The sequence below is a fragment of the Urocitellus parryii genome, chromosome 8 (assembly GCF_045843805.1).
Source record: "Urocitellus parryii isolate mUroPar1 chromosome 8, mUroPar1.hap1, whole genome shotgun sequence".
NCBI lineage: Eukaryota > Metazoa > Chordata > Mammalia > Rodentia > Sciuridae > Urocitellus > Urocitellus parryii.
The window spans coordinates 114007423-114266111 of NC_135538.1; the positions used below are offsets into that span (position 1 = coordinate 114007423).

Here is a 258689-nt window from a genome sequence, read left to right on the forward strand (position 1 = left end):
TGTATTAATTTTGTAACTTCTTGTGCGCCTACAATTATTTCAAAACAAAAAGTAAAAATCCAAAACAAAACAAGGGGAACTTCCCCAGTCCAGCCCAACGCAGCCCAGCCCAGCCCACCCCGAGACCGCCCCAAACCGCACACCAGAAGCTCGCAAGCGGGAGAAACCCGGCGAGGGCTGAGGGGTGAAGGTGGGTGGGGCGGAACCGCACACGCGCAGTTCGGCAACCCCGCCTCGCGGCCAGCGACTCGCGCACGCGCAGTTTTGGTCCCGGGCCGCCGCGGCAGCCCCTTTCAGCGGCCGGGGACCGGTTGCCTTGGCCCCTCTGTGCCGCCGTCTTTTCCGGCAGTTGGGGCGCTTCCTGTTGTCCTTCTCCCGCAACCGCTGCACCGCGCCTACCTCAGAGCCGCTCGAGAGTCCCATCCCTTCTTCTGGCCGGCCGGCTGCTGCCACTGAGGCTTCTCCGGTTCGCGCGTCTAGACCGCTGGCCGGGCGGGTGCCTGCGGCTGTCGGCTGCCAGTCCTGCCTCCCCGGGGCTTTGGTGAGTGTCTGGCTGTCGCCGTCTCTGTGCCATCCCGGGCTCTCCCTTCATCTCGCCCTCTTCTCTATTCCTTCTGGGCTCTCCCCTCCCTCTGGCGCCCTCTTTCTAGCCCTGTCCTTTGAGCCCTCGGCCCCCTCCTCAGCCTCCTGTCAGTCTCCCGAGACTCCTGGTGGTCCTCTCCACAGTTCCCAGTCTCAGGCTCCCCACCCTGGCCTTTCTCTTTCTCTGTGTGCAGTCGGGGCGGGGAGCCAGGCTCTCCTTTCCATGTTGCCAGCTTTGTCTGCTCGCTGCCAACTATCAAATTCCCCCTGGGATCTCGGTCATCACCATTTTTCACCTCCTTTTCCTTTATCTGGGGTTTAAGAACCCGGGAACCGTTGTTCCAGGTAGAGAAGTCGAAACCTACTTTGGAGTGGTTTGGTTAGTTTTAGGATACTGGGTTTCTGATAGTTTTAAAATCACCGAAAATGTAGGGAAGGCATTTAAGGAAGAGGCGGAAAAGGAACGGAGCCGAAAGAAAGGAAAAAAGTCAATAAGAAGTTAGAGGAAATTCTGTGTTGGAAAATGTGCATAATGGCTAATAGACCAGATTTCCCTCTGCACTCTGAGACACCTAAAAGACATGACAAGGAACTTATCTTTCTGTAAAACATACAAAGGAAGGTCGGAGTGAAGTAGACCTAATGCTGCCTCTTCCTTTCAGCTCACTTGGCTGTGAATTAGCTGACTGGTACATATGATTCCCCAAACACAAAACCACCACCACCACAAGAACAGATTGCCCTCTGCACCCCAAACATAGGTAGCAGCTCCCTCCTATGAGGACAATTCCATCCTCCAACTCTGCATACAAAGTCAGCTCTATCCCAATCCTCCCCCATCATACATACATACTCTCATCTCCTAGGAATGGACATCAAAAATGAATGTTTTTCCTAGTTAATGGTTTTTAAAGGTGCTTATTAAGTGCACAGCACTATGTATGAGATGGGGCAAGAATATTAAAACAAGTATAGGCCGGCTGGGGCTGTAACTGAGTGGCAAAGCACTTGCCTAGCGTGTGTGAGGCACTGGGTTTGGTCCTTAACACCATATAAAAATAAATAAATAAATAAATAAAGGCATGCTGTCCATCTACAACAACAACAAAAAAATGTAAGAAAAAAAAAAAAACGAGTATAGGACACAGTGTTTGCTTTCCAATGGCTTAAGGTTCAGGATAGATCAGACATAAATGTGACTCTTAAGGAAGTCTTAGCCCCAAGGTTGAATTATCCAAATGAGAGATAATGAATTGTTAGTCACAAAGAAGTAAAGTATTGGTGAAAGAAAGGTTATTTAAGAAGTATCAGTAGCATTATAAAATCAACCAGCCAAACTACTGTCTAGTTTGAATAAAACTGTGGTTTTTATTTGGCCACCTTTTGAGTGCTTCTGACTTTTATGAGGATCACATGCTTTCACAGATTTTTAAAAACTCTGAAGGATTTCTCACCTTCCTATTACTCCCTAATTCTTCAGGGTTGAAGGAAAATGGAATACCTAGGACAAGGAGTCCAGTGGCTTGTGGGTTAGGGCAGGAAAATGCGACTTATGGAAAGCACGAGGTAAAGCCCCTTCATATAAAAAGTGCTTGGTTGGCCTAGTCAACTTATAAATCGCTATTGGGCAATATTAATTGAATTTTTGATTACAAGTTATTGGAATTAGGCTAAATCTTATATGTGTGGAAGAAGAGAAGGAAGAGGAAGATTTGTAGGCAAATCAAAAGAAACAACTTTCACCTTTACATTAGAGACTGTATGTGAAGATTGAAATGTGACTGTATGTGAGGATGTATGCTAAAGAATTTGTTGGCCTGATGTATGAGTATCTTTGAGTACACTTAATATCCTGTTGACCCATTTTTTTTTTTTTTAACGTGTGTGGTCCTAGGAAGTGAACCCAGAGATGCTTTACTACTGAGTTATATCCCCAGCTGTTTTTGTTTTTTGAGACAGGGCCTTGCTAAATTGCTGAGGTTGGCCTCAAATTTGCAATCATCCTGCTTCAGCCTCCAGAGTTGCTGGGATTGCAAGCTTGTGTCACCAAGCCTGACTCCTATTGATCTTTTTAAGTTTAGGATACTAACAGTGACTTAAATGAGTCAAAACTTTTTGGGGCTGGAGTAGTGGCTCAGGGGTAGAGAACTTGCCTGGCATGTGTGAGGTCCTGGGTTCGATCCTAAGCACCACATATAAATAAAATAAATAAATAAAGTAAAAAAATCTATTAAAACAAAACAAAACAAAAACTTTTTTTTGCCATTTTTTTTATGTACTTATTAGTGTAAATATACTTTGTTCTTTTAGCTTTGTTGACAATGAAAAATCATTTACATGCTCATTTCACGTTTATTAATTGCATTGTTTGTCTTAGACTTAAATACTCTCAGGTTGTCATATTTTCCTGTTGAAATAATTTCAGTTGTTAAAATGTAACTACATTTATGTAAAGTGTCTCCAGAAATTTTTGAACAAGGAATAGTCCTCAGCTCTCTCTTGCTTTTGACTTCGTTTTTAGATCTGGTTTTAACTTTCTTTCCAAACGCACTGTAGAGTGCATGTGGTTTTCATTGTGGGTGGAGGGTTCACAGACTGACAAATAAGGAACCACACCCAAGCTTCATAAACCAGAGGTTTTATAAAATTCCTCTACTGATACTCAAAAAACATTTGAATTTGCTCTGGTATTGGTAGAAACTTTCCCATTTTAAAAATACAGTAAAGTAGCTCTGAACATAATATCTTTTAAAAATATTAGTGCATTTTAATTATTCAGAATAATGAGTTTCATTGTGGCATATTCTTACATGCAAATAACTTCCTTTGATCATATCCAATCTCTATTCTCTTCTATTTATTTATTTATTTTTCGACGGACACAACATCTTTGTTGGTATGTGGTGCTGAGGATCGAACCCGGGCGCACGCATGCCAGGCGAGCACGCTACCACTTGAGCCACATCCCCAGCCCCTCTATTCTCTTCTTTATTCTCCCTCTCCCTGCAATGCCTTGAATTTGTTATTACTGTTTTTTTTTTTTTTTTAAGTATTGGGAATTGAACCCAGGGCACTCTACACTGTACTCCTAGTCCTTTTTATTTTTTATTTTGAGACAAGGTTTTGCTAAGTTGCTGAGGGTTTCAAAAAGTTGCTGAGACTATCTTCCTGATGCAGCTTCCCAAGTTGCTGGAATTACAGGGCCATGTCACCATGCCTGGCTTACTGATCATTTTTGCACCTCATGAATCAAAATGTTTGACACTGCCAGGTGTGGTGGTGCACACCCATAATCCCAGTGACTCTTGAGGTTGCGGCAGGAGGATCACAAGTGCAAGGCCAGCCTCAGCAATTTAGCAAGACCCTATCTCAAGATAAAAATAAAACAGCTGGAGATATAGTTCAGTGGTAAAGCACCCCTGGGTTCAATCCCAGTAAAAAGGAGCTACATTCCCAGCCCACCCCCACTTTTATTTATTTATTTATTTTAAAAATATTTATTCTTAAGTTTTAGGTGGAAACAGTATCTTTACATTTATATGGTGCTGAGGATCAAACCCAGGGCCTTGTGCATGCTAGGTGAGCACTCTACCATGAGCCACAACCCCCAGCCCCTTTTATTTATTTTTTACTTTTTTGAGAGAGGGTCTTGTTAAGTTACTCAGGCTGACCTTGAACTTGTGATCATCTTGTATCAGTCTTCCAAGCTGCTTGGCAGGCATGTGTCACTGTGACTGGTGGGATTTTTTAAAACATGATTTTCACCTTAGTATCTTGTTTAAATACTGCTAATGTTAAGCCTTTTTTTTTTTTTTTTTAGTAATAGCAAGTGTTTGCATAATCCTTATATGCTTTAATTTAATCCATGAAACAATTTAAAAATCCGCTAAGTATTAAGAGGCAAAACCTTGAGTTCTCAGTGGCTCATGCTTCTAATCCCAGCTACAGGAGAGACTGAGGCAGGAGGATGGACATTCAAGGCCAACCTTCGAAACTTAGAGAAACCCTGTCTCAAATAAGATTTAAGGGGGAAAAAAAAAGGCTGGGGATTTAACTTAGAATTTAATCCCTTGTACCACAAAATAGAATATATATATATATATATTTTTTTTTTAACTCTTTTTTTTAATATTTATTTTTTAGGTATAGATGGACACAACACAATGCCTTTATTTTTATTTTTTGCTGAGAATCGAACCTGGGTCCTGCTCATGCTAGGCAAGCACTCTACCGCTGAGCCACAATCTCAGCCCAAGAATATATTTTAATTGTCTTATTATTTCATTTTAGGCTTTTTCATACTTCCAGTTCTGTTATATATTCACATTATTTCTGGTTTTTCTTTGTCATTGTAATGCTGCATTGAACCCCATTACTTGTGAATCTTTATGGATCTATTTTAATTTCTTCAAGATTTCCAATTTCTACAGTAAAACAAAATCTGTGATTAAAATGATTATTTGTACATATATTTGTGCTCTGACATAGCCTTAAGGTATTTGATAAATATTTGTTGATTATTTGAATTTATAAGTTAAAGATCTATAAATGAAGCAATATTACAAAGAGTATTACAAATATATTTTACATCTTTTTTCTTTTGTGGTCCTTGGGATTAAACTCAGGCCTGTTACCACTTAGCAACACCCCCTAGCCCTTTTTATTTTATTTTGGGACAGAGTCTCACTAGGTTTCCCAGGTTAGCCTTGACCTTTCCACCCTCCTGCCTCAGCCTCCTGAGAGAATCACTGGCATTACAGGAGTGCACCACCATACCTGGTTTACTGTATGTACTTAATTTATGTATGTTGTATTGGTATCTTCTTTTTCTTTCTGAAAATGTAATACTGTGTTGTAAAGATATGTTCATGTGGCTTGTAAGTACAAGTAGAGTTGCTTCTGTGTTGCATGGTATTTCTTAGTATGCATTCACTGCATTTCATTTAATTATTTCCTTACTGAATTGCTTCCAACCTCTCTTAACACAAATGATGGCATAATGAACATCCTTTCTGTAAAGCACATCCTGTGTATGTCCCCTCAAAAGCCTGTGTGGTCGTTTCTGTAGTCCTTATACCCTAAAGATGGAGTTTTTCAGTCACAGAACCTTAATATATATTTATTTTCATCAAATATTCTGTTTGGGGGCTGGGGATGTGGCTCAAGCGGTAGCGCGCTCGCCTGGCATGCGTGCGGCCCGGGTTCGATCCTCAGCACCACATACCAACAAAGATGTTGTGTCTGCCGAGAACTGAAAAATAAATATTAAAAATTCTCTCTCTCTCTCTCACTCTCTCTTTAAAAAAAAAAAAAAATTCTGTTTGGGGCTGGGATTGTAGCTCAGTGGTAGAGCGCGCTTACCTGGCATTGTGTGAGGCCCTGGGTTCGAGTCTCAGCATCACATTAAAAAAATAAATAAATAAAAACAAAGATATTGTGTCCATCTACAACTAAAAAAAATATTTTAAAAAATTCTGTTTGACTTGTTACATGTTATCTTCTTGTCCTCTGGAAAACTTATGCCAATTTACATTTTTACCAGTGAGGTAGGAGAGAGGATTCTAACTCTAAAAGTAAAACCTCTTTTTTGTTTCTAGAAGCCATGGCAATGACAGGCTCAACACCTTGCTCTTCCATGAGTAATCATACAAAGGAAAGGGTGACAATGACCAAAGTGACATTGGAGAATTTTTATAGCAACCTTATCGCTCAACATGAAGAACGAGAAATGAGGTAAAGAATTCTGTTTGAAAAAATTGTATCATGGTTGTTGCATTCATGTCTAATATCATAAAACACACTTGATATTGTTGAAAGGAGACCAGATTAGCACAGCCGTTTTATAGCCTCTCTCACTATAATGGAATGACAGTGTAAAGGATTTCCAAATTTGCCATTAACCCACTTATTTCTACATTTCAATTACATAATATTCTATTGCATTATAAAGAAAAAATAATTAGGCCAGATCATTGGAGTTCATTGTTATGGTAGTGTGATGTGATGGATAGAACAGCCTCTTGGAATCAAACCCCAGTTAAGAGTCCTGAATCTATATCATTTAATAGCTATCTGCTGTTGAAACTAGTTCCTTAGTCTTTCTATATGTCAGTTTCCCCATCAAGAAATGGGAATAATTCTGCCTGTCTTATAGAATTGCTGTGGGGTTGTTTTGAATACCCATCATAGTAATCACCTAGTTAGTAGTAATAGTTTCAGTTATTGTTGACTAATCTGGTATACACTATCCATGTGGTAATTCATAATTAAAAATATTTTCTGGGGGCTGGGGTTGTGGCTCAGCAGTAGAGCACTCGCCTAGCATGTGCAAGGCCCTGGGTTCAATCCTCAGCAACATAATAAAGGTATTGTATCCAACTACAACTAAAAAATAAATATAAATTTTTTTTTCTGCAATGTTTTATTATAAAGTATTCAGAAGTACAGAAAGGTTGAAAGAATTGTATGATGAATACATGTATTTGTATCAATCATCTAGAGTCCATGATTATCATTTATTATATTTGCTTTATCACATATCTGTCTTTCCATCCCTCTCTCTATTCATTATCCATATTTCAAAGTATGTTGCAAACATCAATATTTTTTAGTTCTGAATATTTGTGCTTGTATAACATAACTAGAGTTTAATATTTATATGTATATATTTGGGGGTGAATGCAGTGAAAGGCATAAGTCGAAGGATACCATGTGATAAGGTTTTACAAATGCATACACCTGTGAAACTTAAAATCCTTACCAAGATACAGAACATTACCATCCTCCTAGAAAGTTATTTCATGCCTTTTGCTCCTTGGGCAGCCACTGTTGTGATTATACAAATGGAATATGTAAATGAACTCATATACAAAGTACTTATCTAAGTGAGACATCTTTCATTCAGCATAATTTTTTTTTGTGTGTGTATGTGTAACTGGGGATGGAACCCAAGGGCGCTGTACTACTGAGCTGCATCCCACCTCTTTTTTTTTTTTTTTAAATAATTTTTTTAAGTTGTTGATGGACCTTTATTTTATTTATTTATTTATATGCAGTGCTGAGAATTGAATCCAGTGCCTCACACATACCAGGCAAGTGCTGTACCACTGAGCCACAACCCCAGCCTTATCTCCATCTCTTTTTATTTTTCACTTTGAGACCAGATCTCACTAAGTTGCTGAGACTGGCCTTGAATTTGTGATCCTTCTGCCTCAACCTCCATCGTTGCTGGGATTTACAGGCATGAGGCACCACTCTGGCTTTCACTGTGATTTTAATTTGCATTTCTCTGATAATTAATGATGTTAAAACATTTTATGTTTTTTTTTGATCATTTGGATATCTTCCTATGTGAAGTGAAGTGTTTGTTGATTTTTATTTTTATTTTTTTTACCACTTAAAAAATTGCCAGGTGTGGTGGCACATGCTTGTAATCCCATCAAAACTCAGGTGGCTGAGGCAGAAGATTGAAGTTCAATGCCAGCCTTAGCAATTTAGTGAGGCTAACCTTCCGCCTCAGCCTTCTGAGTTGCTGGGATTATAGGCATGTACCATCATGCCTGACTGTCATTTAAAACATTTTTTAAAATTAATTAATTTATTTTTTAATTGTAGTTGGACACAATATTTTTAATTAATTTATTTATTTTTATGTGGTGCTGAGGATCCAACCCAGGGCCTCACACGTGTTAGGCGAATGCTCTTCCGCTGAGCCATAACCCCAGCCCTGTCATTTAAAATTTTGATGAAATAAAATATGGCATTTTTTTCTTTTATGGTAATTGTTTCCTGTGATCCCTTAAGAAACCTTTGCCTATGCCCAAGTAATAAAAATGTTCTGTTTTTTTCTGAACATTTTTAGATTTAGCTTTTTCATTTAGTTCTATGATCCATCTTAAATAATTGTGTGTATAGTTGAGATTTAACTTTTTTTCCTAATGGGTATCCCGTTATTTTAGCATGTTTGTTGAAAAAATTTTTTCCTCTTAAACTGCTTTGGCACTTTTCTTGAAAATCAAATGACCGTATATAAGGGTGAGTCTCTTTCTTGGGCTCTCTATACCAGTATCACACCATTTTGATTACTGTAGCTTTGTAGTAAGTTTTGAAGTAAGGTAGTCCTCCTACTTTTTATGTTTTTCTTTTTTTCTGAGATTTCTTTGGACATTGTAGGCTCTTCACATTTCCATGTTAATTTTAGAATCAGTTTGTCAGTTTCTACAGAAAAGCCTAATGGAATTGTGATTGGAGTAATATAGAATCTATAGATTAATTTGGGGAGGACTGACATGTTAACAATATTGAACATGGACATGGTATATATTTCCATTTTTTAGGTCTCCCTTAATTTTTCTCAGCAGTGTTTTATAATTTTCATGTGTAAATCATATTCACCTATTGCTAGCATTTTTTAAAAAAATTTTATTTTATTTATTTATTTTTTGGGGTGCTGAGGATTGAACCTCACACATGCTAGGCAAGTGCTCTACCGCTGATCCACAATCCCAGCCCCTAGCATTTCTTTTTAAAAAAAAATATTTTTAGTCATGGATGGACACAATATCTTTATTTATTTAGTTAGTTATTTACTTATGTTAATATTTATTTTTTAGTTTTTGGTGGACACAACATCTTTGTGTTTGTATGTGGTGCTGAGGATCGAACCCAGGCCGCACGCATGCCAGGCAAGCGCGATACCGCTTGAGCCACATCCCCAGCCCCATCTTTATTTATTTTTATGTGGTGTTGAGAATAGAACCCAGTGCCTCATGTGTGCCAAGCAAGCACTCTACCACTGAGCTACAACCCCAGCCCTTCTAGTACTTTTTATTCTATTGTACATAAATATTTGAAATTTTCTTTGTCCAGAAAATTTGCTAGTACATAGAAATATAATGTTTTTTATATTGACCTTGTATCCTGCAAGTTTCTAACTTACTTATTCTAGTTTTATTTTTGTTTTTTAAAGATTCCTTAGGATTTTCTGTGTAAACAATCATGTCATATTCAAATGTAGAAGTTTTATTGTTTTTCCCCCCACTGTATTTACTTTTTCTTGCTTTATGGTACTGACTGGCACTTCTAGTGCAACCATTTTTTAATAAAAATGGTGGGAGTGAACACCTTTGTTCTACTACTAGTTTAAGAGGTAACACATTATTTTACTGTTAGTTATGTTAATTGTAGGTTTTTCAGAGATGTTCTTTATAAGTTGAGGAAGTTTCCTTGTTTTTATTTGGCTGTGAGTTTTTATCATGAGTGAGTGTTATATTTTGTCAAATGTAGTTTCTGTATCTTTGAAATGATCATACTGTTTTACTCCTTTTTTAATTTTAATTTTATTTTGTATTATTATTAGTATTATTATGGTACTGGGGATTGAACTCAGGAGTTCAGGGGTACTTTATCACTGATCTGCATCTCTAGCTCTTTAAAAAAAAAATTCCCCCCCATTTTTTTTGGTACCAGAGATTGAACCCAGGGGCTTTTTACCACTGGTCACATCCCAGTGGTAAAAATAATATAGAATCTGTAGATCAATTTGGGGAGGATTGACATGTTAACAATATTGAACATGGACATGGTATATATTTCCATTTTTTTAGGTCTATAACAATGTTATATTGTAACTTATCCTAAGAATATACCCCTTTTTTACTTTTGAGATAGGGTCTTGCTAAATTGCTTGAGGCCTCAGTAAGTTGCTGAGGCTGCCTTTGAACTTGTGATCCTCCTGCCTCAGCCTCCCAAGTTGCTGGTGCACAGGTGTGCACCACCATGCCTGGCCTTTCTTTCTTTTTTTTTTTTTTCCTTAAACATTTTAAATAAGATATTTAATATTTTTTTTAACCTTTATTTCATTTATTTGTTTTTATGTGGTGCTGAGGGTCGAGCTCAGTGCCTCACACATGTCAGGCAAGCACTTACCACTGTGCCCCAACCCCAGCCTTTATTTGTTCTTTTTAGTTATATATTATTAGGATTCTTTTGAACATAACTATAAAAGATTTAATTTTTTTTCTTTTGCCACAGGGTCTCACTAAATTGTAAGGCTGGCCTCAAATGGCCTCTTGAGTTGTTGGGATTACAGGCATGCACCACTGTACCCAGAACCTTTATTCTATTAATATGGAGAATTACATAGACATTTATTGAAAGATAAATTTTTTCATTTAGTATATCTTCAGGTGTGTGAAAATTGTTGGAGATAGTTACTGTCAAATATAACACTCTTGAAACCAGAGTTTCAGGGATCATAATTATAACGCAAATGCTTATGAAATCTGATTTAGTTACTGTTTTATTTTATTTTAATCAGCTGGTTTTTAATCCTATTGGCTCTACTTTAACTATGGTTTATCTTGATATACATCTCATTCCCCAGGAACAAGGTGATATTTTGTTTTTTTACATTATTAATAAATGTTATATTGTAATTTATCCTAAGAATATACCCCCAAATGGGCAGTCGTCAGTGATTTTTTTTCTTTTTGGGAGTCCTAAGAAGAAAAGACTGGTCAAAAGCTTTGGTGGTTTTGCCTTTTTTTTTTTTTTTTTTTTTTAAAGACAAAATTAATCAAGAGGATGGTGCTGAACTTGGTGTACTCCCAGCTGTTTGGGAGGCTGCAGCATAAGGATTCCAAATTTGAGGTCAGCTTGGGCAAATTAGCAAGACCTTGTCTCAAAATTCAAAATAACAAAAGTTGGGGATGTAGCTCAGTGGTAGAGCACCCCTGAGTTTAATTTCTAGTACTAGGAAATTTAATTCCTAGTTAAAAAAAAAAAAAGGAGAGAGAGAGAGAGAAAGAGGGAGATGATAAGAAAAGAATGTTAGACATTTAAAAGAATTAGAAAATGTGATAATTTGTAATTATTAAATCACATTTTTTCATTTAGAAAAAGCATTTTTTTATTTAAAAAAAAACAGTAGATGCTTGCTTGCTTCCTTCCTTCCTGCCTTCCTTTCTTTCTTGACGATGCTGGGGATTGAACTCAGGGACTGGTACGTGCTAGGTAAGGTTTTCCACTGAGATATATCCCCAGTCACCAATATTTTGAGTCTTTAAAAAATTAATGCTCCTTGTAGATCTTTTCATTTTGTACCCTCCTTTTTGAATATGAGTTGGATTTGTGTTAATTTATACAGTTTAATAAATTTTGGGTTTATTGATAGAATATTAAAAAATAGCAACAATAGCTATTAGCAAAAGTTATCTCAGTAGTAAGTAAACCAAAGTTATACTGTCAGAAATGAGTTTTCAAGCTTTTTGATGTTATAGGGAAATACAGAACCTTGTTAGACATAATATATAATGAGGCTAATATATAATGAGGGTTTGAAATTAGGTTTAGGCACTTCTAAAAAATATTTAAATAAATTTTGGCAGAATTTTATTTCCAATAAATGGGACTCAAATTATATGTTCATTTTTTAAAAATTGAATGCAAAATTAATTGGGTTACAGTATTCAATGATAAATTATAATAGAATAAGATTTATATTATAAGAAGTTGACATACTACAAACAGAAGACACACTGTGTGATTTCATTCCTAGTGAAAAGGAAGTTTTGAATATGGTAAGCATTCACTATTTGTTCAGCTGGACATAAAATTTACATGATTCTATGAATATTTAAATAAAGTGGAACTCATAATCTGTATTAAAAAAGGTTTGCAAATACGTTTATATGTACTCAAAGTGCCATCTTTATAATCTGAGAACACTAAGGCAAACCCACTTACCCATCTCCTTTTTTAAGAATACATTGAATATTTTAATGTTTTCCATCAAAGAGTATGCATGTCTAAGTCAGACTAGTTCATCTTTTTTTTTTTTTTTTTTTTTGGTGGTGCTGGGTATTGAACCCAGGGCCTTGTGCATATGAGGCAAGCACTCATATTAACTGTAGTTCACCTTTTTAATATACATGGCTGTAAGCAAAGTCAAAACTTACTGAAGAAAGTCCCTTTAGCAACAATGGGTATTATCCATCATCCAAACTCTTGTTTCATTTTTGGCTGTGCTGGGGAACACAGGGCCTCAGAAGCACCTTAGCACTGAGCTTCACCACCAGCCATTATCCACAGTTTTATAAAGAATTCTGCTTAGATTTTTAAATATGTGCACAAAATGTTACATGGGCAGATTAATAATTATATTTTTGATAATTTAAGTTCTCAGATTTAACTTAAAAATAATAATGTCCATAACTTTTTTTAAGAGACCTCTGATACTATTTTAAAACAATTAGAATTGATGTCCTAAAAAGGCACTGTTTAAACATTTCATCATGTAGTAATCTGGACACATTTTTGAGAGTTAGAATTTCCTCTGTCAGAATAATAGTAACAACAACAACTACTCTTACTTGGATTCTTTGTTGTTTTAGTTGTAGATAAATAAATAAAAATAAAGGTATTGTATCTATTTTTATGTGATGCTGTGGATCAAACCCAGTGCCTCACATGTACTAGGCAAGTGTTCTACCACTAAGCCACAACCAGATTCTGCCTTTCTTAAAAGCCAATTTATCTTGTCTTTACAAAAGGGACCAATAAAACAGTGAAAAACTGAAAAAAAAAAAAAAAAAAAAAGAATTTCCTCTGTCAAATAAATTATCCCCCCAAAGAAAGCGTATTTTATTGAAATATTTCAATTAACCTGACCTTTACACATTTAACAATCCTGTTTTCAGAAATTCATACTTTTGAACATAACTTACACAATTGGGGTGGTATATTTTAAGATGAGGCTGTAATACAAATTTTCTTGTGCCTTATCTGGGTACTTTTTAGAACTCTAATATTTGACATATATGTAACTTTTGCACTGTTCCATATTAGGAGAGCACTAGGTTATATTTTAAATAAAGAACTTTTGCATGGGGGAGATATGCAAAGTCTAAAGATAGAAGAAAGAATAAAATTCATTTGGGAATCATTTCCTGTATACAAGTAAAATATGAGAACTTAGAGCAGTTTTATAGAAACACTATGGCAAATTTAACTCCCTGAATGTAGTGTCCTTCATGCAGTGCTGAGGAAGGCTGCTCGATGGCCTGGTAGTGCCACTGGTACACTGTAAGCATTCAGTAGTGCAAGATCAGCTCTGCTTCCTCAGCTTGTGTTCTGCCTTTTACAGCAGCCTCTGTTGTCATTTTCTTGGGGAACAGCAACTCTTCTATTCTTGTTGGTATGTGATCCTGTGTGCCAGATAGATATTGATAATTGCCAAGTTTTTCATGAAAAATAATGACAGATATAATACATAGCAGTCTGTGATTGAAACTGAGGAAATAGGCATTTCTTCTGACAAAATATCCTGGATTGTTTCTTTTCTTCATGAAGACTATTTTGGTGGATTAATTTAAAAATCACAGAAATATAAACCTAACTTAACAGAGAATAATGGTATGCCTCCCCTACCCCTCAATCAAATAAAGACTTTTATGCAGTTTACTCTCTGAGAACCTGCATAGTCTATAACTTCTCTTAGATATTCTTGCTCAGGGGTTGGGGATATAGCTCAGTGATAGAGTGCCTGCCTAGCATACACCAGGCTCTGTGTTTAGTCCTTAGCTCTGATAAAGTAAAGAAAAAAGATATTCTCATTCAAATTTTCTTAACTTTGCCTGTGTTTGGGATGATCTGATACTGAATAGAAATGTGATTAATATTAGTGGCCCAGTGTCAGTTTTATTTAAGCCCCAAAGATGGGTAAATCCAGATGATGATGATGATGATGATGATGATGATAATGATGATGATTTGTGATGCTGGGGATTGTAACAGGGCCTCATATGTGTTAGGCAAGTACCCTTTCACTGAGCTGCATCCCCGATCTCAAATCCAGACCTTCAGGTGGTTTTCATTAATCAAATATCATTCAGATGAGATATCAGTAGTACCAGAGTATAGAGTTGAAGTTCTGTAACTTGTTGAGATTTTAAAAATCTATATAGATTGGGGACTGGGGTTGTGGCTTAGGTAGAGTGCTTGGGAGAGGCACTGAGTTCAATCCTCAGCACCACATTAAAAAAAGATATTGTGTCCACCTATAACTAAAAAATAAATATTAAAAAAAAATGTATGATTAGTCTGGGCTTGTGGCTCAGTGTCAGAGCGCATGCCTAGCATGTGTGAGGCACTGGGTTTGATCCTTAACACCACATAAAGTTAAACATATAAAATAAAGGCAAGCTGTCCATCTACAACTAAAAAATTAAAAATCTGTATGATTAGTTTTGAGTGTTTATAAATAGAAATTAGAATAAATTAGTTTTAGAAAAGGAAGCTCATTATAAGTAGTAGTCAGGAATGTGTCCACACATTTTGACACATTCCGATCTTTATTTAAAGACAAAACCTTGGTTGCAGTGGTGCATTTCTGTAATTCCAGCAACTTGAGAAGATGAGGCAGGAAGGATGGCAAATTTGAGGCCAGCCTGGGCAATTTAGTGAGACCCCATCTTAAAATAAAAAGAGCTGGAACTGTCAGTGGTAGAGTCCTTCTGTGTTCAACTCCCAGTAAATCAGTGACAAAATAAAAATTAGAAATATATGGTTAAAAAAGTAGATTGAACAAAGCACTATTCATGTGGAAATCAGGGATTCAAATGTGGTCCTGCCCTTCAAATAACCTAACTATCTCATATGGGAAATGAGCACACATGCAAATAAATGGGGCACATAAAAGGCATTGCTAGGGTGAGGTTGGATGTGACTCTTCCCTGTGAAAGTGACCTGGGGTCTCTTCCAAGATTCTGATTTGGAATGTTTTAGATGAGTAGCAGAGTGTCTCCACCAAAGGCCGGAGTGGTAGCTAGCCAGTGCTGCCACCGTGAGCAATCCCGTAGGAGGGCCTACTTTAGAGGGTCCTACTTTTATTTTTCTTTATGAACAATTTAAAACAAACACAGAATAATACAGTTAGCGTCTTGGCAATATAGTCATCCCTCAGGTTCAATAATTATTAATATGTTGCTATATTTATGTCCATTATCTCAGTTTTTCTTGCTAATTGTGCTTTTTCGCTTGTTTATCTTTTGTTTTGGTACCAGGGATTGAACCCAGGGGTACTTAACCACAGAGCCTCATCCCCAGCCCCCCACCCCACCCCTCTTTTTAATATTTATTTTTTTATTGTAGTTGGACACAATATCTTTATTTATTTATTTATTTTTATGTGGTACTGTGGATCTAACCCAGGATCTCACCTGTGCTAGGCAGGCACTCTACCACTGAGCCACAACCCCAACCCCTCATCCCCAGCCCTTTTTATTTTTTATTTTGAGATGGGGTCTTTCTAAGTTGCTTAAGGCTTTGTAAATCGCTGAGGCTAGCTTTGAATTTACGATTTTCCTGCCTCAGTCTCCCAAGTCACTGGGAGGCATGTGCCACTGCGCCTGGCTCTTTCTAATTGTTTTGTTTGTTGGTTTTGTTTTTTTTTTGGGGGGGGGTACTGGGGATTGAACTCAGCGGTACCTAATCACTGAGCCCCATCCCCAGCTCTATTTTATATATTATTTAGAGACAGGATCTCACTGAATTGCTTATCACCTTGCTTTTGCTGAGGCTGGCTTTGAACTCGAGATCCTCCTGCTTCAGCCTCCAGAGCCACTGAGATTACAGGTGTGTGCCACCATGCCCAGCTTTCTAATTGTGTTTTAAAGTAAATTCTAAATATCATTCAAATATCATTTCTTTCCAATGTATATCTTCAGAAAATATGGTCATTGTTTTGCGTAATCATGAATCTAACCAAGTTAATAATAGTTCCTTAGTATCATCCCACAGAAAATGCTTTTTTTTGTGTGTGTGTGTGTGGTGCTGGGGATTACACTGGGGGCCTTATACATGCGAGGCAAGTACTCTACCAACTGAGCTGTATCCCAGCCAGAAGATGCCATTTTTAAGCCTTCTTTTAGATTATGCTTGCTATTTTTTATGTTGTCAGGGTCTTTGTGGCGCAGGAACCAATAAATCATTGCCATGATACTTTTTTTTTTTTCCTGGATACTTTCTCTAATGGAATAATCTCATTGTGTTCAAGGAGGGAATTCTGATATTTTATTCCCAGGCAGGCGTTCTACTGAAATCAACTTAATTACACTTGAGGGAGGTAAGATTGTGGAAAACCTCCAAGTTTGTATTTAGATTTTAAATATAGTCAGAAGGAATCTGTTCTGTGACATAGTGGATAATGCACTAGACTTATGGATCAGCCTGGTATGGTTGGTCTTTCAACAAAAATATAGTCATGAGGTATGATGGTGTTTGGTACTCCAGGCACAAAAAGAACTGACCATATTGAGTTACTATTTAAGCTTTGTGTCTTTTTTTTTTTAAACTTATTGTTTTTTATGTGGTGCTGAGGATCGAACTCAGTGCCTCACATGTGCTAGGTGAGCACTCTACTACTGAGCCCCAAGACCAGCCTCAAAGCTTTGTGTCTTACTTTTCCTTATTTTAACTATCTAACCACAGAAATGGAATTAACTTATACTCCTGAAATTATTAGAAGTATAGCCTTTTCCCTCAAATACACATGCACACAGAGATTCATATCCCAAAATATTCTGGGAACTGTGTGAAGAGAGTGGTGAGACTGAGGGGGGAGCCATGTACTTGGATCTTTTTTCTCCATCAGAATCAGAGTAGATCTCTCTTGAGAGTTTGGTGAAAAATTCTTACTCATTGTTTGATCTTGTAGATTTGTAAAATGAATTTTAACAAAATATTCATTTTAACTAAATAGAATTATTATAATAAGTTGTCTTTGGCCAAAATTAGAATCATTTTCTTTCTATATTCTTCTTTTTTTTTTTAAAGAGAGAGTGATAGAGGGAGAGAGAGAGAGAGAATTTTTTAATATTTATTTTTTAGTTATTGGCAGACACAGCATCGTTGTTTGTATGTGGTGCTGAGGATCGAACCTGGGCCGCACGCATGCCAGGCGAGCGCGCTACCGCCTGAGCCACATCCTCAGCCCCCTCTATATTCTTCTGTTTCCTATTTTGGTCAGGGGCATCATTATCTCCCAGACAAGAAATTTTTAAGACTTTTTCTGTGATTCCTACTGCAGTTGATCTTTATAATAAATTCCTTCACTTCATTCTAGTTTTCCAGCCCTAGTACCAGAACTTCAATGTGTATTTGAATTAGTTAGCCTTAGGTCTTTCTCAGTCACTTGCAGTTCCTGCCTGCCAGTCCATCAGATCTTCATTACTGCCAGTTAGTATTCTAAGATAGAAATCTTATCACATTTTACATACAACCTGTTAGCTCTTAGTTGTCTTCAGAGTAAGAGCCAACATTGATGTGGCATTGGAAGTGCTGTGTGTGTCAGCCACACTTGGCTACATGCTTTGCTTCACCTACTCTAGACTTTTATTCGTCCCCACCTCATATTGCCTTTTTATCTGGATTGCTGATAAGTGGTGAGGAGAGATTCCAGCCCTTGAACTTTTATAAAAAAATTATGTTGAATAAATGAAGATTGGATCTATAGAATTGGTTGTAAGGAAGTTTTGCATGTGTTTCTTACATTTTATCAAATCACTGTGAAACTATAGATCAAAAATATTCTTGAGGGCTCAGAATGTAGCTTAGTGGTAAACTGCTTATGTAGTGTGCACAAAGCCCTGGGTTCAATCCTTAGTACCACAAAGAAAAACAAAATTCTCCCATGAGGCTAGGGGTGTGAAGGAGGCCCTGAGTTCAATCTCTTGCACTACCTCCCCACCCCCATTATTTAGTACTCCAAAAATTTGGAATCTAAAGTTTTGATAGTGGTGTCAATCACCTTTTTGGATTAGCTCTCCCTCCTCATCTTTAAATTCTGCCTTTAACTTTGTTATTTATTTATTTATTTTTTTGTGGTGCTGAGGATTGAACCCAGGGCCTTATCAACTGAGCTATATCCCCAGCCCTATTATTATTTTTTTAAATATTTTTTCTAGTTGTTGATGGACCTTTATTTTATTTATTTATATGTGGGGCCAAGAATCAAACCCAGTGCCTCACACATGCTAGGCAAGTGCTCTACCACTGAGCTACAACTCCAGCCCTACCTTTGTTATTTATTACTCTTCACTCATGGCAGGAAGGGGGAAGAAGGTGTGAAATAAAGGAAGTAGATTTCAGTTACAGAGAGAGAAAGAAGCACTCTGATACAAGCAGTTATCAAATACCAGCTGTTTTGTGGTTTGGTAAGGAGGAAATAACTGAGAAAGAAAAAAAGAACATTTGGTTTCAAAACAAGATTCTCTATTGCATTAACACATTATACAGGTTTGTTTTTTTTTTAAATCAACCCAGGGGCATTTTACTATTGAACTATATTTCCTTTATTTATTTGTTTATTGGTACTAGGGATTGAACCCAGGAGTGCTTTACTCACAAGCTGTATATTTATTCTTTTTTTATTATTATTTCTTTGCATTACAATTTTTAATACATCTTTATACCACAATTTATCATGTCTCTGATTGTATATAAGGTAGTTGACACCAAATTCACATGTTCATATATGTATTTTGTATAACGATGAGGGTCTCCTTTCACCATCCATGCTATTCCCCTTCTCCCTTTTCCTCCCACCCCTATTCCCTATCTAGAGGTAATCTTCCTCCCTTGCACTCCCTCCCAACCCCATTTTGATTCACCCCCCTTATATCAGAGAAGACATTTGGCATTTGTTTTTTTGGGATTGGCTAACTTCACTTAGCATAATATTCTTTAATACCATCCATTTCCCTGCAAATACCATGATCTTATTTTTTATTCCATTGTGTATAAATGCCACATTTTTTATCCATTCATCCATTGAAGGACATCTAGGTTGGCTCCACAGTTTAGCTATTGTGAATTGTGCTGCTATAAACATCGATGTGCATACTTATCCCTTTTTATTTTTATTTTTGAGATGGGGTGTTGTTAAGTTGTTGAGGCTGTCCTTGAATTTTGAATCTTTATGCCTTAGTCTCCCAAGTCACTGGAATTAAAGGCATGCTCTTCTGCGTGTGACCCTTTTTATTTCTTATTTTGTATAGAATTTCCAGAAAATCATTCAAATATTGTTTCATATATCTTTTGTTGTTATTATTGTTTGTTTTAGACAAAAGAAGTTAGAAAAAGTGATGGAAGAGGAAGGCCTAAAAGATGAAGAGGTAATTAATACTGGAAAAATCTTCCTTGAAATCCAGCATGGAAAGTTGTCTCATGTCGCTCAAGTTAGCCTTGGTGCCTGGGGAGGAAGGGTTTGGGCTGAGTTACAAAGGAACTTGAGGATTGGCATGCTTCTGGATTTGGGTATTCTTGAAGAGGGAGAAGTTAATTATTAGATACCCTGGAAAGGAAGACTTCTTTAGGCACCCTTGTGCCTAGATTAGAATTCCAAGAAAAAGGATGAAGTCAATGAGATCAAATTAAAATTTAGCAAGATATAGCATTCTTATGAGTTTAGTGAAAAGACTCCATGGAAATGAGGCAAATTACCTATCTCAAATTAGCCCTCTGCCCACTGCCTACAAATTCCGTAGGAGAAAATACAGTTATTAAAGGACTATGCAGGCGCTGGGGATGTGGCTCAGCGGTAGCGCGCTCGCCTGGCATGCGTGCGGCCCGGGTTCGATCCTCAGCACCATATACCAATAAAGATGTTGTGTCTGCCGAGAACTAAGGTAAAAATGTTCTTTTTAAAAAAAAAAAAAAAAAAAAAAAAAAAAAGGACTATGCAGAGTAACTCAATGGCAGTGGGAATGCCTTCAAAAATAGAAACAAATCACAGAACCCAAGATGGTTGTGAAAAATATGCAATATTTGTAAGAATAATAGAAAATTCAAGCACACAATAAACCATATGTAGCATTTATGCAAACCTAGAGGAGCTGGGCACAGTGGCTCATGCTTATAATCTGAGCAACTCAGGAGGCTGAGGCGGGATTGAAAGTTGAAGGCCAGCCTCAGTGTGACTTAGTTGTGAGACCCTGTCTTAAAACTAAAAAGGGCAGGAAGTTGTGAGACCCTGTCTTAAAACTAAAAAGGGCACTTGGATAAAGTGCTCCCCAGGTTCCATCCTCAGAACTGCAAAACAAAATAAACAATAGCAACAAAAATCCAGAGAAAAATAGAAAAACATAACTTTTATTATATATAAAAAGGGTTAAAAGAAAGCATTGTTTATTCTCCTCCATTAGAAATGTTAGAATAGTCATTGCTGGAGTAGTTTAGTCAGAACTTTCAGAGGAGGCAGCCATCTAGTCAATGTGGCTTGCTTCTTGTGTCTGAAGGCCAGGGAAAGGACAGATGATCTCTTAAGGATCCTTTTATTGTACTGTCATGTGAGATTGTCCAGTCTGGTGTGGCTCTGTTCTCAAGCGGAGCAAGACACATATATGACTTAATTGTAAAGTTTCATAATTTCAACTCCTTATTTTTCCTCTTCTTTCTTAAACACTAGAAAAGACTCAGGAGATCAGCACATGCTCGGAAGGAGACAGAGTTTCTTCGTTTGAAGAGAACAAGACTTGGATTGGAAGATTTTGAGTCCTTAAAAGTCATAGGCAGAGGAGCATTTGGTGAGGTAAAAACTATAGCTGCTTGAAAAGTACCAAAAACCCCAAAGTAATTCCAAAGTTTCTAACATATCATTATTGAAATGAAATATGTGGGGGTTGGTAGGTCAGGCATGCACGCCCATGTCCTACCTGCTCTGTCTAGCCTCTTTCTCTCATTCATCTCTTCTTCACTGACCCCGATCTCTATTCATTTTTTTGCTAGAGATAATGTTGCTATTTTAAATATTGATCAAGAGGGAGATTTGAAAGGTAGAAGGAAATCAATTTGTTATTTACTCAGTTTTTCCTCCTATAATCATGACAAAAACCCATTTTATAGATTAAAGTTAATACCCTGAGGAGGTATGTAAAGACTCAATGTCACAGCAGTTGAACACCAGGACCAGAAATTGGGCCTAAGTCTGATCTTACAGCTTTTGTTTTTCCCAGTACCACTCTACTTCTCCAGGAGCAGACTAATAATATATCTCCGCCCTTTATTCATATATCTCTTAAAAGATAGCCTTAAGATAGAGAATTTACAGAAAGGAGTTATATAGGTAGTGGTAGAGAACTAGAAGCATTTGCAACTTTGGACCACCTCCTTTTTTTTAAAATAATTTTACATAATAGTCCTGGGGATTGAACCCAGGGCTTCATGCTAGGTAGGTACTCAAGCATTGAGTTCTGTCCCCAGACCCTGGCCCAGATACTCCTTTTTTCTTTCTTTCTTTTTTTTTTTTTTTTTTTTTTTTGTGGTGGTGCTGGAGATTAGACTCAGGGCCTCACACATGTTAGGCAAGTGCTTTACCATTGAGCTACATTCCTAGCCCCTTTGCCCAGCTATGCTTGTAAATGAATTCTGCTTGATCACCAGATCAAGCTGTTGCAGGAGTTTGACTGGGCCCATGAAAGAACATTCTTATTAATGGGAAACACCCTAAGTGGGTGACTTGCTCATATAATAGTTAAATTAGCTTTGTATAGAAGGAGTAGCATATTATTAAAAACCAGTACTCAGGGGACATGTAATATTTCAAAGGCACGAGTGAAACATAAAATTGATCCCTTAGTATTCAGAATCACTTTTGAGACCCCTTGAGAGAAGGAAAAAAAAATCTTAGAATGGTTTTCTGCTCAGGGAGAAAGGGACATGGGACTCAGGAAAAACTTGAAGCAAGGGACAGAGAACTTTGTTTTGGGAGAGAAGGGGAGGATATGCAGTAACGTGCCAAGAAGTTTTTCTTTTGGTTTGTAGACTATTAATTTTCTTTTCATCATAAAATTATCTGTTCTCTTTTAAAACCTTGGAAAATATAAAAGAGAAAAAAAAACTGCATGAAACTTTAACATTTTACTTCCAGACATTTTTCCTGTGTGAGTTTTTACTTTTATTTGTAAATGTTGTTATAATCATTTGCTTAGGTTTTCAGTTATGATGAGATAACATGCCAGGGATTTAACTCATCCTTAAGTTTGGAATTGAGAAGGTTTTAAATTAGATTGGTTTGCTCAACTGGGGAGCCAAAGCTGTTCAAATATACAGATGTTTGAGAATGTTACCAACAGTGACATTACTACTAAGTTGAGATGCTGAAAGCATTTTCTTCTGCTTCTTTAACTACTACTTGCTTATTTCAAATTATGATACTGTTTCAGTTTAACTTTTTGGGCCCTACTTAAACCCAAAACAAACAAACAAAAACAAAACATCCTTGTCTTTGTCATAACACATGAAAGCATGAACTTGGTAGCATGGACTTTTGACTTGGCATTTCTTTTGACTTTTTAAGGTGCGGCTTGTTCAGAAGAAAGATACAGGGCATGTATATGCAATGAAAATCCTCCGTAAAGCAGATATGCTTGAAAAAGAGCAGGTAAAGCATAGTTGGAACAGTGCTTTTGGTTATCCTCTGAATTTTTTGTCTCTAAAACTATTTTCTTAGTTGCAATGTATATTTTATTATAGTTTTCTTTAGCTCTGTTACGTACAACTATACATAGGATAACTACTTTTTTACCCTTTCAAAGAAGTGGTTACATATTTAAAATTGCAAATCATGCCTATGGGTAGTCATTTTAATGTTGAAAACCTGTTATAGAAGCAGCTGTTGTATGAGTCTCCCACTTGATTAGGAGATAGTCTTGTCATGAGAACCTCATTTTGAGGTCATACTTGGTGCGGTATGCTTATCAAATGCTGAGAAATAGGAAGTGTTTTTACACCTTGGAACTGAGGACTAGGAGAGTTTAGAATTGACATTGTAAAGTGTATCTCAATGTGCTTCATTCTGTAAGTTCATTCATTCCCACTTAAACCAAAGTTAGGTCTTTTAGGTAGCTCATCATTACCTGAGAGAGACTGATCTTCCAATATCTGAATAAATTTTTAAAAATATAATGCAAATGGAAGAGCAGTGCAATTTTTCCTTTAATGATTAAGAACACTTCCTAAGGACTGGGGATGTAGCTCAGTGGTAGAGTGTTTACTTAACATGACTGAGGCCCTAGCACGTCAGCCCCCAAAAAACCTCAGTGCTTTCTAAAACCTGAATCCACTTTGCAAATAGGTCTATGAGATACATAAATTCTGTATGCAACATAAGTGAGGTACAAATATTGAAAGGTATATTTTTAAAAAGTGAAACAGACTTTTTATAAATCTAGTTTAGTTAGCTGCTTTCTTAAGAATGGATTGTTGTGAGTGATTCCTCAACTGTCCTGTAAAAGGTCCAGTGTTATAGGATCCAATGGCAGGGAGAGCTTCTCTATAGAGCCCAAGGCTCAGGATGGAGGTGGGCCCTACATCCAGTCCTGTCTACCACTTGAGAGGTAGTATAATGATGGAGTCTTCTCTGCCTTCATTCAAGTGCCACCTCCAAAATTTGGAAGTTTTATTTTCTCTTTAATTTTCATGTGTTACCCAGAAGCTTTAGACTCCAAGGAATTTTGGAGTTTCAGGTTCTCAGGCAATAAATCTTCAGATGCTATATTTTAAGCTAACATGAATCTTATGCAAAAGGCAGTGTAAGCCAGGCACAGTAGCACATGCCTGTAATCTCAGGTTGAGATGGGAGGATCACAAATTTCAGACTGACCTTGCCAACTTAGCCAGACTCTATATCAAAAAAAATAAAAAGGGTCAGAGTAGAGCTTAATAGTAGAATAGAGAATGCTCCTGGGATCAACCCCTAATACTGAAAATAAATAAATAAATACATAATGCAGTATAACCCTGTTTATGTATTATCTAGAAATTAGTGTATGTTATGAGTGCATAGGTATTGAAAGTATGCCAGTTAATCTTGAGAAGGAAAATATAACATTTCTATTATTGACTAGTCATTATTATTTGCATTTCATGAGTAAGGTTTATTTTTATAAGACATGCTTTCTATAGTTTTAATGAAGGCTTAAAACTTATCAAATAATTAACAGAAGAAAATTGTAAAGTATAGTAATAATTTTATGACTTTCAGAGTTATTAATTCCACATAGCATGTGCCTTGTGCTCAACATGGTATCTAATGATCCAAACCTTTTGTCAAATGTCCTACCTTTTTAGAAATGAATTCCTTAGATTTTTCTCAATGAAAATAAAAGACATATCTAAATAGAATTAGGATTTTAAACATTGCATTAATTTATGCATTAAATGGAACATTAACTTAATTGTTTAGCTCACCTTAAGTGATGGACCAGTTACCTTGATTTGATCTTGGTATAGTCCAGTTAAAGTCTATGACCACAGACTCTATGTAGGTCTATCATCTCGAAGGAGCACAGGTGAAAGTTAGTTGCCCAGTGCAAATCCATTATCATTTTTGAGTAGAACTGACAAAGTTTAGATTCAAAGCCTAACTTTTTATATTTGCAGGTGCCTGTCCAGAGGAAAATTTATTTATTTATTTTTGGTGACTTTATTGAACTGAGATGAATTAAGAGAGTTCAGCTTGTTATTTTGCTCTATAAGATGGAAATTTATTCTACTTGGAAAAATTTTAAAGGATAAGACATTAGTATTTAGTTGGTGTCAGATGTTTCTAGAGCAAAGAAAAACCTTTACTTGTGATTCCAATGTACTGTTAATGACAGGACAAAGCCTAGTTTCATCTCTGCTTTCTTAGTGCCCCAGGTAGCAGTTTGCACCCCACCCTATTAAATATTTACAGAATGGAGGAAAGAGAACTTTTTGGTGCTTCCCTTCTTCTCCGCTATTCAACTGATTCTACTTCTAGATCTCGAGACTCCTGGCTATCATTTCAGCCTCAGGAGAGAATGGCAAGGTGTGCTTGCAATGACTAGCTCTCCCCTTAACAAACAGGAAATGCCGAAGTCACCATTTTGACTTCCGAGGTGAGTGTAGTAATGGTAGTGCCCCCCTTTTCTCTGCTCCCTGCAGTAGATAGGGGCCTTAAAGGAAACAGGCACATGAAGGCCACTTTGTATAGTTTTTAATGTCTGAATGGGGCCATAGCTGTGGTTGCAGAGCTACAGGTCAGCAAGCAGCATTAATTTCCCAAAAGCTTTATTTTTATCGTAAGGTTGAATAAATGCAGATGCTTTATTTGATTATTCCTTATCACCCTTATTGTACATTTTTTCACCCCATACCATAAATACAGAAGTAAAAATGTAAAAATTAAAGCTGTTGTTCCCCAAAGACCAATTTTAGTAGAGTCTGAAAACTCAAATATGTAAATAAAATGCCTCCAGGGCCCTGAGAATTAGCTTGGAAAAATAAAGCAGGTTAAATGTAAATGTAATATAGGACAGAGACTGGGCTGTGTTCAAATGGAAGAGTACCTGGTCTTGTTGAAGACACCTCAGTAAAACAAGTGTGTAAAGCACTATATTAATCAAAACAAAATCATTGGGCTGATTTGCCAACGAAAGTGTCAGTTTATGAATCTTGGTGCATCTTTTACTTTGGAACATAAAAACTCAAGACTAGTAACAAGCTAGGCGCAGCAGCTCAGGAAGCCTAGGTAGGAGGATGGCAAGTTCAGAACCAGCCTCAGCAACTTAGCAAGACCCTGTCTCAAAAAATAGAAAATAGAAAGGGCTGAGGATGTGACTCAGTGGTTAAGCATCCCTGAGTTCAATTCCTATTACCAAAAAAGAGAGAGAGACAGACTTATAGCATAGATTAAGACACAAATCTCTATTAAAGATCTGGATTGTGTACAAATAAAACTTTTAGACTCGATAAAACCCAACTTTGGATCTTGTGACATTTTTAAGGAGAGGAGGCTAAGGCAGAAAAATTTCACGCTTGAGGCCCGCAGCCTCCACAACATAGCAAGATCTTGCACAACAACAACAACAAAAAAAAAAAAAAAAAAAGGGAAGGATGGGATTTCATAATAGGTAGCAATGTTCTGCTATTATATATTTAAAGTCAGTATGACAAGTTTCATATTATAAAACATTATTTTAGCAAAATAATTCTACCAATTCTCTCTAACTTTTTGCAACCTGCTCTCAGCTAGATATTTTAGTAAAAGAAAACTAGAAATGTCATTAATTTTAATTCATAACTTTTCTTAGTTGGTCCCTCTCTCTCTTTTTTTTTCTTTCAGTACTGGGAATTAAATGCAGGGGCACCCTACCACTGAGCTTTTATTTTTTACCCAGCCCTTTTAATTTTTTTATTTTGAGACAGGGTCTCACTAAGTGTCCCAGGCTAACCTCAAACTTGCCTTCTTCCTGTCTTAGCCTCCAGAGAAGCTGGGATTACAGATGTGTGCCACCATGCCCAGCAGATGTTCTCATGTTTTAATGTAGTAAGAATTAACTGAGCACATATACTTTGCACCATGGTAAACTAAATGCTGTGGTATCATAGTATTCTTGAATTGTCACTGTCATTTTAGATATCATTGCAGACCTGAGGGAGGACTTGTTTGGAGAGTCTCACTTTAGGGACTTATTTTTATCATAAGGGATTATTAGAATAAAAATATGGGGACTGGGGCTGTAGCTCAGTGGTAAAATACTTGCCTTACATGTGGGAGGCGCTGGGTTGGATCCTCAGCACCACATAAAATTAAATAAAGACATTGTGTGTCCATCTACAACTAAAAAAAAAAATTAAAAAAGAAAACAAAAATATGTGCGAAAGAGTGGTAATTTTAACTAATCAGAGGTTTAATTTATAGCATGTTAAAGTCGCCATTTGTATTGTAGCCATTCATTTTGCCTTTTTTTAAAAGACTTTCATCACTCAAGTTTTCATCACCAAATATTTTCAAATCAATTGTCAATTTTGAGTTAGTAGGTTTGCGTAAATAGATCTTTTACATCATCACAATTAAATACTCAAAACAGTATTTAAATTGTTTTAAGCAAATATGCAGTCTAATAAAGCAGAGCAAGGCTTGTCATTAATCAAATGCGTATACCTCCAGGTTGGCCACATTCGTGCGGAGCGTGACATTCTAGTGGAGGCAGACAGTTTGTGGGTTGTGAAAATGTTCTATAGTTTTCAGGATAAGCTAAACCTCTACCTAATCATGGAGTTCCTGCCTGGAGGTAATTACTTAACGATGAAAGGTCATTTTTCCTTTTTGTTCTGTGGTTTCTCTTTCTCACATCAACAATTAACCCTCCTTTCTACTTTTAATTGTGCTCACAAAGTTCTTTCTGTATCTTCTTTTAGGTCTATAAAGGAGGTCAATAGCCTGTCTTGTGCTGGGGTGCCTTTCTATAATCTTAGTAACCTTTCATTCATTCTCATGATTTCAGATGGACAGTTCTTTCTTTTCCCTTTTCTTTTGAATATGTGTAGGAATAAATTAGGCAGCTCTGCTTTCTTTCCTCCTGTCAATGGGAATCATGTGTAAGGTATTCAAGTGACAAAATTGAAGCTATAATATTCTTTGCTTCAACTTTTTTAATTTCATTTTCTATTACTTATTAATAAGGAGTAACTTTCTCATTGTCTATATTAGTAGCTAGAATTAATTTCTCATTTTGGAGATTTCCAGTTTTGCATATCTCTGCATGTGCCCCTCCTAAGGCTGCACAAAGTAAACTCAGAACAGAACATATCATCTGTTTTGGGGAACACAGTCTGTTTCTCAGTGAGCAGATGAATTCTAAGCAAACTCTGGTGGAGGAAAAACAAAAGATAACTGTTTCCTTTTTGGTTCTTGGCAAAGCAAACACAATTGTGGCATGATAATGATCTTGTGACAACCCTTAGTTTAGATATAGGGTTACCGATACTTTTTATTAACAATTGATCAAGATTAGAAAAGAGTCTGTCTGGCAGAATGAGGAGAAACTTTTTAATATTTACATGCTAGTATTTAAATAGAACTACAATCCAGCTTGGTCACCAGCTCCTTGATGTGTGTCTCCTCAGACCTTATCTGCACCATCTTCTGTAGCTTCTCATGCCTCCTGGTCCCTGCCCTTTGCACTTGGTGGAGCTGGCCTACAAAGCCTTAGATCATCTAGATTGAGCTCTCTGGTCACCTGGGCAGGCCCACACAGGTGCTGTGTGAAGCTGTTGGCTGCTGTCCTGTGCCACAAGTGGAGGCCACTTAATGTTGGTCTGCATGCACTTCCCTGGTCTTTGGTGTGCCTCCTGATTGAATGTTGCCAGGAGTAATTAGGAATGCATTTTTCAAGTCTTGGACCAAAAAGAAGATGTAATTTTTGCCTGAGTGAAAAATGTCTACTTTTCTCCCAAGAATACAAAGAATAAAATTATGAATGAAATGAAATTTAAAAAGCAGCATGATGCTGTATTGAAACAAAGGCTTCTTTCTCTTTTCCTTGTTTTCTAACATTACATGGCTTTATATGAGGTTTAAACTGAATCTTTCTTATTCTTTTATCTTTAAACTACTTATGCATATTTTCTTTGCTTTTGTCTAACTGTTGAGTTTTAGGATCTGAATCTTTTTTTCTGCTATTTTATGTTGCTTGTATTAAGCAGAAATAACTAAATATTGACTTTGCAGAAAACTAAAGAGGTTGCTAAAATTGATATTGTTTTAAAAGTGATGGAAAGGATATAGGTATACATTTGTTGTACCTGTATAACAAGACACTAGGAAGAAAAAAACAAAACACTGATCTCAAGAGGTGTTCAGTGTGCACTTCTGTGAGGCAGTTATTATGCATTCCAGTCTACAACATTTTCAGCTTTTGTTGACTGATGCTTGGCTGCAGAAGTCCTGCCTTTTTATTGGTTTATCTTCCAGTGTTTTGTGAATAGAAGATGGAAAGCTTGTTTTTAGCCTTCCCAGATATTTACATTTTTGTTTGACATTTCAGTTTCTCTAACAATAACAGCACAACCTATGTGAAGTGCCATTTGCTTCTAGAGGCAGAGAGGTTTTCAGGTATTTGTGCAAAATAAAAGCAAAGTAGTTTTCCCTTTAGTCCAAATAATTATCTTAAGCAAATATGCTTTTTTTTTTAAAAAAAATGTTAAGTTTAGGAGAAATTTTCTTTCCTCTCAAAAGCAAAATGCAAATCACAGCAAAGTGGTCAGTATCCCATAGCTTAATTATGAAAATGTTTTGCTTTCTGTGGCTGTGATTTATTTATTTATTTATTTCCCTTTAAGTATTATCAGTTATTACTTGTCTTCCCTGCACAGCCATATTGGCAGTGTGGGTCATTCTCTGGTGCACAGCAGGGTTCTGTTTATGTGCCTTATGTTGGCAGATAGAGAATACATATTTGAAAACCAATACTTACTTATGTGTTGCTTGTGTGTGTGTGTCTGTGTGTGTGTGTCTGTGTGTGGATGTGTGGTGGTGGCTTTGTATTTTTCCACCTCCAGGGGACATGATGACTTTGTTGATGAAAAAAGACACTCTGACCGAAGAGGAAACTCAGTTTTATATAGCAGAAACAGTATTAGCCATAGACTCTATTCACCAACTTGGATTCATCCATAGAGACATCAAACCAGACAACCTTCTCTTGGACAGCAAGGTATGTGTTGGGGTATCAGCAGGCGGTGTGTGCTGCTCTGAGCAGCCTTTGCCATAACACCTGAACCACCTGTGACATAGGGGCCATGTGATTGACCTTGTATGTTTTTCTTCTTTTTTTTTTTGATAGCTGTTTGCTGTTACTTCTACTCTCTGAAAGGCTCATGATTCTGCAGTTTGATTGAACATTCCTCTTAAAAGACATCCTTGAAAATGCTCAAGAATAAAATTAATTTAGAGGGTTAGTTTGCAATAAAGTCAAAGATAGTAATTTTCTCTTAGCATATAATTAACTATACTGATAATACACTACCTATCCAAACCTCTGTGTTGGGCAACTTCATCAGTTAATGAGGAACCAGGCCAAGAACCAGGAAGTAAGGCAACAACAAAAAACCTGGCACAAGTACAGGTTTTTAATTATATCCCCTGCTCAGTTTCTGTTGTACTGGCCTGTTTATATTTATTTTGAGATAAATATAAATATGCAAATAAGCATAGTTGCTTAGTTTCTAAACTCACAGTAAATTAGAAGAGACTCTCTATACTGCTAATTGAATTTTGGATAAGTTTTGCAAATCTCTCTCTTTTTTAAAATGTATTCTCTCTCTCTCTCTCTCTGTTTTTCTGTGTGTGTGTGTATATATATATATATATATATATACATATATATATATATATATAAAATTTTTTTTTAGTTGTAGGTGGACACAATACCTTTATTCTATTTTTATGTGGTGCTGAGGATCGAACCCAGTGCTTCACACATAGTAGGCAAGTTCTCTACCACTGAGCTACAACCCCAGCCCAACCTTAGCAAATCTCTTATTATCTGGACCTCACTGTTTTCATCTAGATAGTGAAAATACTGATCTACAGAAGCTCTAAAGTCTCTTTAGCTCTAAAATTTTAGAATGTTGTTTATGTTATGCAGAATTTTTATCTTAACTGAATTTTTCTTCTAAGTATAAAAGTAAATTTTATGCCTAGTGTATTTTTCTTCCTTGCTGTCTTTTTATATTTTTTTTGCCTTTGAAAGTCCTGAAGATTTCTATCTTTCTTTGAAACCCTTTGTTTTTCTGTTTTAAGAGATCAAGAGACTTGTCAAATAATTTCTTCTGGTTAGTAGTTTTTTTCTTCATTATGAAAATAATCATATAAATGAAAATTTGAATAATATAAAGAAGAAAAATAATGTATAATCTCGCCACTGAAAGGTTACCACTGTTTTAATAGCTTTGATATCTTTCTCTTTGTGTTAGTAACTTATATAAAGTTAGCATCCATGAAAATAGCTTAGAATTCTGCTTTTAAAATATTAATGCTATGGAGATATTTTCCTATGCCATTAAGTTGAGATATCCATACACAAATAAATATATATAATTTAAAATATTTTTTTAGTTGTCAATGGACCTTTATTTTATTTATTTATATGTGGTGCTGAGAATTGAACCCACATGCTAGGCAAGTGTACTACCACTGAGCTATAACCCCAACCCCAGATACATACATGCATATATGTATATGTGAATAAATGAATAAAATAAAGGTCCGTTAACATCTACATATATGTTGATGGACCTTTATTTTATTCATTTATTTATATGTGGTACTGAGAATTGAACCCAGTGCCTCACAGATGGTAGGCAAGCGCTCTACACTGAGCCATAGCCCCAGCCCCCCAAGATATATATATATATATATTTTTTTTTTCTTCCTAAGATATATTTTTAATAAAGTACTAGCATACCTCTTGTGGTTTTGAGTTCACATGTCCTGGTCCTATACTGCAGGCACATTAGTGCTTAGTCCATAGTCATGTCCAGCAAACATGTTGAAGGCCAAGAACTTGGGGACTTCATTTAGCTGAAGAGAAGTGGGGGATTCTGGAAGGTATTGATTTGCCCCCTATTATGCTAGCTCAGACTTGTCATAAAATGTTCTCATAAGCAAGTTCATTTATGTGTTCAGCTATATTGATTATAGGAGTGAAAATGCAGAAGTCCTGAGTTTCTGCTGTGTGCCCACAATAGCTATAGCATTTTCTAAAAGTCTGGGCTTGAATAGCATTTGCTCCATGTACTGATCTTTTTGTTAGACATCTTCTTTCTTAGAGGTGTCCAGGCAAAACATGTAATTTAGAGAACTGCAAATTAAACTGTGTTCTTGGCTTGTAGAACAAGTTATTCGCAGATCTGTAAAAAGAAATACCAAGTTAGCAAGCTCAAAGCTGTCCTTTTTTGGCAGTTCATTTTGTTATACACACACACACACACACACACGCGCGCACACACACACACATACACATAACACACGGAATTCCCTTTAAAATAAAACAATAAAACCTGATCTATCTGAGCAGGGCTCCTGTGGCTTTGTCCTCTGAGAAATTTTTATGTTAAAGCCTGAGAATGTCCTTAAAGAAGGTGGTATCATGGAAAAACCACAGACATTAAAGTCATTGGGGCTCAAACCTTGGCCATACCATTTCTGATTTTGTGACCTTGAGAAGGGACCTGAGCATTTTTTTTTTCCCTGTGTTTGGTTTCACCTCCCCATTTATTTATTTAAAATTTTAAAAGGTTGCCTGATGGTGCATGTGTGTAATCCCAGCTACAAAGGAGGCTAAGGCAAGAAGATTGCAAGTTCAAGGCCAGCCTGGGCAATTTAGTGAGACCCTGTTTGAAAATAAAAAATAAAAAGGACTGGGGATATACATCAGTGGTAGAGTGCTTGAGTAGAACGTATAAGGCTCTGAGTTCACTCCCCAGTAAAGGGGGAAGAGAAATTCACCACCTCAGGAATACCTGCTTTTTCCTTAGGGCTGATGGTGTGCCAGGTGTTGTGTTTTGAGCCTTATGTACATCACTTCTCATTTCTGCCAGAAAGATATCATTATCCCATTTTTCAGATGAGATAAGGGATGTTGGGAGAGGTAAAGTAATCCTGGTCTGGCAGGAAAGAGCACCAGCTAATTTTTGGTTTTGGTTTTGCTGTTGTACAAGCAAGCTATGTAATAATGACTGAGTCAGTGAGAGTTATAAATGAGACAACACAATTAAAGCACTGATCATGGTGTTTGACTCATAGGAGTGTGAGTTTCCTTGATAAGCATTATCAGAAGTCAGAGGCTTCTGATTAGAATATGGTGGCTCAGTGGTAGAGTGCTTGCCCAGCATGTGTGAGGCACTGGGTTCGAACCTCAGCACCATATAAAAATAAATAAATAAAATAAAGGTATTGTGTCCATCTACAATTAAAAAAAAATTATTTTAAAAAAATATGGGCTGGGGATATGGCTCAAGCAGTAGCATGCTCACCTGGCATGCGCGGGGTGCTGGGTTCTATCCTCAGCACCACATAAAAATAAAGATGTTGTGTCCACCGAAAACTAAAAAAAAAATAAATAAATGAATACTAAAAAATTCTCTCTCTTTAAAAAAAATATGGTATGGCAACATTTATTAAGAACTGTGCAATAATATTTATTCCCTTTATCTTTTAAGTAATTTACTTCTTAAAATTTGTCTCAGTGAAATAATTCAAGAGGAGAAAAAGCTATATGAACAAATATTTGTTTATTTACTCATTTAACAACTGTTTTGTTAAGGTTGTGCTCTGTGTTATGTATGGTTAGGGCTGGGGATAGAGAACTCTCCATCATAGGGTACTTAAAATCCATATTACCTGAGAGCTAAGAATTGGGATGGTTAAGTATTAGGATGGTTAGGTAATAATTAGGCACTGTGCCAATTGAAGTTAGACATTAGTAATAGCCACTGTGTTCATTAAAGAAGTAGTAAAAATGTTTCCAGATGCTGTGGAGGGTTCAACTGTTTAAAAACCTATATTTATTTGGACAAAACCAAAGATAATATGAAAAAATAAAGACTTTTTTATTTATATAGTAGAATTCAAGGTGCTCTTTTTAAGTGTTATTACAGAATTTTCTTTGTAATAGAAAAGGGGAAAAAAAGCAGTATACTTTAGCCATAGAGATGTAATAAATACTGGAAGGTGCAGAAGATAATGTTCTGTTCTATAATTAAGAATTGTTCATCCCCATCACTTTTTTTCTTCTCTCCATAGGGCCATGTGAAACTTTCGGACTTTGGCCTTTGCACGGGACTGAAAAAAGCACATAGGACAGAATTTTATAGGAATCTGAACCATAGCCTCCCCAGCGATTTCAGTAAGCGTTAACAATGATATTGGTGTTTTTGTTCCTTATGGAATTGCTGTTTTCCCTGGCAACCAGATTCATCAGGAAAGATAGGAGAGCATTTTCTGGTGAGGCAAGATGATGCTAACAGGTACATTAGGACAGATGTTGAAAAGAGTTTTCTTTGAGCTCTACTGGGCAAGTTCTGGGGATGAATTTGGAGCAGGCAAGCAAAGGTAGTAAAGGAAAAGGTCCTGGGAGTAGTTCCAGACTGGATTTATTCTAGGGTCTTCTTTCTGTCATGGCAGGGGAAAAAAAAGTTACCTTAATGAGAATTACTTCTACTTGAACATTTGATTGCTATCAAGTCATTGAAGATTACATATAAATTATAATTCATCCTAGAAAAGCTTATGTCAAATAATGTATCCTAAACATAGAAATTCTTGCATATATAACAATTGCTCCTCTTGGGAATTTGATGATAATTTTGAGAAACAGTGAATGTTTTAAGTCTACTTCAGGACCTTTGTTTCTGAGACTAAGTTCCCTGTAATTCGGAGTAAGACCTAGTGTGTTCTTTCTGACTAGATGATCCACCTATAAGTGCTGTTTAGAGCTTTTGTTATGTGATTCTTTGAGTTAGTAATGCTTGAGAACCTCTGATTTGGGCTTACAGACCTACTGGGAAATGTGTCATCTGAAGTTGTTATATAAAGGTAGAAAAAAACAAAACTTAGGGTCTCATATGACTTGAACCAGAGTATATACTCAATAGTAACCATTTTTATATAAACTTTGATTAGAACTGGTTTTCTATTTGTAGCTTTCCAGAACATGAATTCCAAAAGGAAAGCAGAAACCTGGAAAAGAAACAGACGTCAGCTAGTAAGTAATAGCTATGGCTTTTGAAATGCTACAGACCAAGTGTGAATAAGTTTAAAAAATATACACATGGATTTTCACATGATAAATATTTGTAGAATATCCCTTGCTTTTATGATTACCTTATAGAGTGCTATGATTATGTTGGTAGCACCAAAAGGAATCTTGAAGGAGAGCAGATAATATTGGGTTGTTTTGATTGTGATATTTTCTTTTTTTTTTTTTTTAAAGAGAGAGTGAGAGAAGGAGAGAGAGAGAATTTTAATATTTATTTTTTAGTTATTGGCGGACACAACATCTTTGTTTTGTATGTGGTGTTGAGGATTGAACTCGGGCCGCATGCATGCTAGGCGAGCGTGCTACCGCTTGAGCCACATCCCCAGCCCGATTGTGACATTTTCAATGGGTCACCTCATTCTGACTTTTTAGGTGGTTGACAATACTTTTCCTTCCTATCCCACTTTTCCCTGGGAAGGGGGTTATATTTAAGCTGGAGATTTCGCAATGAAAGTTAAGTGCATATATCTACCTTGAATTTTTAGGCATTGGTTCTCAATTTGTTAAAATTTTAATTCACTTAGGCAAGTTAAGACTCCTCAATTTATAGGCCTCATGTTTTCTTACTTTGTGTTGGAAAAAAAGTACTTGGTAATCAAAATTGGGGAGAACTAGAAGAGAAATTTTTATTATTTTATGTTTGAGTGTATACACATGTAAAATTATGCCCCACAAGCTTAAAAATAGGTAACCTTATTGCATTTACCTTGATAGTATAACCTTATTCCATTTACATTAATAGTTGGAAATTATTTACATAGTTTAATTTCACTAGTGAAATGTTATCTAGGCAAAATTTATTATTATTATTTTATTTCATTTATTTTTAGTTGTAGATGGACACAGTACCTTTATTTGGTTTATTTAGTTTTGTTTTTATGTGGTCCTGGGATTGAACCCAGTGCCTTACGCATGCTAGGCAAGTGCTCTACCACTGAGCCACAACCCCAGCCCAAAATTTATTATTAACAATAGCTAATTAATTGGTTCATGTTTGAAGTACAACATATGTGTTGTACTTTGGGATAATGATCATATGTGTATTTTAGATTTCTCTGTAATACCTTTATTAACTCACTTAGTAGGTCACCTAGTAAGTAGATGTCAGTCACTTGTGAAAATGGAAGCCTGGGGGATTAAGAAAGAATCAGAGGAAGGGCTTGCATTTATTTTGATTTTTTGAAGCTTATCAGTGGGCTTTAGACTATGATGAATTTGTTACTCTTTTGAAGATGGAGTAACTTAAAATTAATTCTTTCTTCTTCTTCTTTTTTTTTTGCTGGGAATCAAATCTTGAGGCACTTTACCACTAAGGTACATCCCTAGCCCTTTTTTATGATTTTGTTTGAGATAGAGTCTTGCTGAGGCTGGCCTGGAATTTGCAATCCTTCTGCCTTAGTCTCGTTGAGTAGCTGAAATTATAGGCATTTGCCACCATCCCCTGCTAGCCCTTTAAATTTTAAATTTTGAGACAGGGTCTCTCTTTAAGTTACAGAGGATCTTGAACAAAGATCCTCCTGCCTCAGCTTCCTGAGGAGCTGGAATTACAGGCATGTTTTACCACCCAACTTGAAATGAATCTTTGATGTCTTTTATCTAACATTAACCTGGGGATACTTTAGTACAATTAGTTGCAACACTGTCTCCTTTCCTTAGAAACTGTGATACTCTAAACTTCTAAATTCTATCTGTGGTAGAAACCTGTTTCCATAGTTTGTTCAGGTTTAGGGAGTATCAGGAATAGATTGGTCAAATGCTTCCATTATGTCTGTATAAAACAGTGACCATCTCCCACCCACACCACTGGTACTGGGAATTGAACCAAGGGCTCTTTACTACTGAGCTATATCCCCAGCATTTTTTTGGGAGGGGAACAGGGGGGTGCTGTGCTGGAGATTGAACCCAGGGCCTGTGTATGCGAGGCAAGCACTCTACCTACTGAACTATATCCCCAGCTCCCCCAGCTCTTTTTATTTTTTGAGACAGGGTCTCTGAGTTGCTGAGGGTCTTGCTAAGATACTGAGACTGGCTGGCCTTGGATTTTTGATCCTTCTGTCTCAACTTCCTAAATTGCTAGGATTATATATAGTGTGCGCCACTCAGACCTTCAAAACAGTGATTCTTTTTTTTTTTTTTTTTAAAGAGAGAGTGAGAGAGGAGAGAGAGAGAGAGAGAGAGAGAGAGAGAGAATTTTTATTATTTATTTTTTAGTTTTTTTTGGCGGACACAACATCTTTGTTGGTATGTGGTGCTGAGGATCGAACCCGGGCCGCACGCATGCCAGGCGAGCGCGCTACCGCTTGAGCCACATCCCCAGCCCCAAAACAGTGATTCTTAACATTGGCTATACATACGAGTCACTTGGGAAGCTTCAAAACCTATTGATGTCTTTGTTGTCCTACCCACAGAAATGCTGACTCATTTGGTCTGTGATATATAACCCTGGGTGATTCTGCTGTGTAGTTAATGTTGCGATCTTCCACTGAAAAGATGATCTGAAATGATAGCTTTGCCTTTCTGGGGGACTGATATTTATATTTTAGAAACTCACAAAAAGTAAGGAATCCTTTGTGATTTTTTTTTTTCTTTCTAGTTACTGCTGAATATCTAACATGGGGCTTCAAGCCTGTTAGGCAACTGCTTTACTACTGAGCTTTACCCCCAGTCCTTTCAGGTTAGGATTTAACCTTTGTTTACTCTGCTTACATTTATATTGGGAGTGATTAAGTTGAAGTGCCTTAAACTGTACTTATATTCCAGACAAGCTTTATGCTCCTTGACAGATACCAAATGGTCATATCAGATTCACTAGTGACCACTTAAAATTCTATAAGAAAGAGATTTCATAGTTTCCATATTTGGAGTTAAATTTCACTTTAAAAAGAGTTTTGAGGGGCTGGGACCGCAGCTCAGTGGGAGAGTGCTTGCCTAGCCTGTGTGAGGCACTGGGTTAGATTCTCAGCACCACATAAAAGTAAACAAATAAAATAAAGGCATTCTGTTCATCTACAACTACAAAAAAAATTAAAAAAAAAAAAGAATTTTGAAAGTCTGAATAAACTTTAAATTTATACTCTATTCACAATAGAAATGAGAAGGTATAAGTTAAGGTAATCCTCATATTACCCCTTTGCATAATTTAAAATAAAGCCCTCTCCCAGTCTCCCAGTCTTCCAGATGTTAATTAATGATATTTCTAAACGATCCTATTCAGCTATTACCAAGCTGAAAGTTGATATTAACTAATGCTTAATATAAATTTGCCTGGTGTGGTGGTGCACGCCTGTAATCCCTGCAGCTTAGGAGGGTAAAACAGGAGGATCACAAGTTCAAAGCCAGCCTCAGCTACTTAGCAAGATTTTATCTCAAAAAATAACTGATTAGTAAACATTAGGTAACATTAAAAAGGCTGAGGATATAGCTCAATTGTTAAGGGCCCCAGGGTTCAATCCCTGCTCCCTAAATAAACAAACTGCCTCCAGGTTGAGCCTAATGTGTGTAATTGTTTCCCCAAGACTATTGCTTTTTAGTCCATTGGGAATCACAAAGTAGAGGCTTGTGCTGGGCATAGTGGGCACATGCTTGTAATCCCAGCAACTCAGGAGCCTGAGGCAGGAGGATCACAAATTGGAGGCCAGCCTTAGCAATTTAGAGAGGCCCTGAGTAAATTGGTGAGCTCCTGTCTCAAAATAAAAAGTTAAAAGGACTTGGGGATGTAGCTTAGTGTTAAACCATTCCGGGATTCAACCCCCAATACCAAATAGATAGATAGATAGATAGATAGATAGATAGATAGATAGATAGATAGATAGTAGAGGTTTCACCTTCCTTCCTTGGCTGCTTACTGTAATGTTTTAAATTGTGACATGGTCCTGAGTAACCTTAGGCCTCAGTAACTGATTAGGTAACAGGTATGAATCAGTTTGAAGTTATTAAACCACCAAGGTAAGAGATGATGCATATGTAGATATTTAATCCTAGTCAGTTTATTTTTAGTGTGAAATTTATAGAAGTGATTAAGTGGGAAATGAAGTTGCCTTGTTACTTCTAAAACTCTGAAATGAAAGTCATAAGGTTTAGGACACATGGTGTGATTGAAATGACTGTTAAGCAGCAATAGTGCTGTTCTAGATGACCACTCTCATTGACATTATAAATACTCAGACAACAAATGAAAAAGGGTACAGATTGAAGAGGTTGGAGTTGGAGGGTACCCCCACATGGAAAACAGACAAAGATTTGGGATGGGTGTAGTCCTCAGATTGGAAAGGCTCCATCTGATGCATACAGTGCAGGAAGTAAGTGTAGGAAAATGAGAGAGTCCCCATGGCAGGGCTCTGCTCCCAGAGGGACAGAATCACTCTTCCTGTCACAGGTTTGAGCTATCAGTCGGCTATATTTTATAATTCTAAGAGTTGTTTTTAACACCTTCGTATCTTAAAGGAATTCTTTTCTTGTGGCAATAGACCTCTGGTTTTATGATCTTTGATCAAATAAGATTTACTTACATTCATCTTTGCTAGAATAAATCTAGTATTTAAAGAGTATCTATAGTTTCTTACTTTTATAATTAGAATGAAAATACTTTGATTTTGGGGGAGGACACAATCCATGTTTCAGACTTTAAAGCTAAAACCAGGTGGGAGCGAAACCAACGCCTGGCTCGGAGCAGCCGCCGCGGAGGTCTCTGGCCAGTGTCGCTTCCAACCACCCACAAGGATGGGGAATATCTTTGCAAACCTCTTCAAGGGCCTTTTTGGCAAAAAAGAAATGCGCATCCTCATGGTGGGCCTGGATGCTGCAGGGAAGACGACGATTCTCTACAAACTGAAGCTGGGTGAAATTGTGACCACTATTCCCACCATAGGTTTTAATGTGGAAACCGTTGAGTACAAGAATATCAGCTTCACTGTGTGGGACGTGGGTGGCCAAGACAAGATCTGCCCACTATGGCGCCACTACTTCCAGAACAGCCAAGGCTTGATCTTTGTGGTGGACAGCAATGACAGAGAGCGTGTGAATGAGGCCCGCGAGGAGCTCATGAGGATGCTGGCTGAGGATGAGCTGCGGGACGCTGTCCTCCTGGTGTTTGCCAACAAGCAGGACCTCCCAAATGCCATGAATGCAGCCGAAATCACAGACAAGCTGGGGCTGCACTCGCTAAGTCACAGGAACTGGTATATTCAGGCCACCTGTGCCACCAGCGGGGACGGGCTCTATGAAGGACTGGACTGGCTGTCCAATCAGCTCCGGAACCAGAAGTGAACCTGAACCCCCCCACCCCCTCACTTTCTCCTCTCCGCCCTTGCTTTCCTCTCATGTGGCAAACGTTCGACTCTGTGGTCCTGAGTGCCAGAAGCTGTCTCCATGGGTTGGTCAGTGTGCATCGCACCGTGCTGTACATGTGCAGACGCAGCCTGCAGCCAGGTTTTTATTTAATGTAAATAGTTTCTGTTTCCACTGAGGCAGTTTCTGGTACTCCTATGCAATATTACTCAGCTTTTTTATTGTAAAAAGAGAATCAACTCACTGTCAGTACTGAGGAGGGATTCGTTTTATTATTTTTAAAGGAAAACAAATCTCTGTATATCAAAAGACACAAATGAAAAGATAAGCCAGATGTACAGAAGTCCTGCACTTCTACCACTGTCACATGCCCTGGAGATAATGCATGTGTACACCAGGAGACATACAGAAGAATGTTTATTGCTTTTTCTCTAACAGCAAAACACTGAAAATAATCCAGGGAAATGGTTACATCTGGAACAGAATATTTTATAGCAGTGAAAATAACTGAACTACTGTTACCTGTGATAGCATGGATCAATTTTAAAAACAACATTGAGTCAGGCAGGTGGTGCATACCTGTAATCTCAGCTGCTTAGGAGACTGAGGTAGGAGGATGGCAAGTTCGAGACCAGCTTGGGCAATTTTTCAAGACCCTGTCTCAAAATAAAATGTAAAGATGGCTGAGGTTGTAGCTCAGTGGTCGTGTGCCCCTGAGTTCAATCCCTAGCATCAAAACAGAGAAAGAAAGAAACAAACAACATCAGGAGGAGAAATCAAATAGCAGAAGCCTTCATATACAATGATACCATTTTTATAAAGCTCAAAACCAAAACTAAAGAAGATCTCATTTATAGACGTAACAAAATTCAGTTTCTTTTGAAAAGCAGAGGAAGGATAAACATTAATAGAGGTAGGTAGGAGGTGATACAGGATGGTATGGGGTGGCGTGTAGGTTTGGCTTTAATGATACTGGCATTGGTTTATTAGTTGAACTCATGGGTGTTCATTACATTGTTATGCCTCATAATTCAATAATTACACATGTATGTACCATATGTATGGATGTGACATAATGTTTATTTTTCGTATGTATCAAATATTACTTCATTTATAAAACCATTATAAAAGCAGTAAGATTCATAGTAGGAGATTATATTAAGGATTAGTGTCCTGAATTCATAAAAATTCTTGTGAATCAATAAGAAAAAGAACTACTAATGGGCTGGGGATGTGGCTCAAGTGGTAGTGCACTCGCCTGGCATGCGTGCCCGGGTTCGATCCTCAGCACCACATACAAACAAAGATGTTGTGTCCGCCAAAAACTAAAAAATAAATATTAAAAACATTTCTCTCTCTCTCTCTCTCTCTCAAATAAAATAAAAAGAACTACTAAAAAAACTAATGGGCAAAATATATGAAAGGAAATTCACAAAATGACCATAAGATACTTAATTATCATATAAATCTGTGCTCAGCCTTACTAGAAATAAGGGAAATACAAATTAAAACGTCTTATTTCATATTCATTAAATTGGTAACATTTTAACAATTTGACCAAGCCAAGTGTTGGTAAGGTGCATAGCACCAACTTATCCCCTTGCCTAAGTTTCAATAGGAATAACCACTTTGGAGGACAGTTGGCAGTTAGCTCTTTAAGTTGAAATGTTTGTAACCCAAGACCCAGCAAAACTACTATAATATACAATCTGTAGTATATGATAGAAATTCTTGCACAGTGCTCAAGGAGATATTGAGAGAACGTTTACTCAGGTGTTGTCAAAGTGAAACATTAGAAACAATGTAAGTGTCCATGTATAGAAGAATGGATAAAAACAATTTTGATTCATTTCTGTAGCAGAAAATAATACCCAGAGAAAAGAATGAACTAGAGCTACATGAATAGGTCTCAAAACCATAATGTTGAGTAAAAAAGGCAAGTTGTAATACTGAAGAATAACTCAGTATAGTATGAAACCACTTATTGAATGTTTATACAAGAAATCATGTGTAATTTATGAGCACATTCACACAAGAACAGCACAGCAACTTCTGGGTAGTTTCTGCCTCATTGAGGAGAGAGAGTTGGGTTTTTAAGGCAGAGCTTTAATTGTTTCTGTAGTTCCATTTATTTAAAAAAGACAAATGACTGCAACAAATAGAGTAGATTATTAACCTCTACTATGGGATGTGTATTGCATTGTCTGCTTTTTTTCTGTATGTTTGTAATATTTCATAATAAAATTTTAAAAAATATTTAGTTTTTGTAGTTGTAGTTGGACACAATAACTTTATTTTATTTATTTATAAGTGGTGCTGAGAATCGAACCCAGGGCCTCGCACGTGCTAGGTGAGCGCTCTACCACTGAGCATAACCCCAGCCCCATCATAATAAATATTTTAAAAAGACAACACAGCTGTTATTTTTTTATTTTAAAGCTTATATAGTATTTAAAGCACCTGGACTAGAGCCTTACTCACAGTAGACTCTCACATGCTAAGCACTTCAGAAGACTTTGACTGTACTTCCTCCTAGTATTTTGCATTCCTGGTATATTAGACCAGAATACTGGACTCTAGAAAATATTCCTCTAGCCAGGTGTGGTGGTGCATGCCTATAATCCCAGAGACTCAGGAGGCTGAGGCAGGAGAATCACAAATTTGAGGCCAGCCACAAATTATGTGAGCCACAAATTATGTCTCACAATTTAGTGAGACCATCAACAACTTGGTGAGACCCTGTCTTAACATAAAAAGGGGATATAATTTGGTGGTAAAGTGCTCCTAGGTTTAATCCCAAGTACTCCCCCACCAAAAAAAAAAAAAAAAAAAAGTAAAGGAAATATTTCTCTAATAATTATTTCTAGAAATGCTTAAGTTTGGTAAGGAGACATTTATAAACTTTTGATCTGTAGTGTATAATGTTAGCTTTTAATAATAAAGCTTTCCTTTATGGTTTTCTCAAATCAAACAATATGTATGATAGAAAGAGGGATAATTGGAATTGGAGCAAGATATGTAATTTCTGAACAGCACTCTACCATATAACTAATTTTAAGTTTGAGGCCTTAGGCGAATCTATCTTGAATTTCAATGTTCATATCTGCAACACTGCACTAATAAGGTCCTTCTTTGTAGAGGTTTTGTCAGGATTTAAATAGCTGAATACACATATTAAGTACAGAGCTTTGTATTTAATCATAGTAAATTATGGTACTAATTGTTATGAAAGAGATACGTGTGACCTAGTGAATTACAGGCTTTGGATATATTTAGGAAGGGTCTTTTGCCTCATTAACAAAGCTTTATTATTCATCATGGGAAGCACCCTAGCAACTCAAGCTTGCTTTAAGCTCCTAGACTCTCCTGCTTATTTAGTTTCAGGGCAGCTCCTATTGGTGCTTTTGTAGCCTTTGGTCTCTAGAGCAGAACTCTGCATACCCCCTTCCCTGGCTTGGCCTCCCTGATGTGTGGTATGTATTTCAGGCCTTCTCCACAGTAGGCACTCCTGACTACATTGCTCCTGAGGTGTTCATGCAGACTGGGTACAACAAGCTGTGTGATTGGTGGTCGCTTGGGGTGATCATGTATGAGATGCTCATTGGTAAGTTGCATGCTTCCAGAGAATATTTTCTGTGCATCCAGAAAACACTTCTAGTTTGATATTAGATTCTGTTTTATTTGGGGGTGATCTAGGTGCCCCCCCCCCACCCGTTTTTCTTTCAAAGTGAAGTTTCTTAGATTGAGAACTCTCAGTCAAATGTGTTTCACTATGTTCTTAGACTTCCTGTCATCCTGTGGTTGCTTTGCTGATCATTTATTTTTTTCTTCTGTGCTTTCATCCTCTCCGTCTAGCATCTCTAGCACTGTATTTATTAAACACTTAATGTGTGCAGAGTTCTAACTGAGCACTGCCTCACTCTTCACTTGGAATTTGCTATGTCCCCTTCCTCTCTCAAAGCCTTCGAAGCAGGAAGGCCTGTGACCTCTCTACTTCTTTGGATATATATCTGTATAGAGGGGACACATCTGTGGGGATGGCCATGTGCCATTGAACATAGGAGAGAGAGTGTGTGGATAGCTGGGTGTGGAGTCATCGGGCTGCATTGTCTGTGGGACATGGAGGGATGGCTGTGCAGGGGAAGGCACCCTGTACATCAAGGAGGGCCAGTGGGTCACAGGGTATGTGAGTGCTTATCTTCTTGCCCGCACTTCTCAAAAAAAGAGGCGTGGTGGTCACTTTTAAAGCCCATGCTTTTTTCTTATTCAGCTGTTTTGGCACTGTACCCACACAAGTGTATTCCTAGAATGGGTAATTTTTTAATGGTGATGTTTCATCCTGTCAGCAGGGTGATTCCCACTTTTTTCTTTTCCCAGCAACTATTTACTGGCTTCCTAGTGGTACCAAAAGTATAACTTCACTTCAGACTTCGTGAAGCTTTTGTGGGGGGCGGGGAGGATGAAAAATTGGTCTAGATGTTCTCTGGGGTAAGTGGAAACCCTGACTATTATAGAGGAATGGACATACAGAGGTGTCAGGTAGTCCTCAACGATATGTGGAACTGTGTCAAGGAGGATAATTTCAGTCAGATTCAGAGTTCTGGGATGTAAAAGCTCCAAAGTTCCTTTTTTATTACAGGCTACCCACCTTTCTGTTCTGAGACCCCTCAGGAGACATACAAGAAGGTGATGAACTGGAAAGAAACTCTCACTTTTCCTCCAGAAGTTCCCATCTCTGAGAAAGCCAAGGATCTAATTTTGAGGTATCAGAGAACATTCCCCCACCTCCTCCTGCTCAGGCTTTTTTTCATTATCTTTGGGTCTGATCCCTGCTTTCCCCCATTCTTCTCTTGAAAACAAACAAATTAAAAAAGAAGAGGAGAGTTTATTTTTTTCTTTGCCTGAAGAAATTCCTTGAGGTGTGCTGAAAGTCCTCTTTCTTTTCCAGGTTCTGCTGTGAATGGGAACACAGAATTGGAGCCCCCGGAGTTGAGGAAATCAAAAGTAATTCTTTTTTTGAAGGTGTTGACTGGGAACATATCAGGTATACTCATTTTCAGGATTATTTTTGAAAGTTCATAATTAGTATTGATTAGGAAGAATCATCTTTGGCAACCTATGTAAAGGAAGAGAGCTGCTTAGAAACGTAGTCTTTTCTGGATTTTTATTCATGGTGAAGATGGGGAGTTGGGCCTCATCAGCCATGTGCTATGGAATATATTGAATCCAGAATTATTTATAAAGCCCAGTGAACTTTGGGTCCCTTGGTGAAGGGAGCCATTTTGAAATATGTTGTCTTTGCTCTTATGTAACCTCTCTGGTGTTAAGGGTCACCAGCAAGACTGTCCCTGCCCACAGGCTAGTGGCTAATCCTGGGAGATGGAGAAAGGAAATAGAGGCAAAAGCAGAGCGGGGTTGTGTGTCAGTGGGAAGGAGAGGGAGGCTGTGGAGGGCAGGGTGCTGCCAGTGGCCTTGAGAGGGCCTGCAATAGCCACAGACCTTCTCACTCAGCATTTGCAGCTTGCTAAACAGAAGGTGAAGAACTTGTCATTTTATTTAATACATGTGTTCTGGTTGCATTCTTGTGATTTTCATTTTGCCTTTCTTTTGCTATATCTTTTAACAACTCACTGGTTGGCACCATTATTAAAGTTACCTTGTTGCTGGCTATAGTGGCACATGCCTGTCATCCCAGCCGCTCGGGAGATGAGGCTGGGATGACAGGCATGGGGATCACAAGTACAAAGCCAGACTCTGCAATTTAGTGAGGCCCTAAGCAACTTAGAGAGAACCTGTCTCTAAATAAGATATTTAAAAAGTGCTGCAGATGTGGCTCAGTGGTTAAGCACCCCTGGGTTCAATCCCCAGAACCCAAAAAATAAAAATAATGATTTTGTTTGAATGCAGTCATTTGGTCAGCATTCATGAGCTTTTCAGAGAAAATAAATGCTTTCTGACAGTGAATAGTCTTCCCTGTCAGACCATGAGTCTTTGAGGGGAAAGGTTTGATCAATATCCATGTGAACGCTAACCATAGTAACTTTTGGCTTGTCTGTTCCTGGCAGGGAGAGACCGGCTGCCATATCTATTGAAATCAAAAGCATTGATGATACCTCAAACTTTGATGAGTTTCCAGAATCTGATATTCTTAAGCCAACAGGTAATTCCACCAGCATTACCTCTGCTGCCTTAAAATCACATTATCCTCCCCATCCCCAATTTTGGGACAATGTTTATAAATCAGGGTAGAAAACGTGGACAGGAACTTCAGTGCTTCAGATCCTTTGTAAGGATTTTTCCAATACTAATGCTGGGTAGTGGTGAGACCTTGTTAAAAGGAAATGAATACAAAATTCCCATGTCTAGACTGTTCAAGTCGGCGGGCAAGTCATAAACCATTCTTTTGTTATTAAAGATTAGGTAGATTAATATGACAGAAATGGGAAAATAAATCTTCAAAAATATTTTTGCAGAAATATGGGGTTCAAAGAACAAATAAGCAAATATAGAATATTTGCAGAGTGAAAAACAACATTTTCCAAGTAGAAATTGCAGTGTGTTCAGGATGACACACCTTCAGTACTGAATAGTCCGTTGGGGTAAGACTGATTCAACTCTCACCTCTGTTTCTTTCCCAGTGGCCACGAGTAATCACCCTGAGACTGACTACAAGAACAAAGACTGGGTCTTCATCAATTACACCTACAAGCGCTTCGAAGGCCTGACTGCAAGGGGGGCGATACCTTCCTATATGAAAGCAGCAAAATAGGACCCTAGTCCTAGAATCCTGAGTGGAGCAGGGTTCTTTGTACAACATCAGAGTTTTCTTCTTACACTTTTCTGAAAGAGCTTCCAAAGAGTTTATGGAAGCCTACAATATATCATAGTCAAGTTTCCTGAAATGTGATAGTAAGTGGATTTTCTTCCATAATGCATCTGAAATCTGAAAGAACAGTGACAGCCATTTCTACTACATTGGCCATAAACAGTTGTCTTGCTTCTTGAGAAGCATCGTGAGCCAATTTGATAGGTGTTTTAAAAAGAATTTTGTATTTTCCTGAATTCATCAGAATGAAGGGGAAAAACAGCCATCATCCAACATTATTGAGATTCTTATGGACACTCCCTAAATATCAGCCAATTGCTGTGATATGGTGATACACCATCTGCCAAGCCCACCAAGTATTTCTTTTTCTTTACAGTAAAAAGTTCTGTAGTACTAAGAAAATAAAGCAATAATGACAGTCTCAGCGGCCAACATTTTGGCTGAGGGAAATGACCCACCATCCCACTGGACAGCGATGGTAGTTTCTCCCCATACTTCAGCCTCGGACAAGTGGCTTTTCATAGCCTCCATTCATGGTGCACTTTATGGTACTAGGATAAAGACCCTCAGACCACTGATTTATCTCCCTTTTCCCACCCATCTAAAAGATTCATGCTGCTCTTCTGAGTGTTGATGGGAGAACAACAGCTTGATCCGTTGTTGCTCATAGAAGGCCCCAAAAGCCATTGGGCATTGCCAAGGAGTTCTGGATCAAGTGGAAACCCTCACATTGTCTTCAGGCTGTATCAGAAAATCCCTAAGACAGATGTTGCTATGAACCAGCAATATCTGTAAATGCTGCCAGCAGGGACTCAGTGTATTCTGGGATCACAGCAAGGAGGGCGCTTAGCTCTTGGCTAAGATTCTGCTCCTGTGAAGTCTGCAGAACCTCCTGGAAGTGCTGAAGATACCAGCTCAATACAAGTGCACAGCTGGCTGACAAGTCCTTGTAAGGTTCACTCCTCGATCCCTGGTGCAATCGTTTTGTCTTCTCTCTTGGTCTTTTCCTCTCCTAACTTTAAGTAGCCATTTTGCCTTGGAATCATGATTACAAATTTTTCCTTTGCAGATGCCTTTCTGGGGGATACTCCCCCCACACCCTAAAGGGTCACTTGCAGCTCAGGCTGACTGGGCCTCTGCTGTGGCATTCTCTCACAAGAGACCCTCTGAATTTTAGCACCAAGTGCCTTCTCTGTCACAGCACTGCCACCTTCAGAGGACTTTTGCTGTGTCAGAAAAATGTGGAGGTTCCATATTAATGCATTACTCATTTCTGGTTTTAAGTTTTGATAACTATTAAAGCATCATTTGCACCTGTGTGGTAACTTTGCCTGTTGTGGAGCATCATGGCTAAGCTGCAGCTGGAAACTGCTTTCTTCAGTCTCAAGGTTGAGAAGGTCAGCTTTGAAAGGGAAGTGCCCAGCTTAGACATTCAGAAGAGAAGAGTAGAGGATCAGAGTTAGAGTTGTAAGTGAAACCGCCTGGGTTTTAACATCTTAGATGAAGAAAAAAAGAATGCTAGAAGTCTTTACTCCGGATGGAGGTAGTGTGTTCACCCTTAATCTTTCATTCATAGCCTGTTTGTGAAAGGAAGAAAATGAGATTCTTTTGTGTAACATTGTAGTTCTTTGTATTACCAAATAGTTGGGGTCCTGACCCACAGTGTGTTTTGCAAGAGTGTTTGGGAAGCAGGGTAAGGAGAAGTAGCAGGAGTGCCAGTAGCATATGTGTGCTGGGGAGTGGCAGGGGGTGATTTGTTTTAGGGGGAAATACCCACGTTTTAATATTTAAACTTCTGAATAAACTGTGTGAAAACAATAGTGGAAATCTGTGATGTGTTTTAAAGCAAAAGTGGCTTATAATTCAGAACAGTACTGGTGGCTTCTTTTAAGCCCTTAGTTGTTGAACATCACAACAGTACGCTGTGGTCCTCTATGCAAAGTGCGGTCCTGTCTCAGGGAAGCTAGGGTCAGATTTGGTTTCCAGGGAGCCAGCCTTCTGAATTGGTGTCCCTCTAAAGACTTCTGTCAGCCCCTACACATATTCTTTCCACCTCATTCAAGGTTACCGGGAGTGGGCCCTCCCCTTGCAACAAGGTCACAGACACCTGCTGGCAAAAGTGCTGCACCTGTGCAAAAGTGGGGCCTTGGGGCTGGGGATACAGCTCAGCTGTCGAGTGCTCTCCTCCCATGCACAAGGGCCTGGGTTCAACCCCCAGCGCCACAAAAACAAAACAAGTGAGCCCTTTGCACAGCTGTTTACAACCCAGCCCTTTGTTTTCCCCTCACAAGATTACAGGATGGGACTTAGCCTTCCATTTCCTTTAGAGCAGGGTCGGCCTCTGAGAGGCCGTGTGCTGTAGCAGTGCTGTTCTGTTTCACTCCTTAGACCCTTTCTGGGGAAAGGAACCTCAGAAATAGGTAAGGGGCAAAGACTTAGTAGCCAGAATTAGTAGTTTTTCCAAGGCTTTTGGGTCCCAAGAAACACCTTAGGAAATGCTGGTTCAGTTGATCTTGTTCACAGTTAATTCTCTTTCTTACTTTCATTGGGGAAGTTGGAAAATAAAATTGTTACACTAGTAAAGCTTTAGTGCATACTAAAATGAAACAATATTGATGGTCCTGAGTCTGTCTTTGATTCAGGAATGCATCAGAAGTTTTAATACCTGTTTCTTTTTAGAATTACTTTCAAAAATAAAATTCAGATGAATTCACTCAGGATTGCACATTGCTGATTTCAAAACTCATAACAGGAGACCCCTGCCATTGATTGTTGATGCTTTTTCTTAACTCATTTGCTTGGAAGGCACATTTCCTGGGTCACTTCATTCTTTTTCTCTCTGGGACCTAGGTGTGTAACCCAAATGGTATTTTATCTATGTATTTATTTATTTGTTGGTTGATTGTAGTTGGACACACCTTTATTTTTGTGTGGTGCTGAGGCTTAAACCCAGTGCCTCACATATGTTAGGTGAGCGCTCTACTGCTGAGCCACAACCCCAGCCCCTCAAATGGTACTTTTAATTGAACTCAAAGGATTCAGAGTGGTACTTTTCATATCCTACTTAGCATACATTTCCCTAGAGTGATCTATCAAAACCACTGACTTGAAAAACAGGCTTCTTAGTGGGCAAGGTGGGGCACACCTGTAATCCCAGTGACTTGAGAAGCTGAAGCAGGTGGATCGTGTTTGACAACAACCTAACAAGACCCCTGACAACTTAGCAAGACTCTGTCTCAAAAAATAAAACAAACCCAGACTCCTTGATACTTTTTTAAATTTCTATTTTTCTATTTCCGGAGAGAAACATCTTGCTCAAACAATGTTTAAGGTCCATGATGTACCAGGTGCTCTGGGGACACAATAGGGAGCTCATCATGTTTTTGAACTGCAGATCTGTGGGAGGCGAGGATTCCCACATTAAGGGGCTTCACCAGCTGTAGCATCAACAGTGAAGTTATTAAATTGGTGTCGAGGTGACAGTGCCAATAAGCCAATTCAGTTGAGTGGCATAGGGAAGCTTCCCAGAGATGTTTTGTTCTAAGTAGTCATGATTTGACGGGAAAGAAGTGCACAGTCCAGGATTCTGGGGCCTGGCAGCGTGGCCCCGTGTGGTTGAGGCACTTTTGTTCACTTCCTCATTTCCCTCTCCCACTCAGCTCACTTCAGTCGGATTTCTTTTCTCCTGAGACAGGGTCTTGCTAAGTTGCCTAGGATGGTCTCAAACTTGCTATCTACCTGCCTCAGTTTCCCAGGTTGCTGGGATTATAGGCATGTCTTACCATGCCAGCTCACAGTCTGGTTTCTGTCCCATGTGTGAAACGTTAGTCATCCCTAGCATTAAGGTTTAGAAACCCCCTGGTCCTTGGTGTTCACTTACAATGCCCCCCCCCCCCCCGTCCTGCTGCACTTGCACTGTTGAATTTTTTTTTTAAGTTTTCCTCCCCACCCTTCCTTCTCTAGTCCCTTTCCCCACCACTTAAATGCTGTGTGCTCTCTCCTTGCTGTGGCTTTAGCTACCACTTTTTAATTGAGGTCTTATCTTCTAACCCAACCTACCTAGGTCCCTTCTCAGAACTCTGCCAGAAACAGCCCCTGCAAGGCGTCATGTAGGCTCAGACACAAGAGCTCCTCTTGCTCCCATATACACTTCTAGTTTCGTCTACTCAGATGTCCAAGCAAGAAAGTTTGGAGCCTCCAAATAAGGCCGTCTTCAGTAAGCGCCTGAGTTCAGGGCATGGCCATCCATTCTGCCAGTGCCTCTCCTTGTTCCTTACGTGGTTCATCACAGGCCTCCATGTGTCTGGTCCTCCCCTCTCTAATGTGTTCTCCCTGCTGCCAAAGAAATTCTAGATTCCAAGTCTGGTTCATCATTCTGCCTAAAAACCCTTTAGGACTCCTATTAATGGAGTCCAACTTTGAGCTAGTCTCTCTCCTTACTCTGCCCACATCTCTGTACCATTCCATCCTTTTCCCTGATGACAAGCTATTATTTTACCTCCGAGCATGTATCTGAGCTAGCCTAGAATACTTCCTCCCCTCATGCAGTTCTCCACAATATGGTTCACAAGTGACTTCCGGAAGTCTTTTTTGTATTCCTCTAAGTAAAAACTGACACCTCCATTCTTTTGGACTTCCTAAGTGACCTGAACTATTTGCAGGTCTGCTCCACATGACAATAAAAGCCCCTTGAAGGGAGAAACTGTGTCCAGTCGGTGTATGGCTGCGGTCAGGCACAAAACACACTCAATTGGCTGTCTTCAAGGTGCATTCTTTTTTTTTTTTAAAGAGAGAGAGAATTTTTAATATTTATTTTTTAGTTCTCGGCGGACAAAACATCTTTGTTTGTATGTGGTGCTGAGGATCGAACCCGGGCCGCACGCATGCCAGGCGAGCATGCTACCGCTTGAGCCACATCCCCAGCCCAAGGTGCATTCTTTTGTTATGTGACTATGGGGGTTGAACCCAGGGACACTCTACCACTGAGCTACACCCCCAACGCTTTTTAAAAATTTTTTATTTGGGGATATGATCTCTAAATTGCTCAGGCTGACCTTGTCCTTGCAACCCTCCTGCCTCAGCCTCCTGAGGAGCTGGCATTACAAGTGTGAACCACTGAGCCCAGGAGGGCATGTTCTTAAACTCCTGGGCCATCTGGTAAAATAGTAGCCTGCTGCGGGATGCACAGCTTGCTTTTCAACCTTTAGGTTATTAGCACCAATAAGCTCCAGGCCAAGTAGGGCTGAGTGAGCACTTTTGACTAGAGTGGGGCCAAATCACAGAAAGAAAAAGAGGGTCAGGATTTGAGTGCCCAGAGGTCTTGAGTGCAAATTAACCAGCAAAGAGAGGCAGATCGAGAGGGCTCACGGAGGTCCAGGGGAGGCCCGGGTCGGAGGAAAGCAGGCTCTGCTCACTCATCCCAGTGCCATCCTTTCCTATTCTGCTGGTGTCTTGCTTTGTGATTTTATTTTTTCCAAAAAAAAAAAAAAACAAAACAGGCACACAAATGATAATATTTTATTATAGAAAAAGCATCCCAAATATAGGATTTCGTAAACACTGGTAGGTGAACAAGTGCAACTTGAGAAGTAAATACAAAGTAAAGAGGCAAAACCTACAAGCATTTTGCCATTAGGAGAAAGTGTGATTCTCCCCAGAGGTGATCCCTTCCAGAAGACAAACGTGGCTCCATCTCCCATGAAAGCATCAGATTTGCTTCAAGCTCACTCTGCCCATTTTAAGTTTCAAAGTGATGGCAAGAAGTGGCATTGAATGCGTTACTTACAAATACTTGATTTTCAAGGACTCCACATCACACTTTATGACAGTTTGAGTTAAAGCCGGTGCTCTGAATATTTGTTTTGATGACAGACACTTTGTTACACTATTTGAAAATAGATCTCTCCCACTGGGCCTACTCCACAGTATTTTCATAGACCTGAATTCATTAGATATCATGCTGTCCTCTTGAGATTTAATTTTAAATAATTCTAGCCACTGGATACTGCGCAATAAATCCAGCTACTTGTCTTTCTTACCCTTTTTGCTGTCACTCCTTCAACACTTTTCTTCTACTTTGGAGAAACCACGAACTCCTCTAACACATTTTAACATCAGCTCTTGGCTCCCTCTCCAGCTCCTCAGTGGCTCTGCTTTCTCACCAGCTACACAAGGTATGATGCAGACACGAACCCAGGAGTCTACACTCAGACCCAGGTTCACCTTGGCTTGCTGAGATGCTCTGAAACTGTGGGTCAAACCATTTTGCTTATGAAAATCTTTCTGTATAAACAGCCTGGCTTACTTATTTAGGCACTTAGAAAAGACACCAAACCCAACTTCCACCTTTTCTATTAGGGAGAAACACCTCTTGCCTGATGGCCAGTAACTGATTCAAGGAATGTCCCAACCCTGGGACAGGCACAACTAACGGGAGCCACCAAATGACAATGATGCTGCCGTCTAAGTTGGGGTTGGGAGAAATGCAGGAAAAAAACTCCCCCTTCACCAGCAGGGATCTGTGGTTCCAGTTTTTCCCTTAGTGACCACTACCTGGTGACAGTGACAGATTAATCCTCACAGATTTCCACTTCCTCAAATCCCACTGGTTGGGGCCAAATGCACGTTAACCTGCAATTCTGGGAGTGGAGCGATCTGCCTCTCAAAAGCTTGAGGGAATGAACAACACAGAACAAAGTACCAAGTACATGTTGTACTCTGATCACCTTTTTCACCTAAGCATGAACTAATTAGGTGTTAGCTGGGGTGTGTTTACACTCAGATAACAATACACGAGCTGTAACAGGAGAAGTTACATCACAAATACACAAATGTCAGAAAATTCATATCTGCTTTGAAATGGCATGTAAGTCTGCTGGGAAGCACCCTTCAACACTTTCCTGAGCTGCTCAGCTGCTAGTGGATGTGAATGTGGTGCCAGTAAGGTGACTTCAAATATGAGCCAATTAGTTTCACAGAAACACTAATTTCTGGCTACAAAGAACCCTAACCCTTCCCTTATCCCTGACCATTCGTCTTACAAAAATAGACACCAATGGTTATCAGAGCTCCAGGTGACGGACAGCTCAGTATAACCCCTCACTACTGCTTTTTCCAAGTGAGAAACAGCACTCATTCCCCCATGAAGCTGGTTGCCTCAGAACATTCTTGTTCTTCAATCCTGGAGACAGGGGAGCTCAACACCTGACTTGGTGTGTGGAGGACTGTGACTTGGGTAGTCAAATGGAATCGAGGAGCCTGCTCTATAGAGCTGCATGGGAATGGAATTTAAGAAAATGAGTCATGTTCTTACCTTAAACAACTTGAAGGTACCTGCCTGTGCAAAATAAGTGATGGGAAAAAGCCCAGGGCGGAAAATGGAAAGTCAACTTCTAACAGAAAATGGAAGATAATCCCCAAACACTTCCAGCTGGTGCTGGACTTTTACTAGCCACAGAGGTGCCAGAGGCAGGTCGGGGCTAGGGAGAGCAATCTGCATTGTCAACCACCATGCACTGTTAATAGAGCTGAGAAATAAAACAAAGCAGCCAGGCCTGACTTGCCTTCCACTGGGAACATTAGTATCATTTTCTTACCCAGTGTGTGAGCAACTAATGGGCTATTTCAGAAACTGAACTTTACTGATACACCAAAATTCCATGGTACAAGAACAAATTTGGAAAATCCTGCACATGAGTTTTCCCATCCCGCTTTATCACAAATGCCTTCTCTTATAAATCTTTCTATTATGGTACGGAGCACTGCCGGGAGAAGAGGCACAAGCCTATAATCCCAGTGACCTGGGAGGCTGAGGCAGGAGGACTCCAAATTCATGGCCAGCTTCGGCAATTCAGCGAGACCTTGTCTCAAAGTAAAACTTAGAAAGGACTAGAGACACAGCTTAGTGGAGGAGGGCCTCTGGGTTCAGTCCCCAGTATCTCTTTCATACACACACACACACACACACACACGATACCGAGCACTTAAAAGAGAAATTTCTGGCCTCATCTTGAAGGCCTTTAAACCATAGCTCAGGTTCCCCTGGCACACCCACAGCCAAGGGCTGCCCTAGGGCACCAAGACCTGTGACTTCACATAGAATCCACTCCAGGATAATCTGACTGGCCTGATTTGGAGAGGAGCTTCTACTTGTTTTTGAGTTTCATTCCAAATGAATTATCCATTTATCTAGGTTCATAAATGCTGAAGCTAAAAAGGTTTCTTATACCTTTGTCATTATTATTCTTTATGCCAAAGAACCTGTCTTGTGTGGCTTTGGATTGTTCATTGCATTAGTAAGACACAAAAATTAACTTTAGCTCTTAAGAATTTCTTTTAGACATTCTGAGTGAGCCTAGCTTTCCTAGTTGCAATCTGGGTATAGAGGGCCCGAGGAATGGCATTTCATTAACCTCTAGTGAGCATCTCACGAGTGCCCATGTTTACAAGATAAGAGATTGTCTCATTTTAGGTTTGGTCCCTTTGCTGCTAAGCAATTTACCTAATATAAAACAAAACAAAAACCACAGAGCACAAAGGACGAGGACTTCTTTGCTTAATATGAGGCAACAGGTCTTGTCTTCCTTTCCTGCTTTTGCAGTTGTGCAAAAACTCAGTGAACAGCACCAGACCAAAATTTTTCAAGTTACCAGGGCTGCTGCAAAACTGGTAGCCTAATTACCAAAGCGTGCTTCTTCATTCCTTGCCAGAAGCACAGACTTACTGCAGAGGACACGTTAATTATGGGGGAAAGGAAATAATGGGGGAGAAGCATGTCTTCTACTCAGAATGAGACAGATGACGGGGAGGACAGGGAGGCCTAGCTGAGGACATTCCAGGCAGAGAAGAGCTCTGGTGAGGGGTGGGCTCACAGCAGACCCTAATCTTGAAAGTCATTAGAAGCCATCTGAGAAAGTGGGGCATTTAGCCGGTCAAGTTCATCCACTTGGGGTGGGTGGTGCATTAATATCTCCTGGTCCTCCAAGACATCCTCCCCAGCAGCTACCAGATTAGTGAGAGATTTGCTTCGAACACACTGGAAATCCACATGACGACTCTTTCCTTCTTCCTTTTCCCAGGACATCTGTATAAAGGGGCGCTGCACATAATTATAGATAACTTCAGACCGACCACCAGGTCTTCTCTTAATTTTTTCTTTACAGGTAGGGTACCCTGAAACAGAGAAAAAAGTCCTTATCATTGATTCTGGCAAATTATGTGTAGCTTGTGTCCATATTTCCTCCTTCCTCCCAAATCCAGACAGCAAGAAAAACTACATGGGAAGTGACCAGTCCCTGTGCCTCATGCCCTTCTTGCTCTTTGGTTAGTAGGACTTGTCCCTAGAAAGGGACTAATTTAAGAGAAGTAACTAGAATTCTACCTCTTCTAATGAAAGGGAAAGAGAACCTCTTATTAATTCTAGGAGACTTTAATTGCTGGCAACAATACCACAGAAGAAAAACCCTGCTAGGGCCTGGGTACTTATGTCCTCTTATTCTGTTGCTTAGAGTGCAGAATACATGAGGACCGGCAAAGGAGACGCAGACTGTTTAGCCTAATGGACAAACAGGAATGCTGCTTAAAATACCCAAAAGGCTTTCACATGGAAATGGAAAAAGTCCAAAGCAATTTTCACAACTAGCAGGCAGGCAGGAAAGGGAGGCAGTCATCTCTTAAGATGCCTGGAAGAATGTTCTCATGCTTTGATGGGCTGCTCTGGGAAACAGGGTGTTCCTATCCTTTTCCTAGGGTCTCCCAAGAGACATGGAAAAGGCAATGGAAAAGAGTTTAATAGATAAATCTCAAAATTTCTTCCAATTTTAAATTCCAAAATCAGATACAACGAAGGCTTGATGGGTTCTGAGGGCAAAATTGAGGCAGGAAAAGCAGCCAAGCATGTAAGTCAAAGATCCATGACAAGGAGACCAGGATGGCTTCAGCATACTACAAGAAGCAGTGTCTGAGACCTTTCCAAGAGGGACAAGGATGGAGCCACTGCTCCAGATCATTTAAAGTAGTTCTGTCAATATATCCAGACATTCCTCAGAGGTATGGAATAGTCATAAATTCTGAATGCCCAAACTGTATTTTTCAGAAGGACCCTTCCAGTTCCCACAAACATCTTCACCAAGACTACTAATGAGCAGGGCGCGGTGGCACACACCTGTAATCCCAGCAGCTCAAGAGGCTGAGGCAGGAGGATTGAGAGTTCAAAGCCAGCCTCAGCAAAAGCCAGGCACTAAGCAACTCAGTGAGACCCTGTCTCTAAATAAAATGCAAAATAGGGCTGGGATGTGGCTCAGTAGTCAAGTGCCCCTTGAGTTCAATCTCTGGTACCCGACCCCCGCAAAAAAATACTGCTGAACAATCCTCTCCGTGGGGAGCCCACAGTCCTGCTGTAGTCCCCACCAGTGTCCTTTGCCCCTACTGATCTTCAGACCTATTCCTGTAGCTGTTTTAAAGCATCTTCAATGGAGAAAAAGTGGAAAGGAAACATAAGGACAAACAAAATCCCAAACAGGAGACCTTCATACTGAAGTACAAATGCCGCTTTCATGTGTGCCTCCCCCAGATCCAATCTACTCCCTAAGTAACAACCCGAATGCTAACTGAGATTTTTCTTTTTTTTTTTTTTTAAAGAGAGAGTGAGAGAGGAGAGAGAGAGAGAGAGAGAGAATATTTTTTTAATATTATTTTTTAGTTCTCGGTGGACACAACATCTTTGTTGGTATGTGGTGCTGAGGATCGAACCCGGGCCGCATGCACGCCAGGCGAGCGCGCTACCGCTTGAGCCACATCCCCAGCCCAAACTGAGATTTTTCTTACCTTCAATCCCAATGCGAATGTTTTTCAGGCCCCGTTCCTTCAACACTGTCTTAGCAACATCTCGATTCTCAATATATTTGAAGAATCTGTAGAGCTTGGAGCTATAAAGAACTGAAACAAAACAACAAAACCCCTGGGGTTAGTCATGGAAATGAAGCCCTCTATAAGAGGAAGTAGATGAGGTAAGAAACTATGAACTGTGTACTTGACCACTGATACCAAAAGAAACCAGATAGGTCAAAGGTTAAACAACACATGAATCATAAGAGAAACTTTTTTATATTCTCAGGGTAGGGAAGGTCTTTCTGAGTGACTCCTAGAAGCCATAAAAGGAAACAATACAGCATGTCGGCATAAGCAAAATCACCATTAACAAAGCTCAAATGATAACCAAATGGGGAAAATATTTGTAATTCATATCACAACCAACTTCCTTAATACACAGATGCCATATATAGAGTATTCACAAACCACTAAGTGAAAGGATAAATCCAATCATGTAACAAGTGAAGGACTGGAAGTTGTTAAACAGAAAAGGAAATTAGAATTGACTTAAAAATTAAAAAGCCTCACTCATGAAATAAGAAATGCAAATTAAAACTCATGCTGATTACGAGATGCCTTTTTTAAAAAAAAAACCTATTAAGAAAGTGGCAAAGATAAAAGTTTTAAAAGTAGTATTTTGGTGAGGGTTTGGGAAACCAATCTATCATGTTTTGTAAGTGTAAATTGGCATCCCCTATTTTATGAGGGATAATTTGGCAATATCAGGATTATAAAAGCACAAGCTTTTGAATTTCCATTTCTGGAAATATTCTATGGTGAAATGAATACATGAAAAGACTACTTAGAAGGATAATCACTGCACATAATTCATCATTTATAGCCTAGTCAATCACGGTACATTCATGTAATGGCATATTATGCAACCATAAAGAATGTGAAGCTTTTTATGTTAGACATGGTAGAAAACAGTGTGTAAGAAAGGGGGGTAAGAAATAAAGGAGGAAAACAAGTATATAATTGTTTATGTGTACTAAATATCTTGGACAGATATAAAAGAAATAAGAAGAAAACTAGGTAGATGAGGCAGAATGGAATAAGACTTTTAAAGGTAGATCTTTTTATACCTAAGTTTTAAATTATTACCAATTCAAAAGGACTTAAAAATGTCATGATCAGCAGTGGTGAGGAGCCAAGCAACTCAGTGAGACCCTGTCTCTAAATAAAATAGTGCTGGGGATGTGGCTCAGTGGTCAAGTGCCCCTGAGTTCAATCCCTGGTACCCCTCACCCAAAAAGATAAAAAATAAGTGAAAGAACAATGACACTACTATGCAATCTGTGGCCTCAGATCTGACACAGTACCAGACAGCAAGAACAGGAGTGAGAGGAATGACATTCACTGTATTCCCAACACCGAGCTCAGACCTGCAGCACTAGAGGTTCACTGTGCAGGTGAGCATGCGCACCACTGGCTCGACCATGACAGCTACCCTGGCTCTGGGATCGAGCTGCTCTGAACAGTATTTTTCTTGCTGAAATCATTTACACCCTGCAGGGGCTCCTACTTTGGGAATATTCTTCCCCCATTGGTGGGGGGTGGTCCTCATCCCAGTCCACAGAATCTTCATCAGTCAGAACAACAATGTGGCACTCCCGCTCCCCTTTCTTGGCACAGCCCACCATGATGGGCAGAATCAATTCTTCGAGGTAGTGATCAAACTGCTTGTGAGCACCATCATTAGACAGTTCATGCAGCAAAGCACCTGGTGAGAGAAAACACAGCTGAACATGCTTTCTGTCTAAATGCACTTATACCTGGAATGAAAAACACTACTCGGTTGCAGCTGTTATCACTGATCAGGTTCAGAGATGTCTTATATTTCAAAGCAAAGAGACTGTTTCCTACACCAAGATAATAATTAAGCTGACTTTGTTAGATGTGCTTCATAGTCTGCCATGCTTTGATTTGCTCATGTTTAATAATCCTTGAGCATCCTGAACAACTGAGATTTTGCTGGACTCACAGTGTCACCAGGAACATTAATTTTACAAGAAATGGAACCCATCCTGTTGGGATGATTCTTTGTAGTACCCCTTTTGAAGATGCTCTGGACCCTGATTTCATGGAGTTGGAGTACCAGAGTAGAGTGATAATCTGATATTTGGTGACACTGAAAGACTTACTCTATGTGTGTATTAGACTTAGTAGAGAAACCACAAGTCTAAAGCCCTTCATGTAAATGGCAGGGAAATGTATTATGAAGTTCAAAGAATAATTCTTTAAATAATTCAGGAAGCCTAGGTAATAAGAGCAATATGAATTCTAATCATAGATTTAATGATTAGAACTTTGAACAAGCAGATTTTTCAGTTTCATCATTTGTTAAAATTTAGTTGGCACCCATCTTTTAGAGTTGTTTTAAGATTTTTTAAAAAAGTTTTTTGTAGTTAAATGTCTTCATTTTATATACTTATGTGATGCTAAGGATCGAACCCAGTGCCTCACACATGCTAGGCAAGTGCTGTACCACTGAGCTACAGCCCCAGCCCTGTTTTAAGATTTTGCAAGTCTATATCTACAAAGCATTAAGCAAACGGTAGGTTAAGAATGACTAAAATAATGTTAAGAAGAATGCAGCCAATTTTTGCTGTTTGACCTTATTAGTGAGCCTTTCCTCATAGACAGTCATTTTCTTTGTTATTGGAGACGATCATGCTATGTAAAATAAGCTAGTCCTCCAAAACCCAAAGGCCAAATATTCTCTCTGATATGTGAATGCTAACTCACATGGGGGGGGGGTGCGCACAGAAGTTCATTGGATTAGCAAAGGGGAATGAAGGGAGGCAGGGGATGGGGATAGGAAAGATAGTAGAATGACTTGGATGTAACTTTCCTGTGTGCCTGTATGATTACATGACCAATGAAATTGTACATTTTGGGGCTGGGATTGTGGCTCAGCGGTAGAGCGCTCACCTAGCACATGTGAGGTCCTGGATTCGATCCTCAGCACCACATAAAAATAAATAAAGATATTAAAAAATATATTAAAAAAGAAATTGTACAGTATGTACAACTGGAAGAATAAGAAGTTTCATGTATAACTAATCAGAATAGATAAATAAGCAAACAAAGAAAAGAGTTGACACCAAAGTCCTTCCCAAGAGGGAAGCAATTAGCTTTGTGACTCCGCAGTCAAGCTAGACTTAAACCCACTGTGTGAGTAGTTTGATTTTCTTTGTTTACTCTACTTCCTCAAAATACTTCAAAGCAGAAGGGAACAAGTTAGTAGGACACTGTGCCTCTACAGATGATCTCAACCTACAATGGAAACTCCTTTGCCCTAGAATTCAGCTGCTCAATACAACTGGCAGGTGTTCCTGTACTTACTCAGATCTTGACATCGAATAGTGTTGAAGTCAAAGTTAATACAGAGATAATCGCATGTATCTCTAAGGTCTGGAATAGAGATGCCATCAGGACAATTGATGATACCAGTTTTATAATAATCCTGTAAATACATTAGAAAGAAGAAATATGGCAAAGAACAACATGAAGATGACTTCTGCAATCCTATTCATTCATTCACTCATGCATTACTTTTGCTAAAGTAAAGGGTTCTTGGAATTATCATCAAGCTGGTTGATTCATTAAATGATAGAGTGGCTCCTGGCTATCCTGATTATGTTTAACTGAGCTCAGATAATTAAGATGGACAAGAATAGAAAATAAGGAAAGGCAACAACTGGGAAACAAACCGTAAAGTCAAGAACATGGTTGATGGAACTCTCTTTTCTTTTCCTGTAGCAGTGAGGATTTAACCCAGGGCCTTTTAGATGCTGGGCTAGCACTCTTATCACTGAGCTACATCCTTGGCCCTTTTTACAATTTTTTTTTTTAATTTGAGACAGGGTCTCCCTAGGTTGCTCAGGCTGGCCTCACACTCCTGCCCTCTTGTTTCAGCCTCCTGAATAATTAATGGAATTCTTAGGGGCACATGTATTTCCCGGGGGAGAGGATATTTATAAAAAAAAACCAAAGTTACCACATACCAGCACTGTGCGAAATACAGTTGCACTGATTCCTTCAGCAATCTCATACTCTCCCTTCTCATTGGGCCGAGTGAAGTTGTACTCTCTTCCTGGTCCAAACATCCTGCAAGACACCCAGGCAATGTTACCTTCTCCAGCAGGACTCTTTCTCTTCAGATGAGACTTCTCCCTTATTTACCTCATTTTGTAAGACTACTGCTTCTCCCACAGTGTAAGTTAAAAACACAGCCCTGGGTCCCAAGACTCATGTCTTAGGAAACTCCCTTCAGACAGGAAGAGAGCAATTGCTTCACAAATAGGTATGTAAGATAGAATGAAGCACCAAATCCTCAAGGTTCATCTATAGTGAGCTTCTTTAGCAACAAGTGCAATAAAATATCAACCACAAACATGGCCCTTAGAAAATCTCTGAAGCGTGTGATGGTTGCCTTTCATATCCTCCCCAGTGCCTAAGAACTGTCTATATGTTTTGAAAGCTCAGAAAGACAGCTTCTCCACTCCCCACCTTCCCTCTTCCTTTGCCCTCCTCTATCAGCATTAACCTATCCAGCATGCACTCCTCAATATTTCTAGGTTTTGCTTTCAACATGGAGTCTGCTGTTAGCAGGCATGTTAGCAGGTACAGCTATGTTAAATTAGTGCTTTCCCTTTCCTGGTACATCGTAAGAGTGGAGCTCTGGAAAAAGCGCCCTTACAACCCAAGGAGCTGCTCTCTGATGGAACTCCGAGGTGAAGTATAAAAGGAGGCCAGGTATGAGGCTCAGCAGCAGTTTGGCATATTTCAGAAGCAGGCCTGCTCCCGGCATCTCAGAAATTATGGGGGTATAGGGAGAAGGCTCGCTTTTTTTACCCATCTTCCCCAGCCTGCCTGCCTTCTCTCAGGTCCCTCCAGCCATGGACCCCTGGCTTCTCCTGCTGCATGCCTGTTTCTAAGGGGGAATGGAAGGCAGCACAAAGGGCTGGACAGGCAGGCTCCAGCTTCAGCCAGCCTGATTTGATTTCCCAGTGGGGATTCGCTGCCATTTCCTTCCTTAGCCTGTGGCAAGAGCTGCAGTGAACTAACTGTTCACAACTGTTTTAATCTGAATTGGCTGCTTTTCAAAGATCTGAAAATGATACCATGTTACACCCTTTCCAAATCACAGCACCATGAATAAGAAATCTATCTTGATAAATGTCATTTCCAAAGAACGCTGATATTTGCCTGGCACATTCTGGCTGAAGTCTAGCTGAGAGAACTTTGAATCAAAATAGTGAACAACATGCTGCGACTATGATCCCTGCCTCTGTCCTCGGCAGGACTGAAGTGCAGTGTTGTTCACCTCATGCTGCGGGCGTGGATCTGCTTTAGTTCATTCTCATTCTCGCAGTTCATTCCCTATGACAAAGGGCTTGCATCTATAGGCTGGCTGGAGAGGTACAAGTATGTGCGCAGCCAAGGACAGAGAGCCCTAAGACAGAACAAAACTGGGTAACTCACAGAATTCCTGACCCTAGCTACTCAGCTGAATGGATCACCTAAGTACAGAGCCAAACTCTCCTGTCCATGGAGAAACCAAGCCATCCCCAGATTCAAAGAACCAAGAATCTGTTACCCAGAAAATGCTTGCCTTCTTTCTCTTGATAACTACTTTCAGAGGCAATATATCTAAAACAGTCAGCCTGCACTGAGGAATACTTTTGTGAGGGAGAGGACAATAGTGGTGATACTAAACTGAGAACAGGAAGTCAAATCTGATTAACATGTGGCCAAGTTGGAGAAGTTTTAATTTCATCTTAATTCAAAATACAGAGATAGATTTGGTTTTGTTTAAAATAGTAGTTCACTGTGAATTTTTATGTTCAAATATACACATTTGAATAACTGGATTCCATTTGGCATAAGAATTCAGCATATGAGTAAAATCCATTCTGATTCCTAGTTGAGCTCAAATTAGTTCCAAGTATTGAGTGAGGCTATATCTTTAAACAAAATAAAATCTACTTCTGAGTAGATAAAAATCACCCAAAGTCAAATCTACATATACTACCACAGTCTTTCATTCTTATGCAAATTTGTTCTTCCTTAATATGACTATGGCTAGCCAAAAAGATGATCTCCCACCTCCATGGCCAGGTTCCAAGAGTACTTCCTTCATTCCCTACAGCTCTGAAGAGCCAAGGCAGGAGATAGTGCAAGGAGGACTTGACAAAGTCTGAATGCAGCAACACAGGGAGCGGAACATGGAGACTAAAGACAGCGATCACGGAAGAACAAAACGACTAGGTATAAAGACTCCATTTCAAAAAACTGTGAATAGTAATGAAGGCCTAGAACATGACAGCACAGCATATGTAACAACAACGAAACTGTCCATAAATGGGAAGTCAAATTTTTTCAATAAAATAGCTTTGTTCTTTTGTGAATGTATTTTTTCTTAGGGGGAAAAAGACAGCTTAGGTTTCAATTTAACAAACATCTTTGACCTATGTAACTCAGAGAACTTAACTTTATGTTGAGTTTACAGGAAATGAGGTAAATCAGGTTATTTTCTGTGGTTCCTATTAGATTTTACTCCCTTTTGTGAAGCTTCCCTGCTGCTGGATGTGTGTGTGTGTGTGTGTGTGTGTGTGTGTGTGTGTGTGTGTTTTGGCAGTATTGGGAACGGAACCCAGGGGGCCTTGTTCATGCTCAGACTGAGCATGAGCTCCATCCTCAGTCTTCCTGAACTGGTTTTGTAAATGAACTACATCACCACTTTCATATCACCAACACACAAACTTTGTACCAGCTTGCCCTCCTTTTTCACAAAAGTAGGAATGTACAAAATTAAGAATGCAATGCTTTTTAGTTTCACATTGGATGCAAGATAAATAGCATGTATTTCTATTTGTAGAGAAGAGTGAATCTGGAAGGAAATGATCATCAGTTACCTTCCCAACATGGTATCCGGATGAGCAGTGAAAATTTGTGGATTCACAACAAAACGTGTGCCATCTACAAGAAGGGTCACTTTCTCTGGTGCCTGGGAATGAGGGTTACTGCCAAAGCCCATACTGCTGTTTCCAAATCTTTCTGGAGCAATAAAGGGTTCATGGTTCCGTTTATTCCCACTTTGGAAGCAAGAGCCTTTAATGTCTTCGGGAAGCGGCATTATGTGAGGAAAAGGAAGATTTGCTGGCTGAGAGGCATAATCAAGTGAAAGGTCTAAAAGATCATACAAACAAACCAAATAATTTGAGAACAAAAGCCTTGGGAGAAAAATAAAGCCTGTCTTCTTTAAAATAACAACAGTTAAATAAACAAAACCCCAAATTCTTAGGTGATCACAGGCAAAAGCTCGACTAGAGTGTTAAAAACAAAACTAGAGACCATATTGAATATCTCCTTGAACTTATTTTTCCATATACTGATGGGGTGGGGATTGGCAGGGAATGAAAGCAGAAATACTCACATTGAAAAGTAGAATGATTTAAAAAACGTGAACCATGTCTATGTTAAAAAAGCAAACAGTAGAGAAGAATTTATGAGGAGACCCAGCAGTCCCCTGCCAGCCCCTTCTCAGGGCAATCACTCTTCTGTTTTCACTTCTATCGCAAAATAATACTCTTACATTTCCCATGTTTTATTTAGGAAACCCTTACTGCTGTGTGTTAAAACAATTAATTTTCACACTCTTCATTTTTTTTATTTTTAATTTTATTTTCCAGTTGGGAATGGTGGTGCATACCTGTAATCCCAACTACTCAGGAGGCTGAAGCAGGAGGATCACAAGCTCAAGGCCAGGGATGGCAACTTGGCAAGACCATGTCTCAAAATAAAATTTAAAAAGGGCAGGGGGTATTGCTCAGTGGCAGAGTGCTTTTTAGCACGCACGAAGCCCTGGGTTCAATCCCTAGTATGCCCCGCCCCGCCCCCCCCCAAAAAAAATCATTTTCCAGAAAGGATGATTTTCTAATATATCACTTTTCCTAGAAATTCATAGAAAAATATATTTCACTATATACAGGAGATTCCTAACATCATCTATACCATTTATTAAATAAGTAGGTCTTGCTCTCAATGGAACAGTTCCAGGGCAAATAGCACTAGAATTCATTCATGGAACTTTGTTTTCATCCTAATATCATAAAAAAGCCATTTTAAAAGTTATTTAATTTTTCTAAACCTGGTCTATCTGTAAAATGAGGATAATAATATTCATTCTATTTGATTATGAACTGGAAGTATGAGAATACTTAAAAACGTACAATACCACATGATACACAACAGGCTTAAAAATAAATATATGAAATATGGATTATATAGAAGAGAATCAGAAGTATATACAGACACATTATCAAGACAATTTTTTTTAAATAGGCATTCTCCTTGTGTATTTTTTTCTAACGTAAAAGAAATATTTTTAAAAGAAAAATTTCAAATACACAGAAGCACAGACTTAAAAAAACACATATATCCAATCACCTACATTTGACAAGCTTAGTTTTTAATATTTTCCTACCTTTTTACAAACTTTTTTTTGAAAACAAGAAATAAAATGTTTCAGATACAAGTGAATTGTCTCACTTCCACCCTCTCATATATTGTAAACATATATACAATTATTCATGAACCTGATTACTGCCCATGACCTCTCTGATTTCTTGTACTTATAACCAAATATATTTTTAACTACTTGTTTGAAGACAAAGAGAAATCAATATACAGACCAAAAACCTATTTAAAGTTCCATCCTACAGCTTCAACAATCTTCAATATGGCCCCATGTTTGCACACCAAGAGCTAAGGAGCCACATGATGAATAGGCTACCTCATAGGAAGAACACTTGGATCACCAAGACAGATTTTCACACTTGAAGTGCTGTTCTTAAAAATGAAATACGGAGTGGGGCTGGGATTGTGGCTCAGCAGTAGAGCACTTGCCTAGCACAGGCAGGACCCGGGTTCGATCCTCAGCACCACATTAAAAAAAAAATAAAGGCATTGTGTTGTGTTCATCTACACCTAAAAAATAAATATTAAAAAAAAATGAAATACGGAGGGGATGGGGTTGTGGCTCAGTGGTAGGATTTGTGTATGTGTGTGTGTGTGTGTGCGTGTGTGTGTGCGTGTGTGTTGGCAGTACTGGGAACGTGTGTGAAGCACTGGGTTCAATTCTCAGCACCGCATATACCTAAATAAAATAAAGGTCTACTAACAACTAAAAAATATTAAAAATTGAAAAAAAAGAGAAATGGATACCTGAATTGCTAATTCAGTTCTTTAGAATGCTTGATTTCACAACAATGAAGCAATTAAATTGTGTTGATTCCTGAACCCAAGGAAGAAGCCTCAACTTCTGCCCTACTTAAATGGGAGGGTAGGAAAAGACTCCTTACACAAATTCCCCTAATGGCCTTCTGCAGGGTGCAGTCACACACTGTTCTGTCAGCTGACACACGTAGCAGAATCTGGTCAGAAAGAGAATCAAATCCCAGTTCCCTGCCTCCTAGCAGTGTGAACCTGGGAAAGTTAGCTAAGCTTTCTAAGGCTGTTTTCTCATTTGCAAAACAAGGATAATAATTGTAAAGATTAATCTAGAAAAAGTGTGGGCCAACTTTCTATAAAGTACAGAAGTATTCTGGGCTGTGCAGAGCAAAGTCTCTGCCACTGAAGCAGGATGTGATGTGAGGCTGTGTATCAAAATTTTATTTACAAAAACAAGCAGCAGCCAGATTTAACCAGTTTGCGACCCCTGATCTAAAGAATGTACTGTATGTACAATTCCTAGTACAGTGTGTGCTCCATAAATGGCAGTTGCTATTATTGTTAATTTTATTGCAATTTTAAAAAGTATGCTTAAGTGGCTGGGGTTTTGGTTCAGTGGTAGAGCACTCGCCTATCATGTGTAAGGCACTGGGTTTGATCCTCAGCACCACATAAAGATAAATAATGTGTCCATCTACAACTAAAAATGTATTTTTGAAAAAGTTTGCTTAAAAAGTACAGCTAGTAAATGTGTGAATATCTTTTTGTATAAGTGATAAAAAAAGATGCATCTTGGGCATGGAATTGTTAAACCACCTTTGAATAATATATATCAGAACTTGATCATTAGGATGGCAACAGAGGGAAGGAAGAAAGCTTAAAGGAAGAGACACCTGCAGATGTGTTCCCACTACTTTCTGACGATAGTCACTGACACACGAGCGTCCTTTTGCTGTACTACAGGAACACATTAAGTAGTTCAGTGAAAACAAACCTTCTTGCTAATATTTTAACAGTAGAGAATTGATAATAAATTATCTTAGAAATATTATACCTAAGGTGCTCTGTTGCCTTGTCTCATTTTATACTGAGCATTAAGGGAATGCAGCATTTTAATCATAATTCTGCTAATGCTTTTACACAGAAACCTGTTGCCATTTTTGTCTTTTATAAAACTTTTGTTTTATAAAATACGGAGTAGGGCTGGGATTGTGGCTCAGCAGAAAGTCAAGATTAGATTTTTTTTTTTCTAAATCAAATTTGTGTAGTATATCCTTGGTTATCAAAATGCTCATATACTTTTGAAATTTTGAATTGGTAAATATTTACAATGTGTGAAAAAGCACAATATACACCATGATCTCAATCATATAAAATGAGATGTTTCATACACACACACACACACACACACACACACACAAGCAGGACCTAGGAGGACACCTCTAACTGGACTCTTGTGATTGTGAATGATTTTGCTTGGATTCTTGTGCTATTCTACTTCCTATAATGCACATATTACTTTTTTAAAAATTAAGATTATTTTTAAAATGTGTTAAAAAAATAAAAGTAAAGAACCTAACAGGTTATCAAGAGCTTTCACATCATTAACATTAATCCACCAGACTTATGAGGAAGGAGGCATATTAATATCCCTGTGTTCTAGATTAAGAAAGCAGGAATCAGAGATTAATTCTCTCATCCATGGTCATAGCTAATGCACTGCTGAGCTAGAATTTCAATCTGTCTTCTGACTCCAAATTTGCGGCTGTTTGACTTACACCATTATCTTCAAGTTAGATGTGCTAGACTAAATAAGTGGACATTTTCTGTGACAGCATGATAGAATTATAATAGGCAAGCTAAGTCGATTAAGTAGATAACATTTATACAAGGATATTCAGGCCTTCTTGGCAGAATAAGATGCTCAAGGGTCAGAAAACTCCCCCATCCCACAAATTAAGCCAAGAACTAATCACTGTACCTTCATTCCTGGGACCTAGGGGATAAGTAAGATTGTGAAGACCAGGTGAAGCCAGGCTATTTGTTTCTTTTTCCTGAGCTGGGTCTGAGGTTTCATCCACTAGGCAGCTGGCCTCTGGCCGCAACAACCTGTCGCCGTCACTACCACGATGAACATTCATTCTCAGACCCTGTATCCTCAACTGTCTGCTTAATCAGAGAGGAATCCTAGAAGACAAGAATAAGCATGATTTAGAACTCACAAAACAGGCTTCCAAGGTGTGAAAGCCAAACTAAAGGATAGACAGCTCCAATTCTTATTCTTAGGAGACAGGGGCATCTAAACAATGTTTGTGATTTTATGTTACAAGGAATCAAACTGATTTAAATGATTTGCTGTTTTTTTACCAAATCACTAAAAGCAGTAATAAACTTGTTACCAGGGGATAATGTTAAGCTTTATCCATAAATGCACATCGAATCAATTGACTTTGGTATACACATGATCAATTCTGCATATTAAATGGTACAATAGTAATTTGGTATTGCTTATACCACAAACACAAAGGATGGAGGGAAGGGTCCAATTGTTTAAAGAAAACCTGTTTTAAAAAAATGACACACATACTCTTGTAACAAGGAAAATTACAATTACAAACCATAACAAGGAAATTAACAATCACAACCATAATGAGGTAGAAAAGCTGGAATGAAAACTCACCGGAGCTAAACAAGCAAGCAAACAAACAAAAAGTGAATTTTGATTTGCAGTACTCAAATTCTCCTTTTCATTATGCTCAACCCCAAATGCCATCTCAAAATCACTGGCTATAAAGCTAACCATGCCACCTCTCCCCCTGCAGCCCACAATTCCAATGAACAACACATACTGAGTGACGGTCATGTGCAAGACCCTCACTAATCAGGCGGAGAAAGGAGCGCAGGAGCCACACCTGGGCGTCAGGCCTCTGCTGGTTAACTGCGCCCTGCAACATTATTTACTTATTTTCTCAGTTTTGGAGTCTGAGAAATTCAAGATCAAGGCATCACTGGGTATCTGTGAGGCCTGTCCCTCAAAGATGGTGCCATCTATGTGTTCTCATATGATGGAAAAAACAGAAAAGCTACCTAGTTCCCTTTGATTTTATTTTATAAGGTCCAAGAGTACAGCCCTTATTGCTTAATCGCCTCCCAAAGGCCCACCTCCTAACACCACCACCCTAAGATTGAAATTCCAACGCATGAATTTTGGAGAGACACATAATCAAATCACAGCATTGGATTATTCCTTTCTCCTTATCCTTCATGGTTCTATTTGCTGTAATAAGCAAATATGTGTATATGTTTTTGTTTTATTTGATAGTACTGGGGACTGAACATGGGTGCTCTACCACTGAGCTACATCCCCAGTACTTTATTATTTTTCTTAAAATGTTCCTATTAGTGCATATAGCCACGAACAGCAGTGAGGTTCATTTTGACATAATCACACATACATGGAATATAATTTGTTCCATTCCAGTTTCCAGAACCTCCTCCTTCCTTCCCCTTCCCCATCTCCCCTACTCCACCTCACTGGCCTCCCCCCCCATCTGTTCTTTTTCTAAACTGGTACCATATTATAGGTACACATACAGGTGGCCCCCAGTTCTTTTTATTTTTTATGTTTGAGATAGAGTCTCACTAAGTTACTGAGTGTCTTGTTAAGTTACCAGGCTGGCCTAAAACTTGTAATCCTCCTGCCTCAGCCTCTTGAGATGTTGAGATTATACATGTGTATCAACGTACCACCACATCCAGAAACAATACAATAACTCTTGAAAAAATCAAACTACATTAATAATTTTAATGTTCTCTTTTCTTGTTTTAGTATTTCAATTGTCTACCTTTTTTTTTTTTTGCGGGGCGGGGGTTGCTGGGGATTGAACCTAAGGCCTTGTGTACGCTAGGCAAGAGTTCTACTACTAAGATACGCTACCAGCTGAGAAATTTATTTAGATCACAATTCTGAAGGTTCAAGAATGATGCTGGTATCCGCTCAGCTGTGGTGAAGACTTATGGCAGACGGAAGGAGCAAGTACAAGAGGGAGAGATCATACTGGAAGTCAATGTGGCTAAGGCCCACAGTCCCTTCTGAGGGCATGCCCCCAACAACCTAAGGACCTCCCACAGTCCCCACCTCTTAAAGATGCCACTTTCATCTCCACACCAAGAACCGAGTTTCCAACATGCAAACCTCTGGGAGCCACATTGCAACCATATTTGAACCACAGCACGTCTATATAATGCAACTGCCATAAAAGTACAAAAAAAAAAAAAAAAAACAGTATAGATAAGCTCTAGGGAGCCAAACTCCTGGAGGTTTTTAGAGGGTAGCACACCCAGGGAAGCAAGGCTTCTCCTCAACTCTGCCCCATACCTCACTCTATGCATCTCATCATCTGTATCCTTTGAAATATCCTTGCCTGAGTTCTGTGAACCACTCTAGGAAATTAATCAAACCCAAGGAGGGGGTTGCTGGAACCCTGACAGGTAGCTAGTTGGTCAGAAGCACAGGTAGAACCACAGGTGGGCTGTAATTAGCCTCTTCCAAGGGAAAGTGCTAGAGACTGAGCCCTCCACCTAAAGGCCAGATACTATGTCCAGACAGACTACATTAGAACTGAACTGAATGAGAGGGTACCTAGTGGGGTCCTCCACTGAAGAAGTGCTTGCTGGTGTGTGGGGACAACACACACACATTTTGGTCACAGAAGTGTAGACTGTGTCTTGGTGTGTAGAGAACAGGAAGAACACTTAGGGATTTTTCTGTCTGTAGTTCTACATGGGGAAATGGAAAAAAACTAAATTATGTAAAGCTCAATTGTTGAATTTCTATGCAACTATTAAAAATGTTTTAGAACATTCTTATAAAACACTGGGACTTGTGTTTCTTGTTATGACTTACAGGTTTCTATCAGACTATCTGCTAAGAACAATCACAAAATCTAGGCAAATGGGCTGGGGTTGTGGCTCAGCAGTAGTGTTCGCCTAGTGTTAGACCAACGACACAAAGAAAAGACCACCGACTCCAATTGAAATCAAATTAAAGCAAGCTTATAATTCCCACTGGCCGGGCTGCCTCTCCCTGCGGGAACAGTGCAGCTTTATAGCCCAGAAGTTACACAAAGCAGGGTTTGAGAACTTACAGATAACAAAACTCTGACAAGCACAACACAAAGGCAGGTTCATATTTGTGCTGGTCCCGACATCAAAATTTATGAAGGTCATTAGAGTCTCAGAGAGGGTCGTTATCTGGCCAGGGAAGGCCAAGATTTATGAGGCGCCACTAAAGTTTCAGAGAAGGATGCTATCTGGTCAGGGAAAGCCGGGCATGGGTGAGTTCAAGGCACGGGCAGGCATTCCAACCAAGTTTAGAAATTGCAGTAATTTATAGTAAAGCTGAAATTAGCTTGTCATGCCTTTGTTGCGATATGGCCCCCAATCTTAAGAGGGAATTAGGCTGGGTTTATCACTAGTACATGCGAGGCGCTGGGTTCAATCCTCAGCACCACATAAAAATAAATAAAACAAAATATTGTGTCCAACTTAAAAAAAAATTTAGGCAAAATGGAAAAAACATGTTTGAAGGCATCAGAAATTAGTAAGTGGTCAGTTCCTAGAGAGGAAGTGTATTGGGCAGTTTTACATGTCACCTTGGCTAGGCTACAGTTCCCAGTTACTCAAACTAGGTACTAGATTAGTATCTAGGTGTTACGGTACTTGGTAGATGTGATTGAGTCTGTAATCACTTTAAGTAAGGATTATTCTAGATAATCTAAGTGGGCCTGAAGCAATCAATGGAAAGGTTTGAAGGACAGAGATGAAACTTCTCTGCTGAATGAGAAATTCCACCTGTGGACCGTGGCTTCTGCTCCTGCCCAAGAGTTCTAGCCTGCCTCTTGTGATGGTAACCTGCCCGATAGATTTCAGACTAGCCAGTAGATTTCAGACTAGCCAGTTTCTGAGACTGAGTAAGCCAACTGCCTGCAATGAACATCTCAATGTGCATGGATGGATGTGACACACACACACATCCACAGTTCTGCGTCTCCAGACAGAAACCTGACTGGTAGAGAAGGGAAGTAAACTAAGGTAAGCCTGAAACTTTCCCCCTTCCACAGATTTGTCAATTTGGAAGCAGCTGCCAAGAGGCTGTAAAGCAAAGCAGCTTAAACAGCAGTTAAAAGTTGAGGTAAGCAGGGCTTCTGTTGAGGAGGCAAAAACCAGAAAAAGCAGGAGGAGCCAACAAAATATCTTTGGTTGGGAGCCTGGCAGTAAAAATTTAGAACAAGACTGGTGAACTTTTCTGGCAAAAAGTTGACAGTAAATATTTCAGGTATTGTGGGTAACACTATTATAGTGTAAAAGCAGTCAGTGTTAGTAACTGAGTAAGTGTGGTTGGGTTCTAATAAAACTTTATAAAAACAGGCAGTCAGTAGTATTTGGAAACTCCTGATATAGAGTTGAATAACACCATTCATAAATTTGACCTAATTGGCACCCAACAATTGTAGCATAGCATTCTTTTCTAAGTATACCTGGAAAATGAGACAGAAATGACCATATTCTGGCAATGAAGTTTCAATACCTTTAAAAAGACTGAAATTATACAGTTCTGTTCTCTGAATACAATGGAATAAACTTAGGAATCAATAACAAATTAAGAATATTCCTGAGAGGTGGAAAATTGAGGAACACACTTTTGAAAAGAAGAAATCACACCGGGTGTGGTGGAGCACACCTGTAATCCCAGCAACTCCGGGGCTGAGTCAGAAATATTTCAAGTTCGGGGGAGCTGGGGTTGTGGCTCAGTGGTAGCATGCTCACCTAACATGCATGAGGCATTGGGTTCAATCCTCAGCACCATATAAATGTAAAATAAAGATATTGTGTCCACCTATAACTAAAAAATAAATAGTTTTTAAAAAATAAATATTCCAAATTCAAGGCCATCCTTTGAAACTTGTGAGACCTTGTCTCAAAACAAAACATAGAAAGGGCTGAGGATGTGGCTATATGGTAAAGCACCGCTGGAAGTTTAAATTCCCAGTACTGGAGGGACATGGGGGAAAGACAATGGGATATGGAAAGTTTTTTTTTTTTTTGTACCGGGGATTGAACTCAGGGCACTCGACCACTGAGCCACATCCCCAGTCCCATTTTGAATTTTATTTACAGACAGGGTCTCACTGAGTTATTTAGTGCCTCACTTTTGCTGAGGCTGGCTTTGAGCTTGTGATCTTCCAGCCTCAGCCTCTCCAGCCACTGAGATTACAGGAGTGTGTCAGTGTGTCTGGCTTATAGAAAGTAATTTTAACTGAATAACAATTAAAATACAATATATCAGAACTTGCTGAGTCAAGCAAAGGAAAATCTATAGCTTTAAAGACTATATTAGAAAAGAATGAAAAACAATGACCTTCTCAGCAATATACTTCGGCATTATGGACCAAGCCTTCAACACATGAGCATTTGGGGACATTCCTGATCCAATCCATAGCAAGGACATTCCAAGGCAGGCCACTCTCATAAACATAAACACAAAAATCCTAAAGGGCAGGCTGGGGATATAGCCCAGCGATAGAGCTCACTCTATCATTGAATTTGATTCCCAGTACCACCTTAAAAAATAAATAAATGATTAGAAAATCAAATCTGATACATAAAAAAGGATAATACATAATGATAAAGGTTGGTTTAACATTCAAAAATCAATATAAGTCACCAATTAAAAAAATAAAAAGGGGCTGGGGTTGTGGCTCAGTGGTAGAGCGCTTGCTTTGCACACATGAGGCACTGGGTTCGATTCTCAGCACCACAAAAAAATAAATAAATAAAGATACTGTGTCCATCTACAACTAAAAAATATTAAAAAATAAAAAAAATACAACTTATGTTTTAGAATAATAACCAAAACATGCAAATGGTATTGATACGTTAGGGTTTTCAAGCAGGATGAAATTATAAATATCTTTACAGAAAAAAGAATGAAAATATTAATTATTCTCCCTTAATTTAGGGCCATATAATTTTTTTATATTTAATTTTTAGTTGTCGCTAGACACAATACCTTTATTTTATTTATTTATTTTTATGTGGTGCTGAAGATCAAACCCAAGGCCTCCCATGTGCTAAGTGAGCCACAAACCCAGCCCCATATAATTAAAAAAAATTTTTTTTGAATTGTCAATGGAACTTTATTTAAAATGAGTGTTATTGGGCTGGGGATGTGGCTCAAGCGGTAGCGCGCTCGCCTGTGCTCTCCTGGCATGCATGCGGCCCGGGTTCAATCCTCAGCACCACATACAAACAAAAATGTTGTGTCCGTCGAAAGCTAAAAAAATAAATAAATATTTTTTAAAAATGAATGTTATTATTTTTAAATAAGGAAACTGTATCTCTAAAATGGGAACTCCCCAAGAAAATGGTGGAATCACCATAATGAATTTAAGAGACAATTTTATGAGCTGAAATAGAAAACAATACATTATCACATAAGGAAGTCTGACATTTTCATTTTTTCAATCTAAAGAAGAAATATGCTTAAGAGATGAATTAGGAATATAGGTTATATATATGAAATTGATTCTAAAGCAGATTATTCAGTAGGATAAAAGGATAATTTTGATATCTTTAAATATAACACAGTGATTTATGTAGAGGTATGATGTGCTTCTTAGGATATTCAATAGCAAGGAGGTTCTAAATAACAGGTACAGATAGGATAGTTGGCAGGCACATGAAAAAGGATGCTGGCTGCCCGGGGCCCAGTGCAGAGGGTGCTCCCTCATAAGGGAATGGAGCATTCAGATTACCCAGCATGTAGACAGTTAAGGAGGGCTGTGAGACTGAGCCCTCAACCTGTGGGGCCAGATACTTTGTCCAGGTAGTTAGTATCAGAATTGAAGGTTATGTCCCCTGCAGAATTTATTTGTTGAAGTCCTCACCCCCAATACCTCAGAAAGTGACTATATTTGGAGAGGTAATTAAAGTAAAATGAAGTATTAAGGCAAGCCCTAATTCACTATGATTAGTGTCCTTTTAAGAAGAGATAAGGAGGCCGGTTCATGGTGCACGCCTGTAATCCCAGGGGTTTGGGAGGTGGAGGCAGAGGGATGAGAGTTCAAAGCCAGCCTCAGCAATTTAGGGAGGCACTAAGCAACTCAGTGAGACCCTGTCTCTAATAAAATACAAAATAGGGCTAGAGATGTGGCTCAGTGGTCGAGTGCCCTGAGTTCAATCCCTAGTTACCACCCTGTACCCCCCCCCAAAAAAAGAAGAGATAAGGATAAAGACACAGAGAAGCAACCATGTGAAAACACAGGGAGGAGATGATCTTCTACACTCTAAGAATAGGCCTCAGAAGAAAAAGACCCTGCTGACACCTTGATCTTGGACTTGTATTCCCCAGGACTTCAAGGAAATAAATTTCCAATGTTTGAGTCACAATCTGTGGTCCTTTATTTTGGCAGCCCAAGCAAACTAATACAAAGATATAACTGCAAAAATTAAATTTTTCTTCCACCAAAAAAAAAAAAAACCTATTTGAGATAAACATATTTGTGTGATCTTCATATATAGGTATAAATCACTAGCAGTTTTTATTCTAAGAAAGTTGAACTTTCACCTAACAATTATTCATTGTAACATCCCTCCATGATTTTTTTTTTCCCATACTGGGGATTGAACTCAGGGGTGCTTTACCACTGAGCCACATCTCCAGTCTACATCCCCCATCCTCTCACTAAGTTGCTTAGGGCTTCACTAAGTTACTGAGGCTGGCTTTGAACTTGCAATCTTCCTTCCTCAGTCTCCCAAATCAGTGGGATTACAGGCGTGCGCCACACCATGCCCTGCCCTCACAATTGTAATAACTGAATTTTACATTTGTATAGTACATCAAATTCAAATTTCATTCATATTTGCTAGTTCATCTGATACCCTCATCTTTTCCATGAAAGGCAGAGACAACAAGAAGCAAATCCCATGGCCTGGGTCATGGAGCTTTCCATTAAATCCCAATGCTTTCCAAAATTTTAGTAAGGTGCCCCATTTCAGTAAAAACAGAATTAAAATTTACTTTGTATCTCTACTTACAAAAAACCTAGTATTTCAAATAATGGAAAAGACATGCTTAATCTAAATAAAATAGTACGTTGAAATAAATTAATTTTTAAAAAATAAACAGCCATTATTTTCTGAGAACTTACAATTTGTCAGGCACAGTTTTAAGGCAAGTTACATAAATTAATTCAATCCCTCAAAACTTGAGGTAGGTACTAACTGTATTTCTAAGACACAGAAACTGATGAGTTCTTTATCCAAGCTAGTAAATGGAGAAGTCAGGATTTGAACCCAGGAAAGACTGACTCTAGAGCCCATGATCTTAACCACACAACAAAGTGAACCAGGACACTAGCGAGCATAAGTTATCATAGTTTTGAAGTCAGATGGGCTTAAATTTAACACAGGCTCAGCTTCCTAAGTGTTATCTAGACAAGCCTAATCTCTCTCAGATTTCTCATTTAAAAATAGAAATAATTAAATGGAACAATGATGTAAAACCATTAATTAGTACAGTGTCTGGTACTTAAGGTATACTAATTGTTAAGCCCTCACTGTTACTATTGCTATTACTTTGAAAGATGTACAAAAACAATACATTGTTTAATTTGGGAATTCCAAGCAAAAAATGTCAAAATGTCCTCTTCTTTCATTGAATTTCTTTACTTCTTATTATTCTAGAAGTGCACATATGATTCCAATAATCTCATTTCCCATAAGGAGTTAGGAAACAATAAATCAGATTCAAAGTTCTATAAGTCTTAATTAATTAACAGAAATGCCTAATAACTTTGGAATGGACATAGCATAATTAAGACTTCAAGAGATTCTGGACAAGGGCTGGGGTTGTGGCTCAGCAGTAGAGTGCTCACTTAGCACATGTGAGGCCCTGAGTTCGATCCTCAGCACCACATAAAAATAAAGATATTGTGTCCAACTACAACCAAAAAATAAATATTTAGGGGAAAAAAAGATTCTGGACATAGCTTAAGCATCTAACATCTAAAAAAATCACCAAAATATTTAACTTTTATTGAATCTTTAAAAAAAAAAAACTAAGTTCATAACTTCTCTGGGATTTTACAAGATGGTCATCTTCTTATTTATCATTTTACCCCTTATTTCAATCTTTAAAGATTTTTTTTATTATTCTCACTCTTCCTGATTTCTGATTTGATCATATTTTCCTTCAATCTCCATTTTCCAGATAATACTTCTTTTGTAATCATAAGGAAGTCAGTTCTCTTTCATCTACTTCTAATTTCTCTGGATCTTTCTAATTTTTTGGTATTGGAGATTGAATATGGGGCACTCAACCAATGAGCCACATCCCTAGCCCTAGTTTGTATTTTGTTTAGATACAGGGTCTCACTGAGTTGCTTAGAACCTCACTTTTGCTGAGGCTGGCTTGAACCTGCCTGAGCCTCCTGAATTGCCGGGATTAAGGCATACACCACCACGCCAGGCTCTTTTTCACTTTTGAAGCTTTGTTTTTTTGGAGATGAGCCAAGAGTCCTCACTAACATCTCATCTCTTAGATCCTTCATCTGAAAGATGAGAAGACTGCACTAGATAAGTTTGTAATAGGGTCCCTTTTATCCATAAGCTTCATATTTCCCTGGTCTTCCAAATAACTAGAAATCATTCAGTAATCTTACCATGCATGGTGGTACATGCATACAATACCAGCAACTCAGGAGTTTTAGGCAGGAACATCCCAAGTTCAAGACCCTGTCTCAAAAATTTTTAAAAATGTATAAAGGGCTGGGACATTTATTAGCTCAGTGGTAAAGTGTCTCTGGATCCAATTCCAGTACTAAGGAAAGAAAAGAATAGAATAGAATGAATCATTCAATAACCCAATAATTCCCCTAAACTTTTACTGTCAGTTAGCCAAAGGAGTCATAATGTTTAAGGCTAACAAAGGAAAAGCATGACATTTTGTGAATCACCAGAAAAAAGATGGATTAATAAGAGAAATCAAACACCCAAAAAGATGCCAAAGACAGGGAAAAAGTCAGAAGCACATAGCCTAACTTTAACCTCTTCTCCTTGCAAAGATTCAAAAGGGCAGTAAGAAACAGAAAAAGCTTTTAGCAGAGTATAGGTCATCCAGGCCTCAATTCTGACTTAACAGAGGGATGCAACTCTGTGCCACATATGCAACATTGTTGATGAAATGACCTACTACAGTGTGGTGCACAAAACTGGCATTACTTGGATATTCTGTGACTGGATTAATGTCCAGCTGTAATGAAAGACTTTATGAATGCTACTGGTACTCCTATATACCAGAGAAAGTGAGCACTCAAGACTATGGAAAGTACATGGGATTGGCTGCCCTGGTTCTGAGGGGAGGAAGACTGAGCAAGCTGGGAGAAGGGAGATTTGGCCTTCAAGTATAGCTTAAACTCTGAGGATATGCAGTCCCCAGAAGGAAAAGGACATATTAACTAGGCACAGAGAATCTTTACACCACCAAAACAATGAGAATGTAAAAGTCATTTCCTGCCCTAACAACAGGATTCAAAAAAAAGCCCTATCTTTTCTCATACTGCCTTCCAGAGAGTCAGGAGAGGAGTAAGTCAATAAAAGGATAAAGTTTGCTAGACCTGGTGGCACATGCCTGGAATCCATGCGGCTTGGGAGGCTGAGGCAGGAGGATCACTTTCGTGTTCAAAGCCAGCCTCAGCAAAAGCAAGACACTGAGCAACTTAGTGAGACCCTGTCTCTAAAATAAAATACAAAATAGGGCTGGGGATGTGGCTCAGTGGTCAAGTGCCCCCAAGTTCAATCCTAAGTACAATAGTATAATAATAATAATAATGTTTTTAATATGCCCAGCCCAATTCAATGGTGGTTTTTCGAGGTGTGGTCCCTAGATCACCAACAACAGACCAAGAGAAAGTGTCTGCTTAAAATGCAGACCTACAACAGAACTCTAAAATCAAACTTCTGAGAGTGGTGCTAGGGTACTGTAACCTTAACAGAGAGTAACCTTGTTTTCAGAATGACTGCCTGGATTTTAAGAGTGGGGTAATGGGGGGTGGGTACTGAAGGTGAAGTTCTGCTTCAGAATTCATCATTTCTGATTGATATTCCAACACTGCTTGAGGGACCGTTAAAAACTCCACTTCCCAGGTACCAGATGCAGCTAATGGTTTAACACGAACAAGGACAAAATTAAAGGACTTGGAAATGCATTTCCCTAAGCTTTACATTTCCTTCAAAGGATGATCTTGTTAGTTTGTTTACTGGATCCTTCTTTTAAAATCGATCTAATCCAAGAATTTTCACAAAGAATCACAAATTCCAAAACAGAAGAGGTTTTCTGATAACGCCTAACTGGGCTCATAAACCCGAAAACAGTGTGTGCTATGAAAAGTGGGGTTTCGTTTAAAAGAAAATTACAGGTTAAAGCGCTCTCCAGTTCTTCAACCCGAAGAGCCTCGGAAGACGGCGAGTCATTTGTGTGGCAGGAAAAGAGACTTCGGAGCAGGGGTGAAAGGACCGAGCAAAATGCACTCCACTCCAGGCAGAGTTCAGGGGGAAGTCCGACCAACTGCATTATTTTTAATGCCTCAATTAATTGCCAAGGCAAATTAACCGCGCCTGCAAACGCGCTGTCCGTGGACACTCCGGGGTCCCCGTCTTTCCTCGGGCGGGATAACCCACCGAGGCCGGCGGCAGGCAAGTTGTACTTCGGCCGTCCCCGGACGGTGTGGACCTCCTGGCCCCAATGCGAACCCCGACGACGCCCGACCCTCAGACTTTACCCTGCGGACCGCGACAGCGCCCGTCACCCATCTGCCGCCGCTTCTCGGCGCCGGCCGAGTCCGCGGCCTTGCCGTCCAGGGTCAGGGCCGCCGCTGGAGTCGGCCCGCGCGGCGTCCAGAGGAGAGGGTCCCCGACACAAAGGCAACCCTGGGCCACGCCCGACCCGTCCTGCCCGCCAGCCACTCACTCGTCGCTCCCCGCCGCGCTCCCGCGCTCGGGGCCGGAATCCGCCCGGGAGGCGCGCGCAGGCCGCGCCTCCACCAGCCGCCGCCGGGACCGGCAGTGCCGCAGCGGCGCGCCCCCCGCCCTGGCCGGCGCGGCCACGCGGCTGAGTCACCGGGCGCTTCAAGTTAAGAGTCCCCTCTGCGCGGGGCACTCTGGGAAGGCCGCGCCGGGGCCTCCCGGTCCCCGCCGCCCCGCGGTTCCCTAGTGTTCGACTCCAGTCTACCCCGAGCCGGAGGAGGACGCGCCCACCCTACTCCGCAGGGTTGGATTCGGTGTCTGCGCTGCGGAGACCCTCCTTCAATTATGGCAGGTCTAAGATGGGAAAGTTAGTAGTTTTCTGAACTGTAACACCGGCTCCCTCAGCCCTCGGACTGCTGACGCTGACCGGAAGATGCGGAGCTGCCACCTCCCTGTGCATTCGCGGGGCGGGGGTGGAGAGGTAGTAAAATTGAGCTCCTTAAAAACATTTTGCTTGGAAGCACCTTCTGGATATGCATTCTGGTCAAAAGAAAAACAATATATATTATTTTCTCAAAATAAGAGTTTCATGAAACTACCAGCGATAGCCAAGTTGATATTCAAATCAACTGGAAGCGCTTACCTTGAAATGTTGTTGAGGGCAGGACATCCCTTCCTCTCCCACCCATATGCCAAGACAATCTCAAAACTGTCTTTTTAAAGTACACAGAATGCTCAGTTTGAGATTCCAGAATCAAATTAAATTCTGAAAATAGAAGACCGTAAGACGCTGGAATGGGGTAACCAGGAAATGTAGGAGTGTGTTCCCCTGGGCTCCTGCTGAGGCTGAGCGTAAGCTGATAACATGTTTATCTCACTATCCCCTTACTGGTTTGCAAACAGACTCTGATGGTCCTATCCCACACGCCAGCCCTGATGGCTCACGTTGCCACTTGTTTGTGAACACACAGGTCTCATTCTTGAACCCAATTCTGAGAATGCTGGGAAGGTTTTTGTAACTTTATATGAGTTTTAAATAAACGTCATTTGAAAGGAAAATAAATACACAAGCTCCAAAGCACATTTGTCATATTAGGACTTGAACCAGTGAACTTTAGGCTTACAAAGACTTGGAATGCCCACAGGCCACCACAAAAAAAACTAGCTAACCAACCTTCCTAGCTTCCTTCTTTTTCTTCTTCCCTCCCTCCCTCCCCCTCTCTCTTTTCCCTCTTTCCTTACTGTTTTCTTTTTTTGAGTGCTGGGAATGGAACCTAGGGCCCCATCCTAGGCAAGTTCTCTACACTGAGCTTCATATCCCCAGACCCATTAAGTTCTTTTACTTTGATCCATAACTGAAAACATGCAAAGTCTGTTTACAAAGCCTGTGTCCTGGTTTCCAACCTTCATTAATAAACTTCAGAATGAAAAACAAAAGATAACTAGGCAGGTTCAAAAAGCTTCCTTTGCTTCTTAACCAGGAGCCTAAATAAAACTTTCTCCTAGTTTATGCAGAATTGTGATGCCCACCTGGAAATAAATTAGTGTTTCTGAATGTACAGATGAAACAAACAAAAAAGCATGAAGTGATATTCATATTCATAAAGAATTTTTTTGTACTGGGAATTGAACCCGGGCACTAGACCCCTGAGCCAAATCCCCAGCCCTATTTTGTATTTTATTTAGAGATAAGGTCTCATTGAGTTGCTTAGCACTTTTGCTGAGACTGGCTTTGAATTTGCAATCTTTCTGTTTCAGCCTACCTAGCCACTGGGATCACAGGAGTGCGCTACCACGCCCCCCTCGTAAGGAATTATTGATAAAGTAAATAAAATATTGGCAAAAAGAGCCAGATGACCTCGAACTGAGGCCATTCCATCTCTGACTAAACAGATCACATGGAAGCTTAGGTTTCCTAATCTGTAAGATGGTAACTAACCTACATTTGCCATCAGGTTGTTAAGAAGAAGAAAAAGTGATCAAAATGTATGCAGACATATTTTATACCCTGAAAACATTAGAGAAACTTAAGATACTATTAGTATCAATACTATACACACATCCCATTCAAACTAACATTATCTCTGAAAGGAACACCCAAGAACTCTTTTGTTGGGTAAAATCATCTTCCTTTATGCCAACCTTAAATTTTTTTTATGTCAAATTATACTGGTTTCCGGGTTGGGGATATAGCTCACTTGGTAGAGTGCTTGCCTCACATGCACAAGGTCTTGGGTTCAATCCCCAGCACCACCAAAAAAAATACACACACACACACACACACACACACACACACACACACTGGTTTCATGAAACCTGGCTCAATGGTGCACACCTATATTCCCAGTGACTCAGGAGGCCGAAGCAGGAGGATCATGAATTCAAAGCCAGCCTTAGCAATTTAGCAAGGCCCTAAACAACAATCCTGTCTCTCAAAATAGAAAATAAAGAGGGCTGGGGATGTGGCTCAGTGGTTGAGCACCCCTGGGTTCAGTTCCTGGTACCAAAATAATATTAATATTTAAAAACATATATGTATTTATACTGCCTTCCTTAACAAATGTCATGATGCAGATTGGTAGAGTGCTTCCCTCACATGCACAAGGCCTTGGGTTCAATCCCAAGATTGAATGAAAATAAAAATATGTTATAATTGTAAACGAAAGCTCGGTCCTTGTCCCCAATACCAATCCTATAATGAGGACTTGGTTTTAAGAAAAAAGGAAAAAGGGGCTGGGGATGTGGCTCAAGCGGTAACTGGCTCGCCTGGCATGCGTGTGGCCCATGTTGGATCCTCAGCACCACATACAAACAAAGATGTTGTGTCTGCTGAGAACTTAAATAAATAAATAAATAAATTCTCTCTCTCTCTCTCTCTCTCTCTCTCTCTCTCTCTCTCTCTCTCTCTCTATCTATCTCTCCCCCTCCCCCTCCTCTCTCTTTAAAAAAAAAAGAAAAAGAAAAAAGGAAAAAGAAGGTCTATTGCTTTGTTAGCAAAGGAGAAACAGGGGATTCCTGTCCCAAAGGATGTGATTTTCCTCATCAGGAGGGACAGGGGGTTTTTAGAGGAACTCTTGAAGGGTTACATTCCAGGTGTGCTCTGAAAAGGGGTCCCAGTTCATGTTAATTTGGGAGATAATTCACTTCCCAGATACTCGGCAGGCATCTCCTTCCTGTAGTAGGTATGTTCAAAGGCAATTAACTAGGGGAAGAAAAAGTAAACACTATCTCCTTAATCTTGTTAGGGAGGAGGAGAGTGGAGAAGAGAGAACAAAAAAAAAAACAAAAAACAAAAAACATGTTCTTTTAAAAAATAAGCCTTAGGGCTGGGGATGTGGCTCAAGCGGTAGCGCGCTCGCCTGGCATGCGTGCGGCCCGGGTTCGATCCTCAGCACCACATACCAACAAAGATGTTGTGTCCGCCAAGAACTAAAAAATAAATATTAAAAATTCTCTCTCTCTCTCTCTCTCTCTCTCTCTCTCTCTCTCTCTCTCTCTCTCTCTCTCCTCTCTCACTCTCTCTTTAAAAAAAATAAATAAATAAATAAATAAAATAAAAAATAAGCCTTAGAGCAATGAGGGCTACCATCAGAAGATGAAGAGACCACTGTTACATTTCCTCACTGTTAATTTCTATCCTCTAGTTCTATGGAAAAGTGGGTGAGGACATCTTCAAGGTACTTCCTGCTGAGAATGAGCAACCAGAGGGGTCTTTATAATGGAGGGTTTTTACTTATTGTTGTCACTCTTTCTTCTGTCTTTGGTTGCATAGTTGCAAAGGGAGGAGCCACAACAAAAAAATAAACAGAAAGCTAGTACACAGAGGCACTGAGGTGGAGGAGGCCTAGTAAAATAGACTTAATCCCTCTTGGTATCCAGGAAAAGAGGCCAAAGAACCAATCAGATATGCCTAATTTCATCCCAACCAAAAGGGATGTGTGGTGGTCAAGGGTTTTTTTGCAGCCAGGTTGCTTGTTGCCTGATCTTTTCAATACTAGTCTCTTGTGAAGTGGTGTTAATATAAACAAAGCAGGATCTGTTAGCCTTAGCACAAACTCCCCTTTGCTCTGCTAACAGATGGTCTAAAGCCATTCTGTTATCCAAAACTACTTTGGCCAAGGAATTCAGAGAGGCTTGTGAATTTGAAAGGGACAAGGCTGTTCATTGGCCTGAATGATCAAAGTTTTGGACAGATTTCAGAGGACCCAATCATGGGCCCCATCTCCCCACCAGGGTAATAAAGTGTAGCCAAATGAAAATACTCATTGCCATCAGGGATTCCCCCCATGGGAGGTCCCTAGCCCGTCAAATAAGTAGCTTTATCAAGCTTGTTCAATGAGCAGATTCACTTAAAGAGTGAATTGAGAATGGTGTCACTAAATTTCCTAGAAAACATTGGGTGGGAGTTGTGAAGTTTCTGAGGCATTCAGTAGCCCACAGATAATTATTCATCTTTCAGCTAAACACATGTCCTGCAGGGGCACAGAAGACCATTGTTTCTTTAAAGGAATCCAGTTGGGCTCCAATGAGGAAGGAATCCCTGACTTAAATCCTACGCATTTGATCCAGGAATAATGTGGGAAGGAAAAATCAGATACTGCTATAATTTTCTTTGTATAAAATTGGGTAACCTTGTGTACACACAGAGGTAGTTGCTCTTGCTCAGGAGGGGGTCTCATTTCAAGATACTCTGGATTTTGTATTCCCCTATGGACCAGGTAAGTCATATTAGAGGCAACAAGAGGAAGAGGGAGATGGGAATTTTAGAAACAGCTTCAGCTGGTAATGCATTACTTGAACCCAATACATAGTGGTGTGGGCTCTGAGGTCCCATGTTGGTGTCCAGTCTCCATCTGGGATCTGAATGAAGTTTGTAACTGGATGTGCAAAGGCGTCACCATGGTCCACAGAGGATCTGGCCCTGGGAAGACAGAGCCAGCAATCAGCTGCATGAGTGGAGGTAGTCAAGGTCTCTGCTATTCTGATCAAACTGTTGTCCTCCCAGCCTAGATAGGGGAAAACAACTGAGTTAATGAAAACATAAAATCTCTCATTGTGTTTTTTCCTGAACAGGTATTTTAAGTCCCCTAAGGGTCATGATGTCCATGTGGGAGAAGGAGCTTCTGCCAAGTCTCTTGGGCTATTCTTCTCTCTAGTGTGGTGTGGACCCAGGGTTTCATTCCAGAGAGCTTCAGAGATGTGTGAGTTGTCTGAAGCATGTCATAGGCCCTGGCCATTTTGCTCCCAGTTGGTGCTATGGCCCCTGCTCTTTCCAAATCTTGAGTAGCACCTGGTCCCCAGACTGCAAGGGATGCAGAGACGATTCTGAATTTGGAGGGGACCTTGTTGAAGTATACTCATGCACAGTGGTTCATATTTGACTGATCTGTTGCACATGCTGCTTTAGTCTAGTTTCTCCTGTTATCACCATATCCTCCCCTTTCCTTTGGGCCAGGAAGGGTCTCCCATACAGTACTTCATCTAGGCTTAATTTGAGCCCACTTCTGGGGACCATTTGTTTGCAGAGGAGAGCAATTGGCAACATCTTACTCCCATGCAGTTTCCATTGGATATCCAATGCTTTGCTCACCTGTTGGATCACCTTTACAATAAAAGATGGTCCATTGTCACTTTGAATAGAGGAGGGGAGCCCATATCTTGAGATAAGCTCCTTCAAGAGAATTCTAGTTATTTATGAGGCTTTTTCTGTTTTGGTAGGGTAGGCCTCTACCCATTCAGACAGGGTGTCCACCAATACAAGCAAATATCTTAAGTTTCCCATGGCATGTGGCGTTTGAGTAATATCTATTTGCCAGTCATCAAAAGGCTATATTCTGGGCTAGGGATATAGCTCAGTTGGTAGAGTGCTTGCCTCACAGGCATAAGGCCCTGGGTTCAATTCCCAGAACCACCCTCCCAAAACACACACACACACACACACACACACACACACACACACACACACACTGTATTCTCCTACTGTTGTGTTCTTCTTTGCACTGGAGATCAAGCCCAGAGGTGTTTTGCCACTGAGCCACATCCTCAGCCCTTTTTATTTTTATTTTGAGACAGGGTCTTACTAAGTTGCTGAAGCTGGCTTTAAACTCAGAATCCTCCTGCCTCAGCCTCCCAAGTCACTGGGATTACAGGTGTGTGCCACTGCGCCCAGTGCACCTCTTCTTTTTGAGAGAATGTCTTTCCTTTTCTGAATCCTGTTAAGGTAAACAAGTCTGGATGGCGCCTGGAATTTTGCCAGAGGGAGTGGTTTGTGAAGTAAAGCCAGCGAACCATTAAGTGTGGAGATTCCTTATTGGTTGACTGATGTATCTAGTTTATGCTAATTAAGATAAGCTGTGTGGAATGTATAAATACCACTCCTGTCCTACAATAAACGGCTCCCACTCCTGCTGTATCAATCTACACCACAAGTTGTTCGTCACACCTCCACCCCCATTATTTTGCTGCAGCCAGACTGTGGCAGAATCCCCCAGTTCTACCTCAGTAGTACTTGCATCATGTGAGGTAGCTTCACTGTGAAGAATAAATGACAGTGGGGCATTGGTGGCCATGTCTATAATCCCAGTGGCTCTGAAGGATGAGACAGGAGGATCACGAGTTCAAAACCAGCCTCAGCAAAAGCAAGGCACTGAGCAACTCAGTGAGACCCTGTCTCTAAATAAAATGCTACAGATATGGCTCAGTGGTCAAATGCCTGGAATTCAATCTCAAGTACCAAAAAAAGAAAAGAATAAATGACAGTACTTATATTGCCAAAAGGAGAAAAAAAAAAATCTACCCAATTTACAGAATCCTTTTAGCATGTTGGAAGAAAAAAAATTAAAGTGTGTAGTCCATAATACATGCTCTTTGTTCACTTATTAGATGTTTATTTCACCAGGTTTTGTACTGTTTAGATTGTGTTCTGTAAATTTGTGGTGCCAACTGATAGACCCAACCTGATCTTTTCTTAAAATTGGGAGCCATTTCGCCACAAAGCCATGAAAAGATAATTTCGGCTTTATTATAAACTACTGAAAATTCTGAACCTGCTTGGAATGCCTGCCCGTGCCTTGAACTCACCCATGCCTGGCTCTCTGACCAGATAGCAGCCCTCTCTGAAACTTTAGTGACGCCTCACAAATCTTGGCCTTCCCTGGCCAGATAACGACCTTCTCTGAGGCTCTAATGACCCTCATAAATTCTGATGTTGGGGCCAGCAAAAAATGTAAACTACCATCAGTGTTATGCTCGTCAGAGTTCTGTTATCTGTAACCCCCCCTTTGTGTAACTTTCTGGGCTATAGCTGGGCTGCAGGAAAGCTGGGGTTGCTGTCTTGTTCCCGCCGTTTTGGGAGGGAGAGGCAGTCCGGTCGGTCGAAATAATAAGCTTGCTTTAATTTGATTTTAATTGGAGTCAGTGGTCTTTTCTTGCATCCTGGTCTAACACCAACTAACAGGGAAGCTACACAGAGAAACCTGGCTGGGGTGGGGGAAATCTTTGCTGTGATTTACCTAAGAATTGAAAGTGCTAATTCTATTTCTGTGCACACTCAGGAGAATTTGGGCTTTCTGGCCTTTTTATAGCTATAAACCTAACACTAAGAAAAAGGTGACTTATTTTTAAATTTAATTTAATTTTTTATGATTTATTATTGTAATACAGCATGGCATGGCCTAGATACCTGCAAGTGCAGACTGATTTTGTGCAATTGTTTTATAGTTTTTGGTTTTTTGTTTGGGTGAGGGGACTAAGCCCAGGATCACTTTACCACTAAGCTACATCCCAGTCCTTTTTATTTTTTGGTTGGAGTCAGGGACTCACTCAGTTGCCAAGGCTGTCCTTGAATTTTCGATCCTCCTGCCTCAACAGCTGGAGTCTCTGGGGTTACAAGGTGCACCACCTCAAGTGTTCCTCTGTCAGTTAGTCCTGCTGTTAGTTTGTGCTTATGATGATTGACTTGATAAATGCTAAAGAGATCAGATGGCCGGCAGCAACAGTCTTATTGGAAAATTATTTTGTTTGGTTGACAGTTATTGGTTCATCCTGAACTGTTTAATTTAGATATCCTTTGTTTCCAAAACCCTTGTCAGAACATTTCCTTGCTAGAATTTAGTCTTTTTTTCTCCTGCCTCCCCTTCCTTATATAAGTGAGAAACTGATGTGATTCCATTTTTGAGAAACCAGCTTCTACCTCAAGGCCTGTCCAGAGGGAGGGGGCGTGACCCTTGTCCTTAGAAAAACCCAGAGTGTTCCTAGGCACATAGCCACCCTGCTGAGTTGTTTGTCTGTAAATAACTGGAGGGATCTGCAGCGGCAGGTGTCCCTGACTCAGGTGAGGACCCATAGCAACCCTCTAACAACTACCAATCAGCATGAGACAGGGAAAATACCAGGGATGCCAGATGACCCCCCCAGTAGTCTCGGTGATTGATAACGTGTTAGGAAATCATGTAGTTTAGCACGTACACCCCTCACGGATTAAACCAATCAGTTCAAAGGAATCTCCCTCTTGTACTAACCAATCACCCCTACCCAACTTGTTTCCGCCAGTAAATGTGCTAATCAATGTTAAGAGTTGCTGAAAAAAATACAATAAAATAAAGAGTTGCTGTTTCATTTTCCCACGGTATGAAATGATTTGCTGTGTGATACTGTGACCCATAGAGTTGAGAAAGGAATGTGACCCCATTTTTGAGAAACCAGCCTCTACCTCGGAGCAAAGCCTGTCCAAGGAAGGGGGCATGATCCTTGTCCTTGGAAAAACCCACAGAGCACGCCTAAGCACATACCCACCCTACTGAGTTGTTTGTCTACAAATAACAGGAGAGATCTGTGGCGCCAGGTGTCCCTGACTCAGTGAGGCTAGGTAAGGACCCATAGCAACCTCCCTAGCAACCACCAATCAGCATAAGATAGGGAAAATACCTGGGATGCCAGATGACCCCCCAGTAGTTTATGGTGGTTGATAACATGTTGGGAAACCATGTAGTTCAGCCCGTACACCCCTCATGGCCTAAACCAATCAGTTCAAAGGAATCTCCCTCTTGTACTAACCAATCACCCCTACCCAACTTGTTCCTGCCATTGAATGTGCTAATCAATGTTAAGAGTTATTGTTTGATTTTTTCCACGGTATGGAATGATTTGCTGTGTGATGTTGTGACGCACAGAGTACCCCCAAAACCTATAAAATCTCACTGAACAAAGGACTAGGACTCACTCCCTGGGACCGCTGCATCGGAACGGTGTGAGTCCAGGTTCTAGCTTGCAATAAAGACTCTTGTGTGATTGCATCAGATTGGGCTCCTAAAGGTCTATTGAGGTCCTACAAATCTGGCATTACAAAAGCTGTCCTTTCGCTTTTTTGTCTCTTTCTCCTGATCATTGCTACCTTGCTTGCTCCCCGCCCCACACACTTTTTTTTAAAAATTGTTGATAGACCTTTATTTTATTTATTTATTTATATATGGTGCTGAGAATCGAACCCAGTGCCTCACACATGCCAGGCAAGTGTGCTACCACTGAGCCCCAGCACCAGCCCCCTTGCTCCGTTTTAATATAGAAATTTTATGAGTTTACTTTATAAACATATCAAAGATAGGAGGCACTGTTCCCTTCAACCCAACTGGGTGCAGGTGGCACAGGGAATAGCTCAGGAAATGCAGCAGACTCACAGGGAAGCCCCTAAATAATATGGTCAAAAGGAACCTTACTGTCTCATTGGGAAGACATAAGGGGTAACTGCCCTCTGTACTGAGCCCCAACAGTTTTGTCTTGCAAATGAGCAGATAAATATGAGATGCAGGGAGACAGCTGGCCTTGGGGCAAAAGCCTTGGATGCAAGACCCATAAACAGTAACTAACCTGGTCTAAACCACAAGTGCCATCAGTTAGCTCAGAGGCCCCAGGCAGTTTCAGGAGAAGGGGTTCTTCCACCTAAATGAGAAATTCAAGGAAGGAGGAAGCACTGGGAGAAAAGCCCCATCTGGCACTCCAGCTGGTTTGATGTGTGATAATTACGGTTCCTCAATTTGCCTGTACTTAAAAAGTGGGGAATATCCCCTCCCCTACCTCTCCTTCCCTGTTACCATGAGCTGAGCAGCCTTCTTCCACCAAGCCCTTTTGCCATGATGTTTCTGCCTTGGAGCAACCAACCCTGGGCTGAGGCCTCTAAAACCATGAGCCACAATTAACTTTTCCTCCTTTAGGTTGTTTATGTCAAGAGTTTTGATTACCAGAATGAAAAGCTCACTAATACACAGGAGAAAATGATGTATTTTCTGAATGGGAAAAGCAAGCTACACAATAAAACAATATAGAAAAGACAGCTTTTTACTTAAAAAAAAAAAAAGAGAGATATACATGTACATATTAACAGAAAAAAACTTCGTTTTTAGAAAATGAGATTATAGGTCACTTAGATTGGGGAGCAATACTCTAATAAAATAAATTTACTCTTTTGTGTATACTGGGGATTGAATTCTGTGGTGCTCTACCACTGAACCACATCCCAAGACCTTTTTATTTTGAGACAGTTTCACTAAGTTGCTGAGGCTGACCTTGAACTTGTGATCCTCCTTCCTCAGCCTCCTGAATGGCTAGGATTGTAGGCTTGGCCACTGCACTCGGTTGTAATGTATTTATATTTTATATTGATTAAATTCATAACAGATTGCAATGTATCCATTATAATTAATATGAATAAATAAAATTCATAAGAAATTTTAAAAAAATAACAAGAAAATATTGCCTGATCCTACCAACTGGCTCTTGACTGTTGCTATGTTCTTTAAGGTTCTGTCAGTTCCGCACCCTCACACGATAGCTACCAGAACCCTGTTTCCCAGACAATCGTAGTCCCTGGCCGGAATGAGTCCGGAGGAGTGGTAGTCGCGGGCCCTGAAAGTGTCCGGGTTGTCGGGAATCGTAGTTCCGGAACTGGAAGGGAACGGACAGCCGGAAACTGGATCCGCCAAGCCCGGGCTTCCGGGTGCCGTGTTCTCCGCGACACAGAGAGCTGGGTCGGCGACGTGGCGGGGCTGGGCCTCCTGTCTGACCAGGGTTACCGGGTGGACGGTCGTCGCGCCGCGGAGCTGCGCATGATCCAGGCGCGCAGGGGCGTGTTCGCGCAGACCGACGGCTCTGCCTACGTAGAGCAACCTTCACACCCAGGCGCTGGCAGTGGTCTACGGGCCACACGAGGCGAGCGGGCCGCGCCGGATTGGCGGGGTCGCTGGAGCGCCTCCCGTTTACGCAGCGAGTGCTCGATGCCAACTGTCGGATGAGTAAATGCCCAAGTTATTAAGGTGCATCCCTGGGTATGCCCTGTCTCTCTCCTGCGCCCTGCACTCCGCAGTCGGGCTCCTCATCGTGTCAGGCTGTCGCCCACTTCCCCGCAATTCTATTCACGTCACGTTTGGGAACGTCATTTCTACTTAATCTTACTCGTTTGTCTTTCACGGAAACATAAACTCTCTGAGAACCTCGACTTTAAATAAAATTGTCTGATTTTATTGCTATGTTCTACGCTGCAAAAGTGCCTCCCCAATGCAGAAATAATTTTTAATTGCTTAGCACATAATGTGGGAGCCCAACTTCCTAGGTGAAAGAAGCCAGGATGAAGGCAATGGATAGAAACAAACGTGACATTTCTGCAAAGCCGAAAGAATGCTGGTGGATGGAGAGGAGATAATTCCAAATAACCGTTTCCAGGGAGATCGGGGTTCCAGGTCTGCCTGACCGGGCTCTGGTGAACTCTCAGTATAGTTCAGCAACCTTCAGCACAGATGAGCGCAAGCGGAGGCCACATGGAGGCTGTAAGACCTGTGAAATGGGCCTACAGCTGTGCCAGACCTTTTCTTACTGAGCTGCACCCATGATCCCAGATTGACATCTGTGTGCAGGTGCTGCAGGCTGATGGTGGAACCTACGCAGCTTGTGTGATGGCAGTGTTGGATGCTGGGATACCCATGCCGGACTTTGTGCATGTTCAGCTGGTTTTGTGGAAGACACAGCCCTGGGAGACCTCAGCCATATGGAGGAAGCAGCTGGTGGTCCCCAACTAGCCCTGGCCCTGCTGCCAGCCTCAGGCAGGATTGCGCTGTTTGAAATGGATGCCCGGCTGCATGAGGACCACTTGTAGTGGGTGCTAGTGGCCGATGCCCAAGCTGCTAGAGATGTGCACACCTTGTTGGACCATGTGGTATGGCAACATGTGCATGAGGCATCTATCTTGCTGGGGGACTGAGCACCCAGCCACCTATGTCCAGAATAAAGTCCCGCTCTTCTGCTTAACAACAACAAAAAATGTTGCTTTAAGCAACTAGTTTCAAGCAGCCATACCTCTAGTCCCAGTCACTCAGGAGACTAAGGCAGGAGGACCCCTTGAGCCCAGGAGTTGGAGGCCAGCGTGGGCAACATAGTGAGACAAAAGAAGAAAGGAGAGGAAGACAAAACAAGTTTGTGTTTTTAATTTTTAAATATTTTTTTGGTACTAGGGATTGAACTTGGGGGCACTCAACCATCGAACCACATTTTGTATTATTTATTTATTTTAAAGAGAGAGAATTTTAATATTTATTTTTTAGTTTTTGGCAGACACAACATCTTTGTTTGTGTGTGATGCTGAGGATCGAACCCCGGCTGTACACATGCCAGGAGAGCATGCTACCACTTGAGCCACATCCCCAGCCCCTTGTATTTTATTTACAGACAGGTTCTCACTGCATTGCTTAGTGTTTCACTTTTGCTGAGGCTGGCTTCGAACTCATGATCCTCCTGTTTCAGCCTTCAGAGCCTCTGGGATTACAGGTGTGTGCCACTACTCCCTGCCCAGGTTTGTGTTTGTAAATGAGGAGATATAAACTGGGCACAGTCGCTAACGCCTGTTATCCCAGCAGCTTGGGAGGTTGAGGCAGAAGGATCAAAAGTGCAAGGCCAGCCTCAGCAACTTAGCGAGACTCTGTCTCAAAATAAACAATAAAAAGGGTTGGAGATGTGCTCAGTGGTACAGTGCCCCTGTTTCAACCCCCAGCACCAAAAGAAAAGAAAAGAGCATATGCAGCCTGGCACACAGGCCTGGGGAAGGTGTGGCAGGCCTGGTTCTTCATAATTAGGGCTTCATTTCAGCATCACCTTCATATCTTCCTCAGCTGGAATCCTGTTCTCCAGCACCTGGGAAGTCAGCACCCTTGGCTCTGGGCTGGGGCTCACACACAGTGTTTTCCAGACTCCCTGCAGTGAGAAACTGTGGCTTCTAACTTGGTTACTGCCTGCAGCCCTAGTGGCCACACCCAGCATTCTTGAAGGGAAAGGCCAAGGTACAGTCCTTGGGCTAGTGATTGACAGATGGGGCAGGGGCCCTAGACATACCTGCCTGAGCAGGTCAGTCAGCCACAACCCAGGTCCTACTGGACAGTCACGGAGACTAAAGTACAATCTGTAATGATCTGAGCATAGAACCTGCTTTTTACAAATAAGCGCAATGAATTTGCGCACAGTTTTAACACTAAAATTTCTAAATATTTTTTTTTCTTAGGGATCATTTTCAGGGTGCTTCTATGCACAGGTTCACCTGTGACCTCTGTATTGTTGTGGCAGGAGTCAAGGTTGGTTCACTGTTTTCCCTGCGTTTCTCCTTTACTTTAGAGTTCGGGCATTTCCAAATTCACCCTGTAGACATGTTATGTGAGCTTACAATTTCCCTCAGATAGTAGACAGGATACTAAATGTGACCTGTTTGAGGACACTTTGTGTTTGAAGGGGCTGAGACCTCTGGCACTGAGACCTTAAGGCACATAAAGCAGGGGCCACCCCTGCAGTCCCTGCACCTGAAATAGTGGAAGGTGCCCAAATATTTGTTGACTGAATGACTTCACTAGGACAATCTTTTGGAGAAGTTAATACCAGCACTTTGCTGGTATTAATATGTCCTTTGCATATAGTAAGTGACCAATATATATTTCTTGAATGAATGCATGAAAATGGTTGAGCTTTTAGCAGGAGAGGAAGGCTGTAGGAATTATGTTTAAGATGATTTTGTCACTTACCCAGCCCTTTGAGAATTGGGGGAACATTTGAGGGGCCCATGCAGTGAATTTAATTTAAGAAATAGTCTCTGAAGGGAAATAAAGGTAAGAAAGAAAGGCTTCTGTACTTTCATTTTGTTTGTTCATTGAACCAATGTCTATCTATTACCCGCTGTGTGTCAGGTCCTGGGAGGTGAACTATCCATGGTAGCAATAGGCTTTGAGAAAGAGATGATTAAAAAAATACAGCAATGTACAAAATAGAAATGTTTTTAAAATTAGCTTTAATCTTCCTTCCCAGATGATCTCAGTGACATTTAAAAAATAATGTATGTATAGTCATTTCCCCTTACACTTGGGGGACACATTCCAAGATCCCCATTGGATATCTGAAAACTTAGATGATACTGAACTATAAATACTCTTTTGCCTCATACCCGTGATGATGTTTAATTTATAAATTAGAAAGTACAAACAATCTTGATTGATTTCATTCTATGTTCCTTTCCATAGCTATCCCTCACCAGGAGTGTGTGTGTGTGTTTGTGTCTGGGGATTGAACCCAGGGCCTCGTGCATGTGAGGCAAACACTCTACCAACTGAGATATATTCCCAGCCCCGACTGGGTTTTCTTTAAAAGGAGTGACAGGAACCCCAAGACAAAACACTTCTCACTCTGGAGATGGTCCACATTCCCTTGAATGTGAATCTACTTTCCTAAATCAACCTCTGTCTAGGTCTCTGGATAACGCATACTTATACTAGTTTTCCACATGTGGACCTAGCACCCTGCTAGTCCTGAATCAGGTTCCCACTTCTCTCTGGGAGCTCCTCAGTCATTTCCCTGAAAATACCTCTCCTCCCATGACAACACTCTGAAATACTATCTGAAAAATCCTGCCATTTGGGCAGCCCTGCCGCTGAAAACCCAATCTGCCTCTGTTTACTTTGACTGAGTAAACATTTTGTTATTGTTTACATGAGATGCAATTATACACCAGGTCACAAGTCTATTTATGATCATTTGCATGGTTTCCTAAATTTACAAGATGTTTAATGTTGTTTTTTAATTTTGGTCGGTCAGTGATGTTAAACTGTACAGACCTGTTAAAGACAGAGTCACATAATGATAGTTACCCTACACACCAGGGATTCTACATTTTACTTCAAAAGTAAAAGCTAGGTCAATGTGCAAAGGACTTTTATGTAACTGCGATGCTAATTATTATCAGCTTCTTTGAAACTTCAATGTATTTATGTTCACCAAGTGTACAAACCTTCTAAGTTGCAAAGTTTAGGAGAACACTGTGTGTGTCTGTGTGTGTGTGTTACTGGGGATTGAACCCAGGGCACTCTACCACTGAGCCACATCCCCAGCCCTTTTTATTTTGTATTTGGAGGTAGGGTCTTGCTAAGTTGCTTAGGACCTCACTAAATGCTGAGGGCAACCTGTAACTTACGATCCTCCTACCTCAGTCCCCTCAGTTTCTACTCAGTTGCTGGGATTTCAGGCATGTGCCACCAGCATGGCTTTAGAAGAACACTTTACCAAGTTGGGGTTTTCCAAGTTAAAATTGTTAGCAGTGGGGCTGGGGCTGGGGCTGGGGCTCAGTGGTACAGCACAGCCCCCACCTAGCACATGCGAGGCACTGGGTTTGATCCTCAGCACCACATAAAAATAAATAAATAAAATAAAGGTATTGTGTCCAACTACAACTAAAAAAATATTTTAAAAAAATTGTTAGCAGTGATAACCTTTTTCGGGCTTATGTTTGTGTGTTCCTAATTGTTGGGTTGAACACTAGGCAGCTTATGGGAAAGCTTGCAATGAGATTAGGTCTCTAAGAAAAAGAGGTAATGAGGGAAATGAGGATGGGGGCTGGCCACTGCCCTTATCTCTAGGCCTCAGGAGAAGATCTAAACAGAGGTCCTGGTTGTCAGTAAAAGAATGGACTCATGAAATACCTGAAGGCCTTCCTGTGCCGTGAGCACGCATCTATTCTATGTATTCCCACAGCTTAAGCCCAGTGCTGCTGGGATAAATGAGGTAAGCAACAAAGAAGTAAATTAGGAATAAAATGGCCAAAACCTTACAGGCATGGTGGCGCGCTCCTATAATTCCAGCAGAGAATTCAAAGCCAGCCTCGGCAAAAGCAAGGCACTAAGCAACTCGGTGAGACCCTGCCTCTATATAAAATACAAAATAGGGCTGGGGATGGGGCTCAGTGGTTGAATGCCCCTGAGTTCAATCCCTGGTACACCCTCCCCCCCCAAAAAAAAGGCCAAAACCTCTTGAAAAACAGCACTCTGGGGCCTTTGCAGCCCTGGGGTTGAATAATAGGTGTAGTCAGCTGGATCCTAGAGAGATACTTGTAGGCTTTGGGTGGAGTGTGGGGGTGGGGGGAGGGACTGGGCTTGCCAGGAGCCTCCATGTGGTTAGAGGTAGCTCCCCCATTGAAGGGGTTTGGAGGGGTGGGGACCACCACATGAATACAGGGATGCCCCCCCCCACCAAAACACAAAGAGGGGGTGCTGCAGGGCTGGCAAGGCCCCTGCTGTGTGCATTAAACTTAACCACAGACCTGAGCTAGCCACTTGTCCTCCCCAACCCCCAGGAACAGTTGAAACTAGAGAGAGATGCCCCATTTAGCACAGGTTGACAGCAAAGATATGTTGTCACGGCCCTTAGAACCTACAGATAAGTGAATGCAGGTCACAGAATGACAACAGGCTAACCTGATAAAACGTGGCCTGCCCAGAGCCTGTTGGCAACAAGTGGAAACTGGGGCCCTTGGACATGGGCCCTGCTCAGGGTGTCCACTAGTTCCAGCAACTCAGAAGTTGAGGTGGCAGATGAAGACACAGAGGAAGATGGACCAGCAGTGGTCCAAAGAAGAGAGAGAGAGAGCCCCAGCAGGAACAGCCTGGGGGACTTCCTGATATGTTCCCTGCCAGGAGGGATGTCCACAGCCCCCCAGGAGGCCACATGCTCCAGAACTGGTGGGACTGGGGGCCAAGTTCAGGCACGGAGTGAAAGACCCTTGGAACCCTCTATCTTGGATTCTGGCCCCTGGGGAGTGGGAGAGCATGTTTCCCTTGTGTTAATCCCCCAAATTGGTATTGCTTCAGCACACCCAGGAAACTGATATGATGGTTCATAGCAATGTGGAGCTGGAAAGTTCAAGTTCATAGCCAGGTTGTTCCACTGGCACGGACTGGATTTCTTGTAAGTTCTTTGGCCTCTGTGACTCAGCTTCCTCATTTCTTTCTTTTTTTCCCTTGGGTACTGGGGATGGAACTCAGGGGTACTTGACCACTAAGCCACATCCCCAGCCCTATTTTGTATTTTATTTAGAGACAGGGTCTCATTGAGTTGCTCAGTGCCTTGCTGTTGCTGAGGCTGGCTTTGAACTCACGATCCTCCTGCCTTAGACTCCTGAGCCGCTGGGATTACAGGCCTGCACGGTGGTGCCAGGCCCAGCTTCCTCGTTTCTAAGTAGGGTTGATCATTTTTCCCCCAGAGGCAAATTTTACCCAGATGTAAAGACACTGGTGCCCTAGCTGCCAAGTGGAGCAGCAAGCCTACGGGTCCCTGCCTAGAAGCGGCAGAGGAGCAGTGGAGCAGTGGCCTGGGTGGGTTGGAGCTCAGGTGGCAAGCATGGCCCCTGACAGTGTGGAGCCTGCCAGGCAGTCTGGCGGGTCTGACATTCTGAGAGCCAAGATGGGAGGACCTGTCACCCTTTGTCCACCAGGCCTGGGTATGGTACAGATAGATGCTTGCGGCAGAAACCGGCTGCATGCAGCGCTGCAGCAACCTGCTAGCATCAACCATGACCATTGGAAGACCTCAACTCTCAACAACTCCCAACCCCACTTCCTGACCTGTGGTGAGAAAATGGAAACGGGGCAGACCTGAATGGAAGTCCAGATTCTAGAACTGATCTATAGTGTTAGTAGGTTTACAAACCCTAATTTGCATAAATTTGGATCATTGTCATTAGCAGTTTTCAACCCTAGTTGGCAAAAGTTCTGACCAATAGCAGTGACCCAAGTGCTAGACAAATCCCCAGTCTAGCACACTCCTGCAAGGAAACATGCTATGGAGTCCCCTCTTGGATGGCAAGGTTTCTTTTCCTGTTCTTCAATAAATTCTACTGTTATACTCACACATCCTGCCTGGTCTGTGGGTTTCATTCTTTGAATTCCTGAGACAAGAACCCAGAAAGAAAAAGATTGATGGTGAGCTGCAAGGAGGGCAGGGCCGGCCATTAAGAACTGCAACGGGGCTGGGGATGTGGCTCAAGCGGTAGTGCGCTCGCCTGGCATGCATGCGGCCCGGGTTCGATCCTCAACACCACATACCAACGAAGATGTTGTGTCCGCCGAGAACTAAAAAATAAATAAATATTTAAAAAAAAAGTTCTCTCTCTCTCCTCTCTCACTCTCTCTTAAAAAAAAAAAAAAAAAGAACTGCAACACTTGGGGCTGCAGAGGCTGCCGCTTGTGCAAATCCCACGCACCAGCAGAAGTGGAGAAACCCCGAGTAACTGTAACTTCATCAGTACCCAGTTCATGTTATCTGCTCTCACTAATTTTGTCAATATGAACTATATTTCTTTGTTCCACTTGATGGCTGTGGTTTTCAATTCTGTATTATCACACATCAGTAATCTTGGCATTTTACTTTTGTGGTGTTTATTGGTACTGTCTGAAGTTTATCCATTTTTATATTTTAGGCATTCCTCTTTTAAACAACATATACCAGGATATTATTACTGATGCTTTCTTAGCAGAGGACCTAATTTTATTGAAATTTACTGTTAATAATTGATGGGACTGGCTTGAATCAGGCCACCTCAATTTAATTGTTCCACTATTTTTTAAAAAATAATTAAACTGTTTGGTTACATATTTCTACTAATGTGGTCTAGCTTTTAGTTCTTTGTTCCCCCAAATTTGGGTGGTTTGAAAACTGTCAGTTTCTATGTCACCATTTAAAAAATTGAAAGGTTAATATCTCTTTAGTTCTCTACCTAAATGAACAATATTCATCCCTCACTCTGGTCCCCTCCCCATTCCACATTTATGAAGCTTTACTATTCATTTACTTTTCAGGTCCCAGTCTCAATGTTTTTATTTAATGGGAAACATTTCACATTAATTTTTAAGTTTTTTTTGTGCTTTTTGGCAGTGCTGGGGACGGAACCCAGGGCCTCATTGTGCATGGTAAGCAAGCACTCCATCACTGAGCCACACTCCAACCCTTGTATTTCAAGTTTTTGTTAATTTCACCTTTATATTATGCCACTTCTATGTCCAATATTTTACTCGGATAGTTAGTGGAAGATACTGATGGTTGGGGTCAATTTGGAATCGTCAGGGTGTAAGAACAGGGAGTGTCAGCCTTTCCCAGGCAGGTGGCAGAGCAAGGGAGCCACTTTGCAAGGCAGCCTCACAACACCTAGGATTCTCTCCCTACCCTATGATAAGCGACTGGGGTTGTATTAAAAAAAAAAAAAAAGCCCACCCTTTTGTTGGACATTACTTATTCATTCCTGTATCTGTTTTCCTTCTGTTATCGAACCTGCTTTCCAAGGCCCTGCAACCCACCTACTCCGGGCACTCATGTTCTACCCTGCCTCACGGTGGGATGCAAACACAAGTCAGGTTCACAAGGGCCAGGGGCAGCCCAGCTGTCTCAACACCTCAGGCTGAGTCACCAGGGTCAGCCCCACTAGTGGCTTTGAGGTTGACTGTGTACCTGGGTCTACACAGCCACCTCTCAGAAGACATGGATATAGCTCCTGGCCTTGACCCAGAACTGCTATATCTCTAGACATTTCCAGTTATTTGCCACATTTCCTTTATTCTTTCTATTTATGTTGACTGATTTATTTTGTTGATTTTATGTATCTTTTCTGACATTGGGGGTTTTACCCAAGTTTTTTTTTTTTTAGTCTTTTTTTTTCTCTGTGAGATTAAAGTCTGGAATTATAACTCACAAACTAAGCAGCAAGGTGACAGGGTTCAGGAATTCTGAGTGAGGACTGAGTATCAGAATGTCATGAGGTTTAGCTTGCTCCTGTGTTGCATAAGGATCTTTGAAACATGTAAGCAGGTATAGTTAGGTCTTCTTTTCACAGCACAGAAGCATGATACAAAATAAGAGAAAGAATTGTCAGATAGTCTAGGATACTGATCCTCCATTTTAGCATCAGAACTTCCAGGGTCATGGGTGAGAATGCAGATTCCTGAGCCCCAACCCAGAAATGTGGATTCTGTAGATCTGTGAAGAGCCCAGCCAAGGTTTCATTATAAGAATGTTAAGAGGTGGGGGGACATTTAAGGGTGTTTAGTGGTGGGTCTTAGGGAGAAGTCTCTAGATTATTGAGGTGTGCCTTTGGAAGGGGTTGATGTAGTTCTCATGGGACCCCAGCTGTGCTTCAGTTTTCTGAATTAAGATGTGATCTCTCCTGTCACATGTCCTCCCATCATTGTGACACACCATGAGTCCTTCACCAGAGCCAAGCAGATGCTGGTGCCATGACCTTAAACCTCTAGAATTGTGAGCTACATAAGTCTCTTTTCTTTCTACCTTATCAGCCTAAGGAATCTTGCTATAGTAACAGAAAACTGATGAAGACAAGGGGGATTTGGAGTGACTTCAAGGGGAGGTGAGTGTAAAAGGTTCTCTACTGGCCTTTGCTGATGTTTGGCTGGAGTAAAGCCATCATTGTCCAAAAACTGTTAGACTTTCCTCCTTCCAGTCCTTTGGCTAGAGAGAAATTTGGGGGTGGCTTTGTTGGTTTTCTTCGATTACTATTTCTAGATTGTTGATTTCTTCAGTTTCCAGTCTTGGACACATGATGTGAAAAGAAAGTCCAGGGAAGTCATCAACATATCGTTCTTTGGGCTGGAGACGTGGCTCAAGCGGTAGCGCGCTCACCTGGCATGCGTGCGGCCCGGGTTCGATCCTCAGCACCACATACCAACAAAGATGTTGTGTCCGCCAAATGCTAAAAAATAAATATTAAAAAAAAAAATTCTCTCTCTCTCTCTCTCCTCTCTCACTCTCTCTTTAAAAAAAAAAAAAACATATCGTTCTTTGATTCTGAGGATTCCAGTCTGCCTTTTTCTCTCCACCATTCACAGTCTTATGTATTTATTTAGTGAGAAGAAGAGGAAAAATAGTCTACTCCATTGCAGCATATCCCTACATGGTTTATAACAAATAAAATGATTACAAGGAAAAAACTCAATATTTTAGTATCTTTAAATTTTTTATTAATACATAAAATTATGCATATTTATAGATTACTGTGTGATGTTTAAATACATGAACAATTGTGTAATATTCAAACTAGGTAACCTGGTTTGAATCACATCTGTTTTTCCTGAGTTTTTGATCTGAGGCCCCTATTTTGCACTGGGCCCTTTAGCTTCATCATGTCCTGCTGTCGGTAGGTTGACTGACATCTAGGAAGGCCACGCCCATTTCACGAGCTGTGTGGGGATCATGGCAGAGCAAGGGAAAAGACCAGATCGAGGCCCACCCAAACAGAGGGGCAACGTCAGTTCAGTCCACTTTGTGTGCTCAATACACATAGTTCACACACACAGCCCATGGCTGGCTTGCCACATCTCCACATTCTCATCACTCAAGGCCAAGGGGTGCTCAATTCCTATGTGGCAGCTCCCAACATCCATGGAACTGCAGATCAGGACTCTACACTCACTCTGGGCTTAGCCCACCTCATCCAATCACCATTGACTTGCATCCAACAGTCTCCAGTTCTTTGCCTAGCACCTTAGAGTTGCACCTTTGTCTTGCACCATTGAGACTACTTGGGCCACTCTGATGTTTGAGGAAGGTCTGCCTCTTGAATCAGGGTTCCTAACTGTCTGATGGGTAAGTTCCCTGAGCTGGTTCCTGTGGCCCCACCAGGTTCCCTTGTGCTCTCAGGGGTCCTTGTGCTGTCATGTTAGGAGGGCTAGTTCCCCATAGATCACTGGCACCAGGTGAGGTCACCTCCCACGGCATGCTGAGGCCTGCACCCTAGTGACAAAGGATCTGCTAGACTCAACTCCCTGAAACCTGACCCTCATTTGAATGGCTTCTCCCCAATAAAAGGGTTCAGCATGTGCTTGCTCTCTCTTTCCACAGACCCCTAAGGTCAAAAGAGCTGCCATGAACCCAAAGTAAAAGGTATTTCTCTGTGATTATTTCGTGCAGCCCAGTTCACCTGGAGTGACTCTTGAGTGTTTAGTCATGGAACATCACACACGATGGTCTTCATACAGCTTGTGCCAACACCAGGCTCTCCATAATGTCGGCGAGCCTGGTCCAGGTCAGGGGTTTATACCAACCCGCCAATGTTAAGAGGCACCTGAGGAGACAGGATGGCCAGAGACTGATGGAGTGATCATTCACTCCTTTCCCTCTTTCCCTTCTTGTGTGTATGACTGTCATCTTTTAGAAGGAGGAACTGGGTGGCAAACAGAGTAAGTGTATACCCCTAGGGTATATGATAAATAATTTCAAAAAGGGATATTCTGGAGACTATGGGGTTAAGGTAACCACTGGAAAGCTCCAGACTTTCTGTGAAATACATGGGCCCTCATTCTGAGTAGGCTGGCTCACCTAGGGGTCTCTAGACACAGAGCTAGTTAGCAAGGTGTTTAGAGTTGTTAAAGGTGACCCTGGGCACTCTGACCAGTTTCCTTATATTGATTGCTGGCAAGACATCATCCTCTCTCAGCCATGTTGGCTAAAGGCTTGCCTGGAAGAGGACTGTAAAATTATGATGGCCTGGAACTGTAAAATTATGATGCCTCAAAATGCTATGGAACCTGAGAAGCCCATTCTATCTGAGGAGACAGAGGATATTCCACTTTATTCCTCCTGAGTGCCAGGAGGACCTGCTGGCAGCCCCCCTTAAATAGATGCCATGGTGCCCTGAAAATGCCACTAAGACAAACCCAGGGGCCCATTTACTATGATCAAGATAGGTGCAAGGAGGACAATGGACTTTCATATTATCAGCCTTTTGCCACCACTGATGTCCTGCATTGGAGAAACCGCAACCCCTCCTTCACTGACAAGCCTCAGGCTATGATTGATTTAATGCAATCCATCATTCAGACCCACAAGCCCACTTGCACTGAGCGCCACCAGCTACTTCTGACTCAATTTAACACTGAAGAACACTGCTGAGTTCCCCAGGCCATGTTAAAGTGGTTGGAAGAACCCTTAAAGTGGTGGCAGAACTGTGAATGCCCAAGCTGATGCCCTGAGCCAATTCCTGAAGAAAGATTCACCAATGGGACCCTAACGATGACCAGGGATTTCAGATGCTTGAGCATTATTAAGAAGCACTATTAGGCAGCATGAAAGAGGGAGGAAAGAAGGCCATGAAGATGAGCAAGACCTCAAAGGTGTTCTAGGGCCAGAAGTGAGCCCAAGTCAATTTTATGAGAGGCAACATGAAGCGGTCTGTCTTTGTACACCTTTCCACCCAGAAGCAGCCGAAAATCAGCAGCTGGTTAATGCAACTTTTGTTGGTCATACCCAGGGAGACTTCTGACGTAAACTGCTGAAGTTAGATGGCTTCGCTGGAATGAATGCAAACTAACTATTGGAGGTAATGATGAAAGCATTCGTCAATTGAAACCAATAGGCCCATGTGAGGCAGACCAGAGAATGAAGAAGGTAAATCTACTTGTCATTGCCCTCGTGGGACCTTCGGGACATGCCCCAAGAGGTATTCTGGAGGGCTAAAGGCCAGAGAAGCAGCCATCAAGAAGAACCACCTTGCCCAGAGATTGATTAAGACAGAGCCAATGTGCTTGTTGCCATCAAGGTCACTGAAGAACAAGTGTCGCTGAGAGAGGATTACCATCCAGTCCCTGGACCAAGGGGGAGGGGCTGAGTGATTCAAGGATGGTACCAACCACCATGGCAACCATATGAAGTCCTTGAGGATAATTTTGTTGGATTGGTCACTATGGGAAACTATAATGAAGACCAGGAGACTGGGCTCCATTTTGTTAGGCTCCCAGGAGCCTATGGTCCAAGTGACTGTGGGGGCTGGCCCATGAACTTCATGGTCGATGCTGGTGTAGAACATTCTATGGTGACCCAACCTGTGGGCCCTCTCTCACAGAAACAAGCCACTACTGTGGGAGCCACAGGTAGCCTAGCTCATTGATCCTTCGTGCTCCCTCAGTGATGCAGTTTAGATGGCCATGAAGTCATTCATGAATTCCTTGACCTCCCTGACTGGCCTGTGGCTTTAATGAGTCAGAACTTATTAGGAAAACTGCAGGCCCAGATAAATTTCAACTCTTGTGGCCAGGCTTTCTTGACCCTAGGAAAGCCAAAAGCAAAAATCCTCACTCTCCCGGTTCCCCAAGGAGAAGAGTGGTGCTTCTGTAGTCTTGTACAAAGGCCACAACAGGGATCTGAGCTTCTTTTCAAGGTTCCTGGGATATGGGCTGAGGACAAGTCTACTGAACTGGCCCCAAATATACCCCCAATAGTAGTAGAACTAAAACCAGAAACTGGGCCCACCCTCTAAAAACAATATTTCATTCCTTGAAAGGCACAGATTGGAATCCTCTGATTTTGCCAGTCATCCTGGAACACTCCTCTCCTGGCAGTCCAGAAGCCAGGAACAGATGCCAGCTGGCTGGTTCAGGACTCCAGAACAGTAAACCAGGCCACCAATACCCTGCACCCAGTTGTCCTTCACCCCTATACTCTCCTGGGCCTTATCCCCACTGAAGCTGCCTTCTTCCCATGTCAGGATCTCAAGGATGCCTTCTTCTGTATCCACCTGCCCCTCCCACCCCGCTGGTAAACCAATCTTTGCCTTCCGATGGGAAAATCCTGAGAATAGGGACAAAGTCCAGCTAACGTGGACTAGACTGCCTCAAGGATGTAAAAATTCTCTGAATTTTTTCTGCACAACATTAGCCTCTGATTTAAAAGACTTCCCAGTGGATAAACATAGCCATATGCTGCTCCCTTATGTGGACAACCTACCGCTTGCCAGACAGACCCAGGAGGATGGCTTGGAAGGGACACAACAACACCTCACCCTCCTATGGGAAGCTGGCTACAAGGTTTCAAGGAAAAGGGCCCAAATCCATTAAAAAAAAAAAAAAAAGGTCAAATACCTCATCTACCCGAGGGACAATGTCAACTTGGCCTGGAGAGAAAGCAGGCCATCTGCTCAGTCTCGGTTCCCTCCAACTGACTCGAGGTTCAGGAACTCCTCAGGGCAGCAGCTTTCTGTGGAATCTGGATACCTAACTTCTCTATCTTAACAAAGCCCCTTTATGAGGCCACAAAGTGGGGAGAGGAAGAGCCTTTGTTATGGGAATGAGCCCCCAAAAAGGCAAACTATGTCAGGAAACCCACCTCCACTGGGACCAGGTATTGCCCATCACTCACCTTGTTGAGCATTAGGTCTAGGCCCTCTAGACAGACAGGGTTCTCCCTTTATGAGACTCTTTACAAATGCCCTTCTCCCATTATAAGGGGTATATGAGGAGATCTAAAGAAACTGGGCAGCGTTACTGAGGCAGCAGATGCAGGCTCTAGGCTCAGCCCTGGTCACTAGGTACCATTGGGTGAGGGAACAGCTACTTGTAAACCTGACCACTGATGCCCACCCCTTGAAGCCAGAGATGCAGGGTAAGAGAATGGAATGTCCAACCCCTAAAACCTCTATGGGGGGAGGGGTCTGTTCACTGTCATTTTATGCACCCCTACTGCAGTGAAGGTGGCTGAGGTGGTCCCTGGACTCACCACAGCAGAGTGAAACCGGCTTCTCATGACGGGGGGTGCATTCCAGATCCAACTTCACTGTGCAAGTTGACCATCCAAAATAAGCAAGCTGAACCTCAAGAAGACCCTGAGGACAATGGCCCTGCTTTCTCACTCTGGAAGCTGACTAATCTACACATGGCAGAAGACTGAGGAATAGACCAGCTGCCATGATTAATGGACTATTCTTACCTCCTACATTAGTCATACTGTCAACCCCTTACCCCTGTCTGTTGTCATGGTCCTAGCCTTAATTTTTGCTGTAGGATTAGCGGAGACTATTCCAATTTACTGGCACTGGGTTGAAAAGTATCTATAAACAGTTTTGTGTTTTTTTTTTGGTGATGCTGAGAATTGAACTCAGGGCCTTGTGAATGCGAGGCAAGCACTCTACCAACTGGGCTATGTCCCCATCCTTTTACCTCCTTTTGATAGGACATTTTGTTGCTATTAGAAGTATCTGATCTGGCTCCCATTTGTAGATTTAAGTCCCTCATCCCGTAACCCAGGCCTTCCCGTGACTCGATTAGCTCAAGGTATCACTGCAATCTACTTTATTATATCCATTTCTCCTGCCAGGGAACAGTCTTGGGGACCGCAGGTATAATAAGACCACCTATTCTATCTGCCAACAGGGGGATCAATATGCTTCTTTCAACCCACAGTATTTCTCCACTGAAGAATGGCTGGAATGGGGCTGGGGTTGCGGCTCAGTGGTAGAGTGCTCGCCTAGCAAGCACAAGGCACCGGGTTCGATCCTCAGCACCACATAAATGTAAAATAAAGATATTGTATCCACCTAAAGTTTGAGAATAAATATTAAAAAAAAAAGAATGGCTGGAAGTCCAAAGCTGACCAGAAGGAGATGCGAAACAGGGCCTATTAATTTACAAAATTCACTTTACTAATCTAAAGCAACCAATGTCAGTACCCTTTGATGCATGTGGGGGCATGAGTAAGACTTGGGCATTTGTTATGCCCTACCGTATGTCCGTCACATCACATGGAGACATATCTGGGGAAATGGGGGACAGGCTCAAGGACAAGCATATGTGCATACAGCCTGAAGATGGTATGTGGTCCACAGGTACTGATCATGCCATTTTTTGGTCCCTCTTGGAGTGGTGTTACTTGGGCCATTTGACAGAGTAGGAGAAAAACTGCTCTACTTCAAAAGGATGTTGCTACACCTGACTATGACCTGGGAGCCCCTAACACTGTTAATTTCACTTTTGTTGACCCCAAAGACTCAGGATGGGGAACGAGCCACTGAACTGGCCTATGTATAGTTGGATGAGGCGCTGACCCAGGAACCAGATGGTATTTCAAAGGGGTCACAACTTCACTTACATCTTCCTCCCTCCAGGTCTCATTCCTTTTATGAGAAAATGGAGAAAAGCCCATCTCCTATCTCCACTACAAACAGAAATCTATTCCTAACCTTGGCAGAGGCTATAGTTCAATCTCTGAATGTCTTTTCTTGCTCTGTGTGTAGAGGAACTAATATGGGGGATCAGTGGCCATGGGAGGCTAAAGAGCTAGACCCCATGAGCCCTATAGTGGAACCATGTCTCCCTGTTCAACCACTGGAGTCTGGGTCCTCAAAACCTTTATTATTGGAAAATATTGTCTTCCCTGAGAGGGAAAATCATTTAACATCTCAGTTGGGACTCTAATATGTTTGGACCCAAAATTCTATAATGTAAATTACCCAGAAAACCAGTGGGATCCTTAAATCACACAGAAGCAAATCCCTATCCCTTGTCAAATTTCTCTAGCCTCAAACAGGCCTGGGAAAATGCTGCCACAGAAATTGAATGGCAAGCACGGGGTGGACTATACAGGCCCAGATCTTGTGTACTGGGGACAACTCACCCCTCCTTTTTCCTTCTTCCATTATCAAGAGGGAGTCCCAGTATATGAAGACCGAGGAGCTCAAAGAGAGCAGTGACCCCTGGCCATTGGTGACTGGAAAGATGATGAATGGCCCCTGAGAGGATAATTCACTATCATGGTCCAGCCACCTGGGCAGAGGATGGGGCCTAGGGATACTGGACACATGTTAAATTGAATCATTGGGCTCCAGGCAGTTGTTGAAATTATAGCTAATGAGACTAAGCAAGCCCTCAATTTATGGGCCAAACAAAGTACTCAAATGCATGATGCTATCTATCAAAACCACTTGTCTTTAGACTACTTGCTTGCTTATGCAGGTGGGATAAGTGGAAAATTAACCTGAGTACCGGTTGCTTACATATTGCTAAGGAAAGCAAGGTCATAGAAGAAATTACAGATCATATGAGAAAGATTACTCATATCGCAGTCCGGGAGACCTATTTAGAGGTTTACAACTTTTGGGGGATTCATAACTCTTGTAAGTGTTGTGGATTTCATGCTGGGGACCTGCCTGCTCTCACCTTGCTTATTACCTCTGGTCATCAAATCTGTCTCCAGCCAATGGAGGCTATGGTTGAAAGAGAGACAGCTGTACACGTCATGCTGTGGAAATGTAAGCCGTTAAGTCAAGATGATGCTCTTTGACCTTGGAGGGATTGCAGCATTGTCGAAAGCCATCCGTGGACTGTATGTGGACTATCAGCAATGCAGTCAGTGAGGGGATAGGTCTGGCATTGGCAACTTCCCATGGCACCCCACAGGGATAGACCGCCTGATGCAGGTGAACTTCCCCCTCAGTTCTGCCACAGGTCCCACACAGCCCTGGAGATGGGGTGACCTCCGGTAGCTGCACAGCCCCTCTTACATGGGTGTGACCTACCAACCTGCTGACTGCAAGACATCACAAAGTCAGACTCCACCCCTTAACCTTATCCCTGCCTTTGATGTACCCCCTTAAATAAACCACGGGAGCCATTTTCAAATTGTCTAGCTCCAGCTCCTGTGTGGAGTGGACCTATCAGGGGCTCTACCTTTTTGAAACTGCCTTTTTTGACTTTGTCTTTTGTTCTTTACTAATTATTCTAGACTTTAAATTCTTAGGTGGCTTACACATTCCTTGGCAGTTACCTCTAATGAGAACCCCTAATGAGGAGCTGCCCACCTCCCCATAGAGCATCAAAGCAAGGAATGTGGCAGGAGCTCTCTTCAAAAAAGATGAGGTGGCATGGCTAGCACCTGTGTGCGCATGTGTGACTGATTCAACAGGGTGTGGCCACGGTGGAGAACACCACTGTGCTTGCATTCCCTAGACACAGAGAAGGTGGCATGGCATTCTCTGGCACATGCATAACACTGCCAATACCCAGGGGGCATGAACAACCCTGCTGCCCCCCACCCAGTGCATTGTGCAGCTCTGCCACAACTTCCTTATGAATTCATAAAAAAAAACAAACCATGAAGATGTATTTTTCCATGTAGGGGAAACAAAGGGTCTAGTATGTAGTGGGGAGGGGGAGAGGGGGACCAGCAGGGGCTACATCCTCACTGCATTCAGGAACTTGGCCTTTGGCGTGAAATCAACACTGCTTCCTGCTGAACGCCTGGTGCCCTGTTTCTCAGTATACAAATCTTACAACATCTGTATCCTCACATGGCAGAAAGAGATGAGAGATCTCTGGAATTTCTTTTTTATGAACACTGATTCTTCTCATGAGGGCTTCACCCTCAGGACCTAACCACCTCCTTTTCTCTAGGCCCAAGGTGAGGCAGGACATCACGGCAGAAGAGGATGGGGGAGGAAAGCAGGTCAGCACATGGCCACCAGGAAGAGGGAGGGGGGAGAGAGAGGGAGGGAGGGGGAGAGAGAGAGAGAGAGAGAGAGAGAGAGAGAGAGAGAGAGAGAGAGAGAGAAGAGTTTCCCAGGGACAAAATATAAACCCAAAGACATGACCCCAGAGACCCACCTCCAGCATCCCCTACAGGCCTAAAGTTCCCACCAGTTAATTCATTCAGTGGATTAATGCACTCATCAGGTTTAGGCTCTCATAATCCAATATATACCTCTCCACTTTCTTGCGTTGTCTCACACATGAGCTTTTGTGTCTGAACTGATAAATACAATCAATAAGAGTGTAAGTTATAGGTTATAGATTAGTAACAAATATAGAATATAGATGGAAGATTTTGATAAGTGAGATAAGACAATTATAAAGCAAGAACTGTCATAGACCTAAAACTCCATTTTCTTGACTTCTATAAAACACTGTTTCAAGATCTGTTTCTGAGAAACTGAAATGAAAGCTGTTTTCTTAAAATATATTGTTTTCTGTACTTTGTACCCCACAAAATGTACTCAACCCAGGATATGGTGGTCTTGGTGACCCAAGACTTTGAAGTAGATTCTCACCCCCGCTAATCACCTGCTCAAACTTAGGATACGGTGGTTGTCTAACACCTGCTCAAACCCAGATGCGATTATCTGAGTTGCTGTGCTAATTGCTGTCTTAGCTTCTATGATGGGCTTGCCTGCGCCCCGTTAATCCATATCTTGCATGACGCTAAGGAAAGTCCCTGAGTTATGGTTTTCTTCCTTAAATTCCCAAGCCACAGGCCAAGAAATTGCCTGTTCTCACATCTTGATCTGAATTCAGACTGTTTTCTGAAGTGGCTCCCCATAACACCTGTAGCTCCACCCTAACATCCTCATAGGTCATCAACAAGGAATCTGCTCCTAGACTGGCCACGGAAGTTGAACACCATGAGACCAACTGTTGGTCTGCTCAGAACTCCCTGTGACTGCAGTGCCGTGGGCAGGCTTCCTTCATCAGGGAAGGCACCGTGGGAAGCCTGCTGTGCTCCAGGAAGGAAGGAGCACGGAGAGAGCAGCAGGGAGGGTTTCAGTGCCTGTTCCTCCTGAGAGAGGACCTACTGTGTTCTCCGTCCCTCTACCTCTTCTCCCAGGTTCTCTTCCACCTGCTCTGCTTCTGTGTCTCTCTGAACCCCAATCTCAGAAAATCCTTCTTGTCTGAGAATCCAGAGCGGGTGTTTCCTGGCAGGGGGTCTGGGACATGGGGATGGGAATTTACATTCCAGCCCTAGGATCCACAAGCTCTGTCATTTCTCCTCATGTTGGAATTCAATATGTGTGGGAGGCCAAACTAGCACATGACCGAGTTTGTCTCCTCTTCTGATTGGTGTGGCATTGTTGGTCATTCTGTGATCTGGTTGCCTAGGTAACTCATCTTTAGGGTCAAGTGACTGTGTTTTTTCGCATAGGCGTGCCTTCCTACATCCCCATGTTCCTTTATGATATTACCCCTTGCCCTGTTTAGGATAGAATGTTCCATGGAAACGCCCTGCCCTTTGTGTGTCCCCTTCTCTTACTCTGTCCTTGGGTGTGGCCTACCTAGGTGTCAGTCAACCTGCTGACAGTGGACATCATGAAGCTAGAGTCAGCCCCCTGAAACCTGACCCCTTGCCTCATTTGAATGTTTTCTCCTCAATAAAAGGGGTCAACACGTGTGCGCGCGCTCTCTCTCTTTCTTCGGACCTTTAAGGTCAGAGGAGCCGTCACAGCTACCCCAAAGAAAAAGGTATTTCTGTCTTTTGTGTGGTTATATGCCAATTTTGTTATTATTGCTCTGTAGTAGATTTAAGGTCTAGTATTGTGATGCTTCCTGCTTCACTCTTCTTGCTAAGGATGGCTTTGAATATTCTAACTATTCTTATTATTCAAAATAAAATTTATGATTGCTTTTTCTATTTCTACGAGGAATGTAGAAATGCAATTAATTGCAACTTAATGCAATTCCAATTAAAATGGGATTTTAATTGGAATTGCATTAAGTCTGTATAAGGCTTTTTGTAGTATGGCCATTTTGACTATACTAATTCTGTCTATCCAAGAGCATGGTAGATCTTTCCATCTTCTGAGGTCTTCAATTTCTTTCTTTAGTGTTTTATAGTTTTCATTCTAGAGGTCTTTCACCTATTTTGTTAGATTGATTCCCAAGCATTTTAATTTTTTTAAGGCTGTTGTGAACAGGGTTGTTTTCCTAATTTCTCTTGCTTATGTATAGAAATGCATTTGATTTATGGGTATTGATTTTGTATCCTGCTACTTTGCTGAATTTATCTATTAGTTCTAGAAGTTTTCTGCTGGAATTTTTTTTTTTTGGATCTTCTAAATATAGAATCATGTCATTGGCAAATAATGATAGTTTGAGTTTTTCTTTTCCTATTTATTTTCCTTTTAATTTCTTTCTTCTGTCTAGCTCTGGCTAGAGTTTCAAGAACTGTTGAATAAAATGATGAAAGAGGGCATCTCTGTCTTGTTCTTGAAATTGAGAAGGGTTTGTTTGATATATGTAGATGCTCCATTGTTTGGGGATAAATATTTACAATTATTATGTTTTGCTGATGTATGATTCCCTTAAGCAGTATGAACTGTCCCTCTTCATCCCTTCTGACTAATTTTGGTTTGAAGCCCACTTTGTCTGATATGAGTATGGAAATCCCTGATTATTTATACAGTCCATGCAAGTGATATGTTTTCTTCCTACCTTTCATATTCAGTCTGCGGGTGTCTTTTCCTAGGCAGTGAGTCTCTTGAAGACAGCATATTGTTGTTGTTGTTGTTTTTAAATCCAACCTGCCAGTCTATGTCTTTTGATTGATGAGTTTAGGCCAGTAACATTCATGATTATTATTGAGATATGATTTATATTTTTGGTCATTTTTGGTTTATTTATTTATTTTTAGTTGTTGATGGACACAATACCATTATTTTATTTATTCATTTTTATGTGTTGCTGAGAATTGAACCTAGTGCATCACACATGCTAGGCAAGTGCTCTACCATTGAGCCAAAACCGCAGCCCTATTTTTGTTTTTTAACTTGACTTAGTTTCTCCTTTGATTGACCTTTCCCTTAGTGTAGCTCCTCCCTTTTCTGATTTTCATTGTGTTTTTTTTTTTTCATTTTCTCCCATGGAATATTTTGCTGAGAATGTTCTGTGGTGCAGGCTTTCTAGTTGTGAATTCTTTTAACTTTTGTTTGTCATGGAAGGTTTTTATTTCATCTTCAAATCTGAAGCTTAATTTTGCTGGATATAAAATTCTTTTGCCATCCATTTTCTTTTAGAGCTTGATGTATTTTTTCCAGGGCCTCCTGGCATTGAGAGTCTGGATTGAGAAATCAGCTGAAATCTGAATTGGTTTCCCCCTATGTGTAATTTGATTTTTTTTCCTCTCAAAGCCTTTAAAATTCTATCCTTATTCTGTATGTCAGTTATTCTCATTATAATTTGCCTTGGTGTGGGGCTGGGTTGTGGTTCAGCAGTAGAGCGCTCACCTAGCCTAGCATGTGCGAGGCCCTGGGTTCGATCCTCAGCACCACATAAAAAAAAATAAATAAAATAAAGATGATATTATGTCCAAATAAAAAATAAAAATATTAAAAAATAATAATACTTTGCCTTGGTGTGGATTTGCTGTAATTTTGTACATTTGGGGTCCTGTAAACCTCTTGTAGTTGATTTTCCATTTCATTCTTTAGATTTGGGAAATTTTCTGATATTATGTCTTTTTTTAAAAAAATTTTTTTAGTTGTAGTTGGACACAATACCTTTATTTTATTTATTTTTATGTGATGCTGAGGATCACACCCAGCGCCTCACACTTGCTACATGAGCGCTCTACCACTGAGTCACAACCCCAGCCCCTATTAGGTCTTTGAAAAGATTGTGCATTCCTTTGGTTTGTGTCTCCATGCCTTTGTCTATTCTAATAAATCTTAAATTTGATCTTTTCATGTTATCCTATATTTCTTGGAAGTTCTGTTCATGTTTCTTCCATCTTTTCTGTGCGGTTGACTTTATTTTCAAAAGTATGTATTTTGTCTTCATTGCTTGAGGTTCTGTCTTCTAAGTGGTCTAGTCTGTTGGTGATACTTTCCATTGAAATTTTAATTTGGTTTATTGTTTCCTTCATTTCAAAGATTTCTGCTTGATTCCTTTTTATAATTTCTGCCTCTTTACTGAAGTGATCTTTCACTTTTGTATTTTCTCTTTGGTACCATCCTTTGTTTTGAAGACCAGCCTAACTATGTAACTTCTAAATTCCTTGTCTGATGTTTCTTCTACGGGGTTGTCTATGGATTCTATTGTTGGAACACCTTGGTTTGTTTGAGGTGCTTGGTTCCCTTGTTTTTTCATGTTGTTTGTGTGTCTTCTCTCCATGGGTATGGATCTGAGGCAGTATACTTTCTACCCTATAGTCCTATAGTGTCCCTGAAGGCTTCCAGTACCTCACCTTTAAGGGGGAGACCAATATTAACAGCACCAATGCAAACAATATACACCTTTAAACCAAATAGTTCTTATTAAGGTGTCTACAATTTTGTCACAATAAACAGAAATGGTGTGTTTAATTATTATCTACAATGTAAACATTAAGTTTGCTAAAAGGGTTTACCATTTCTATTGAGGGAACAGAAGTAGTGTAAGATGTGATGTTTATGAAGGAGAAGGAGAGAGATAGAGGTAAAAAATCATAGAAAGAGCAAAGGAGTAATTAATAGAGTTTGGCTGTTAGTATGAGTGAAGCAAGAAAGAGAAAAGGAGACAGGTGAGAGAAAAAATATATACAGATTTTAAAAAAGTAAAACTATAAGGGTATGTAACATTATTGTAATATATTATTCAGACATCCCATTCCTCAATAAATTGATGCATGAAAAATATTTGGATTCAAAGATGGTAGAGATGTGAGAGAGAGGGGAAAAGAAAAATGAAGGAAAATGTTAACAGAAAATTGAATGATAGCTTCCATTGGCTTTCAAAGAATTTCTCAGCTTCCCTTCTCTGCCGATAGGTCCGATTGTCTGAAGTTTGATGGTAGCTCTAGCCTGGTGGGTGCTGGACCCATTGGATAGGTGAGCCGGTGGCAAGATGCCCTCACACCCACTTCCACTCTTCCCACCTGATGTTGCTGGCCTCTTCCGTCCCCCTGCACTTCAGGACTCCCTGAGCTGGAGAGAGCCCATTTTCTCTGGTTTCTCCAACCTGTGTTTCCCTCCCCCCCCACTCCAAACTGCCCCTAGTCTCTGGTGTTCCACAGGCTTGCTAGACCCAGACTGGCCCACACAAACCCAGCTGCAACCTGACAGACCTGGATTCAGATTCCCCAGGTTCTGCCTTGCTGATCTCACTGCCATTTCAACTTGCAAGGAGACCACCAGGGACGTATTCACACAGGGAGTCACCCTGCAAGGAGGCAGCCAGATGGTGGCCACTAGCACACCCAGCACTAAGACCACAGGAGCAACCAGACCTGCAGATTCCCCGACAATATAACTCCCGATCCTGGCTTGTGTCCCCAGACTGAGGCGGCTGTGCCCCAAGATGGCAGTGGCAAACCTGCAGGCCCTGGTGGTCCCAAGATGGCAGCAGCCACATGTAACCAAACCTGTGGGTACCGTGACAATGGACTTCCAGGCAGTGGGGGGCAGTGGGCATTGGGCAATCTGCTGGCGGTCTGTAGGCTAATGGTGGGCAATCTGTGGGTGGATGTTGGGTGGTAGGTGATGGGCAGGCAAGAGGCAGGCAGATGGGCAAATGGCAGATAATCGGCAGCAGTCAGTGAGCCGTCTATGCTCACAAGACTGGCAGCATGCTGGTAGATGACGGGCAATCACAGCAGACAAATGGGGGGTAAAGAGCAGGGGATCAGTGGGCAGCGACGGCTGCCTTGCAGAGAAACAGCTTGAATGTCCGAGTCGCAGAGTGACAAGGAATGCAGCCTCCCTCTCATTCATTCACCATCTTGGATCCTCTCCACTGGATGGGTTATTTTTTTTAACTACTCCATTGTACATGACTACACAGTTAAGAAGGGTTTTCCAGCAGGCTGCTGCACCTTGCAGAAGGGCAGCAGGACAGATATTCTCTGTCCATAAGCCTTTGCTTGAACTCAGAGATGTGTCTCTCATGGATATTTGCACCAGCTACCCTAACATTTTGGTGCTGAAACTCAGGACAGGGTCCATGGTTATTGCTTGCTGGCTGTCCCTTCATGGGGATCTGAGCCACCTTGACTGTACCTCATTGTCCCTGGCCAATATCCACAACAGGGTGTTTCTGCCTCTTGCTGTTGCTGACCTCCTCACCCACCACAGAACTCTCGACAGCCTTCCCTCTACTGAGTGAGTTCTCGGAACCCTTCAGTGGCTGCTCTGCGCTCTCACTGGCTCTCTCTTGTTAAATCCCAGAGCTGGGTGGGGGCCTCCCTTGGCTTCAGCCGTGGACCTGTCAGGGGTGGTGATGACCCTCACTGACAGTCTGCTTCTTCATGGGAAATCAGAGAGGTTGTGAGGACACCCCTTCCCCTCCTGTTGCTCTTCTCTGGGTTCCTGAGAATTCGTTGCCATGGGCTCTGCCCAAACCAAGATTCCCTGCCACTCCCCCCTGGGCTGTCTCCTTAGAAACCCTTGCCCTCTCCATTTGTCTCCAGATCTCAAATCTCCCAAACTCGTCTTCTAGAGTAACACAGCCTGGTCCCGATATAAATTAGATAATGACTCTTCTGGCACCTCTTGGCCAGAGAATGGGACTTTCAATCCAACGTTATACAGGATTTATACAATTTCTGTCTCTGCAGCGGCAGGTTGACGGAAATCCACTGTCTTCAAGCCTTCTCTTTTCTTCACTTTCGTTCCTCTTTGTGTCACTCCTGCTCCCCTGTGCAGGACCTCCTTGCTCGCTCTCCCTTATCCCCCTCACCTCCCACTCCTAGCCACAAGATCACTCTTCACTTTCTCAACCTCCACCCTATGCTCCTCTGTCACCTCGCCCAGCCATACCTTCATCAACTCACTTGGAGGCCCCTTCACTAAACAGGGACCCATCTTCCCTGTCTGGCCCTGTCCTTCATCCCCCTGCCCCTTGTCTTGACCTCCACACCACATCTCCTACTCCCACCTCTCCTTCTCCTTCTTTCTCCCCTGGACCTCCACTCTAACCTCTCTCTTCACCACTTTCTCAAGTAATTCCTTGAGACCACTTTATTCCAATGTCTCCTACTTTGCTGCACCCTCTCCCACCCTATGTCTCTATTCCACCATGCCACCTAACAGTTCCCTATGCAACACAACTTACAATGTCACTCAGTCACCCCAAAGCTACCTGGCATCTTCTTCCTCTGCAGAAGCTCCATTCTTCACAGATGGATACTCCCTATTCCCAACTTCTTCCCTGCCCTCCTCACACCTGATATAACCAGACACTCACCCTGAGGGGGAGGCTTAATTGGCCCTTTTCTCCCCCTCCTGGACTCCACTTTAATGTCCCAGACACAGAGGAGCGGGGCTGGGGATGTGGCTCAAGCGGTAGCGCGCTCGCCTGGCATGCGTGCGGCCCAGGTTCGATCCTAAGCACCACATACAAACAGAGATGTTGTGTCCACCGAGAACTAATAAATAAATAAATAAATAAATAAATAAATAAATAAATAAATAAATAAATAAATAAATATATATATATTTTTTTTTTTAAAAAGAGCAATTCTCGACCTGGTCCTCATTGGATCAGACATATTGGCAGCAGCTGGCAGGGTAGCAGAAAGAGGTAGCCACCCATCTTTACTACAGTCTTACCTGTATCTGCATCTTGACTGTCAATTAGCCCATCTAGGAATTTTAATACTTATGTTAAGTATTAAATATATTAAATCTTTTTCCCAGTAGAAGTTTTATTGAGAAGTCTGATTAAGGACAGAAGTTTCCTGACAAAGTACAGATGAAATGAAGTATACCCAAGGCACCAAAAATACCCAGAAACCCACAATTTGTTATTCTTAGCTCTTTTTCTCTCAGTTTGGCCTGAATTATAAACCTGATCAATATATTGAAGAAACATTTTACCCTGGAAAATGCTGAGTGGTAATTCTACTTGACCTTCCTCCCCCCTGGTTCTGTGCAGCTGAGAAAGCCGTCTATTGTCTTTCTCTCAAAGTGGATTTCCTCTCAATCCTTGCTCATTCTTCTGAAGCTGTGCTGTTGAGCACCTGAACTGCTTGCTGCTCATCTGAGATGTGCTGAAGGGTGTGTTACACTCTAGGGGTGCTGGGTTCATCGTCTCTGTTCAACAAAGAATTGAAGAACAGGACACAGAGCTAGCAAGCAGGAAGCAGGTTTATTGCAAAAGTGACAGAGAAACAGATTCTCCAAACAGAAGGGGCCCTGGAGCTGGGAATCTGGTGGGGGAGTTTGGGTCTGTTCTTTATATGGTCTCTGGAATTTCCTGGTTTCTTAGCTCCTCCCCTGTCCAAGTGCTCCTCACTATTATTGACTGGTGCCCCCTCTGTCCGTCTGTTTTAGTCTTTCTATTGGATCCTCCACTTAGAGGATGAGTGTCTGACTGGGTCCCCCCTTGTGTCCAGGAATACTTTCATCAAGCAGGAGGTTGATCTCATCAAAGACCCTCTCCAAGCTCCTTTGTTCTGGCCCTGCCCCCCCCTCCTCACTGCCCTCTTGCCTGGCTGCCTAAGCCCTCCTACATCTCCCTCAAGTGCCAAATATATACCAGATTTCAAAGACTTAGCTTATTGAGAATGTAAGATATTTCATTTAAAAACACTGATTACAGGGGCTGGGGTTATGGCTCTGTGGTAGAGTGCTCGCCTCGAACGTGCAAGGCCCTGGGTTTGATCCTCAGCACCACATAAAAATAAATAAATAAAATAAAAAGCTATTAAAAATGCATGTTTTAAAAAGTTTAAAAAATATTGATTACATGTTGAAATGCTAGCATTTAGACTTATTTTGGGATGTACTAAGTGAAATAATAGAGGTCATTAACATTAATTTCACTTGTTTCTTTGTACTTTTTTTATCTATTATAAATCTTAAAATTACATATTTGGTACACTTATTTTTATTAGACAGCACTGCTTTAAGGCTCCTGAAGGCCTCCTCTATTACCTTAAAAAAAATTTTTTTTTTCAATACTGGGGATTGAAGCCAGGGGTGCTCTACTACTGAGTGACATCCCCAGCCATTTTTATTTCTTATCCTGAGATGAGTCTTGCTAAGCTGCCCAGGATGGCTTCAAACTTGTGATTCTCCTGCCTCAACCTCCTGAGTAGCTGGGGTCATGGGCATGTGCCACTGTGCCCGGCTATGACCTTCTTTTGGTACTCATTATAGTGACTAATTCCTTCCTTTTTCAGTAACTGTTTAGATTTGGAAGGTAAAATAGAAAGTTGTACTTTCACTTTACAATCTTTAAATCAAGAAAAGAAAGAAAGAAAGATAATGAAAGTCAATTCAATTTTTTTAACTCATTGGATTGGTGCTATAAAATTAGGTAAAGTGAGTAGCATAGGAGGGAGCCTTTATGGTACCTGTAAAGAGGATAAAGGAGAGAAGAATATAAGAATTGTTCTGGAGAGGAACTCATACACATGAAGAATCAGGACAAATAACTGGATTGTCACCAGACGAAGGTCCAAGGAAGTCACCCAGAAGGGAGAAGGGGACCTCAAGTCATCCCTGGCAGGTTCCTGACTTATGCCACAGAAGGGAATTTCAGGATGTATCAAAAGAAGCTCAAATAAAGCTTTATTTAGTTGAGCAACAAGGTTTATTTGGGAAAGCAAACAATAGAGCGGGGTACATACTCAAAGGGAGAAGGAATGCTGATTGGGTGGGGTGCTTGAGGGTGAGATGTGGTTTTGGGGTCTTGGGCTTTTCCTTTTTTAAAATTTTTTAAGCTGTTGATAGACCTTTATTTTATTTATTTATTTATATGGGGTGATGAGAATCGAACCCAGTGCCTCACACATGCCAGGCAAGTGGGCTACCGCTGAGCCCCAGCCCCAGCCCCGGGGGGCTTTTTCTTTTTAAGCAAATATTGTAAATATCGAAGATGAGAAGCTCGTGGGGGTTGACCTCAGCTTGGTGAGTTCAATTCTTTTACTCCTGGAGCCCAGGGTGGGTCGGGGTGGTGGTTCTCTTTAGAATCTCTAGGTTGATGTCATCCACTCAATAAATAATGTTTGAAATATACCTACATCTTCAGTCTCTAACAATATTTCCCCTTTGCTTTATTGAGTCTAAAGAAAATATGTTGTATAAGCCAGCAATGTATGTAGTAGACATTAATCATGTAGACTCACAATACTCTAAGATTCAAGAGATTTTTAAGAATTTGTGTCTGGAGGAAAACGGGTTTGAAGAATAAAAGTGAGATGTTCATGGGACTCCCCACATTTAAAATTAGTTTCTTTTCCATTCCCTGTTCGTCTCCTTTGTACCTATCCTTATTCCTTCTATCCCACCTCAGGATGAGGTGGTGCATGCCTGTAATCTCAGTGACTCCAGAGACTGAGGTAGGAACATTGCAAATTGTAGGTCAGCCTGGGCAGTTTAGCAAGCCTTGGTCTCAAATAAAAATAAAAAAGGTTTGGGGATGTCTCAGTGATAGAGGGCCTCTGGGTTCAATCACCAGTACCAACAACAAAAGAAATAGAACAATGTATTACCATCTCCCCTCCTCCCTATCTCTCTAGGTTTTGATTTTTTTTTTTTTGGCTACCCTAACCTAATTTTCTTTTTCTATACCAATTTAAAACTCCTCCCCTAATAGAATGTGGCTATTGAAAAGAAAAACTAATGGGAGATGAGAATGGGGGTGTGTGTGATGGGAAGGTAAAGAAGATCTAAAGAAACTTAAGAAAGATGTTTAATTAAATTGAAAAAGACCTAGAGATCACCCGATTTCACTTCTCACTCAAACCTCCAAATACTTATTTGTGGAATTAAAGCAGTTTGTGCTGTTAAAGCATCCCTGTTCATATAACATACCAAATATTTAAAGGGAAATTGGAAACATGCTCTGAAAATGTTTTTCTTTTCTTTAAATATATTTTTGTAGTTGTAGATGGACATAATATCTTTATTTTATTTATTTATTTTATGTGGTGCTAAGGATCAAACCCAGTGCCTCGCACGTGCCAGGCATTGAACTACAGCCCCAACCCCAAATATATTTTTCAACAGAGAAAAAACATGAAGAAGAAAAGTCACGAGGGCTTTGTTTATGAACCTAAAGAAATTCTGAAAACCCCCCCCCCTCTCAAAGTAACAAATTGTTACAAATCACTGTGGGGAAAAATATAGTTATCCTAGGGCATACATGACTCAACTTGTCAGCTCTCCGGACGGTTCAGCCATGTCAAGGAACCCAGGTAAGATATTAGTATTAAATTATTATACTATTCCCTCTTAATATATTTTTTCTTGGTATTGAGGACATAAAATTGGGCATTAAGTATATTATTTGAAAATTAACTGTAAGAAGACAGTGGCAAATCTGTTCATCCAAGGTCTTAGGTGGCAAAAATCTAAAACTGACTTATTTCATGGTACCAAGTTTCTTTCTTTTAGCCCTGAATTAATTAAGATGATCCCAAATAATCAAAGTAGAGGGCTGAGGATGTGGCTCAAGCGGTAGCACGCTCGCCTGGCATGCGTGGGGCCTGGGTTCGACCCTCAGCACCACATACAAACAAACTAAAAAAAAATATTAAAATTCTCTCTCTCTTAAAAAAAAAAAGTAGATCAAAGTTATCTTTTAACAAAAACTTGTCTTTAAATTTGACCTGACAATATTTGTATTGTCAAGGTAGGGATCATTCAGATTAGGTTCCATCTGGATTTTACCAATATAAGGAAAGATAAATTGGCAATTTTGTTTTGCGGAAACATGTGATTCCTAAATGTCTGGGAATGCTGGCAAACTAAAGCCTTCTGTGTTTGTTTTGGTACTGGGGATGGTACCTGGGGGCACTTTAGCACTGTGCTATATCCCCAGGCCTTTGTATTTTTTATTTTGAGACTGTGGCTTGCTAAATTGCCAAGACTGGCTCAAACTCTTGCTTCAGCCTCCTGAGTAACTGGCATCACCGGCACGCACCACCGGGACCAGCTAAAGCCTTGTTTTGAGCATTAAGGGAGAGTGTTGGAATTAGATGTATTGGGTCTTATGCTTTTAGGTGAAAAAAATATGCTAGATACCTGTAAGGATTTACTAACATTAATTTCAGTTGAAAACATATTACATGCCGCTGAGAGACTGAAATTGGAAAAATTTTTTTTTCTGTTCCATGTTTATTATAAGTAATGTGTAGTCCTGGGATTAAACCCTGGGCCTTGCACATGCTAGTTTGTACTGTACCACTGAAACCATTCTCCCAGCCCAGAAAAAGTGGAATTTCAAAGCATTTTAATAGTTGTTTGCCGCCACACCAAATGTGGTACCTATTTTCTAGAACCAACTGGGCCAGGCATGGTAGCGCCACCTGTAATCTCAGCGGCATGGGAGGCTGAGACAGGAGCATTGGGAGTTCAAAGCCAGCCTCAGTGAGGTGCTAAGCAACTCAGTGAGACCCTGTCTCTAAATAAAATACAAATTAGGGCTGGGGATGTGGCCCAGTGGTCAAGTGCCCCTGAGTTCAATCCTAGTACCCAAACAAAAACCTCGTTCACTAAAATTTTACATTTTATCTCTGTTACAGTCATTTCTCAGAATGTGATATTTTTGTCACCTAATGAATACCTTCTAGAATTCATACTTTTTAAAAATTTTTTTAGATGTTGATGAACCTTTATTTTATTAATTTATTTATATGCAATGTTGAGAATCGAACCCAGCCTCACACATTGCTAGGCAAGCGCTCTACCACCGAGCCCCAGCCCCAGCCCCTATACTTCTTCTTCTTTTTTATTTATTTATTAAAAAACTTCTTTAGTTGTAAATGGACACATATCTTTATTTATGATGCTGGGGATTAAGCCCAGTGCCTCACGCATGGGAGGCAAGCGCTCTTAACACTGAGCTACAGCCCCAGCTCTTGCTTTTTTAAAAAAAATCAGGATGTAATTCATAAACCACAAAGTTCACCGTTTTGAGACACGCTCAGAAGTTAAGCAATCGTCCCCACTCTTCTAACCCTTTCCAATACGTTTTCCCACTCGCTGCAACATTTACCTAAAATGCTTTCTTACGTTCGTGTTTATTTGCATGCCGAGAACTCCGCATACTTTCTGCATTCACTCTATAGGTGAAACCCCCCTGGTGCCTGGTATTTGGGCGCGGCGGCCTACTAGTGAGCACCCCACGCCCGCCAAACAATGAAAAGCAAGGGGTCCTGCAAGGAAGAGTCGCCCCACTTCCTTCCCACACTTTTCCTGGCCCAGGAAACACAGTTTGTCTTCATAACCGTTAGTTTATGATGCCGCTTAAGAAACGGGCCTACGATGACCGAGATCAGTGGTGAGTGCAGAGGTGCCTTTAGAAGACTCCAAAGGCCGAGGAGCGCAAGGCTTGCATAACTGGGCCGGCGGGGCGGGCGGCGCATGCGCCCCGGGCGGCTAAGGAGATCGTCTTCGGAGGCTGCGCCCGTGTGCACTTCCTATTGGCTACAGCCAGCCCACAGGACGTCTCCCGCCCAACTCTCCCGCCCAGAGCGCGCTTTTCCCGCCACCGAACTGCTTGGATTGGAAGTTTGGGTGGCGCAGGGCGGACCTCGTCTGGTGGTGGAGGTGGATCAGAGGTCCCAGCAGTGAACCTTTAAAAAAAAAAAAAAAAAATCCTTAAATACTGCTCAGAGAAAAACTCTTACTGGGAAAGCCGATGACTTGAGGAGGTCCCCTTGTCTTCTTGGTGGCTTTTGTCGGAACTGTGACACAGACTGAAATGGAAATCCATTCATTGACTGGCAAGAGGCTTGGTGAAGCCAAGATTTATCTGTTACTTTGTGGGGAATCTACTCATATAAACGTAACTAGAAAAAAAGGCATGGTGTTTGTATGGGGGAATTTAAAGCCGCTTTTTCTTGAAAGAGTTGCGGGACGGGTAGGTTGTGGGAAATCCAGAGTGACCGTCCCGATACAGCATGCAAGCTAATTCAGAAACTCTTGGAGGGAACAAAGATGAGTAAAAGCAAAAGGAGGGCCCGCCCACCATCGCTGGGGGAAGAGGGGAGACAGTGATTGTTGACAAAGGACAAAAATACCATAATTAAAACTTCGCGTGGTGGCATGCACCTGGGATCCCAGTGACTTGGGAGGCAGAGGCAGGAAGATCACAAATTTGAGGCCGATCTCTGCAGTTTAGCGAGGTTCTGTGTCAAAATTAGAAACAGAGGCTGGAAATTTAGCTCAGTGGTACAGCGCTCTTGGGTTCAACTCCCAAAACCACGCCAAAAAAAAAAAAAAAAAAGGAATTACTGAGAGGAAAGAGCAAAATACATAAATGTCTTATGTATAGTTTAAATGAGATATATAGATATAGAGTTCAGTTGTTCAACTTCTTTTGAGGGTGCCTGGATATTTACTTTTACCTTTTTTTTTGTTTGCTTCTAGGTGTACCTCCAAGGTACACTTTTTTGTTGTTCATTTAGAAAACACTGCCAGGTACAGTGACCCATGCCTTAATCCCCAGCATTTTGGGAGGCTGAGGCAGGAGGATCTCAGTTTAAGGCCAGGGGCAGCAACTTAGACCCCAAGCAGCTTAGCCAAAACCTATCTCAAAATTTAAATATAAAAAGGGCTGGGGAGTAGTTAAGTGGTAGAATGTCCCTGGGTTCAATCTTCAGTTCCGAAAAGAAAATACTAGGACCTACTATATTTCAGTCACTAGCTAGCTACTGGGGCACTAATGGTTGAGAAAAACAGCAATAACTCCTTTCTTCATGGAGCATGATCTGGTTAAGGGGTCAGATGGTAGCCAATTACACATATAAATGTTAAATATGACATCATAAGTGCGAAGAGGTCCAGCTTCCTTCCACGGAAGTTGAACCAGTGAATGCTCACACCAGCAAATGTGAGTGTATCTCGGGCTTCTGATAAGATTATATACCAAAAGCTTAAAATATACGCATGTGCATTATTCTTGCTGTTTCATAACCTTAAATGAAAGAGCTGACTTCAAAACTAACTAAAAGGTAGGGCTATCTTTAGGTAAACTTAGTAACCAGTAGTTGAGGGATGGGTAGGTGAAGGGAGGTCCACAGTTATCATTCAACCCTAATTTAATCAATAATTATTTGTTGAGTACCTTCTGTGTATAGGGCTGTATAGAGCTGGGTCATCAAGCTGTGAAATAGATCCATGTCCTACAGAGTTTTGCCATTTAGTCACTTAGATATGCACAAAATATGAGTAATCATGTTGGTTCCAGAATGCAAATATACCTTACTTTTAGCACTCACTCCTCCGTTGTGCTGTGTCCTTCCTCTCTGCCCCTTTGTCTGCCTAACTCTCCTGGTCACTGAGCTACCTAAAGCTTGTGGGTTTCCTCATTTCTCTAGTGTCCTTTTGAAACTTATCCAACTTGTATTTTATTTTCCTAATGTAGACGTTAGATTTTGTATTTTCCAGGTGACAGTTCATCTATTAAACAAATAATTGTAAATTAATATGCTTTTGATTGGCTCAGGCAGGCCAATTGTTTTGAAATAGGAGCAATTTGTTTGGAGGAGTCTCTCCATTTGGTTCCCCTTTCTTCCCTTTGGGCATCTTCTCATTTCTCAGCCCTCAAAGATGTCCTCACTTTTTCTAAGGGGATTGTCAAGTAGTCTTTGCAAGTGTCAACTGATCATTAGGGTGTTATTTCAAAATGGCCTGAGGTGAGAATCTCATTAATATGCAAGTGCTTCAAGGTACTTTTGAAAATAACAATAGAAAACAGAAATAATTGGGAGTAGGGTTGCAATTTTGATCAAAAGTTCATATATTTCACCTGCTATATAAGCTACCTGTTAGGGGTTTTGGCTGAGGCGAATTGATGCATTAAGACCCTGTCCTCCCTGCCTGCAACCCCTGCCTAGCTGGGACCCAACCGCATCTATCTTTTCTTCTCCAGGCTATTGAATCATTTATGACTATTAGACATCCGTTATCCTTCAAGATTCAACAGATGATCATCTTCTTGGGACATTTCTCTGACTCTGTGGCAATCTTGTTGTTATTATAACATCTTAAGTAGTAGTGTTTGTTTCTCTCCCACTGGACTCTTAGAGTCAAACCTGCAAAATCACAATCATGTTTTATTGAAATAAACAGGTCCAACATAAAATTGGCTTTATCTACAAAGTCATACGTATATCTACTTCAGTCCAAATTCATTCCCTTTTTTTTCTTGGGAATCGTATCATCCCTAACCTGTGGGTAGTGAGCAACTAGAGGACAGAAACTTTGTCCTTGCCTAGCACGTGTGAGGCACTGGGTTCGATGCTCAGCACCATATAAAAATAAATAAAGGGGCTAGGTTGTGGCTCAGTGGCAGAGCGCTTGCCTTGCACACGTGAGGCACGGAGTTCGATCCTCAGCACCACATAAAAATAAATAAACAAAGTAAAGATATTGTGCCCATGTATAACTAAAAAAATTTTTTTTAAATAAATAAAGTTATAAAAATTTAATTTCACCTAATTTTACTACTGTAAGATTTAAAATTATGTATGTAGGGCTGGAAGTGTAGCTCAGTAATACTAATAGACTGCTTGGTGAACCCAGGTCTTGGGTTCAATTGCAAGCACTGCAAAAAAAAAAAAAAAAAAAAAAAAAAAAGCTTGAATTATATTTCCGTTGGATAGGGCCAATCTATCCCAATGCAAGGCTTTGCTTTTGATAATTATAATGGTTGGATTTCATCATTCTCGTTGTCTGAGACAGTTTTTAGTAACTAGTAGTAAATGATTTTACAGAGAAAGTGGAATTATCTCTTTTGAACTCTTTCTGTCAATGCAGGTCATCCTCCACTTTCTCAGTCCAAGGAGAATAACCTTGTCCGGAATCATCACCAGGAGGAAATGATCCAGAACTTGGTCATTCAGCTGAGATACATTGCAGATAGCATGAATTATAGGGAGGCTCAAGAGGTAAGACTTCGGTTTCCCCAGTAAGATCCTGCCAGGTAGGAAAAGCAATAGCACTGGCTGCCCCGGGCTGAGATCCCAGGAATAATCGGTACTTAGATTCATAATATCTGGATCACCAAATATTAGACCTGTACACGGTGAGCCTGAGTCAAAGTCAGCATTTGATCTCACAGTTGCTACTCCAGTGATGGCTGGTGGCCGCTGGACGGGCAGCATCAGCATCCCTTGGCAACTGGTTAGATGTGCAAAATGTCAGGCTCCTGCCCACATCACCGCAGATCAGAATCTACCTTTTACACATTCCTGCGGCAGAGGGGGATTTGTTTGCACATTAAAATTTGAGAAACTGCTCCACACCCTTCAAGTAGCATGCATATTAGAATACCTGTGGAATTTTGGGAATTACAAATGCTTGGGCTCAACCCTTAGAAATTCTGACTTAATTGAGGGTGAGGCCTGGGCATCCAGTATTTTAAAAGCTAGCCAGGTGAGTTTAATGCATGGGGGTGGGGGGAAGGGGGAGAATCTGTGCTTTAGCGTAAGGTTATCCTGCTTGAACCAGCCCTAGGTTTGGTGTGAGCCCACCGACACCGATATCTTAGTTTCTTCTGATTATGATAAGATCAGAAGAGGACATAGGAAATGATTACTATTCAGAATCTTGGGGATGATGAAACTCACACCTCGTTTAGTCTTGTCTCCCCAACAACCTGCAGTTGGCAGCAGATATCGATTACACGGGGCTCCTTGACAGTAGAGGTGCCTGCCCCTCAGAGCCTGTCGTCTTGCCCTTACATTCACCTGTGCTGTGGTAATTTCTTGTTAATCACTCTAGCTGCCGCTGCAGTGTGTTCAGGGAGTGCTGTACTCTGGTCCAAAAGTGGACAGTACACAGCCTTTTCCTCAGACACCCCCTGAGACAAAACATGAAGGGGAGGCCCCAACAATAATGCTATAGAAGCAAGAAGGAAACGAACAAACACAATCAAATGAAATATTTGATAAACTCATTTCATGCAAACAAAAGTCACTCAGTACATCCTATGCCAGGCTCAATTCTAGGCATTGGTAGCTAGTGCAGCGTGCAGGACAGAGCTGAATCCAAGCTCACAGCACTGAAAATGCAGGGGCGAGGCCGTGAAGCAGATGAACAAGGGACAGGCCAGCCAGACTGGGATGTGGGCTCAAAGCAGGAGGAGGGGAGACCGCAGGATGGAGAGTGGCTTTGGATGGGCCACTAGGAGGGCCTCCCTGGGGAGGTGATCGGTGAGCAGAGATTGGAGGTGAGGGAGCGAGCCACAGGCACACTTGTGGAAAAGTGTTCCAGGCAGAGGAAGAGTGAGGGCAAAGCCCCTGTGGGAAGAGTGAGCTGAGGGGTGGGAGTTGGCCTCAGTTTCAGAGGTGGAGATCAGCTGCTCGGGTTTTACACTAAGTGTGAAGGAAAGTTCTGGAGAGGGAGAGCACATTTAGAGTGGAGTCCGGTTGCCATGCAGAGAGCAGGCTGTTTATAGGGCCAGAGGGGTTCCAGAGGAACCTCCAAAGACAGCAGTGTGTGGCAGTGGAGGTGGTGAGGGATGATCAGACTTATCGTCAGATTAAAATGGAGAAGAGCCCGAAGGATCAGCTGATGTATTGGATATGGAGAGTGAGGGAGAAAGAGTCATGGATGACTTCAGTGTTTTGGGCCTGGGTGTCTGAATGGATGGTGATACTGTTTACTGGATGGGGAGAACTGGGAAGGACAGATTAGAGAAAATAGAAGAGCTCTGATGAGACATGTAAGCCTGAATTTTCTATTACACAATAGCTGGGTGTGGTGACACATACCTGTACTCCTAGACACTTGGGAGGCTGAGGCAGGAGGATCTCAAAGTTGAGGCCAGCTTCAGCAACTTAGTGAAACCCTATCCTAAAAAATAAAATAAAATAAAATAAAAGGGGGTAGGAATGTAGCTCAGTAATAGAGTGTTCCTGGGCTCATTCCCCAATATTAGGAAAAAAATCAATTACTATTAGAAATATAAATTGAGAAGCTGTGAAATTGTGTAGGAGTTATAAGAACCAGGGATATTGAGACTTGAGGTTAGAATTTGGATTATAGGTGCTGTCTTCTATGTGGGCTTTTTAGCCTCTTTCAAGTCCTATCTCCTAGACTAGCTCCAGTTGGAAGAAAAACTGAATCTATGTAATAATAATGCTTATCGAGGGCTTGCTATTTGCCAGGGTCTGTGTTAAGTGTTTACCTGCCTTATTTTTTAAACTCTTTCAACTAGCAATGGCATTAGTACTATAATTATTTCTGCTTTTCAATTAAGGAAGCTGATGCTTAGAGAAGTTACACAGAGGGTGAGTTGCTGATTAAGGACTCAAAGCCACGTTGACTTGCTCCCAAACCCATACACACTCTACCATACAGGCTGCTGCTTGGTGACCACTGACTCTCAAGAGCCACTTCTCACCATCTGATCTGATATCAGGACCCAAGAGAATGAGGCCCAGAGAGAGGTGGGAATACTCCCTGCCTCTGTACATTTTCTGCAAAGGACCCCTTTCAGAAGTCCTCACCTGAAAGCCACACCCTTCAGCTTCAGTGAACAACCTTATCAGAATACCAGGGCAGATTAACATGTATACAAGAGATATTTACATATGGACTCACCACTCGGTGAATATCTAACTATGGTGTAAAGGGTTAAATGTGCTGCTTTTAGAGCGGAAATACTGGATCCAAACCTGGCTCATACTTACTGTGTGACCTTGGGCAAGTTACTTAACTTTCCTGGTTCTCATCTGTAACATGGTGATTATAATGGTACTTACCTTATAGAGTTGTTGTGAAAGTTTCAATGAGATAAATTTATGTAACTCTCTTAGAGACCGACACACAGAAAATGATCATTAAAAGTTATCTATCTAGGGCTGGGGTTGTAGCTCAGTGGTAGAGCACTTGCCTCTTATGTGTGGGGCACAGGGTTCGATCCTCAGCACCATATAAAAATAAGTAAATAAAATAAAGACATTGTGCCCATCTACAACTAAAAATATTTTTTTAAAAAGTTAGCTATCTAAAGTTAGTGGTATATGCCTGTAATCCCAGACTCAGGAGGCTGAGGCAGGAGGATCAAAAGTCTGAGGGCAGCCTCAGCAATTTAGCAAGGCCCTAAGCAACTTAGGGAGACCCTGTCTCAAAATAATGAATAAAAAGGGCAGGAGAGATGGCTCAGTGGTTAAGCACCCCTGCATCCAATTCCTGGTACACACACACACACACACACACACACACACACACACACACGTTATCTATCTAAATAAGAATAATTTTTGTTTGCTTTTGCCCTTTCTGTATTTGAGGCTGAATACTTCTGTACTTTTGTATCTTTTATTAGGCCTATTCCCGGTGTTTACCATCTCCCTCTCTGTCCTTTGCTACAGTTTCTTCTGCAGGAGAGTTTTCTTGACGACTGTACTTTATGAACTTCAGCTCAACTTGTGTACTTCATGTTTGGCTAACTCTGAGGACTCGTTGTTCTTTCTGTTTTTGTTTTCCGAGGAAAGAAATACAGTGGGATAAGTCACAACTGTCCTCTTCCTGTTTGCCTCTGCCCAGTCCAGAGGTTACTGCTCCATGTAACCGGTTCCCATTTTCCCCTCTCCTTTCCCTTTTAAGTTGCATTTTCTTAGGAGTCTTCAGCTTTGCCCCTTCAGCTCACTAAAGTGACACTGACACCCTGCCACTTCTCTTTCTTAAATTAACAACTTTATTGAGAAAAATTCACCTACCACCCAATTCACTCATTCAAAGTGTAAAATTAACTGATTTTTAGTTATGTTCACCGAACTGTATAATCATCAGTGCCATCGATTTTAGAAAATTTTCATCACCCTAAATGGAAATCCAAGCCCAAGTAGTCAGTTATTTCCCTCAGTGTTCCTGCTGGTCTTTCCAACCTAGTTTCTGTCTTTATGGTTTTACTTGTGTTGGACATTTCATATAGAGGAATAACGCAAAGTGGAGCTTTTTGCCTTAGACTTCTTTCTTGTGTTATTCTGTTTTCTTTTGAGGTTCATCTATGTTGTAGCATGAATCAATGTGTCTACTGGTTACTGCTGGATAATATTCCATTGTTTATATTTTACAAAACACATTTTGTTTATCTGTTTACTAGTTGATGGACATTTGGGTTGTTTCTTTTTGGCTATTATGAATAATGATGCTATCAAATTTGTAAAAAAAAAAAAAGCTTTGGGTAGATGTGGTTATTTTGGGGGGTACAAACCTAGAATTGGAAGTGCTGGCTCATATGTCCACTGTTTTACTTTTGGGGAACTTTCAGATTTTTTTCCAAAGTGGCTTCACCTGGCTAGGGGTGTAATTCATGGTAGAGTGTTTTCCTAGTGTATAAAGGACCTGGGCTCACCATTTTACTTTGTGGCCCATCTGTAGTTTATGAGGTCCTAGTTTTTCCTCATCTTTTAAAACATGTGTTATTAACTGTCTATTATGTCATTGTGGATTTTTAAATTGATGCTGGGAATTGAACCCAGGGTTGCTTTACTACTGAGCTGCATCCCTAGTCCTTTTTTTTTTTTTTTTTTTGGTGCCAGAGATTGAACTCAGGGACACTCAACCACTGAGCCACATCCCCAGCCCTGTTTTGTATTTTATTAGAGGTATAGTTTCACTGAGTTGCTTAGCATGTTGCTAAATTATTGAGGCTGGCTCTAAACTCAGATTCTCCTGCCTCAGCCTCCCAAGTCGCTGGGATTATAGGCCTATGCCACTGTGCCCGGCTCCTTTCATTTTCTGATGGTGTTTTTTGAAGTATAGTTTTTAATGAAATTCACCTTTTCTGTTTTTTCTTTAGGTTCGGGTGTTTTTCATATGATTGCTAAGAAACAATGACCTAGTCGAAGGCATGAAGATTTACACTTTTCTTCTGAGAGCTTTGTAATTTTAGTTAAATTTAGGTCTTTGATCCACTTGGAGTTCATTTTTATAAACAGTTTGAGTTAGAAGTTCATCTTCAATTTTTTTTTTTTTTTTGCACGTAGGTTTTCTGCTGTCCTGGCTCCATTTGTTGAAAGACCACTTTTACCCTATTGATTGTCCTTGTTGAAAATCAATTGACTGCAAATGTACTGCGGTATTTCTGGACTCTCAATCCTATTCCATTCTCTCCTATCCTTACATCTCCTAAAGCTTTTCTTGCATCTGGCTTTGACCTGGACCTTTAAAGTCACCTTGTCCTCCACTACAAAATTGCATTTTAGGATACCTTTAAGTCACAGCAGGTATTCTAAATGTAGTCATTTAAAACATTTCTCCTCAGACTGGTTTTAAAATGCTAAAGCCTCTGCTGCTTCAAAGCTTAGGTCAGACAACTTTAATAGAATTTCAAATCTGGCCCAGTTCCTTTCTTTCACAGATGTCATCATTTATTTACCTTTTGTGCTGTATATAATCAAGTGGTCACATTGATTCTCTGACTGCCTTCCTGCTGTTGGTGTATTTAAAGAAACTATCGAGCAAGGAACTCGCCAGATTTCATCATTGTCTGCTAAATTGATTGTTCTTGACCTTCCACGGTTCTTGCTTTCTGGGTCTTTCCACTTAAATTAGTGTTACGTGTTTTCAGAAGTAATCTGTGTTTCTCAAAATTGCCTCTATTTTACCATTTAGTTATATGGGATTTTTGTTCAGATACCTTGCTTGGTTGGTTTCTGTTGTTAGTCTTATGTTTTTAAATCTGGGTCATGTAATTTCCCTAGATATAAGTGTGTTAAAGCTTTTAGGATCTGCAATTTTATGCCACAGGACTCTCTTCTGGGTTCTGGAAACTGTCTTCTTTCCTGCCAGGGCCCAGGAATGGTGGCAGCTCTGCTGTCCCCAGCCCAGTCTCTTTATTTAACCCTTCTCAAATTAGCCTAATTCAGGTGTTATTTTATTTTCTCTGGAACCTTGAGTGATACAGTAATGCATAGGGAATTTCTTAGTTTTTTAGAAGGAGGAAGAGAAACTAACATTTATTCCAGGAACTCTTGGAGACACTTTTACATGTTTTACTGAATTCTCTCAGTAGCCCTACAAATTGCCATCATAAGTATTTCAGGAGAAGTGGTTGAGTTTCAAAGAGATTGTGAATCATCTAAGGTCATTTAGCTTCTAAGTGGCAAAATTGGGATTTAAATATATGAGCATCTGACTTGGTGTTCTGTATTTTTTTTCTCATCTGTCATTCTGAAAGGAAATGCATTTAGTTTTCCTAACTGATGTTAACATAAAAAAATCCTTTAATGATTTATAATTCTTATAGGATAGTCTAAATTCCTTATCTTACTGCTAATGGTCTATTGTTCGTTGATTTATTATTCAGCTAATATTTGCTGAGCACGTGCTATGTGCCCGGCTGTTTTAAATGTGGAAGTGAGGCAGAGACAGAGCTCTCTGACCTCAGGGAGTTTGTAAGTGAGCCGAACAATAAAGGATGTAGTTTATCAGTTAATGATACATGCTTAAGAGAAAAATAATTCTAGCAAAGGGAAGAGTGAAGGTTTGCAGTTGTAAGCCTGGGCATTGGGGAAAGACTTTGCAGAGGCATGAAAGGGGGACACAAGCAGGGAGCCGTGGAGACTGTGGACAGCAAAGACTCTGAGCCAGAGTGTGTCTGGCCTTGCAAGGAGGCCAGTGTGGCTGAGGTTGAGTGGAGAAGAAGGTAGTAAAACGTGGTCAGATAGGTGGACAGTGGGCCCAAGGCCAGGATTATGAAGTCATCCTGACTTTCCTTTTGAGTGAGGTGGAGCCATCTGAGATCTCTGAGCAGAGGAGCCCAGGTGAGCCACCCAGGGAGGCTGTGCTGCTGAGAAGAGACTGCAGCACTGCAGTGGGGGCAGGGACAGGGGCAGTGTGCCTGATGCTCAGCCTCCTTTTCTATGTTCCCACATAAACAGGGACTCTGCCTATTGCTCAACAAAGCTGGTAAACTCCCTGCCACCTCCAGCTTGGCTCGGATTCATCTAACCTCTTCCCCAGCCCACGTCCTGCCCCTTCTCCCAGCCCCCCAGTAAAAAGGATGAAGCAGACAACAGAGGCCTGGTGACCCACCCTCAGCTCCCTCGGTTCAGAAACTGCTTGCTTGCCACATGGATCGAAGGACTAGTTCCTAGTATGCTAAGTGTCTAAATTTGGATTATTTCTATTGCTTTTTTTTTTTTAATTCCTCCCTCTCCCCTTTTTTAAACAGGATCTTCAACAGGAAGTCAGAGATGCACTGGTTCATTTTACTTTATCTGTCTTCAGAAGAATTCAGGTTTTGCTGCGCTCTTTCTGGAACAACCGTTTGCTGTAAAAGGAATGTAAACGTCAAGTTGTGTTTTCCCTCTGCCTTCTGAGAACTGTGAATCCTGGAGACAGATGGGAAGAAGACCCTCCTCCCCCTCCTTCTCTTTTTACTCATCACTCTTGGTCTATGTGGGTTTTTGGAGAACTGCAAACCCACTGGGCTTTTGTCCAAGCAACCAGCTGTGCCATGTCTGCAACTGCATCGTGGTAAAGCCTGAGGAGGAATCAGGAGCCCAGAAGATGCCAACCCTGTGGATGGTCCCCATGCTCCCTGCATGGAAACCTTGATCATTTCCTTCCGTGAATGAAATAGAACCTTGTCCTCAGAACAGAGGTCGCAGAGACGGGCACTCCCTCCTGGGCTTCTCCCTGGGTAGCAGGCCCTTCTTGACCTTTGGCCCCACTCTTGTTCCCTAAGTCCAGATCTGCAGTGCCAGCTTCTCAGCACATTGCCCAGCGCCCCCTCCATCCTGGCTCCTCCACTCTGGGAAGTCTGAAGGAAGCTTCCGGTTCTAACACTCAAATCCAACCCAGACCTTCATTCCCATTTCCATGCCTGGAACCCCCCACTCCTGTCGCCACTGCTGCTGGGTGTTTCCGGTGTGGCTTCTACCACTCTGAGGTTCTTTTCTCACACTCATCCCTCCCTCCCTCCTCCTCTGTGACCCCTTCTTCCCTGACCCCTCTCCACCACCTCTTGATGCTGCCTGCAGGCGGCGCTCACTGTCCCCCAGCCTCCTTCAGGCTCCCCTGCTGACTTACAGTGTCAGTCCTGGGCCAGCAGTCCCAGGGTCAAGACGGGGAGTTATGAATTCATCACCAGGCAGTAACCTGGGCCTGCTGTCCCCTGCTGAGTGGTTTCTCTGTGACTGGTGGACAGGCCCTCTGCCAGCTCATTCTCTTGGGCCTTTCCCCTTCCCTGTTCCCCTCTTGCCTTCTTATCTGCCTCATCTACCCCTGTTTATAGAATTACAAGTATTCACAGAGTTTGTTATAAATTTGAAGTTTTACAGATGTATCTTGAGTTCTTTATAGGAAAAATGTTATTTAAAAAATAACTTTAAAATGAAATAAATATTGTTATTTTATTGGCCATGAGACACTTGTGCATGTTTCCTGGTGAAGGAGGGAGTCTCCTCATTCCTGCTCCTGGTGCCTCATGGTTGTGCCCACCTTGATTATTTCTAGCATTGCGTTGTCCTTTTAAAGGGAAATGTCCCAGGTTTTAGTCTGTCTCAGGCCATGCTCCTTTATCTCCACCAGCCATGTTATGGCTGCCTGACATGGAAGAGACCCTACAACTTCCTTTTTATTTTATTTTTTCTGAATAGTTATCTATTCATGTGGTTAAAAAAATCAAAACAATGTAAAAGGTTATGGTGAAATCTCTTGCATTTATTTTCTACCCTGAATTGCAAATACATTTGTTATATATCCCTTGAGAGTTTCTTTGTCCAAATTGTAAATACATGTATTAGTCATCTCCCAGGATCTAAGAGGAATTGGTTCCAGGAATCCCCATGGATACCAGAATCCATGGATGCTCATCTCCCATAAAACGGCGTAGTATTTACATATAATTGACTTACATTTCCCTGTATACTTTAAATCATCCTCAGGTTGCTTACAATACCTCATACAATGTAAATGCTATGTAAATGGTGGTTATACTATATTGTTTAGGGAATAATGACAAGAAAAAAGTCAGTACGTGTTCAGTACAGAAGTAACTTTTTTCCAAGTATTTTTGATTCCAAGTTAGTTGGATCTGAAGATGTTGGATATGGAAGGCCAACACACACACACACACACACACACACACACACACAAAGTGGCACGTAAGACACATCAGTTTGTACCTAGAGTTTCTGTTTAATGTGGTGGTCAGACACTTTCCTAGGTGTTTTGCAAATGTTAACTCATTTACTCTGCACAATAACCTTATGAGATACGTATCATTATTAGTTCTCTTACTGTTAAGGAAGCAGAGGCAGCATTTAGTAGAGAGGCAGTAAAGAGTTTAACTAACTTGCTCAAGGGCCCAGAGCCATTTAGTAATGGGGCTGGGATCCCAAGCCAGGCAGGCTGTCCTGAGTCCAGTTATGTTTGTTTGTTTGTCTTGTAGACAATAGAGTTTTATACAAATGTGAAATTGTGCACCTTCCAAGCTATCACTCCAACAAAGACATTTATTCAACTAAACACCTTTAAAAATATTTTAACAGTGTATAAATATATTTTAACAGTGTATAAATATATTCACAACGTAATCTGATTAAAAAACTCCAATGAAGTTTATAGAAACTACAACAGAGTTTACAGATGCCTACAACATTTTATAGATTGATTTAGTTTACAGTTACATATATTACCTTGTTTAAAGAAATAACATTAAGCCAGTCAAGGTGGTGCACGCCTGTTATCCCAGCGGTGTGGGAGGCTGAGGCAGGAGGATCAAAAGTTCATGGCCAGCCTCAGCAACTTAGCGAGGCACTAAGCAACTCAGTGAGACCCTGTCTCTAAATAAAAAACATAGAAAGAAAAAGGACTGGGGATGTGGCTCAGTGGTTAAGTGCCCTAGGTTCAATCACCTGTACCCCCCCCTGCCCCCCGCAAAAAATAACACAAATGTATGATTTACAATATCTCCATTATAGCAAGAAAAATTTCATAAAATAAAATGCCTTTTAGGCATTTATTTATTTATTTTATTTTATTTTATTTTTTTATTTTATTTTATTTTATTATTTTTTTTATTGGTTGTTCACAACATTACAAAGCTCATGACATATCATATTTCATACATTAGATTGAAGTGGGTTATGAACTCCCAATTTTACCCCAAATGCAGATTGCAGAATCACGTCGGTTACACATCCACAATTTTACATAATGCCCTATTAGTAACTGTTGTATTCTGCTACTTTTCCTATCCCCTACTATCCCCCCTCCCCTCCCCTCCCATCTTCTCTCTCTACCCCATCTATTGTAATTCATTTCTCTCCTTGTTAATTTTCCCATTCCCCTCACAACCTCTTATAGGTAATATTGTATAGCAATGAGGGTCTCCCTTCATTTCCATGCAATTTCCCTTTTCTCTCCCTTTCCCTCCCATCTCATGTCTCTGTTTAATGTTAATCTTTTCTTCCTGCTCTTCCTCCCTGCTCTGTTCATAGTTGCTCTCATTATATCAAAGAAGACATTTGGTATTTGTTTTTTAGGGATTGACTAGCTTCACTAAGCATAATCTGCTCTAGTGCCATCCATTTCCCTGCAAATTCTATGATTTTGTCATTTTTTATTGCTGCATAGTACTCCATTGTGTATAGATGCCACATTTTTTTAATCCATTCATCTATTGAAGGGCATCTGGGTTGGTTCCACAGTCTAGCTATTGTGAATTGTGCTGCTATGAACATCGATGTGGCAGCATCCCTGTAGCATGCTCTTTTAAGGTCTTCAGGGAATAGTCCGAGAAGGGCAATAGCAGGGTCAAATGGTGGTTCCATTCCCAGCTTTCCCAGGAATCTCCAAACTGCTTTCCAAATTGGCCGCACCAATTTGCAGTCCCACCAGCAATGTACAAGAGTACCCTTTTCTCCACATCCTCGCCAGCACTTGTTGTTGTTTGACTTCATAGTGGCTGCCAATCTTACTGGAGTGAGATGGTATCTTAGGGTGGTTTTGATTTGCATTTCTCTGACTGCTAGAGATGGTGAGCATTTTTTCATGTACTTGTTGATTGATTGTATATCCTCCTCTGAGAAGTGTCTGTTCAGGTCCTTGGCCCATTTGTTGATTGGGTTATTTGCTATCTTATTGTCTAATTTTTTGAGTTCTTTGTATACTCTGGATATTAGGGCTCTATCTGAAGTGTGAGGAGTAAAAATTTGTTCCCAGGATGTAGGCTCCCTATTTACCTCTCTTATTGTTTCTCTTGCTGAGAAAAAACTTTTTAGTTTAAGTAAGTCCCATTTGTTGATTCTTGTTATTAACTCTTGTGCTATGGGTGTCCTATTAAGGAATTTGGAGCCCGACCCCACAATATGTAAATCATAGCCAACTTTTTCTTCTATCAGGCAAAGAGTCTCTGATTTGATATCAAGCTCCTTGATCCATTTTGAGTTAACTTTTGTGCATGGCGAGAGAAAGGGATTCAGTTTCTTTTTGTTGCATATGGATTTCCAGTTTTCCCAACACCATTTGTTGAAGATGCTATCCTTCCTCCATTGCATGCTTTTAGCCCCTTTATCAAATATAAGATAGTTGTAACTTTTTTCTCAGCAGCACATGGATCCTTCTCAAAAATAGACCATATATTATGCCATAGGGCAACCCTCAGTAAATATAAAGGGGTGGAGATCATACCATGCATTTTATCTGATCATAATGGAATGAAACTGGAAATCAATGATAAAAGAAGAAAGGAAAAATCCTGCATCACATGGAAAATGAACAATATGTTACTGAATGATCAATGGGTTACAGAAGACATAAAGGAGGAAATCAAAAAATTCTTAGAGTTAAATGAAAATACAGACACAACATATCGGAATCTATGGGACACAATGAAAGCAGTTTTAAGAGGAAAATTCATCGCCTGGTGGTCATTCCTCAAAAAAAGAAAAAACCAACAAATAAATGAGCTCACACTTCATCTCAAAGCCCTAGAAAAGGAAGAGCAAAACAACAGCAAATGTAGCAGAAGGCAAGAAATAATTAAAATCAGAGCGGAAATCAATGAAATTGAAACAAAAGAAACTATTGAAAAAATTAACAAAACTAAAAGTTGGTTCTTCGAAAAAATAAATAAGATCGACAGACCTTTAGCCATGCTAACGAAGAGAAGAAGAGAGAAAACTCAAATTACTAACATACGGGATGAAAAAGGCAATATCACAACAGATGCTACAGAAATACAGAAGACAATTAGAAATTATTTTGAAAAACTATATTCCAATAAAATAGAAGATAGTGAAGACATCGATAAATTTCTTAAGTCATATGATTTTCCCAGACTGAGTCAGGAGGATACACACAATTTGAACAGACCAATATCAATGGATGAAATTGAAGAAGCCATCAAAAGACTACCAACCAAGAAAAGCCCAGGACCAGATGGGTATACAGCGGAGTTTTACAAAACCTTTAAAGAAGAATTAATACCAATACTTTTCAAGTTATTTCAGGAAATAGAAAAAGAGGGAGCTCTTCCAAATTCATTCTATGAGGCCAACATCACCCTGATTCCGAAACCAGACAAAGACACCTCAAAGAAAGAAAACTTCAGACCAATATCTCTAATGAACCTAGATGCAAAAATCCTCAATAAAATTCTGGCAAATCGAATACAAAAACACATCAAAAAAATTGTGCACCATGATCAAGTAGGATTCATCCCTGGGATGCAAGGATGGTTCAATATTCGTAAATCAATAAATATTATTCACCACATCAATAGACTTAAAGATAAGAACCATATGATCGTCTCGATAGACGCAGAGAAAGCATTCGACAAAGTACAGCACCCCTTTATGTTCAAAACATTAGAAAAACTAGGGATAACAGGAACTTACCTTGACATTGTAAAAGCTATCTATGCTAAGCCTCAGGCTAGCATCATTCTGAATGGACAAAAGTTAAAGGCATTCCCTCTAAAATCTGGAACAAGACAGGGATGCCCTCTATCACCACTTCTATTCAATATAGTTGTCGAAACACTGGCCAGAGCAATTAGACAGACAAAGGAAATTAAAGGCATAACAATAGGAAAAGAAGAACTTAAATTATCACTATTTGCAGATGACATGATTCTATACCTAGAAGACCCAAAAGGATCTACAAAGAAACTACTAGAACTAATAAATGAATTCAGCAAAGTGGCAGGATATAAAATCAACACGCACAAATCAAAGGCATTTCTGTATATCAGCGACAAAACTTCTGAAACGGAAATGAGGAAAAACACTCCATTCACAATATCCTCAAAAAAAAATAAAATACTTGGGAATCAACCTAACAAAAGAGGTGAAAGATTTATACAATGAAAACTACAGAACCCTAAAGAGAGAAGTAGAAGAAGACCTTAGAAGATGGAAAAATATACCCTGTTCATGGATAGGCCGAACTAACATTATCAAAATGGCGATATTACCAAAAGTTCTCTATAGGTTTAATGCAATGCCAATCAAAATCCCAAAGGCATTTCTTGAAGAAATAGATAAAGCAATCATGAAATTCATATGGAAAAATAAAAGACCCAGAATAGCAAAAGCAATTCTAAGCAGGAAGTGTGAATCAGGCGGTATAGCGATACCAGATTTCAAACTATATTACAGAGCAATAGTGACCAAAACAGCATGGTACTGGTACCAAAACAGGCGGGTGGACCAATGGTATAGAATAGAGGACACAGAGACTAATCCTTTTAGGCATTTATTATGCCAAGTATTTAATGATTATTATTATGACATACAGATAATACTCATTTAGTAATAAAAGATAAGATCTTATTAGCCCAAAGACCATTGAAGAGTTTCCAAGAAGTTCCAAAGTAAAATGTGGCTATCCTTTCCATGTGATGAATAGAGTAGCAGCAATCCCCGGGTTTCTCTCAAACAGAAACTCTAAAGTTTATGTTTAATTGGGCCTTAAGTAAATGACTTGTTGCAGTATAAAAATAAACACAACATTTTAGAAACTAGTCAATATGACTGGCCTGAATTTGGTTCAGGCCAGTCATATTGTGCATGTCTAAAGTAAGCAATTTCAACAACAGTATATATGAAAAATTAACAGTTTTCCCAAGTTTTCTAACTCATATACAAACTCTTACAATGGAATTCACTCTTACAATGGAATCAAAACCTAGTTCTGAACATAACCTACAGAAATAGCATGTAAACACATAGAACTTTGAGATAGATTAAGAACATCCTCCCAGGTTCTATCGGTCAAAATGCAAAGATCTCTGAAACATATATAAATGAATATATTAATTCGGAATATAATGAGACATTATTATATGCATATATACACACTGTAATTTGAACACCATAAAATAAATTCTGACAATGTTCCTATGACCCAAATTTCCTAACCCTGTTAGAGAAAGTAAATAAAAAACTTAGTAGGAAAACTTTTCTTTTTCTTTCTTGCTGGGGATTGAACCCAGGGGCACTTTATCACTGAGCTACATCCTCCGACATTTTTATTTTTATTTTTATTTTGAAACAGGGCACTTTGCTGAGTCTGGCCTCAAACTTGTGATTCTTCTCTCTCACTTTCCTGGGTCACGGGATTACAGGCACGCACCACCTTGTACAGCTTTTTTCTTTTATTGAACAAAGTTTTTTAAAATATATATTTTTTAGTTGTAGATGGACACAATATTTTTATTTATTTATTTTTATGTGGGGCTGAGGATCGAACCCAGTGCTTCACATGTGAGGCAGGCACTCTACCATTGAGCTACAGCCCCAGCCCCTTGAACAAAGTTTTTAAGTGAAAAAAATAAATCCGATATTCCTCTTTGCAATGGACTGATTCCAAACAGTTCTAAAGTAAGTAAGAATCTCTTTGGTTGTTCCCCAATGTCACAGAATGCATAAGCTTGCTCTCTATTTAAGAAATCTGATCATCTCCAATGACACTTTTCAAGTACAACGTAGCTATGCTGGTTAAGTTCTTCCTGCTGCCCATTTTGTAACCATACAGGTTGGCACTTTGTCGCACCACACCCACCATAACCACAGCCAACCACTGAAGAGAGCACTTAAGGGCAAATATCAACCACAGCACGGGACCGACAATCAGTTCCAAACAAGAGACTCTTGATTCAGCCTCTGAGAGAGTTTGATTCTCCAGATGAGTTGCCTTCCTGGACTCACACACTCAATGACTCTTTCTTTCCATCCTCATCCATGTGATTCCACCACGGGAGGCCAACCATTAGTCTAGTTTCGGTCTTGACTGCAGCAACAAGATAATTCTCATCAGACAGGCAATGAAGCTGCTGCTGAGCAATTCACAGAGAACATAGGCTATAATGGCACCCATAGAACAAATGGAAATGGATAGAACAAATGGAAAAATGATGCCAGTGGATGCCTGATTTTGGATTTTCTTGGTCTATTGTCTCTTTTTCTGGGTCAAACAATGAAACATCTTCAGTGTCATTGTTGCTGTCCCTGTGCCAGCTGCAGTCCCAGGGGGCCTATGTCAGTGCAGCAGCTGCCAGGTCTGGTCTCCTGAGTCCCAGTTCTTAATTGCCCAGCTCTGCTGTCTCTTGAAGGGCTTGCTCTGTCCTCAGAGAGCTTCATCAGATGCTGGACAGTATTCTGTTAGACGGATGTACCATAGCTATTCTGTTGACCCCTATGGACACCGGAGCTATTTCTAATCATCTACAACTATAATCCCTGATGAGATAAGTAACCATGTGTGTCTTGGATACATGCAGATGCAGTTGTTGCGGGCATTGCTGAGCCAAGGGCAAATGCATTTATAACTGCAGGATCCCGCCACACTGCCCACCACCAGGGTTGCACCACTGCATGCCCTATGGAAATACCTTCCCTTCACCCTCTTCAGCAAATTATATTATTCAATTTTTGAATTTTTATTATATTAAGGGATATTTCCAGTGCTGAATGCAGGGCCTCCCATATGCTAGGCAAGCACTCTACCACTGAGCTACCTCCCCAACTCTAATTTGCCCATCTTTTTTTTTTTTTTTTTAAACCACTACTGGGGATTGAACCCAGGGGTGCTCTACCATTGAGCTACATCCTCAGTCCTTCCTCCCCCTTTTTTGGAAACAGAGTCTAGGTAAATTGTTGAGGCTGGCCTCAAACTTGAGATATTCCTGCCTGGAATCGATGGGATTTTCGGTGCGGGGGTGCCATGCCCTCGGCTCAAACTGCACATCTTTAACAATGAGCCTGAGCATCTTTTTCTATATGCAGGGGCCATCTGGCCTTTGGTTTTACTTGGGCCGTCTGTTCTTGTCCTTGGCTTGTTTCTCCAATGGGTGGTTGGCCTTGAGTTTATGATATACCATGTTCCCCTTCTTTATTACAGCATTTGCCCTCTCAGATTTTCTACGAGGGTTATTAAGGCTTTTCCCTCCGTTTCTTTGGCTCAGTCTCCCTGAGCTTCCCCATCCAGGCAGGGGGAGTCGAGGCAAGAGGACGCGCTGATGGCTGGGCGGGCGACACACCTGCAGCAGCCAGAGTCAGGGAAAAGGTGTCATGGGGCCATCTGAGTATAGGGCCTTGGTGCTTCCGCGGTCGGGAGCTTTTGGCTTCCTCGGGGCCAAAAGGCAGGCCCAGACCAGGTGGGGGCGGGAAGGTCACTCCACCCCTAAAGAGAGGGGCAGTTGTTCCAGGAAGCCCCGATGGGTGGCCCCTTCCCATGCATCTGCGAAGACGCACTAGTAGTGCGTGGAGGTCTCGGGACCCGGTGTCCCCGGTTCTTCACATCCCGCAGAACCCCACGGCTGACCCCCAGGGAATCAGGGCCAGAGCGCAGGAGGGCCTGTCCGCTCCTGCGACAGGAGGTGCCACCAGGAGCGACGTCTCCGGCAGCCGGCGCCCCCCGGCTCAGCTCCGCGGGGCCCCCGGCCCTCCCCCAGCCCTGGGCGGCGGGAGTGGAGCCGGATCCCGCTCTTTCGTTTTCGTTTCCCGGAAGGATAGCGCCTACCCCAGCGCCTCGCGCGCCTGCTCCCCGGGGCCCAGGGTTCACGCCCCGGCGCTTCTCGCCAGATTTCGCCCCAGGCGACCTTTCAGTTCTCAGCGCCGAGCGAGGGGCCTCGGGGAGAGGGGCAAGGAGCACGGCCCCGTGCCCAGCAGCGCCAGCCGGGAGCGCTCGCGACAGAAAGCCGGTGGCCCCTCACCTCCACCTGGGATGCAGGTAAGAGCCCGGCAGAGGAGCCCGCCGCGCACGCGGATCCCCCTGCCCGCTCCCATCTCGATTCCCATTTTATTAGACCTTTAACTGCCTGGAGTCTCACTTTCCGACAGATTCCTAACCCTCACCACCAACCCTGTCCCTCTGCTCCACCCCTAGACGCTCCTCACGACGGTCCCGCCTCTCTCTCTCTCTCTTTCCCCGAAATCCCGGTGCGAAGGCATCCCACACAGCGTCCCCAAGGCCCCAGATCCTTTCTGAAGTCTCCTTTCCTCCTCATTTCTGCTACACTAACCCGATGGGAGGTCCCTGGAAATTCCTCCACAAGTCAGGTCCTCCCAGCTGTCAAACATAATCCCACTGGGACCCTTTCCTCAGCAGTCCCTCTCCATTTTCTTCCCTTAGAGCTGGGCCCCATCCTACCCCAGGGCCTTTCTCCACTTCTCTCTCTCCAAGAGCCACGCCCACTTATCAGCCCTCTCCCAGGCCTTCATGCAGAAACCCGGGGGTCTCCACGCTGTAGGCTCCCTGGCTGCATCTCCCGGACAGTTACTGCCTCAGGATTGCCTTCTTCTCTTGCTTGCAGGCGGGTGGAGGAGTAGACAAGTCCTTGTCTTGAGCCCCTTCTCTAGCAAGGGAGCTCACAGTCCCTCAGTTTCTTTTCTTTTGGTATCAGGGATTGGACCCAGGGTCACATAACCACTAAGCCATATCCCAGCCCACCTCCCCCTTTAAAATTTTTTTATTGTAGTTGTAGATGGACAGAATGCCGTAATTTTATTTATTTTTATTTTTATGTGGTGCTGAGGATCAAATCCAGTGCCTTACAGACATTAGGCAAGCCCTCTGCCGCCTAGCTACAGCCCCAGCTCCCACCAGCCCCCTTTTATGTTTTATTTTGAGAAGTCTTCTGGGCTTCGCTAAGTTGTTGAGGTTGGTCTCAAATTTTTGATCCTTCTGCCTCAGCCTCCTCAGTCACTGGGATTATAGGCTGTGGCACCCGAGTCTGCTCCCTCTCAGTTTCTGAGGCTTGGATATCTAGGAAACAGCACCAACGGGGACAGGTGGTGCCCTTCTCCTCCAGAAACGAAATGGGAACTGTCCCAAAAGATGTCAAATCCCCTTTTGCATCAGCCAAGGCTTCTGGAGTTTGCTCTGCTGGCTCCAGATCCCAACTCCTTAGGTGCAGATTACCTTCCTCAGACCAATGAGTGTAAAACTCTAGAAGATCCTAGAGTGAAATGGACTCTCAGGACCTAGTTTCACTTTTCCTTTTCTGACTGAGGCAGTTGTGGCTAGGCTGCAGCCCCAGGGATCCTTCTGCAAATACCACATCTGGCCACTTGTTTCTTCTCCCATCCTTCTGGATGAACCAACTCACGGCCAGGGCTATCCTGGCTGTAAAACTGTTAGGATAAAGACTTCCCTTAGGGCTGGAGTTGTGGCTCAGTGGTAGAGAGCTTGCCTAGCATGTGTGAGGCCCTGGGTTCCATCTTCAGCTCCAGCTAAAGAAAAAAGAAAAATAAATTAAAAAAAAAAAAGTCTTCCCTTTGTGAGACCTCGGGTCCGAAACTTATTCTTTTTCCTTTTTGAAAAAGTGTTTATTTACTTCTGAGTTAAGGTCTTTTCATCCTGGTCCCTTGGTCTCCATGTTGTGATCTCACTAAGAATCCAGAGAGTATTTCTAGGCCTTCAGATTTCAAGTCAAATTGTGCTAGGGAATCTTTTTCAAGGAGTTGAAAACTTGACTTGGAAGGATGAAATTTATCCAGTGTCTGCTGTGAACAAGATGTTGATGGTACCTTTAAGGTGGACACAGTCTATTGGCAGAGATAAACACTCTTTCTCTCCAAAAATAATTCTCAATACATTCCAGTATGGCTAAGCCTCCTTTGACGGCTCTGGTTTTCTCCTGCTCTAGGAGGGAACACTGGCCTATTCTCCTGTAGGTCCTGCAGCGGCCACACCCCCCTTAGGCACCCAGGTCCAAGCCAGATGTGAAGCTCAAGTGCAACTGCTGGGTGAGACTGGGATCTGCAAGCTTCCAGGAAGACTCCGTGAGTAGAGGGGAGGAGAAAAGCTCATTTTTTGTTAAAGTCTTAAGTGTCACTGCTTATTCAAGGAGTTTCCTTTCCTCTGTTCCCAGTTCTTTGGCTGGGTTTTAACTCCTCCTCGGTGAGGAAGTCAGAGAAGGTGTACAGCTGGCATTGAGGGGCAGGCATCCTCAGTGGTGAGATGAGGGCTGGCGCTTAATGAGCCTTTGGGTCCTTTCCAGGTTAGAGACAGGATTGGAGACATTGGCAGAGAGGGAGTGGGTGGGGCTAAACAGTGAACAGTGGCATGCACAGAAAACCTTCTTTTAAGCTACAACTTATCATTTTTATTATTACAAAAGTAGCATGTGCTTATTGTCAAAAATTAGGCACTGCCAGAGAAGGGTAAGAAAATACTAGAGAACAGTCAAATGCACCTACAGTAACCATGGGAAACATTAGTAGTCTCCTTTCATTTCCTTTTCCTAAGTAATGTTCTTACCCCAGGGTACGCATAGCATTGGAGCAGGCTGGAAATTAATGTATTTATGTCTGTATTTCAAATGAGAGGCAAAAAATCTAAGTGACATGTTCAAGATCACAGGGCTCTTTTCTAAAATTTTTAGTTATAGATGAACATGATGCCTTTACTTTATTTATTTATTTTTATGTGGTGCTGAGAAATGAACCCAGTGCCTCACACGTGCTAGGCGAGCGATCTGCCACTGAGCCCCAGTCCCAGCCCTCACACAGGCCAAATTTTGGTCCTGCTGGTCATCTTCTAGGAGACTTTTGCTTGGTTTTTAGTTTTTATTTTATTTTATTTTAGCTTAGTTTATTTGCGGAACTGGAGACTGAACTCAGGGACACATTACCACTAAACTATATTTCCAGTTCTTTAATTTTTTATTTTTATTTTGAGACTGGGTCTTGTGGCTCAGGCTGGCCTCAAACTTGTGATCCTCCTGCCTCAGGCTCCTGAGGAGCCTGGGACGTTAGGTGCATGCCTCCGTACCCAGATTAAGATTTTTTAAAATGTACTTCCTAAACCATGGAATCCTCGGCTCCGCAGCTGGCTGACCCCAGCCAGGGTCTTTGATGGGGACTCAAAGTTGGACTCAGGTTGTGAAGCACCCAGACCACTTTGCTCCCTGCTCCCTGGAACACTGCCTGACAGGTTTCCTGGCTGCCACCTACGTTTTGAGCTATGACAGGACTAAGCTGTGGCTTAGCAGAGGGTGAGGTGACTTCACACCTCTGTGGTCCACTTCCTGACCTTTAATTGGGAAGATAACCCTTAGGTTAGAGGGAAGGTGGGACTGACAGGTACACTCTCCCTGGGCAGGTGCTGGAGGGAGTCTAGCAGGGAGGTGCTGCAGAGCAGGGTGGCAGGCGGGGGAGCTCCACAGGACCCTCTGTCCCACTCGCCAAGTCCTAGAAGGTCAACCCTGGGAAAGAGCTTTGACGTGGCCCCTGGAAACTCCCTTAATTTCCCAAACAAGGAAACCCAGGCCCAGGAGGCTGTGTCAAGGTCACTTTCTACCTTCAGGGCCCTGCCCTGCTGGGTGAGGGAAACAGAAGGAGAAGTGAGAATTCAGAGTTTAGTCACCGCCTGGATCAGTACAAATACACCACCTTCTAGTTTTTTGATGTTCACGGGCTCATTGGGGATGTAGGGAAGGGTGAGGCTGGGGGTGAGGGAGCCTGAAAGCTGGGGCAGAGCCAGAGCTGGGGCAGGGGTGGGGAGGAGCAGCTCAAGACTACCAGCCACCCCCCACCAACCCTGTGATTAATGACCCTTTGCCTGCTTTGAGAAAAGACTTCTGGAGTTCTTGTTTTCTCCAAAAGTGGGTTAAAAAAAAAAAGAAGGAACAATCTGATCTGATTTTAAGACACACCTACATATCTATTAACTAAAGACATAAGGATGGAAATTTTAACACGACCTCTAAAAAACACTTCCTAAAAGTGAAGTTCAAACTCAAGACCTTCAAAAAACAAACCAAACAAAAACTTAAAAAATAAAAAATAAAAAACTCAAGATCCATGACTCTCCCTGGAACACGGGAAAGGGGAGGATCGTAAGTTCCATAAGACCACATTTTATAAGCTCAGAAACTCACTATTTGTTTGTTGAATGAACGAATGAGTGACAAGGAGTCTTCACCAAGGGCACCAAAACCAACCAAGGCAGAACCCCTCTGGTAGGGCCCTCTGAGATGATCCCCAGGTCTCCTGCATACTTCTAGTGACAGGCACACCCACCCCTCTTGGAGCAGCCTGTGCTCTGGTTGTACCACTCAGGGTGAGGTCACTGTGGCCTGTTGGACCCTAGATCAGGGCTCCTGAGGCACTCGTCCTGCTATCTAGGTCAGGCCTCCTCAGGAGCCCACCCCCAAATAGTGGCTAGGACCCGGGGAGAGAGAGAAGAGAAGGAAATTCAGAAAGTTTCCTCAGGCCATTTAAGACTGTGGACAGCGTGTGCTCGATCCCAGTGGGCATCTCTGGGAACAGGGAGGGGCATACCCTGAGTTTTCCCACCTGGGGAGTAAGGGAACTGACGCTTTACCCCCTCACAGCCCATCCATGATGGAGCGAGGGCTGTCTCCAGGGGTCCCGACTCCAGCATGTCCACCTCACCCTGTGCACCAGCTGAGGGGGCTCCTGCAGTCACAAAAAGCTCCTGGGGGAGTGGGGTGGCCGCCTTGAGAGTGGAGCCTTGAGGCCAAGTGCTGTGGGCAGCGTCCATTCCCCCGTCACCACAGAGTCCATGATTCCTACCATGGAGACTTCTGAGGATATTCAGACCCTCCCACCCCACCCAGTTCTGGACCTTGGTAACTAGGGGACACTAAATGACTCATTTTCCTGCCAACAACATTCTAAATAAGCAAACTGCTGACACCAGTTGGAGGTCGGCTTTGCAGGTGCCTGGGGTGATAGCAACCTCCTGCACCCCACGTTTCTAGAAACCCATTGCCCTCTCAGGGCGTCTCTCTGACATTTTTTTTTCCCAGTCGCCCACTCCATTCCATTTTCCACCTCTAGATTCCAGGGCTGATGGGACGCAGCAGGAAGGTGAATAAACTAAATAGATCTTGCTTCGGCTTGTGTTCGGCTTGTGAGGTGGCGTGTGATGAAGAGCACCATCTACTTTCCTGTGTGTTGCTTTTCTGTGTTGGCTTGCCTGCCAGATAAAGATGTGCAGGAGAGCTGTGGCAGTTTCACTCCAAGGACAACTGCGCTGTCTAGACAGGGGCAAAGGACAGGAGGTGGGCCGGGATGCAAGAGTGGGGCCCAGGGAGCTCTGGTAGGGTGCGGCCCAACTTCCCCAGGGTAGAAGTGGCAATGAAAGAGGCCAGGTGGCGGGGAGGCTCAGTGAGGGCCACAGAGTCAGCTGTGACACAGGTGGTCGCCCTGGGGGTCTTCGTGCCTGCTCCTGCTCCTGAGCCTCTTCCCCACAGCTGGCTCCCTAAAGAAGCGCTGGGAATTTCCTACTTTGGGTGCCAAGGAATGGGGACAGCTTTGCATTTTGGAATTGACTTTTAAAACTCCTCCTTGTGAATAAGCCATGGGAAGAGACCTCCAGGGCCCCCTCCTCTATCTCACAGGGGCAGGGGTGGCACCTCTCCACCTCCTTCTCTGGTTGTTCTCCTGGGGCATTTGGTTTAATAGGTACATTCTAACAAGCGTGGCTTCCTGGGTATTGTAGACCAGGGCTTCTCAGATTCGAATGTGCATGTGGATCTTCTGGGAACCTTGTTGAGATACAGATTCCGACTCAGTAGGTCTGGGGTGGAACTTGAGATTCTGCATCTAACAAGCTCCTGATGCTGCTGCTGCTGCTGGTTTGAGTACCCCATTTATTTATTTTCAAAATGCTGGTCAGGGGTTACTAAGGAAGTTCAATCAATTCAGTGGGACAAGATAAATACTTTTGTTTGGCGGGGTGCTGGGCATGGAAACCAGGTCCTCAGGCAGGCTGAGCGTGCGCTCCACCACAGAGCGACAACCCCAGCCCAGAAGGGAGAGTTTTGACAGTGACGTCACCCCCTGATGATGAGAAGGAAGATGGCTAGCAGTAGATGGGAAATTCTACAAAGTAAGGACTGGAGAATGAAGAGCTTTCCCTTTCCCAAACTCAGTGCCCGGGATGGAGCCCATGCTTCACTGTGTAAACTGGAAAGATCAGGCAGGCAGCTTGGATGGTTGCCCCAGCTGGACGACCGCCCAGATCTGTCCTGGGAGCACTGTCCAGATCTGTCCTGGGAGCTGGGAGCCAACCAAGCTGGAAATCCCCAGTGAGTGACCCACCAGGGGGAGAGTAAGGTGATATCTGACTGGAATCTCGAGAGACAGACACAGTTAATAAGATAAAACTGAAAATACATTGGATTATTGCAGAGAGAGGGAGAGGCCATGGCTGTGGGCAGGTGAAACCTGGAGAGTCAACCTGGTTGGACTGGTAAGGAGAGTCCAGAGGCGCTCATCCAGAAACTAGGTCAGGGAGACTTCTTGGAGGGAGTAGACTCCTTATGCCACATTGGTAGCCCAGCCGAGCCCTGTGTGCTGGCTGCTGTGCCAGGTATTTCACAAGTATCACCCCATCTGACAGCCGTACCAACCTTTGTCTCAGAACAAGCCTGTCCTGCTTTGCCAGGCGAGGCTCCTTAAATTGGTGACCTCACAGCCTCCCTGGCACAGTCCTGTGTGGCTGGTGTGGATTTTGTCATCATCCCGGGTTTACAGATGAGGAAACAGAGGCAGTCACTTAGGTCACAGCTGGCCTGACACCATCATCAGTACTTTTCATTGTGTGTTTTTACTTTTCGTATTTTTTTTTTTTTTTGCCGTCCAACTCTCAGTCAAGTGTATTTCAGGGTGCAGCTCCGTGAATTTTATGTGCATAGACAGCCATGTAGCCACCCCTGAGATCAGGGTCTAGGACATTTCCAGTACCCCAGGAGGTTTCCTCGTGCCTCCAGTTCCCATTCAAAGGATGACAACTCTTCTGATTTCTCTCCCCAGATTAGTATTGCCTATTCTGTTTTGTTTGTTTCTTTGTTTTGGGACAGGGCCTGGCTGTGTTGCCCAGGCTGGTCTCAAACTCACAGGCTCAGATCCCGGAGTAGCTGGGACTACAGGCATGTACCACCCGCCTGGCTAACATGGCCTGTTCTTTGTGTGTGTGAGACACTGGGGAATTTTTATTTATTTATTTTTAGTTGTAGATGGACACCATACCTTTATTTATTTAATTTATTTTTGTGTTGTGCTGAGGGTCCAACCCAGTGCCCCATATGTGCCAGGCAAGCGCTCCACCACTGAGCCCCAGCCCCAGCCCCTGGCACTGGGGATTGAGTGAGGGCCTCATGCTGCTAGCAAACACTCCTCTACTGAGCTCTGTCCCCACCAATAGAAAATAAACGGAAACTTTCCAAATATCCCTCAGCTGGAGAATAACCATCCAGTTGGGATGTTTTCCTGCCAAGCTGCTAGGCAGCAAATCTTGCCTGCCTTTCTTCTTGAGGGACACTTGGCCATGTCTGGAGACACTTTTTGTTGTTGTACCTGGGCCTCCATTGAGTGGGCAGAGGGGAGGGATGTTACTAAAACCCCTTCAATGCACAGGACAGCCACCACAGCAAAGAGATGGGGCCTACCATGCTAATAGGACCCGAGGTGAGAAATTAGACCACACTGAATTGCTGGATTCAGTGAATTACTGGTAAACTTTTTTTTCTTGTCTTGACCTTTGAGATGGGCACTGGTCCTTTATCTGTCATCTGTGATGTAAATATTTCCCCCAAATCTACCCTCCTTTAGTTTCATTTGTGGTATGTTTTGCCCCCGCCCCCCACAATTATAGTCAAGTGTGTTTCATTTGGTAGCCTCTGTGTTTCCTGTCATGGTTAAGGTCTTCCCTACTCCTTCAGTGCATCTAATTTTCTGTTTCTATTTTAAGATTTTTATTGTTCTATTTTTTGGGAACCCATCCCACTTGGAGTTGATTTTGTAAATGGTCGAGGTGGGGGGCCATATGTACACATACATGTGTGTGTTCCAGGTGCAGAATACACAGACAATGTGCCTCCGCGGACCCAGTCCAGTGCCATAGCAGATCCCTGTTAAACATTTGTTGAAGGAATGATTGGAAAACAGGCAGGGGGTGGGGTACCAACAGTAAATAAGCAGATACATCCGTAGTACATATAGAGTGATAAAAGCTAGCACATAATTATGGCAAATGTAAAACTGACCAAGAAAGCAAGGTGGTGCGACAGAAAAGTACGGACACAGTGAGAGGAGGCGATGGGGTTTGGGGAAGGGGCCCGCTTAGAGGGAGTGTTCAGGGTGGGCTTCTCAGAGGACTGGAAGCCCTGACTTCCTGGAGCAGGAGCAACGATGGATGGATGGATGGATGGATGGATGGATGGATGGATGGATGGATGGACGGACGGACGGACGGACAGATGGATGGATGGATGAATGGATGGATGAACAGCTGGATGGATGGACGGATGATGGATCGACAGATGGATGGATGGTGGACGGACGGATAGATGGATGGATGGACAGATGGATGATGGTTGGACAGATGGATGGGGCGGAGGTGCGGGTCCTCTGCCCCGGCCCCAGCGTGTGCTTGCCGCCGCAGGCCTCCAGCCGGCGCTGTGGAGCAGGGAGGACGTGCTGCACTGGCTGCGCTGGGCCCAGCAGGAGTACTCGCTCCCGCGCGCTCCCGAGCGCGGCTTCCAGCTGAACGGCCGCGCGCTCTGCATCCTCACCAAGGACGACTTCCGCCGCCGCGCTCCAGGTTCAGGTGAGGGAAGCTCCGGGCTCCACTCTTCAGCGAGTTGGTGGGAACCCTGGAAGCACGGGAGGCCCCAAGCCCCTGGGGTCCTGCAGGGAGCCTTTCCGGGAAGGCACTCCCTCCCAGCCAAAGGCAAAACTGGAGAAAGATCCAGAATTCATTGATTCGCACTGATAAGAGCTCAAGCCTGGCCCCCTGCATGAGTTTTTATTTTAGCCAGAACCCGGGCCTGAGGTCAAAGGAACCATGTTTCAGGAGCAGAATCTGGTGGTGGCCGGCGGCAGAGCCTCTGGGGTCCGTCTGACCCGCCCTTGGCCTTCTCGCTGGAGGCTCTTCATGTTGGTGCTGATCTGGTGTCTCCTAAGACCACACTCTTGTTTTCTCTGCAGCCTGTCTTTGGCAAGCAAGACCAAAGCCTGTGTGGCGGAAGGGGTTTTCTCATCTATTCTAATTTACTTCTTTTCTTCTAACACACCCCACCGCACTGCCACCTCTCAGGTTCTGCCGCACTTTTCCCCTCATGAGCCTTCTCGAGTGGCTGTGCCTGGATTTAAGTTAAACAAACAAACAAACAACAACACCCCCCCCCCAAAAAAAAAACCCATTTAAAAAAAAATTGACACACAGTATTAGTGCTTATTTATAGGCTGCAGTGTGACATTCCAGCAATGTATACAATGTGCTGTCACAGTAATGGGCCTATCCAGCACTTCAAACAGTTATCCTTTCTTTGTGTTGGGAAAATTCAGGAGTCCTATCTTCTGGCAATTATGAAATATGCAGTTAATTATTCTTTTTTTTTTAAAGAGAGAGGAGAGAGTGATAGAGAGAATTTTTAATATTTATTTTTTAGTTCTCGGCAGACACAACATCTTTGTTGGTATGTGGTGCTGAGGATCGAACCCCGGGCCGCACGCATGCCAGGCGAGCGCGCTACTGCTTGAGCCACATCCCCAGCCCCTGCAGTTAATTATTCTCAATGATTCCCTGGATGTTATTTATTTATTTATACGTACTGAGTATTGGGCCTGGGGTGTTTTAACTGAGCTACATCCCTAAGTTGCTGAGGCTGGCCTTAAACTTGCAATCTTCCTGCCTCAGCCTCTCGAGTCTCTGGGATTACAGGTGTGCTCCACTGCACCCAGCTAGAAATTCCCTGGTTTTAATGGGGCTGGTGGATGGTGGCAGGAGATCCAGGCTCTGGCTTCTCCCACAGCCGAGACTGTCTGGGCAGAGGCAGGGCCAGGATGAGGCGAGCACAGGCCTGCTCCCTATCATGCCTGTGATTCTCTCTCACTTCTTGCAAGCAACCCTGGTCCTCAGGAGCCCACTGTGTACCTCTTACCCCATGGCTGTCAGGTGGTTCTCCACCCAGGGATACCCCCACTTTCCTCCTCCCCTTTTCCTGCCTACCATCAGCAACTTAGCCCAAAGGTGTGAGTCAAGAGGCATTTCTGGGACTATGGACAGGGCCCTTTAGGAAGAGGTTAGGACTATTCAGTCCCTTAGAAGACAGGCCAGCCTTTTGTGGGGAGGAGATACCAGGGGCACTCTACCACTGAGCCACATCCCCAGCCCTATTTTGTATTTTATTTAGAGACAGAGTCTTACTGAGTTTCGAGTTGCTTAGGGCCTGGCTGTTGCTGAGGCTGGCTTTGAACTTGCAATCCTCCTGCCTTGGACTCTGGAGCTACTGGGATTACAGGTGTGCACCAGTGCACCCTGCAGGGGCAGCCGTGAAATGAAATTTGTGGAATCCCATTATGCAGAGGAGACCAGCAGGGGGCTGAGATCCCTACCCTTGATTATTTTGTTCTTGTTTGAGAGGATTTCAGGAAGACACAAAATTTAGTTAAAAAAAAAAAAAAGTAGCAAAGTTTAGAAGGGATAGGAAAAAGGGAACGGGAGTCATTCTTAATGGAGAGTGGGTCCTCTCAGAGAGTTTTATTGGAGGGTCCCAGGGAAGTTTCCAGAGTCCTGCCCAAGTTCACCTCTTGACTTTTGACTGACAGCAGGATTGTGTTAAATGTCCAAGTGCCTCCTGTGCCTGGTGAAGTTCCAGGTCACTTTGTCCTGTGCTGACTGGTTCTAATTGGAACCTGTTCTTATAGATATTATGGTTGGGGGAATTCCTCTTAGCTCCCTGAGTTCTGAGACCAGGTCTGTGTAAGGGTCACAAAATCTCCATTCCCCCATCTCCCACTGCTCCAGGGAGGGACTTGTGTTCTTTTTATTTTATTTTTAAAATATTGTTTTTAGTTACCAATAGACTTTTATATGCGGTGCTGAGAATTGAACTCAGAGCCTCACACATGCCAGGCAAGCACTCTACCACTGAGCCCTTCTTTTTATATTTTAAAATATTTTTATTTATAGATGGACACAATGCCTTTATTTATTTATTCATGTTTATGTAGTGCGCAGGATTGAACCCAGTGCCTCACACACGCCAAGCTCTACCACTGAGCCACAACCCCAGCCCTTGTGTTCTGATTAGCTGAGGCAGGAGGATTGCAAGTTCAAGGCCAGCCTCAGAAACTTAGTGAGACCCTGTCTCCAAACAACAACAACAACTAAAAGGGATGTGGCTAAGTGGTAAAGTACCCCTGGTACCACAAAAAAAAGGAAGAAAAAAAACAAGCAAGTATGTGGGGTCCAGTCAGCACAGTGGTCCCAATGTGTAGAATTACTCCCTTGACCTCATGTTCCCGCCACTCACGTCTGCCTATTATTTATCATCCTGAGCCTTAGAAGAACTACCTTTGCCTCCAGGGATGTGAGACACGGTTGTGCAGTTTGTGCACTGAACTCAGGCTGGGGGCATGTGGGGGTGCTCAGCCTACCTTGGGGGGGGGATACCTTGGTGACCTTGGTGCCCAGCACCTTCCTCTACCAGGAAGGGATGTCTTTTTAACTGTAACCGCCAGGGGGCGACATTGGCTGTGCCCCTTGTCAGCCCCAACAGCCGGAGCCCCGCACCTCCTTTAGCAGGATGCTGGTGACGGGACACCCTGGGCTTCGTCCCGAGAGGCAGGTGACCACAGGGGACAAAGACTGGGCTCCCCACTGGCCTGGCCAGCAGCCTGCCTCCCCCCCACCCCCAGGTGACGTCCTGTATGAGCTGCTCCAGTTCATCAAGACCCAGCGGCGAGCCCTGGTGTGCAGGCCCTTCCTCCCGGGGACCTGCAGGCAGAGGACGCGCCCCGGGCTGCCCCAGGCCCCGGAAGGTGAGGAGGCCCTTCCTGAAGCTCCGAGCCCTCTCAGGTCAGCCTCGTGGCGGGACCGCCCATCCTCAGGGCAAAGCCAGGGAGGGGTGGCAGGGGCTGTCCGCCCCCTCCCCGCAGCCTGGCTCCTGCAGTCCTTTGAGTCAGGCCGGGGTCCCCCTCCTGCCTCTGTCTCCATGGAAACCCTCCTGCCAGGCGTCTCAGTTCTGTTTACTGTGGCCTCTGTGGCCTTTGACCTAGAGGTCATCTCCCTGCCACCCTCTTCCTTTGACTTCCAGGATGTCCCACTTGCCTGATTTCCTATAGCCCCAGTGGTCACTCCTCACAAATCTCCTTCTCTGGGTCCTCCTCTTCCCTACTTCCAAATGTCAGGCACCCGGGGTCAGGGGGCTCTTCTCTGTCTACATTCAGGCATCAGGTGATTGGATCCTGGAAATTCACGTTAGATACTGCCCGTGATTCCCAGGCATGCCCTGACCTGTCCCCCACGCTTCCTGTCCCCCCTCCAGTGTATCTAGTGGGCATCTCAACCCCAGCAGCCCCTAAACCAGGGGCCCCATGTCCCCACACTGCTCTTTTCCCAGCAAACCCCGGCTCCTCCTGCCAAACTTAGTTCAAACACTGGACAGCAAATTAATTGGGTTTTCATCTCTATGACCAAAACACCCGACCAGAACAGTCGAGGAGGAAAAGCTTATTTTGAGATCATGGTTTCAGAGGTTTCTGTCCATGGTTGGCTGGTTTCATGGCTCTGGGCCCAAGCACCACGCCAGAGGGGGCTGAGGAGAAAACTCTCAGGTCACGGTGGCCAGGAAGCAGAGAGGAAGGAGGGAAGGGGCACAGGGAGGGTGAACCCTTCTGGGGCCCATATGACCCACCTGCTCCAGGCCTGCCCCCCGCTCCCGCCGCCATACTGTAGTCCTTTCAGATTATTAAACCATCAAATGAGTGATCTGCTGTCAGATAACAGCTCTCCTAATCCAACTGCTTCACCTCTGAATGTTTCTGCATTAACACAGGAGCTTTGGGGGGACCCTCATTTTCAAACCCTAACAGACATCACTTTGGATTCCTGCTTCTCCTCCGTCTTCATCCTGCCAATGAATCTTGTTGGCTGCACCTTTGACTCTCTGCTGAATCCATGCACTTCCTGCACCCCACTCTTGGTCCCCGTGCTGCCCCACCACCTCTGGAGAACCTCCTCGCTGGTCTCCTCACTTCCGCTCTTGACCTCCAATGATCCGTTCCCCACAGAGCTGCCAGAGACCGCTAAGTCAGGCTGTGTCTTGCCTCTGCTCAGAATCTTCCAGTGGCTCCCTTCTCACTTGGAGTCAAAGCCACAGTCCTTACAGCGGCCTCTGCCCACTCTTCAGGCCTCTCCCCCTTGCTCCTGCTGCTGTGGCCACAAGGGCTCCTTGGGTGCTGAACAAGCCAGAGCTCTGCTCATGTCCCAGGGCCTTTGCTCCTGCTGTCCCCTCTGCCTGGATTCTCTTCTCAGTACTGACATTGCTCCCTCCTTTACCTCCTGCAGGGCTCCGTCAAATGTCACCCTGCAGCAGAGCCTCACCAACGTCTCTAAAATCCCACTTGTGCCTCTTCCAGATTCCTCATCTGTCTGCAAGCTTTATTTTCTCTCCCCGTCTTGCGCACTGCTTTTATCTTCTTTTTCATTTTAATCATCTATCCTCACAAAAATAAGCCCCATAATGAGTCCCAGTAGCAGGTTGTACTGCTTTACCTGTCTCCAGGGCCGGGACCATGTCGGCAGTCAGTCAGACAGCAGTGTCAGATCAGCAGAGAGGTTTCTGGATTCAGGGATGTGTCCCTGAGATTCTGAGCACGATGCCTGGCTCATAGACAGTTCTTAGTATTTCCTGGGCAAATGTGGAGGACGCTGGATGCTGGCACCTGGGTTCTAGGCCTGGCACCTTCACAGCTTGACTTTGCTCCAAAGAGGAAACAGGACGAGTGACTTGTAGGGAGTGGAGGCCGAGTGACAGGCTGGCTTGGGCTGTCTGGCCCTGGCCACTGCACTTTATGGCCTCCCCACTCTCTCACCAGGAGGTGGACAGGGAAGAGCTTTAGCCACAGGAGTCCCATGCTCCTGGGCAGGGAGGCCCTGGGCAGGGAGACCCTGGGCGCGCAGGATCGGTGTGCTCCTCTGCTTGCAGAGGGGATTGGGCCCTTTCAGGAAGCCCTCCTACCCACGGCCAAGTGCCTTCTGTCACAGCCACCAGCCCTGGGGCTTGCCAGCTCCTTCAGCCACCTGGGTTCTCCCAGTCCAGCCAGGCGGCCCCTCAGATTATCTCATTGTGCAGAGCCCGGCTGCAGGACCAGGGGGGTCTGCTCCTTCCCCAGGATGCCACGGGCCCCCATTGACGGCAGGATCGCAGGTGAGTAGGGGGCTGTGTTCCCTGGGCAGGAGTGAGGTGTGCTGAGGCTGGGTCCCAGAGGGGTCACGGGTGACAGGGACCAGGGTTGTTTTGACCCAGGGGTGAGGGGATCTGGGCTGGGGGTGGGAAGTGGGATGATGTCCTGTGTGTTGGCCACAGTTGGGCCATAGCAGATGGATTACTTAGGATTGCCAAGGCCAGTCTGTCCCCAGGGCAGGGACAATTTGGGCAGTCAGAGTCGGACACTCAGGTTGGCTAGAGTACCTGCCCCGTCCCCTCTCACCCCTCCCCCACCGCTTCATCACTCTTAAAACTCTATTGAGCACTTACTATGTGCCAAGCTTGGTTCCAAGGCCTTCATTTAGTTGTACCACAGCTCTTTGACGTGGGCACTGTTTTAGCCTGGTTTCATAGATAAGGAAACCAAGGCACAGAGAGGTTAAGGACTTCCCTGGGATTACACAGCACTTGTGGCGGAGCTGGGATGTGAACCCAGATTGTCTGGCTGCAGAGCCTGCCCTTTAACCTGGTGAATCACTTCACGGTCCGCCTTCGTTGTTAAGGGATTGATTGGCAGGCGGACAACCAGACACAGGGACAGAGAAGCCACCCATCTTTCCGGAAAATGTTCCTAGCCATGGTGGGGCCACCACCTTGGCTTCTGGGTCAGAGGTGACTGGAGGCCAATAAACGCCCAGTCTTTTCACCTGCAGTGCCCACCTGGTCTGAGGGCTCCCCTCTCAGGTGCTGTTCCCAGGGCTTTGGGCACATTGACCACCCGTCACCACCCTCACAGGGAAGCTGCCTGGGGTGACTTTCCTGAAGGCACATGGCCCGGGGCCCTGGGGCTCAGATCTGTGAGGGTCCCCTTGGGTGTTGATTTTCTGGGCACTTCCTGGGTCCAAGGTGCTGAGTGCCTGGGCAGGGTCTTGCCCATGGGCCCCGCCAACCCTCGCATAGGGGAGCGTGACCGGGGTGTCTGCAGAGCTGGGCTGGCCTGGCGCTCCGCCTGCCCCCTGAGCCCATCCCCTCCTGCGTCCCCTGGGTTATGAGCCACCTCCTAGAGCTCTGAGGTACAGAAGGAGCCCCCATTGCTCCTGTTGACACCCCTGTCTTCATCCTCCTGCTGGGGCTCCCTGGGCTGGCCTCCAGGTCCCCGGGGACACAGTCCTCACGGCTCCTCTGTGCTGACCTGCAGACTGCCACCTGCTGTGGGACTACGTGTACCAGCTGCTCCGGGATGCCAGGTACGAGCCCTACGTCAGGTGGGAGGACAAGGACGCCAAGGTCTTCCGAGTCGTGGATCCGAACGGGCTCGCCAGACTCTGGGGGAACCAAAAGGTGAAGCTGGACCAGCGGGCGGGCTGGTCTCCACATACCCAGGGGACAGAGCGAGGGTCAGAGTGGACCCCGGGGCACCAGGGGATGGTCCTCAATGATGGGGCCTTCCCTTCCCTTGGGGTCCCAGAAGTGCACTGGTTAAAAGTCACCTCTTAGGGATGGAGGATGTCCCTGAGGTGTGACCTCGCCTTTGCTTAGTACTTAAGCCTCTTTGGGGGGGGGCAGTGCTGGGGAGGGAGCCCAGGGCCTCACCACATTAGACCAGCCTCTACCCCTGGCAGTGAGCCTTTCAGAGATCTTGTCGTGGACTGCACGGTGCCTGCCGGTTAGCCCAGAAGAAGAAGCTGGGTATCTGAGGGAGGGTGGGAAGAAACCCAGGCCCCTCGCTCCCCTGGCGCGTCAGCAGTGGGGGCCAAAGGGCCCGGGGCGGCTGAGGCCCCTGCACATTCCTATTTGGCGGATCGCCCAGAGCTAAGTGGGTGTCCGTGAGGAGATCGCAGGCGGTTCACCCCAGTGCTCAGGATTCCACATTTATTTTTGAGTTGGTATTAACAAATGGGATGGCCATCTCTGTCTCAGGGTCACAGTGGTGGCCTAGGAATGATAGTGCTGCACGCCTGGAATCCCAGTGCAGAGGCTGAGGCAGGAGGATCACAAGTTCAAGGCCAGCCTCAGCAATTTAGCGAGGCCCTGTCTCAGAATAAAAAATGAAAAGAGGCGTGTGGCTCCGCGGGTGAGGGCTGCTGGGTTCATCCCGATGTCTGGGTTCCTTTAAGGAAATTTGAAGAGAACTGGCTACTTTCTGCACAGCCACAGTGGCCCCTGCTGCTGCCACCCTGTTACGGCTGGTGCCCTGAGAGCTTGTGGACAAGAATTCACATGGTGACAAAGAGGGATAAAGAAATTGTTGGGACACTTCTAGGACTTGATGATTTTGTCAATATAGTGCTGGGAGATGTCACTGAATTTTGAAATCATATCAGAAGGAAGAAGGATTACTAAATTTGATTTTTTTTTTTGATACCAGGGATTGAACCCAGAGGTGCTTAACCACTGAGCCACATTCTCAGCCCTTTTTTATATTTTATTTACAGACAGGGTCTCACTGAGTTGCTTAGGGACTCACTAAGTTGCTGAGGCTGGCTTTGAACTTGAGATCCTCCTGCCTCAGCCTCCCGAGCCGCTGGGATGACAGAAGGGTGTCACTGCTCCCTGCTCAGATCAGATTTTGCTAAATGGAAACAATATAACGATGCTGGTTCCAGGAGGAGAAGGACCTGAGATATGAATGAATTCCCTTGACTTGTGATGGATTCCATCTTGTTTAATAAAAGGCAACAAAGTAGATTTTCTTTTTAAATTTTAATGTTTAGATTTTCTAAAGCTAATTTTCCCATTAAAGGGAAATACTTTTGAAGATGAATTGTATGACCAGTTTTCTAAGTTAATCATGATTGTCCTGGGGGGGGAAAAAAGTAGTTTGTTTTTTGAAGACTGAAAAAATGCAGGTGTTTCTGGTTAACTTTAAAAAATGATGACGATCAGCAGTTTTTAGCATTTCCTAAACTGCAGTGAGTGGCGCCTGCCTGCCCTCTGCTGTTGGGAGGGCTTTCCCTATGTTAACTCACTCAGTACCGCAGCCTTGGGAGGCAGGGGTCATGTGGAAACTGAGGCACAGAGAGGTTTAGCAAGTGCCAAGAGTCTAGCCCAATAAGGGGACAATGTGGGGACTGTGCCTGGGCTGGCAGCTGCCCTGCACTATTCTGCTGCCTCTTGGCAGTGCTGGTGGCCGGAAGGATGTTAATGACTGAAGTTCGAGGGTGTTTAATCTGGTCCAACCCCATATCGCCCAGGCAGGGAAACGGGCCCAGAGTGCAGCAGCTCCACTTAATGAGCACATGCTAATGCCCAGCACTGTGCTGAGGATCTTCACGAATCAGCTAATTCATCCCTCACCACAAACCTCACGGCCAAGGAAACTTTCACTTCATTTCATTTTAAATGGACTCAGAGATACAGAAACGTGTCCAAAGTCACACAGCTGCCCAGTGGTCAAGTGGGGCTCACTGATGCCAACACCCAGGCTTCCCGCGCTGACCCTGTACTGCCTGCCCTCCAGAGGGAAGTCGGGGACCTGGCCACAGTCATGCTACTCCCTGGTGCCAAAGCCACCCGTGCAGTCCACCACGCAGCCTCTCCCTGTTTCCCACAGGGCACGTGTGGTTATTTATTACTGCTGGGACATTTGCTTTGGAACAGTGACCTGGGGTTCGCTCCCACTGCGTAGTCTCCCCTCCTTCCTCCCCTGACCACCTCTGCCTGTCTCCTTCCAAACTCAACCGAGTGCCACTAAACCCTGCCGAGCCCTGGGCCCAGGGGCTTGGGAAACCCTCTGGCCCAGTCTACTCCCTTCACCGTGTGGAGAGTGAAGTTCGGGAGGCCTGGGCTGTCGAAGGGGGCTGACCTGGGGCTGCTCTACCTTCCAGAACCGGGTGAACATGACCTATGAGAAGATGTCCCGTGCGCTGCGCCACTATTACAAACTGAACATCATCAGGAAGGAGCCCGGGCAGAAGCTGCTGTTCAGGTGAGCAGCCTGGGGACCAGGGGACAAGGGGAAGCCCCCTGTGTGGGGGACAGGTGCTGATTTGTGGTTGGGATCTGGATTCCAGGTTCCTGAAGACTCCAGAGGAGAAAGTCCGGCACAAGAGCAGCCACCTGGAGCAGCTGGAGAGCCAGGAGCAGGGCGGGATGGACTTCAAGGACAAGATGCTTGTGGTCCCTCTGTGAGCGGCCAGCAGGCTCCGGGCACATGGATGGGGCGGAGACCAAGTCTCCCCTGGAGGCAGCCCCCTGGCTCATCGCAGGGCGGTGGGGATTCCCAGCCAGATGGTGTGATCCTAGAATCGTTGCTGCCATCTGGAACTCCAAGCTGCCTGGGACCTGGGGTGGCTGAGAGCTGGGAGGCCTCACACCCAGGACACTGGGAGAGGCTGGTCGTCCTTTGTGTAATGCAAACAGACTGGACTGTCTTGCTGCCCTACCCTGGTACCTGCCCAGCCCAGGAGAGGTGGCCAGGCTCTGGCCCTGCCCGAGAGAGGACTGGAGGTCCCTCACGGAGGCTCAGTTTTCCTCATCTGCAAAAGGGGTGCACTTATAAAAACCCACCCTTGGGGATGACGTATGAAATAGAAAAAGGGTCAGTTCTTTGGCAGCTTTAGCAAACGACCGTGCTGGTAGCTGGTGCTTTTTAAGAGCTTCCTGGGTTCCAGGCCAGTGCTGAGGGCCTCCCATGTGTCTTATCTCATTTAACTCACATACTAAGCCCCTGAGGTTTGTAGGTGAGGAAACGAGGCTGGCTGACCTTAGGGGACACTTTTCTGCTGGGTTTCTGTTCTTGTGACTAAAAGGCTCAGGGGTCACTCCAGTTGAACTGGGCTGACTGGGCTGCACAAAACAACCACACAAGAGACACAAATACCTTTTTCTTTGGGGTTGCTGAGACGGCTCCTCTGACCTTAAGGGTCCACAGAAAGAGAGAGAGCAAGAGAACATGCACTGACCCCTTTTATTGAGGAGAAGCTATTCACATGAGGCAAGGGGTCAGGTTTCAGGGGGCTGAGTATCTTCATGATGTCACTGTCAGCAGGTTGACTGACACCTGGGTAGGCCACACCCAAGGGCACAGTTAGAGAAGGGGACACACACAAGGCACTTCCATGGAAGAGTCTATCCTAAACAGGGCAAGGGGTTATATTACAAAGGAACCGTGAGCTTCACCCATGGGGCTGTAGCAAGACACACCCCTGCATGAGACAGCGACCCTCGCACCCAAGAAGGGTGGGGAAAGCTCTGCCACATTTCTACCACTGAGCGCCTCAGCACCCAGCCGGGGAGTGTGACTCAGCACATGCAAGGATGGTCTCCCACACTTTTCTGCCAAGGCCCAGCCTCCTGTCTGTCCTTGGCATCTTGGCTGAGCTCTTCATTTTAATTGGCTTGACCTCCTCATCCTCAGTTTTTGGGTCTTCGGTGGCCCTGTGAGTATGACCCAGTGAAGGCCACCGTCCTCCTCGCCACCTGTGGTTTCCTAGGCTCCTGTCCCTGTCCCTGCCAGGTGACCTTGGGCCATTTGCACCATCTCTGTGGAGTGGCTTCTCTTCTGTAAAATGGGGTTGCTTCTCCCGCCCTGAGCTCCCAAGGCAGCGGGAACCTTCCATAGGATGGTCTCCGTGGAACCTCAGGCCACTCTGCCACCCGGGGCTGCTCTAGAGCACGAGGACGCCTCTATCCCCTCAGCAGCTGCTCTCTGCTCCTAGCCCTGAGGGCTGACGGGGCCTGGGGGGTCAGAGCCTCTGCCCGGCATCCCCCAGGTCAGGTCGGGGAGAAAGAGCAGGAGTGTCCCCCTCATCAAGCAGAGCTTCTCGAACTCACCTCCTCTCCCAGAAGCAGGAAGCCACCCTGTCTGCCCCCAGCAGGAAAACAGCCACCCCCTCACGGGGCCTGCGCTGGCCTGAGTCACCGGGCAGGAGTCGATGAGGACTCTGGGGCTTCGGGACTCAGCGCCGGGCCAGCCCCTGAGCAGGGAGACTCCTGGATGAGTCCCGCCTGGGACCCCCCGGCCTTACGGGAAGGGGCCAAGCAGGCGGCTTGGAAAGAAGGTTCCGTGGAAGTCCTCGGCCCTGTCACTGACCCCGAGACGGCTCCACTCCTGTGCCTCAGCCTGGATCTACCTGACTCCAAAGAAGGGGACTGTCAGCCTCTGTCAGCCCTCATTTTATGGATCAGGGGACGGAGGTCAGAGAGGACAAGGGGCTTGTGGAGGTCCTGTGGCCACGCCCCACCCAGCCCCTGGCTCCCAGAGTGGCCTCACTTCTTCAAGGCCCAGGTGGGAGAGGCTGGGGAGAGGGGGTTCAGGGGTCACTCTTCAGTTACGGCTTTGGCATCTGACATGTGGGTGTCTGTTCAGAGGTGCGGATCCCAGGGGCTCTGCTCACCCCAGGGCGGTGAGTCTCGCCCACCTGAGGCCATCAGGCGGGGAGTGGGCCGCTGGGAGAGCAAGCGTGGGCAGAGGCCCGACCCGGCCCGGATCCTGGAACTCTCTCCAGCCTTGGGCTGAGCTCCAACCTTCCCCCCACCTCCCAGGCACATTAGGCCCTGGTCTGGGGATGGACACCTGGTATCCTTCTCTGAGCATTAACTGAGCACCTATGATCTACCTGGCACCAGGTGAGACTCAGGGTTTCCATTCTATTTTTTGTTTACACGACTAGATTTCTGTAAAGTGGCGGGTCCCTGGACACTATGTCAAGATGCACTCTTTCCCCAGGAATCCTAAAAGGCAGGAGATGATATTTTCATGGTTTGAAACAGTGGCCAGTCACCTCCTCTTTTTTTGTCAGATTCGTTCAGTGCTGAGGTCCACGGAGTCTATGAGCAAAGCGAGTGTGTTAGTTAATGAGGCAAATGACATAAGTCACCGTCTCCCCCCAGCTGACGGTTCCCAGCACCAACCACGAGCGCCCTTACCCTCCGTCTTCACCACTGCACAGATTCTTGCCCATGAAGGCTTTTTCCCTCTCAGGGAAGTTCCACACACAGCATTTTCTTTAATCCTGGGGCCCTCTGTGTCTTGAGCTTTTCCTGCAGGAAGCCTGGACTGACGCTGGTGGCCATGGTCTCTGTCACTGAGGATCCTAGTGGAGATCCAGTGTTAAACGCCTTTCCATAACTGTAACATGTACCCGAGATGATCAGCTTATTAAGAGAAAAGGTTTGCTTGGGCTCACGGTTTTGAAGGTTCCAGTCCGTGATCAGGCAGACCCATTTCATGGCGGGAGTTCTTGACAGGAGTTCATGGAGTTCACAGTGGAAAAAGGGAAATGGAAAGGGCTGGGGTCCCACTGTCCTCTTCGAGGGCACACCCCCCAATGACCTAACGCCTCCCCTTTGGCCCTGCCTCAAAGTTTCCACCAGCTCTGAATCGCACCACACAGGGGACCAAGCCTGTGCCACACGGGCCTTCAGGGACATTTCAGGTTGAAACACAGCACAGCCTTTCCCTGCTTCTTCCTCTGGTCCCTCCCACAACATTAACCCACATGGCCCAGACAAGTGTCTCTCAGAAGTTGTGTAGGAGCCAGGCACAGTGGGGCACGCCTGGAACCCCAGCAACTCGGGAGGCCAAGGCAGGAGGATCGCAAGTCAAAGCCAGCCTCAGCCACTTAGGGAGGCCCTAAGCAATTTAGCAAGACCCTGACTCAAAATGAAAAATAAAATGGGGTCGGGGGGTATATCTCAGTGGTTAAGTGCCCCTGGGTTCAACCCCTGGTTCCAAAAAAAGTTTATGCAAACTCATCCTGAGAACATTCACAGAGCAAGGTCCTGGGCCTCTGCAGGGCCCAGCGTCTGGTGGTGAGTGGGAAGAAGGCGCAGGAGCTTCTCAGGTGCTCAGTGTCGGGGCCCCTCCTCCTGTTGTCTCTGTCACCCCATGGACCTCTGAATGAAGCCACCATGGAAACCACCCCCAAACTGGGATGGATGGGAGTTTAAAGTGTGTTGTTCTGGAATCAGAATTCGTATTTAAGAGTTTTTTTTTTTTTTAATTAGAGCTTTATACATAGTAGTTGGGTTCATTTTGACAAAATCATACATGCACAGAATTCGATTTCAGTCCCCATCCTTCCCCTTTCCCTCCCTCCCTCCTTCCTCGTATTCTCCTTCTATTCTGATCTTTCTTTTGCTCATTTATTTATTTATCTTTGTTGGTACTTTCTATGAATACATAAGGTTGAAATCTCCTGTGGAATAATTATATATGCATATAACATGATTTTGTTAAATCCATTCCATGTTTCCTGCCCCTTCCTCTCCTCCCTCCCTCCCTCTCCCTCTCTTTCTTCTACTTCTCCACTGATTGGCCATTTATCTTGCTGAGTTGCTTAGGGCCTCTCTAAGTTGCCAAGGCTGGCTTTGAATTTGCCATCCTCCTAACTCAGCCTCCCAAGCCGTGGGGATACAGGTGTGCGCCACCGTGCTGCCTGATCTCCCCTTTATCTTTATGATACCTGATCCCTGGCAACCTGCCTTCTTTGCAAATTCGACCCTTGATTTTTGGAGTCCCACTCATTTCACTTAGCGTGATGTTCTCCAGTTCCATCCGTTTGCTGGCTAATGCCATAATTTCATTCTTTTTTTATGGTGGAGTAAAACTCTGTTGTGCATATATACTGCATTTTTATATAAGAACTCATTATCTTATTTTTAAAAAAATTTCAGTATTCTCATAGGGTAATTGCTCCTATATTGGCGGCTGGGGTTGGTGATGAACCAACAAAGGGGACAGAACTTGAGAAGTTAGCACATAACTGGGGGAAGCAGATGTCCGGGAACAGACCCTGCCAGCCCCCAGGGAGCGGTGCAGCTGTGCCTCCCAAACTGGTGAGTCCTGCTTGGGAGGCACAGGGGAAGCGTCTCTTAGGAAATATCACCTAGACTTCTGATCCCTTTTTCCTGCATTCATTCTAGAGGGGTGAGGTCTGAAGACACAGCGGGGCCTGGAGCCTTATGGTCCTTGAGAGGTCAGGAGGACGCTGGAAACAGGATTCGGGCACTCCCGCGCTGAAGGCTTCTCTCGAGGGAAAGGCCTGCAGTTTAAAACCATATCCACCAGGTGGCGCAAAAGCTCCATTTTATATTGGTGTTGGGGCCCAGCTGCCCGTCTTCCCTTACTGGGAGGTGGGGAGGACTCTCCAACTCAGGCATGCCCTAAATAGTCATTCAGACTCTGCTTGAATACCTCCAGTGACGGGGAGCTCGCCACCTCTAGGGGAAGGCTAAGTAGCAGTGCTGGGGTGGAACTGAGGCGTACCAAAAAGTACCCGTCTGATGATACTGTCACCTTCTTTTCCCAATCTGCAGGGCACTGCTTTCTGAAATTCCTACCTATCAGGTCTCGTTGGGAATGCTTATCTCCTTTCCTTTTTATCACCCTCTCCTCTGGTAGTTGATCAAAGTTCTCAGCAGAGCCTGGATGAGATCTTTTAGAGGTCGGGGGCATATGCCAGGTGTGTGTCAGAAGCCTCTGTGCCCTCCCACACACGTGGGCCCTGGTTAGGGACTGAGCAGTCTGTAGCAGTCCGTAGCTCCCGTTGTTTCCTAGTAACTTAGTGAAACCAAATTTCCAGGCCTCAGTTTCTACTCTGCCCTGCTGGCCCCCTGAAATTGTTGAGAAACTTTAAATGATACAATGTCTTCATTTACTTAACAGGTATTTATTGAGCACCTCCTACTGGCTGCTCAGTGTCCTGGAAAGTAGGGGAAGGCAGACAAGTAAACAAAGACAGAATGGAATGTCAGGTGAAAATAAGTGATGGGGAAAAATACAGCCAAGTCACATGAGGGGGCAGTTATAAACTGACCCGTCAGGGAGTAGGAAGCCTGTGAAGGCAGGAGCTCGCCATCTTCCCCTGCGTCAGTAACTTCTCCTTCCACTTGGCCTGTGGGTCCCACTCTGGAAGACAGACACTGGTTAGTTTCTGTTACGTGCAACCAAGTGCAAGCCTGATAAGTAAGAGTGGTAGTCGGAAAAGCTCAAGGAGGCCCACAGCTGCCCTCCTTGCCTGTGGGGGAGTCACGGGCTAAAGCCACGGGGGTCACAGAGCCCCCAGAGCAGCCCTCGTGGCTCTGGGCCAGGTCGCCCACCATCCTCACCCAGGAGGCGCCCTGCTTTGTGGAAAGCACTGTGGCTGGAAAGCCCCAGATTCCAAACGCGGGTCTTGAACTCCCAGCAGTTCTGAGCAGGAAGGGATTTCCCCTCCGTCCAGGAGGGGTCACATGCTCCAACTAGGGACGTGCTCCTCTTCTCGGCCAGTGGCGGGAAAGGGGTGGCATGTCAAAGCTCACGAGGCGGCTGAGGACAGGGGCTGCGCGTGGTGTGTGAGTCACCAGGCGGCTTCTAGGACCTTCCCCAGCCCCCCCCCCCCCCACCGTGTGTGTCAGGGACTGAGCCAGGTGCAGGGATGATCAGAGATGTCACAGGAGCCTGGCCGTCATCCAGGGCCCTTCCAAACTTTGAAACAGCCCTGGTCAGCTCTGTGCCTTTGTCCCTCCCTCTGAAGGGAGTTGCAATAAAGAGTGACATGTTTACCTGGCGGATCGGCGAGTGATTCACCAGCCCAGGTCTTAATCAGCCATAAAGGAAAACAGCGCCTTCCACAGAGCCGGAGGTCTGGACCAGAGCCAAGGGCAGAAGGTCCCGTGAAGTAACCCAGATGGGAGCGTGCAGCGCCAACGCATCGTTATTTTGAGCAAAACAAAGTGACTTCCTGATCATCCAAATTCATTCACCTGACTTTATGGAGGGGAGACACGTCTAGATCAAACTCTGGCTCCTCAGTAAGAAATTCAGCCTGGGCTGGATGCCACTGTCATCCCAGCTGCTTAGGAGGCTGAGGCAGGAGGATTGCAAATTCAAAGCCAGCCTCAGCAACTTAGTGAGGCCCTAAGCAACTCAGTGAGCCCCTGTCTCTAAATAAAATATAAAAAGGGTTGGGGATGTGGCTCAGTGGTTCAGTGCCCTGGGTTCCATCCCATGTACAAAAAAAAAAAAAAAAAAAAAAAAAAAAACCCGAAAAGGCAGCCCGGGCTAATCTGCTTCTACTGTGGCCTACGATGCAATCTCAGTGGGTTGACAGGCCAAGGAAGGATGCTCTCCAGAAAGTCCTCTGGGGACCGAGGACAGCGGAGGCACTGCTGTCTTCTCCATGAGGTTTCTTTCTCTCATTCTTGTTTCACTGTCCTGGGGGTCGAACCCCGGGGTGCTCTACCACTGAGCTGCACCCCAGCCCTTTTCTTTTCGTATTTTGAGACAGGGTCTCCTAAGTTGCCAGGCTGGCCTTGAACTTTTGAATCTCCTGCTTCAGCTTCCCAGGTAGCCGAGGGCCCCTGGTCCACTGTGTGGTTTCTTGGTGAGGGTGACACCCGCCCAGCAGGTGGGGGAGGAGAGGCGGGAGGGTCAGGGGGAGTGTTATGGGCTGGACACCCATTGCCTCTGCCCACCTTGGTGGCCGGAACTGTGGCACATGGCATATCCAGTGTGTTCCTTGTCCTTCTGGATGGCTTTCCGTCCTGATTTACACCACTCTCCACCCTTCTCATCCTCCTTGGTGGCCAGGAGACCGTCACCTGTGGATTACATCATGGATCTGCGTGTCCTTTGGTTCCCTGTCAGTTTTGGTCAAGGAAGTCTCCGGCCAGAGACTGGCCAAGGTGTTTGTGTCCTTGCTGTCCCCAGAGGCTGGCCGCGCTTCCTCACTGAAGGCCTCAGCTTCTTCCCACTGCCCTCTCCACTGCCATTCCCTCCAAGTGTGACACAGCTCCTTGCCCCTGTTGTCACTAGCCCCAGGGAGCAGCGGCTGCACTCCCTTCCCCACAGGTGCACCCTCACGAACACACTCCTGGCTGACTCTCGGCAGTGAGGGTCACAAGTTCAAAGCCAGCCTCAGCAACTTAGCAAGGTCCTAAGCAACTCAATGACACCCTGTCTCCAAAGAAAAAATAAAAAAGGCTGGGGGTGTGGCTCAGTGGTTATAGCCCAGGGCCCCTGGGGTCAATCCCAGTTTAAAATAAAAAAAAAAAAAAAAAGGAAGAAAGAGAGAGTTAATGCCGGGAAAGGGCTCTAGTTGTCTGGTCCTGGCGCGTGGACCACCTGGGCGGTTGCTGTGCCCCTGGAGGCTGGCGACAGGATGCTGGCTGGGACCCACGTTGCCTCACTGCCAATCTCTGTGGGGGTGAGGCCTCATCCAGGGAAGATTGTGAACCTGGCCCAGCCTGGCAGCCCCTTCCCACATGGCCCAAGGGGACTCCAGTGGTGGCCGTTGTCCATCCCCTTCTACTCTGACCTCCTCTCTGCTTTTTTGACCTCTCTGCAGGGACTTGAGTGTGTGTGTGTATGTATGTGTGTGTGTATGTGTGTGTGTGTGTGTGTGTGTGTGTGTGTGTGTGTGTGAGAGAGAGAGAGAGAGAGAGAGAGAGAGAGAGAGAGAGAGAGAGACCTTGGGCAGGGCCTCTTTTTCTAGTTCCCCGTTTCCCCATCTGTGGAATAAGTGGAGTGGACACCAGGCACTCAGTCCTGCCTCAGCCTCCCGATGACAGACAGGTGCTGATACAACTGGCTATTGTTTGTTTAGAAACAGGTCTCGCTAAGTTGCTGAGGCTGGCCTTGAACTTGCCATCCTCCTGCCTCAGCCTCCTGAGCGTGTGCCACTGTGCCTGGTTCTTTCAATTCTTTGACAGCCCTGCTAGCCCGGCTCAGAGAAGCAGCGGGGGCGGGTTAGTCTGCAGGGTCTTGGGGAGCTTCTACTGCCCGCCGTTCCCAGCATTCAGGGTCCATCATAAAAGTGGAGCAAAATTCCTGTCCTGGAGAGACTCCACCAAGCACAACAGAGAAGTGAGCCACTATATTCTAGAATCTGTAAAAATGCCTGCCCACAAATCGGCTTTCCCCTTCCACTGGGCGGAGCTGGGGTTTCTGCCTCGTGCAGTTAAGATGCTCTGCTTTCTGAGTAGGGGACACTATCAGTCTCAGGGTTGATTGGCATTGATCGAAATCCCTGCAGTCTTGCCACTGCTCTCTGTCCTGGGAGGTGAGTTCCTGTAACTGGAGGTTTTCAGGAACAGAGGGGTGAATCACAGGAATGGCCACAGCGGAGCGCCACGGGGTGGAGCCGGGTTTTCCCAGCGACACTCGCTGATCCCTGGGTGCCGCCTCCACCTGCCAGGGGTTAAAGACCTGGCATTTGGACAGGGTTCTAGTTTGCTCTCAAATCCATAAATCAATTTTATGATCACAAATACGATACCCTCTTCCACTAATAAAGTGGAGGACGAAACCCACCGATTGTCTCAGTGGACAAAGAAAAGGCATTTGACAGAAGCCGGATGCTTTTATGATAAGAATATTCAACAAATCCAGACCAGAAGAGAACCTCCCTGGCCCGATCAAGGCCATCGATGGAAATCTGTCAGCTGCCGTCCTGTGGAAGCCTGGGGGACTGGGTGCTTTCCCCTGATACCACAAGGTTCTAGCCAGAACAATCGAGCCAGAAAAAAGAAATCAAAGACATCCAGATAGGAAAGGAAAAATAAAACTCTGTTCCTAGGGGATATGACCTTGTGTGTGCAAAATCCTAAGGAGTCCACAAAAAGTCTATTAGAGCCAGTAACTAAGTCCCGTGAGGTGGCAGGACTCCAGCTCCGTCTACAAAGATCCCCTGCATGTCTATACACCACAATGGAAAATGAAATTTACAGCAATTCTGTTCAAACAGCATAAAAAGAATAAGATATTTAAGAATAAACTTAAAGTACAAAGCATTCACTCTGAAAAACTACAAAGCATTGTTGAAGGAAATTAAAGAAGACTGAAACAAATGTACACACACATCATGGTTTTGTTTGTTCGTTTGCTTTTTTGTTTGTTTTTGTTACCAGGGATTGAACCCAGGGATGCTTAACCACTGAGCCACATCCCCAGCCCTTTTTTATATTTTATTTAGAGACAAGGTCTCACTGAGTTGCTAAGGGCCTCACTAATCTTCTGCGGCTGGCTTTGAATTTGTGATCCTCCTGCATTAGCCTCCCGAGTGCTGGGATTACAGGCACGAGCCACCATGCCCAGCTGGCAATTAATTTTTAATAAGAGTGTCAATAACATTCAATCGGGAAAGAATAGTTTCTTCAACAAATGATGTTGGGACGACTAGAATGAATGAAGTTACATTTGTATCTCACACCATATAAAAAAATTAACTAAAAGCATATCAAAGACATAAAAGTAAGAGTTAAAACTATAAAGCTCTTAGAAGAAAACAGGAGCTAGGCACGGTGGCACACATCCATAATCCCAGTGGCTTGGGAGGCTGGGACAGGAAGATCACAAGTTCAAAGCCAGCCTCAGCAACTTAGGGAGGCCCTAAACAGCTTAGCAAGACCCTGCCTCAAAATAAAAAATAAAAAGAGCTGGAGACGGGGCTCAGTGGTTAAGTGCCCCTGGATTCAATCCCCAGCACCCCAACCCTTACAAATAGCAGTAAATCTTTATAACCTGGGATTATGCAATCATTTCTTAAACCTAACACCAACACACAAGCCACAAAAGAAAAAAATAGACTGAACCTCAAAATTAAAAACTTTAGTGTTTCAAATGGCAATAGGAAGACAGTGAAAATGTCTTTTTTTGACATAGGGGTGTATATCGCTGTGTGACTAGGGCTGCTTTTGAAATCCTGCCCTCCAGTGACTCGCTTGCCTCAATCCCCTGAGCAGCTGGGATCACAGGCGTGTGCCACCACACCCGGCCCAATGTTATTTAAAACTGGAAATTTGCCTAAAATATCATTTTCAAATAAAGTACCAATTTAGCATTCTAAAATGAGAGAGTGAAAAGAGAACCCACGAGAAGGGAGAATATATCTCCGAATTCCATGTCTGCCTAGGGACCGTATCCAGGCTACATGAAGAACTCCAGCAAGTCACTAACAAAAAGGTGAATAACCTGGTTTTAGAAATGAGCCAAACAAAAACATTTCTCCAAAGAATATATGCAAATGGCCAGGAAGATGCTAACACTCCTGAGCCGCAGGGAGATGCGGATTGAACCGCAGTGAGACGCTGCCTCACCCCCACAGTGGGAGGCTGAACTGGCGTTGGAGAGGGGCTGTGGGATTTCCTTTTGGGGTGAGGAAATGTTCCTAAGTAGCTTCGTGGTGGTGAGTGCACGGCTCTGTGAATTACGGAAAGCCAGTGAATTTTATGCCATGAATTAGATCTCAATAAAGCTGTTATTTAAAACAAAGTTTAAGAGCCCCCAGAGCCACCCGCGGGGATCAATACCTCCCCCAAAGAGGGCAGCAGGTCTGGGTGGCTTCCCTAGGCCTGGAAGAATGAGGTAAAACAAGGGATGAAAAACCCAGGCTTTGAATCCTGACAGGTGTGGGTTTGAATCCTGCTGCCACCTCTTATGAATTGTGGGAAGTTGGAAAATTGATTGATTTCTTTGAGCTTCTCATCTGTAAAATGAAAATAATTCCTTTTTTTCTAGGTTATTTGTTCTTTTTTTTTTTTTAAAAAATATAGTTGTAGATGGACAGCATGCCTTTATTTTATTTATTTATTTTTAAGCGGTGCTGAGGATCGAACCCAGGGCCTCACACATGCTAAGCACGTGCTCTGCCACTGAGCCCCAGCCCCATCCCTTATTGGTTCCTTTTTTAGTTAGAGCATTATCCTCACACACAGTAGCTGGGGTCATTATGACATGATCATATGTGCATGGAATTCGATGGCACTTCATATCCCCGCCATTTTCCCTTCTGTCCCCCCAAATTCCATCCTCCATTCTCCCTCCTCCAGTCCACTAGACTTTCTTTCACTCATCTTTATTTATATTTGATTGATCATTTTTACTTATATATACATATAAAATTCCCTGAGGTATATTCATATATGTACATAACTTTCTTTTTTTAATTTTTTCTTTTTTCGTTTTGTTACCAGGGATTGAACCCAGGGACACTTAACCACTGAGCCACATCCCCAGACCCTTTTTATATTTTATTTAGAGGCAGGTCTCACTGAGTTGCTTAGAGCCTCACTAAGTTGCTGAGGCTGACCTTGAACTCATGATCCTCCTGCCTCAGCCTCTGGTGTGTGTCACCGGGTCCAGCAGTAAATATGATTTTTAAATATTTTACTCCACATTCTCTTTCCCATCCCTCCACTGTGCCTCTTGCTCTCCTCCTTCTACACTACGGATCTCTATAGATGATGACTCCTTTTCTGTAGGGTTCTTATGAGGATTAACTGTTTGGTACCTTCACTAAACAATAGATACTTATGCTATTATTTTCTCTTGGATACAAAGGAGAGAGGTTTTTGGAAGGTGACTTTGACCTTGGACTAAATGTGGGAAGAATTGGTCTAGCTTGAATAAGCAGACAAATGGATAGGTTCCGGCTTTATGGGTGGTCAGAGTGGGTCCAGAGAGGGGGATGGAGGCAGCAACGGCTGGGTCTGTGGGTTCGAGCTGGACTGTTTGGTATTAGGGTTTTTTTGCCAGGAGACAAATCAAGTAAGCGATTATCATCCCATTTCATTGCTCTAGGAGCTGTGAGCCTCACATGAGGTGTAAGCATGAGCCCCCAGGTCAGCCAGGGCTCCTCTCAGCGACCTGGTAATTCTGCATTCAAATAAGGGCAGCAGCCAGCCTGCTTCAGCCAGCATCTCAGTGGGGAGGAGTGGTTTTTTTTCTTATCAATATTTGATTCTGTGGAATAACAATTTTTTTTTTTTTTATTCTTTGTGCCTCTGTGTGCTTTTCAAATGGATGAGGTATCTGATTCAAATGCTCTTAGGAAAACCGCAGTCAGCCTGACTCATGGCTGTCCTGCCCTTTGGACTTTTCTCTCTCCCATCTCTCCCGGTGGAGATAAAGGGTGTTTGTGAGCTGGGTCGGCTGGGGTTCTGTTGCAGGAAACAGAAACCACATAGGCCAATGTGAGCAGAAAGGCGTCCGTCTGGGGCTTCCAAAGGGACTGGAGTCATTGGAAGGAGCAGGAAATCTCCACCACAGTCAAGATGCAGACCGCGGCGGGGAGCCCCGGGACTCAGGGAGGGAGAGCCAGCCCGCGGGGACGGTGCTGAGAACAGGCAGCTTCTCCTCCACCTCGCTTGTCCCAGCAGAAGCCGGATCACAGGAAGATGCCCTCTTTACACTTCCTCCTCCTAAATCCTGGGCCAGAGCATCTCCTTGTCAGGAGCTGCAAAGGAGTCTGGGAAATGCCCTTCTCAGCTTCCCAGCCTCAAAGAGAGAGAGGAAAAAGAGGTCAGCCCCTCAGGACGGGCCTTCCTGACATCAAGATTCTGACCTTTAATTTGGTTCCATACTTATTTAGAGAACCAACAATCCTTTTATTTTTTATCTGTTTAAAAATTACATTTGCATTAAAACTACACTGAGATTCCATCTCACTCTAGTCAGAATGGCTATTATCAGGAACACAAGTGGGGCTGGGGCTGGGGCTCAGTGGTAGAGTGCCCACCCCTCACGTGTGAGGCCCTGGGTTTGATCCTCAGCACCACATAAAAATAAAAAAATAAAATATATTGTGTCTATGTACAACTAAAAAAACAATTTTTTTAAAAGTATACAAATAACAATAAACATTGGCAAAGATGGGGGAAAAGGCACACTCAGTCATTGCTGGTGGGACTGCAAATTATCGCAACCACTCTGGAAGGCAATATGGAGATTCTTCAGAAAACTTGGAATGGAATCACCATTTGACCCAGTTATCCCATCCCACTCCTCGGTCTATACCCAAAGGTTTTAAAATCAGTGTACTGCAGTGACACAGCTACATCAATGTTTACAGCAGCCCAATTTACTATAGCCAAACTATGAAACCAACCTAGGTGCCCTTCAACCGATGAATGGATAAAGAAAATGTGGTATATATACACAATGGGATATTACTCAGCCATAAATAAGAATGAAATTATGGCATTATGGTAAGTGAATGAAACTGGAGACTATAATGCTAAGTGAAATAAGCCAATTCCCCCAAACCAAAGGCTGAATGTTCTCTCTGATACACAAATGCTGACTTACAATGGTGGAGGGTGGGTAGTGGAGGTTCACCGGATTGGACAGGGGGCACTGGGGGATGGGAATGGGAAAGACAGTAGAATAAATTGGACAGAACTTTCCTATGTTCATATATGAATACACGACCAGTGTAACTCCACATCATGTACAACCACAAGAATGGGAAGTTAGACTCCATATGTGTGTGATATGTCAAAATACATTCTACTGTCATGTTTAACTAAAAAGAAAATAAAAAATTAAATTAAAAAAATTACATTTCCAGGGGCTGGGGTTTTGGCTCAGTGGTAGAGAGCTTGCCTAGCACTTGTGAAGCACTGGGTTGGATCCTCAGTACCACATAAAAATAAATGAATAAATAAAATAAAGGTATTATGTCCATCTACAATGAAAAAAATACAAATTAAGAAAATTACATTTGCAGGGGCCGTAGGTCAGAGGTAGAGCTCGTGTCTGGCATGCAAGAGGCCCCGGGTTACATTTGCAGTGTGAATGACTTCTTTCTGGTTGATGGCATCTACAGATTTGCCTCTGAAGCCTGGTCTGTGACACCTGAGTCCTGGGAATCCGGCTCCCAGGGCCTTGCATTTGGCCGAGGCTGACGTCAACAGCTTCCCCTCTGTGAGCTGAGGCACATCCGTGTGGCGCAGGGAGAGATCTTCCGAGAATTCTCTGGAGCCAAATGAGAACTTCTGGGAGAAAACAATATCACTTACACATGGAATTTTGTTTTTCTCAGTAAAGAAGCAGCACGGTGGTGAATGATTGTAATCCCAGCAGCTTGGGAGGCTGAGGCAGGAGGATCTCAAGTTCAAAGCCAGCCTCAGCAAAAGCAAGGTGTTAAGCACCTCAGTGAGACCCTGTCTCTAAATAAAACACAAAATAGGGCTGGGGATGGGGCTCAGTGGTCGAGTGCCCCCGAGTTCAATCTGCTCAAGAATAAACCTAGTGTCAAGAAGCCATAAGAGGATGACTGACTTCACGATAATTAAATCATTAAAGACGAGGGGAAGCAAGAGCGGCTTCTGAGGTGGGCAGGGGCTGTGGTGTGAGCACAGCAGGTGGCAGGGGAAGGGGCCCACTGTGGGGAGGGCATTTGGTGGGGAATTGTGGGAGGGCCTTTAGTTACTTATTTATTTACTTTTCTTGCTTATTTATTTACAGTGTTGGGGATGGAACCTGGAGCTTTGGGCCAAAGCTCTACCATGGAGCACCCTCAGCCCTGGAAGGGAATTTGAAATGTCTCCTTGTGATGTCCCTTTAAATGCCTCCATTCTATTCTGAGAATATTACCTTTTGGAAATGTTCCCACATGCACACAAAAATATATTTATAGAGAAGTTCTCCACAGTTTAGAAAAAAAAAAAGGGGGGGGTGAAATCCACGTGCCTGACACTGAGGTTTGGAAAATAAAAGCAATGGAATAGTAGGCAACCAGTAAAAGAGAAATGGGCATGTGACACCCCTGCTGGTGCAGGGCTGGGGGCTGGGGCCACTGCTCCGTGGTGATGCCACCTTGTGTGTGAACTTTCAGAACCAGGAAAGCCTTCACCGGGGGAACAGGGCACAGCAAGGCTTCCTCACTCTCATTGCAGTGGTATCCTCTGGAAACTGTTTCAAGGAATTCTGCTGAGAGTGTGGGACATTCCTCAGTCCTGGTGCCATCCGTCTGTCCTTAGGGTCTTACTTGCTGCTCAGCGTTCCACCTGAGAAAGGAGAAGTTGGCAGCGACCCCACGGAGGCCACACTGTCTTCCGTCATGACATCTCCTTCCTGGTCCCTGTCTGCCTAAGTGGGGGTGGGAGTGGGGGCGGCAGGTTCCACCTGAACCCTGCACGTTTCCAAGGAAAAAGGTCACCGGCCCACGGCGAGAAGCAGCAGGGGCAAAGTGCACGTGCCCTGAGCGCCTCGGTGTGTGGCAAGGGTTTTGCCAGACCTGCTCCTAGTATTGATCATCTCTGGGAGTTTCCAACCCTTGTTTACTGAGTTTAAAACAAACAAAAATTCTCTTTGATTCTTGGAAGAGAAAAGGAAGCCTCCCCTGCTCTGTGGCACCACAGTCCCTTAAGACAGCGCTGATTGTGAAATCACCACCAGCCACTGCTCCACCTGTACACATGACACTGATAACACGGGACGATCAGCGCCGAGACAGAGGGTCTTACTAAAGCACCGCCTGTCTGTGTGGGCTGGGTCCTCTGGTCTTGCTATGCCCTCCAGGCTGGTCTTGAACTCCTGGACTCAAGGGATCTTCCTGCCTCAGCCTCCCCAGTAGCTGGGATCACTGTGCCCAGCTATGGATGGTGTTTCAAATCCACCCAGGAATGTATCATTGTTGCACTGCACCAGCTCCACTCCCAGCAAGTGGTGCTGATGAGCTTACCTGCCTGTCAGGAGGCCCTTATTGCAAGGCTGGTAGTGCCTCTCAGTGGTTAGAGCACTTGCCTGCTATGTGTGAGGCCCTAGGTTTGAGCCCCAGCATGGGCTCTTTGGATAGGACCTTTAAGCCTGTCCTGAATGGCTGATTTTCCGGTTGCTGAGTGTTCCTATCAGCTGAGAGGACAGGCGCCTGCAGAGGCTGACCCTGTCCCTGAAACCAAGGCTCCTTCCAGCCCGGGCCTCGGGCGCCATCCGCTATCTATCAGGTCTGGGAAAGCTTGGCCCAGAAGGTCCAGCCCCCAGCTTTGACCTTGTGGGCAGCCTCCGCTGGTGGAAACTTGGTCCTCCCCTGGTCCTACGGGAAGGTCAAAGTCAAGACTGAAAGTCACTAAGGGCAGGAACGGTACAGGATTTTAATTTTGGCTTCAGCTTCCTTGACATTGATTTTAAGTTTTTTAATTTCAAGATTATGTTCTGTTTGTGCCATTTCGTTTGCTTATTTTGAGGTTGCGAGATATACTTTAAAAATGACAGGAGGGAGATCTTCAGGCCCCACATCTGTCCCGAGTCCACCGCTGCTGGACAGCAGGACAGTGTAGGTGGAGAGCTCCTGAGGTCACCTTCCCCGCTGGGAGGGGGCCATTCCGCTGGGCCCAGAGGGGACTAAGCTGAGCCAGGAGCCCGGATGGAGTTAGCAGGCTGCGGACACCAGGACGGGAGACCCAGACTGCAGACTCACTGGGCAGGAAAGAGGCCAGAGGTTGGAAATCCAGGTCTCAGAGAGAGACCTGCATTTTGCCCTCTGAACGCTGGGCAGGAAAATCCACCCCACACCTCTCTCCTGGCTTCTGGAAGTGGGGGGCAACCCTGGGCATTCCCGGGATTCTGCAAAGCCCACCTCCATGTGCACATGGCCGTCTCTCCTCTGTGTGTCTCCGTGAATCTCAAAACTCTTCTGCTTTTCTTTTATAGACACCTGCTAGGAGGGTAACCCCCCAAGGTGTGCGTATTGAGAAGTGGGGAACCCTAAGAGGTGGGGCCTAGTGGGAGGTCCTCACGGGCCCTTCCCCAGTCTCCCTGGGGCTCCTGTCTAACCATAGGTTTCTGCCTTTCCCACACTCCACCATGAGAGCTGAGGTGACCCCCAGGACTGTGGGCTGAATGAACCTCTTTTCTGGGATTGAACCCAGGGGTTGCTTAACCACTGAGCCACCGCCCCAGACCTTTTTATTTTGAGACAGGGCCTCACTAAGTTGCTGAGGCTGGCTTTGAACTTGAGATCCTCCTGCCTCAGCCTCCCAAATTCCTGGAATGACAGTCCTGCACCACCATGCCTGGCAACCTCTTTTCTTTATAAAGTCCCCAGCCTTGGTTATTTCACTAGTAATAATAACAAACGAGTAATATCACACGTGTCATTGAATTTAAGGCCCACTCCAAATCCAGGGTGATCTCACCTGAGAACCACAACTTAATTACGTCTGCAAAGACCCTTTCCCAAATTAAGTTTGCATTTGCAGGTTCTGGGGGTTAGGATTCGGACATACCCTCTTGGGGGCCATTATTCAACCTGCTACAGAGAGGGACCCTACACAGCTCTCCTTACCCTTCAAGCTACTGCAGCTGGGCACCGTGGGCCGGTGGTCGCGGCTGCAGTCTCCGCCTGATCCTTTGCATGGCCTCACATTGGTGAACCAGGTCCCAGCCCTTGAGGCTAGTAGGTGCCACCCTTTCAGACACTTGGGACCTGGCAGGAGGGTGTGTCTAATGCTGAAGGGATGGAGCTGCCTGGGGCAGGAGAAGCAGATGGTATTGGGGGCAGGTGGTGAGCTCCTGAGCCACAGGGCCTTCTGGAACCTTCTCTCCCCCTCCCCTCTTCTCATCACTCCCAGGTTGGGGGGAACTCCCCCATCCCCCAACCAGAGCCCTGGATTTGGGGTTGATCAGTGTCCAGAGAACTGGCGACTGCCAGCCTTTCCACGTTGTAAAACAGGAATTCCTGGCCCTGCAATCTGGAGCCTCTGTGTGACGCCCAGGGGACCCAGGCAGTGTGACTGAGGCCCAGCGTGGGCCAGGAGGAAGCCTTCCAGGGGCACAGTGACTGGGAGCTGTCGCTTGGAGTTATTCAGGAATCCTCCCTCAAACCCCCTGTGACCCAAAGGGCCTGTTTCTATAGTTCACCAGGAGGGGGCGCCACACCAGGGAAAGGGTCCCTTTCCCTGGGTCAATACCGTGGAAAATTCGGAACGTTTGGCAAAGAATTTAAAAAAGAAAGTAAAGAAAGGTTACCTGTCATTCTTTTCCACACAAAGCCATTTTAAATATTTAGTGGATCATATTTCCGTTTATCTTAAAGGAAGGAGGTTTCGGGGGATTGAACTCAGGGGCACTTGACCACTGAGCCACATCCCCAGCCCTATTTTGTATTTTATTTAGAGACAGGGTCTCACTGAGTCGTTTAGCGCCTTGCTGTTGCGGAGTCTGGCTTTGAACTTTCGATCCTCCTGCCTCAGCCTCCCCAACCGTTGGGATTACAGGCATGAGCCACCACACCAGCCTATATTTCCATTTTTATTCTTGTATTTTTTCGTGGCTGAGGATTGAACCCAGGGTCTCGCCCATGTTGAGCAGGCACTCTGCCACTGAGCCACATCCCCAGCCCCGTGGTCCCAATCTTAAAAACAGGCATGTATGTTTTAATATCATGTGGATTATTCTGCATATACAATTTTATATCCCAATGTTTCTGCTTAATGTGGTGTTAAGCATCTATCCCCAGAAGTAAACCATGTATGAAAATAAGCAATAAGCATATAATAAATATTTGACTCTAGGTTAATGTGCATCACTTATATTTATTTTTCTGGGACAGGGTCTCACTATGTTGTCCTGGCTGGTCTCCAAGTCCTGGGCACAAGAGACCCTCCTGCCTCAGCCTTCCAAGTGCTAGAATTACAGGTGTGCACCATCACATCTTCTTAGCTATTTTTGAGTTCTTTATAAAATAAGAAGAGTGACACCATGCCTGTTTATTTGTTGCAAATTAGTTTTCCTAGTTTGGTTGTTTCCTTTTTGACTTGTTACAGTGCTCATACTCACCAGTTTGTATTTGGATCTAGTCAAGTCTTTTGTTCATTTCTCATGTGATACGCCTCTTTGTTTTTATTCTAGAGTCCTTCACCCAAATTTAGTTATTTACTCATGCTTCATGTTTAAAGTTTTAAGACATGATATTATTTTCACATGTGATGCTTTAGTCCATCTGGAGATTATTTTTTAGGTATTATTAAAGTATGGATTAAAAGATCAAAACTTAATCTCCCCAGCCCTCCAGCCAATTTCTCCAACAAGATTTGCTGTGTAATCCATTTTTTTTTGGTGTGTGTGTGTGCCGCAGTCCGGCTGGGGCAAAGTAACCAGGAGGTGACAAGCAACTTGTGAAAGTTGAAGTGGGAATTGCTTTATTGCAGGGAAACTCAGTGGGAACTGAGCAGGCACTCAAGGTAGCGAGAGCTGCTTTATTGCAAGACAGCAGAGGTATATATACCTAACTGATTACACACAGCTTGATTCAATTAGTATCATCTAGATACAGCAATCAGCCAATAAGGAATCCCCACCATCTTAATGGCCCGATGGCGTTGGCTCACAAACCACTCCTCCTGGCAAACTGCCAGGCGCCATCTTGACTTGGTTGTGGCCCTCAACATGTGTGTGTGTGATGGAGATTAAATCCAGGATGTTTTAAAAATGTTCTGCCATCACACATTCAAACAGAAGTGAGTCAGTAAATAAAAAATATTAGTAAACTACAGTGAATAAAAAAACTTGACTTTTCAGTATTATTCATTTTGCAGACAGATTTTGTGCTATTACTCCTAAAAGTTTTCAGTTGATTCCATTTTTCTGGGTGTGTAATTATATTTTGCAAATGATAGTAATTTTGCCCTTTTTTTACTCTATTCCTACTTCTATCTGTCTTTTAAAAAATTATCTTAAAAACCAATAACATGAGACCCACCCTCGACAAATTTCTAAGCATACAGGACAACATTGTCCATGATAGCACGATGTTGTAAGCAGATCTCTAGAACTTATTCATCTTGCAAAATTGACTAATACCCATTAAACAGCAACTCTGTGCTTGCCTTTTCCTGTAGGCCCTGGAAACTACCATTATAATTTCTATATCTATGAATTCAATTATTTTAGATATCGCACATAACTAGAATCACACAGTATTTGTCCTGGTTTATTTCATTATTTTCTGAAGGTTTATTTGTGTTGTTACACAGGCAGGATTTCCTTTTTCATGACCAAATAATAGTCCATTATGTGCACATACAACATTTTCTTCATCTATTCATCCATCAATGGATACTTAGGTTGTTTTCACATATTGGCTATTATGAATAATTCTGCAATGAACACAGGAGTGCATTTATCTTTTTGAGATCCTGATTTCAATTCTTTCACATAAATACCCTCAAATAAGATTGATGAGACATGTGGTAATTCTATTTTAATTTTTTGGAGGAACTTCTACCTTTTACTGTATCTTTTATTTCTAATTCGTGTCTTATTGCATTGGTCAGAAATTAAAACAATGTTAACTAATGATGAGATAATTGACTATCTCCTTTTCTTGTTTCCAATTGGAATATTTCCAGTAGTTGATAATTCTTTCAAATTTAAAACATTTATTTGCTTTCTTTGCTTGCTTTTGTTTTGTTCATTTTTCCGCCCCCCCTGAACTTCCAGTGTGGTTCATGAAGCAACATTTTGGCCCCTGCAAGTCCCCCTCTTGTGTGTATTCTGCATGTATTTAGTTCACAGCTCCCTCTTCCTCTGTGTTTGGTGTGTGATTTGTAGGTGTTCTCACAAGCTGGGCATGGCTTGTTGGCTTATCTGTATTTTTCATCCTCATGGATTACAGATCCATATTTTTCCTACATTTTTTTTACTGACCACCACACCTTTAGATATTTCCAGGTTGTTGTGCGTCCTCAGTTGGGTGTCTCTGATGTGCGTGTCCCCCACAGCGACTCGCCTCCCTGCCCCACAGACAGTGCTGCTGTGGGAACCTGACAGGTCCCTGCAGGAGCTGGGTGAAAACTTCTCTGAGACACACACCTAGAGGGGGAATTTCTGGATCCGGGAAAAGTACACCCATTTTGACGAATAGTGCCTGAGTGTTCTCCAGAGTGACTGCCCTGTCTATGGGCCTTCCCCGGGTAGCAGCGCACCGAAGTTCCTCTGTCCCCATGTATGTCCTGGACACGGCACAGTGATTCGGGAAACTAGGGCCGGGGTTGCGGCAGAGTGCTTGCCTAGCCCTTAGGAGGCTGGGTTCCATCCTCAGCACCACATAAAAACATAAATAAATAAAGTAAAGGTATTGTCCATCAACAACTGAAAAACAAACAAACAAACAAACTAGCTGGGGGGGGTGGCACATGCCTGTAATGCTGTGGCTCAGGAGGCTGAGGCAGGAGGACCACAAGTTCAAAGCCAGCCTCAGCAACTTAATGAACCCTAAGCAACTCAGCGAGACCCTGTCTACAAATACAATATAAAGAAGGGCTGGGGATGTGGCTCAGTGGATAAGTGCCCCAGGTGCAATTCCTGGTACCAAAAAAAGAAAAAAAAAATCCCAGACCCCAAACCCCGCCCATACTGGGATTCCAGGGAACCCCCACTCTCTCCTGAGTTGATTTCCTTTCCATTTTTACGGTGGTCACTCTCATTAATCTAAATAAGGTTTGGAATATTATTTAAGATGAACTTTTTTTTTTTGTCATGGAATAGAAATATCTCACTGTCTAGTTTTTTAAATTTCCTTTAGGGTGGCGCCGTATAGAAATTGACAAACATTTTCATTTGAACTTATTGATGTGGTTCCCTGATAGTGACAGGGATGAAAACCAGCAATGAAAAAAAAAATGTGATTTCCTACAATATGGTCTTCTGGTTTGTGCTGGCTGAATCATTTGATGTGCTTTCAAGTTTAATTTCCTGCATAACATTAATAAATAGTGTGTACTACTACTTTCAGTGATCCTGCTGTATCCTTGAGAATGGCCTAGAGAACCTCATCTTAGCTCAGTATTAATCAGGGTCATAAAACTATAATTCCTCACCTGTTTTTTTTTTTTTTTGTATAGCCTGTAAGCCTTTTAGAATGGCATTTGCTGGACATGGTGGTGCATACCTGTAATCTCAGCAGCATGGGAGGCTGAGGCAGGAGGATCACAAGTTTGAGGCCCACCTCAGCAATTTATCGAGGCTCTAAACAACTTAGTGAGAACTTGTCTTAAAAAAAGAAAGAAAGAAAGAAGGAATGGCTTGTATGTTTTTAGATGGTTAAAAATGTTTTTTAAAGAATAATATTTCAAGATGTGAAATACATATGAAATTCAAATTTCAGAACCCACACACAGAGCTTTCCTGGAATACGGCCATGCTCATTTGTTCCGTGTTATCTGTGGCTGCGTTCTGGCTCCACCGAAGACTTGGACGGTTCCAACAAGAGCTCACTCAGGCTGGGAATATTATCTGGCCCTTGACAGTAAAGCTTTGCCAACTTCTTGGTATAAATGATTCAATCAACAAATGTTTACAGAGAAGGACGGGCTGCTCTGGTCCCCAGGGGCACCCAGTTCTGCAGGGGGACAGTCCCACACAGGGTGACAAGCGCTGGCTGGCTGAGGCCTTGAGCGGCCCTGGGAGATTCGGGAAGGTGGCCCAGAGGCTCCTGGGAAGGAGCTGGCCAGGGAGAGGGGTGGGGAGGCCAGAGTGGCAGGAGGAGAGTTCTGGGCAGAGAGCAGAATGTCAAGGCCAAGAGGGTCAGGGCTGGTTGGAGGGCCCAGGGGGGGTGTTTGCATTACATTTGCATCTTGGGCTCATTTGTAGTTGGACCAAGTTTAGTTTGCATAGGAATGAAATGGTCCATTCAGTGCTCTTGGTAGGCAGGGTCAGGGGAGGCCAGGTCATTGACTGTTCAATAGCTTCCACTGGGCACCTCTAAGGGCTGAGCGCAGGCTAAGATACAGATCTGTGTCCTACTGTGCTGGTGGGCTGGGGAGGAAGGCAACAGAGGAAACCGATTTCCACCAGAATGAGCGGCTGCACTGCCACTCCTTTCCAATCACCTCCCTCCCAGCTACCTGGTCATTTCCCCAGCCTCCCTTGCAGCAGAGACTGGCCACATAGCTCACTTTTGGCCAGTAAAACAGGAGAGATCTGCTGGGAAGCATCTAAGAAAGCTCTTCAGATTAAAGGTACACACACACACACACACACACACACACACACTCACACACACACATAAAAGGTGTCCACATAGGACATCATCACTTTCCCTCTCTTGACTGTCTTTGAATAGGATTGTGTTGGTGGCCCAGCAAGATCTGTGGCAGCCATGTTGAGATCATGAGGTAATGAGTATCTGGACAAAATTGGTCCTTGTTGGCATTGCTGAACTGCTGTACCAAACCTGGAACTACCTACCCTCAGGGTCTCCTAGCTACACCGAGTCCTTATGTGTTGCTACTGCTTAAGCCAGGAATTCTCACCTTCACATGACTTTTACCCTCTGGGGGACATTTGGCAATGCCTTGAGACACTTTGGGTTTTGTACTAGCATTTAGTGAGTAGAGGCCAGAGATGCTGAACATCCTTTAACACACAGGACTGTTCCCTCCCCCCCAACAAATAATTACCGAAATGTCAATAAAGTGGAGGGGTACAAACTCTGAATTCTTTGTGGACTCAGAGTGTGAGAGCTTGACCAGAGACATGGGAAGGTGAGCAGGCCTCTGGGCACAGGAAGCAGGAGTTAGAAAGTTGCAGGCTTTACCTGTGCGAGGCAAGCTCCAGGAGAACTTGCACTTTACCTGTGCACACCCCAGTCCCAAGGCGAGACCTCACCGGGGGTGCCTCTAAAGCTCCCAGTACCGGAGTGCCCCTGGCTCTGTACCCACAAGAGTCACCTCATGGAAGCTTCCTAGCGATCGCACAAAGCGGGCACCGTTTATTCCCGTTCAGAAGAACAGTGGCGCGTTGAGAGGGTGGGATGCCTTGTAAAGACGGTCAGGTCTCATTTATTATTATTAATTATTATTTATTAGCAGAGGCGCCTAAACACTCTCCCCCTGTACATCCGCATCCTTTCCTCTCCAGCTTTATATTGAAGGGGTTGAACAGAGCCCGCGTTTGCAGCTGTGCGTGGCCGCTCCACGCGGGGCCGGGGACGCGGCAGATTTCGCGCCGCTTCTCGTTACGGTGCCTGGCGCGCCCCCTGGGGGTGGAGGCGGGAGGCGCGCCGCTTCCCCCCTCGGAGACGCCCCTGGAGCCGGGCTCCACGCGTGGCCGAGGGAGGGGAGATTCGGGGAGCCACCGGCTGCCCAGGCGGGGACCATCCCGGGACACGAGGCCCTGGATCGAAGTCCCCACTCATTGAGCGCTTCGGTCATGGGACCTACGTTAGGTCACTTTGTTTGGCAACCGAAAGGCCAAGGTCCCGGCGTCCCAGGCTCCCCGCGCCCCTTTCCGGGAAGCTGCGCGGGTTGGGGCGCGCGTCCCAGGCGCGGGCTGCACGTCGCCGCGAGGATTCCGGGCAGGGACTGTGGCCAGGCAGGGGGGCGTGGCCGCCGACCTGCTCTTTGCTCTGGAGTCGCCAAGGGCCGCAGCCTGATTTCTGTGTGTACATTCCTTTGCGTGGATGGGGACAGATCTCTGGGAGGCGGAGAGTGTCCCTTGAGAAATCCCCAGAACTGCTCCTGAGAGGCCCCCTCCCCCGGGCCTGTCCTCTTACCCCAGACCTTCATTTCCACTCAAGGCCAAGGTTATCGCCTGCCTGCTTGTCGCACACCCAGGACAGGCAGAGGGCAAACAGTGTGTCTCAACAAAACCCCGGACCTGGGCAGGGAGGCGGGGGCAGTGGGTGACACGGAGAATAGACCACTGTTGATTTCCGTGTCACTGGGCCCTTGGCTAGTTTCGGGTTGACTGTTACAAAGAGCACGGAGGCCAACACTAGGAAGTGTGGCCTGGGGACAGGTGTGGGTCTTTCTGGGTCCTAGGGGTGGACTTGCTGAGTCACCGTGGGGGTGTCTGTCTGGGGGCTTTTGCCACTCAATTTTTCGCAGTAAGGGCATCACTTTCCATCCCCAGCATCGTGGAGCTAGGCTGCCTGCTCCTCCCGGAGCCTGGCTCTGTCAGTCTCAGAGTGAAGACATAGTCCCCAGCCCTTTAGTGCACTTTAATTTTTTAATTTAAATATTATTATTTTTATGATTTTCAAGGACTCACACTAGCTAGGCAAGTGCTCTACCAAGGAACTATCCCCCCCATAGATTCTTTTTAATAAAATATTTTGTTTTTAGTTGTAGATGGACCCAATATTTTATTTATTTATTTTTGTGTGGTGCGGAGGAGCGAACCCAGGGCCTCACCCATGGGAGGCAAGCGCTCTACCACGGAGTCACGACCCCGGCCCTATATATTCTAATTAAATGAAATTACACAAAATATTCCTCTCTCAGTCTCTCCTCCCTCCCTCTGCATCTTTCCTCGGAGAACTAGGTTGGGAACTGCCCCCATTAGAGTCCCCTCTGTGTCCAGCAACCTGCCCCAGGACTGCACACAGAAGGACCGGGTGCTTGCTCCAGGGCTCTGCTGTGACCGGGTTGGGATTCTTCATACTTTTGGAACAAGGGGTCCTTGGTGCTCGTTTTGCTCAGGGTCTTGCACATCACGTAGCTGGCTCTAGCCCCAGGGATAGGCAGCTGCCAGGTCTGTCTCTAGATCCCCGAACCAAGACTTGTCCTTGACAGGCGTGGAGGACAGGTCTGTGAAGCCCGGGTAGACCCGGATGAGAGAGGGTGCAGAAGGGGGTGCAGAAGGCCTCTGGGGCAGTGACGATCCTCCCCCTGTGCATTGAGGGGGGAGAGCGGAGGGGGGTGCTCTCAGGAGGGGGGGTGCAGCTTTCACCTGGAGGTGGAACTGCTGGGTCACAGGGAAGGTGCTGCACAACCTCCCTCAAGGTTTTGGGCCTCTGCACTTCCATCTGCTTCATTTTTATTTATTTATTTGTTTTTGTAATAAAATACATAGGACATAAAATCGATGTCCAGCGGCGTTAGGAACATTCACATTGTGTACAACCATCTTCATCGACTTCTTCAGAATTTGTCCAGGCTGGAGCTTGGCGCAGTAGCACACGAATGTCATCCCAGCGGCTCAGGAGGCTGAGACAGAAGGATCAAGAGTTCAAAGCCAGCCTCAGCAAAAGGAGGGTGCTAAGCAACTCTATGAGACCCTATAGGGTCTCATTAAATAAATAAAATAGGCCTGGGGATGTGGCTCAGTGGTGGAGGGCCCCAGAGTTCAACCCCCAGTATCCACCCCCCCAAAAAAAAAACTTTCCCAGGCTCCTACACCAAAAAATGCTGCCCTCATTAACCGTGAACACCTGTTCTCTTCACGTGGTTCTGGGATTTTCTCAGCGTGGTTCTGTGGACTCCATAAGGGCAGGGCTGGGCCAGGCCTATTCCCCTCTGAGTAAGACCCAGCACACAGAGCCTGGAAGGAGTGGCCAACACAATACAGTTTCACTAAACAAATAAGGTATGGAATACTTCTTAATCCTGTTTGAAGCCTGGGTCAATACTCTAAATTCCGTGCTCAGATGGTGTCCAACACACAGCTGGATCTAAAACCTGTTGACAGAATGAATGAAGCATTAGTAATTCTTCTACCAATAATGAAATATTGGCCCTTTATTGAGAACTTACCCAGTATTTATTACTTCGTATTTATTCATTAATTTTTACACTGTCTCCAAGACCTGAAACTGAAAGCCACTGGTCAGTCATTCATGTGTTGCTGGAGATGCTGTGGCCCTGGAATGGAACCCCCCAGCTACAGCCAGGCTGATGGGTTAGATTTCTAATAGTTTTAACTTTTATGTAAGTAAAACTAGTTTTTCTCTTCTGATTTTCTGAAACCTGTATGCACTGTCCTCAAAAAAAAAAAAAAAAAAAAGACACTACAGAAGGTGGACATTTAACTTTTTAAGACTTCTTCTTAGACTGTTCTATCAAGATTCCTGCAGACATGCCCAGGGGTAGCAGGGTTTGGAAATCAGCTTCCAAGTCCAGGTTTTCGCCTCCAGGGTAAGACATATATGCCTTGTGTCAGTGACCTTTCCTTCTAGATCCTTCATCCCCATTGGTCTGCAGAGCAAACCCAGGTAGCAATGCCACCTCCACCTGATCCCCACCTGTGTGCCCAAGGAAGGCTCCTTCCCAACTCTGCAGACTGGCTGCCTCCAGCCAGGTCAGTTGTTTCCTGGGCACTGGCTTCTCACAGGGACTTGGGTGCAATAAGGAAGTTGTCAACTGAAACTGTTTTTTTCCAGGGTAGCTGAGCTAAGCCTCCAATCACTGGAGAGCGGGAAGGAGCCCTGGGATGGGCGGTAACAGGTGGAGGCAGGTGGGCTGGCCCTTGGCTCTTGGGATTGGCTGGGCATGAGCTCAGCTCCCAGGAGATAGCATATATAATATATATATATATTTATATGCCCAAAGCACCTTGGAAAAGTTGCCAGCCGCAAGAGCAGCATCTTCTCCCTGAAGAGCTGAACTTGACCCTCATAGGATACAACTCCCAGCTAACAGGGAGCTTTGCCAACACAGAGCCCCTGATCTGCAGATCCCAGCCCGGGGTGTCTCAGCAGAGGAGAGACTTCCGTGGTTCAAGGTTGGTTGAACAATGCAGTTTCCTCAGGGGGCCGGGGCACTGGGTCCTGAAAGGAGGATATACTAGGAAGTCAGAAACAGAATTGGGTCTCACTCAGGGTCTGACATCTTGGGTTTCTTTGTCCTTCTTGGCCCTCAGTTTCTTCTTTGTAAAAACGATGGAGCAGAGTTTAATGATGTGATGCCTATGGGCTGTCACTCAAAGAGCTCTGAACAAACTTGAACTTGAAATCTCTGAGCTCAAGGGACAACCCTAATATTAGCTGTCACCCTGAGCAAGGAATTTCACTTTCTTGGGCCTCAGTTTTCTCCTCTGAAGAATGGGGACAGCACAGAATCCCTCTCCGGCTGGCGTCCTGAGAGTGGTGTGGAGGTGGAGCTACAGACGGTGTGAAGGGACCTCATGTACCTGGGCGGGGCCCTTAGTACCTACAGCTGCATTGAGGTTCTGTGGTCTCTTTGGTTCTTGGAAATCAGGCAAGGACAGGGAGGCCTGCTGTTCTCTGTCAGGGTCTGGGGCCAGAGGTGGTTATAAACCATCACCTTGGCGTACCCCTCAGGCAGCACGGCACCGCCATGACTTAGAGGACATGATGGCATGGGAGGGGGTGGATGGAAGAGCCAACCTGTAGGCTGGATGGAGGGGCAGAGTTCCTGGCTTTTTGAATGACACCCCCAGCCCTACCCCAGGCGTGCCCCACAGTGCCCAGAGACTCTTGCTGGTAAGACATTCATTCTCTGGAGCATCACAGGGTCCTGAAGAGATGGAAATCTTTTGGAAAACAAGCACTGGCTGATGAGTGTGTTTGGTGGTGACAACCAGGAGCAGGCAGATGGCCAAAGTCCAACCCCTCCCCCTGACAGTGCCCCGGGGCTGCTCTGAGGCCTCCTGCACCCTGAGGCTGTGCGCAGGGAGGTGCTGTCTGCAGGTCCCACTGGTCCTGCCAGGCTGGGTGATGGCGTGAGCCTCCGTCCACCGGTGCCGGGGCCCCAGGTGCTTCAGTAGACAGGGACAAGCTGGAAGTCTCTAGGAGAGGGGATGCCTGAGGGGCCTGGTAACGATTAAGGACTCACCAAGAGATCGGGGCCATCAGGTTGATGGGTTGGCACAGAGGACTCCAGGGAGTCAGCCACCACCGACAGCCTAAGGGGAATGTACCTTGAAACCAGGTGGGCCGCCGTGGGCCGCTCTGTCTGGAAGGGCTGCAGGTCCCAGGGCAGGAAGGGCTCCAGCAGGGGAATGTGGCAGGAATGTGGCATGGAGGACACCCACCGCCGTATGGGTGGTGGGCTGGATGCTGCACAGGTCCCTTTCAACTCTGGGAGCCTATGAGGGGCCCACAAAAGAGAGGGGGTCTCCTCAGTTGTCATCATCTAACACCTGGGAGGCAGGCGTGGAGGGAAGAGATGACGGCCTGCCACCATCCAGGTCTGCCATGGAGCCTGAGGGGTCCCCTGGGAGCCCCTTTGTACCCTGCACATGTGGAGGGTGAGAGCTGCAGATGGGGGCACCCTCGCAGGAGCCCAGGCTGAAGGCCTTGTGCTTGGACCAGCCCGGTTGTCACCCAGGGGGCTCTGAGCATGAACAGTGAGGGCGGCTTGTGGCCCTGAGAAGGAACCCGGAGTGCCGGGTGTCTGCCGGGGCTTTGTGAGGCTCCCCAGGGCCCAGAGTCTTTTTTTGGGGGTGCAGGTGTCTGGCCCTGGGCACATGTGGACAGGTGACTGTGTGCACAGGTTCCACAGGACACATGTGAGGATGTGGTTCTCCATGAAACAGAAGATTTGCTCCCATTAAGTCTGTGTGTGCACAAGGGTGTGTGTGTGTGCACACAGGAGGCCCCTTCATGTACAAGGGGCTAAGATGGGACTTAGAATTGGGAGAACTGCACTTGGGTCCCAGCTCTCTGCTTCCGGCTATGGTCTTGGGCACATCTCCGTCACTCGGGGCCTCAGTTTCCCACTGCAGCCAGCCGTTGTCACCATGTTGACAGATTAAATGAGAAAACGGAGCTGAAAGGGCTCCTGGGCAGAGCTGGTTTGTTTGCACACGTCTGTGCGCGGTTTATTCATTCTATAAACGTGGGGGCCTCCCCAGCCCGGGGACACAGCAGGGAACCTGGCTGGCGTGGGGCCTCTGGTGGAACTCGGGGCGGTGACAGATGGCAAGCTTGGTCCTGTGATTATTCCATCACACTTGGGGCAGAGAAAATCCGAGATGCTCTGAGTCCATGCACATGTGTGGAGGGTAGACTCTGGCCCACACGTGTGTGCCGCATGCAGTCCTCTGGAACAGCTGTGTGGGTGTGTGGCAGGTCAGCTGTGTGGGTGTGTGGCAGGTCGGCTGCTGCCCCATGTCTTTGTGTCAAAGGACAGGGTGGAGGGAGAGTGACAAAATGACTTTCAGTTGTTCTAGGGCGGCCGGGCCGGCGCTGCAGCAGCCAACAGTGTGTGGATGAGGTCAGCGCTTAAGATAGAAAATCAACGAAACCCAGCTGTGTGTTTGGAAAAAAAAAAAAAAACAGGTGAACTTCCTGCTGCAGGTCGGCCGTTTCTCTGTTGGTCTGTTGTTGTTGTTGTTGAACGTGTCACTGGTGTGATGTCATGTCTTAGGAGTCCTGTGATCTGCGGCTCACTCCCGTATTTCTGAGCTGATTTGGACTTTGCTCTGAAATCCACTCCCTGCCAAGGCAATAAACATGTTTACAAGAGCAGCCGGGTTTCCACACGAGGAGGGTGTGCTGCTGTCTCGGGGTTACAGGTCTGGGCCAGGGTGGCCTTCCCGCACTGTCAGGCCGAACATGAGCCCCTTGAGCAGAGAAGAGAGGTCTCAGAGGAGGAGCAGGTAGAGAGGCAAGGGAGACCTGAGCTGGGCTTGGTCACGGTCACCTGGGGAGAAGGAAGTGGATGTGAACCCCCCCCTTGAGGGAGGATGAGGAAGGGGAAGGAGTCTGGGTCTGGGTCTGGATGGAGGAGGCCTTGGGAGATCCTGGGACACCGCATCACCAGGGAACTCGCATAGCTCAGGCTGCGGGTGAGCCCCCTGTGTCTGGGGCTGCAGCAGCTCCTGCTCGGCTCTCTCCTCATCTTCTCTCACCTCCCTCTGAGTTTAGGACATTAGGGAGCAGTAGCCAAATTAAGGCGGTTTTCTTGAAAAAACATCAAGGAGGAAAACCGTTTGCGGGTGGAATTTGACTGATGCTCAGATTAGAAGTAGCATCATGTGCTCTGGAGGAGGTGGGAGGATTCTGCTCTCACCAGCAATGGTGGAAAACGTCTCCATGGTGATGACAGCCTCTTCAAAGAGCGCTGCGCCTCTCCTCCCCTGAGCGGGGTAAGGATGCTCTGGCCCCCTGTGGGATGGGCCCCCTTGAGCCAAGTTAGCGCAGGGAAAAGAGGGACTGAGCGGAGCACGGACGTCCCGTGTGTTTGGCTGGTTTTATAATCTCATTATTGAACAGCTCCTCGGCCAACTCTGTGCAATTTGCCCTGATCATAGGAACATGCAGAAAAAGCCGAGAGAACCTGACACTGTTTAGTAAATATTCCTGACTTCAGCTTATTTGAACTTAAAATCAAATGGCCCTTCAAACGAAATTTACTTTCTTTTAAGACCATGTGTTACCAAAGAGGAGGACAGGAGGGGACAGAGCATGGCCTTCTGCAGTGCTTACCTCCCCAGTACCACTTACGGGAAGACCAGAACATTCTCTTTGAGGCCTTATGCTGCACCCTGACCAGGATTGTATCCCTAGCTCCAAGCAAATTCCCAGTGCATTGTGGGTGCCCAGGACATGTTTGCTGAAAGAAATAAATGGGAACAAAGACAAATATTTTCCTCTCCTTATCCCACCTGAACTGTATTATGGAAGAATAGAAGGAAGCCAGCCTCTAAGTTGTTCAAGAACATCAGTCAATTTCCATGTAAGCAGAGGCCTGTGTCTCTAAAGTCTTGCATGGATCCCAGATGCTCCTTTTTTTTTAAAATTTTTTTTAGTTGTTAAGAGACCTTTATTTTATTTATTTATTTATATGCGGTGCTGAGAATCGAACCCAGTGCCTCACACATGTGAGGCAAGTGCTTTACCACTGAGCCACAAACCCTGCCCCCAGATATTCCTTTTAAGGAACATTAAACAACAAATACAGCCTTCCAAATTGCCTGCCTCATCCCTGGCCCAAGTTCTCATTTTCTCCAAGGTAAACCACTTTTTTTGGGAGAATGGGCGGGTACCAGGGATTGAATTCAGGGGCACCTGGCCACTGAGCCACATCCCAGCCCTATTTTGTATTTTATTTAGAGACAGGGTCTCACTGAGTTGCTTAGCGCCTCACTTTTGCTGAAGTTGGCTTTGAACTCGCGATCCTCCTGCCTCAGCCTCCCCAGACACTGGAATTATCACCCACTTTTTATGGCCAGCAATGTTGGGACACCCAGTGGGGACACTCAGTAGCCTCTGACTGCAGCAGTCTGGGGCTGCAGCGACGTCCAATCCTTGCTCCCCAGACCGGGGCTGGAAGGAGGGAAGCCACCCTGAATGTCACTGTCACCTTCCAGTCTCCCTGTGCTTCCCTGGTTCTTTCCTACCCTTTGTGCCCTCCTCATGTTCCCCTGGATCCTGCGCAGATGAAATCGCAATTGTAGAAGCCTATTTTTTGCTCCTGTGCTTGCTGGACACGTACATAGAAGGCATTTTAGAGTAAATGAATCAGTTGGTCAAGGCAGGGGATGTGGCATAAATGCACGATTTCTATCCCATGCTGCTAAATAGTCCTTAGTCCGTGGTAAAGCCACAGTCCCAAAGCAGAGGAGGCAACCTGGGGACCTAACTCCACGGGCATCCCTGGCAGCTCAGGTTCGGGACTCAGAACCATATTTCATTTTTCTTTTTACTTCACCAAAGGGCAAAAGGGGTTCTGGGCAACTTTGGAAAAATTGGGAAGCCCCAGGAATTTCATATTAAAGACACCTAAATGGAGTGCAGTGGGCTCAGCCCACCTACCCAGGGTGCTTCCAGGAAGAGGGGTCTCTCATCTTTCCAGTGGCAGCTGCTTTGTCCCAGGGTGGAAGGAGGCCCCTCGGGGGCAGGGGAGGGACATGTTGGGACATGTTTCTAAAGCCCCGTTGGCTGCAGAGGGCAAGTGGCTGAGAGGACAGTCCAGAGGTGGAGGCTACCGTCCAGGTCAGCACAGATGGGGGGCTGGACAGATGTGCTTTGAAAGTGAGGCCTGCAGGCTTTGCTGATGGGCCCAATGTGGGAATGAGAGAGAGAGAGAGAGAGAGAGAGAGAGAGAGAGCGCAGTCAGGGACAATTTCACATAATTTCACATTTTGGGCCTGAGCAGTTGGAAGCACAGAGATACCATTGACTGAGCGGAGATAATCCTGACAGCAGGCGGCAAGTCTGGGGCATGTTTCAGATGAGGACATGAGTCAGTCGTGGCACGAGGCACACGTGAGCTGCCTAAGCAGCCGGACTTGGCCGGACTCCAGCGGCATTTGTTCCCTGTTGCTGCTGTAACAAAATTCCACTCACCCAGTGGCTTTGGGACAACCCGGATTGTCTGCAGAGTCCAAATCCGGGGTCCAAAGTCAGTGGACTGAATGAAGGCGAGGGTGGGGCCCTGTCCTCCGGGGAGGCCCTCCAGGTGCCCCTGACCAGCCGTGAGGTCTGGTTGTGTCTTCCTCCTAGAGGTTGTTGAGGACTTTAAACAGGTCAGCAGCTTCGGGCAAGTGTCACCTGGAGGGGCTGACACGGGCCACAGGAGCGGCAGGTTGTGAGGGTCTTGAGCACTGCTAGCTGACCTTGCCATCTCCCTCTGGCCTTTCCTAAGGGGACTGTTTGTTTTGGTTGTAGCCCGATGGAGACCCCAGGGGGACCACAGAAGCCCTTGGCCTGCAGGAGAGCCCAGTCTCTGGACAGGTCTCAGGTGCCCAGGAAGGACTCTGGGTCGGGGAACTGCCAGTGCCTCTCCTTTTCCACCACTACCTGCCGGAGGCCCCTTCGCCGCACGTCCAGCGACGGGGCCAGACACTCCGGGATCCCAGCTCAGTCTGCAGAGGCCCAGGGCACCGTCACCATAGCCCTCACCCTGGAGGGGATGAGGGGGCTTCTCCCCAGTGAGCAGAGGCCCCAGCAAGACGCCAAGAAGCACAAGGCCCAGAGGCGGGCCCAGCAGGGGTGGCTGAAGGCCGTGCTGAACTTCTTCCTGAGGACAGGCCCAGAGGAGCCCAGAGAAAAGGCCAGCAAGAGGCCCAAGGGGAAGGAGGAGCCCACAGAACCCCCGGACGGCCCAGGAGAGCCGGCCCTCAGGACGAGAGCCCGCGACAAGAAAGCCAGTCGCAAGAGACACAGTCACAGGAAGCACGATGCTGAGGACCCGGAGGCAGGGCTGCCCAGGACAGAGGCTGCCTCCGTGGAGGAGGCTGACCTGGGCCTAGCTGGCAGCGGTGAGCGGACCGCCTCTTCCTAGTGACCCCTGCTCCACCCCAGGGGGCTCTCAGCTCTGTGGCTGAGGGCCTGAGGTCAGATCCCTGGAGGGACTTCTGTCCCCCCACCGGGTGGCCTGGGGCTGGTGACTCTCCCCTCTGAGCCTCCCCTTTTTTTTTTAATTCACAAAATGGAGGTAAAATATACTAGCTGTGGCCCCCACAAAAGTGCTAGTGAGCGGAGTCATTATGAAGCACTATTGAGTCTGAGGATCACAGATGAGGACAAATGGGAAGGTGGGGGCGGGGGGCGTGGTCCCTATCTGGCCACCAGGGTGCTCCTTCTAGACTTTGGTTCTTGGATGGGCTTGAGCCAGTGGCCGTCCCCTCCAGAGCCTTTTCTTCCTCTTGTGTGAAATCAGAGCTCTGGTCTCAGAGGTGACTTCCCAGCCCGACTCCTAGGACGCGGGGGTGGATTGTCACCCATACCTGGAGGGAAATGGTGCTTTGCCTTTTTTTTTTTTTTTTTATGGGGAGAAGAGCCTCCAGGGAGATCCCAGATCAGAGGGGGACAATTGAGAGGGACGCCTGGGTGGAGGTGGCCTCTTGGCAGATTTCAGAGTCTTGGGTTCAGCTCCCAGATGGCAGCCACCGGGCCTCATGTGCAGCCAATTCTGCGCTGTTTTCTCAGATGGATTCAGAAAGTCACAGGAACGTCACCCACGTGTCCACTCCCACGCTCACGCCCACCGGCTTTCATCTCTATTCCAGGCGGACACGGACACGATTCGTTTCTGCACCCGTCCTTGCCCATCGAAGTGGGTGGTGCCAGCTTCTCAGGCGTTTCTCCCCAAGCCGCGGGTCCCCAGCCAGAAGAGCACCTCAGGAAGCCCGACCGTGAGTCCATCGATAGTGTCCTTTTGGTCTGTGGTCGGGGGGGCTGTCACCCAGTGAGGTGGAAGGCTCTGCGTGGTCACTGAGACCTCGGATCTCGGTGGCTGATTTCTCTTGTCTCTTCTGCGGCTTCTGGCCACATTGGCTTATTTTAAGAGTCTCCCAGAAGGGAGTCTGGGGATTTGGAAAGGCTGTTGGCAGAAGCTCCTGCCTTATGTGTTAACGAGAGTGGGACTTTGTTTTTAGTCTCTCAAAGTTTATTTTATTTTAAAAATACGTAGAACAGTAGGGACCGGGGGTGCAGCTGGGTGGCAGAGACCTCGCCCTGCAGGCAAGGGGCCCTGGGTTCAGTTCCCAGCACCTCACACAAAAATAAAAATGAACTAAACAGAGAAATAAATAAATAAAATAAAAATATATTGAAGCGTGGTAGGAATATGTGTCAATGCACGCTTGTATTCCCACAGTTGTCTGGCTGTGGGCTTCGGAGGTGTAGGTATGTGTAATTTTGTTGTGGAACCATTTTAGAACAAAATGATCTAAAGACTTAAACCCGCACCGTTAAGAAATAAGGGTGGCGTCCTAGGCACCTACAATATCATTATTGCTTCTTATAAATAAAAAATGACCCCCTGTTCATCTAATTCCCTGTTAAAAATGGCCATATTTTAAAAAGCTAGAAAATGGAGCCAAATCTGTGCTGTTTTCTCAAATGGATTAAGAAAGTCACAGGAACAGTCACCCACATGTCATCTGTCAAAGAATAGCTAGCAGACACTGAGCTAGTTATTGTGTAGGGTATTTAGTTATTTCACAGCGAATTATTTTCTCACCCTAGAGGGAATCAGCTGATTGATTGAGGAAATGAACTAGAAGCCAAATGGGATTCATGAGTGAGAGGGAAGTGACTGAGGGGTGAGAGAAATCCGCAGGTGGCCCAGGGGGACCTGTTTCCATCTCCTGTATAAACCCCTCGGCTGGCAGCCAGCAGAGGACAGTCTGGGCACACTGCCCTTGAACAAGGTCACCAAAGGAAATAATTTCCATCGTTTTTGGCTCCTCCTTAATGATTTGGGCCTTGGGCAGAGACCTGGACACAGTGGCACACGCATACCTGCAATCCTAGCGGCTCTGGAGGCTGAGGCAGGAGGATTGCAAGTTGAAGGCCAGCCTCAGCAATTCACTGAGACCCTGGCTCAAAATAAAAAATAACATAAAAAGGCTGGGGATGAGGCTCAGTGGTTAAGCGCCCCTAGGTTCCATCCCTGGTACCAAGAAAGAAAGAAAGAAAGAAAGAAAGAAAGAAAGAAAGAAAGAAAGAAAGAAAGAAGGAAGGAAGGAAGGAAGGAAGGAAGGAAGGAAGGAAGGAAGGAAGGAAGGAAGAAAGAAAGAAAGAAAATGGGGGCTGAGATATAGTGGAGGCATCCATAGGTCTGTGCCACACATCCTGATGTCCTTCTCTCCTTCTCCTTGGTTAGAATAGGGAATTATCATTTTCCCCACTTGAATTTTCCAGGGTGGAGGAAGGTCAGTATTAGGCTTGCAAAGTGTTTCCAAGCCCTGCGCCTCATTGGATGGCCTCTAATGGAGGCAGAACAGGGAATATGTCAACCTTACACAAGGAAAGAGAAGAAGGTCCAGGGAGGGTAAGAGACTTAGCCAAGGTCACACAGCTCGCTGAACTCAAAGTAGATGTTCACAGATTTGTTAGTAGGGCACAAGTGGAAGGCCTGAAAGGCTGAAATTTCCTGCATATAATATCATGCTTTGGGGCAGAATCCTTCCCTTGGGGATCCTCCCACTCTCTCTCAGGACAGCTCCTGGAATGTGGTGCTTTCCTCCTTCCAACCCGAGGAGCTGTTTTGAGAGGCCCCTCCCCTGATCCAGAAGGCCCGAGCTGGTCTCCTGTCCAAGAGGGTCGTGGAAAGTGCTCTTTGTGCATTTGGAGAAGGTGACAGGGCATGTGCTCTCTTCCAGAAGATGCTGTCATCCAGAGGATCGTGGAATTGCTCAAAAAAGTGGGAGACCAGTGGGAGGAGGAGGTGAGGGGCGAGCATCTGTGCACAGCCCAGGACGCTGCTGCCTCTCCTGGTTCCAGCCCCACCTGTCCTTCCCGCCTGCCCTTGCGCTGTCTGAAGCCTCCATCTGCTTCTCCGGCTCAGCGCTTCCCCTAGCCCCCTAAGTGCTTGGCTGCTCCCCAGTTTTCCCGGGAAGCTCTCCCTCTCTTGGTACTTAGGGGCCTGATTCAGTTTCTGTTTTCTTTCCAGCAACAACTTCAAGTCCCTCAGCTAGAGGTGGCTCTTCAAAACCCCTCCCCGGTCTGCAAGAGGAAGTCCCAGGAGAGAAAGTCCAGCCTCAAGAGAGCCTTTTCTCTTAAGAAGTATGGCCCCGGCCCTGAGGAGTCCAGGAGAGCAGGGGCTGCCGATGTCCCCAGTGCAGAGGCCCGGCCACCCAAGAAATCCAGCTTTCTGCCCATGTGTGTCGGTAGCCACCGGTCCTCCATCTCCAGCAGCCCTGGTGAGCAACTCTGGCAGTTGCCATAGCAACACTGCAGCTGCCTCCAGCTCTGGAACCTTCCCAGGGCTGGGATTGGCTGCTAGAGGGCCACGGTCTGTCCTGCAGAGGACAGGGGGAACCCCAGCAGGCTGCCGCTCCTCTCTCAGACCCGGAACCCACTCAGCCCTCCAGGGCACTGTGTTGGAGGACCCGCCATTCACGTCTCACAGCCTCCACCTCCTCCTGCTGGGGGGAGGGGTGGGGGGCGCACAGGATGTTCAGGAAGGAGATGGAGCAGGGATGCAGGGCGCCTGAGCGGTGCTTTCCTTGTCCTCCCATGTCTCTGTCCTCACAGCCATCTTAGGAATTGAGGTTATTGTCCCCATCTTACAGATGACAGAATGGGGCTTAGGGAGGCAAGGTCATGTTCAAGGTCACCTGACTCATTAGCACAGAGCTAGCAGGAGAAAGGATCAGCCAGATTGGTCCTTCCTGGGGGTTGGAGAGGACCAGCCTCATAGGGGGTGCTGGACCAGGGGACTACTGCCCAGAGAGGAACGGGTGGTGCTCAACACCAAGGAGTGGTCCAGAGGTGGGTACCCGGCCCTGGGGGAGGGAGCGTCAGGCACAGTGATTCTGACTGTGATCCTTGATTCATGCCATAGAATTAGGCCCCTTCTCTCTGGGGATCAAGTGAACATGGTGGAGGGGTGGAGCCCAGGGAGGGAGGCGGGCCCCCCAAACCAGGAAGGCCCACTCTCTGAAGGCACAAAGGCTTGGAGCTTGGTCTGGGCCAGTGACCCTGGGACTCAGCCCAACGCCCAGCTCACCTGAGTGGCAGCAGGGCCTCAGGGCCAGCTGCCAAGGTACCACCTCAGAGTCAGGGCCAGGTTCTGGCCTCTCCGATCCCTGAGACCATTCCGTTCTGCTTCCCAGGCTTGGAAGGACCCGAGGTCCACGAGGCCCTGTCTGCAGATGGGGAGGGCCCAAGTCCCTCTGAACCGCCCACCCACACCAGATGCCAGGGACCCGTAGAGGAGCTGCCACTGGACGGGACCTCAGAGTCCAGTCAGTATCCTGCCCCTTTCCTCAGAAACCCCTTGGGAAAATGCTGGTCTGATTCTTTCACTTGCAGAAGAGAAACTGAGGCAGAGAGAGGCAGTGGCCTGTTCAGACTTCCCATAGAGCCACCTTGGGGCCCAGGGCCCAGGCCTGGACCAGGCTCCTGTTACGTGCTCTCTTAAGCATCCCAACCGTCCACAGCTGCAGTGAGGACGCGCATGTGGCCTAGGCAGCCAGTGGGCGATGGAGGAAAGCGCTGCACACAGCAAGGGCTCCACAGATGGTGTGAGCTTTAGGCCCCGCTTTCAACCTGAGTTCTGACCCCTTCTAGTTCTATGAACGTGGACAGATTGCTTCGTCTCTGACTCAGTTTTCTCACCTGTGAGATGGGCTGATCACAGAATCTTCTTCCTGGGGTTTCTAGAAGTTCTAAATGAATTCAGGCCCACGAGGCCTTCAGGGCAGCCCCTGCTCATAGCCAGTTCATGTCAGTGGGGTCCACTGTTACTAGGTGGGCCAGCTTGGGAACAGAAAGGATAGGGAGTGGGTGGGGCGGGAGGGGGGCTGTTGTGACTTTACTGTTGGCAGCCAGGCCTGGGCTTGTATCATGGTCTGTTCTGAGCAACTGAAGATGCTGAAAATACCTTTAGGATCTCTACTTTTGCTGCCCAGCCTGCCCGGAAGGGAATTAAGAAGGCCTGGCTCTTCCGAGATGAGGGGTGCAGGGTGAGGGGTGTAGGGAGCAGGCCCAGGTGCCTTCTCAAGAGTCCAGAGTCCCTGGTTGGTGAAGGAGAAGGGAACTTGTTCCCAGGAAGCCAGCTCTGCCTTCTGAGGAGCTCATGAGCACCAAGAGGTTCACCCAGGGAGCCCTGGGGTTGGGCAACATGGAGGCTGAGCTCAGAAGACTTCTCTAAGCACTTTGGTCTTTTTTTTTAGACAAATTCATCCAGAAGATCCTTGCCCTACTCCAAGATGCCGAGGAGCAGGAGGGAGAGCAGGTGAGGACCCCAAGCTGCCCCTCCGGCTCCTTTCAGCCCCCTGCCCGCTCCAGACCACCCTCACTGCTCTTCTCGGGGTCCCCCTCTCCAGCCCGAGGGTCTCTTTCCCCAGCTCACCTGCAGTCTCCTCAAGGTCAAGGCCCACTCACTTTCCCTCACACCCCCCCCCCCACAGCAACCCCAAGTGCAGGAGGTGGAGGTGGCGGTGGAGAACCCGGCCCCAGTCTGCAGGAAGAAATCCCAGGAGAAGAAGTCCAGCCTCCGCAGAGCCTTTTCCCACAAGAAGCACAGCTCCAAGGAGCCCAGGAGGGCAGGGACCGTCCCAGAGGCCGGGACACCCAAGAGGCCCAGCTACCTGCCCTTGTGTGTGGGTGGCCACCGGTCCTCCATCTCCAGCAGCTCCGGTGAGCAGGCCTGGCGTTGCCATAGTAACAGAGGCTCCCTGGAGGGCAGGGGGTGGCCTCTGTGTGGCCACGGCCATCTTGCCTTCTGCTCTCTGCTCTGGGCAGAGGAGGGGTGTGGGGTGGAGAGGAGTGAGGACCACTGGTAGGTAGACAGGGGTTCCTTGGCATTTATGGAGTGCCTACTGTATGCCACTGTCGTGCATATCTCATGTAACCTGCTCACAGCCCAGGGGGGTCCGGCTTAGGACCCCCATTTGACAGATGGAGAAAGTGCAGTTTGGACAGAAACCCAGGCTTCCTTCCCGGGCTTCTTTCCTCAATTGCTTCATTCCAGACCGTGGGGAGGCCGAGGGCTTGGTGTGTGGAAGGAGTTAGTTCTCTGCAGAGAGCAAAGGGAGCTCTGTGAACTCCTCCTCGCAGGGTGGGGTGGTCAGGGGACTTCCCGAGGACCTGGGAAGCAGGGCCCAATGACCATAGCTTCTGGTGGGCCTAGATGCCACTCTATGGGGGAGTCTGACTTGGGTGCAAAACACTCACCCCGATTCTTTCACCCTCAGATCCAGAACATTCTGAGTTCCAGGAGCCTTTGGCTGCCGAAGGGTTCCCAGCAGCATCCTCCCAGACCACAAGCCACACACCAGAAGGAGGACCCCCGCCGGAGGACACGTGTGAATCCAGTTAGTGCCACCTGCTCTCCGCTGGGCCGGCTTCCTGGGTGCTTCTCCTCTGCATGGACTCACAGGCTGAATGGGGAGCAGTTCCCAGGAGGGAGCAGAGGGGCAGCTGGGAACCACCCCAGGAGACCCTGGAGCAGGGCAAGGGCAGGGCTCAGGTTGAGAGCACCCGGCTGTTCTGCGAGCTGGAACTTGACCTCCTCACGTGGTCACGTGAAATCCTCGCTTGCCCTGGTCTCCGGGGGTGATATCCTGGCAATCAGGCTCTCCACAGGGGGAAAGCCCCGATTTGTGGCCTTTGTAGATTTGGGTTGTATCAATAATGCCCCTGGCCGATTTCCAGCTGCCAACAGTTTGCAGTGACTGCTCCATCAGTTTCTGCACAGTTACAGTGACCTCTGTGTGAGGCGCCCAGGCCACCACGCCACTAACCGGGTGGGTGGGAGCGTTCCTGCTGCCACAGGAACCATGGTGTGTCCCCTGCTTGCATTCTGATCAGCTACTTTTATTTTTATTTATTTATTTGTTTTGGGCACCAGGGATTGAACCCAGGGACACTTAACTACTGAGCCACAACCCCAGCTCTTAAAATTTTATTTTATTTTTTTAAATTTAAGACAGTGTCTCTCTGAGTTGCTTAGGGCCTTGCTCAGTTGCTGAGGCTGCCCTTGAACTTGCAATCCTCCGGCCCCCTGAGCTGCTGGGACTACAGGCATGTGTCTCTGTGCCCTGCTGATTAGCTGCTTTTAGTCCAAGCTTCCATTCCTGACATTGGGAGGCCTCGGTTTTCCCATCTGTCAAATGGAGCTGGATGTGGTGATCGGGGAGGCAGCACAGGTCAGAGGCCCTTCTATTTCTCTGGAGCAAGCCCAAATAAAGCTCCCACACGCCAGTGCTGGTTTAAGGAAAGATTTTCTTTGCCTGTCATAACTCATCTGTGCGCCACGTTTTAAGATAATGTACTATTTATATTGGGGGACAGTTGCTGCAGCGTTTGATTGTGGGGAACAGGGTGTCAGCCCACATGCAGTTCCTCACCCTCCCTTCCTTTCCCTAGAGGAGGGCATCATCTGCACCCTAGTGGAGCTGCTCCAGGAAGTGGATGGCGAGCTGGGCGACCAGGTGAGCACCCCTCAGCCCTCCCCAGGTCTCATCTACCCATTCTGGGACCTGGGTTCAGTCCCCAACTCTGGGTGATCTTAGACATGTCTCTTAACCTCTCTGAGCCTCAGTGTCCTCTTTTGTAAAATGGGGGATAATTATCTACTTGAGCAAGTTTAATGCCTACATAGAACATGCCAGAACGCAGGAGGTGAGGCAGTGTCTGTTTAAAATATCACAATGCTCAGTGGCTCCTCCCCCACCAGCTAAGACCTTCCTAGTTCAGATCTTCAGCCCACGTCCCACCACCCTGCAGGCCTCCTTGTGCCCATGTCCCTCCGGCCCCTGGGACCTCCTCTTCTGCAAAGTCCCACCCCGTCCCAGGTCTCATTCCCCATCAGTGTCTCCTGGGATCACCTAACAAATCAGCTCTCTGTACCCAAGTCCTTGTCTCTGGTCAGCTTGGGGGGAACCCCAGCTCCCGTATACCATCATGAAGAAGTAATTGGCTAGAGGAGCCTTGGGGTGGCGCTGGGACTCCCCTGACATCCCTGCACTAGACATTTTACAGACAAGGTCTCCATCCTCCCACGGATTCTGGGGGTCAGGGATATTACTCTCATTTTACAGATGACCCCACTGGCTCAGGAGGTCACAACTAATCAGGGTCAATTCTGGGTCCAGAGACCTGTGGACATGTCTGGATGTGGGGCAGCAGGGGAGGCAAGGGAACTTAACTGAGGGGCCCAACCCGGCTACAAGGGCTGGGGACGGTCCCTGCGGGCAGCACTAATGGCCTGATTTCATTTCTGCTTCCAGATTGGGCGGCACCCCAGCTTTAAGAGGTTTTTTTACGAGTTCTCGGACTCTACCCTCAGGAAGCTGGTGGCCACCCTGCGCAGACGGAAGACTCACTCGCCCGGTGGGGCCAGGAGCCTCGCCCAGAGACCCTCCCCATATGCCTTTGGCTTGGTCCACAAATTCGCTGGCAGCCACAGCCGCACCATCTGCAGCCTCATGGGCTCCCGGGGCCACTGCGTCCAGCATAACTTCACCCAGTTCCCGTCCAGGGAGGCCCAGCCGGTGAGAGAGGGCGGGGAGACAATGACAAATAGGACAAGGGATGACAGGGCGTGGGCCTCGGATGGGATCTGCCTGCTCTCTTCTCCCTTGTGTACTCTGTTCGGAACTTGCAGGATTCAGTTCCAATGTCACCTCCTCACTGAGGCCGTTCTAAAACACGACCCCCTGCCAAAAAAAAAAAAAAAAATCACTGATTTTGCTCCATGATTAGTATGGTCTTTATTCAGCACTGGGCACCAACTGTAGGTACCTTTGCACATGTTTTGATTAATGACGTCTGCTCCCTTAGCTGGTCTTATTATTTCGTAGGTCCTGCTCTTGGCTTCCCAGTTCTAAGGTTATAAAATTTATATAACAAAAAGAGAGGTTCAATTTCAGATAAGGGTGCCCGAGGTAGACCAGAAGGCTCTGAGGGCTGCTCAGGGCTCAGGAGTGCAGGTGTTTGAGGGAAGAGCGGCTTCACCCTCTGGTGGCCTCTGATCAGCAGGTCTCCTGTCCCCTTTTCCAAGGTCCTTCAGATCGCCCGCTTACCGTCACTCCACCCAGACTGAGTGATGGTAGAAGCTACTGAGTGAGGTGTGATTTTGGAAAAAGCAGATGTGGTCTTTGTTGGTCTTGGACAAACTGACCCAGAACTGCTAGCTGGAGGTCCCCTGGGCAAGCAGTCCTTTTTGCAGTGATGTCACCATCACTCAAAATGCATCTGTCATCGGCCATCCTCTCTTGGGGTTGCCTTTAGAAGCCCCTGGAGAGGGCCCTCTAGAGAGCCAGTCCTACTGCGTGACAGTTGCATCTTGCCAACGCTCTGCTCCACGTGGCTGACTTTCCTGTGGGGACTCCTTGTGACCTTAGACCTCTCTTCTCAGCCTCACTGTCTTCTCTGGAGAGTGGGATGTTCTGGAGAATTTGCTCTCTAGGGTGGGCTAGGGAATGGCTCATACAGAATGATCTCAGTTCTTTGTCAAAGATACTGTGGGAAGATGGGCTCAGTCGCCCTAAACCCATCCTCTGGTTTCACTCACTGTTCATTCATCCATCCTTCATCCAACCAGCAAGTATCAAACTCAATCAGCAGAGGTTGACAGGGACCTGTGTGCTTCGCTGTGCTAAGTGCTGCGAGGTGCTCGGGAAGGTTCTGCCTTCAAGGGCTTCACGTGCTCGTGGAAAAGAATGTTGACTGATGACGACATTAAGTAGCAATCAGAAGCCAGAGTGTCAATGAAGCCAGTTGGTCCTGGGAGGCTTCCTGAGAGTCGAGGCTGGGGAGGCTGTAGTGAGAGGGAGGATAGGTCGGCTCTGGAGGCAGGAGACAGGAGGCTTAGGCAGGAGGGGCTACAGGATCGAGGACCCAGAGGTGGAGCTCTTGCTGGTGTTGGTGGCAGCAGGTGGTCTATGTTTGCAGAGAGGGGCCGACACAACATTGAGGTATGGCTAAAACTTCTGTCCTTCTTCTCTTCCCAGAACATGCCAAGTCCTGAGTGTCAAAGTCCAGATTGAAAGCTGTGCCTTATGCTCAAATGCCCTCGAACTAACAAACTGATTGGCAGCTTTCATTGGAGGCCCTGAAGATGCTCCGTGACACCCCGATCTGTGCTTTCCCAGCAGGCCCGAGACAGCAGCCGACGACACTGTGCACCATGCACCCTTGTCTGAGAATGTACCGAGCCTTCATCCACAGAGCTGGAGGCTCTCCCCCACTTTTAAAAACATTTGAGACAACGTCTTGCTAAATTGCTCAGGGCATCACTTAGTTGCTGAGGCTGTCCTCAAACTTGTAATCCTCCTGCCTCAGCCTCCTGAGCTGCTGAGATGTCATTTTTATTAGAGCTACATGTGAGTAATTTCCAGGAAGTGAAGGGCTTTGAATTGGACTGAGATGGACAGTTACCCAGGTGTGCACTGCTCAAGAGGACCAGACCCCAGGAGGTACTGTCATAGCCGGAGCCTGCGGATTTATAGATTCAAGATGACAGTTTTTCAGCGGATGGAAGTGAAATGTCTTGTAAGGGGCTTGTTTTGTGTTTGCACAATGATGAAGAGTGGGGTGCTAGAGGCTCCTCATCCTACACAACTGAACAGATCCAAAGCTTGAGTCCCATGGATCATTTGCTTCACATCATGTCTCCCTGCGGGCCTGACAGGGCTGCAAACAGAGACCTGACTCCCTTGGACATGGCCTGGGACACGTGGCCATGGGGAGAGGACACTAAAACTTGGAGAGCAAACTTGGTGGATCAAATAGCCCTGTTGGGCCTGTGGCCCAGCCTGAGGGGGCAAGGGAGGGAGGAAGCCCAGGGTAGGGGGGCTCTGGGCACTTGGAGGGGACTGGCCTCAAACCTAAGGCAAAGTTTCCGGAAGTTCAGCCAGATGTATTGTGTCCAAAAGGTTTTTAGTTTTTATGTCGTTTCTGAGGAGTATGGGGGTGGGGTGGGCTATTTATGGATTATTTATGCAGCAGCCTTCAGGAACCCCGTGGTGCAGAGCCAGGTGGAACAGAGGTCAGGAACCTCTGTATCTAGCTTCTCATCAGGAGCCATGTCTTTGGGCTGTCGAGTGGTTGGTGTGAGTCTCTGATGCTGGCATCTGAGCCTCGTTTTTGTACTATATTATTTGATTAAATAAAGAAGTTGGCACAGCAGTGTGATCTGGATTACTCCAATGGAGGCCAGGCAGATGCCCTCCTGCTGCGTCCTTGATGATTGGGTGGGGACGAGGGACTTGTCCCCCGCCCCCAGGCTTCTCTCTGCATCCTCTCCAGGTGTCCCGTCCTTGGGGTGACAACTCACTGAGGCAGAAAAATAAAGGGTCCTGGGCTGGGGTGTCAGGAGACCCGGGATTTAGTCCAGCAGCCCCAGACTGGTGACCTTAGGGACAGGACATGTGCCCTGTTGGACCTGACATTCTGCCACTCCGTGGCTCCCACGGTGGCAGCTCTTTGTGCGTCTGGGGAGATCCAGGTTGGTCTGGAGTCTACATGATCTCTCATCCGTCCTGCACTCTGATGCCCAAATTCTGTCACTTAGCACCAAAATTTTTGTCCAGAAAACATGGTCTCCATAGAAAGCCATCGAATCTCCTTTTCCCTCTGTGACAGACGACACAGGATCTACTTCTCTTCAAACCCTTGAAGGCCCAATTATACTCTAAAGAGATCAGGAGAAGACGGCCTTGAAATCCTCACCTCACAGAGGAGGAAACCAAGGCGGGTGACTGGTTCAAGGTCACACAGCCACCCACGACCTATCTTGGTGCCCTCCACCATCTGATCCATGAGATCACAGAGTCAACCCACAGTTACCCAGCACTGGCGAGGTGCCGGGCGCCATGCTGACACTCTGGAATACCAGAGTGTGGCCCCTGTCCTCGGGATGCGCGTGGACCCACTGGTTATGGGGATTTTATGACAGTAGGAATACAGGGGGGTGGACTTGGTGGAGATGATGCATAAGGACAGGCCTCCCTCGCCGTCCACCAAGGCCACTTTTATGAGGGCACCCAGTGCATGGGACACGCTGCTGCCTTGAGAGTCCTTCAGAAGGTGGACGCGTGACCTCAGGACACTTGTCTCTGCTCCATGGTGATTCCTGGACAACGGGCTGGGCAAGGGGCAGCGGGGTCAGGCTGGGCAGGGTGTCACTCAGCAGCCTTGGAAGACAAGACGGTGCCTGGCCTCGGCCTTGACACCAGCAAGACCCCTGGTATCCAAGGACAGCACAGGGGCTTCACCCATGATCCACGAGCTTTGTTTTATTTATTTTGCGGGGGGGGGGCATCAGGGATTGAACTCAGGGGCACTCGACCACTGAGCCACATCCCAGCCCTATTTTGTAGTTTATTTAGAGACAGGGCCTCACTGAATTGCTCAGTGCCTCGCCATTGCTGAGGCTGGCTTTGAACTCGGGATCCTCCTGCCTCAGCCTCCTGAGCTGCTGGGACTATAGGTGTGGGCCACTGCGCCCAGTGTTGATTCCAAAAAAAAAAAAAAAAAAAGATAAAAAGGAGAAAGGAACAAATGAGAGTCACCAGCTTTAGCAAATAAAAGTCCAGGGTGCCCAGGTAATTCTGAGTCCCAGATAAACACACGATGATCACAGTAGGGACAGACTTCTAAAAACTACCGATTTGGTGTTAATCTGAAATTCGAATTTCACACCATGCCCCGTATTTTGTCTGGCCACATTCTCTTAATTATCTTGAAATCAGGGAAATAAATCAAAGCGAAGGCAAATCTGCAAGGGGATTTATTGATCCTTTCACTGATATTGAAAGCATCTGGGCTCTAAATACAGAACGAAGACAATAATCATTAGTAAGTTCAGTTCTTCTGGGTACCAAGGAATAAGTGTTCCCCAGAAGACAGAACCCCACTTCCTGGGCGTCACCTGCCTCTGGACTGCGGAGCACACAGAGGCCAGCCTGGACGAAAGGCCAGTGGCCAGGAGGGCCACTCGGGGGGACCCTCCTCTTCTCCGCCACACAGACCCCCAGCTGCTCCCTTGTCAGGAGCCGCCAAGGAGGCAGAGGACACACAGTCCCAGGACCCGGGCTCTCCTCGGGCTTCTCTATGGGGCATCTGGTCCCTGCAATGGCCCCCACCACAGCCCCCATCTCAGTTCACATCCGCACCCTCCCTCCCTGGGCTCCTGGGCTCCCGGCCCGTGGGCGGTGGTCCCTGGGTTTTGCATTCCTCTCCCACTCCAGCTCCCGTTTCCTCTCCCGGTTCCCGGCTTCCTAGGGAGAGGAGGGGATCCATTGCTTCTGGGCACCCCCCTCCACCACCAAGGGAGGGCTCCCCTCGCCCGGGTTCCACCAAGGACATGGCTTCCTGACTCATTCCCCTGGGGCAGCCCTGACTAGTGGCCAGGCCCCGTGGTGGCCAACCTCGTGGAAGGAAACTGGAAATGTGGATCTATGCTAAGTTATTTATGTTAAATAGATGTGGATTTATGTTATGGGAAGCTTCACGTTATTATTCAAGGGTCCTTTGCGGCTCTCCTGGGAGGTGATGAAAGGGTGTCTGAAACAGTATTCAGTGTCTAAAAGTTCGAGTGGTCCTTGGTGTTTCAGGAAGAGGTGGGGGTGGAACGGCCTCCAGATAGCTGAATACGGTGGTGCGGGTGGTACACTGTGCAAGGGTATGGTGCCGTATCAAGGAGGTAGGCAATTCATAGGCATAGAAATGTCCTTGGTATTGGTACAGATTTCTAGCAGTTGACAGTCAAGATCTTGTTTTAACAAATTCAATATAGCAACATTCCATCTGCTGACAGGTTCTCCAGAAAGGGGTGTCATCTCTCAGTTTCCGAGGTGCTGTATAGACTACGTTGTCCTTGACCATGACCAGGAGGGGGAAGGTGGGGGCAGAAATGAAGTTGGATTGACAGGATCAGGGGTCAGTGGAGCAACCTGGGAGAGGACAGGTAGGGTCTGGCCTTGGGGGACACCCAGAGGGATGCCACACCTCAGGGCGGGCTGTGTTCCTGGATCCGGCTGGGATGAGGCCTGTAGGTGACCCAAACTATGTCGGACGTGGAGAGCAGAGGGAAGTCCAGGGAGCAGGGTGCAGACCTGGGGGAACACATGTGAGAAGAAACAAGATACAGATGGGAAATAAGTAGAAGACCCAAGTTCCAAGACCCAAGTACTGTGTGACCCTGGGCAAGTCACTTGCCCTTTCTGGGCAATGGCAAAAAGACCCCTGCAGAGACCATCTCAGAGATATGCCTGGGCGTAGACTTGCATATTCTTGGATACTTTTCAAGTCTGTGGTTCTGCTGGGTGAGCCCTGCAGTGACTCCCCAGAACCACACCGGAAGCCCAGCCCATTAGCAGGCGCCTGAGCCAGCCTGGCTTACCCCTGCCCTGGTTCCAAGTTCACCTCCAGGCTTCTCCCTGCCTCCAACCTCAAGCTGGGAGTAGCTGCTTACAGACTGTGGGTTCCTGGCTCAGGCCACCCTGTGTGCCTGGAATGGCCCCCGTGTCCTCCATCCCCAGACTGGCTGACCTCTGCTCCTCCTCCTCCTCTTCCTCCTCCCTCCTCCTCACCTCCTCCAGGAAGCCTTCCCTGAGACCCTCCAGCTGACAGGATGAGCTGGCTGCCTCTCCTCTGTGTCCCCTCCCGTCCTAAGCCAGCGATTCTCAAACTCCATCGAGCTCAGACTCACCAGGTGATATGCAGACTGCTGGGCAGCCCTCGGTTCTTAGCCCAGTAGGTCTGGGCTGGACCAAGGTCTCCCAGGTGCCATGGCTGGCCTGGAGATCTGACCTCTAACAGAGGCCGATTTCCCTCCAATGAACTGAGCACAGACCATCATAGCCTCTATGTCCACCAAAGAGTAGGGATTAACTGAGAGTTGTTTGAGTAAATAGAAGCCAACAAGCCCAAGGGCACTATGAAAGAAAACTATACTGTACTCTGTAGTAGACAGGCTAAAGTGGACTTGTGACATCAACGCACGCTGTTACTGGATATGGACCACGTGTCAAGTTCAGCTCAGGCTTGGTACTGCAGGTGCCACTGGACCTAGTCCAGCGATGCCCTGCAATATTTTACTCACGTGAGGCTCTGCTGTGTGATTTCCTCGATGCCTTCACCCCTCTGAGCCCGCCCACCCCACAGGGTTAAGATAATTGAATGTGACACAGAGTCCTGGCACTTGATAACCCTTCAACACATTCTTCAAAATCCTCACCATCAGGAAGCCAGCGCCTGGCCCACCAGACATGCAAGCACTTGAGAAGCTCAGTGGGTGTGACATGTGCTGGTGACATAGGAGCGGGCAGCCAGGCCAATGGGACAGGCCCAGACACTAACGACAAGTCAGCACAAAAAATAGGTGCTGTTTAAATCAGCAGGGAGAGAACAGATGGCCTAACTAAGTGGCTCGGAGATGACTGGTCAGCTAATTTGGGGAAAATTTAAGCGTGTTAGTTTTCACCAGTTTGAAATAAAATTAAAAGATTGAGACAAGCTGGGTGCGGTGGCACAAGCCTATAACCCTAGCCGCTTGGGAGGCTGAGACAGGAGGATTGCAGGTTCAAAGCCAGCCTCAGCAACAATGAGGCCCTAAGCAACGTAGCAAGACCCTGTCTCTAAATAAAATATAAAATAGGGCTGGATGTGGCTCAGTGGTCGAGTGCCCCTGAGTTCAATCCCTAGTATTGCAAAAATAAATGAATAAACAAATACAAATAAATGAAGATTGAGACAGGTGCACATCTCTTATCTAAAGCCCTGGTGGGCAGATGTGCTTGAGAACCAAACTTTCTCCAAACTTTAGAGAAAGAAAAACAGTGCTTTGGTTAAAGTGTTTTGTAACTCCCCCATAGGGTGTGGGAGCACCCCACAGTGAGTCACATTATATTTCTACAGGCAAGTTAAAAAATTCATACCACGTGGAAGAAAGGCCACAAATAATTTAACCTCTGGCAACAGTGACGATTTTGCTGTCAAGAATGACCACAGGTGTTTGTTTTTTCAGAGTATCTTCCAACTCTGAATTGCAGGTAAGGAACAGTGGACCTGGGATGCCTAGCATTGGTGAGCTTGCATGTAGGAAGATCTACTCTCTAGTTCATTTGCTGATGGGAGTGTAAGTTATAATCCCCTCAAGGACGATTTGGTCATACCTTTGGTCAACCTTTGGTCATTTGGTCAACCTACCCCAAATATAGACCTTTTGACCTAGCAATTCCAGTTCTAGAAAGGTACACACCAAAGGGACAGTTGGGTATGTGTGTCCAAGAAAAGTGTTCAGAGGGGACATTTATCACAGCAATGTCCTTAAGATCGAGAAAGTAGAAACAACCTAAATGTCCATCTGCAGGGGATCGATGAAACAGGCAATGATACACTCACACCAATGGAATACTACAGATCCATTACAGACTTGATAAATCTATATTTGACATGGAAAGAAGCAGCGATATACCATTTAGTCCAAAAACAGGCTATAAAATATTATGTAGCATATGATGCCATTTTCATAAAAATAAAAAGTACATGTCTGTCTGCATATGCTTAAAATATGGAAGTTTTCTTCACCAAAATCTTAACATCTGGGTGGTAGGGTTTCTGGAGATTTTTTACTTTCTATTTATGCTTTTCTAAATTTGTAATGAGAGCATGTTGTTTTTAAAACCAGAAAAAGTAATAAAATTTCTCATCCTATAAAGAGTGAAGGTATTAAAAAAATAGGGATAATGTCTTTCTCAAGTGACGCTTAAGCTGTGCTAAAATAGAGTCCCCCACCCAGAGTCTGAGTGGGTGGCTTGTCTCTGTGTGTCCTCCTCGTGGTCAGAGACCCTCTCTCTGCTCCTTCCTCTTGGCACCCGAGGTTTTCAAGCTGCCTCAGACTCCCCAAATGTCCCGCACAGGCCTGGGCACTAATCACGGGACTTGACGCGTCTTCGGTAGCCAGAATGACACAGGATGCTTGCACATTCGGCTTCTCATTTAAGTCCCAAATAACTGAGGGATGAAGTAGATCAGGGAGAAAATGAGATTCCCATTGAGTAAAGGGACCAGCCTAATGAGGGCCAAACCCTGTGACTTCTGACTCCTGGGCCAGTGTTCCTACCACCCTGTGCATCAAGACACCAGGCACAGATGACTTGGATGGGATCCTGGCTCTGCCACATACCAGCGGCGTGGCTTTGGGCATGTGATTTAATGTCTCTGTGCCACAGTGTCTGGAACATAAGTACTGTGTACATTTTAATTATTATTATTATTGCATTCACATTTGAATAGGGGGAAATTCAATGAAAACCCCAAGAACAGGCTCTCTCATGTAGGAAATTTGGGGAGTCTGGTATAAGTAGGAGGAATTGGGGGCAGGACAGGTGTCCTCCTTTTCCATTTGCAGCCTTCAGGCTGTCTCTTAATGGGGGGGGGACAGTTCTATAATCCAGAGTAGAAGACTACTGAACTTTTATTGGAGGAGAGACGAGGCCGAAGAGGAAAGCCAGGCTGATCCCCATCTCCACCTGCTCTAGGAGAAGAGCATGCCTGGACTGACTTTGGTCCTGGGATGAAGGGGACATGGAACAGAATCAGTGTGGACCTGGAGCCTAGGCAGAGCTATCCAAGTCAATGGATAGACCCAAGGAAGAAAAAAAAAAGGTTGTCATTTTAATCCACTGAAATGGGGTTGTTTGTTATGCAGCAACAACTGCCGAATACAATCTGCATCAGACCATGGATTTGCATGTCTGCCCTGTAATGTTTATTCTGGCCTCTCTCCTGTTGCTGGCAGGGTTATCAGCAGGGACCAGGAGTTTATTCAGAACTAGCCCATGAATGAGACCGTGTCACTTGTGATTGCAGCCTGGGAGGCAATGAGCAGATATCTCCTCTCAGATCCCTCCCCATTCTCCTTCCCTGGCTTCTCTGGAGCTTCTCTTTTCTGCCCTAACCCAGGCCTTTGAAGTTCAGAGCAGCGAAGGTGCCTATAATTAAGATCACCCAAGAGGAACTCGCCTCCAGGCAGCTCATCCTCATCTGTGAAGGAGGCTGCAGGCACCTGGCCCAGGGCAGTCTGTGAGACCACAGCAGACTGCCTGCTTCCTTAGAAGACACCTCCATCTGCAGGTTCATCTACTAAGGGAGCTCCGGCCGATCGCACAGTCCCCCTGCCCAGCTGCGGTGGGAAGAGAACTGGCCCTGGAATCAAGGAGCCTGAGTCTGGGCCTGGCTGGTCCTCCTAGCTCCAGGGGTGCCCTACACCTATGATGGACCTGCTTAAATTCCCATGAATGAACTTGACCTTGAGCTCCTAGAGACAGAGAGATGAACCCTCAAAGGTCAGGGAAATCTTGAGGCTGGAGACAAAGGAACAGAGCAAGAACAATCCCAGACCAATTCCATGACCCCAGGAACCTCCAGCTGCCTACAGTCCTGTCTGCTCCCTGCCCACACTGTCATCCAGAAAGGGACCTGAGGGTTTGCCCCACTTCCTGAGCAGCTCTGAGAATCCCCTTCCCACCACCTGCACCCCCCACCCACCAAGTCCATATTTACCCAGACTCTGCTATGGGCTTTGGGCTATGAGGGTAAGAAGGACCCTCATCCAGCTGAAATCCTTAGGCCTCCCTGGGGACCCCCACTCGGGACAGGGACAATCAGGAAGGATGTTGCTTTGAGAAGCGATTCACACAGTTGATTGCATTCGACTCTCCTGATCTTATGAGCTGGTAGGTATCACCCCCATTTGGCAGATCAGGAAATGAAGGCTCAGAGAAGCCAAGCGTCCTGACTGTGGCCACAGAGTGAGGCTGAGGCAGAGGGATTTCTTGTCTCCAAAGCCCAGTCTCCCTGCCCCCCTGCTTCTAGAATGTTCCTGAGGCAGTCTCCAGAGCTGGTCCCCAGGGATTTAAAAAAAAACATAAGAGGCTCACTGCACTTTGCTGCCTGGTTTTTTGGCCCGCGGTTGCCTCGGAAAGCCTTTTTGGGTGCTGCTTGGTTTTGGTTTGTTCTTCTTGAATACCTTGTTCACCCAGTTTGCATCCTCAGCCGGGCTCTCCCTGGGCAAAGACAGGAAGTAGGTGGTTTGTTAGTGGCCCATCCCACGTCCATCACTCTAGGGTCCTGCTGTAGCTCAGGAGGAGGACCCATGGGGTGGCCGAGCACCAGAGATGCCCAGCAAACACTGATGGATACTGATGAATATTTACCTAACACCATGCCAACCAGGCCACTGAGACTCAGACTTGTATTCACTATTAGATGGAAATGCAGACGTTTAAGTGATGTGAACACAATGCAAAATCTATTCGTAAGCTCAAAATCATGACATTTATACAAACTCTGTCAAAAAGTTGTAGAGTTAAAATTAAGCATAATGAGGCGGGAAGAGATGGCTTGGTAAGTTGGATCCCATGAGGGGTACGACCATTGACGGTGAGGCTGCTCAGGCCCTACTCTCCAGACCTGCAGCTGCCAACCCTGGACCTGGCCAGTCAGGGCTGTCCCAGGGGGGGATGAAGTTGTGGGTGGGATTGGGAGAAAGGTGCTTGACTCACCTCTGATCTCCCCTGGCGAACCCAGTTGCCATCCATCCAGCCAGGAGCCCAGGTAAGTAGCCCCCAGGGAACATTAAAAAAAAATATGGGGGTCTAGAACCCCAGACCCTCTCATGATGGCCGTAAAGATAAAAATTCAGTCTGCTGAACACACTGGACAATTCGCGCACATCTAAGAAGGGCTCCCCTCCATCAGACGGTGCAGGGGCTGCGGAGGCCGGCCGGATGCTGCTCCCGGCTTTGAACTGTGGCTCCACCGACAGTAAAACACGGGGCGCGTCTGCACGCTGCACCCACAGGGGCGTCCCCGGTGTGCAAAAGGAGGGATCCGAGGAGCACAGCGTCCTCCACGCCAGCAGGCTGGTGCCCACACGGCGGAGGACAGAATGGGACACGGGAACCACGCAAGCCAGAGCAGGGTCGCCACGTCCCGGGGCCCTGGCCTGTCTCCTAGCGGGGCCCCTTGCTCCCAGGGAAGGCACTTACGTCCCGCGAGGCCGGCTGGTGGTTTCCTTCCCGGGGACGAGGACGCGAGGTACCGCACTTTGGGGATTTGCAGAGGCGAGGGGAGCTTCAGGCAAAGCAAAAACACAGGAGACGTGAGCGACAGGGGGCCCTGGCGGGGACTTGGGGTTTTGTTTTATGCCAGGGATTGAACTCGGGTGCGTAACCACTGAGCCTCTTCCCTGGCCCATTTTGTTCTTTTTTATTTTGAGAAAGAGTCTTGCGAAGTGGCTCAGAGCCTCCCTAAGTTGCTGAGGCTGGCTTTGAACTTGCAATCCTCCTGCTTCAGCCTTCTGAACCACTGGGATTACAGGCATGTGCCACTGTAATTGGCACTTGGTCCTCAGAATGGAGAATATCGATCATGACCATCACTCTTAAGCAAGCTCTCTGTTTTCAGTGAGGATGGGATGCAGGCTAGCCGAAGATAATTGTGTGGTAGATATCAATATAAGTAGTATAAAATATAGATTTCCCTATCTGAAGTTCCTTTGCTAGGATCCTCTGGGATGTCCCTAGGTGTCCCCAATCTATTTGCAGTGAAGCTTGCCCATTGTTTATAGATTTTCCTAAGGCCATTTGCAATTCTGTCCCCAAATAACACCCGAGCCATCACTGAATCACAGAAGGCACTGAACCCAAGGGGGTCCCCTCTGCCTAACTCCCACAGTTAGGTAGATGTTGCTGTAAGTGGAGCTGTAAGGCTCCACTGTAGGTTGTGACAGATTTTCAGCTTTGGTACTTTTGCCATTGAGGCCAGATACTTCTTTGGTGCAAGAGCATCCCTGTCCTTTGCCTACTAGGTGACATCCAAAAATATCTCCAAATATTGCTAGATGCCTCCTAGGATTAGGATCACTTCTAGCTGAGAACCAACCACTGGCCTGTCTGTGCAGCCTCAGCATGAGTGAAGAAAGCCAACTCAGGGCCAGGTCTGCTCAGGCTCTGCATTCAGCCACCTTTATGTTCAAGGGTGACCAGCTGCAAATAAACACATTATACTGGCCAGGTGCAGGAGCACACACTCTCAGCAGCTCTGGAGGCACGAGGATGGTGAGTTCAAAGCCAGCTTCAGCAATGGCAAGGCACTAAGCAACTCAGTGAGACCCTGTCTCTAAATAAAATACAAAATAGGGCTGAGGATGTGGCTCAGGGGTCGAGTGCCCCTGAGTTTAATCCCTGGTACCCCTCCCCAAAATGCATTGTACTTTAACAGGAAATTAGAAAGCATGTAAAATCCTTCAATTTTTCGACTCCTAAGACAAAAACAATAAGACATGTTTTTGTCTTATTGTGATTAAAAGAATAAAGGTTAATCTATTCCAGAGAAAAGGGGTCACTTCTGACTTGGGATAGAGCCCCAAAGAAGCAAACCTTGATAATCTGGGCTTTTAACTATGGAAGTTTGGCTTGGGGACTGTGAGGACCACCTGTCCATCCTCTGGGCTGCTCTCCTCCTGCCCACACCCAGGCCACCCTTGGTGGTCACACGCATCTCCTCTTCACTCTGTATGTGCCTTCCACTTTCTTACTCTGCACCTGAGCCTCTTGAATGTGAATCTGAAAGCTCTTTCTTATCCATCCCATACACCACAATTATCAAAAACCTGTTCATTTAGCTCCTGTCACCTCCAAGAAGCCTCTCTTATTCTTATTCCCCAGAGAGAAGTGGTCAGATTTTCTATGAACACCCTCCAACGTGGGTTTTGTTACTTATGCTTTCAACTTGTGGGGACGCATGTTGTCCCTTAGGCTGGAGAGATTTTATGGGGGTAATGAAGCAAAAACAGTTCATCTGGGTAGCCCCATAAGGTCTTTTCTCAAACTCTCTATAGGGAACAATTGGTTTTAAAAAATTATTTGCAGGACTGGGATTGTGGCTCAGCAGTAGAGCACTCGCCTAGCACGAGCGGGACCCGGGTTTGATCCTCAGCACTACATAAAAATAAAGGCATTGTGTTGTGTCCATCTACACCTAAAAACTAAATATTTAAAAAATTATTTGCAATCTTTAATGGGCTGTATTCTTGTAAACTACAATTCAAATGCATTAGTAGAAAATTGATCAAACTGTTGGGGCTCTGCACTCATTTCATCGTGACCTAGTAACAGTGCCGAGGCTGGCCGCCATCTGTGGACCACTCCTGAGTATCACCGCCTAGCACCGCACAGGGGCTTTCACCATTAAGTTCCACTGAAGCAGCCTTGCAGCAGTTCAAATGGGAGTGGGCACAATCACCACGGGCTGGTGAAAAAGACAGAGAGCCGAACCCCACCCCGTTTGTGACTTAGTAGGTCTGTGGTTGGACCTGAGAATTGTCATTTCTAACAAGTTCTCAGATGATGCTTTCTAACTGGTTGGAGGGACCACTTTGAGAATCACAGCACCAAAGGAACAAAGAGATGGTGATCGCACTGCCCCCTTGTGGTGGTCTGAGCTCATAACAAGCAGAGCGGCTAAAGCTTGCTGAGAACTCAGACAGGAGAATGCAGTGGGCAGCCAGAGGGGTCCCTACCTTGGGGCTGTTCTGGGCCCAGTTCCTCCACAGGTGGTTGTGCAGGCAATGCTAAAGGAGAGCCTCCAGGCGATGGTTGTGATGTCCCCGCAGCTGACGGCCCCAGGGGTGGCCTGGGTGATGTGTGTGCCTGGGAGGGTGGTGAGCTGAGTGGCAGTCCAGATGGTTGTATCTGCTGCCCAGGTGACACAGGTGACAGCTCAGGTGGTACAAAAGGCAGTGGCGGGCCAGGTACTGGGCTGGGTGATAAGTGCCCAGCTGAGCCAGAGGTTGGTGGCACAGGTGGCAAATCACCTGAAGACAGTGGCAGTGATGAGGTCTTTGGTGGTGCAGGTGGAGGTTTGAACGTAGGGACAGGTGGAGAGGCAGGTGACTGCACAGGGCACTCGAACGTGGACTGGGGAGTCTTCACGGGTTGGGGCACAGGCGGGTGGCCATCCCCGCCGGCCCCCTGGGGACGAAGCTCTGAGGGTTCCTCCCGCCGGGTTGGGGGGCTCGGCTGGCTGCGCTCGGGGCACTCATGGCCAAGGGCGAGTTCTATCTGGCAGTACACTTCCACGCGGGGGAACAACACTGTCCTGGACGGGGAATCCAGGTAGGCAGCATCTGGGGAGAACAACGCCCTGGGTCACAGGCAGCCTGACGAACCCCGACATCACCCAGCATCTGCAAAAACGGTCCCCAAGTTATCTTCATAAATGGGACTAGTGCGCTCCATGGCCTTTCTCTCCTTACTTCAACTCGCAGTGAGAAAAATAAGCATGATTCTCCCTGGATCCGGGAGTCTACAGTCTAGGGTGGGGAGGCAGACACCGCCCAAGTAGTCTAAGAAAAGCTAAGAAATAAACCGTGGCCCTTAGTTAATAATGATGTATCAATATCCATTGGTTAATTGGAACAAATGTGACATACGGTGTATCCTATTACATATATACCATATTATAACATTTAATGATGTGAGACTTCAATAACAGAACCGGACACAGTGGTGCAAGCCTGTAATCCCAGCGACTCGGGAGCCTGAGGCAGGAGGATCACAAGTTAGAGGCCAGCCTGAGCAACTTAATGAGACCCTGACTCAAAAAATAAAAAGGGCTGGGGATGAAGCTCTGTAGTAAAGCACCTCTGGGTTCAATTCCCAGTACCAAAAATAATAATGATAATCATAAGAAGAGGAGGAGGAGGAGGAGGAGGTGGAGGAGGAGGAGGAGGAGGAGGAGAGTGCACTGAATCTCCCTGTACTATTTCACTTTTTTTTTTTTTTTGGTTTTGTTTTCATACCTGGAATTGAGCCCAGGGGCACTTAACCACAGAGCCACATCCCCAGCCCTTTTTTGTATTTTATTTAGAGACAGGTTCTCACTGAGTGGCTTAGGTTCTCACTGAATGGCTTAGGGCCTCACTGCTGAGGCTGGCTTTGAACTTGAGGTCCTTCTGCTTCAGCCTCCCAAGCTGCTGGGATTCCAGGGGTGCACAATCTCACTCAACCTATTTCACAAATTTTCTATAAGTCTTAAACGATTATACAAATCATTATTAAAAGGGGGTATGGGAAGACAGCTGAGCAGACACTTCACCAAGAAGACATGGATGGCAAACAAGCAAATGAAAGATGCTTAACATGGTTAGTCATTAGGGAACTGCAAATCAAACCCCAGTGATACCTCCGCACACCTACTGGAATGGCTGAAGCTAAGTGACCCACCATACTATTGTGAAAATCTGGAGAAACTGGAGCTCTCACCCACTGCAGGGGGGTGGGGAACGGAAGGTGGTACAGTGACTTGGGAAGCAACTTGGCAACCTCTTAAAAGTCAAACACATATTCTGGTTATAGATCCAAAGGCACCAAAAACAGGATTCTAAAGAGAAATTCATACCCCTCATGTTCATCACGGTATTAATCACAATAAGGAAGGGGGAACACCTGCGGCCCATCAGCAGATCAATGGATAAGGACGACATGGTACAAACGAATGGCTGAGCCTGAAGGTGGAGGGGAACCCTGCACCTCCCACGACACGGACCAACCCGAGGACGCTGTGCCAGGTGACATAAGCCAGTCACTTATGTCACACTATCTGATTCCATGTCTATGAGATATCTAAAGTAGCCAAACATGTAGAAAGTCAGTGACCAGAGGCCGGAGGAGGAGGAACAGAGGAATCGGCGACCAGTGGCTATGGAGTCTCAGTTTTGCAAGATGAAGAAGTTCTAGCGTTCTGTTGCACAACAATATGAACCTCAACTGTGTACTTTAAATGATTTACAGTTATTTTTCCACAATTAAACTCTATGTGGCACAGGCCTGAAATCCTAGCGACTCAGGAGGCTGAGGCAGGAGGATCACGAGTTCAAAGCCAGCCTCAGCAACTTAGTGAAGCCCTAAGCAACTCAGCGAGACCCTGAATCTAAATAAAATACAAAAAAGGGGTGGGGGGGCTGGGGATGTGGCTCAAGCAGCAACTCGCTCACCTGGCATGCGCGGGGCGCTGGATTCGATCCTCAGCACCACATAAAAATAAAATAAAGATGCTGTGTCCACCAAAAACTAAAAATAAATATTTTTTAAAAAGGGGGTGGGGATGTGGCTCAGTGGTCGAATTCTTAGGGCTCAATCCCCAGTACCAGAAAAAAACAAAAAAACTATATGTGTTAAATATACACATACCACACAATCCAGTTTTCCATTGTTTACCCAAGAGAAATGAAGATGAGTGTCCATACAGACACTTATGGGCGAGTGTTCAAGCAGCTTGGTTGATAACAGCCCAAATCGGGAAGCAATCTGACTGTCCATCAGCAGGCAATGGACCAGCGAGCTGTGGGTGTGCTCACCAGGTGGGTGGGAAGGGAAAGGTAAAAAAAAAAAAAAAAAAAAAAAAAAAAAAAAAAAAGTGAAACTGTTTCTATTTGCAAGAACATGGGTGAACCTGGGAATACTTCTGCAGAGTGACGGAATCCAGATAAGAGAGAATTCGAGCTATCAGATTCTATTTATCAAAATTTTAGAAAATGCAAATTCCCCGGTGATGACAGAAAACAGTCTGGGATTGCTTGGGAAGGACGGTGGGGGCAGTCCTGAAAGGGCACTTTTTGCCTTGATTGTGGTGATGTTTCCGCAGGGTGTGTGTGTGTGTGTGTGTGTGTGTGTGTGTGTGTGTGTGAGAGAGAGAGAGGAGAGAGAGAGAGAGAGAGAGAGAGAGAGAGAGAACAAGAGAGAGAGAGAGAACGTATCTGATTGTGAGAGGGAGGAAGGAGGAGAGAAGCGGAGGGAGGGCTGGGCATGCAGGGTGTCCCATGGGTGTTTGGAGGTGGCGCCCACCGAGTGCCAACCTCGCCCGGCTCCCTGTCCCCACGGCTGCGTGACAGTGTGGCTTTTCGAGCGCGCCAGCGCAGGGCAGGCGGCTGCAGGGGAGGCCGAGGGTGGGGAGCCCGGCAGCAGGAATGGGGAGGAGGATGGGAGCCCTTGGGAGGGAGGAGAAGGAGGACGCGAGGAGGTGACATGGGGAGTTGGCCGCGACACCTTTCGGGATGTGGCTTCTTGCCAGAGGTGACCCCCATCCAGAAAGCAGCCAGGCTGCTCCCCAGATGGCAGGTGGCACCAACCGAAATGTCTCCGGATGTGTCGGCTCCTGTTCACATCCAGGGCCAGGAGGAGAACCCAGTCCCGCCCGGGACCCCTAGGAGCCGGTGCTGGAGGCAGACTGCCCGAGAGCAGGCGCGCATGCGCACACTGGAAGAGAGAGAGCCCTGTACTCAGCCGGAGCCGGCGTGAAAAGTTTTCCTGCCTGGAGCTGAATCTGCTCCTACTTGGTGTGATCCCAGGGCCACTGGAGACTCTGCCACCCTCGACTGCTCTGCCTCGAGTGTTCCGGGGACGCCTGGAATCCTACCACTTGGTTTCATCCTTGGGGTTTAACGCTGTCAATCAAACCTGTGCAAATGTCCGCACCAGCCGTGGGCAGAGGGTGAGGAGGGTGGAGGGCGTGAGGTCCCTCCAGAGGGTGCAAGAAGGGTCACGGACAAGGGGGCGGCTAATGACGCTGCAGAGCCACTTTGTGACTGTCCCCAGGACTCGTCCTGAGAGAAAAAGAAAATACATTCCAGGGGAGAGATGCCACTGTGGGCAGGTGTCCAGGGGGCTCCCGGGCTGGGGACTGGAATCTGCTCCAGGATCTGCCCCAAATGGGGGGGATCTTCAAACTCCAAGTCCCCCACACCGACCACCCCTGCGGAAAGGGTGGGGGTCCTGGGGGAGGCCTGCCACCCCTCCTGTTGCCGAGCTCGGTCGCTGAGCCTCCTTCCATTCCCCACCCATACTCCTGGGGTCATCTATGTTTCAGACCCTTGGGCTCCAATCGTCCCAGCTGTCACCAGAATAAATGTGGAGGAAGAGGGGGCTGTTCAAGGGAGTCCACATGAGGTGGCATCTGCCCTTTGGATGGGTAAGAAGCGGGCCTTTCACCAAGGCCAGAGGGGGCAGTGGGATGAATTGGCTGCTGCTGTGGTGACCTCAGTAAGTGGCCTAGGCGAGGCTTGGGGTGGGCCCTCCTGGTGCAGGGGGCAGGGGTGGCCAGCCTCAGGGAGCCAGGCAGAGTCCCAGGCAGAGTTCCAGGTGGCCCAGAGCAGAGGCCCAGTGTGATTCTCCCCAGCAGGGGGGCCCCCGGCCCCTCAGGGGAGCTCAGGCTCTGGGCTCAGGCCTTGTGTGCTCCAATCCTTTAATCCTTCAGTCAGTCTCTGAGCTAGGCTCCAAGATTAGCCTCCTTTTACAGATGAGAAAACTGAGGCCCCAGAAGATTAGTTACCTTCTCAAGATCCTACTGTTAAGTAGGTGTTGGGCTCTAGGATCTAAACTCCACCCTTTGATAAAAAAATATTTTTTTTTTTAGTTGTAGATGGACACAACACCTTTATTTTATTTTATTTTATTTATTTTTAGGTGGTGCTGAGGATCAAACCCAGTACCTCACACATGCTAGGCAAGCACTCTACCACTGAGCCAAAACCTCAGTCCCTAAGCTCTTTTTAAAAAAATAGATTAGGAAGCAAAGGTTCAGAGAGGGAAAGTGATTTTCCCAAGATCACACAGTTTGACATGGGAGCAGGGATGGGAGGGACCCAGGGCTACTTGCCTTCTGAGCCCATGTACTGTCCAGTTCTTTCCAACCTCCTGGGCCCCCTTGTTAGGAGAAAGGATCCAGGAGAAAGTAAAGACATAGGGCAAGAGTTACTGAAAAATGTAGGAACTACTTTGAAGAAGGAAAAAAAAAAGTGAACAAATCCTAGAAAGAAAATTCCATTTAATCCTTAATCTCATCCCTGAAGGTTTTTGGGTTTTGCAGTCCTGGAAAAAGAACCAACCCAGGGCCTGTGCATGCTAGGCGGGCGCTCTGCCTCTGACCTCATCCCCACTCCTTCTTATTTTCTGTTTTGAAACAAGGTCTAAGTTGCCAAGGCTGGCCTTGAACTCGTGAGCCTTCTGCCTTGGCCTCCTGAGTCCCTGGGGTCACAGGCGGGCACCACGGCTCCTGGCTCTTTTCATTTCTTATAACAAAGACATTTGGTGGCCTTCCTGGGGCGAGAGCATTTCACACAGGTCCTTGGAATCATCCCACCACCCTGAGGATGCACAGAGGGACACGGGTGCAGGGACCACCCTTCCGGACCAGCATAGGGCAAGGCCTCTCCTCTCTGGATTGTGCTCCGTCTTCCATGAATATCTCTAGTCCCCTCTAGTTCTCAATAACAACATGACCTTATTGGAAAGACTAAAGTGGAAGAGAAGGAATGGAATGAAAAGAAACTTCTCCAGGGAGACTGGACTGTGCAGCTCCTAGACATGGTTCCTAGACTCATAGGTACCCTGTCCCATGAGTCAGCCCCACAGCCCCCTTTCCACGGGGGTCTGATCCTTATTTGTGGCCACAGTGACCTTTGTCAAGCCCTTGTCCCCATTTCCGTCTCTCCAGGCCACAAAGGTGGGGCACTGTCCCTCAACTCAGCCCTTCCTCTCCAGTCCTCCACCTCCCTCCCCTGGGGTCCCACAGGTACTTACTCAGCCTCCTCAAATACATCACTGTGTCCTCGTAGCCTCGGTAGTAGTAATCCTGCAGGATCTGGGGGTGGGCACCAGAAAATAACCAGGCTGCAGTGATGGACAGAGTCATGGTCCCCTCCCCACCAAGAGCAGCCACTTGCATTGCTCCTGCACTTTACTTGTGGGCTCTTCAGAGTTTACTCATCCAGTGTCCCATCCCTCACCATCTACAAGGAACTGAGGAGCAATTCCTGATCCTGGTCCCTAGGGATGCCGTGTTAGGGTGTCCCTCCCCTCACAGCACATCACCAGCCTCCCCTGGCAAGAAAGGGTGAGAACAATAGCCAAGCTACGGAACCAACCTAGGTGCCCTTCAACAGATGGATGGTTTAAGAAAATTTGGTGTATATGCACACAATGGAATATTTCTCAGCCATAAAGAATAATGAAATTATGGCATTTGCCAGTAAATGGATGTAACTGAAGACTATTATGCTAAATGAAATAAGCCAATCCCCAAAAAGCCAAAGGCAGAATGTTCTCTCTGATATGACTCACAATAAAGGGGTGGGGGACAATAGAAGTACTTTGGATTAGACAAAGGGGAATAAAGGGAAGGCAGGGGATGGGAATAGGAAAGACAGTAGAATGAATCAGACAGAACTTTCCTCTGGTCATATATGAATACACAACCAGTGTAACCCACACCAGGTACAACCACAGGAATGGGAAGTTATACTCCTTGTATGTCTGATGTTTCAAACACATTCTACTGTCATGTGTAACTAAAAAGAACAAATTAAATTAAAAAAAATAAACAAGGGGTGAGAAGTTCCGGGGAGTTTCAGAGAAGATGCCTTCAGGCCACATGAAGAGCAGAATTTGGAGTTTGGGTTCAAGCTCCAATGTGACCTTTTATTGGCTGTGTGACAGGAAGCCCCTCAGAGCCTCAGTTTCTTCGTCTGTAACATGGCAACAGTAATAGCATCTATGCAGAGGATAGATGGTGGGGTGATTTCCTGGGGCTTTGCCCATCAGGGTTTTTCTAGTCAATTTCTGGGGCTTTGCTGGCTGCATGGTCTCTGCCACATGCTCTCCTTCTGTTATTATTATTTTTTTCTAAACAGAACTTTAAAAATGGAAAACCACCCACAGCCTCGGGCTGCACAGAATCAAGGGACAGCTGGTTGAGGCCACCTAGGCCCCGGCTTGCTGAGCGCAGCTGTGGCACCCTGACGTCAGAGTGCAGGCGGTCCCCCCGTCAGTGCTGCTGACATGGCGCTGCTCTACAGGGGAGGACCCTGGGTTTGGAAGAGCTCGGGGCTGGGATCACCTGTGGCCAGCCCCTGGCCAGGATGCAGGCTCTTGGAGGAAGTGGGTGGCTCTTCCAGGGGAGGTGGACCCTGAGTGGCCCACCCCGCAGCTGTCCCATCCCGGTCCCTTGCTCTCGCCCCAGACCCCTCCTGCCCCTCACCACCAGGTCCGGGGGGAAGAGAGCGTGGGTCATGCGGGTGATGTTCTCCAGGGAGAACTGGAAGGAGCAGTTGAACATGCGGAAGTCGTGGAAGATGGCCGGGCAGTCCCGGGGACAGATGTCCTGCTGCCCGCTGAAGGTGGAGATGGTGATGGAGTCGGTCCAGAAGGAGCAGGGCTGCATGCCCGTGAAGCCCCCGTCGATGTACCTCTGGGGGAGTGAGACACGCTGTCTGAGGCCCCGAGTCTCATCCCCCACCAGGAGGGCACCAAGGGATTGGGACCATGGGACAGCAGGTCCAGAAGAGCCTTAGGGACAAGCCTTGAAACCAAGATGCTATGGGCCAGCCATGTGCCCAAGGTCACTTGGTGGCTACACGGTGGCCTTGGACTCCTAGCCCAGTGCTCGGACCCTGCTCCCCCTCTGCTCAGGCATCTGAATGGTGCTGAGACGGGGCTCCCAGGCCTGAGAGTGGGAATCTAGAGACCCCCGCCTCCCGGCACAGCCTGGCGGGGCCCAGCCTCACGTCCCCTCCCTCTGGGGCTTCTGTTTCTATGAACTGAACAAAGCAGGACAAGGACAGAGGCTCGGACACTGGGGGCCTGAGAAGGAGCTGTCTGCCACCTGGGGCCTTCCCTGAACCTCACTCTCTAGACAGAGGAGGGCGTGGGTTGGGCCCTCACTGTTCAGAGTGTGGCCGGTGACCCAGCAGCACCAGGTCCCCGGGGGCAGGTTAGAGGCACAGACTCTCGGCCCTCCCCAGGCACCATGGATCGGAGTCTGGCTGGTTTCATGAGATCCTCCTCCGAGGCCTTCAGAGGGCCGCCAGAGGCTCTCTGGGCACCGGCTCACAAAGCTCCAGAGATCCCCATCGCCCAAGTTCCCAGGTCCCAGAGTCCCAGGATCCGTCCGTTGAGTCTGGGGAAATCCGAAGGCCGAGCCTTGGTTGGCCGGCTCTGGACGGCTGCTGAGCCCAGACAGCAGCCGCGCCCGTCGGGGAGGCTCCTCTTAAAACCCCGAAACCCCCGACGTGGGGAATTCAGAGGGGAGACACTTTGCAACTGGAGACCACCCCTCTGCCTCCCCCGATGCGGGTCACGGGGAGGACCCCGAGGTGCCCTGGGTCCCGCTCGTCCCTCTCAGCACTAGGAGCACTCACCACGCCGCGGTAGGTCGGGGGGATGAAGCCGCAGTACACGGGGACGAAGCAGCTGCAGTACAGGGCCTGGGGGGAGAGCAGGGCTGAGGTGCGACAGGACCTGGAGATGGGGGGCTCACCTGGAGGCCACTGGTCAGTTGGCCACCCCCAGCCCCACTTCCTTAAGCCTGGGGCGCAGGTGCCAGCCTGGGAAGCAGAACCTGGCTTGGCCCTAACTAGCTGGGTCCTTGGTGACCTCCTTGGTCAGTTGGGGCCTGATGACCCAGCTTGAAAGGGAGAGAGTGGCCTCAATATCACCAGGACCCCAGGGGATGCCAACCTTCCCTGAATCCAGTGGGATTCAGTTACCATTAATCCGCATGTGCCCTGGGCCAGGCCCTGGACTCAGAGGGGTGGAAATGCTCTCAGACAGGGAGGAGTAGGGAGGACACAGTGCAGTGGGGAGACAGGTGTACACAGGGAGGTGAGCATAGCTTTTTGGCCCCAAAGAAGGATGCAGAGCAGGGCAGGGCAGGAGGCAATGAAGGAAAGTGCCCTTGTAGGGAAAGCAGGGCAGGCAGGAAGGAAACCCAGACAGAGGGCAAGCAGGTGCAAAGGCCCTGGGGCCTGGTTTGGGTGTGGTCTACTATGGTTGTCTTGGTAGGAGCAGGAGGCGGGGACAGGGAGAGAAGATCATGGCAGTAGGAGATGAAGTGGGAATGTGGGCCTGAGAGGGCAGGACTAGAAGAATAGGGCGATCACCCAGGGGGACATGAGCTGTCCACTGCCTGTTCGCCCCAGGATCGGGCCAGGAAGGGGAAGTGAGGGTGCAGTAGCAAGGCCCTGATTGGGGGAAGGAAGGCCCTGAGGCATAGCCCCTTTGTCCTGAAAGAAAATTGCGCGGTGGCTGTTGTCGGGGTGCGTGTGCACTTTCCAAGTGAGAACCCGGGAGTGGTAACCTCCTACCAAGGGATAGTGCAGGGGGACACGGAGGGAAGCTCTGCCTGACCGTTTCCACAAACTGGGGGTAATTCAGGAGGAGCAGCGACCAGGCTGGGTGTCCTGAAGGAGCTCCAGGATCAGCCCAGACGGACAGCAGAGCCCCCAGGGACGTGGGAGTCCAGCACGGGGCCGCCTGGCTGCCCTCGGGTCTCTCTGTGTCCGTCTAACGAGGCTCCTGGCAGAGGAGATGCCAGACGGGAAGGACAGCAAGGACCGGGCAGGTGGGAGGAGAAGGAAGGAAGGAAATCGGGGGCCACCCGGGCTGTGCAGAGCCGGGCAGCCTCCTCCACCCGACATGGCGTCCTAAGTCCCAGGCCTTGCCTCGATGAGCTCCTCCTTGGACGTGTACTCGGAGACCACCACGCTCTCTCCGTCCGTGAAGCGGGTGAGGCCCACGTGGAGCTTCCCGGAGGCGAACTTGTAGGAGTCCTCGGGCAGGACCTGGTACAGGAACTGCCGCATCATCGGCACCATCTTGCAGGATGGGGACAGAGGCCCCAGGAAGAACCTCTTCACCTCGGCCAGACCCTTGTTGAGGAACCTGAGGTACACTTCTGTGGGGGAAGAGAGGAGAGGGGGCGGCTTCACCCAGGGCCTGTGGCCAGCGGCCAGGAGAGGTCCTGAGTGACCTCTGATGATGGGAAAGCCTAGAACAGAGAAGGCCAGAGCTCCCGGGAATGGGCCACTGTGCGTGTGAGCAAAGCCCCTGGACCCAGAGCCCAAGGCTAGGCTGTGACAGAGCCCGACCCGCACTTCCAGCTCTCTGACCAGGATCGGCTATGGTTGGCTTGGTGGGAGCAGAGGGGGAGAGACCATGGGAGTAGAGGATGCCAGAATCCTTCCAATCAGAGGCTGCGTTCTCTCACACTCTCTCAACTTAGAATCAGGGTGGAAATAGCTCTGGAAAGGATTGCTGAATCTTTTAAACAAGTTTTTTTTGGGGGGGGGCGGGGGTAAGGAGGGTGGTGCTGGGGATTGAACCCAGGGCCTCAAAGGGCCCTGTGCATGATCAACATGTGCAAGAAGCCAAAGTGCCAGACCTTTAACAAATACCTGATGGTAAGACGGCCTCCACGGAAGACCTTTCTTCATGTTAATGTCCTGTCATAGCTACTTGGAAAGCTGTGCGGTTGTGAGCTCTATGTCACAAGAGGTAACCAAGCCGAGGTTAGATAAGCACCTCTGTCAGAGAGCTTATTGAAAGGCTTCCTGCATGGGCAGAGGGCGAGGAGTCCTTCCAACTTTGAGATTCCAAAGGCTCCTTGACACCTATCTCCAGGAAGTCGCCACGGTGTGTCCTTACTCTCCTGTGCATCCATAGAGCAGCTGAGCCAGAGGGGTTAAGTGAGCTGCCCCAGGTCATACCCAGCCCTCGGAACAAACCCAACAGGGATGCTTCTCCTCTCATGATTTCCAATTCACAGCTTATTCCGCGCCAGTCCTGGGGATGGGCAAGGTAAGACACTGCAAGACCGTTTTATAGATGTGGAAACGGAAGCAGAGAAGAGCAGGCCAGACACCAGGCAGGAGTTTTTCTGACTCCAAAACCCAGTCTTTGAAAACCCCCTGGGTTCTGGACTGATCCCAGGGATGAAGAGGCTGGGGGGAGCCTGGGTTGCCATGGTGACGCCCTTCTCTTGCCAGCGTTCAGCATTGCACCTACATCTGTGTCGTAGGGACCGGCCTGAGCAAGCCACCCCACATCGCAGCCACCACCAGGGACAGCGCTCCCGGGAGGTGGGGAGCCCTGCCGTGCCAACCGGCTCAGCGTCACCATGTGCCAGACAGGTGCAGTGTTTCCCCCAGGGCGGGTGTCGCTGACTCAGGGGCAGGTTATGAAGCAGGTTGGGTCACTGAGCTCTCTCCTGCAAGACCGGTTGGGATAGGGAGTCAAACCAGGTTGGGGACACTGTTTTTGGAATTCTTAATGAGAGTCTACCACCTTCAAAGGTCAATGACCTTTCCCAGTGCCTGGGGCCAGGAGCCCTGATTCAGCCTGGCTTCTGGCAGAGGCACCGCTGGGATGGTTGAAATGATATTTGTTCTTGACACACAGATCAGACCTGCTCATGATGGAAAAAATAATTTTAGAAAATGTAGATAAGCCAAACAAAACAAAACAAAAGAATCAACAAAATGTCTTAGAATTCCTCCACCCAGAGATTACCACTTGGCCTCTCTTCTTAGACTCTCAATTTTATTTTTATTCTAACTTATAGGAAGCCATGCTATATCCACTATTTATGATTTGCTTTTTCCAACCAATATATCGTGTTTTTTCCCAGTCAATAAATATCTACTTATAATGTAATTTTAAAAACAGTGAGGAAAGCTTTATAAGATTATACCAGTATTTATGGAGCAGGTCCCCTACAGGGGGTTTGGCTAATTAGTTTGTTTCCATTTTTCTTGGCTTTTTGACCTTTCTAAATAATGCCGTGATGAACAATCTCAACCTACATTCTTTGCCCAAGTCCTTAATTGTTTTCCTGAGGATGAATTCCTAGAATGCTGGGTCAAAGGTATGCATTTTTAATACCTTTCGAGGCTTATTCAATTGTGGCTTAGTATATTATTCATTTCCTGTCAACTCTCAGCTATTCAGGGGTGGGGGCAGGTGACAGGGAGCAGCCAAGACAATGGAAACAGTATTGACGTTCCCAAAGAACTTAGGTCTGAAAATGGTCCAATCTGGAAATTAGCAATGCCACAGCCCGAGTCAGGTGGCCAAGGGGGGATGGAGAGGCAAGATGTCTGATTTTCCCAGTCTGGGGCTCGGCTTCAAATTCTTTCTTGCTGCTTACTTGAGCCACGAACCAAAGGATACCTTTCTCTCTGCATCTGTGTGCTTCTCTCCAAGTCTCTGTCTCAATCTTTGGAGTCTCTAACTGTATCCCCTGGGTCTCTCTCTCCCTTCTACTCCCTCCTTCCCCCCTCTCTTTTCCCACCTGGGGGAGAAATAACTAAATCTTCTGGTCAGACAGTTCTCCATTGGTAGAAAGCAAGTGTTCAGCACAGCAACTCCTGGGTTCTGAGAGGAGGGATAAATTTAGCTCACTTCTCTATGTATCTGTGTGCTTTCCAGAACCTTCTCCCACTTAAATGCCTCCTTCCAAGCTGCAGGCTGCCAGGCTGTGGGATGCAGGGACCCACAGTGACCACAGCAAGATGGGATTCAAAAGTAGCATCCCTGGCCTGATGTGTCCTGCTCAGGAAGCTCAAGATTGGCTGCTCACCGCCCCAGCCCACACTAGTCACGTCCATTTCTGCTCCGAGGAGATTCTCCCTCTCTTCTCAATGGCTGCCACTGTGCTTTGCCCATAGAAACCTTCCCTCCAGGCTGGGAATCCCCCAGGGGCCATGCTCTCTGTGCCACCCAGTGTCCTGGGACATTTTATGGATGCTCAGTGTGTGAACAAAGGAAAGACAACACCTAAGGGTGACGGAGATGTTCCCGGGGAAAAAGCTACTGGACTTAATCACCCAATAAAAGCTTGGAGCCAGGTCATCCCTGATAGATGGATAAGCAACAGAATTAACTAAATAGATCCATGTGGCCGACTCACCAGGTTTTATGAGTCTCTTGTGCCAAGAAACTTCAATGGAAAAATAAGGAAAGAAGATGCTGGGAAGGGAGATTTGCAAGGGCACCTGGGTTTCAGCCACTCGGGAAGTTTCTTTCTTTTCTGTGACCACATCTATTTCTTGGAAAGAGCTCAGGCAGATTTGGTTCCAATGCCAGTTTTGCCACAGGCTATCTGGGTTGAACAATTTTATTCAACCTCAATTTTGCTATCAGTAAAATGGGGGATAAGGATCCCCACTTTACTGGGTGATGAGGCAGACAGTTTTTAGTAAGTATTCAATATTGATTAGGGCCAGTGATTCCCCAAATGGCCATAGGCCAGCCTGCTGGGTGTTTCTGACTCTGTACCGTCTAGTCCGAGGGGCATGGAGGGAGGGGGTGCTGTGTCAGAGCAGCACAGCCGGTGGGCTGCACCTCCTGTTCTGTCAACCTGGGGGAGTGTACAGGCTTGGTATGGGAAGTGGGGGCTAGAAAAATCAATGAGAGGGAAGAAAGAGGATAGGAATAATCTGGTATGTGTTTATCTTCTTTAAATGGGCAATGCTTCTCTTCTTTACAAGGGCAAGAATGGGCTCTGTCTCATCACCTTCTTATCCCCAGCATTCCTGGGACATAGATAGGCACTTAATAAACACAGATGTATGCACAAATAGGGAATAAATAAATGTCAGCTACCAAGGACCCTGAGGTCTGGAAAGAGAAGTAACTATTCGAGATGAGTTAGAAGGTAAAAACCGAGGGCTTCTCTTCCCCGCCTCCACACGGCCTGGCCTCCTGCTAAGTGAAAAATCCTAGAAAGTCTGGCATTTGGAGTCTGGCAATTTAAGCTGCTGGGTATCCTGTTCCCAGGGCCCGAATTAGGTCTGCTGGGCGGGACGGATCTGCGGTGGAGGATGGGGCTGCAGGGCCCCAGGTCTAGGTCTCCGCGGACTGGTAACCTAGCAACAGCCTCCAGCTCCTCCAATCACCGCAAGGCACCACGCCACCCGCTCGCTCGCTCCCCCCACCCTCCGCATACCCCCCCCCCATAGCAGCCAGTGATGCGAGCAGGGGAGGTCGGGGCTCAGCAGCCCCAAGGGAAGGTGCCTGTGAGCAAAGCATTCCCAGGAAAGCCCTGGAAACTCTCAGAATCCCTGCATGGAGAACCTGGGAGGCTGCGGTTCCTACCTGTTCCCAAATTGCAGACTGAATTCTCGTCTGCATTTTCCTGTGGGTCTATCTTGACTACCCATCTCCTCTATAATAATAATAATTATTATTATCCTCACAACAGACGTTTGCCCAAGCAGGCTTTCACATTTATAATCTGTTTATCCTCACAGTGACATCCAGCCCCTCAGGGGCAGTGACCTCAGTTTATTCACATTTTATTCCTACCTGACACTGTAGAGGCATGGATTTAAAAACAGTTTGGCTTAAAGCTACAGTGTCACTACTGGAAGGTCCATAGGCACCTTCTGGGCAGCCGGTAGTCAGGGAGCCCTTCGTTCAAAAGAGATCTAAAATGGAAACCCAATATATACCACACCCGGACACATGGCTTCAGGGGTGAAGCTAGCTGGGGTCCTACACCCTGTCCCATCGCCCCTCTCCCCTCCTTTGGAAGTCCCTCAAAGGCCAATAATTTTAAGAAGCAAGGTCAAAACTACTAATCCAGACTATTTCTCTCATTTTACAGATGGGAAATCCAGCCCAAAATGAAGGTTAAGTTCAATAAATATTGGATGAATGGATGGATGGATGGATGGATGAATGGATGGATGGATGGATGGAGGATGGAGAGACCTTAGGTTACACAGTCTAGGTTGGCAGAAGCAGAACTAGAATTTATGTGTGAAAACTAACATTCTCCTGTTCTGTTCTGAATGCACCATAGGCTGTAGTCAAAAGTAAAACAGCTCTGACCTGTTTAGTACTTACAACAAAACAAAATCTAAGCAATACTTTTTGTGTGTATGTGGATAGCAACAATCCTCCATACAGATCTGACTGGGGAATTGAGCATAAAAACTTGGATTATTCTCCTGTCAGGTTGCAGTGGGAACAGGAGCCCCTCTGGCAGGTTCACCTCCTGGGTTTCCTGCAACCTGTCTCCAGGCCTCTTCCCTACCTCAGGTACCACCTGTCCCAGGGAGCCTCCTCCTCAGAATCCAGGCACAATCTCCCCACATTTGTTGCACGGGGTCTTAATGATCACTCCAAAGCGAACCAGCCAGAGAGGGAGTGTGTCTAGAAAGTTCTCTGGGAATTCATGATATTCTTAGGGCCCTTGCCCCTCTTTTTTTCTCCTGGTTTTGGTTGGTGGGCCCAGAAGTCCATCTGGGCCCAGATTCTCCCCCGACTCCTGAAGGGACACTGGCCCGAAGCAACAGCTGAGAATTCGTCATCCGCCTACTCTTGGCATTCCTTTGTCTCGTGTGTGCAATCAGGGACCTGCAGGTGAACCTCTGCCATGCAAGACATCAACTCCGAGCACCTCCTCACCCGGGAGTCTCTCTAATCAGGTGCCACTGCCAAGATAGCCCAGGCCTCCCAGCGGGACCGAGTTCCGCCCTCTCCCAGAGCTCTGATAATTAGGGCTCCTTTTTTGCTGATGGGAGTGATTGACAGCCACAGCTGCCTGAGGCTTCTGTTGGGGGGATGTGCTGCCCATCTTTCCACCGGCCTTTGTCCTACCTCGGCTGCTCACTGCTCTCAAGGGCTCCCCTTTTGGGTACCTCCTTGGTGCCTGCCACTGTGCCAGGCTCTGGGGCCTCATCACCCCATTGAATCCTCGTGACACTCCTTTCAGGTGGTACTGCAGTTATCTCATCTTCACAGATGAGGAAACCGAGGCTCAGCTGATCACCTGCCCAAGATTATGCAATGGGAAAGCCGCAGAGCTGGCTGTTCCCATGAGAGTGGGCTTCCGCCACCAGGGACACTCCCTTCATCCCCCAGAGCCTCCCGTTCCCACTGTGAGATGACCGCCCGTGGGGACCTGCTCTTCCAGGGTTTGGTAGGGTCACCTCCTTAGGCTACAGTGGTTCTGGAACCTCTCACTAGAGCACCAACCAGAACCCAAATCCCATCTCCTCACATGGGCTCCTTGGGCTTAAGGCCCTTTCCCAGCTCAGGTCAGTGTCTTCTCTGATCAGAAAGCACTTTGTGCAAAATCCTTGCCCCACGACTTTTATTTTTTTTGCCATCTCTCAGACCTTGACCTCAGCCCAGCTTGAGTTGGGCCTCTTCCATAAAGCCTTCCCTGGTCTCCCCACTCTTCCTCTCTCCACTTCCCCTGGACAATTCGTCTGGTGCTTGTAATTCGCACAGTTTATCTCAGGCTGTCCTAAGCCGACTGTCCTGTCCCGACTGTCCCGTCTCTGGCCAGCCGCATTCCTAGAGTGTAGGTCAGGGCTGATGGGAATCTTTCCGGGGGGAGGGGGCTCAGGAAAGCCACTTGGCCAGGGTCCAGTGGGGCAAACCACAGAGCCCTTCGTCCATCAAGCCTGCTTCTAACTCTTGCCCCACGTGAATGGACATAGACCCTGGGTTGGGCTGGGAAGTGGAGGTTTCCTTATGTGGCAGAGTCAGGAGGACAGCGTTGGGTCCCTCTCAGGACCCAGGAGCCAAAACATCATTGCCACAGCAGCCCAAGAAGTCTGGAAGTTTCTTAACCACTTGTTTGTGTGTTTTGCCCACAGAATAGGAAACGAAGCTCAACTGTCTTTTCAGATTTGATCCCAAAGTGAAGCAAAGAAAACAATTTTTTAAATATTTATATTTTAGGTGTACATGGACACAACACAATGCCTTTATTTTTATGTGGGGCTGAGGATCGAAACCAGGCCCCCCCCAGTGCTAGGCAAGTGCTCTACTGCTGAGCCACAACCCCAGCCCCAGAAAATAATTTTATTATAATATTAAGTGCACTGGTTTAAAAATGAATGCACTAAATGCAGTATGGGGTCCTGGGTTAGGTCCAGGGAAAAAGAAAGGCTGTTGGTAGAAAAACAGGTGAAATTCTAATAAAATCTGCAGAATTGGGGCTGGGGATGTGGCTCAAGCGGTAGCGCGCTCGCCTAGCATGCGTGCGGCCCGGGTTCGATCCTCAGCACCATATACAAAGATGTTGTGTCCGCCGAAAACTAAAAAATAAAATATTAAAGTTCTCTCTCTCTCTCTCTCTCTCTCTCTCTCTCTCTCTCTCTCTCTCTCTCTATCTCTCCCTCTCTTAAAAAAAAATCTGCAGAATAGTTAATAGTAATGGACCAGCACTGGAGTCTTGTTGACAGGTGTACTGTGATTATTTCAGGTGTGAACTCAGGGAAACTAGGTGTAGAACATACAGAAGTTTGCGTCCTAACTTAACTTTTCTGTAAATCCAACATTATTTCAAAATAAAAAGTTAATTGCTATGGACTAGGGCTGGGGCTCAGTGGTAGAGTGCTTGCCTGGCATGTGTGAGGCACTGGGTTCAACTCTCAGCACCACATATAAATAAATAAAGGCTCATCGACAACTAATATATATGTATATACACACACACACACACACACATATATATATATATATATATATATATATATATATATATATAAAAGTTAATTGCTATTAAATTTTCAAAAAACACAGATAACAAGCAAGGCTGTTATACACACAGTGCCTGCTGCTCAGATGCTGATGCTAGGAGCTTCTGTGCCCTAGGGAGGTACTTTCCAAATGGATGTTCCTACTGTGTGACCGACATATGCAGAGCTTTACCAGGTCTTCCATCCAATTTCTAATACATACAAAGGATTATTTGGGGGAAATACACCTTTATCCATTTGGTTGGAGAGATTTAAATGCATAAATGTATAAATGAGCAAGTTGGAAGACACTGAACCCAGTGTGGTTATAACCACACAGTGACACCATCTCTATAGCATTTTATAAAAAGTCCTTGTTGTATTTGTCATGCCACTTTAGTTCACTTTCTTGACCAATGTGTAAAGGAGTGCTTGACCTCTAGAGTTTAGCAAGAAAGCAATCATGGGGCTGGGGCTGGGGCTCAGTGGTGCAGCACTAGCCTCGAATGCGTGAGGCACTGGGTTTGATCCTCAGCACCACATAAAAACAAATAAAGATATTCTGTCCATCTACAATATATATAAAAAACAAAATAAAGCAATCATGTTGCTTAACAAAGCAACTTCTGAAATCGTGATTAGAGAGGATGTAAACCCTAGAAATTTAGAGGAATTCCCAGGGCTGCCTGAGAAGATGATTTAATCTCTCTAATCCCTATTTCCTCATTTGTAAAATGATTGTAAATGCGGTACCTGCTTAATAAGGTTGTGAGGGAATTAAAATAAATGGTGCGTTAAAGCAGTCAGCACAGTACCTGGCACACTCTAAGTGCTGGAGATTCTAAATGCTTGGTAAATAGCTATTATTACCATGACGCTAGAATGTGAATGGGAACAGAATATCTTTTTTGCAGGAAAACACTGCCATCTCAGGCAGATAAATAACTCTGGCTCTGGGGATGATTTTTAATGAAGACATTTAGATTCTGAAAGTGTACCCAGCAGCCAGGACTGAAATTCAAGTTACATCTGGGACGCACACACACACACACACACACACACACACACACACACACACACACTCAACAGGAATTAATGGAGGTTCTCATTCATGTCTTAAAGAACACAGGAGAGACTTTCAGCCTCAGCAATATGGTGGGCTGAGCTAAAAGGAACCTCCGAAGCTTCTGAGAAAACAGATAAAAGCTCAGATTAAAATAAAGTGCAAATAAAATTGCAAGTCATGGTTGAACTCATAAGAAAGGAAAGAAATGAAGATGGACCAGAAAGCTGGTGCCAAGAGAAGGAATGACGTGCCTGGTGACTGCGGGGCTAGGACCAGACCGGAAACTGGCAGGGCTGGGGACCTTTGGTTGGAAGCTGGGTCAGGGGGGTGGGGTCCAGCAGACCTCTGCTTGGACCTGCCCACGCTGCTGGACCACTGAAAGGCACCAGTGGCTTTGGGTGAAAAACCAGTCAACCCCCCAAAACGGAACCCCCCAAAGCTGCATGCCAGCATTACATGGTGTTTAGAACTTAAACTAATAACAACCTCCGAAGGAATTAACTGGAAACTTGGTCCCAAATTGGTGATGACCCTGGGGTGCCCCACCTGGGCCCACACCAGCCATCTCTGATCCAGCCTTCCACCGCCCAGGCCACACAGAATTCCTACAGAAAACCCAACTCCTCTGGCAGATGAGCTCACCATTGCAGGTTGGATTCCAGTCATGATGGTTGGTTTTAATAGATTTTCTAGGATATGGTTCAATTCAGTTTGAAAATGTTCTTTACCTGTGCTTTGATTTCAAGATAATCGTCTCTCCACTTGCTGACCCATGAACTCAACATCCGGGTGTCTAAAGCCTATTGTGACTTATTTGGTGACTGATATTGGCCTGGCATGGCACCAGAGGTGCCCACTTTTTGTCCCTCACTGAAATGTCTGAGTTATCAATGGGGAAACAGAAGGCAAAGCGGGTCACTGGCCACTCAGGGACCCTAGGCTCAGTGGCAGGGCCAGAACTTCAGCCCTGCCCTCTCCCTTCCTGAGAATTGGGTTCTCCATCAGACCTGGCAGTGTCTCATTCTCCAACTGAGGGACAAAGACAGGCACATGGATGACCAGGGAGAGGAATGACCAAAGCCAAGGTCCTCAAGAGTCACTTGCTCTTCCCAGCACCCTCCCTGGAGGCCCACTGGATGCATTGCCCATGTGTACCTGAGCCACCAGCCAATGACAGTAACTTCAGCCACGCTTGGCTCCAGGCCTCGAGAGGCCTAGGATGCCAGGAGCTGCCTGGGCAGCACTGGAGCCAGGTTGGGGGCTGGTTAAGACCTTTGCCGTGTCCTCTGCCTCCAGGGAAGGAATCATGCTGGGTCCTGTGGGGCCCCCATGTGCGGGCTGGGGCCCCCACTGTCCCTGACTTTGCAAGGCTCATATGAAGCCTGTTTCCTGTCCAGAAGAAGGAGCTGGCTTCCTGGGAAGGCAAACAGGTTTATTTGTGTGGCCGGCAGCGAGGGCACCTGCTGGCCTCAGCCTGGAACTCTCTTCCCTCCACCCACCTCCCAGAGGCCGGCCCCGACCAGCCCACCTGAAACTGCACCCCGCATCACCTCCCACTGTCACCCTGCCTGGTGTCTCCCGAGCCCCCCCTGGCCTTCTGTGTGTTGAGTTGTCTGTGGCTTGATTTCACCTACAGAAGGTCAGCCTCCTGAGGGCAGGAACCACCTGTTCTGCTCAGGGCTGGATCCCCAGAGTGAATGGATGAAAGGCCCATTTCATCATGGCCAGGTAGACAGAAACCGACCTTCAGCCTCTGTGCACCTTAAAGGGATTAGGGCTCACAAAGTGGTGCTTTGGGTTTAGTGTTCGCCTCAAAATTCATGTGTCAGAACCTTATTTCCTCCATGCAGCAGGGTTGGGAGGTGGAGCCTGGTGGGAGCCCTTATGAATGGATTAATGTCTTTATTGAGGGATGGGTTAGCTATCTATCTGCAGAGTTCAGCCTCTTTTTCTCTCACACACTCCACTTCCCACCATGAGTTGAAGCAATACAAGGCCCTTACCAGAAGCCAAGCAAATGTTGGCACCATGCTCTTAGACTTCTAGAACCATGAGCCCAAATAAACCTCTCTTCTTTATAAATTACTCAGTCTCAAGCGTCTAAAAAGTGACTGAAACAAATAGTTTTCGAACTTTAAAAAAAATGCTAAAAAATTTTCTTTAAATTAATTTAGAAAGAGACTCCATGTATGAGATGGACAATAGCAGGTCTATATTAAGTTGAAGCTGGGGCTTCAGGTGGGTCCTCCTCCTGATTTTCTTCCCCATACACAGAATTCTGGGACTCCTTGGAATAACAGTTTGAAAACTATTGACCTGAGTGAGGTCCACTTCCATCTAGTCACTTCCTCTACCAGGGTCTAAATACAATCACCAGAAAAATGAGGGAATCAGACCCATGAGCCTTCCTCCTTCAACATCCTGGGGTTATATGTCACGTCTATAACTGAAGAATATTCTCCAAGAGCCAGGCAAACCCCAAAACAGGAATCCGAGCGATGCATTCGCTGTCACTGCCAACAGACGGCAATCAAGCAGCTCTTGTTCTACGAGCAGCAGGTGGGAGCCGTGGGGCCCACCAGGTGGGACTGATCAACCCTTCATCTAGTCGATGAAATGAGACAGAACATTTGAGGCCATCAGAACAGGACAGCATCCAGTGCTGGGGGTAGGTGGACGGATTCTGTGGGCAAAGTGGACATCACAGCAACGAGAGAAGGAGCCGGGTGAGGGGGTGATGTCAGCCCCCACCGGCCCACAGACGGGCTGGATCCTGTGGTGGCTGAGTCACAGTCTTGGCCCCAGGAAGGGGACAGAGTGTCTCCATCATTTTAGATTGCCAGTTATGGTTTGTGACAGAGACTGATAGCTGTCCCCAATGTCCACTCTCTCCTCCTTTTAATGAACCCCCAATGGCTGGCTAGACTTGTGGCTTTCCAGAGCGACATCTGCATTCCCAGCCTCCTCTGCAGTCAGGTAGGGCCTGTGACTCAGCTTTGGTCCCTGGGACGTGGGCCTCCAGGATGCGCATCACCTCTGAGTCCTGCCCAGGGAGGGAAGGGGTGTGCCCTGTGTGCCCTCCCTTTCCCCCTTTCTGACTGCTGGAATGAGGACATGGACCTCTGGGACCCCAGGAAGAGGCCACCCCTGTGAGCGAGGTGATGGGAGGGGACTGGGTCCTGACACTGCGCAGCGGCCACACCAGCTGTGGGGGGCTGAGGACAAAGTCTCCAGGGCCAAGAGAACATAGAGGCTTGTTATTTTGTTCTGTGCAATATGTTTACAAATTTTCCATATTAAAAAAAGTTTAGGGGCTGGGGTTGTGGCTCAGTGGTAGAGCACTTGCCTAGCACGCATGAGGCACTAGGTTTGATCCTCAGCACCACATGAAAATAAAGATATTGTGTTCATCTATAATTAAAAAATAAATATTAAAAAAAAGTTTAAAAATGGACATGAATGTTCACAGAAGCATTGTTCATTTTAGCTAAAAGTAATAATCAAAGCAAATGTCCATCATCTAATGAAAGGATACATAAAGGTGGTATGTCCATTCAATGGAATATTACTCAGTCATGAGGAGGATTAAAACACTGACCCCTGCTACAACCCGATGAACCTTGAAAACATTATGCTAAGTCAAAGAAGTCAGAAACAAGACCACGTATTATATGACTCCCTTTATAATATATGTCCAGAGTAGGCAAACTCCAAGAGACAGAAAGTCGATGAGTGGCTGCCAGAGACTTGGGGGAATGGAGGAGTTAAGAGGTGACAGCTAAAGATCATTTCTTTTGGGGATAACTTAAATGTGCTAAGATGGATTGTAGTCATGATTTCACAACTTTGTGAATATGTGAAAAATCACTGTGCTGTATATTTTAAAGGGGTGAATTGGATGGTATGTGAATTATATTTCATTCAAATTATTTTTTAAAGTGGTGGGGGAAGGGGAGAGACAGAGAACAGCCACAGGATCCTCTGTACCTACCACACCACTCCACAGTTCCTCAAAGCGGGCTGTGTGGGATGGGCTAAGGGGACTTTGGAGGCCAGCATTGGGCCTGCTCAGCTAGAGGACCTGTCAGAAACCCATCCAACCCAACGCTGCTATAGAGAAGCTGTTTTTCTCGACCCTGAAAAAAATCCACTTCCCATTAATAATCAGATCCAGAGACGTGGCTGGTCCAGTATGTGATGGACTGTTCCATGAGAGGCCCCCTTGTTCTCACCTCCACAGCCTGCTCAGACTCACGGAACCTCGCCCAGTGAGAGAGCTTGGCTTTCCAGAAAGGACTTGGTCTCCCCCTTGACCGCACATGGGCACCACCTGGGGAGCCTTCATCGACAGGGATGCCCAGCGCTGCCCCAGGTTACTTAGTGAGGGGAGACCCTGGCAGTGGAGGTGATTCTAGGTGCAGTCGAGATGGAGAAGCATCAGGCTGGGGCTCAGCGGCAAAGCACTGGCCAAGCGTGTGGGAGGCCCTGGGTTCGATCCTCAGCACCACATAAAAATAAATAAATAAACAAATAAAGATATTGTGTCCATCTACAGCTAAGAACTATTTTTAAAAATCTTTAGGAGAAGAAAAAATAAAAACTTGAGAAGCAACAATATAGGGTCCTGACAAACAGTTTTCAATGACCGGAAAGGAAATGTCAAAATTGTGATCCAGAGTATGCCAACTATCCTGTCACGACGGCTCCGTTTAGACTTATGCTTACTCAGCCACAATATAAGCAAGGCTTTGTCACTGTGGGTTTCTGGCCGTGAGCTGGAGACCTCGGTTCCCGGGGCAGTGGCTGGGGGCCTTGCAGCCTGCTCGGGCCTCTGCGGGGCGTGGCTCTCTTCCTGGAGGCTTTCCCCCCTGGGACAGCCGTCCCTGGGCCCAAGCCCACCTCTCTGAAACCCCAACCTCAGCTGACCTGCTCTGTCCCCCACGCAGTGACACCATGCTGCTGCACGGAGTGGCTTTGTCATGTTGTCCTGCTGCGTTCTTGCTCAGAGGCCTGGGTTCCTGCCCAACCTGCCTCTACCTGTCCAGCTTCCACTCACCCTCCATCACTAGCTCATCAGTTAATTCCAGGCGGCTTTCCATGACTGGAGGTGTTTGCTTATTGCTCTGCCTTTTAATTTTCTAACATCCAGTTGGAACTTTGTTGCGGGAGGCTTATTTGGTGGCTGCCTTCAAGTTCCAGTAGGCTGTCAGCGCCTTGAGGGCAAAGCAGTTTCATTTGGTTTGACATGTTTGCATCCTTGGCACGACCTAGTATATGCTCAATTATCACTGTGGAAAGAAAGGAGGGAGAGAGCAAGGTCTTGCCATGCGATTTATATGGGAAGAAATGGACAAGCAGTAGCTTAAATGGGAATGGGATTTCACGTCTACCGAATATCCATTCTTCAGTAAGAAAAAAGTTATTTTTCAAAATGATACAAGTTGTATTTTGGAAAAATACAAGTTGGAGGTATTTTTTTTAATTCTAGTTCAGATTGGAAATTTTGGAAGCCCACTAGTTGTCATGGAGACCACCATGTTAATCAGGTGGTCATCAGGTTAATGAATGAATAAATGGACATTTGCTGCATCTCTGGTGAAAACCAGGCATTGTGAACATGAACTGAAATCGAATTCCAGGCATGTAAGGTTTTGTCAGGATGAACCCAACTATCATGTACAACTACACTGCTCTAATGTAAAACAGAAAGAGGGCTGGGGTGGTGGCTCAGCGGTAGAACTCTCCCGTAGCACATGCAAGGCCCTGGGTTTGATCCTCAGCACCACATAAAAATAAATAAATAAATAAAGGTATAAAGAAAACCAGGCACTGTGTTAAGCACTTTACCAACGGTTTCAAGCCTCCAAATCAGCCCTGTCACAGAACTGGCCAGTCAGGAGATGGACCCTTCACTGACTCGGCTTTCACAGGAACAAACAGCCTCAGGACAGAAGAACTCAGTCTGGGAACAAAGGACAGGGATGTGTCCTTGAGGGGATGGACCCTGGAACCAGGGGTTTAAGAATTTTGTTTAAAAAAGAGACTAAGGGCCAGATATGGTGGTGTAGGCCTGTAATCCCAGCGACTCTGAAGGAGGATCACGAGTTCAAAGCCAGCCTCAGCAAAAGCAAGGCGCTAATCAACTCAGTGAGACCCTGTCTATAATAACATACAAGTAGGGCTGGGGATGGGGCTCAGTGGTTGAGTGTCCCTGGGCTCAATCCTCAGTGAGAGAGAGAGAGAGAGAGAGAGAGAGAGAGAGAGAGAGAGACAAAGGGGCTGGGGTTGTGGCTCAGTGGCAGAGCACTTGCCTAGCATGTATGAGGCACTGAGTTCTATCCTCAGCACCACAGAAAGAAAGAAAAGTTATTTAAAAGAGAGAGAGAAAGAGAGAGAGAGAGAGAGAGAGAGAGAGAGACTTAACTCTGGTTACATGCATATAGCATTACTACTTATGCATAAAATACCAGATGACCTACTGGCAAACTTTCAGAACTCTCGGGAGTGTTCAACAAGGTCCCTCAAAACAAGATCAGTATGCAAAACCCATCAACCTTCCTTTTATCTGTGATAGTCCATTAGATCTGAAAATGCCTCAGAAAAAAAAGAACTCGTGGCAACAAAAACTATAAGACCCTCAGAAACAAATCCAATAAAAGACACAAAATCTTGACTGAAGGACAAAAAGACCAGAATAGAGAGACAGATTCTATTTCTAAATGGGAAGATGCAATTTCAATCAAGATCCCAGCAGAGCGTTTCTCAGGGTAGGACAAGAATAATAGAGGCAGCTGGGCAGGGTGGCGCAGGCCTGAGATCCCAGCACTCTGGAGGCTGAGGCGGGAGGATCACAAGTTCAAAGCCAGCCTCAGCAACTTAGGGAGACCCTGTCTCAAAATAAAAATAAGACTGGGGATGTGGCTCAGTGGTTAAAGCAACCCTGGGTTCAATCCCTGGTACCAAAAAGAAAAAAAAAAAGGAATAAAGGCAATATTTGCAAAATAAAGAAGAAGGAATAGGAAGGGCTTGCCATACGAGATGTGTCCTTATTATAAAGCTATAATGTTTAACACAGTGTCATTTGGTGCAGAAATTAGGCCCCTTAGACAACAGAAACTTTGAGAGAGTCCAAGGACAGTCTCTTAGGAATGCAGGCACTTGAACACACCTGAGGCAGCGTTCTAAGTGAGCGGCAAAATGAGGAATTGGGTCTTTCCCTCATCCTACCAGCAAAACAAACTCCCGATGGATGAACCTAAATAGGAAAGACTTAAAGATTTTTGAAAGACAATGTAGAAGCAACCATGTCATGAAGGTTAAAAAATACAAACTATAAGAGGAAAAGCTGGGTCCGTTTGACTTTGTGAAAATTTCCTGAGTGACAAAATATAGCACAAAGAAAATGGCAAGGCCCATAGCAGGGAATCTAGGTGCAAGGGCTACAGCTGATAACCACCGTAAGAATTCATCAGGAATACCTAGAAGGTGAAGAAAAGGGTAACTCAGGAGCAAAACCCAAACAGGGCAAGGTCATGAGCTGGCAAGTCACAGAGGAGGAGGGTCGATGAACAGGTAGAGGCTCACGAGCAATCAGGAAGCCAGATACCTGAGATCATTCCAGGTGTGTTAGACTGACACAAAGCTTTCCAGTCTGACACTAGCAAGGAAAAATGACTCTGGGGATGACAATTAGAGCTCCTACAGGCTTCTTGGGGTTAAATTGGTACAATTATTTTGGAGAGTCATTCAGCTAGATGGAGCTGATCCAGAACCTGCTGTCTACACAGCCAGCATGCCCACCCTGACATGCCAGCATGACTTAAAGGGGAGAGTGTAGACGCCGGCCAGACTGGGTTCAAATTCCAGCTTTTCCAAGTCCTGCTCGTAGGACCTCAGGCAAGTGATGTGAGCATTTCATGATTCAGTTTCTTCCTCTATAAAATGAGATAATAACTGTTTGCACTGCAGAGGTTGTTGTGAGGACTGAAGGAGTTAACACGCCAGAGACAGAGAACAGCGCCTGATACAAAGGAAGGGCCAGTTACTAGTAAATTACCCGGGAGTTCAAGTGCCTGAATGAGGCTAGAGGGACGTGGATGAGTCTCACGGGCCCTGAGTGGGGGGAGCGAGGCCCACCGCACCTCACCCTTCCCTGAACTTTGCATCATTAGGAGAAGCGCACATTCTGGACTTTGATCCCACAGAGAGGAGGCCTGTTCCCAGGTTTCAGTGAAAAGGTTCCCTGTGGCCTACTGTTGTCACAGGCTGGTCCATTGGGTGACAAAGGCACCAACTGCTTCACAGAGAACTCTGTGCTTAAAAATGATCTGGGGGCTGGGAGACAGCTCAGTTGGTAGTGTGCCTGCCTCGCCTGCACAAGGCCCTGGGTTCAACCCCCAGCACCACACACACACACACACACACACACACACACACACACAAAGATCTGGAACAATCCACGCTGATAGCACAGGCCACAGGAGGGGGAGTGGGATTCGGGGCAGCAGATTGAACAGAGGCTTTCTCTCCATTCTATATACTTTCCTGTTGTTTGTCTTTCACTTATTCCTTGTGAAAGGGTAAAAATAAAATATCATCTTGCACACACGAGTGTCAATGGGCATGGCTACAGTTCTTAAAAGCAAAGACTTCCAGCCAGCGGAGAGTGAGGTCCTAGCAGGGAGGCGCCCTGCTTGCTCTGGGGTAAGGCGCCCGTTTTCTGCTACCCCTTCCTCCTCACCCGGTGCAGCTGGGCCTTCCGCAGGTCTCACTGGCTGTCCCTTCAAATCCAATCACTCTGGCCGTCCTCCTGGCCAGCCACATTCATTCCTCAACTTAGTTTCTACCTTGCCCAACTCAGAGAGTGGACAGGTTCCAAGCGCCTGCCACATACCAGGCATTTTTATGGGCCGTTCACTCATGTGAGCCCACTGAATCCTTACGCAGCCCTGGGAAGGAGCCGTATTCAGATCTGCCTTCTACAATGAAAAAACGGAGGCACAGACAGCTCTAGAACTCCCTTCCAGGTCCCAGGTCCCGGAACAGCAGGGCTGGGGCCCATCTGTAGAGCACATGCACATGCTCTCTGCCACCTGCCCACGCTGTCTGCATCCTAGCATGCCAGTGCTCACAGGAGCCAGAGTAAGGTCAGAGCTGGCTACTGTGGCCACCTGAGCTGGCCCCAGATGCTCCTCAATCCCCCTTCCCACTGTCTTCCTCCACCCCCCAACACTAGCCTCTGGGCTGTTTCTTTGTTTGCACAGGTCACTGCTTGGATGTCACCTCCCCCTAACCACTTATAGCCCCCAGCTAAGTGCAGTGGCAGCCTGTAATCCCAGCCCTTCTGGAGACTGAGGCAGGAGGATCACAAGTTCAAGGCCGGCAATTCAGTGAGACCCTGTCTCAAAGTAAAAAATTAAAAGGTCTGGGGATGCAGCTCAGTGGTAAGTGACCCTGGGTTGAATTCCCAGCACTACCATTACAACTAATGATAATAATGATGTAAAACGAAATATGGTCCCCACTTTATCCTCTGTCCCTGTCCTGTTGTAATTCATTCTAGATTCTATCACTTCCTGACATTACATTAGAAGCTTTCTTGTTTGAATGCTTATTATATTTCTTTTTTTTTTCCCTAGAATTTCGGCTCCACAAGGGCCTGGAAGGTGAGCAAATGTCCCGGCTGCAGCACAGTGGCCAGGGGGCCCTTGGGAGGTGTCTGCTCCAGGCGTGGCTCTGTGGTCCTCCCTCTGGGTCCACAGTGTGGCCCCTTCCTTCTAAGGACCATGGATCAGCAGGACAGAGGATGAAGTGAGAGCTTCCATTTTCTGCCCTGACCCCTGATTTCCAGTCTCTCCCCTCTCGTCCCCTCCTGCCCTGGCCCCCACCCTCAGGTCACATCTTTCCAGCCACCTGGAAAAGGTGAAAGATCCATCCTCACCTGATAGGTCTGACCTGTCACCCCTCCCAAGGGTATTTGCATTTGAAAAGAGGCCACCAAACCGCACCTGACTGTGTCCTGGCGTAACTCCTTGAAACCCCCCCTTTTTTTTCCTTGTGGTGCTGGGATTGAACCCCGGGCCTTGGGCATGCAGGACAAGCACTCTACCAACTGAGCTCTATCCCAGCCCTTGGCATGACTTCCGACACAGGATATTTGAGAGCAATACTGTCTTTCCCTCACCCAGGGCCCTGAGTCACAGAGTAGCTCACAGGTAAGGACACTGAGGGAGAAGGAGAGATGCTGGGTCCACGCTCGCCCAGCGGGTCAAAGGCTGTGACCCGGCAGACATCAAAAGTGCCCACTGTCCCACTGACCCACCTCCTCCTTTCCTGCCTCCCAGGCCTGGCTTTGTCCCCAAAGCATCTCCAAAACCTCCTCAGGCTCTGCTTGGACACCCCCCTCCAGAACAAAGCCCTTACCCATCTCGATCCCGCAGATGACCAGGGCTGCTATCACAGCACCAGCCGACGTCCCTGCGAAGCGATGGGCTGTGTCCAGCATCCGAGGCGCCAGATCCCGAAGGGCATCCACAACCCCAGCCTGGTAGTAGGAGAGGAATCCACTGCCCGAGAAGGAGATGGAATGAGGGGTGTCTGGGTCCCCCTTGAACACCTGCTCTTCCATTGCCTCAGCCTCCGGCCTCCCACAGGGAGGAGGGACCACCGTTCAGAGCCTGCTTGCCTCAGCCTGGCCTGCCAATCCCTGTGGGAACTCGCTGTCAGCTTCCCTGCCAGCCCAGAGCCTGGAATGTGGCCGTCTCTACTGGGTTGGCCCGGGCACCCACGGGTGGTTCAGACAGCCACTGCCCGGGCCTGTTCAACTCTGCCAGGTGGCAGTCTCAAAGGTTGGAAAGGGGCCTCTGACTCAGGATCAGGTGCAGAAGGTCCTCCAAATCCATGAGCAGGGTCCTGGTCCGGCGGCCCTCCGGCTGGCTTCACTGCCTGGCTGGATCCATCTCTGGCACCGGCTCCCCAGCCTTCTGCCTGTCTCTGGAACACCTAGGAGTGTTCACGGCTCCCTGCACAGGGCCATGCCCAAACAGGAGGATGCCACTCAACCCTCCGCAAGAGGCTTTACACACCCAGTTGCAAAACCTCTGCCAGTGGATCCGCGTGCGCCTCCCTCTTGGATGCGCTGCTGTGGTGTAGGAGTCACAAGCCACCTCCCTCCAGGACAGCATCCCCTCCCTCCAGAGGCGAGGCTGCCCGTGTGGGACACCCACCACCCACGCTCCCCCCGCCCCTTGCCCCTCCCTGGCTCCTCCAGGCTGTGTGGTTTATGGGATGTGCTTTATAATTATTTTTATTTGTTCTTACATAAGCATCCTTTTATTTATCACTTGTTTCTTCTCATTCTCATGTTAGGAGAAACTGTAAAGGAAGAGAAGTTTGGCTTCAGGGCTGAGACCACCACACATTTCCACCTCTGAAGTCCTAGACCCCTGGGCTCTAGGGCAGTACTCTCTCACCGAGCTTTTAGGCTACCTCTAAGTGTGCAGGAAGAAACCAACCTGAAATCTGGATCATCCTGAGTCTTTGGGGTGCTCTTCTTCCCGCTTTGAAATGAGAAGCTGGAGAAGGCAATATTTAATCCCCAGGATGAACAGCTTGGAAGGTCCCCTGTGGGTCCCCTGGGTCAGGGCAGAGATGTTTTGGCAAGGGAGATGGTACGTGGGGACCAGGTTAGCTACAGGGGTGTCCTCCCTCCCTGGAGGATGGGTCTTCTTTAAAGGCCCCCGAAGTTCACCAGTAAGCACATCTCTCCACCTCTCCACTCCCCCAGACCACAGTGGCAGGGGCAGAACTACAGTGGAGACAGCAAGTCCCCACCCACTTCCAGTGGAGGCCAGCCTCTGAGGAGGAGGAGAGGTCAATGCCTTCTCTGGTCCTGGGAGCTTCACCAGCTCTGGTGTCCTCACTGATCTAAACCGGACTTCCACCTTGAGGGCAGTGCCCAGGATTCAGTTAGGAGGGCACCTTCTGTCTGGTGTTGATACAATTACCTCAGTTTGGGAAGAGAGCTTTTGATGAGACATGTGTGCAACAGAGAAAATGTGTGTGTGTGTGTGTGTGTGTGTGTGTGTGTGTGTGCGCCCGCGCGTGCCAGCAGAAATACAAGGCGAACCTCTGGGATGGAGACTGGGAGTGTGACAAGATGGCCATCGGCTTTCCGGAACAGCAGACTCCCCCTTCCTGGGAAAGTCAGGTCAGCCCCCCCCCCCCCAATCTGTGGGGCAAGGCCTGAGCCCGAGCAGAAGCTCCGCCCCCTAGCTCAGAGACAGACACACAAAAGTGGAAGAACCAGAGCCCCGTCCAAAGCAATCTGTAATTAAGAACTCAATTGTGCAAGGCTGAGGTGGCTGCCGGCAGTTAAGAGGGGAGGAGAGCAGTGTGGGCTGGCCATCAGCCCGCAGTGTGAGGAGCTGTGGGCTGGGGGACTTAATGAGGATGGGAGGAGGGACGGGTTGGGATCAGGATCTTCATGAGCTCCCTACAGAGGAGGGAAGTGTTGAGGGGCGCAGAGTCACAGGGTGGAAGGCTCCGCTCCGCTGTCTCCAGGCAGTGGGATCCAGGCAGTGGGATCCGTCTGATTCTCCACGCCTGGTTTTCCCAGTCTGCTAAGGGGACAATAATTCCTGTGCTCCACGGTAGTAAAGCGGAAAGATAATGGCTGTAAATGCCTGGCAGGTGCTGTGCCTGTCATCAGAGAGTAGTAAAGTCCAAAGCCTCTGGAACCGATGGACCTGGAGATAAGGTGGAATAACAGACTGAAAGAGGAAAGCTGTGTCCAGGCGCCACACGCAGGGGGAGCCTGGAGCCTCCTGGGACAGAGGTGAGAGCTGGGCTGGAGAAGGAAGGAGGGCCGTGGCAGCCAGGCCAGGGTGGCAGCTGAAGGAAGACCAGTTAGTGAAGCCATTGCCACAGAAGACTCCCGGGAGCGGGGAGGCTGGGTGGCTGGGCAGGGTGAGTCACAGTTGATGCTGTGATTTGGGGATTTGGGCCCGAAGGTAGGGAGGGGCAGGCAGCCTTTGTCAGATCTGGAGAAACTGGGGGTGGGGAGTGGGGGGTGGGGGTGATTTACTTATAAGACTGTCCAAAGTTGGCAACCAGACGTGGCAGGGATGGCTCCAGAGTGAGGGACAGGGACACTGCGATTAAGCGGGTGGAGAGGCAGGTGGAGGTGAGCACGAGGTCCCATTGAAGGCAAGATGGCTATGGACAAACATCTCCTTCCAGGTCCTCCTGACAGTCCCAGTGAACCAGAAGCAAGACCACCAGCTCTACCCGGGCTGAGGTGGCCTGTGTTCAACACTGCTGCAGGGAGGCATGGCCTCTGTGCCAGCAAACCAGGAATCCACGACTGTACCCATGAGAAGGCCCCCGGGCTGTTACCCTGGACCCTCAGGGTGAGCTCCATGTTTCACGAGGGCTGCTGAGCAACAGGCCTCAGTGTGAGACCATTGAGAATGTTCAGCTCACTTCCCCTTGTTCCTGGTGTCACACTCAAGGCCCTCAGAACTTCGAGGGAATGACATCGAGGAAGAATCACTTCCCGACACACTTCTGCATTTGATTTGAAGAGTTGTGTTGTGATCTTCTCAGGTGTTTCTTAAAACCAAGTTCTCACTTCTCATATGACTCATTGATCACATTCAAGAAACAAGACTGCTTATTGCATATAATTCCAACAAGACAACCCAAAATCAATGCACAGAGGCTGCAGCTGCCATAAATATGAGACTTATGCATAAGGTCTGCGAAGACTCGCGGGATTGCTCTTGGGATTGCTCTTGGCTTTTCAAAGATGGTACATCACCTCTGCTCACATCTTGAAAACAGAAATTTAGTGGAGAACCTGGTTGCTACTTGATACAAGAGTGTGAATGTCACAGCATCACCAATCAATATTATTAACAAAAATATTTAACCTGAATCTGAGGCTTAACTTCCTGTTCCCAATATATACCAATTATGAAGGTACAAGATAAATGCTTCTGGGTTCCAATAATTGCACAAGTTCAGACTGTGGGGAGGACTGGCAGAAACCATGGCTGGCTACGCAGTAGCTGCCTCCTGCCCACTTGTTCCTTGTCTGAATCTCTATAGAGCCACTGAGAAGGCTGAGACCCAATTCCCCAGCCTCCTTTGCAGCTAAGGGTGCTGTTGTAGTCAGTTTTTTCACTGCTGTGACTAAAGGATCTAACCAGAACAAGTGTAGTGGAAGAAAAGTTTATTTCAGGGCTCGCAGTTTTAGAGGTCCATATAAGGCTGGCTCCATTTCTCAAGGCTTTGAATGAAGCTAAACATCATGGCTGGAGAGTGTGGCACAGGGAGGCAGCTCACATCATGGTGATCAAGAAGCAAAGAGTCCAATGTCCTCCGATGATCCCAGCAGCGATCAAGAACCATTCAAGAAGAATCAAGCTTGCATATGTGCTTGCTTTCTTGTTCCAACTTTTAGTCCATCCAAGCCATCATCCTATTGGTCAGTGCTGCCCACACTTAGGGAGGGTCTCCCTTTCAATTGGCTATCCCACGTGCCAATCATTCCTAGACACACACTCATTGATACACCCATAAACCTCTTAATCCTTGGTATCTCTTAATCCGATCAAGTTGACAATTCAAATTGACCATTACAAGTGCTGAAGAGATCCACTTTTAGGAGAAAACCCTCTGGATGGTACCTCAGGAAGATTTTCCTTCTTTTCTCTTTCCTCCCCATCTGAAAAATGAAATACGGTTGTCACAATTAATTGAATGGCCCTCTAAAACTGTAACTTGCCTTTTGAGGTGTGCAACTTAATTTTTGAATACTTGATCAACAAACATACAGGCGTATCCTCTGTGAGGTGCGAGTGTTCAAAACTTTTCTAAAAGTCAGGAATTTTAAAATGTACAACCTAAGGGGCTGGGGCTGCAGCTCAGTGGCAAAGCGCCTACCTAGCATGCTGAGGCACTGGGTTCAATCCTCAGCGCCATATAAAAATAAACAAATAAAATAAAGGCATTCTGTCCATCTACTACAAAAAATATTAAAAATGTACGACTTAAGGAGAAAGAGAGGGGGTGGCAAACTTTGGCCCTGTTGAGATTAGGACAGAGCTTGCTGACTTTCCACCAGGATGTCCTTTTGTGTGAACTGAAATCATCCATGCAGCCTAACAGTAACTTCTTCTTCTAGTGAAACAGTTCAGACAGACATGAAAGCTCCCAAAAGAGTACAACTAACATCCACGTAGCCACCAGACAGATTAAACGAATCGTAACATTTTACTACATTTTGACCAAATATTTATTTGGTTTTAAAGAAATGAAACATCACAGATGGAGGCAAAAATCTCCTTGGAACTCTTTGCTGATCTCAATCTCACCTCTTCCTCCATGGGAAACCAGGTTCCAGATTAGTGAGTGAATCTTTCTCGTCCATGTTTTCACACTTTTCTTTTTAAAGTACAAGAGATGGAACCCAGTACCCACTGAGTCACATCCTCAGCCCATTTTATTTTATTTTTCAGACAGGGTCTTGCTAATTTGCTTAAGGTCTGGTTAACTTGCTGAGGCTGGCTTTGAATTTGTGATCTTCCTGTCCCAGCCTCCCAAGCTGCTGGGATTATAGGTATGTGCTACATGTTTTCATACTTTTATTACATGAATTTTTTATAGCAGCTCAAGAGGCTGAGGCAGGAGGATGGAGAGTTTGAGCAATTTAGCAAGGTCCTAAGCAACTTAGCAAGAACCTGTCTCAAAAAAATAAAATAAAAAGGGCTGGGATTGTGCTCAGTGGTTAGGCACCCCTGGGTTCAATCCCCAGTACCAAAAAACAAAGCCATAAATATTTTATAAACAACATGTAGTACTGTTTTATAAATATTTTTACATTCACATAAACAGACTACATTGCATTTATTTTGCAACTCTGTTTTCATCTAGCCTTATGATATGTGGTTTGGTCTTTTTTCTGTAGCCCTGCCTTTTGAGACCCTGGGATAATATATTTATCATTCTCCTACTGATAGATGCTTGGGTTGTCTCTAATGCTTTGCTACAACCAACGACACCAGAGAGAACATACTTTGCACTGTATGGGAATTTCTCTGGTCCCAGTGTGGGTGTATCAGTTGTACCCCTGGGGTTTCAACTTACAGAGGTGACTGGGTTACACCATGGAGAGGCTAATGCCATTGATAAAACATCTTGTTGTTTACATTTTCACCAAGTTTGATCAGGAGGCAGAAGGGGCGAGCACAGCCCAGAAAAAGCTGTTGGGAAAGGCCTGGAGGGGCAGGGAGCAGTTTAGGATTGGCTAGTGGGAATGACTGGGCGGGCTTAGGCCACAGGGGTTCTAGGGCAGAGGGTAGGCGCCCGCCGGAGGAGGTGGCTCGAGGGTGGGCTCTGATTGGTTAGTTTCCCAGGGGAGAACTTTGATTGGTTAGTTCATGGAGAGCTTCTCAGGAGCCCTTTGGCAGCTCCAAGAATTGGCCAGCCTTGGGAGGGGCAGTCTCTTCCCCAGTCCTGGAGGCCACACGTGCCAGAGCATGGAGAACGCACAGAATAAGAAACTCTAGTTCATATCCGGGCCCTTCGGTTTGACGGGGCGTTGCCCTGTGGCTGTCTACATTGGCTGCACCAGTTCCCCCGAGTGTCTAGCTGAGGTGGAATTGCCTCACTGCTCTTGATAATACTGGATGAAAAACAATTTGCGAATCTGAGGGGTGTGAAACAGTACCTCCTGGGTGTTTAATGTGAATTCCCCACAAATAACCATATTTGTGAGGCCAGGCATCATTCCACGTGGTCATGTTATTTCACTCTGCTCTTCTTGTCGCTTGCTAACCTCTTCCCATTTGGGTGGGAAGCCAATTGGTCTTTGTTAATAACGTGTAAACTTTGGAACTGATATTGGCTCCATTCAATGCACTGCAAATATCCTCTCCCACTTTGTGGCTTCTCTTTCAACTTTGTGATGTTGTCTTCCGTGGTCCAAAACGTTTTAATTTTCATTTTTGCAATGTTAGGAACTGAAACCAGGGCCTTGCACATGCTAGGCAAGCACTCTACCACAGAGCTGTGGCCCCATCCCTTAAAGTTTGTTTGTTTGTTTTTAAATATTTTCTTAGTTGTAGTTGAACACAATATCTTTATTTTATTTATTTATTTCTATGTGATGCTGAGGATAGAACCCAGTGCCTTGCACAGGCTAGGCGAGTGCTCTACCGCTGAGCCCCAGCCCCAGCCCTCCAGCCCTTAAAGTTTTAAATTTTAATATAATAAAATGTATCAGTCTTTTCTTTCATGGTTTATGGAAGGCATTAAGATGCTCTCCCGTATAAAATAAAATCCCAGTTACTTTAAATAATTTAACCATCAAAGTCTAAGCTATTTGTTCTGTCTCCATAGGAAAGCAGCAGTTTGGTGGGCAATTTGGCACCGTTTATTTAAAAATCAATACTTGCAGGAATTTATACGGCAGAAACATTCACAGGAGCCCCCCCCACCCCATTACCAAATGTGTGCACAAGATTGTTAAATAACATCATTTGTAACAGCAAAGATCTAGAAGGAATCCGAGTTTCAGTGGAAAGCTGGTTAAATGAATTATGGAATAGCCGCATAATGTAATTCTCTGCTGCTACAGAAAAGAATAAGGCTGATTTGGATGTGCTCATAGGGAAAGTTCTCCAAGATGTATTGGTAAGTAGGGAAGGAAATAAAAGGACCCAAGCAGTAAGTATAATATGCTACCATTTATGCCTAAAAGGGAAACTTTTTTTCTTTATGTATATGCATGTAAAATTTCAAAAATAAAACTGCTGAGAGAAGGAGGCTACAAGAGGACAGGGCTTGAGGGTGGAGGGAAACCCATTTGCCACTGACAAAATCATGGGTGGTTTTCATTGTGGCTTCCATTCTGGCAAACAAAGAAGAACCTCTGGAAGATCACAGTAGCTATTGTTTCTGGCATTTGGAATAGTCGGAGGTGAAGGGGGCCTTTTGTTCCAACAGCTAAGAAGAAATTGAATCATTAGAAATAGGCGGGGGGGGGGGGGGGGGGGGAGTGGGCGTCTCCTAGACAGTGTCATTACAGGTGCATTGTGGGCCAGTCCCAAGGTATCAAGGGCAGGGCTGCTCGGAATCCTGCTGATGAGGTTTGGGCTTGCTGATGTCTGGGGAGGGCAGGAAGGGTGAACAGCCTCCCTCTGTGGAATGGGGGTTGTCTGTGACACAGAGGTGGATGGGATGGAGTGGGGCCCAGGGGGTCATGATTGAAGGTCTGAGCTGAGAGCATCCACCTGGGCCCCTGAGGTCTGAGATCCGGGCTGGCTCTAGGATGGGGGTCTCTTCGCAGTGTGTGGCTGTGTGGAGGGAAGAAGCTGTGCACCCCTCTCCCTGTGGAGGAGGAGAGCTCAACCTGGGAGGTTCTGGCAGGCAATTCTCCGGCAAGGAAGAAAAGTGGTGCTCAACCCGGGAAACTGCTCATCCAGTGAGTGAGCAGCAAGCCATCTGAGGTCACCTTGCTGACACTGAAGGAGAAAAAGGGACCAGCCGGCCTCCATGGAGCAAAAACAAGACATGCAGTTGAGTCCTGCTGGCTTTTCCAGGGCAGCACATTGTCGCCAGTCTGGGAACTGGGTTGT

General features: G+C 45.5%; 7 protein-coding genes and 2 pseudogenes across 14 annotated transcripts; 7 read left to right on the forward strand and 2 right to left on the reverse strand.

The window, feature by feature from the left end:
• The first annotated feature begins 277 nt into the window (after window positions 1-277).
• Stk38 (serine/threonine kinase 38) lies at window positions 278-49232 on the forward strand. Of its 2 annotated transcripts, none has more exons than XM_026383472.2 (14): window positions 278-541; window positions 6183-6315; window positions 19703-19754; window positions 21047-21169; window positions 22937-23020; window positions 27554-27677; window positions 29947-30101; window positions 34193-34295; window positions 35092-35153; window positions 43980-44097; window positions 45133-45256; window positions 45442-45537; window positions 46559-46653; window positions 47132-49232. In XM_026383472.2, exons 2-14 carry the CDS (start codon window positions 6185-6187, stop codon window positions 47260-47262), a joined length of 1398 nt encoding a protein of 465 aa, XP_026239257.1. In that variant the 5' UTR covers window positions 278-541; window positions 6183-6184; the 3' UTR covers window positions 47263-49232. The 2 variants fall into 2 exon arrangements, with proteins under 2 accessions (XP_026239257.1, XP_026239256.1); XM_026383471.2 differs by having other exon boundaries at window positions 6180-6315; window positions 47132-49231.
• On the forward strand, window positions 39804-40716 carry LOC113179068 (ADP-ribosylation factor 1). The gene has a single exon (XM_026383474.2). It carries the CDS (start codon window positions 39819-39821, stop codon window positions 40470-40472), a length of 654 nt encoding a protein of 217 aa, XP_026239259.2. The 5' UTR covers window positions 39804-39818; the 3' UTR covers window positions 40473-40716.
• A 3584-nt stretch (window positions 49233-52816) lies between the features above and the next one.
• Kctd20 (potassium channel tetramerization domain containing 20) lies at window positions 52817-82365 on the reverse strand. Of its 6 annotated transcripts, XM_026383440.2 has the most exons (9): window positions 82097-82365; window positions 81745-81993; window positions 69410-69615; window positions 65112-65385; window positions 62199-62301; window positions 61537-61657; window positions 59714-59911; window positions 58144-58254; window positions 52817-56490 (listed from the first exon to the last, which is right to left on the reverse strand). In XM_026383440.2, exons 3-9 carry the CDS (start codon window positions 69567-69569, stop codon window positions 56198-56200), a joined length of 1260 nt encoding a protein of 419 aa, XP_026239225.1. In that variant the 5' UTR covers window positions 69570-69615; window positions 81745-81993; window positions 82097-82365; the 3' UTR covers window positions 52817-56197. The 6 variants fall into 6 exon arrangements, with proteins under 6 accessions (XP_026239225.1, XP_026239223.1, XP_026239227.1 ...); XM_026383438.2 differs by lacking the exon at window positions 81745-81993; XM_026383442.2 differs by lacking the exons at window positions 81745-81993; window positions 82097-82365 and adding an exon at window positions 81458-81545 and having other exon boundaries at window positions 65112-65316.
• Window positions 82366-86352: 3987 nt separating this feature from the next.
• LOC113179103 (exosome complex component RRP41 pseudogene) lies at window positions 86353-97856 on the forward strand (annotated as a pseudogene).
• Window positions 97857-122272: 24416 nt separating this feature from the next.
• Pxt1 (peroxisomal testis enriched protein 1) lies at window positions 122273-135497 on the forward strand. The gene is given in 4 exon segments (XM_026383520.2): window positions 122273-122371; window positions 122373-122451; window positions 128021-128151; window positions 135393-135497. Coding segments are annotated over 4 exon segments (414 nt in total).
• A 9711-nt stretch (window positions 135498-145208) lies between these two features.
• On the forward strand, window positions 145209-164344 carry Etv7 (ETS variant transcription factor 7). The gene is made up of 8 exons (XM_026383674.2): window positions 145209-145402; window positions 147321-147456; window positions 154091-154255; window positions 157351-157473; window positions 159789-159863; window positions 161062-161204; window positions 163691-163791; window positions 163877-164344. The coding sequence occupies exons 1-8, from the start codon at window positions 145397-145399 to the stop codon at window positions 163992-163994; spliced, it is 867 nt and encodes a 288-aa protein (XP_026239459.2). The 5' UTR covers window positions 145209-145396; the 3' UTR covers window positions 163995-164344.
• Window positions 162084-162492, forward strand: LOC113179084 (U6 snRNA-associated Sm-like protein LSm5 pseudogene; annotated as a pseudogene).
• Window positions 164345-197870: 33526 nt separating the features above from the next.
• Window positions 197871-208647, forward strand: Bnip5 (BCL2 interacting protein 5). Its single transcript, XM_026383519.2, has 11 exons — window positions 197871-198459; window positions 199210-199335; window positions 201310-201374; window positions 201600-201849; window positions 202765-202896; window positions 203827-203888; window positions 204064-204292; window positions 204850-204969; window positions 206024-206088; window positions 206887-207150; window positions 208612-208647. Exons 1-11 carry the CDS (start codon window positions 197871-197873, stop codon window positions 208645-208647), a joined length of 1938 nt encoding a protein of 645 aa, XP_026239304.2.
• A 3204-nt stretch (window positions 208648-211851) lies between these two features.
• On the reverse strand, window positions 211852-250675 carry Pnpla1 (patatin like domain 1, omega-hydroxyceramide transacylase). 2 transcript variants are annotated; one of them, XM_026383692.2, is made up of 10 exons: window positions 250471-250675; window positions 231168-231400; window positions 229866-229931; window positions 228707-228916; window positions 227251-227311; window positions 221193-221798; window positions 219550-219555; window positions 218659-218743; window positions 217549-217674; window positions 211852-212718 (listed from the first exon to the last, which is right to left on the reverse strand). In XM_026383692.2, exons 1-10 carry the CDS (start codon window positions 250673-250675, stop codon window positions 212613-212615), a joined length of 1704 nt encoding a protein of 567 aa, XP_026239477.2. In that variant the 3' UTR covers window positions 211852-212612. The 2 variants fall into 2 exon arrangements, with proteins under 2 accessions (XP_026239477.2, XP_026239478.2); XM_026383693.2 differs by lacking the exons at window positions 211852-212718; window positions 250471-250675 and having other exon boundaries at window positions 217545-217674; window positions 228707-228934; window positions 231168-231320.
• Between the last annotated feature and the right edge of the window lie 8014 nt (window positions 250676-258689).

Excerpts from the sequence above, each read along its gene's own strand:
- Stk38 (XM_026383472.2), top strand. The coding sequence starts at position 6,185 with ATGGCAATGACAGGCTCAACACCTTGCTCTTCCATGAGTAATCATACA. Across the intron at positions 35,154-43,979 it reads AAAGAAACAGACGTCAGCTA|GCCTTCTCCACAGTAGGCAC; the intron begins GTAAGTAATAGC and ends TATGTATTTCAG. Across the intron at positions 45,538-46,558 it reads GTTGACTGGGAACATATCAG|GGAGAGACCGGCTGCCATAT; the intron begins GTATACTCATTT and ends TGTTCCTGGCAG.
- LOC113179068 (XM_026383474.2), top strand. The coding sequence starts at position 39,819 with ATGTTTCAGACTTTAAAGCTAAAACCAGGTGGGAGCGAAACCAACGCC.
- Kctd20 (XM_026383438.2), bottom strand. The coding sequence starts at position 69,569 with ATGAATGTTCATCGTGGTAGTGACGGCGACAGGTTGTTGCGGCCAGAG. Across the intron at positions 65,386-69,409 it reads CCTAGGTCCCAGGAATGAAG|ACCTTTCACTTGATTATGCC; the intron begins GTACAGTGATTA and ends ATGATCTTTTAG. Across the intron at positions 62,302-65,111 it reads CCGGATACCATGTTGGGAAG|GATGTTTGGACCAGGAAGAG; the intron begins GTAACTGATGAT and ends GGTGTCTTGCAG.
- Etv7 (XM_026383674.2), top strand. Across the intron at positions 154,256-157,350 it reads CCGCCGCGCTCCAGGTTCAG|GTGACGTCCTGTATGAGCTG; the intron begins GTGAGGGAAGCT and ends CCCCACCCCCAG. Across the intron at positions 157,474-159,788 it reads GCTGCCCCAGGCCCCGGAAG|AGCCCGGCTGCAGGACCAGG; the intron begins GTGAGGAGGCCC and ends CTCATTGTGCAG.
- Bnip5 (XM_026383519.2), top strand. The coding sequence starts at position 197,871 with ATGGAGACCCCAGGGGGACCACAGAAGCCCTTGGCCTGCAGGAGAGCC. Across the intron at positions 198,460-199,209 it reads CCTGGGCCTAGCTGGCAGCG|GCGGACACGGACACGATTCG; the intron begins GTGAGCGGACCG and ends TCTCTATTCCAG. Across the intron at positions 201,850-202,764 it reads CTCCATCTCCAGCAGCCCTG|GCTTGGAAGGACCCGAGGTC; the intron begins GTGAGCAACTCT and ends TCTGCTTCCCAG.
- Pnpla1 (XM_026383692.2), bottom strand. The coding sequence starts at position 250,675 with ATGGAAGAGCAGGTGTTCAAGGGGGACCCAGACACCCCTCATTCCATC. Across the intron at positions 227,312-228,706 it reads TCTTCCCCCCGGACCTGGTG|ATCCTGCAGGATTACTACTA; the intron begins GTGAGGGGCAGG and ends GCCCACCCCCAG. Across the intron at positions 217,675-218,658 it reads ACCAGCCGGCCTCGCGGGAC|GGAGAGCCCGGCTGAGGATG; the intron begins GTAAGTGCCTTC and ends GTCTTTGCCCAG.